Source organism: Myotis daubentonii, chromosome 11 (assembly GCF_963259705.1).
Source record: "Myotis daubentonii chromosome 11, mMyoDau2.1, whole genome shotgun sequence".
Taxonomy (NCBI): domain Eukaryota; kingdom Metazoa; phylum Chordata; class Mammalia; order Chiroptera; family Vespertilionidae; genus Myotis; species Myotis daubentonii.
The window spans coordinates 66,532,505-66,761,287 of NC_081850.1; the positions used below are offsets into that span (position 1 = coordinate 66,532,505).

The 228,783-nt window shown below is 54.7% G+C and overlaps 1 protein-coding gene across 9 annotated transcripts; it reads right to left on the minus strand.

Annotated features, from left to right (window-relative positions):
* Positions 1–535: 535 nt before the first annotated feature.
* Positions 536–180,909, minus strand: DAB2IP (DAB2 interacting protein). 9 transcript variants are annotated; one of them, XM_059657762.1, is made up of 17 exons: positions 118,914–119,160; positions 95,913–96,016; positions 76,482–76,627; positions 25,635–25,788; positions 23,921–24,019; positions 22,448–23,002; positions 20,706–20,850; positions 20,476–20,620; positions 18,479–18,715; positions 16,514–16,715; positions 14,543–14,721; positions 11,832–12,720; positions 11,014–11,166; positions 8,896–9,089; positions 4,276–4,363; positions 3,408–3,478; positions 536–2,408 (listed from the first exon to the last, which is right to left on the minus strand). In XM_059657762.1, exons 1-17 carry the CDS (start codon positions 119,035–119,037, stop codon positions 2,399–2,401), a joined length of 3,495 nt encoding a protein of 1,164 aa, XP_059513745.1. In that variant the 5' UTR covers positions 119,038–119,160; the 3' UTR covers positions 536–2,398. The 9 variants fall into 9 exon arrangements, with proteins under 9 accessions (XP_059513745.1, XP_059513744.1, XP_059513742.1 ...); XM_059657761.1 differs by lacking the exon at positions 118,914–119,160 and adding an exon at positions 180,589–180,909 and having other exon boundaries at positions 536–3,478; XM_059657759.1 differs by lacking the exon at positions 118,914–119,160 and adding an exon at positions 162,387–162,687 and having other exon boundaries at positions 536–3,478.
* Between the last annotated feature and the right edge of the window lie 47,874 nt (positions 180,910–228,783).

Consider the following 228,783-nt stretch of genomic DNA (forward strand, 5'->3'; position numbering starts at 1 on the left):
TTGGGGGCCAGTTTGTTCACAGTGGAGGCCTTGGGTTCGGTCTTGCAGGTGGGGGGCTTGGGAGAGCCTTATGAGTTGGAACCTTCCAGACATCAGAAGGTTGGGTTCCGTCCAACTTTGCCATGACTTGCTTGACATAGGCCACCCTCTTCCCCGTGATGGGCCTGTCCCCTCCTGGAGGCAGACTTCAGCAGGTGGGACAGCAACTGAAGCAGAGCCGGGCAGGAGCTGGTGTCTGCTGCAGGGCAAGTGTGGGCCCTTCTCCCAGGAGGCCCTGGGACCAGCAAAGACCGCACTTCCGAGCTGGCTGAGCCATGGGGGAGCTTACAGCCCACCTGCTCCACTGCCTGGAGGAGGGGACACCGGCTCACTCAGGGGCCGAGACCACCACTGCCATCGGCTTGAGGGGTCTCCCCTGTGTGCAGGGCCACCAGGTGAACCAAGTGCTGGCACAGGGGGCAACATTAGCCCATGACTCAAGGGTCACCCCCACAAAATCTCCCGAGACACAGCTGAATGGAGAGGCGAGCCAGGCTTAAAATAGCTAAATAAATCTTTAATATTTCTAATTGCAAATGTACAGAAATTGCACAGCCACACAGTCTTAGAACACCAACAACTTTCTCTGTACATTATTACATAGTTAAAAGTCACAGCTGGAGAGGCTCCGGCCGAGACTCCACGTTTGTAGTTTTGTCCTTTTCACATACTTACAAAAGGGGGGCAGGGAGGTGGGGAGCCGGGCGGCTTGGGGGGCGAGTGTAGAAAAGAGAGGGGCTGTTTCCCTGGACAGTCTGCCTTCCGCAGACAGACGGGTGGGAGGGAGGGGTGCATCCGGCAGATGCTCTGTGGGGGAGGGGAGAGCTCTGGCCTCGGTTCCCCACCCCCCTTATCGGGCAGTTGGAAAAAGTCTTCACTTATAGGAAGTTTGGCAGTTTCCTTCACCCTAAACATAAAAGTTCACCAAATAGTCAGGCGCCTCTGTGTTGGCAAAGGAGAGGAGAGGGTCTCCCGTAGGGTCTGGGCTGGGACCGTGGTCCTCCCCTCACCCCCGTCCTGCGGGCCCTCTGTCTGCAGGCCGTCCAGCACCACGACGCGGGTTCTGTGTGGCCCAGGCGAGAGCCCCCTTTGCTGGCCCAGCCAGGGCGCATGTGCCCATCACCCCCACCCAGACAGCACACTGCAAAGCAAACAAATTAATGCCACGGGCAGGGGGGAGACCCCAGCACCCAAATCCCAAACGTCTTCCTCCTGCCCAATACTGTTCTCTAAAATATAAAATACAAACCATCGGGGAGCAGCGGTCCCGGGCAGCCCTCGGCAGCACCAGGACTAGAGGACTATGTACAACCGTTAGGTGAAATAGTTACATTACAGTCAAACACCAAGAACATTTACAAAAATGGTCAGACTTGCAATTCAGATAAAAATCTGGAGTCTGTACACGTTTACAGTTTTTGCACTAGGTAAGTAAGGTTTTGGCCTGAGAGCTCACAGCCCAGCCAAGGCCGCCAGCACCGGCCACCGCGCTGGCCTCCTGCGCCCGCTGCGGCCCTGGGACCTCCCCCGTATTGCTAAGAGGCGCTCAGTCCGAGGTCCCTCTACGAGGCATCGGTGGGCGGAGAGTCAGGTGGGGGTTGGGGGGACTCACTGGGCTGTGGGGGGACAAAACGGAACCAGAGGACATCACCGGGGCCAGGCCCCGCCTGTGAAACCCCACAGCCTTCCCTCCTGAGGTCTGTGACCCTGGGGGGCTGCCCTCGCCCACCAGCGTGTCCCTGGCCTGACTGTACTGCAGGTTTCGTCTTAGCGCCCATTCCCTGAGCATGGTCCAGGCCCAGGACGGGGTTCAGTGTGGTCTGGGCCACCCCTCCCCCTCTCGCCCTCCTGGTGGGCTCTGTGGCAATCCCAGCCCTGGCACCGCGTCTCCAGCCCCTGGGGCAGGAAGGGCTCGGCGCTCTTTCCAAGGGTCTCCCCGCTTCCTGAGGCTGAGGGCTGGCCCTGGCTCAGCCGTCTCTGCTGCGGGGCAAAGGCCCAACTTTTGTACCCAGGGCTGGGCTGGGCACAGGGAGGGGCCCAGAGAGACCCACGCTCCTGCCCACCTATGTCCCGCACGTGGGGGCGCAGGCTGACAAGCTACAGAACAGCCTGGAGCCGAGGAAAACCGGCCCAGCGTGGGCGTGCCCGTCCCTGTCTGCGGCGCCTGGTCCTTGGCTGGGGCCCCGGGAAGGGTGAGGAGGCGGCGGCCGCACACGGGCCGGGTGCAGGCCGCTGCTGTCTTGGAGAGGGAGCAAGTCTAACATCCTCCAGGGCCGCTATTTCCCATGCAGTGCGCACGCTCAATTAAAAGGCCCCTGTGTTCCAGCGAGCGAGCGAGCGAGCGAGCGGGCTTTTGTTTCTAATGCATACTGCGAAAGGAAAAGAAACCACAGTTATCCGCCTGCCCAGGGCGTGGGCATTAGAATTCTTCACCCTAGAGCTCAGCCTTTCTCTCAGGGTGGGCACCAGCGGCCACTCCCTGCAGGGCCAGAGGAGGGCAAGCAGTGCTGCTGGGCCAACGCTGCCCAGGTCTTTGGCTTTGGGAGCCCCAGACACTGGCCCGGGCGGAGGCTCTGATGCGGGGCAGAGGCCCACGGGTGCGAGGGTCCAGAGGACAGACGGAGCCTCCCTGGGTCTTTTTGGCAGAATGGGGGAGGGAGGAAGGAGGCGGCTGGAATGTGGGGACAGGTCTGGGTGATCCTCGGTTCCTCACAGCAGGGTCCCCGACAGGCTGCATGCAGTGGCAGGTGCTCAGAGCCGGGCAGGGGACACGGACCTCAGGCAGCTCCATCCTCCCCCCCCCCACTTGTCAGCTCCTGAAACTGCAGGGCAGGGCCCACAGGGAGGGGCCTGGCTGCCAGGGAGCCTGGGCCCCATCTCTTTAACCCCCCCGCCCCTCTGGGCAGCTCCCTCCTTGGGGAGCGCAAGGGGTACATGCACTTGGCCAGGTCAAGAAGGAAAGGTGACACACACCAAATTCAATAACCAACAGAGACAGATTCTGGCCGCCCCCGCTCCCGCCAGGCTGTCCCACTCCCCGCGTGCAGTCTCTTCGCCTGAACCCAACACGCTTCTTGGGCAGAAGAGAGAGGGGCTCCCGCTGCGTCAGTCTCTCTCGGCTCCCTCTGTGGCCGCCTCCGGGACCGTGGACGGAGGGCACGGGAGACGAGCCTCGGCCTCTTACCCCCGCGCTGGGGCTGCAACTGTGGGGCGCTCCTCCCCAGGCCGAGGCCCGCCCTGGGCCACCACAGTCCCCCTCTCCTCGGGCAGGTTAGCAATTGCTGCTGTTTCTGAACTCGCCGTTCTCGGTAATCTGCAATTTGGTGGGGTTGGTGGGGGAGATGCCGTTACGGGCCTGCATGCTGTACCTCTCTTTCAGCTGTGTCAGGGCGCTCATGAGGCGGGCGTTGGCAGCGTCCAGGGAGGCGATGCGCTTCTCCTGTGGACAAAGAGGGCGTGAGATGGGGTCGCGGAGGGGAAGCATCTCCTTGGGGCTGTGCGCGCTGCAGGAATGCTGGGGGGGGGGGGGGGGGGGGGCGGGGAATGTGGCCTGGAGGAGAGGCCCGTGGAGCAGTGGGCGAGTGGGGCAGGGTGGCCTCGCCATCATGGGCCACGACCTCCTGGAGTCTGCCGTTCTAACGCCTACCACATCGCCTGCCTCTCATCCTCAACAGAGCAGCTCTAGTGTCATCCATCAGCCACCCGAGGCCCGGAGGGCAGGTGCCCTGTGCCTATGCGTGACATGCAGAGCTCACAGCTCCTGGTCCTGTGTGCAGTTTACAGTCTGCAAGGACTGGCCCTATTTCTGGGCGCTTGAGAGGAAAAGGGAACAGGCCTGGGGGAAGGAGGCCAAAAGCCTCTAACACGTCTCTCCTCTCAATGCAGTTGGAAAGCCACAGCTCTGAACGGAGCCCCTCCCACTCCCTGTGCCACCTCCAGACTTCCCCAGTCGCCTCCCAATAGATCCACTCTTCGGTTAGCACCCCTGGTGAAAGGCAATACCTACCATGTTGCCCCAGTCAGGGAGGAGTTGCCCTACCCCTTTCACAACCTGTCCTAGTGAGCTGTGGTCCACTGAGACCCTCAAGTCTGACTTCCCAGGGCAAGGACCTGCTCTCCTATTCCTCTGCAGCTTTTGCAGTGGGGTATGACTAAGGGTATGGAGAAGACAAAGTCACCCCCCTTATCCTAGATCCTTTACCACCTGTGGCCGACCAAAGGGCCAGAGCCCCCCACCTGGGCATCGATGATCTTCTGTTTGGAGTCTACAGCTGCCTGCATCTCTGCGTGGTCCTTCTTCAGCTCCTCCTCCACTGACATCAACCTGTGGCCAGAGGTAAGGACAGTCGGCACGTGAGGGAGCAGATGAGGAGGTGGGTGTGGGCCTGTGGCCGAGGAGACATGTGCCAGGGACAGAGGGCCTCCGGCTGGCCCTGGCCACAACGTGGGCTGGACCTACTCCTTCCTAGACTTTCCCCCAATTCCACTTCCAATTCCCCAGAAGCCCCTGGGGCTGCCCCTTTCCTGATGTTCTTCCAGGGGGTGGGCATGGGTGCTCGGTCCTCCCCTCCTCCAGAGCCGGGCAGGTGTTATAAGGTCGTGGGAACGTGGTCTGGGTGGGAGACAGAGACCCTGGAGGACTCCAGAGCTCTCCCCTCCCTCTGCACTCATGGGGCTGTGCCGGGCACACGTGGCAGCGAGATGAATGAACCTTCCCCTCAAGGCGCTCATAAAGCAGCAGGGACACGGACAGACAGTAGCCACGCCCCGCACGGGCAGCTCAGGGCCATGGGACAGAGCGGGAAGGGGGTGCACACACGGAACTGGACATCTGAAGGACAAGGTCTGCGGGTGGGAAACAAGCAGAGAAGACGGGAGGAATGCCATCTGCAGAGGCTCAGAGCTAAGGCAGGTGTGGGTCTGTCACCAGCTGCTCCTTTCCTGAGACCCTTCCCGGCTTCGTCCTGCTGGTCTCTCCCACAACTGTCAATCACTCCCCATCACTCCTACCTCCCAACTCCCTTCCTTTGGCTTCTGAAGCCCACACCCTCTGGGTCTCCCTGCCAGCTCCCAGGCCACTGCTGGCAGATGCCATGTCCTGGCTGCCCCTAGGATGTCAGGGCTCTGCTTCCTCTCCTTTCTTCTCGCTCTACAAACACTCCTCAGATGAGCTCATACACCCCCACGGCTTCCTCCCCAGCCCAGCAGCAGCTCCCGTCCCCTAGGTGAGCACTCAGCTCGCGCACAGTAGGTGCACAGGGAGGTCAACAGAGCTGGGCAGGCACCACACAGGGCTGTCATGAGAAGTCAATGGGTCGGGAGCACTAGTCAGGAGAAAGGAGTGTGGGGCCAGGTGGGGGGTTCCTGTCACAGGAAGGCAGTCATGGAACAAAGCCTACCAGAGGGGGTGGCGGGAGGCGGAAGAAAGGCAGTAGATGGCATCATTAGAAGGGAAATTAGACTGGGGGGAGACTTCTGTTTCCAGCTATGGTGCAATAACAGGGACTAGATTTATTCTCCTGCCATAAAAAATAACTAAAAAACTATAAAACCAGATAAAATACATATAAAACAAAGTTTTCCAGATACTAAAAAACTGGCAGCACAGTCCAGTGATCCCTACAAGAAAGGAACATGCAGCGTGAGCCCCGTCCAGCGCCTGGAGTGTCCAGGCCAAACAAAAGGAGGGAGTGACCTCAGGGTGGAGGAAACCCAGGGAGGGCAGGAGATGCGGCGCTGGGATTCACAGGACAGTGCGGACAGGAGGAAGATGCAGAGAGAGGGCCCCCTGTCTCCTGAGGGGTCCCCTTAGGTCTTTGGCTGAGGACTGGTCTGCATGCCTGTGAGAAAAGCCAGGCGGGGACAAGAACCACTGGAAAGTTCACAAAACCCCTCCAGGAATCGTGCACGTTCCTTCCGAGCACAGTGGAAAGATGTTGTTAACTCAGGAGGCCTCCAGTGGGATCCCCAGAAAGAAACTGCCAGATTGGGCCTCGATTGAAGGCTGTCCAGGACCCGCCCAACAAGTGTAAATGTGAGCCTCAACAGAACCAAAAGTGATTCCAGATAACCTCATTGTGTCCCAGAACAAAGCCCAAAATATTTAAAGGAACACGAAACATCCAGCATGTACGTAAAATTCACAATGTCTGGCATCCAACCAAAAATGCAGAGAAGTAGAAAAACATAACCCATAACCAGGAAGGAAGAAAACTAATCAGTAAAAACAGACTCAGAAATGTCAGATGATAGAATCGGTAGGCAAGGACATTAAAACAACTATTATAAATATATTGCACATGTTCAAGAAAATATAGAAAAGCATGAGCGTAAAGAGAAGTATATGGGATTAAAACCAAAGTCTAGAGGCAAAAGTATAATGGCTGATAAAAAAAAAATACTGAATAGAATTACTTAGCAGATTAGACACCGAAGAAGAAATGATTAGAGAACTTGAAGACAGAGCAATAGAAATGATCTAAGATAAAAGACAGAAGAATGGAAACAACATAGAATCAGTGGGATGTGAGGCAATATAAAGCAGCCCAACATATGTGCAATGGGAGTCCCAGAAAGCAAACTGAGGAGGCATGACTATGTATCCACAGATCCAAGAGCTCAACAAACCCAAGAAACATGAAGAAAACCACACTAATCAGTGATAAGTAAGTAAATCTTAAAAACAGCCAGCGGAAAAAGGTATGCTAAATACAGAGGAACAAAGATATAATGACAGAGTGCCCATTATTACAGCCAGTATTAGCCTGGTATATATATCCTGAAGGTTAAAGCAGGCCTACTGCCTGTGTTTGTAAACAGCCACACCACACAAACAGTTCTGCTGTAACAGCAGAGGTGAATAGTTGCAACTGACACCAAATGGCCTGCAAAGCTGAAGACATTTATCACCTGCCCCTTAACAGAAAATTTCTAACTCCTGTCCTAAAGCAACCACAAAGAGATTAGCTAATAAACCAATAGGAGATAAAATGGAATCATAAAAAATACAAAAGAGGGCCAGAAAAAGGGAATAAAACAGTCCGAATAGAAAACAAGTAGCAAGATAATAGGTTTAAACATAATTATATTGACAATTACATTAAATGTAAATGGTCTAAACACTTCAATTAAAAGGCAGAAACTATCAAATAAAAAGCAAGAACCAACAGTACGATGTCTGTAAGAGTAATTCACTTTATATAGAAACACAAAGATGGGTTAAAAGTATAAGGATTGAAAGGGATATACCAGGCTAATCCTATAATTACAATTAAATTCTGCCAGCCTTATTAATATCAAAGATGATTTCAGAGCAAGGAATATTATGAGAGCTAAGGAGGATGACTTTATAATACAGAGGTCAGTTCATCAAAGTACATAACAATCCTAAATATGTATACATCTAAGAATAGTGTTTCAGTGTACGTAAAGCAAAAACCAACAGAAATAAAAGGAGAAATAGACAAATCCATAATTATGATTAGAAAATTCAACATCCTTTTCCCAGTAATTGACAAAACAAGCGGAAAAGCTAGTAAGGATACAGAAGACTTGAACAACACGATCAACCTAACTGACATTTACATTAGGGAGGAAATATGCCAGGATTGGTTAGTAGAGATAAATGTGTTAAATAAGCCACTGAATTCAGGAAAGCATGCCCCTCTGAGCAAACAGACACAAAGAGGAGGTGGTTAGGTGGAAAGTGCCTCCATTTTTGTGACCACACATGTGAAGAGAGCAAAGAGCAGAGCTGGCAGTCAAGTGGACAGTGGGTTTCTAGTGACCCTGGTTACAGGCCCTCTGCTCACGCTAACCATTTTCCAATGAACAAACCCAGAGGTAAATGAAACAATAATTGGGAGCAGAAAAACAGGTCGTCTAAATAGGAGGAATTTGGGGAGGGTTTTTGTAGTGAATAAATTTAGCATGAAGCCCGGTGTGCTGGGGAACATCCTGGCTACTGCACTCCTGTGAAATCTGTGCAGATGACAGGCTCTTGTACCTGGTATTACTGTCATAAGAAAGTCAACTCCAGGACTGGGACTCTGCGGGTTGGCCTGGATGCTACACTTTGCACTCCCTACTACACAGACACAAAGGTGCTCCCATCCTACTCAAGAGTAGGGAGCGGGGGGGGAGAGAGAGAGAGAGAGAGAAAGAGGGAGGGTATCAACACAGAATCTGATATAAACCATCAATAAAGATGAGTCAGAATTAACACCCATCCCCCCCTCCCCCGAAATCTTCCTGTATGACCCATAGGCACCTTAAAACCCAACACATCCAACACTGGTGTCATCACCATCCCCCTCTCTCCCCACCTGAACTGCTGCTCTTTCAAAGTTCCCCATCTCAGTAACTAGCACAACGACACACCCAGATGCTCCTGGTAGAAAAGTCTGGGGATTATTCTGTCTCCTTCCTCCTTCTCACCTCCCACCTTCAGCCACAGAAAGTAACTGACATTCATTCCTATTTTTCCTGCCCTGAACTGGGTCCTCATTGTCTGTCTTGGCACCTCCAATCTGGCTTCTGCACTCCCGAGTGCTCACCAAGGAAGTGGGACTCCACACAGGGCCCACAGGTCCTCCCAGAGCTGGCCTCGGCTGACCTCACTTCCGCCAGGCCTGGCTTGCATTCTACCGTCAGCACACACTGTACCCTGTGGGGCTCCCACACTCCAGGCTACCTTCTACTTCCAGGCCTGTGCCACAGTCCCCACCGCCTGGGACACTTCCTGCCTTCCTGTCTCCACACTCCACTCACCCTGCAGCTGGTCAGCCCCTGCCCGGAGCCTCCTGGAGGGCTGTGTGGGGCCAGGCCTGGACCCAGAGCAGGAACAGGACTCCTCACCTGCTGATGATGCCCTTCATCTGGATGTCCTTGTCCTCCTGCTGCCGCCGCAGCCGCTCCTCACCCTCCTCCAGCCGCGCCTGGTACTCCAGCACCAGCTTCTGCGTCGTCTCCTCCTGGCACTTGAACAGGGTCTCATACTCCTCCAGCTTTTTGGTGGAGATTCGTAACTTGTCCTGCAGCACTGCCAGGTCCTGCCAGGAGGGCAGCGCGCCACAGCACAGCACCCAGGACAGAGAGCACAGCCGCGTGAGCCCAAGCAGGCGCCCAGGGTGGGAGGGAACCCAGGTCGGACTACCCCGGGGCCTGTCCCCACCCCAGCTCACTTCCCACTGTGAGGAGATGCCCCCACCCGGGGCTCTCTCCACTCCAAACTCCCACCCCCCTCGTCTGACCTTACAGCTGTGAAGGGGATGAAGACTCAGAAGTAAATTTAGTTAAGATTTTTAGCTTTTTATAGTAAACAACGGTTAAGGAGATTTGACAGTTCCCTGTGAGATGGGGGCTCTGTAGGAGGGGAAACTGAGGCTCTGAAGGCAAGTGACCGAGTCACATGAGTAGTGTGACCAGTGGGGTAAGATCCAGCCTCCCAGCCTCTATCTGACCCTAAAGCCAGGTGTGGTGGGAGAAAGTGAGGGGGTGGGGGAAAGGGGAAGGGGATGTTAAGGGTAAGGTGGCCTGGCTTTCTGGATCTGACTCGGTGCAGCACGCTCAGCCTTTGGGGGAGTCAAGGATGGGAAGGCAGCAAGAGAAGCAGCAAGCTAGGAGGCTGTGCAGGCTGGACAGAGGGCAAGACAGGCTGATGCCGGAGTCGGGGGCTGGGGCCAAGGTGCCGTGAGAACACAGGCTGGGGGAGGCAGGAAGAGCCTCTGCTTGAGTCTGGCAAGAGGAGCCCAACTCTCTCAACAGCCAAGGACTGTCCCGAGGTCAGAGGGCAGCAAAGCCAGAGATCCACCTCCAATGTAATCCCTGAAGCAAAGCTTGACCCCAGGGGAGCCTGGCTCCACCCCAGATCTTCTGGCACCCCTGCTCAGCGGGCCAGAGGAGTGAGGGGAGGGTCTGCCAGAGGCAGGACCAGGTCCCCAGGGAGCTCAAGGAACAAAGGCCTGGATTTGCCTGTGAAGGTTAGTAGCAAAGTGGGTGAGAGAAGCAGCAGCTCATTCAGCCAAGGGACAACGAGGAAGGAGGCACTCCAGCCTGGCCTGGGGAGCGTTCCGGCCATCCTTGCAATTCACACATGGAAGTCTGAGCCTCAGAAAGGCACGGAGCCTGGCCCCAGGTCCACGCAGGGAGCCTGGGGAGAGGCTGGCCCTCCTTGCTCCCCAGCCAAGCAGTGGCTCTCGGAGCACGGTGCCCCATGTCCCCCTCACGTAATTATGGAGAAAGCAGGTGGATGCGGTGGGCCAGGGGGAGGGGGCGGCATGCAGCATGGACATGGACCTCGCCCTAGGCCAGAGAGGGAGCTGCCGCCTGACTCCACGGCCCTGCCTGAGGCTGCCACGGGCTTTCCTGGGGCTGAGAGTGAGAGGGGGAGTGACTGCTGCCTGGGGGCCTCGCACGGGTAGACCTGGGCTCTGGCCTCAAACCAGCCATGGATCCAGGGCAGCCATCACACCACTGGGAGAATGGAAGGCGCCCCACTGCCCACCAAGGGCCAGATGTGTGTGGTGGGCAGAACGTGGGTATTTTAGAACCACTTTTTCCCCCGGAGGAGAAGAGGACTGGGAAAGAGCCAGGCCTTGGGCAGGCACGGCCCAGAGTGGAGGGGGCCTGGCTGGGGCACCCTCCCAGCTGTCTCGGGGACGCATGCCTCCCCCGTCACATGCACGAGGCTCCCTCAGGGTCTCCATGCACCTCTCTGGCACCCTCAACCCCCAAGTCCCAGCTGAGTCTCATGCGCAGCCCGTGTGGGAAACCTCAGGTCTAACCTAAACCCTCCTGCTGCTCTTCCAGATCCCACTGGCTGCTGTCCTCACAGGAAACCAGGGATTGAGAGGGGCCTGGCCATTTGCAGGAGCAAGCAGTGCCCCCTCACTCGGGTCTCGAGGGGGGAGAATCCTGCCAGCTGCCAAGGGATGCAGCCCCTCCCTGTCCCGAACTGACAGGGTCCAGCGTTACCTTTTCTGCTTGGCTGAGCTCCTCCTTACTCCTTAGCCTATCCCTGTGGGGGGGATCTGGGCCCAGTCCCTCGTCTTCTAACAACTGTGCGTTCATGGTCAAGAGCCAAGCAGCTGTGCGGTCCAGGGCATTGGGGCTCACAGGTGAAGGGCCCTACAATGAAACACAGCTGTGAGGGCTGGCGGGCGGCAGGGGGAGGGTAGGAGGCGGGAGTAGCACCCGGTGAGCCACGAGAACAGGTGGCTCAGAGGCACGGGAGAAGGGAAGGGACCTTCAGCTGACCGGGCACCTACTGAGGCAACAGTGCCTGACCGAGGAGGCTCCAGCTCCCAGCCGGCAGCCTGGGGCAGGGTCAAGCAACCAGGTGAGAGTGGGGAGCTGGCCCGGGAAGACCAGGTGCTCTACCCAAAGCAGGACAGTTCCATGTACTGCGTGCAGCCCCTGGGTGACAGGAAGCATGCGTGGCAGCTGAGCTCTGGAGGCCAGCTCCCAGCACGTCACAGGTCAAGTCCGAATCTGGGCAGGGCGTCAACAGGCTTAGAACTGAAGATGGTCTGACCCCTCGCTCTCTCCCTGACCCCAGCTGTCTCGGGGGAAAGGGGCAGAGGGACCTGGAGGCTGCAGTGTCCCTGGTTCACAGGACTGAGGCAGAGGCCAGCAGGGCCGGGGGAGAGGAGAGGTGTATGTGGTGGGCTGGGGCTGAATGTGGCATCATCAGCATGGGATGGCAGCTGGGTGAGGGGAGATGAAATGACCGGGAGGAGCAGCATGGCCTGGGGAGGACCACCCTCATGCCTGCCCTCCTCCTGCACACTGACCTGCTTGTGCACCGCTCGAGGCTTCAGCTCGGGGCTGTCGCCCTTGGAGGAGGAGGACTGCTGCCGCAGCCGGGCTCCGGGGCCAGCCCAGTCGGGTGAGGCCGACGCCAGGGTCCCGCTCGAGGGCCGAGGGTACTGCAGGGTGCTCAGCAGGGTGGGCGGTGTCCGGCCACGGGGCGCAGGAGGTGGCGGTGGGGGCGGGGGCGGCGGCTGGTCGATCCGACGCTGGGGGCCGGCACTGCTCTGCCGTGGCACCGTGGGCTGCCCGCCCTTTTCAGTCAGTGACATCTGCCGCCGTGCCAGCTCCCCCGGCCGCCGCCCGAGCTCCTCAGCGGCGCTGCTGAAACTTCCCAGCTTGGCGGCGGCTGCCAGCTCCTCACTGTTGCTGTGGGAACTCAGGGAGCTGTGGCCCTCGGAGCCGGAGTCGCCGAGGCCGCGGGGCGACAGCGGCAGGCCAGCCGCCATCTGGTACACAGGGTTCTGGAAAGAGAGCGGTGCCAACAGCTGGGGCCGGCCTGGTGCTCCCTCGGAGGTGCCCGGTGTGGTCGGCGTCTGGCCTGCCCGCCGCACCGTCGCCAGCCCTGCCAGGCTCACGGGGGCTGCCCGGGCTGGCCACCCAGCCACCAGCTGAGCTGCAGGCATCTGCCCGTCGGTGGTGAGAGCGTCGGGGCCCGCTGGGGAGCCTGCCTCCCCATCCAGCGTGCGGGCGTCTTGGAGGTCCACCATGGACAGGCTCTTGCCACCGTTGGCCATCTGAAGATCAGGCTCGTTGGCTTCCGAGTAACTCGAGCTGCGGGCAGGTGATGGCTGGACCCCGGAGGACCTTGTGACAAAAAACAAGTCCTTGTTTTCGGGGGTTGGAGACGGTAACCGGGTGAAATCTATCAGACTGCAGGGAGACAAGCACACACAGGGAAAGAAGGGGGAAGAGAAGAACTGTGAGTGCGGCCAAGGCGGGTCCGAACCGAGAGCCCCCGCCAAGCTGCCGGGCCTGGTGGCCAGAGCCAAGGCTGAGGGAGGAGGGGGCGGGGGCAGGGTGGGGAGGTGCTGGGGCAGCAAGAATCGGAGAGTCCTGGGGCCCAGATGCAAAACCCACAGCCTGGGCAGCCGACCCCAGCGGAAGCCACCGTGGACTGGCTGGCCGAGGTGGCAGCTCCTGTGTAGAATCTGTGCCAGGGGCCCGCGCTGCTAGTGGCAGGCCAGCTGCATCTGGGGATGATGGGTAGCGAGGCCAGGGCGTTCCGGAAATTTCCCTTAGCTGAACCCCAACCCACAACGCAGTGGCTCTCTGCTCCCCAGGGTCCTGCACAGAGGAAGCCGACGTCAAAGCCCCTAGGGCTCTCTCTGCCTCTTCCTCTTGTTCCTGATCAGCCTGAGAACCGAGGTGGGGGCCTGCTGAAGCCTCCCCTGCCCAGCCTCCTGCTGCCACACCCCTGACTGGCTGACAGGCAGGCGGGGGCTGGCGTTCCTGCTAAAAACACGGAATCAGAGGAGGATCCTCCAGGCATGACTCACGCGCGGAGGGACTGCCCCTGCAGTGCCAGGCTGTGGCCTCCCCGAATGGGGGCCCATGGAAGACGGCACAATGGAGTGGGGCCAGCCAGGCTTGGGAGGGAAGGCCGTGGGGTGAAAAGGGCTCTGAGGGGGCTGGGGGCAGCAAGGACTTTAGGGTTTGACATGAGCTTGGAAGGGGAGTGAGAGTTGGCTTAGCCTGGAACGGAGAGAGGAAGCGCCAGCTGGCGGGCTTCAGCAGGGCAGGCTGTGACCACTTGACAGCCCTGTGGGCTGAGAAGACGTGGCCGAGGCGGCAGTGGAGCTGGGAGAAACCCACACCAGCAGCCGCCTGCTCAGGTCTCCTCAAAGCCATGCATCCGGCCATCTCTCAGCCAAGCTGTGTGCCCACCTGAACGAAGACTTGCCCTCACTAGGCAGGTTGTATGAATGAACCTCAAGACTCAGAGGGACCTGAGAGGTGGCATCTGGCCTCCAGTCCTGTGCCCCACACCCTCCTCCACTTAAAAGCCCGCCACCGCCACCACCTTCAGGGGAGACCTGCTCCCAACTCTGCTGGCCCAGCCACATCCTCACCAGCTGGCCCAAGCGGCCCCTGGTAGGGAGGGGAGTGTATGACGGAGGCATAGAGGGGTCAATAAACGCCTCTGCTTTAAAGGAATAGCCTCATTTTGATGTCAATATTAGAGAACGTGTCCCTCTGCCTCCACCAAGTGTGTATTTTGCCCCAGGGCTGAGGGCTTAGCGTGAGGGTCAGGCCTGAGCTCCCAGTCTCAAAGCCGCGTAGTTACCCAAACTCCTGCTGAACACACAACCCTGCGCACCACTTTTGGAGATTCCGACTGGGCCTAGCAAATACCAGGAGAGCTGGTATGTTTAACACACCTAAACGACCTGGAGGTATTTGGGACCAATAAATTGTTCTTCGACAGAACATTGTTGCCTTTGTGTTAGTCCCTCTACCCAGAATGCTTTTTCCATCAATGAAAATGCTCTAAACTACTAAAATGCTAAAAAGCTCAAAACTACAGCACCACTTCATCCAGGCAGCCTTCCCGGATTTTTCCTAAATGGAGGCTCACTACTGAGGGCCTGCACAACACATTTCCAGGCCTCCTCCTGCCCAGCTGAGACTGCATGCAGGTGGGTTGCACTTTGCACGTGCACCCCACAACGCCCAGCACACCTGGGGCTCTTACCCAGAGAGGTCATTCTCGATCACCATCTTCTGCAGCCCGGCCGAGATGCTGCTGCTGCCAGAGCCAGGCGTGGAGGCCAGGTCATTTGTCCCTGGGAGCTGCCCACTGCCCGGGGTGCTCAGTGCCGTGTGGACGTCCCTCAGGATTCGAGGCAGGGGCCCCAGTTTGGATACGATGCTCTGTGAAGACACACGAAGAGGCAGATGTGACCTGCTGGGGCCACCTGGAGAGGCTAAGTGAGCTAGCTGCAGCCACGGTGGTTTAAAAGAGGCATCAGGCAGAAACGCAGGCCTCTCTCCTACCAGTCAGATCCAGCGGGTCGGAGGTTGGGGGGGTGGGGGGGGATGGAAGTGGGGGGGGAGCCAAGGACTGTGCCAATTACGTATTTACCAGCTTCCCAAATATTTCTGAGATGAAGGTGTGAGGCCCACAAGGAGAAGTGCTGAACCAGTCCTAGCCTTTGACCCAAGTTCATCCTACCTTTGCCTCCGGGGAGGAAAACCCACGAGGAATTCAGAACTTTTCACACCCACACCCCCCCATCTGAGAGGCTTCTGGGACAGCTCCTCCCACATCACCTCCTCCAGAGGGTGGGCAGGGCCTGACCCATCGATACCCGAGGCCCAGGGGACATGGTCCAGGCAGAGGCAGGCAATGGTGGGATTAACAAGTGGAGGGCCAGGCAGAGGCAGCACCTCACTGCCATGGTTAAGGCTGACGGTGCTAAGGATGCCGGCTGTGGGCCGAGCGGAGGGAAGGGGACCTGCCTTCACCTGCTTAGCCGCTGGCTTCCAGGTAGGACTTTGTGCAGAAAGAAAATGTGAAAACTCGTGTCGTCATCAACAGAGCAGAGCCTCGGGAGGCAGAGCGCTCCGTTTCAGTCCTGCTGCAGCACCGCCAGCTGTGACGGCGGCTGACCATGTGCAGATACGGGGCCGGCACAGGGGCTCAGGAAGTGGAGGCACTGGGGTGACTGGCCTTGGTTCCCATTCCCCTCCGTGTCTCTCGCAGCCAAAGGGCAGTGGGCAAGGCTGAGCAGAAACGACTGCATCAGCATCTGTTGGTGGTGAAAAGCTGGACTAACCCGAGTGTCCGGCAACAGGGGGCAGTGAGCCACGGAGCAGACGTCCACACACAGTGTGAGACACACACACTGCAGTGCACACCTACGTTCTCCCTTTAGCACACTCTAACCAGGAAAAGAGCTCTGTGCTTGCGTGTGCACCTAGCACACGTGGATACATCCAGAGGCTGCAGCCCTGAGCGCCCTGCGTGGTCCCCTGCGGGAAACAGGACAGGAGCGGGAGCCTCCCAGCCCTGGTGCAGCAGGGACTGCTTTTGTAAGGGGGTCTCTCGGAGCCCCAGAAAGCAACAAATATCCTGGAGGTCGACGGTGGCAGGTATAGCCCTTGCTGCCAACAACCTGTCCACTGTGGGCAGAGCTGCTGGGGGCGGGGCGGGGCGGGGAGCCCCGGGTGGCAGAGAGCACATGCCGGTGGCTGCAGCCATCTCAGGGGTTTCTGGGCAACAAACATTTCAACTGACTTGACGGCCAAGGGCAATTGTGGGAAGGTTTGTAACTTCCTGCCTGGTGCTTGAAGGTATAGCGGAGCATACTTGGTCTTTTTCTTATGGTGCCCTTAAAACCCAGAGCAAGGACATTTTCACAGAAAGAGCTCAATCTGATCACATTTCTCACGGGTAGGAAACACACCTTCATACGTGGAATCCGCCCACTCAGCGTGGAGTGTGCAGAGACACAGCCAAAGCCCCAGTACCAGGACGGGCGCCCGGCCCGCAGGTGCTGGCGAGCGAGCATGGCACCCCCACCAGGGAAGCGGGCCCCAGTGATCCCAGCGTGTGCCTCAGGGGCTGAGTGGGAGGTGTGAGCCCAGCACCTGGGCAGGCTACTGATCTGCACCCACAGGAGAGCCCTCTGCCCGCACCCTGCCCGTGGGACAGGACAGGCACCTGCTCCAGCTGGCTGACGGCCTCCCAGAGCAGCGCGTGCAGGCTGGACAGCTCGCGGCCCAGGTCGATGTAGCCCTCGAAGCCGGCAGTGTTGGAGATGGTCTCCGGGTTGGAGATCTCCAGCAGGAAGCGCTGCATGTTGGTCCACTCGTGCTCCAGGAACTGGTTCATGAACGACATGTACTCCTCTTTGCTGCCAAACCTGGAGGGAGCGCAGGCGGGGTGAGCGACCCAGGTCCGCGGACGACCTGAAAGCCATGCTCACCCAGAAACCCTCCTTCTCGGAGATACCCACCCTCAGCTCCCATCCCTCCTCACCCACTGTGGCCACTAATCCACCAGCCAGCCGATCTGCTATATGACTCAGGTCCCTCGTTCCTCAGGGACCCTGAGGACCCCTTCTCACAGGACCTGGAATGTTCTGTGGCCCTCGTTCCCCTTTCACTGCCGGTCACAATCTCCTTGCTCTCTCCCTCCAGGTTTCCAAGGCCTGGTGGGCAGATGATTCCCAATCAATGCTCGGCCAGGCCTCTCTGCTGAGCCTGCAGACGTGTGTCCATAGCATCTCCCCTCGCACCCAGCCTGGCCAAGTCTGAAGTCATCACCGTCACCCCAAGCCCATGCCCTCCTCCCAGACTCCATGTCCCAAGTGGAAACCCAGGTCCACCAGAGAGCCGAGCCAGAGCCTGTCCCGTCATCTCCGCCCTCCCACCCGGCAAGGCCGCTGACTTTGTCTTCTCATCGCCCATTGACCTTGCAGCCCCTGCCTCCTGCATCACCTCTCCAAACCCCAATTCCCTTTTGCCAGAAACAGAGCTGTGCTCTGCTGAGGTCTCTCAGGTGCCAGTCCCACTCCCTCCAACCCCCTCCCCACTGCTGTCAAGCTGACCGTTTTAGGACCCAGAACAGACAAGGGCCACCCCTCCGCCCCCCATGCTTAAAGCCCCGCCTGGCCGTCAGGTCCCTGCATCCTCCTGGGTCTCATCTCCCACTTCTCCCTGCCTGTCACTTGGAGATTCAGAAATGCCAGCTGCCTTGTCCCTACAGCACACGGCCCTCCCAGGAGCTGCCCTGCCTCTGCTCCCATCGTTCAGCTGGGGGGCACGTGTCTGGGGAAGTCTCTCCGTCTCCTCTCCCAGCAAGCTGAAGGCCCTCCTGAGAGACCGTATGCACCTCTGTCGCCCTCCCCTGTCGAAGGGCTGGGACCAGGCGTGACTCCGAGCCCAGCACAGAGGGGCCCGGAACTGGCGACTGGATGATCAGCCCTCCCGTTTCTGCCCCCGCGCTCTAAGGCAGTGATGGCGAAACCATGACACGCGTGTCAGAGGTGACACGCGAACTCATTTTTTTGGTTGATTTTTCTTTGTTAAATGGCATTTAAATATATAAAATAAATATCAAAAATATAAATCTTTGTTTTACTATGGTTGCAAATATCAAAAAATGTCTATATGTGACACGGCACCAGAGTTAAGTTAGGGTTTTTCAAAATGCTGACACGCCGAGCTCAAAAGGTTCGCCATCACTGTCCTAAGGTATAGTCCAAACACGGACGTGCTCGACGAGCAAGGACATCCCTGACAGCATCACACAAGGACAGTGTGAAACAGCCCGCGGACCGGCTTAGGGGCCGGGCTAGGAAATATGGGCCCTCCTCCCTGACGGCATATTATGACTGTTAAGCACATGGAAGAATCCTTATGATTAAATGTTCATTTGAAAATGCTGCAGGAAAAAACATCTTGGCTTCTCACCTCTGAAAATTAAGGAAACATACCAAAATGGCATGTACCTTTGGTAGGGAGGGAGGACGGGGTGTGGGGGGGACTTCATTCTGAAAAGGGGGAGAGGGAGGACTGAGCATGACAGGGACAAAAGCAGGGCCCATTGCGCAGCCCAGCTCAGGGAAGACACACCCATGGCCTGCCCCCGTGGGCTCCTGCCCGTCGGGGACACAACACTCACTTGGCGAAGTTGGCCAGGTTCTGGGTAACCTTGGCGATGAGGGTGAGGGTGCGGGCAGTGCGGTCATCGGGGTACTCCTGCAGCAGGTTGAAGAGCGAGGGTGACATGATGGCCGGGCAGAGGAAGCGCAGAAACAGGGAGGCGCTGATGAGCCGCTCGCTGATGTCCGGCCGGCCGCGGCTGCTGCACTCTTGCCGCCATGAGGCAAACACCTCTTTCAGCTCCCGTGGGAAGACACTGAGCAGGAATAGACAAGAGTGGGCCTGGTGGTCAGGCAGGGCGCCAGGACAGGTGGGTGCAGAGCAGGGACCTGGTTCTGGGTCCGATGGAACCCTGAGCTCCAACCCTGATCGCTATGAGCTGGCCCTACTGCCCATCACCATTCTATCACCCATCCATCGTCCATCCCCCTATCCATCACCCACCGGACAGGGCTGCTGGGGGAGCTGAGGCAGCACAGGGCGGGCAGAGCGAGTGCTCAGGAAGGGCAAGGGGTGCAGGGCCAGGCACTGAGTGATGACATCTACCCATGGCACCCAGAACTGAGAGGTGCCTCTGGGTCTCTGACAAACACCAGAAAGAGGAAATGGAAAATCATTGTCCACGATATGTTTCCCTGAGTGCCACACCCACTGCTCTGGGAATAGCAGGGCAGAGTGAAAACAGCCTGGCCCAGGGCAGGAAGTGTGTTCCCTCAGAGTTCAAGGCTCCCAGGTCACCGCCCCCCCCCCCTCAGTGCCATGGGTCACGTGACCTAGCCTGAAGGGCCAGGCTGGTCCCAGGTGAGCCCAGGAGCAAAGGAGGGTGCAGGGGGCACTGGCCCCGCTGGTTCTCACCATCCCCTCGCCTAGCAGGCCTCTCTGCTGAGCAATCACAGGGCCCTTTGGTGTGCCCAGCCCTGAGCTGGGGCTCCACCAGCCTGGTGCTCCCAGCATGTGCAGGAAGCAGATTTACATCAGATTTACTCTGATGGGATCAGGGCTAGGACAGAGGATGCCCAAGAGGGGTGAGCTGACCTAGGCAGGCCACAGAGGGAGCCATTCATAAGCCTTAAAGGAGAAAGGGCAGAAATGTGACTAAAGAGAGGAGTCAAGTATCGCTGGGGATGGGGAGGGGGACGCAGGTCCTGAGCTGGTGCCGTGACGGGAGAAAGTCTGAGCAGCCCGTGCAGTGTGAAAATAACCCGTGCTCGGCACTGGCAGCACGTCCCCGCCCTGGACAGTTACGCCTGCCTCACCATTAGCAAGGCTGTATGTACCCTGCAGTCAGCTGGCACCACACGACCTGGGAGCAAGCAGGTGCCCTGCAGGCCATGGCTCACGCACCAATCCCGGCCCCGACTGTGGTCCTCCCTGAACAGCCCGTCCGCACGCCCTGCTCCTTCTCTCGGGGCTGCAGAACTACGTTCTCCTTAGATCCCCATCCTTTCTTCTCCGTCCCTACAGTCCAGGCACCACACGAGCCCTAGCTAGGCCCAATCACCAGCCTGTGACATGAGCACCAACAGACGAGGGGTCTCAGGTTAAGTCATCCACCCACCCCAGGGGGGTGCCCGAGCCGGGCCTTGCCAGTCTTGCTCCCTGTGCAGCCTCAGCACCTACAACAGCACCAGGCACAGGGGGCGCTCGCTGATGAACACCCTCCACGCGGCACACACCGTGTCCTGCGTGGTCTGGAACACTCCCTCACATCGGAGAACCCAAAAAGGGCCAAGACTTGCGGAGTCAGGCAGAGGGGTTCCCATCCCAGAGCCACCTCTCTGAAGCTGTGTGAGGCCAAAGGCGTGTCCACCTGCCCTCTCCTGGGTGAGCCTCAGCTCTCTTGTTTGTAAGTCAGGCACAGGCAGCAGCCTCTCCCTGAGCCGTACTCATGAGGACGGCACACCATGCCTCGCACCGCACCTGGCACGCTGCAGGCACTGACACAGCACGGGTCACGCGATGGGTGGGGAGGCCTGGGCAGCTGAGCCCAGGGAGGGAGTGCGGGGCAGCACTGACCAGTAGGAGTTGATGATCTTGCAGAAGGCCAGTTCACAGCACATCTTCAGGTTGCCCTGGTGCTCGGGGAGGTCAGAGGCCGAGCACTTGCTCGGGTCCACCTCGCAGTTCTCATCCGACTCATACAGCGCTTTGATGAACTCGCCTGTGACCGGGAGGGCAGAGAGGGGCAGTGAGGACCTGGTGGGCATGTCCCGCCGTCTGCCCATGCCGGCCCGAACCCTCCCTACCTAGCGCGTCCTGCAGATACTTCTGGCCCACCAACTTGAGGTACTCCTCGATGGCCTTGGTGGCCAGCGTGTTCTCCCGGAAGATGAGGTGCTCGTTGTCCCCGCAGCGGTCCACCTCTGACATCATCAGGTCAGTCAGGAAGTCCTGGGGAGGCAGGCAGTGAGGAGGGGGGACCTGGACCAGCCGATAGGGAGGACCCTCGGGCTCCACACTCGCTGCCCAGGCAGCGGCCAGAAGCCCCTGCTTCCCAAGGCTGCTCCACTGTCCACCTCAGGGGCTGCCAGAGGGCAGGGCCGCCTGGTGACATCACAGCTGGGTCTCGGGACCGGGGAAGGCAGGCCTGGGCAAGAGCATGCCACATGGACACGAGCTTCCTGCCCCATGGCCAGGCCAGCTGGACTCAAATCCCTGCTTGGCCCTGAGCAGGCCTGGGTGACCAGGGAACCCCCACCCCCATCACCATCAACGCCAGAGAAGACAGAGGGGCACCCTCTCCACCATCTACCCATGACTCTGACGAGTCTCCCACACCAGACATGGCTCGCTCTGCGTGGTGCGGCAGAGGAGGAGAGAGGCAGAGGCTGCCCGGCTGCCTCGGGGGCAGTGAGCCAGTGCTCAGTCGGGGAGAGAAGGGAATCTAGCTTCGTTGGGAAGGTGGTGGCACCACTGCCCACCTGGCAAACCCAGGGCAGCAGTTCCTCACTGCTGAGGGCAGCTGTTAAGTAGATGAGCCTGCTGGGCCCCCAGGAAGGGTCATGGGCAGAGCCCTCGAGGCAGCCTGGCCCACATCTCCCTGCCTGCAGGGAGGCTTGCCGGGGTCCTGCCCCACAGAGAGGCTGAAGAGTAAACCTGCTGCCATGGCCCAGATGGGAGCTCCCTCCCTCCAGAGACCCTCCTCCCACCCACAGCCAGCCTCGTGACTTGGGGGAGGGAAGAGGACAGGCAGGGAGTCAGAGGCCCAGGGGAGAGTGAAAGGCAGGGCAGGGGCCACCAGCAAAGAGGCTACAAGGTGGCCAGCGTGGGCCAGGGTTTCTGGTGTGAACAACTTTGGCAACCTCTCTGACATCACACATGGCCCCTCAAATACAGAACTGACCTTGTGGCCCAGGAGGCCCTGCTGGCCAAAGGAGGGATGATGGGGGGTGGGGGGAGTTTTAAGTAGCTCCCGCTGCCTCTGGGGACCACATAACCTGAGGAACCCTTCCTGACCCTTAGCTGACCTCTGGGATCTCCTCGGAACATGGAGGCGGGACCCCAACTCCTCCGCCTGGGCCTTCCTGGGCTCATGGAGGGGTACCCAGCCCAGGCTGGGTGAGGAAGAGCTCTGTAGAGCGAGGACCCAAGGAGGGAGCCGGCACAGAACAGGAAAGTGACCTGTCCAAGGCCACAGCTCCCAGGCCAGACCTGGCCCAGGTCTCCTGCTTCCCAGAGCCCGTTCCTCCTGCTGCACTGAGGGGAGAAGGGGTGGCAGGGAGAAGCCCTTGGAGTCCACGACAGACTGAAAAGTCACTGCTCACTTCCTCACTACAAGCGGCCATCCCGTCCCTCAGCTCCACATCTGCCGCAGCGGTGGGGGCAGAAGAACGAAACCCCTCACTCCCCGACACCACGCTTGGGTTCAGGGGGACCACCTGGTCAGTGCCCCCGACAGGGCTGAAATCCATGCCTTGGACATAGGAAACAGCAGGTAACCCCGTGTGTCACCGGGCCTTCCCCAGGGCCCGGACACGGGCACACGCACCTTCACCTTGCCCGTGCTCTGGAGGATGTGCACCAGGGCCGACGCCATCTCCTCCTTGGTCTTGGCGCTCAGGATGGGCTCGAGGGCTGCGCAGAGCCCCAGGTAGTGGTTGGTGATGTGCTCGGCAAACTCCTTGTACATCTCCATGGGCAGGATGCTGATGGTCTGGTAGCGCGCCTTGATGCGGATCATGGGTCCGGGGCCCTTGCCGCCCTTGGGGTTGGGCGTCATCACTGGGTACCACTTTTCCACGAACTGCCGCCCGGCCACCGAGGCGGCGGGCAGGCTCACCAGGCCCAGGTAGCTGTTGCGCTCCTTCTTCTTCTTCTTGTCGGTCTCCCGGTACAGGTGGACGGTGACGGTGCGCAGGGGCGGCAGGTTGTGGAACTCGAAGTGCTCGCCCCAGAAGACGTTGTCCGTCTTGAGCTTGCCCGTGGTGCGGGCGTAGAGCACATCGTCCAGGCACAGCTCGCACAGGTACTTCTTCTTGGCCGGCAGGTCCTTGGCCTCAATCACCCACAGCTTCAGGATGTGCTCCACACGCCGGCTGTTGTCCTGCATGTGCACAAGGTGAGCCGTGGTCACTGAGGGGCCGGCCACCTGCCCACCGCCCGGCCAGAGCTGGGGGAGCTCTCAGATCCAGGAGAGCCCTGGAAGGTGTGGGGACGGGCCAGGCTCCGACAGGATGGGGCGGGACAACTCTGGAGTCTGGTGGCCACGAGGCTGGATCTCTGCTCTGCCTCAAACGAGCTCACTGACCTTGGGCAGGTGACTTAATCGAAGACTCAGTTCCCTTTTCCATAAAATAGGAACAAATGGTGAGAGATCAAGTAAGAGGTTAGCACAGTGCTTGGCACCGCAGGCCACTGTGCTCCGTATCAGGCCTTCTAGTTTGCTGGTCAGTAAGTCACTTGAGAGGGGGCCACTGCTAAGGCCCCTCCGCAGTGATGCCATGGTGACCAGGCTCAGCCCAGGCCCGGTCAGCCGGGGGGCAGACACAGAAGCAGGCGATTAGAGTTGGGGCCCGTGAACCTGACGGGGGAAGCCCAGGGCAGTGGGAACACAGAGCAGGGCGCCAGGCTGGGCCAGCGGTGCTCACTGGAGGATGGGACAGAGGTCTGAGCTGGAATCGGATGGGTGGCCAGGAATCGGCCAGGGGAGGAGAGACAAGAGGTCCAGGCAGAAGGCCACCAGCACCCAACCCCCTAACAGCCCATTCTCAGTTCTCTGGCCCAGCCTCCATGGTGTAGCTTCGAGGACAGAGGCCCACAGCACCTGAGTCGGCCTGGCCACCGCGAACCCCTGTTCCAGGGCCCAACCCTACTGCCCACTCAGGCCCCACCCCCACAGGCTGCCCCCGCCCCCACCCAACCCACCCCAGAGATCCCACTGTGCTCCCTGGTGTCAGAGTCTGCGCGCTGCTCCGGGTCTAACCGCAATCCCCGGGCTTTGGTGAGAGGGGACGCAGCCTACCTTGTTGGGGTGCACTGCTCGCCGCAGGTTCTCCATCCACTTATCCCGCTCGGCTGCTGACCGGCAGGAGAAGCACTTGCTTCCTGACGATGTTGTCACCTGTGGGGCCAAATAGGACAGTGTCACAGGGGGGAACACAGCGAGGGACAGGGCAGGACAGAAGACCTCTGGGGCCTGGGGCTTGAGCCACCAGGTCTGCAGCATTGCCTTGGGAGGGGGCAGACTGAGGCTCAGAATGGCCTATTTCCCATTGGCAGGTGGTGCCGTGAGATCACTGTCCCAAGTGGGTGACAGGGTGGCCCAGCCCTGACCATCTGGCTCCTGGCCCTGGCTCCTCTCCCCGTTCCTCGGCATCCTTTGTCCACCGGAAAGTATCTTTCTGACTCTAACCTCACTCTCTGAGGATGGGAAGAGAGAAGGCACAGGGTACCTCCCTCTCTAAGTGGAGCCACGGGCACCAAGGACACACCCTGGGTAGGCACAAGGATCGCCTCCATCCTCAGCTGACACTTGCTGACGGTTATCTTTTGCCGAGTGACAGTAACAACGATGGTCACAGAAACTTAACATTTTTAGGGGCCAGACTGGAGAGATGAAAACTGGGCTGTCCAGGTGTGCTGGGCCTGGGGTCCTCCTGCCTGGAACCCGTACCCTCCCCCGCCATCGGACTCTCGCTCCTCCTCCAATCCCCACCGGTGAGGAAGCCCAGCCCAAGCAGCTCCTCCTCTTCCACTGCCCCCAGCATCACCCTATGGGTCGACAGAAGGGAACCAGACTCCTTATCCAGCCACTCAAGGGCCGGCACAAGCCGTAGCACCCACTGTGGACCAGTGCCCCGGCACCGTCAGCCTGTCCCAGGCAAAGAAGCCGGAGCCCAGCTGGACCAGGAGTCTTGATGCAGAAACAATGGGCACAAGGGGTGGCGCAGATGCCAGGCACATTCCGCTCTTTCCCTGGGGCTGGGTTGCCAGGAGGTTGCCACGAGTTCCCGAATGGCTGACTTTCATTACCAGGCTCACCCCTCCATCAGAGAGCTCCCTAATTATGTAAGCTCCTTGTGGGTGGGAGTGGAGGGTGAGGTGGGCAGGGAATCTGATTGATGAGAGAAGCAGTCAGGAACTCCCGGGAACACCTACGACATTCATCACCCCGGTTCTGGCGTGGCCTCAGGCTTGTGGTGTGACCTCTAACATCCTGCCTCTCTGGCCTCAGATTCCCCATCTACTGTGAGGGACTGGACAGGTGATCCCCAGGTACAGCCCTGCCAGGTAGGGTTGCTGCCCTCTGCTTGCTCTTAAACCTTGCGTCACTGAATGCTGGGGCACAAAAGATTCTGATGTCTTTATAGAGGGGGAGACTGGCCCAGAAAAGGGGGTGCGCTCTACCATTTAGGGGGTTTCTAAGGAGGGTGAGCAGGCTTCAGGCACAGGCCCTGGAGCTTAAGCAATTCTACATGGACTTTTACTCCCTTTTACTGCCGGGAGCTCCTGCCCCCACCAGCATGGAGAATAGTGCTGGTCTGTCTCCAAGGAGCCCACAGAGAAGGAACAGAGCCCCCATCTCTAAGCTCTACCTGGTCTCTTAGGAGCCAAAAACAATGGACAGTTTCCAGCCACTGTCCCAAAGCTGAGGCCTCCGAGGACTCTAGGAAGGGTCTGGAGACGGGCCTGGCTCGGAGATGTGACCAGAGCCTACCTGCCCCCAGCGGACCCACCTCGAAGCAGTAGTCCTGGCCCAGGATGCTGCTGTGCACAGGCTTGATGACCACCTCCTCCTCCATGCTGAGGTCCAGCGCCTCCACCGCGCTGCTGGGGCTGAGCAGGGACTCGTGGGAGCGAGACTCCTTCACCCTGGGCATCAGATGGGACCTGGGGGGTGGGCAGCAGGTGTGTCAGGCTGGGCCTGTCACTCCCCTCCCCTGCCCTGTCCCCTCTCCTCCAGGAAGCCTGCCCAGACCCCCCAGTGGGAGGCAGTCACTCCTTGATCAACCCCCAAGTCCTTGTCCTCTAAAGGCAGACTTGGGGGAGGGGCACGTCTGTGCAGGAGTCACAGAGACCCAGTATCGGTCCCTTTGCCCACTGCAGGACGCTGCGTGACTGGCTCAGCCTCTAAGGGAGCAAGTGGCTGAGGATGAACCAATCAGGAGCTGAAAGTCAGCACTGAGTGCAGGGCAGGGTCTGCCTGGCTCCCAAGCAGACTCTGAGACCCACATAAAAGAGCTGAGCTCACCCAGGTGGCCTTCCCCACCCCACCCCACCCCACCCCACCCCCTCCGCCCTGGTCCCCATCCAAGACCAGAGCAGTCACCCATTTGTCCAGAATGTTACTGCCAACAGAGCCTTTCTCATACGCCACCCCACTCGAGACAGGAGAGCCACAGGGACCTCTGATGCACCCATTTTATAGATGAGGGCAGTGAGGCTCAAAATGCCAAAATCCAGACAGGTCCACATGCCGGGGCTTGGGGGCCCAGGCCTGGGACAGTGGGCCCATCACAGATACAATGAGCAGAGGTAGTGGATGCCACCTGGTGCCGAAGTAGAGCCTGGACCTGGACTGGCTGACAGATCTGGCCTCACTTCTCGCCTGCTATGTCACTACCCCTCCCTGAGCCCCGGTTTCTCAGCACAGGCCATGGAAAGAGCCTCAGACAGCACCTGCACCAGTGGAGTCTGCCTCAGAGCTGTGCAAGTCCCTCTTCAGAGCCACCGCACACAGCAGTGCCGGTGGGAGCTGCCTCCCATGGCTGGGCACAGGAAAAGCTGGAGAGCCAGCCAAGCCTGATAAGACCACCTCTGGCGTGGAAGCTGAGCAGGCCTTGCCCCTCTTCACGTCCACGGCCCAGACCCCCGGCATTGGCACAAAACCCTCCCTGGGCTTTGCTCACCCAGATCTCCCAATCCCTCTCCCTCTCAGCTCCTGGCCTCCAATCCATCAATCTCTCCCTGCCCTCATGTCAGTGAGGCCTGGCAGGGTCACCACACACTTCCCTGCCGGACACACACCTGTAACCTACTTCCATGACCAGCTGGAGTAAGGGAGGCTGAGGCAACCATGTGTGCGATCAGGAATCCAGAGCATAGCGGACGGGTCCTGCTCACAGGGACTCACAGGCTGGCAGAGGCCACCCTCCACCCCCAAACTCCACGTCACCATGGCAGCAGCCCACCCTGACATGGAGTCCTGTGCTGGGCGAGGCATGGGAATGAGAGCTGGAACTGGGACCCCAGCCCTTGGGGATCCCACCGCCCAACCCAAGAGGCAGTCAGCCTCCCTGCACCTGCTCCCCCAGGCCCGGCATGAAGCTGGCACATGGCAGGGCTCAGGTCACTTGCGCCGTATTGATGTCCTCGGGCAGAGCTTCTGAGAGCTCCAAGGGAATGGACAGACCACAGGGAGGCTGTGAGACAGACTGAAATCAAGTTAGAAACACCCGAACCTCCACAGGGCCCCGTGTGCAACTTTCCGTGAGGCCCAGCCCACCAGCATCCCAGCTGGGGTGCCTCTGCTCTTCCAGCGCCCTCTCTGGGAGGCAGTGGTTCACACACATGCGCTATGGCCGAACACATCACCCAGTGCTAGGTGCCAACAGGCTGCTGCCTTTGACAAGCCCTCCACCTGCTCCCCCGTCACACTCCTGACCAATGCCTTGGGTGGGTCTGTTATGCCTTGGGTGGGTCTGTTATGCCCAGTCAATATTCCACCCAGGGCTGCTCTTCCTCATGGGGCTTCATGGCCAGTGCAAGAGAAGACCTGCCTCAGATGCTGGGGAAGTCACCAGGCCAGGAACGGCAGGGACCCACAGCCCTGGGCCTGACATGCAGGGCTGCAAACCCAGCCTGCAGATCGGGATCGGGCTGCTTTCTGGCCCAGCACAGAAACCCTGCCGGGTAAAGACGCTGGGAACCAGGGCAGGTGGAGTAGGGACCCATGAGGTGCAAACAGAGGGGCTGGTGGGCTGCAGAGAGGGGAGGGAGGCACAGTTCGGTGGACTGCGCCTGCCCAGGAGACCGAAGGGCCCTGGTTTGACAGGCCAGGAGCCCAGCAGGCCCAGACTTGACCTCAAAGTGGCCAGAGCCTGGGGCCTGGAGCTGCAATACCCACTTTTCCTTCCCCAACATCCTGTCCCACAAACATGCCCCAGCTGGCCCCGGCCTCAGGGGGAGGTTCCTGGGTGAACTCTCGTTCAGGCATCCTGGCTGCAGCTGGGCAGCCCTGATCCTCCTCATCTCCCCAGCGTTTCTAGGCCACAGCAGCACCCTCTGGCCAGACCCCTCTACCCAACTGGCATCACTCCCATCTACCTGCAGTCCCCTCAAGGCCTATAGATAATCAAGTCGCCACTCTTCCACCTGGTGTTGAACCCGCCCTGGAATGTCCCCCCTCTGCACTTGCTCTCACAGCCCACCCTGGAAAGATGCTCCTCCTAGCTGGTCCCTAACTTTCTCTGCTCTGGGATCCATGACCATGTTTCTCCCGAACCCGTACTACCTCCCCCAACCTTCTCTGCCTCACAAAAACCTTTCTCCGTTTTCAAAGCCCAGGCCAAAAGACACCACCACCACGCTGTCCCTAGTCCCTCCAGTGGACAAGCGCTCACACTCAGGCCATGTGGCTGAGCCCCACTCCACACCACGTCCCACCTGTCTCCTCACCTAATTAATTCTCCTAACAACCCATCAGGATCGAGGTTCCACACCTCAGGAAGGCCAGGTGGCTCGCCCATGACTGCACGGTGGCAGGTGGCAAAGGCCGCGTGTGATGTGAACCGCATTCAGCAGAGTCCAAGACTAACTCCATCAACACAAGGTTCGTCTTCTCATCTCCGCACAGGTGATGGGCAGAGAAAGGCCCACAGCCAGCTGACCTGCTCACTGGAACCCACTCCTTCCAGGTCTGGGAGAAAGAGCTAGAGAGACTGGCTAGGGCAGGGCACCCCTCCCAGGAGCCCAGGAAACGCGGGCACACCACGGGCAGGGGCAGAGGCAGAGCTGCTGCTGGAGATACAGCCAGGTCCCAACAGCAGCTCATTGTGCGGCCAGGGAGCAGGAACAAGGAGACCTTGTCCCAGCTCCTGGGCCACAGCCTTATCTGATAGCCTTCCAGCCAACCCACGAGCTGTTTTTCAACCCCGTCCTTTTTTCTCTTAAAAGGTTAGTGACACAGAAGTTTAGCAAATTCCCCATTATTTCAAGGAGGGAGGAGACCCCAAAACAAAACCTGCAATTATCAACAAGTTCCTGACATGGTGAGGACTTCGCCAGCTATGGGTGGGGTGAGCTGAAAGTGGGGTTGTATAGCCTGGAAAGTAAGAGCCTCAGAGCAGGCAGAGGGAGCTGTCCTGTATGCCCACAGGGAGTAGGGCTGGGACCAGGAGAGGTCAGTTACAGTTCAGTCACAGCTGGCCCCATACGGGCCAGGCTGGTTCTAGGGGAGTCAGCACCCAGTCTCTGACGGTGTGCAGGTAGGAACTGAGAGACCCTTTCAGACATGCTGTGGAGGAGATGCCTACACTGCTAGGGGGCTGTTAGGGTAACAGGCGGGCAGTCAGAACATGCAGGCAGGCAGTGGAAGGAGCCCCAGGAGTGAGCACGCACGCCCCCTGGCCCCCCCACACACACCTGTCGATGGGAATAGGCAGGAGGGCCTAGTGTCAAGGGTGCCCAGCTGTAATCTAGTCTCCATTCCTTATAAAACATGCAACCTTGAGATTTTTAAATCATTCAACTCTCCAGGCCTCAGTTTCCCCATCCATAAGTGAGGAGAATGGATCTCTTCCTCAGAGGGCTGCTGTAAGGATCAGGTGAGAATGTGGGGGAGATGCTAGGGAGAGCAGGGGTAAATGCCGGTGACTCCATCAGTCACTTGTGACAGTTCCAGTGGCAGGAGCAGGGAACGGCTGTGAACAAGGAAGGATGCACCTGCTGTTATCGAGGGTGACGGCAGATGACGCTCCTGACATTTGGGGTGACAAGATAGGGACTCCCCAGGCCATTCTGTTTCCTTCCTCTGACCACTCAAATCCCTTACCTTCTCCATGTCTCCATTTTCCACATCTACAAAATGGGACAAACTCCCTCTACCCAAATGCAGGGATGTCTCAAAAAAAAAAAAATTTTAAAAAAAGCCCTTAATTTCCTGTGTGGGCCCTTGCCACTGCCACTGCCATAGCCAGGCCTGGAAGGGGCAGAATCCTGGATAAAGCTGGTCTCCAGAGAGGAGGTGCCCACTTAAGGGCTGGCAGGACCTGCGGACTGTGGAGTCAGGTCACAGCGTGCCAACCATGCCTCTGCCTGTCACAGCCAGGCAGGCCCAGGAGGCCGTGCGGAGAATCTGCCCCTGGGTCCTGGCACACAGGCAGAGAAAGGGCACCGACCTCCTGGGAATCCAGTGAATCTAGTGGCAGGACAGTGCCCCACCCAGAGCGCCCAGCAGAGCCAACTCCCCCCAGGCTCAGCCTCGCCCTCCAGGCCTGGGAACCGGCTGCTCAGCGGCCAGCGCTCAACTCCTGGCCCAACTGGAGTCCCAGGGGAAGGGAGAAGAATGCAGCTGCCCTGCGGCTCCCGGGGCCCTGGGGAGACAGAGCCTGACCTTAAAAGGCAGGGAGGGTACCCGTCCTGCCTGGGAAGGCTCCCTGGGATGACAGGGCCTGGCCTGGAGGCGCGGACTCTCTTGGTCCAGGGTTCCCTGAGTCCAAGGCGAGGGGCAGGTCCTAGCAGTCACTAGAACCAGCATGACCCGTCCCCATACCCACACGGGCCCTGGGCTGGGAGGGGCCTGGTCTACTGCCTGGGAGCCTGTGCTTCCCCTGTCACCACAGGGCTGAGCTGGCAAAGGAGGCTCCACATCCTGGCAACCAGACAGGAGTACTGGCAATGCATCACGTGCTGTGGCTACAGCAGCCTGCACTGAGCAGCCACTTACTAAGCACCTACTATGTGTTCACCTGTGTAACACATCAATGCATAGCCTTCTTCAACAAAAGGCAGCGTCACCCCAGCGTAAGGGAGAGCAGGAACTCAAACAGGTTGATGAGCCCTGGTTCATGGGGCAACCCTCCCCACACCCCAGATCACTTAAAGGATTCGATGACGGAAGCTTCAGGATGCCAGGCTTGGAGAGAGGAGTGGCTCGGCTGGGTCACAGGATCCACAAGTGGAAGCTGGGACCCTAACGGCCAGATCACCCTCTGTGGGACTGTCCTGGAACCTACTTCACACGGGGCAGGCCTGGGGCCCGGCATCCAGTCAGCCCAGTGCCCCAGCAGGCTCCTGTCCTCGTACGCCCTGAATCTGCCGGTGACCTCGGGCGCACCCCTTTCTCCCTTGGATCCACAGATGCTGCAATGCCCTGACAGGTTTCCTCCTCTCTCTGGGCTGCTATTTCCTCACCTGAGCTACTTCAGAAAGCACCACAACCCCACCTCCCAATGCCAACTCCCTATAAACATGAGACCCTTTACTAACTGCCATATCTCTTCTTCCCACCGCCACCGCCACCCTAGTACCCACAGAGTGATACCTCATTGCTGCCTGCTGGTGACCTGGGCCACAAGGCTTGAGGAGAGATCAGGGACCGGGGAGAGGCCCCCATCCCGCATCCCCATCCCCATCCCGCATCCCGCATCCCCGTCCCCATCCCCATCCCCATCCTTGCCAGTATAATTCAACAGCCTAATGGAGTTTTCATCCCAGGACACATTTACCTCCCCACCCCTTCTTTCTTTTCTTTTTTTCTTTTTTTTGGGGGCGGGGGGAGGAATGGGAGGGAGGTGGCAAAGGGCACGCAGAGAAAGAAGAAACAAAAAAACTTTCCATCTAATCCCTCACGTTCTCCTGCAACCTGAATAATTTTGGGTTTTTAATCAATAGCTGCCAGACTTGTCAAATTACTTTGGGGACCTCACAGCAGTTTTTAAACATTCATAAACCTCAGTGGAACTGCGAAGTGCCCTGAATTTTAAGAGAAGAGAATCTGAGGAGCACTCACTGGATAGGATGGGATCTGGGCAAATTGAAAGTTAGCTGAGGGCCTCATGCCCCTCCTCTTCTGAGTAGGGACAGCTCTCTATCCCCTTCTTGGTCCCCAGGAGAAATTACCAAGCCTGGCCCCGGCCGGCATGGCTCAGTGGATAGAGCGTCAGCCTGCAGACTGAAGGGTCACAGGTTCGATTCTGGTCAAGGGCATATGCCTGGGCTGCGGGCTCGATCCCCAGAAGGGGGCGTGCAGGAGGCAGCCGATCAATGATTCTCTTTCATCACTGATGTTTCTATCTCTCTTCCTCTCCCTTCCTCTCTGAAATCAATAAAAATATATTAAAAAAAAAAAAAGAAATTACCAAGCCTGACCCAGCCACTCAGAAAGATTAGAGAGGGTGACACCCCCAAACCGTAAGCCACCCCTAGTCATCCAGAGTAAAGAGCCCCTCCCCGTCCCGGACCCAGGAGCACAGCGTCCAAGACCGAGACCCCAGCCTCATCTGTCACAGCCTGGACACTGTCAACCCCAGAGCAGCCCACTGCACGCGCGGCCGGCTGCCCGTCCAGCTCCTCCACATGCACAGCAGGCTCTCGAGAATGGTTCAAGGCCTGGCCAAGGCGTTCCCCCCCTGCCAGCTCAGTCTACTCACACATGTAAACACACCTCTCGGTCCCCACAGATCACACCACCCACTGTGGGACTGGTTCCCCACCCCCACCAGAAACCAGAAACACCTCCAACAGCTGCCTCGGGCTCGGGGGACTCATGACCCAAGTAGGAATGGATGATGAAATAAATAAACGAACGAGCTGAAAACCAAGGACTTCCGCTCCTTAAAGACGCCACGTCCCCTCTGGCTTATCAACTCCCTCCCATTTCTCCACCTCCAGGAAGCCCTCCCAGGTTCAGACTGTACCCCCATGGAATGTGAGGGCGGGGCAGGAGCAGCATCTCCCCCCTCATCTCCTCCACCCAATGCCCGGGCATCATGCCATGTGGTCTCCTGGTGCTGTGTGGGCCATTCATGCTGGTGACAATATGACCTTGGGAAAGTCCTTCCCCCATCCCTGGGCACCAGGCTTTCTGTCAACCAAGGACCAGGCCCTTGTCAACACAGCCCAGCTCCTGGCACCACACTGGCTGATGACTGGTCGAATGTGGTAAGGCCTCCTTCCTCAGAAACAAACACATAAACATAATGCTCTGTGACTCTGTTAACCTGCACGCCTCAGTTATCCCCTCTGTAGAACGGGGAAACAGTACCTTCGGAGCCACTGAGGGAGCCTGTATGCAGCCTGGCCCTGCCTCTCTTGGGCATTCGGCCCTGTGTCGCCTTTCTGGTTGCTCCTGGCTTTTCCCTGGGCCCCCTGACATTTCCAAGACGCCTCTCACTCTGCCCAGCAGGCAGAGCCCTCCTGGCCCTCCCTGCATGTGGGCTGTCCAAAAGCCTCTGCCGACTGACCCCGAGACCCTCAGCCACGGCACCAACCCACCGCCTCCCAGAGCAGCTGGAGAAGACTGACATTTCAAGTAGGCGCCTCAAGTCCCCTTGAAGAAGAGAGACACAGCTCGGAATAAACGCCGGCACCCTCCGCTCCAGCCCCATGCTCACCTGCAGCCCAGCTGTGTCCATCCCAGCCACCATTAGGGACAGAGGGGCTTCGTGGCAGCAGGGAGACAAGAGGCAAAGGCAGGGAGGGGGAGGGGTACTGGCTCGAGGGAGCGTAGACCCCCACAGGGCCTCTCCTGCTCCTCAACTTCTGTATCTAACAAATGGGACCTCCCTTACCTCCTGCCAGGATTTGTTCTGAGGTTCATTATGCTGATGCCCCCTCCTCCCGGGCTAGCGAGTCCAGCACCCCAGTATAGTTACTGAGCACCTTCAGTACACCACCGAGCCGGGGGGCCTTGGGACCCCCAGGGGGGACCTCAGAGCTCTGTTTCCCACTGTCACATTCGACAGGACAGGAGGAGAAGGTGGTGCCAGCAGGCCACAGGCTCCCAGGCCACCAGCAAAGGCAGACACTCAGAGAAATGATGTCAAAGAAAACTGGGGTGTGGCTAAGCCCTCTGTGGCTCTCTAGTACCTGCCTCACCCAACACACACCCCCACTTGCCCACACACCTGGGAAGTGCACAGGCAGGCACCGGCTCCACACTGAACACATCCCACATCGCTGACCCGCAAGTAGCCCGGCCGCCCAACTACAGTTAAGAAAACGGAGGCTCCGAGACCTTGGGGCTGGCCAAGGCCCAGATAGTGCATCAGACTCCGAGAGCCCAGCGCCGCTTCCCACCCCACAGGGGCTGACTCTGGGCTAAGCTGGCTCTGTCATTTGCCACTTGGCCCATGGACTCCAACCCATCACGCCACACACTTTAAATGCAGCTTCCCAGGTACCTCCCAGCCCAGCCACAGCAGCCCTGCTCAGCCCCATCTGGCTCTGGTCACTCGGGGCTGTCTACCTCCAGGCCTGGCCCCAAGACCACCACCTCCAGCTGTCCCAGCAGAAATGACAAGTCCCTCCAGGGTTTGCCCTTAGGCCCCCACCTCCACCTACACAAAGAAGTGGAGGCTCAAATGGGTCCTGCAACTCGCCCTCGGTCAAGTTCCAGACCAGGGCTGGAGGCCTGGCGTCCGGGCTCCAACTCCACACCCTCTGAACTGCCTGACACTGCCTCAGGCTTTCACCAGCCGACAGAAACCGTGGGATCAACCGAACCAACTTTCCGGTAACGTACAGGAACTCTGGTCACCAGAACGCTCACCTCCTGTGCGACCCTGGGCAAGTCGTTTCCCCGGTCGGGAAAAAGGTGAGGAGGACATCAAGCTGGTAGGAATCTGACCCACTGCCAGCCCCAGCAGTGGCAGTGAAAGCGGCTAAGGACCAACGGATACTTGTGACAAACCAGGCAGCTCAGTTATTCCTCATGACCCATCCGCAGGAAAGTTTGTAACAGTTTCTGGCTTCAGAGATGAGGACTGCCCCAGCAAAGAGGCTGCATCACAGGGACCCGGCTCCTTCCTGACAACTGTTTCAAATATTTATGCTGGAGCAAAACACACTCCAGGCCCAGACACAGCCTGCCTGGTCTTCCACCACCCCACCCCGCAGGCCGACGGACCAGGGGACAGACACCGGCAGGGAGGAGGGGAAAGGAGAGACCCACTGGGGGGCTGGGACGGAGATGACATGGCCCCCAAACCCTGCACAGCCCCACCCAGCCTGGCCCAGGGTTGGGCCACTCAGAGCAAAGGCCAAGTTCCTCAGCTCAGAACACTTCTCATCGGCTCCAGGCGCTTCCCGGTTCTCAACGGGCCGCCACACAGGCCACCGGGCCTTGCTCACAGAAAGAAACAACACACCGATTTCCTCTCGTTAAAGACTAAAAACAGCCGCCGCACTTTTTGTTTCTTGTCTTTGGCGGGGCTGTCCTAATTGCTTCCATATTCAGGCTGGCTGTCCATGTCTGCAGAGGGACGGACACACCATCCCTGGGGAATTCCTGAGCGCCCCCCGCCCCCAGGCTGGCACCTGGGCAGTCCCTCTCTAACAGGTAGCGCCCACCCATCTCACAGAGGTGGCCCCAGGGCCGGCAGCTTCCCTCCTTCCTCCTTCCCGGCCTCCCTCATTCCAACCTCTGTTCAGGCCGCTCACCATCTCTCAGCGTGGCCACCGAGCTCGCCAGGCCCAGGACACCAGGGGGCCGGGCCAGCCAGCCAGCCGCCCGCCGTTCCCCACCGGGCCCAGCCAGTCCAACCCAGCTCTGGTCCTGGACATGCCACTCCAGCCCTGTCCTCTGGGACTAATCATGGCTAGTTAAACAAAGGCTAAGTTCCAACTCTCCGTAATGTGCTTTTAAAGGAACAGTGTCCCGCTTGGCCCAAGCAGGGTCTTAAAGGCACAGATCCCTTTTTCTTTACAGAAAACAGGACATCAAACAACAAAAACCAAAGAGTCACGATCAGATTGAAGGTCTTGGGCTTCTAAGGAAGACTTTAGATAGAATGCACAATAGTAAAAAAATCCAAATTTCACCCAAAGGCTCCAAAGAACCCTCAAACAATGGGGCTACATCTTGAAGAATAAGCGTAGAAATGGCAGCTGTTTTTAAGCACTCGTTTCGCGCCTGGTACGGCGCTTAGCACTTCATAGCACGGGCTCACTATTCCTCACAACCACCCCACAAGACAGGCAATAGCTGGCCCCATCTCAGAGGAGGAACGGCCATGGGCAGAGGTTCCCAACCTGCCCAGGACTTCATACAGCGTGCGGAAAGCTGGGACCCGGCCACGAGAGGTCAGCCGAAGCCAGGATGCGCTCCCCCACTTGCTCCCTCCCACTCCCGGAGGCCCAGCTCTCCCCAGCCCAATAGCACCTTTCCTCATGGGCAAAAGGAAGGGGTGAGGATGAGGGCTCACTTGTCACAGGTGCCCTAACACGGGGCTTTTATCTGGGCCTCAAAACCCTGTGAGGTTGGTTCCAGTCTTTCCCCTTCTCACATACAGATGAGAACACTGTATCATGACATCTGGCAGGACATGAAGGAGACAGGCAGACCTGCAGCGGTGGGCACTTCACACCCAGGCCCAGGCCCTCCTGGACAGGCTGCATGGCCAGAGGTGGTGGCAGGTGAGGGGAGCCCGGGGCTCAGCAGGCTCTCCTGGGGCCCCAAAGCTCCAGAGGGTGGGCAGGGCCTGCCCAGCTGCTAGCCAGAAGGGGGCCAGGGGAGGAAAGGAAGAGACTTAACTGCCTGGGCCTCAGTACCTGTTCTAACAAGCCCTCTGAAAAAGACGGGCCATTTCCTGGCACCTGGGGTAGCTAGGCAGGCAGCAGACGCTGTTTCTCGGATGCCATCCTCTGTCTGAAAGGCCAAGGCCAGGTGGAGTCCTCAGGCCTAAAGCTGCAGGGGCCAGCCAGTTAAGGATTTACCACCCTCCTGTTTCCATGGAACCCCCAGTCACATAAGCTTGAGGCTACAGCCTGGCGGTTGAAAACATGGGCTCTGAAGCCAGAATGGCCAGTTCAAATCTGGGCTGTGCCACATACAACTTGTGTGCTCTTGGACAAGGCCAGTCACCTCTCGGGGCCGCTGTTTCCCCCTCTGTCAGATGGACAATAGTAATGGTATTAACCTCACGGGGTGGCTGTGAGGAGTCACTGATTGCAGACAAAGCGTGGCTCAGAGCGAGCACTGAAGAGAGACCAGCCCAGGCTATCCCGGGAGGCACACAGCTGGAAACCAGTCCTGGGTAGTAACCCTGGGCAAGTCACTTTTCTCTGGGCATTAGTTTCTTTCTGTAAAAAGGAGGGAGTCCAATTGGGACCCTCATGACTACCAGGCAAGACCACCCTCCCAGAACCTCTCAAATGCCCACCCTCTCCCAGGAGGCCAGAAAGACAGGAAGGCTGGGCTGTGGCCCAAATACTTTGAAACCTGAAAACAGCCTGCCTCTGCCCCACCCCCAGGCCCACCGGGATTTGCTGGGCGGGGGAGGGAAGAGAGGGAAGCAGCCAAGCAGCGACACTGACTGTCATCATCAGGAGGCAGCGTAAGAGTGTGTCAGCTCTCCAGGTGGAGCCCAGCCAGACCTTGGCCTTCTCTGCCCGTCCCCTCACTCCCCAGGTGTCCCCTGGGTTTGTGGTGCAGCTGAGCTCGCTTTCCTGTGGGAAGCTGTGCAGCAGTCAGACAAGCCACCTCACACCTGCCGCCCAAACAGCCTCCCTCGCCCCAAGCGCCCCAAGGCTGGGCCAGGCTCGAGGCCTGCCTCCTTCTACCTTCCTGGAGCCTAAAGCTACCAGCATGTGTGCGGAGGGCGGGCAGGGCGGGTGTGGAGCACCAGAGGAAACAAGTAGGAAATAAGGTAGGAGGTGGAGCAATGCCCTGCAGCCCTGGCAGACCATGTGGCCACTATCCCTGGGGCAGCAGGGCCCCGGGTGACTTAGGCGCCACCATCACCTCCTCACCCACAGGGTTATTAATCAGTCAGCAAGGGGTGGCCTGACGTGGCGTCCCTCCTCCCGCACAGGCCACTGTGCTCCTTCCCAGGCACCCGCATCACCTTTCCCCCAGGTGTAGTTTCTCAGCATCTGATCTGGGACACTCCTCCAGGAAGATACTTTCCTTTGGTGATTTCACCACTCCTTAGCTTTACGTATGTCCAGTGTGCTCAGGACTCCTATGTTTCTATCTCCAGCCCTCCCCTCCCCTGAGCTCCAGGCTCACAGATCTAAATGCTGGCTGACATCTCCTAGACTCCTGAAAGTCCAAAGTGGGCCTCCATCTTGGTAGTTAAAGCGTAGAGTCTCAAACGCCACAAACCCTACCTCTCCTTGGCCCCATCAGCAAATCCGACTGCTACCTCCTCGGAAATCCCACACTCAACCACTCCATGGAACCTGCTCGGGCAGCCTCACTCCACCCCCCAACTCCCTGCTAGGGTGGAACTGGGACCCCTTAGAAATGCAAATCATTATTTAACTCCAGGGCTAGAAACCCATCACTTAGTCCAATCAGCACTCAGAATACATCCAAAGTCCTCCCCAGGTGGAAGACGTTGGCCAGGTGGATTACCTGCCCTCAGCCCTCATCCAGCAACCCCCACCCTGCACCTGCAGGCAGCCTGGGCTTGTCTGCCTCCGGGACTTTGTACTGCGGCTCCTCTATTTTCCCTCTCTTCCAAAGGCTGGCTTGCTTAGGGAATCTTTTGGAACTCAGCCCTCCCCCTACTGCCCCATTCCAACAGCTCTTGACACATCCCCATTACTCCCCACCGAACCACCTAGCATGCTTCCTTCATTGCACCTTGCTCATTCAGCCAGCAAATATTTAAATGCAAACTATGTCCCAGGCACTCTTTTGAGCACTGGGAATCCAGGTGCTGAACTAAGCAGACAGAAATCCCTGACTTACATTTCAGTTAGGGAACTTCACCCAACCTGGAATTCCTTTCCAGAGCTTGGGATGCCCCAGGGCCACGTCTGTGTGTTTTCCACATCCTGAGGCACAGGGGGGTGGGGTTTGGCATGCTGTAAGAGCTCGGTAAGTATTTAAAATAATGACTGTGCAAAAAAACAGCATGGCAGCAAAGAAACCAAGCCTGGAAAGACACAAGTCAAGAGTCCAGCCTTCAATGCCTCCTAGGGAGATGACTCTCGCTCCCTGGGGAGGGGGGGGGGGGGAGTCCCAGGTGAGCGAGAGGCTTCTGCCGCCCCCCAGCCCCTGTGGGAGACAGACTAGATGCACAGTGGCGGCTTCGGTTCACTGACTGGAGAACAGAGGGATGACCGCAGGCCTGCGCAGCCAGGGAAGGCTCCCTGAAGAGGTGACATCTGAGCAAGGCCACGTCACCCCCCCCCCCCGAGCCCCCAAATCTAGGGAGAAGGAGAGAAATAAAACTGTGGTTTAGGACTCTGATGTCCTTTTCTCTAGTAGGAAAAAAAGAAAAGACCATGCTCCAAAAACCCCTTTACTTTTCATTAGTGTCTGGATCAATACAAGTTTTCGGAGTCAAGCTCCTCTCCTGCAATACTAACCACCAGAGAGACAGGCTAGGATTATTAAATCTGGGTCCAAGAGCCCCAGGGGCTTGCCCCTTCTCCTCACCTGCGCTGGCAGCCTCCCGCTAAAGAACAGGCAGGGGTCCTCACTGGGAACACAGCCTGAGGTCAAAGCCCCCTCCTGACAGCCTGCCTTGCCAACCCTACCAGTTCCCTGGGCCTAGATCACCTTCCAGGTGCCCCACTGCCTCCCCTCCCCGAGACCTGATGCTCCCAGAGGGCAGGGCCTGATTCCCAGAAGGAGAAGCCAGCCCAGCAACCCCGGGCACCCACCTTTGCACTTCCTCTCAAGTCCCTGAAAGGTCCTGGCTGGCTGTTGACCACCTTCACTCCTCAATGAGGCCCTGGCCCCAGGACAAGGCTCCCAGGAGAAACAACCCCACAGCCTCGTTTCCCTCCACCCCCATCATAGGTCCACGGGGAAAGGAAGCTTCCTGTGCCCCTGCCCTGGCAAAGACACCCACAGACCTTGGCGGTGAGAACCCTGGCCTCTCTGCAGACCCAGGTCTGGGTACCAGGTGCCCGGGAGTCAGATCCAGCTTTTGAGAATGGGCAGGCCTCCACAGCGCAGATCCTCTGGCCCGGTCCAGGATCTTGCTGAGGTTGTCACCAAGGAGTCCAATACCACAGAGGCTCATCCCCAAGGATGGTTGGCATCCAGGTGCCACTTCTGGCCGGATCAGGAGACCTCTCAGCCCAGGCCAGCATCTAAGAGGCGTGCCCAGGCAGGCTTCCCCCTTCCTGCAAAGTACACGTTGAATCTGTCTTCCAAGTTGAAATTTCACAAACGTCTTAAAAAAAATACAGCGGTGACAACATCAAGAGATTTCCGGGTCCTCCAGAGAACAGTGGAAAATTACAGCCTTCCGTACAGGTAACCAGTAGGCACCACCTCCAGGTCCAAGAAGTTTAGAAAGACGCCTGGAAACCACCACTTCCGGCCTCAGGAAAGGGTCCTTCCCAGGGCACCTGAGCAGGGAGCTCTGGGCCTGGCTGAGACTCACAGCCAGGAGAGGTCCCTCCCAGGCTCCTCCCCTAAAGCGCTGGCTCCGCCCAGGGTCAGCAACGGCCGGCCGGGAGCCCCGCCTCTGGGTCTTTGCACTGGACATTCCCTCCGCTGGCCCTGGCTCTAGGCAAGGCTGGTTTTGCCTCATTCTTGTCTCAGATCAAGTGTCCTCTCCTAGGACAGGCCGTTCCTGAGCACTCCCGCTAAAGGAGCACCCCCCCACCCCCCACTCCCCCACCGTCAAGTTATCACCTGGCTTCATATTCTTCATAGCACTGACCTGGAATCACCTTGTTTGCCCCCTCTCTCCCACCATGAGAATCTCAGGTCCGCAGGAACAAACCTGCTCACCTGGTAAACCTGGCACACCGTAGGCCGATGCTGGTACAAGGTAGGCACTGACAGATGTGTTGAATGAACCTTTCTGGGATGGGCCAGCTAAAGCTGTATAGGTGGGAGTGGGGGTAACCAAAAGACTGGGAGGGATGCCAGAGCCACCTCCCTGGGCACTGCACACTGAGCCTTCCAGACTTCCGCACCCGCCCCCCTCCCCCCTCCCCCCACACATGCTCTCCAGCCCGCTCCACAACCCGCTGCCACCCAACCAGGCGGCTCGCCCACCTGCAGCCACAGGCCCTTCCCTTCCCGGGCCAGGCAGCTGGGTACATTCCGAAGCCAGCTGCCCCCAGTTGCAAACACTTTCTTCTCTGATCACAGGGAAGTACAGCCCCACCCCCAGCTCAATGCAATGGGGGGGGGGGTAGACTGCTCCCCCTGCCCCCACCCTTCCGCCCCCGCCCTTCCATACAAACATTTAAAAAATTCAAACAAAGACGGAGGTGCAGACAAGGCCAGCGATTTGCCTACCAAGGTCACCAGACTGGAGGGCCCGGGGAAGCTGGGCTCCCGACTCCCGCCTTCCCGACTCCCGCCTTCCCGCCTGACTAAGGGAGTCAACAACAGAGGCACCCAGCTGGGAGGAACTGAGTTCCCAGCAGCAGTCCAGGGTTCAAGTTTCCTCTGGGCCTGGTCCCCTGGGCTGAGCCAGAGCAGAGAGGGGGAGGGTTAATCTCAGGAGGGACGGAGTACACAGGCAGGTGAGCTGGGAGAGCTGCCCAGGTTTGTGAACACCACAAAGGCGGTCCCATCGCTGGCCTGCTCCTTCATCCTGGGGTCACGTGCACCTGATCCTCAGTGAAACACAAGTCCCTAGGGAAGGGCAAGTCCAGGTAACCCAACATTTCTGCCTGGGGTCACCCCCTTTTCTGTCCACTAGAGAAGCCAAAGCAATGCCTTGAACCTCTACCACAGGCAGGAACCACTCTGTGTCCCTGACAGCCACCACCCAGTGGGACCAATTCAACTGAGGCCCCCCACCCAGTGGCCTCCACCGAAGGGGCTGCTGCACAACTCCTTGATGCAGTGGGATAAGGGATTCTAATCCCTCCATGTAAATATGGGTAAAGAGGGGCCCTGGGGAGTCAGAGCCCTGCTGGGGTCCTGCCTACTCCATGGCTTCTGTATCCAGAGGCATCACAAGCCCCAGTATAAGTCCCCTGCTCCAGTCCCTCAGCAAACAACTGAACCCCTACTAAGTGCCAGACCAACACGCACTTACTTGGTGCAGGACTGGCTGGGGCGCATGCAGGGCTGGTGAACAGGTCTGACTGTGGTCCAAAGCAACCCCCAACCTGGGAAGTCAAACTCATTCCACCCCCTGCTGTGCCCTGTTCTGGGCACAGGCGATTCTGACCACAGGTGATCCAACAATGCCCAAGTCCTCCCCACCCCTCCCCCATTCCAGGGGGTTCTAAGCCAAGCAGTGCACTTAGTGGTTCTCTTTCCTCTGAGGTGGCGTTTCCCCCTCACAGTTTTCATCCGGGCCTATCCAATGTCTTAATAAAATTTCAGGAGAAGCCCCTCTGGCCCCCAGAGCACCCAAGGCAATGACGCAGGAGGGAGCAGAGCACCTCTGAGCACCTCCTCCCACTTGAGTTCAATTGTGGCAACGAAGAGGCAAGGCTGATGCTGTGACCACTTTATAGACAAAGAAGTCAATAAAGAGTTCAGTCACTTGCACAAGTTGATGCAGCTTCATCTGAAAGAAGTGCCTCACCGCAGACAACCATTTGTACCTATTACTCGTCCCCTCTTACCGCCCTCCCAAGTCTAAAATCCTTCCTCCTGGAAGCCTTCCCAGATTTCCCCTGCTGGTTGGTCCACACAGTTCTAATATCTATAACAAAATGGGCTCCTGTGACAGGGTCTCTCACTGCACGACAGCTGTCACGGGGGGGGGGGGGGGGGGTCACAAACTAAAAAGAAATAAGCCTGTAACTGGGGGTCAAAAGATGTACATCCCAACTTAGGCTCTCACACTTACCGGCTATTTGGCCATGAATAAGTTGCTTCCTCCATCCCCTTCTTAGCCTCAGCTCAGAGGACTGCATAACCTCCTGCAAGCTCCTCCCACAGTCATCTCGAACAATATGCAGAAGCAGAGTGAGTACACCTGACCATCCTTGACCATGTGTAGCTAGGGAATTTCAGAGGCTGCCCGATCCAGTCCCTCCTGGTTCCAGCACCTCCAGTGAGCCAGCCTCCGTAATTTAGGCCCCACCCACCACACACTCCTCACCTTTACACCCATTCCATCCAGCCACCAGGGCCTCCTTTTCTATTTTCCCCATGAATGCCCTGTCCTTTCTCAGGCTACACCTCCTATTTCTAATTCTCATTCACCTTCCAAGATCCAGCTCAACTGCCCCCACCTAAGGGGGGGCCTCTCTCAAGGTCTCCAGGAATAGGAGTGTGCAAGCTCTCTCCCTCTTCCTGAATCCCTGGCCTGCCTCCCCCTCTCCTAGGTGCTGCTGGTGGTCTATTCATCTGTTTCTTCAGGTCCTGGGAGTCAGTAATTGTGCGATGGACATATACACCCTGCAGGCCAATCTTCTCCCCAAAGCACAGAGCCCAGATGTCGCATCATTTCAGATCTGAGGGTGTCTCACCAACAGGGCGAGGCTCTCGGGACCCCTCCTCCCTCAGAAAGCTTTGCATTTCCTGGGGTGCGAGAGAGCCAGCCCCAAGACTGCCAAGGATCACTTCCAGGCAGGGCCAGGCATCCCCTTGGGGAGAGAGAGAGGCTCATGTCTGGGAGGGACCTTTCCTGTGACCACGGCTCTCCTGTCTAGAGGCTGTGGGAGGACAGGCCCTCTCTGGGGGGCCTGAGAACGGCCTGAGCGGGAGGAGGAGGCATCAGCGGGACAGAAGCAGACACAGGACCAGACAGGGATGCCCTGCAGATGACAGTCAGCCCCAGAGCCTGGCTGTTCGTGGACAAGGGCTTCTGAAGAGACCATGGCTCTCCTCAGCGGAGGATGAGAAGCAAATGTGGTGGTAGATTGGGGGCCAACTCTGGGTAACAGTTTCAAAGCAGCTGAGCCATTAATTTATATGAGCACATCTATGCTTGTGTGGTTTCATCACCACCACCAAACAACAAATGTGTCCTGGCACCGGCCATGTGTAAGGCTCAGTGCTAAGTACTTTACATGCATTATCTTGATTAACCCTCCAAAGAGCCATAAAAACTGTTGGTGTCCACGGCTACATTGTACTAAAATGAGGCAGAAGCACAGGAAGGTTGGACAGCTGCCCAAGGTCACACAGCTAGTTACTGTCGGGAGCTGGCATTCAGGCCCCTCGGTCTGGCCCCAGCCTGTCTTTCTGGTCCGAGCGGCCAGTGCCCCGTTCTCTGTCCTTGCCCGCTCCGCATGTGTTCTCCGCTCGCCTTGTTTTTCGATGTGTGGGGGTTCATGTATATTGTCAGCCTGCAGCCTCCCAACTACCCCTTCCCTCCTCTTCACCTGCTCAGACATCCCCCCAGCTCACATCCCCGCCTCTCATCAGGCCAGCCAGTTTGTACCACCCTATCTGCCTGCCAACCAGTGTCTTGTGGAAATGACTTCAGCCGGCAGAGAATCCTGGAACCTCCCCTCGACAGAGATGTTGACACATGTTCACTCAAAAAACGTAATGATGATTCCATTCAGGGGAGTAAATTCCCACCCATGCAAAGGCTCCTCGGAAAAACGCAGAGTAAATTTACTCAAACAGACGGTGAGACACGGTCAGCATTTCTCTTTTCTGGTTGTCACGGTGCCATGTGCTGGGTGACACTCAGCACAGTGGTCCAGGGACTGAATGCTGTGAATGCTGTCAGGGGGCAAGAGGAGATGGCTCCAGTTGATGGGCCTGTGACTGCCAGCCCCTACGGTACAGTATGCTGGGATCAACGGGTGTGTGTTGTGTGTGTGTGTGAGTCTCCCCCTCATCCCTAAGCACTGTCCCCAGGCTCCAGTTCTACTCACTGTGTTCCCACCAGAGCCCAGCTTCTGTGTCTCTGACTAGTTACCTGTTGCCCAGGACCCAAGTCTTTTTTAAAAATATATATTTTATTGATTTTTTACAGAGAGGAAGGGAGATAGAAACATTGATGAGAGAGAAACATCGATGAGAAACATCAATCAGCTGCCTCCTGCACACCTCCTACTGGGGATGTGCTTACAACCAAGGTACATACCCTCGACCGGAATCGAACCTGGGACCTTTCAGTCTGCAGGCCAACACTCTATTCACTGAGCCAAACCGGTTAGGGCCAGGGCCCAAGTCTTATCCCCACCCCACTCTGCTCTCAGAACTATCACCACTACCCCATGTCAGAACCAGGCCCAATGCCCAAGTTCACACACGCCTCCTAAAAGGTCAAGGAATTCAAACCTCCCTGAACTGTGTCCCCTTACTCACCCCAAACCCTTGGGACCAGTGACAACACTGTGAGGTGGGGGTGGGGAATCTTGCCCCACCTCCAGGTTCCAGCACTGCTAAAAGGCAAGGTCAGTGGCAGGCACTGGACCCTGATGCCTTGCCTAGAGGTCAGCAGGGCATGGGAGGTCCCAGCCCTACCACTGGCAACTGGAGATGACTATGAGGCTGGAGTACCTGGCCCTGGGGCAGGCCCAGCCCTCTGCAGCAGAGAAGGTGGAGCAGAGGCGGGGAGACCGCCGGCCACACCCTGCCCACACTTCTTCCTGTAGTCCGATGGTACTTCTGCAACAAGATGGCACTGCCAACCCACCCAGGACCCCCGAATCCGGCTCTTAGGTTCCCGGTGTGAAGAGAGTGGAGGGAGATGTTAGGGTCGTCGAAGGAGGAACGTACCAGGCCTAAGTGGTGAGGGATTACACATTTACTAGGTCATCTGGAGAACAGATGGGCTGAGCCCCCAAATGGAGCCAGCACCCAGGGACGGGGAGTCGGTGGTTTTAAAGGACTGTAGGCGGGCTTTTTCGGCGGGGAACTCTCTGGGCGGGTCCGAATCCTGGGATAGTCCGGAGAGGAGAGATAATGGTCTCAGCAAGTGGAATGTGGTCTCAGCAAGTGGAATGTGGTCTCAGTGAAAGGGAATGTCAGTTGTGAAGTGGCCTGAAGGTCAGTTCCCAGGGGAGGGGGTAATGATTCAGTTACTTGGTCAGACCTAACAGGAAGCATCTGATTTTATTTCCTCCAAGTGTTTTCTGATCCGCTGCAGGCATCTCCCGCAGCGGGCCATGTCTGATACTCCTCGCCCCTTCCCGTGCCACGTGCCAGAGGGAGGCATCCCTGTCCCATTTTACAGATGAGGAAACAGGCCCACCAAGGTTAAACATCCAGTCCAAGGTCACACAGCCAGAATACAAGCAGGTGAATGAGACACCTGGTCTCTGCCCTCAAGAAGGTGGCACTCCAATGGGGGAGGGTCACACACAGACATTAATGCTAAAGAAAAACACACTCATCAAGCCCTGGGCCCAGAGGAAGCTGCAAAAGGTATCCATTGCAAGGCCTGGACAACAGGGGATCTGTAACAGCGCAGGGGCACATGCAGGTTGGGTGCAGGGAACTGGGGAAGGTTTCACCAGGAGGAGGAAGTCCCAGCACATCCTCTCCTGCTGAGACCTGGGTCCCCACTGAGCTCTGAGCCTGGTACGCTGTGCAGTGTGGACAGGTGGGTGCACCCAGGCAGACCCCTGGCATACTGTGTCACATTTACCTCACCACAGCCCCACCCCAGGTCAAGTTCTCGTGCCTCATTTACAGGCAGGAGACAGAACTGCGAGCGGTCACGTACTCTGCCCAAGTCGCACGGCTGGCACAGTCCCCGTCGGGTCCGACTCCAAGGCCTGCCTCTCCCGCAAGCACCTCCTTCGCCGGGCCTTAGTCTCTCCACTTGCAGAAACTGCGCTGTCAGGAGCACCTCCGCGGCAGACTGGTGTTGGACATTAAACGCCCCCATACCTACAGCCTTTTGGGGGAATGCGCCGAGGACGGGCCTGTTCCCCAGCCAAGCTTGCCAAAGAATGGCCGCTGACAGGGACTTCTAATTGGCGAGCCTGGCGGCACGGAGACCAGCAATACACCCGGTGGGTGATGGTGTTGCAGGGGAAACAGCTGAGCACAGCAAATATAGCATTGACCCAATTCAGTTCTGTTCTGTCTTCGAGAAAATAATTGAGTTTAAATGAATAGGTTTCCCATGTCCCCTCCGGCCTCGAGGAGGGTGGAAATCGAGAGGGGGAGACAGGAACAGTTCCGCGGGCTCCCTGTTGGTTATTTCTGAATCATTAGGCCTGTGAAAGGTTTCCTTCTTTCCTTGGCGGTTGCGGGGGGGGGGGGGGGGGGCGGGTCGAAAAGGGCTGGGAGGTAAGGAGGTGAAAACCACACAAGGTGGGCGGTGAGGTTGGAGGTTTAAGTCCTGGCCTCACCAGCAGTTTGTGGAGTGGCCCAGTCAGTCCCCTTGGGCCCCAGGGTTGGCATCTATAGAATAGGAACCCCCACCCCCACACACACTTCTCCCAGGACGGCTGGGAAGAGCTAATGCAGGTGAGCACCTGAAGGTGGGGTGAAGGAGTCTGGGTGAACTGCCGAGGCCAATGCTTTGTCTACAGGAATAGAGGCCCAATGTTGCCACATCTGTGTTTTGTTTGTTTCAAAGAAAACCCCCCAAAAACCCAGATTTTTCCAGTGCATGTTTTAGGGGTGGTTAAGTATTGGTAAGCAATTAAAAAAAAATACACACCAAAAAACACCACTCCACCCTCTCAAACCAAACGAAACCTGCCTGTGGGCTACCTGTGGCCACGAGCCACTCATGTGCAACCTCCCATTTTATGACAAAGTGTGTCAAGCAATCGATGACGTGATGACATGCCGGTGTCCTCCCACCTGTTTACTGCCCTCTCATTTCCTTTGATCAGAGGCCAAGCCCAGCCCAGCTGGAGTAGGAAAGGCAGACACCCTCCCCTTCAAGGCGGGACTCCTCAGGACCTCGGGGAGGGCGAGGAGGGGCTGCGCCCTTTACTGTGGGAAGGTGGGTGGAGATGCTGGGCCTGGTTTTACCCTAGAAATGCGTGGCCTCCGCCTCCCCTCTTGCACTGCCCTCAACTCTGTTAGAGTCTCAGCTTCCTCTTCAGCAAAAGGAGGTCTCTGAGAGGACCAAACCACCAGCAGAAAGCTTCAAGACACAACGTGAGCACAGCCCTGTGTCCTAGAGAAGTCTGTCACAGAGAGGAAAGAAGGGAAGGGTCGGCAAGGCCTCGGGGCATTTCCCCAACCGCCAGCTCTGGGCTGTGTGAGCCCAGGGCACTGATTTCAGTCTCACCCTCCCGCACGCAGGAGACAGGAATCTTAGGGACACAGCTGTTGTGAAGATTCAATGAGATGAAGACGACCAAGTGCCTGGTAGGATGCCTGGCACATAGTGAGAGATCAAAAATGACAGGCACTATTATTACTGTTGTTGTTATCTTTAGTGAGGAGCAGCCGGGGAATCCTGACTGCGTGATCACAAGAATGTAGCACAACCAGGCAAGCTTGTTCACAGAGGAGGCCACCTATAATTAGCACCATCGTTATGCATGCAAATGGTGTGGCTTAGATGCTGCAGAAGGGTGTTCTTTGAAGTGTGTTTAAATAACCTCTCTCCCCTGGCTGCCCGCCCTCCCCAAATCTTGTTTACACTATTAATTTCATTAGCAAACACTTTCTTCATAAAGCAAGACACAATTCCAAAGAACAACATATTTAAATCAAGGGTGGTTTTTAGCCATGTGAGACCCTGCCCGCCCCACCTGGAATTGTTTGTGGGGGCCCCTCCTAGGGCTCAGGGGGCAGCTGCAGGCCTGGGGCTGCCAGTTTCTGTCTCTCCACCCTCGTTCCCAGGAGGTCAGGCTGGAGGCCTGGCTAACTGGCTAACTCCGCCAAGCACAGCGCAGCTGGGAAGAGGACAGGTGGGGCTGGGTGTGTTCTTGGCAGGGAGCAGGCACTGTCAGAAGAGGCTCTGAGCAGCATGAGTATGACTGGGGGGTTCCCCAGCAGCCCAGGCACAGCCTATCAGGCATACCCCATTACCCATTTACATCGGAGAAAGCCCCGGCTCAGAGACACGTAAGGAAGTAACGTGCCCAAAGTCACAAACAGTAAGCTGGACAACCGGGTTCAAACTTAGGTCCGCCTGCTCCATCCGGAGTCTGCTCTTTGGGCTCTGCCCTGACATTGCACTCAGCACAGGCCTCTCTCTCTACCTGGAGAGGACGGGGTGTGCGCACATCCAACACTGGTCCCAGAGCTTTTGACCAGGAAGGGATCACCACAGACTGACCTAGGTTTGGGGCTGAAGACACCAAGGTCCTGTAATCTGCCCAGCGTCCCACAGGCAGAAGAGAGAAGCGCCCAGAACCCAGGGCCTCTGGCCCCAGGGTAGCTGCTTCTGCATCCAGATCTTTAAACACAAGACAACACAACAATCTTCCTCCGCCTTAATAGCTAGCTGCCTCAGTATATTAACCATCCCTGCCTGTCCTGGGCCCAACACAGGCCCACGCAGATAAAAGATGCTGAGGGAAGGTTTGCTGAACTGTTTTCTTGCCCCAAAAGACAACACTGAACCAGGGGCGCGGTGAAGGCAGGTGGTGGCTGGGGACAAGGGAGAGAGCAGACCAGCCCTCCTCTCTCTGTGGGGGAACCTGGCGTCCTCAGCTGGGCAAGGACCCCTTTCAAAGCATTTCCCTGCTGGACGCCTACTGGAGTCGGGCAGTTAGATTCTCACTTTTGGAAGAAATGAAAACTGAAGTTTTAACAGATATGTGAGCCCCTCACCAGCCCCTGCAGGCTCAGACCTCCATCTCAAGCAAAATGAAATGTTTGCTTTTCTCACTCCTTTCTGGGCCCAGAAATTGAGGCTGGGAGAGATGAATAACTTGCCTGGGGGTTCAGGAAGTAGACTAGGACCCAGACTTCTTTCCTCTCCCATCCCCCCTCCCATCCCTGGTCTACAAGCTTTCCAGGGGTGGGGACAGCAGCCCTTGGCTGTATGAGGTAGGGGCAGGGAGGAGACCCTTCCCCTTGAGGATGACAGGGAAGATGGGGCCAGCCCTCAACTGCCAGCTTCCTGCTCCTCCTCCTCTTCCCAGACACCCTCCAGCACCCACCCTCACACACAGCCAGGGAGGTGCTCCTCACATCACTGATCTGACCAGTTCCCACCTCCTCTAATCCTTCCAGCTCCCAGTGACCTTAAGGATCAAGTTCAAACCCTGCCTGCCTTCCCACTATCTTCCTCCCTATGCCCTGCCACGCCCCAGGCCCAACATACAATCACACGTGGCCAGCAACGCACCCTGTCAGCAAGCCTTTCCCCTCCTCTACGCAGGGATGCCTTCCACCAGCCTTCACCTTCCCACTGTGGCCAGACCACCAACTCCCAGAAGCCCCTCTAACCACAGGTTCTGGTGACCCATCTGCCTCCTCTAGCAGCCACAGGAGCCCTTGAGGGCAGAGCCTGGGTGTGCTGGCTGGAGTTTGCTGCCCTGGGCTCCCCATGGACAATGAGGGCCAGATTTAAGGGTGACCATTGGGAGGGGAGGCCCTTGGAGGAGATCTGACCATAAACCTCTGGCCCAGGTCAAGTTAGGGCCAGCCACCTGGCCTCCCAACCCAGCTCAGAACTCAGATAGTGCCAGGCCCAATCTTTCCACAGAGGCCTGACAATGGCTGTCGAGAACCACAGGAGATGAAGTCATCGCTCCCAGATAGAAACTGATTAGGAAGACGTGACAACAAGGCAAATAGCGAGGCTGGACACAGACACACACACACACACACACACACACACACACACACACACACTCCCTCCCTCCCTCACCATGTTTCTCCGCCCTAGGGCGGAGGCCTGAGCTCATTGGGGACATGGATGATGTCAGATACCAGAGCCGCCAGCACAAGGAGCCTGGACTCTGGTGGCACGTTGGTCTCTGGGAGCAGTGAGGCCCCAGAGGGACTCTGCTCTGGGGTTCCCTTGCAAAGGCTCCCTGTCCAGACCCTTGCTGATGTCCTCAACTTGCCCCTGGCCCTCTGACACGCCCCCCCCATTCTTTTCTCACTCCCTTCCTGCCCCCACCCCTAACCTCTTCCTGGGATACAATCCCCCTCACAGTCTTGTCCTACCCCTGAGCTCTGTCTTGTTCCAGCTGTGTGACCATGAGCAGCCAATCCATCTCTCTGGGCTTACGTTCCTCCTCTGTACAATGCAGGTAGCAACGTGCCTGCTGCGTGGGGCTAAGATTAAATGAAATATGTTGATCTGTTCATTCTCAATCTTGTGTCAGGCCCTATTTTAGAGACACACTAGGGAACAAGACATCAATTTCCTGCTCTCCTGGGGCTTTGTCTAGTTGGGAGATGTTATGGGGGGACACAAAGGCTGGGAAAACAGAGAGTAGGGCCCAGCTAGGGGAGGGGAGGAGGCTGTGTCTGACAGTGTGGTTGGATGGAATGAAGAAGCAGGTCACAGACATGCAGGCCAAGAGCAACCTGGGAAGAGGGAACAATGAGGGCAAAGATCCTGGTCCGGGGCACCCAAGGGATGGGGGACAGGGATGCGCATGGGCAGTGAAATCAGCAAGGCAGGCAAAGCTGGAGGTGGAGACCTAGGGTTCGGCCGCAGGACCCAAGTATGAGGTGGCATGGCTTGGACGTGGCAGTGGTGGCGGTCCACAAAGCACAGGGCTGGTGCCTGGCACAAGGTGAATCTTCAGCATTCTTCTTCTGGTCCCTGTCCTCCTCACCTTCCTCCTCCACACCATCACCATCCTCCTCACCATCAACACCCTATCGCCGCACTGGGAGGACTCCGCTGGTCCCGAAGCTGGGCGTCAGAACAACGTCCTCTGCCCGGGGTACAGACGACCAAGTTCCTCGCTAAGGTCTCCCGAGCAGGGCCAGCACTCTGCCCAGACTGGGCTCTGTGGTCTAAGCAGCTGATCTCCATGAGCCCTCCCTTCCCCCATGAAGGGCCCCATCCTCAACCAGCTCTGTGTCTCAATCCACAGGGCGCCTCCACTGGGAAAAAATCAGACTCCAAATGAAACAACAGCACCAGTGTTTGCGCCTCACAGATTCGAGGGCTTTCTATCCAGTGTTATCACTTGCGAACAGGAAGGTACTTCAAGCCCCATCGATGACGGACTAGGACTGAGAAACTGAGAAAAGCTCCTTCGAATCCTAGTTAATTCTACCTCCTCCAAGAGCTTCCCGGAGCGCAGCCAACACTCTTGCCTAGGCCTGGCGGCCCCCCAGCCGCCCCCTGGGGCCAGGCTCCAGGGCCTCTGCACGGCAGCCCGCTGGCCCCCATGAGAGCCCCCAGGTAGAGTCACTAAGGCTGGATGCACCTCTGCCACCCCAGGCTGGGAGCTCCTCCAGGGCAAGCAGGGGCCGCAGCTGATCCCTGTCCCTGTCCCTGTCCCCAGGGCCGGGCACAGGTGAGCAAACACAGAAATAACTGAATCCCCAGGGTCCCTTGGGGAGTCTTGTCTGCACGAGACAGCCATCCAGCTGCCTCTTTCCTCTCTCACTCACCACCTCCGAGTTTGAGGGAAACTGCTAGGAAAAGACCATTCCCTCCCTGCACACGCTCCCCCCCCCTCCCCGGCCGAGCTGAGGGGCTGGGAGGAGGGGTCTGTATGATATGCCCCCACCCCACCCAAGGGTTCTAGGCCAGACAACCGGTCTCCCCCTTCCTCTCACTGGCCAACGAGGTAAGATTAAGCTAGGCCACATGTTCTCAGCACACGTACATAGATACATTTTTTTAATAAGCCACCGAAAGTCCACAGGAAAAGTCCCCAACCAGCAGTCAATGGTGAGGTGGAAGGAGAAATTTCACTTTTTGCTTTACACTCCTGTATGCCTGGAATTGGTACACTTATGTTTGTATTTTTAATTACCTTTATGCTTCAAAAGGCTTAAATGTAAAGTTAAATGAATGAGAGGGCATCTGGCAGGCGCTGGCACCTGTTCTTCCGTGACCCCATGAGCTCCAGAAGGCCAAGTGCCTGCCTTACATTTTGTTTCTTCCGCCTGGTCCCCACCCAGGCCAGCCAGCCCCCTGCACACTCAGAGGAGAGAGCAAGAGTGGGAGGAGGCAAGGCTGGGAAACCAGCCAGGAGCCCCTGCCTCAGACCCAGGCATTTGGGGATGGCAGCATCACCTCACCTCCTCCCTGACCATCCCCCCTCATTTTCTGCCTCAATCTCCTTTACACAGACCCCACTACTGTCCATGTGTCTGTCTACTCCTTCAGTCACTGGCTGCCCCGGGCTTCAGTCACCTGCGTGTTTCTGACCTAAGGCCCTGCACAAGCAGCTGCTCAATGAAAGCTTGCTAGACAGGGGACATTCTGAAGGACCGACGGTATCAGGCATTCATTTAGAACAGGGGTGAGGAACCTTTTTTCTGCCAAGGGCCATTTGGATATTTATAGCATCATTTGCAGTCCATACAAAATTATTAACTTGAAAATTAGCCTGCTATACTTGGTCAAACATCTATAATAATAAAAGCATATGTTACTTAGACCAGACGTCCTTCCGGACGAAGCCGGGGCTGCAAGGGTCGAGCCCCTTGCACAAATTTCGTGCATCGGGCCTCTAGTTTATATATATTTTTATTGATTTCAGAGAGGAAGGAAGAGGGAGAGAGAGACAGAAACATCAATAATGAGAGAAAATAATTGATCGGATGCCTCCTGCACGCCCCCTACTGGGGATCAAGCCCACAACCTGGGCATGTGCCGTTGGTTGGAATCAAACCTGGGACCCTTCAGTCCACAGGCCAACGCTCTATCCAGGGCTGGTCCAACATTTCATTGCTCGGCGGGGCCCGAACAAATGAGCGGGCCTTATATGGCCAAGACCCAAGGGCCAGATGTCCCCTACCTCCGATTCAAAAGAAACTCAAATCCGGATTATGGAGGGAGTGGCAGATGGGGCAGATAGGGTGGAGAAACAAAGAAAAGCAATACCTGCAGGCCCAACAGGAAGACACCCAAACAGGCTTTGGCCGGAGCAGTTCTAACCCTCAGAAGAATGCAAAACTGGGCAGGGGGGAGGGGAGTGAGCCCTCTTGCGCCCAAGGACTTAGAACTTCTAGTGCCTGAGGAGCTGCACAACCTGCAGGAGAACAAATGCAAAGGGAAGGGGAAGGTGAGCGCGTGCCTGGACACACAGACAGACAGACAGCCCCCAACGCTGTGTAGTTACTTACACCTTAGCTGAAACAACCTCTCTTCCCTTTGCTCTTTCCTGACCAAAGCCTCTGTTCAAGGTGACAATGCTGGACAGGAGCAGGAGACACAGCTGCCGCAGGCGTCTCACACCAACCAGGCTCTTCCCTCGGCGCTTGGCCCCATCGGCCTGCAGCTCCCGTCCCCTTTTGCTCCCGTCCCCTCACTGTCCTAAACACCTTCATGCAGATTCCCATGGCCACACCATTGCCCGGACGGCTCCCTGGCCTTACTGATCCTCTCTGCCCACCTGGGTTTTATCCAACCTATGATGAAGGTCTCGAAGTAAAGGCTGGATTTGGTCAACATGCATGTTTTGTTTAGCCCACATCGTGTCTGACATTTTTGGGTTTTGAATCAATTGCCAACATTTAAAGATGTGAAATTTCAAAATGTCACCCCAAAACAGCTAGATGTCTGCTGACTCTTATGAACCCAAAGGCCCAGTGCCACGGCTTAGTGGCAGCTTTCCCCCTTGGCAGACTCACTCTCTCCAGGTTGCCAGTGTCTACATCTGTGACGGCCCCAGCCAGTGGCTCCTGTGTGGCTGCTGCCAGAACACGGGGCAGGACCCACACGACACATCTCCAGGCACACACTCAGGCCATCAGAGCCTCAATGCCGCACCGTGCCCAGGATCTCCTGATCTCTACTTGCTTCCCCGAAAGACCCCAAGCAGGGACAGGACAATGCTCTTCTGTCCTGGGTCCCCTCCCACGGCGGGGCACACCTGCAGCGCGGGGCACACCTGCAGCGCGACACTGGGATAAGCCTCCAGGGCTCCGTCCAGGTTCTCACGTCAACATCTGACCTCCGCTTCAGTGGTTGTGTCTTCCGTAGGCCAGTCAAAGCTACAGCAGGGATCCTGCCGTCTCCACGCCTTTGATAAAAGTGGCAGGATTCTGGGCCAGCCCGCAGACTCTGATCCCAGGACTTTTGTTAAACTGAAAAAGGAGAAATTTGGCGGCAGGAACTGACCAAGCAAACGCTCCTTCATTGCCTGCCTGCAGGAGGCCTGCCCCCTTTGAAGCCGGGGCCAATTCTTCCCTTTTCCTGGGTTTTCAAGGTCAGACTCGCATTGGCAGGAAGGGCTGGTTCTCTTTGTTCTCCTGCCTCTGACTTACCTCAAACACAGTCACCGTCCCCAACAGCCAGTTCCTCAGCAGGGCAGTGTCAGAGGAGGCCCCCCCTGCCCCTGCTGGGGTGGAGTAACAAGACGAGCCCCAGGGACCCTGCTTCCTGGGATACGGGTCTCCATGGGCCTGGCCTCCTGGGCCTGGGAGTGTCACTCTGGTTCTCAGTGAGGGTGCTTGGTAAAGGCTGGTCGGAGAAGAAGGAATAGCCGACAGCCTAGAGCAGGAACCTGCTAGGAGGATTGGCTGGGAGATGGGCTTGGCCTGGCTCTGCCCCTCCCCGCTGGTGATGTGACCTCAGGCTACTTGCCTCCTCTCTCTGAGCCTCTGTTTCCAAACAGGGAAATAAACACCTGACCTGAGACATTCAACCTCCTAAAGGAACTGCAAGGCAGTTAGTCGTGAAGTGTCACCAAAGTTAATTACTCCCGCCTTTGGCGTCGCACCCGCACCTGCATAGTTGGGGCTCACTGTATCCCTTATGGTGCAAACGTTTTTTGGGTCCTTGTGCTGAACCAGGCTGCATGGAAGGGGCCAGAGGCCCAGAATGAAGGCCTGGGCCCTGTGCACAGGAGGTCTACCGTTCAATGTCATACTGTGAGCGCTGCCAGGAAGTAAGGATACGAATGCTGTGAGGCCCACAGCATACCCTGGGCTCTACAAGGTGGGAAAAGGGACCCACGCCGTACAAGAGTCCCACCCCTTGGCTGCCGGGCTACAGAGGTCAGAGTTGGGGCAGCCCAGCTGAAGGTGCCTGCCACTCCACCCATTTCCCATCAGCCTCATTTAAAGAGAGTTGTCAGCCATGGTGAGCAACCCAGTTCTGTGAAGGCGCCATGTGCATACACACATCTGGGCTGTGTGCATCTGGACATGAGTGCTGGGGAACTGGCAGTGACACCGCACCTGTGTGGCCAGACCCCTTGCCACGTCTTTTATATACACTGTTAGTGACCTGCACACCTACTTGGGGAACAGTGAGCTTTTAAGAGATAAAGCATCACTCTGGCTGGTGTTACTAAGTGGTTAGAGTGCAGGGCAGCGCACTGAGAGGAGTGGGTTCGATTCCCGGTCAAGGACATGTACCTAGGCCCTGTGGATTCACTCCCTGTGCCAGTTGGGGCCCGTGCGGGAGGCAACCAGTTGATGTATCTCTCACATCAATGTGTTTTCTCTCTCTCTCCCTTTCTCTACCCTTCCCTCCCTCCTTTCTGCGCTGTCTGAAAAGCGATGGAAAAAATATCCTCAAAAAAAGACAGCGCCTGGCACGAAGGAAGTGCGCATCTTCATGCCCACTTCCTCACGCTTGGCCTCAGCTTCTCTCCTGTGAATGACTTCTCATTCTAAAGCCCTATGAATGAGCTCGGTCACGTGATCTATTGGGGGGGGGGGCGTGGGGAATTTCCAGGTTCACCGAGATTCTGGAGGACTGGGAAGGTGCCAGACACTGCCTTGTTCTACCCAGGACAGCAAGCCAGCAAGACCAGTACAGCTCAAGAGATCCCACCAAGTGCCCTGAGGCCGCCTCACTTGCTATGGGGAGCAGACCCCATAATAAAGCACAGAAAATGCAGAGCAAAGGGAAGTCTATCCGGGATGAGGTGGGATCGGGACAGGCTTCAAGCAGGAGCTAGGACTTGAAAGACAGGATGAAAGTAGGAAGAGCGGGAGGAAGAGAAGGGGCATTCAGACAGGGAACACAATGAGACAGGGAATCTACGGCACAGTCACGCTCACACAGCTGAGGCGCCACTGCACCTGTCTCAAGGCACTCTGCTAAGCTCAGCTACAAATCTCATCTCTTCCTCTCCTCAGCCCTTCAGATAGGAATTGCTGTCATCCCCCTTTTACAGAGTTAAGCAAGTTCCCCCAAGTCACAGAGCTGGGATTTGAACCGGGCATGCTGGCTGCATCTGTGTGAGTAAACAGGGGATGAGGAGGGCATGGCGGCTCAGGAGAGTGGGGAGGCAGTGAGGTTGAGAGTCTGGGGGCTCCCGAGAGACTCATTAAGACCTTGGAAGCCAGGCTCCGTTTTCCTTGCAGCCTGATCTTGAATGGCACCCAAGCCAGGCCGATGTTATTGATGAAATCCTGTGAGGGTGACCCCACCCACGCACGGAGTGTGCAAGCCAAGAAGAGTCCAAGGACCCCAGCCCTGCACTTCCTTTGCACACTCTGCCTGAAGGATGCAGGAAGCTGCTGGTAATGAGTGAGCGAGCAGGGGAGGGAGCTGGAGGCGCTGTAGCCAGTCAGGAGCCACGGCTGTCAGCGGCCACACCGACAGGCTGGTGCGGAGCTGTTGCCAGGGCAGCCCAGCGATTCTGCCTTCACAGGCAGAGTGATTGAGAACTGGCTGCTCTGTCTGGGCGACCAGCTCGGGGGTGAGCGCCTGGCCCTTCCAAAACCTCAACACAAAATGCCAGGGGCCTGGTAGTGGGGCCACTGGCACAAAAGGCCGTCAAGACAGAAAGCAGGGGCCTGCCTCACATGGTGAAAACAAGTGTCTAACAGGGACCATGGCTGGGGGCTTGAGGCTTCTGGGCCAGGAGTTCCAACAACCCAGGCTCAGGATGCTCACTCCTGAGTGGTACCTGCCCCTCCAAGGAGGGGCCCGGACCTGCAGCACAAGCAGCCATGGGACTAGAAGGGGAGAGGAGAGAAGAGTGATGGAGGGTGGGTGGGGCTAGGACGAGAATGATCCAAGAAAGGCAGGACCCTGATGGGACTCTCACCCAGGCCTCCTCTCAGTGCCCAGCACCTGGCTGCCACAGGGCGGGGTCAGACAGCAGCTAGAACAACTCCAGGCAGAGGGTGATGTTAGTTCAGAGAGCCCTGGGTATTGCTAAGGTGTATGTCGGCCCCTTTGAAACATATTAAGGCAAATGACTGACACTGTAATAAACATGTGTGAAACATTAAGTGAACCTACCCAAGGCCAGATTTGCAGGGGCCCTGATGGGGACTCCAGGCACAGGGGTAGCTTCAGCAGGCCCATTAAGTAGTTTTCTGTACAGCTGCACTAGATAGGATGCAGTGTGTCCTCTCATTTAGAAATGTGTTTCCACTGTGCAGAGTGGCTTCAGACGTGACCAGACAAAAAGACCATAGGGTATCGCCATCCTGTCTGAACCTGCCCTAAGAGTCAGCAAACGCAGCAAGCCAACCCTTTGCAAGTAGCCTCTTGGGGTCCAGAATTCTGTTTGCCCCAAGTACCATCACGCAAGGGAGGACCTTGTCCCCCAAGCCACTAAAGAGACCGGCAGTCCCTGCCGTGAAAAGCTGTGGCATTGCCTGGGAGTGAACCTACGCTGCAGGGTGCTTCTCCAGGGTGGAAGGACAGAGTGGGGGGCTGCCCGGCTTTGGAGAGGCCGTGGACTGTCTGAGAGTTCCTAAACCACGTGTGCACAGGGCAGTCTTCACTGAAACTCTTCCTGGTAGCTGGGGGCAAAGGAGGCAAGAGTCCCACACACTGCTAACAGTCAGAGGCTACATGTTACTACATGTTACCGAAGGAACATGACCAGAGCTAAGCAGCCGCCTTGACCTGGGAGGGGGAGAAAACAGGAAAGACAAATCAGAAACGGATGGCGACCAACCACCAGGCTTTCTGGTGAGCAGCCCAGGTTGCCCAGGTTGGTCAAAGACCAATGGAAGGCACGGAACCAAGCTAAGGGGACAGCCCGCTGTCTACCTGTGAACAACAGAGCACCTGTGAAAACAAGCAGGTCCCAGGGGGGCATGTTGGGGTAGAAACTGAGGGAAGTGAGACTCTGGAATTCATCCACAGCCCAGGGGGAGGAAAGAGTGTGGGATAAGCCTCGGCCCGGCTCCTTCTGCCTCACATAGGCCTGGACTCATATGTCATGTGGCCCGAGCCTGCCGCCACGGGGGGACAAGGACTGCCTATGGGGAGACCCATGATTTGGTACCCAGAGCCAGAGCTGTTGTGGTGGCTGGTGTCAGAGCTGTGAGTGGGTCTGGCATGCCTGGCTTTCTCTCTGAAGGAGGAACTGGCTCCTGGAGGAGCAGGAACTAGACCAGAAAGCTGACCTCGGGGCACCAACTCCAGGGAACCACCATGTCCCCCTCTGGGAGCCTCAGAAGTGCTGGGGCAGGGCTGGACCCTCTATACCTTCAGGGCCAGGGCCAGCCCAGATCTCTCTGGAACCCCACAGGGGATGCCCTGCTGTTTATCTGAAGAACTAAGCAGATTTCTTTTGGAAGTGAAATCTGAGCAGGACAAAGGGCCCTCAGCAAGGGCTCTTCAACCAGACCAAATAAACACTCAGCCTCTCACCAGGGGGCCGGGCAGAGCCAATCAGATTTGAGTTTGGGCTGAAACTGGCTCTCAGCCAACAGCAGTAGCAAAGTACCCCAGGCCCAGTTCCTGCCTTGTCTGGAACTCAGCTGCCCACCTGGCTCTGCCCTACCAGTGTCCCACGAGGCAGGGTCAGGCCTGGAGTCCCAGGCTGGAGCAGGCAATGGTATACCCAGTCCCAAGGTTACTCTGCAGCCTGATAACCCGGCACCCCCACCCCCACCCCCAGGAGGCATGGGATCCTTCCAGAGAGGGGGTATCCAGAACTGCTAGCTGGAGGTCTCAATGCGTGAGTGGGTCTCAGAATCAGCCAGGGGCTTGTCATGAGCACAGGCTCTGGGGCCACCCCTAGACCTGAGAATTGGACTCCTGGGTAGGGCTCTGGATTCCTTCTGCCAGGTTGCCATGGCACCATGACGCTCAGCTAAATCCAAGAACCAAGACAGATCGGATGACCTCTGATGCCCCAATGCCTCCTTCCCAGTGCCCACAGGAATGCTTGGTGGCTCCCATCTGCTGCTGAGCTTCCTAAAACCCTTGGAAGTCCACAGGTCTCTAAGCACCTTCAGCTGACCACCTCGCCCACCTCTGCAGGCAGGCCGTAGGCCCCAGATGACAGGCCTGCTGGGAAGAATGGCAGGGAATAAATCAACCCACTTCATCGGAGACGGATGCTATTAACAGAGCTTTTTCAAAGAGGGGTCATTAGTCAACATGTGTTTTGATCATCAGAAAATTACCCAAGTTTTGTTGCCTTGAAGAGGAAGCAAAATCCCAACAAGGCAGAGAGGCCTGGCTTTGGGTTGGCAGCACCCGCTTCACCCTATGCCTCCCCAGATTAGGAGAGTCTTAGGCAGCCCTCTGCGGAGCCCAGACCTACAGGAGTGAGGTCCCTGACACTGGCTGTAGAGACTCCCGCAGGGCAGCAGGTGCCAAGGCCAGTTCCCTCATGCAGGTGGGCATGCACCTCAGCTTGGAGCTCCACGGACCTGGGTTCAAATCCAGACTCTGCCATATAAGGGCTACATGATCTTGGGCAAGTCTTTTAACCAACTTCAGCTTGGGCTTCCTCACCTGGAAAGTGAGGAAGTAGCTACTTCTCAGGATTGCTGTACGGTTAAGATCACAGGGACCTTCAGCCCCTCACTCCCAGACCCAGTGGGTCTGCACAAGCCCCTCCAACTGCCTAGAAGGCTCTTCCCTGAGAGCTCAGCTCTTTCCTCTTTTCCTCCAGGAAGCTGTCCCCACCACCCCCACACATCAAACCCTCCAGTTCTGGGCTCTCAGTGCCTTCAGGACACGTGCCTCAACTGCAATCTACCTGTGGGATGATTCATTCCAGCCTGTCTCCTCCTCAAAGGAGGGGCAGGCTGGTTCTGCTCAACACTGCACCCTCCACACTGGCATCGTGCCTGGCAGAGAGTGGGCCATCTCCTCAGGAGTAGGTCATTGAGCTCCCTGTCCCATCGCTGGCTCCAAACTTGACCGCTTAGGAACTCCCACTTCCAGCCCCTTCAACATTCAAGTCAGTGCCCAGAAAGGGCCCCCCCAGACCTTCCGCACCTCTGGAGCCTCTCAACGCCAGTAGCTGCTTCCTGGGACTCGGCCGCACGTGGCTCTCCAGATTTCTCATAGTCACACCTTCTTGGAGTTTTAGAAGCAAGTCATTTGCCAACTATTTTCTCCCATTAATCTCACAATGCATTTGCTATTTTCCCTCCATAATGACTCATTTAGCAGCAACAGAGCAATTAGGCAGACCACAGAGTATCGATTTTCTAAGTGGGAGAAATGTCCGCACAAACATCTTTCATGTCTGTCTTGAGCTGTCTCCTGCTACATGATGGGGTGGACCCTGTGAGGGCTCAGCCAGATGTGCTGGCAGGATTCTGGGGTCTCAAACAGAAGCTCAAAAGCATGATATGTGCAAATGTGAGAGTGTGTGCGCGCACATGAGATATGATAAAATCATCATGTGACATATACGATCCCATGTGACCTCAGAGCCCTAAGACGCCAACACCATTGTCATACCCATTTGTTTTTGTTTTTTTAATCTTTATTGTTGAAAGTATTAAGTCCCCGTTTTCCCCCCACTAACCCCCTCCAGCCTGCCCTGTCCTTCCAGCCCTGCGCCCCAGGCCTTCACTACCCTATTGTCTGTGTCCATGGGTTATGCATATATGCATACAAGGTCTTTGTATCACACCCATTTTAAAGATGAGGAGACAAAGGTTCAGAGATTAGGTGACTGGCCCAGATCACAAAGGAAATTAGGGTCAACAGAAGATCCATGGTCAACAGAAGAATTCTGTTCATTAGGGACCAAGGTAAATATGTCACTTGGGGGCAATGCAGTCGGTCCCTTTGATGATGTGACCCAAGGAGACTCCTGGGACATAACACAGTTGGTTGAGGTCCTGAAGTTACCCCTCAGCCTAAGTGCAACCTCTGAGTCTACCTTCTGTAAACAGGCTGTCCTTGGCCATCCACCAGGCCTGGGCATGGCTCTCAGAAAGGCCTGCAGCTGGACACCCCTGCCCTCCTCCTCCCCACAGACAAGAGCCTACCCACCCTATGAAAAGAGAGGGCAGAAGAAATGCGTGAGTCAAGAATGGTTTGATGAACATGACATCTGAGAGTTTTATGCCCATTATCTGGGTATGGCTCTGAAAGCAGGCCTTGCAGCTGAGATATTATTATCTCATGCTATAGATGGGATGGGAGCTATAGGAGCAACAGGTCCCCAAAGTCCTCAGGACCAAGGCCAGCCAACATACTGACCTTTACCCAGAGAGTAAATGGTTTCTTCTTCTTTTAATATATATTTTTAATTGATTTCAGAGAGGGAGAGGAAGATAGAAACATCAATGATGAGAGAGAGTCATCTGTTGGCCACCTCCTGCATGCCCCACATGCCCCTGGCACGTGCCCCAACCGGGAATCAAACCGTGACTTCTTGGTTCGTAAGTTGATGCTCAACCACTGAGCCACACCAGCTGGACAAGGAATAAATGGTTTTTTGGTGGCCAAAGGCAAGAGGTGAAGATCCATCTAGCAGACATTGGTTTAACTGCCAACTCTACCACCATCTATGTGTCTTTGGGTGAGATAATTACCCTCTCTGAGCCTCCGTTTATCTATAAAATGGATGATGCCTGCCCTGCCACCTCCCCAATTGGTAGGAGGGCCAAATGGTAAATGATAAAGTGCCACATAAATGCTGGCTAGAGAAACTCAACAAAGAAGTGGGTTTCCAAGGGTGGGCAGTGTCAAGCAATGGCCTGGGCACCTCGCCATCTCAGGAGATGTGCAAGCAGACGCTGGACAGTCTGTGTGGATGGAAAGCAGAGCATCCTGTATATCCTCCTATACACCCAGATGCACACTAACATTAAAGGCTCCTAGGAGTCAAGCATTGAAGAGACTTAACTTGTTTTGGTTCATTGGTTGCTTCCCTCACCTGTTTGGACTATGGAATCCTCTTATCCCAAGCACCCACCCATTAACGTCTGCAAGAATGTGGAACTCAGTTTGAGGAACAGTCCTATGGGCACTTTGAACAGTGACCAGGGGAGGTAGTGAAGGCTGTCCCCTAGATGCCCGTCAGCGCTATGGGTGGCTATGGGCAGCCGGGGACATTCCTCCACCCCAGCAAGGCCTTTCAAGTACACCCCTGGCTTGAAAAGACTATAGGACCTCTCCCAATGTCAACTACATGTCAGGAGTACAGCCAGCCCTCAACATCCCTTAGCCCAGAGAGAAAATTCCCTTCAACAACATAAGCGACATAAAAAAAAGGACTTAGAAACCTCGAATAGGAGTCATTCCCGGCTACCCCGATCTTACCAAGGCAAAAACTTGAAGGGATTGAAGAAAGGCCTCGAACTGAAATGCCTCCCTTCCCCTGCCTTTGCCTGAAAACGCCCATCACTGCCCTTACCTGCTGGGTCAGCAGTGCCTCCCCAGGCTAACCAAAAAGGACGCCAAGTCTCCACACAATTGATCACACTTCAGGGAAGAGCTTGTGGGACCAACCACACAAAGCGGAAGAATAGAATCCCAAGTCATCTGTGTGCTCCAGACCCATTTGTGGGTCCTGGAGAAAGAAGTCTGTACTGCCAGCCCCTCCCAGTATGAGTGACATGGACACACCCCCTCCAATCCAGTGCCCTCTCTTCTCTCTGGGGTGCTCATGCCAGGAAAGGCCGAGGAGTCCGGGAACCATCAGCTCCCTGGAAGAGCACTGGCAAACGCACCCATCACGGTGCAGACATTGCTCCCAGCAAGGACAGAGCTTTATTAATTATTCAGGGGACAGTGCAATTATGCAAATCAGTGGGCAGCCTCTGCCCGATTGCTGTCTTCCACAGGAGTCCAGTGGGGGATGGAGATGCCCAGAGCCCAAGCAGTTGGGTGCCAGGAGGGAGCACCCGGCCCACAAAAGGGGAAATAAACCCCTCCAGGCTCTGGGCCCACAGAAGCCAGGCCCCACCCCACACACAGGAGAGCTGGTAGCTGCTTTGAGGAAGGGTTCTGAGGACCTGGGGATGCCTTATTCCAGAAAAACACATCCCAGTAGCTGCTTCTGGGCCAGCAATGCCATCCCTCAAGACTTACTCCTGTGGGTCCTGAAGGCATGGAATACTTCCAAAGTTCCCTCCTAAGGAACCCACTTCTAAGGAGAGGTAACACTTCAAATTAGTGTTTATCAAAGAATGTTTGGCAGAACATCACTGCTCAGCAGATGCTGCCAGCCGCTCCTGGGTGAGAGTAAGGGTGCGGGAACAGAAGGCCCAGGACTAACCGAGGTGAGACTGCAGGACCCCTCAGGGCCTTCAATGTCCTGGATCCTAAGAGTGAGTTTCTAGAGTGAGGATGCTCCCACACCTGTGGAGGAAAACGCCTAGTGTCGCCTCCAGGAACCGAGTTTGAGAACCTTTGGGCAGACTGCTCACTAAAGCCCCTGTCAGCTCCATTATCCCTTGATCTGAACTCCCTTGGAGCAGGTTTTCACTACTCTCATAGACGGCCAAACATGTGGACTTCACATGCCTCGGACAACTGGACAAGGCCACCGTGGGCAGGCCCGAATACCCGGCCTCAGCATGACCACTGCCCCACACCTACCTCTAGCGCCCTCCCTGAGGCCGAACAGTTACGCCTATGCCCAGCACCATCTCAGGTCCACAGCCGGTGTGTCAACAGGGAGCCTGGCGGCATGATCAGTGGCCCTCAGCCAGTCTTGCTGGAGGTCTCAGCACCAGACTCTCCCATCCTCCCCAGGTCAGGTCCAGACAAGGGCTGGGCTGGTTGGGGGAATGCCTGCCTGCCCCCATCACTGCTTTCTCTTTACCCTCCTGGGCAATGATGAAAGTGTCCTCTACAAGCTGACCTGGAGAGGAAGGGGAGGTGCTATGCAAAACCAGTGTAACCTACCCATGACCTCTTCCACCTGCCCCACCTCACCAGGCATCATAAATCAATAGATTCAAATGCAGCACAGCTCGTCAACTCTGCCGAGAAGAAAAGAGATGTGGGGCCCAGGACCCTGGGGCAGCCCGCAGAGAAAGACACTTATAATCACTGATGAATTACAAATTGCATCCTGGGGGGTCCCACCCACTGAGGCTGGGAGAAAGGCCTGCCTGTGCTGCCACCTCTACCACCGGGACTTCAGCAACAGGAGCCCTGCAGCGCGATGGGTGGCCGGGGACATTCCTCCACCCCACTGACAGCTGTTATGCTCTCTCAGGTGGGAGACATAAGCACTCTGGAAAGATTTAGGTACAAATCCCATCTCTGCCACTCACCTGCTGTCTGACGCAGGGCAAGTGGCTTTCACTTATTGGACCTCAGTTTCCTCATCTGTACAACAGGGAGAGGGCAGCACCGGGCAGTAGTTAAGAGCACAGGCTTGGGAGCCAGACTACTTGGGTTCGAATCCTAGGTCTACCATTCCAGCTATGCACCTCCTTTCTGGCTGTAACCCAGGGATGACCACAGTGGGTATCACACAGGCTTTTGTGAGGATGATGTGAGTTCCTCCCAGGGATGGGCTGAGAGCAGGCTTGGCCCACAGGGTGTGCTCATCCTGTTAGCTATTCCACTAGAGAAGCCCTGGCCCTGGGCCCATAGAGACTGAGATTCTAAATTCATCCTGAGGGCAATCCCCAATAAGTGATTTCACTTCTCCCAGGCCAGTTTCGTCACCTGTGAGAGCAGCCAGAAGGATCAGAGATGACATGCATACAACACACGATGCTGGGCACATAGGAGACACTGTCGATGTGGCAGGGAGTTCACTGATGTTATTATTGACGGAGCAGGTCGTCTGTAAACGGGGCATCTGAACAGATGTGTGGTTGATGGTGGGCTTTTCTATAATAAGCCAGACCACCTGGGTTTGAGCCCCAGCTTGGCTACCTCCGCGCTGTATGATGGGCCCATTGTGCAGTCTGGGTCTTGCCTCAATCTTCTCTGTCAAACGAGGGCAGTAACAGTCTCTATCCTCCTAGTGCTGTTGTAAGGACGAAATGAGAAAATGACGAAATGAGAGAATGAACAAGGCGCTGCGCATGGAAGCTGGCCCATCATGAGTGGCCACTCCAGAGCACTGGGGGGTCCTCACAGCACCAAGAGCAGCTGGCTGGCCGTGTGATGAGTGCAAAGATGGAAAACACTGTGTCCCACGCTGCTGCCACCCCTCCATTCTACAATAGCCCTGGGGCCTCATGACCTGAAGGTGGTGCAGCAAAGCCTCGGCAAGACTGAATGCACCCTGGGCTAGCTGCTTTCCTTCAAGAAATCCCAGAATGCTGGCTCCCAACGTATTAGTCTTGGGTTTGTGCTTTGTTGAGATGGGGAAACTGAGGCTCAGAGAGAAGCAGTAGGTGGAGTGGGGCCTTGGACTGGCTCTGAGTGACTGACACATCTCCTCAGCAAGCAGCAGTGTTGGGGAGTAGGGCTTTGAGTGAGGCAGTCATGAGTTCAAATTCTAGTTCCACGCCCCACGGCCCAGACTCCTCCTCTCCTCCCGACACCCTCCTCCCCAAACCCTCAGCAGCCCACCCCACCTGACCTAGCCTCTCGCAGCCGGCCACTGTCCAGGTGGGGGTCAAGGGCACCGGGTCCAGCCCTGACATGTTGGCTAGTCCTGTTCCCCGAGCTTTCACTCAGTGGACTTGGGCTTGAACAACCATACTGTCACTCTCTCCTTCCTGGTAAGTGACTCCACCTCTCTGCACCTCAGTTTCCTCACCTGTAACCAGGGAGACAGCAAGAAGAGTGAGCCTTGTTGGCACAGGTGGGCAAGCACTGGACATGACGTTAGCAGTAAAGTTCCAACTCTAGATCTGCTCTTCACCTCTCTGAGCCTCTCCACCTCCCTATAAAATGCAAGCGTACTTGGGAGACCCCGGGCTCCTCCTTCCTGTGCGAGCACAACAGGGGCTCCTGGCCACTCCTCTAGGATGGGGAAGGTTGATTTCAAGAGGCACCACACCCATTCACTGCTGCTGGGAATGCAGACTGGCACAGCCACCACGGAAATCAGTATGGAGGGTCCTCAAAATATTAAGAATAGAGCTATCATTTGACCTAGCAACCCCTCTTCTGGGTATCTACGTGAAAAAATTAGAAAACATTTATTCACAAACATATATGCACACCTATGTTCATTGCAGCATTATTCACAGTGGCCAAGACATGGAAACAACTGAAGTGTCCCTCGATAGATGACTGGGAAAAGAGGATGCGATGCATACATACTATGGAATACTACTCAGCCAGAAGATGAAATACTGCCTTTTGCCACAACATGGATGGACCTTGAGAAGATCATGCTAAGTGAAAAAAGTCAGTCAGAAAAAGTTAAAAACCATATGATTTCACTCATATGTGGGACTGAAAACAACAAATGAAGAAACAAGAAAAACAAGCAAACAAAAAACTCATAGATCTAGACAACAATATGGTGGTCACCAGAGGGAAGGGGGTGGGGGGAGTTAAGGGTAAAGGGGGCCAAATATATGGTGACAGAGATGAACTGACTTTGGGTTGTGGGCACACAATGCAATATACAGATCACGTATCATAATAATGAACAGCTGAAACTTATACAATCTTATTAACCAATGTCACCCCAATAAATTTTAAAAAAGACTTTTGAAAGAAGGCACCACAACCATAAAAAGGAAGGGTCTTCATGCTAACGGGGGTATGCGGGGCACCAACCAGGGAATGGACTGCCTGGACATGGGTCCCCCAATGCGATTCGGGACCAGTTACGTTCCCCCTCTTGGAGTTTTTGTTTCTATGTTTGTGAAGTGGGAAACAAAAACCCCTCTCACCATAAGGAGTCATTAAGAACACAGCGTGGGCAGTTCCTAGGCAAGTCACTGGCCCACAACTAGGGCACAGTTCCTGCCCCTCTGCAAAAGAAATAAACTTAGGGCAACAGTTCTCAAACTGCGGGGAAACTCAATTACTCCACCAGACTCTAATTCAGAAGGTCTGGGTGGGGCCTAAGAATCTGCATTTTATCAGGTGTCCCAGGCAATCTCTTTTCATACTGGTTTGTGAGGATGAAGGGTCAGTCCTACTGGGCTGGGCTGGCTGGTCAGTCCAACTCAGAGGCCAGCTCCTCTGCTTCCAAGACAAGAGTGTAGTCAGTCAAGCCTGGGGCTGGGTGTCCTGATGAGATCTGGGGAAGTTGGAGAGGGGGAAAGAAGGCAGGAAGGGAACAGGAACAGAGTGGGCGGGGCTGTGAACAATCTATTAATCAATCCCCTTCACTGGAAACAGAAATTGTTAAGGCCTGCACATCCTTCACGTGCTAACAGTCTGCAGCTGCAATACACTGCTTTGATTACGAATGTCAAAAAGACAGAGCATGAAATTAACTTCCCCTTAGTCAGTGGGCACAGGGAGCCGCCGCACTAATTCACTGCCCTCATATGAAACCCCCGCCACGACACCGTCGCATTAAATCAGGGCCTGAGCTACCAGCGTGCGTCTATAGCTCTGCCCACTGCTCTCTTTCATAATCATGTCTGGCCTACCAATGAGGGTCCAGAGGATGCAAGAAAAGTCAGGGCAACAGGGCAGGTCCAAGGGTTAACTGGGTGGTAGTCAGAGCCAGCTGGAAGTAGGGGGGGGGGCCTCTCCCATGGGGGCTGCCCATTAGAAGAGGGAGGTGGGGATCATTGCGACAGGAGTAACTCACCCCACAGAGCATCTAGCTGGGCCAATTCCTGCCCCACTGGCCCCACTAGAGAGATGGGAAAACTGACACTCGGTGGCTTTTCCAAAGCCACGGAATAGAGCCTGGCCCAGGAGCCTCGTTCCTGCAACCCCTGAACTCTGTTCGCTCTAGGTTGGCCTGTAGCAGTCAAGGGACAAGTGGCAGCATGGGAAGGGCAGCAGGAGGGTGAGGGTGGCAAAGCCTTGCTCAGGGCACCTTTGGGGGAACGTCTAAGGAGGTCCTGGGCTGCCCTCTAGCTCCTCTCCTCCTGCAGCACAGTAACCAGCCCACCCAGGCCGCAGCCATTGGCGAAGATCTTTGAGGGGACAACCCTAGGAGTCAGGTGCTCGCAGGCTTCCTGAGCGGGTCTAAGTGGGGGTACAGGGTGGTCCTATTTTTGGCATACCCCGAGAATCAGGCTTGACCTCCAGCCTTGGGGTCACTTCCTCCCACCCATCCAATGCCCAGGATATTCCCAGGCAGACTGCCAGGGATCTTTGCTGGTGGGGAATCCTATCTCCCTGTCCTTCCCCTGGGTCCTCACCCCGCCACCCGCCTTGCTCAGAGGGGACCTCTGGTGCACAAGTGGTGGCTTCCACAAGGACCTGGAAGGTTCTTACAAGTGTTTGCCGGGTGGCAGGCGGTGAGGCCTGTAGACAAGACTGGGTGGGGCGCCATGGCTGTGTGCCCAGCCATAGGCTCATACCCACACATGCCCACAGAGGATAGGATGCCCTCTACCTCAGAGGGGAGGGATCACAGGCCACCGCCAGCTAGGAAGGGAAAAACTTGCACATCATTTCTATCACAATAATCTCCTTGAGCTTTCAGCCAGTGCTCTGAGGGGGTGGGCAGGCATGATCACAGATGACTCCACACTGAGCACTGGGGGAGCACCGGGAGGAGGGAGCTGGCCCCTGGTAGAGATTTAGCCTTTCCAAATGCTGCCTCAGGCAGTGGGGGCGGAGGGAGAGCACAGGGGGTCTGTAGGCAGCAGCCCAAAGTACCCCGGAAGGGTAGGAGAGGGGTAGGTTTTACTGAAGAGTGGTCAGTGACTGTCCTTCCCACAGCCCAGGTCTTGGGCGTGTCACCTGGCTGCAGAGGCCTCAGAGGCCCGGGAGGGGGTGCGGATAAGGCGGTACGGCCTCACCTCCGTCCAGGCTTGCAATCCACAGCTACTCACACAGCCCACCCCCTGGTGGGAATGCACCCAGGCCACTCCTCAGAGGACACCAGAGGGTCTGCATGCAAAGGGAGCCTTTCACTCCGCCTTAGCCAATCACAAGGGAGTGGGCGGCAGCTCAGGCAGGGAGAGGCCAAGTGTGCTCTGCCGCCTGGGAAGGAGTCACCGGGCACTCCGGAGGGGAGTTGGATGTTTTCCTTCTTGCCTTTTCAGTCTCCCTAGGATCTCTTCTGTGGCCTTCTAAAATAGCCATTCATTAGAGCCTGGTAATTAACTTTCTGCTTCAAGTAATATTTTGCAAAGGGATTCCATTAAAGAGTCGATTTGCATGTCCTCAGACATGGGGCTTAGAAATAGGCAGAGTTACTTGGGGAGAATGTGATGGGCCCCACAGCACCCCTCAGGCCTGACACCCCAGCCTGGGCTCTGCTGGCACCTGAAGGCTGAAGGGAATGAAGCAAGAGGGCTGCTGTCCTGATGGCCCAGGTATATGCTGAGCCCTGGAAGGTTCTCCCCAGGAAGGTGGGCGGTTTGTCACATAACAGGCCAGCTCAGCAGCCACACACCCAGACAGAAACTGCACACAGATATGCACATGTGAGAGCTCAAACACAGAACATACTATACACACATGTACACAGAATAAACAGACACATAACAATAATGTTAGTCAACACTTATTGAGCACTTATTAGATTGAACCATATGCCCACATTTGACCTACAAAAACAGCCACTTCATATGGTCCAACCCAACATGAAGTGCCAAGCACTATTCCAAACATTTTACATGTCATTACTCATTTCCAATGCACAGGCATGTACAGGGTATTTACATATAGCGTACACAACACACTCATGAGGGCAGGTGTGCACTTGCAAGACATACACAAATGTGCACACACAGACATATATATATCTACAGATGCCAGCACAAAGAAAGGTTCTCTAGTCTTTGAAACGCGAGCCTAGGGCTGATCACATTCTCACTAGCTAATTTCCACCGTTCCTAAAAATATTGCCCGGCTCGGATCTCTGGAAGATACACGAGGGAGCTGCAGATCTAAAAGGAGGGTGATAAAAATGAAAAGGCAAAAAATAAATTGGTTCTTCTGTACGTCCGAGCCGTGTTCTGTGGCTTCCCCCTCCCTCTCTGGAGACGAGGCTCAGAATCACCTGCTCATGTGTGGGGCTCCAGTCAGCCTTGCTGCCAAGGTGCCCATGGGGCCCCAAGCACAATACTGCAGGTGGTCAGGACCCCGAGGCAAGGCCCGGCTTCGGTGCCAGTCCCACCTCCATGCCTTTGACTGTGTACCTCAGTTTCCCTGAATCTAACAGTGCTTTCACTGCCCACTACCCAGTAGGGCGGAAGACCTCTCCAAGTGCTGTGTACTAGTATACACCAGGCCTCCTTATGATAATTATCGGATTAAGAATTAAATCCGATTCCCTTATGAAGAGGCAGGGGGAAGGGGAGGAGAGAGAGGAGAGAGAGCTGAGAGCCTTCCTTGTAGATAATTAATGAATTCCCTGCCATACCTCTCAGAAGGCAGAGGCCCATTTAACAAAGATCCACCTACATGGGGCCTCTCAGAGCAGAGGGAGGCCATACAAGGCAACCAAGAATCCTGCCAGGGGCTTGTCAGAAGGCAAAGGACAGGAATAGACAAGACTCAAAAGGAAAAGCACTTCTGGCCATTAAACTCAGAAAACAATATTCAATCACTAGCAAGGAAAGAAATGGAAATAACAAAGAAATACCATTTTTTTCCTGCCTATTCAAATAACAAAGATTGTTTTAATGATGACACCAAAATGTTTTTAAGGGTGTGAGGACATAGGTGCTCACGAGTACTCTCAAAAATCATTAAGGGAGTGTAAATTATTATAGGCTTTCGGTGGGAGGCATTTCTATCTATTCTTTGACTTAATAATTCCATTTCTAAGACTTTATCCTAAGGAAACAATCAAGAAGTAGACAAAGATAAATATTCAAGGATTTAAATACCAGTATTAATTTTAATAAAAGCTAGATAACCTAAACGCCTAAATGATTAAAAACAAGTATGATCCAACATAAAATGTAACTTTTAAAACCGATTTTTAAAACACACATAGAAGAGGTTTGCTTCCCCAGGTGTAGAGAGGCACAAAGGTCACTCTATTACTTGTGTTCAAGGTAATAATGACCCTCTTTACAGCCCTTTTCACCTTACAAGGGACAGCAACATCTGATATCTCCCTTGAACCCTGAAATAACACCTCAGGATTACTTGTTTTTATTCCCATGTTGTTGATGAGAAAACTGAGGCTTACCAAGATGAGGTGACTTTTCCCAACCAATATTAACTACCATTTATTGAAAGCCTGCAACATGCTAGTCTAGCCTCTTTTGCATGCTATTACTTATTGACTAAAATTTTAGAAATACTTAAATGAAATGTGCAAACCCAGTGTTAGTTGCAAAGGAAATAGCACTGAACAGGACAGACAATTCCTATTAAGTATGTGCTAAATATATTAAGATTAATGTTTCCACCAACATTACCATCAGGCCCATTTTACAGATGTGCAAACTGAGACCCAGAAAAGTTAAGTGACTTGCTCCAGGAAAGCCTGGCTTCAAATCCAAAGGTCACATACTTCCCATTATGCCTAGAAACTGTCTATACTGCACAGTCACCCAAGGGAAGGCAGAGAAGAACAGGCACAGTCTATGGTAGGGGAAGGCGGGCAGGCAAGAAAAACCAGGCCTGGATGCCCAGCCCCTCCTGCACCTACTGTCAACACTAATGCAGGAAAACAGATCCTGTCTTCCATTTTCCCTGCTCCTCATCAAGCTTCCTCTCCCCTCCAGGGACTACCTCACCCCAAGTGGCAGAACCAATTCCTACCGCTCAGGGCCAGTTGAGGGTCCCTGAAAGCCCTCACCTGAAACTTCCAGTATCTCCCTTCCTAGCCTCACACTGCCTAGAATCCCACCATTAATAACTTTCAGGTATGGGAACTCAATTCCTGGGAGGGATAATCCATCTCTAACTCCTCACACAGCAGCTTTGCATCCCTGCACCTGGGCTGCCCACGTTTATTCGATAAGCTCTACACTGGAAGAATGGGAAGGGGAATACAGTCACTGCAGAAAAACTATAGGTGTAGGGGAATAGTTAGAGAGCCAGAGAGGACATAATCCCAGCATGGGGGGGGGGGGGGGGTCACCCAGAAACCGTGTCAGGGAGAAAAGGGATGAAGACAGCATAATATTGCCAGCTGACCCTCCTAGCTTCTCAGGAACATTAATAAATAAACGAGTGACTTGGAAATTATCTTCTGGGAAGGCAGAACCACCACATCCTGGACCGCTTTTACCCACATTAAAATAGCCTTGTAAATGAAGCGGCAACATTTCCAGCCTGCAAAACAAAAATGCTTTGGCCAGCACACCTTTCACCTGGAAAGCCTCTGAGCAGCATTCATTTCAGTTATCCAGGAGAAATGATTACCTGTCCTTGGTGCTTATTTTCAAAATCTCCAAAGAAGAAATGAGAGTCTAGGGGCCCAGGGATTTTGGAGACCAGCTGGGAACCTCCCCCAGGCCACTTCAGGGGATTAAATACAAAGGTTCAAACCTGTCCTGTAGCCCTAGGGACCCCCAGTACCCAAGTGTGCCCACCAAGCCCTGGCTGGCCTAATGCCAGCCTCATAATTAGACATCAGCCCTCTCCCCCAACCAGCCAGCCTCAGTGTCGCCACACCTGGGGCAGGTTCCTTTCCCGTGGAGCCCAGGGAGGTTTCCATCCTCCAAGTAAGAGAATTCCAGTGCAAAAATAACCTTCCCTACACAGCAGTTTGTAGAGCACACAGACAGCATGCAACAAAACCACTTCAACAGCCACAAAGCAGACAGGTTTATCCAAAGTCAGAACCCAAGTGGCCGCCCCCAAGCGCCCTGTGCTGTCTGTCTACATGGGGAGACCACAGGGACCAGAGCTCACACTTGTCACCTAGAAGCTCCACCCTCTTCCCATTCACATCCCGGAGACTGGCATCTATGCACTTACCCTCCCCCCCACCACCCCAGCAGAAGGCGTGGCAACCCAGTGGGGGTCCCATGAAGCCGAATTCCACCCCCTCCTTGTTCCTAAACCAAGCCAAAGGCAGCCTTTCTGCCCTCCCAGCCTTCAACAGCACAACCACACCAAGTCAGAGTACAGGGAGGTACCTCACTCACCCAGGTTTGACCAAGAGCTTTTCGGGAGGAGTTGGGTCGCCATAGTCGGTTTTACTCACTCAACTCCAACTAGGATGACTCCAGGGGGTGCCCCAGAGAAATATCTGCCCATCCATCCCAGCAGCAGCCAATGAGTCTATTTCTAACCAAAGCAGCAAAACAGGAGACCCCAGTCCTAGCCAAGCCTATTTCAGCTCCAAGGCTGGGAAGAGAGACTTCAAACTCAGTCTCTCTGCCCGTCGGTAGGAAATCTCCTGTGCCAGAGAAGCCACCAAGCCAGATTTTGTTTATGGAAAATTAATAAGACAATTCCACACCACTGCCATTGCCATTCTGCTACAACCCCTACCGTTTACCACCATTTCTAGAGATGGGCTTAAACAAATTCACTCCCAACCCCCAACTCCAAGCCCCTCCAGCATTTGGCAATGCTGACCTGAGGCCAAGCTGGGCAGGACCTGCTCGAGGGCATCTCGGCCATGCCCCAACCTCCAGCCAGGGTTGCTGGCCAAGCGTTCACCAGCTTCTCGGTGCAGGCTCTCCACGGAAAGGAGGTAAACATGGCATGCACGCTGTCTGTTCCCGGGAGGGCAGACACACTCAGAGGCCGGACTGCCTGCTGTCTCTCCTGCTCCCCGACAATCAACACATGCACACAAAACGGGGTACGTACACAAGCCCCCGCATGCGGGTGCAGAGGTTCCTGACCCCCGCCAAGGAAAGCGCAGAGAAAGGCATGTTCCTGGGGGAGAGAGCCGGAGGCGGAGCCCGGCGAAGGGAGGAAGGCAGCAAACCCGGTGGCCTGACTCCGAGACAATAACAAAGATGGGAAGCGAGATTTTCAAAGACGCAGTGGCTGCACCCAGCACTGAGCTCTGGCCTGGCTGCATCTGCCTGGCACGGCACGCCTGGTCCCCTGGGGCACCACGGCCATCAGAGAAAGGCTGAGGGTCCTGCCTCGGGTTAGGCTTGGCAGCCGGGGCAGGAAACTAGCTGCAGGCAGCGGCAGGATGCCCTGGGAAGAGGCTGGTAAAAATTACAGGTCTAGTAATTCCACTGGGGCGACTCTCCGGAAAGATGCTAGGGGTCAGTTAAAGTCACTCAACCTTGGGCAGGAGTTGGGCTATAACTTGTACTCCTTTCCTTGCTGGAACTAAGGGGGAGCAGAAACACATTTTCATTCCTCCCGTGCCTCCCCTACCCGCCAACTCGCTGATCACACACAAGGCACAGCCCTATTAAGGCAGATGCCGGCGGCCTGAGATGTGGGGCTGAATGGTGCCTGCCCATTCTTTCACCTCCACTAGCTGAGCAGGGAGGGACACGTTCTAACTGGCACCGGAATCCATCACTGTACCTGTGCCCAAGTGGAAAGCTGTGGGGCTGGCAGGGCTCAAGGAGTGTGACCTGGGCCCCGAGGGACTGTGCCTGCCCAGTGCCCCTACAGGCGGGCACAGGATGGCTTGCCCTTGCGAGCTGAAGCCTGCTCAGCTCCCGGTGACTCCAGGCAGGCTCAACTACCTCCCCTCCCCTCCTCCGCGGGCCCACAAGCCACCTCCCCCTGGAATTTCCACACCCTGCTCCTGGCTTGCCCAGGAAAAGGAAACAGGGAACAGGAGACACTCCTGGGAGTGGAGAGGTAAGGAAGGGAAGCAGCTGCCCAGGCTGGAGAGGCTAAGACCCTTCTTCCACAGCCTCCGGCGATGCCCTGAGCTCAGGACCCCGGCACTGCCGCTCTGCTCACCCCCGCCCCCAGAAGAGCGTGCGCCCTACTTAGAGCAGATGTGCCCCCTAAGCGGCCCAGCCCCCTGCTCCTCCCCGCCAGATGTTCACCCTTTTCCTCACCACTGGGTTTCAGCAAAACCCAGCAGAAAATGCCTTTTGTATCGGACACCCGGGGGCTCCAGAGGCGGGGTGGGTGAGTCCTGTGGATGGAGGCGCCACTTCTGTCCCCAGCGCGGGGCACTGCAGCGCCCGGGAAACAATGCCCACCTCGGCCAGGCGAGGCAGGACTTCTCGCCGAGGGCACGTCCTGCCCGGCCTCACCCCGGGGGAGGTGGGTAAGAGAAGGGTCCGCCCGTCGTACCCCCCAGTCCGTGGTGGCCCCACAAGTTGCCGGAGGGCGGCGTGGCGCACCCTCCCGCGTTCAGCGCGCTCCAGCGCCGGCTCCCGCTTTGTCCCCGCGCCCTCCGGGGCGCATCCCGGGGCGGCGGCGCGAGGAGGCCGGGTCGGGCGGCGGCGGCGGGCTCACCTCTCATTGTCCGCGGCGGAGGAGGCGGCGGCGGCGGCGGCGCTCCGGAACCCCGGCAGGATGTGGCGGAAGCTGTGGTTGCGGTCCAGCTTGGGCTGGCTCTTGGTGCGCTTGATGGAGCCCTTGAGGCGGCGGCTGAGGAAGCCCTGCGCGCGGGGCGACAAGAAGGGGAAGGGGAGGCGGGGTTAGCGCGGCGACGGCGCTGGGCCCGGGACCCGCGCGGGACCCGCGCCCCGGCTCGGGCGGCCGCGCGGCCGAGGGCGGGCGCGGGCTCGGGCTCGGCCCCAGCAGCTCGCAGCCCGCGCCGCCCGCCCGCCGACCGAGCGCCGACGGCCCGGCCCGCGCTGCGAGGCCCAGCCCACCCCGCGCCGCCCGCCCGGCCCAACCTAGCCCAGCCCAGCCCGCCACATCGCCCCCGCCCCTAAGCCACTGTTGCCATGGCGACGCGGAGCCGAGTCGCGCCGGCCGCGGCCGAGGCTGCCCGAGCCCCCCGGGCGCCGGGGACAGGGGACGAGGGGGCGGGGCTGCGGAGGGGCGGGGACCCCCGGGGGCTTGGACGGCCGCGGTCCCGTCACCTCTACCGGAAACGAGGTCACACCCCCCACCCACCTTGAAAAATCCACGCCTCCCACACCTTTCCTGATTGACAAAGTGCCTTCCTCCCCACAACCCTGGTTACACAGATCGGGGAAACGAAGGCTCTGCGAGCCGGTGTGAGGTCCTCCAGGGGCCGGCAGGCTACCCTGGCCACCTGGACCCTTAACCAGGGTGCCCTTCCTTCCGTGGATGACCATCACTGGCCCTCAGGGGGTAGCCCTTGGCTGGAGTCACAGTATCCCAGCCGGGCAACCACCTTGAGTTCAGGGTCCCTAGTGCCTAGCTCAGGGAGAGCCAAGGGGCTGAGGATTTGCTGAGTATCTCCATTGCATGCTTCAAGATGTGGAGCCAGGTCCCAGGGATGGGGGGGGGGGGGGGGGGGCTTCGTTAGAGGAACAGCTGCCTGGGCGCATTCTTGACTCATGGTGGAGAGGGGCTGCTCCTGGAAGGAGCGTGGCAGATCTCAGCTGGGGGGAGGGCTTTCAAGTCATTCCTCCATCTACCAGACTTCCCTGGACTCAGGGCAGAGCCTAATCCCACCTCCAACCCCAAGAACTCCTAGCCCAATAGTGAGACAGGCGTTCATTCAATACTGAAATGCAGGCTGAACCAGCGCTCCCTTTATAAGAGAATGGGTAGATTTGGAGCCTCAAGGGGCCACAGCCTGGGGTGTTCTGAACTTGGAACACACAGGATGCTGGAAGGGGAGGAAAACTGGGGTTTGGGGGGAGATACCCTGAGGGAGAATTTATCTGAGAGGGCTCCGGGGCTTCACCACCCCCGCCCCAATTCCAGGCGAATGGGATATTAACTTATTTGGACAGGATCTGAACATCACAGTTCATCCATCTCACAACAGAGGGTAGTTTTAGGGGCCCTCTCTGGGCCAGGGGGAAAGTGGACATCCGCTATAGGTCATGCCATGTACGGGATCTGCCCCTCTCTATGGCCCCAGCACCCTGGACATGACAAGGTCAAGCATTGGTTGTATACATCATCTCATCACCCACACAGAAAAAGAAAAAAAAAATGAAGATGGTAAACCTTGCTCAGAGAAGTAAAATGACTTCCCAAGGACACACAGCTTCTAGGCCAACCTAAAGCCAGAGCTTTTCCCACGGGATCCCCACTTCTGCCCACCCTCTCCAAGCTTTCCTTTTCCTTTCTCCCCTTACTTTTCCCTCCCACTCGATCTCTCACATCCACGGAAGACCTATCCCTGTGGCTACCTGTCAGAATTCTGCACATCCTACAAGGCCCAGCTGAAAGGCCACCTCATCCAGAAGGCTTCTCAGGCCTTGGACTCCAAGAGCCTCTCACCTCTGCAGCTCAGAGTACCGCCCATGAAGATGCTCTCACCAGCTACACTTCACCAGGCATCTCTCAGGTGTTAGCTGCAGGAGGGACCCTAATCCTGAGGGGTCACCCATAGGGCAATGCCCAATGCAGAGGGACCACAAAAGGTGGCGAATCAGGGGACATTAGACCCTCTGGGGAACACAGCATGGAGACAGGAACCCACACCTTCACACAAGCTCTTGACTCTCCAAATCTTGGCCTCTTGCCAGGTACGGGGGGAGGGGAGATGCACCTGGTTAACTTGGATGGGTTCTTCTGGAACAGGCGTTGCTGTCAAGCAAGTTCCCCCAATGGGTTTGTACTTTTTCTTGTTTTTTATTTTCTACACTGATGGAAATTTCACAATTTTTACACTCATGTGGCACAAAGAACCACAAGACATGTTTCAAAAGATATGTTGCTTATTATGTAGCAATATTGACAGCTTTACCCATATTTTTAGTGAAAAAAAAATTTTTTTTCCCCCTCCTAGGAGATTGAGTGAGACATGTGTCACTTCCTCCCCCCACCTTTCCTAAGGTGACACCTAATACTCCTCTGACAAGCAGCCTCCCAACTGACCATGACCTTAGGGACTCAAACTCTCTGTAACGGTCACTCATCCACCATCTATGAAAGCCCGCTATGTGTCAGACACAGTGACCACGATGGTCATGAACGCCAGGAGGTGAGCAATGTACAGATTAAGAGGCCAGAGAGCTCAGATCATGGGAGAGTGATTCTTTGCGGTTCTCAACCTGTGGGTCGCAACCATGGAAAAACACATACAGCATATCAGATATTTACATTACGATTCATAACAGTAGCAAAATTACAGTTATGAGGTAGCAACGAAAATAATTTTATGGTTGGGGGTCACCACAACATGAGGAACTGTATTAAAGGGTCGCGGCATTAGGAAGGTTGAGAACCAAAGTTTAGGAGAACGGGGAGGAACCCCATTCACTCCCATCACACTGCACATGTCTACCCTTGTGTCCCCCAGAGGACTCAGCTCCTGTCCCTGCCTCTGCCAGGCTTAACAAATGCTCATCACCCCAGAAAGCTACAGCTAAAAGGGGACCCCGATCCAAAAAAACGCATTACGAGGGTGAATGAGGCACCAAGGTCACACAGCAAGGTTAGTCAAAGGTTAGTCCAGTGCCCTGCTCTGGCCAGCCTCACAGCTTGCTTACTGACCTCTTCGTGGGGTGGAGGGCTCAAGGGTGGCTCCTCACTCAGTGCTGGATGAAGGAAGCTGAGCCTTTTCTCCTGTCCCTTCACGGGCAGGTCCCCAGACATTATTTCTGGAGGCAGCTGCAGCCCTGAACTCAGAAAGAGAGAGTGGCGGTCTTCCAGACAGAAAATCTTGTTCTAGACCCAAGTCAACCTTTAGTGAGGGGCAGTGGGAAAATCATGTTCCTTCTTTAAGTGAAACAGGTTCTAGGACTGCAGCCGAGCCCGCTGGGAGCTGGAGGAAGGCAAACGGGGCTCAACTCAGGCTCCACAGACCCCCTGCCCGGGGGGATGGCTGGCCAGGCCCTCACCTCACTTCTCTGTGAAATGGGTGGGGACTGCAGTGAGGCTTAAGTAGGACAGATCAAGCTCTGGACCCCTCTTTCCACACCCGAGGGGCCTGACTTTATCCCACCTTCTCCAGGAGGCAGATCCAATGTAAGATGGCCCTGCTGATCACACCCTGCACAAGTCCTCTCCCACCACTTGTGTTCAAATCTTAATTCTGATAAGCGAGGACTGAAGGGAGGGGGGTGTGGGGGCGTGCAAATTACTAGAGCTCTCTGAGCCTGTGTCCCTATCTATAAAATGGGCTAATGACATCTATAGGGTGGGAAGGAGTACATGAGGTAAGAGATCACCAGTAAAATGGTAACTATTAAGCAACTAAACATAGTAGTTGCCACCTTTATTATTATTATCACTGATGTTGCCTCTAGTACAGCGATTTTCAACCTTCTTCCTCTTGTGGCACACATAAACTCCTAAAATCCTGCGGCTCTAGTGCAACCGCCGATTTTTGCTCTGAGAAGGTATGTGGCCACCACAGGTGGAAGTCTGTCTGGCAATCTGAGGAGCTTGACGGTGGCCTGGCAGCCTGACGCCATGCCTAGGAAAGGAACGAGCATGCTTGCAAAGTGAGGCTGGAGTTACAGGCTATCATCCAGTTGGGTAGTTTTGAACTTTTTTCAACAAGCGCTGTTCTTTTTTAAAGGCACCTCACAGAGACTCTGGAGATACAAAGAGCTGGGGCAGGCTGCTCAGGTGGTGGCCCCAGCTCCCATTCACTCGAGCAGGCACTGATGTCTCAAGCTCAGCGAGGAGCCCGCGCAGTCCCGCGCAGTCCCGCACAGTCCCGCACAGTCCGTGGGAAGCGAGCCTCCACCCTCCCCAGATGGGGCGCTCTGCCTCCCCTCACACAGCCGTGTTCCCCGTGCCTCTCAGACAGCTGTCACTGACTGAGGTCAACTCAGGCCCCGGAGGCTTCTGCACAAGGCTGCTGCCTGGTGCCATGCCTCCCCCACCCCCAGTCCAACCCTGTGTTTGGGAGCTGACAGCTGTGAATGCCCGCTGCCCATCTGGAAGTCCTCTGGCTAGCCTGATCCAGGGGACCCCTGGGCTTTCATCCGGGTCACTGACCAAAGTGCAAGTCAGTCTGACTGGAGGACAGGAGTCTGTGGGGTCCCCGGCTGGAAGGACCGCAGTTCTCAGCAGCTCCCTCACCCCTGCTCCAGCCACTACGCCACCATCCTGGCGTCGGGCCCACAGCCTTGCTCCTTCTCCAGGATGTTCTGAGACTTTCTCAAGGGCCTTTCAGAATTCCAGACACACGAGTTCTTCACTCACCCATTTCAATCAATTCCAAGCGATGATGATGATGATAAATTACCCGTTATCGTGCTCCGGCTCTGCCAAGTCGCTCTGCCCCCGACACCCGCTGCACGTCCCAAGGAGGGCCCAATGCCTCCTCCTGGGCCTCCTTGGGAAACTGTGCGCCTCAGAATTCAGAGTGTGTCAGGTTTTCAAGTGGGTAAACGGAGGCTCAGAGAAGTTAAGCCACTTGCCCAGGGGCAGAGCTGATAGGCAGTAGAGCTGGGCGTGTAACCAGGAGAGTTCTAGCCCACGGCATGGGCAGGGTGGGTACCTCTTACACATGCACATGTACACACACACACACACACACACACACTTGCATGCGTGCACACATATAAGTCAAAGGCTAGAAGGAGAACTGACAGTTCAGCCCATCCTCCCTCCACGGAGCCCCAGGCACTGTGCAGGGCCTCTGGGTGGGAGGACAAAGGGAAGGTGTGCTCTCTCACTGAGAGCCTGGAACTCGCAAGTGAGGACCTGGAGGCTCAGGAAAGGGAAGCCTGGCCCATCCTCACATGTGCTTCGCTCCCTGACCAGGAGGCACCTAGGGGTTTGCATTCCAGCACTTGGGCACCTGGGAGCTGCATGTCACCACTGGTCTCTGGGCCACTTTCTCACCCTAGTGAAAAGCATCAAGCGCCACGCCCGGCTCATAGTAGGTGCTCTCTGAAGGGCGAGTTCCTTCCCCCAGCTCCACCATCTACTTGGTCCTGCCTTTTTCAGCTGCTCCCCTTTTAGCAAACGGACCCTAGGTCACTGCAAATGGATGGATGGGCCTGCCCTGCCAGTGAGCCCCGGGCTGCCCACCCTGGGCCACTGAGGCAGTGCTCAGGATGGAGGCAGCACCTCACCTCATGAGCCCTCCCTCTGCCAGGCCCAGCTCCTCCTCCCATGGCCAGTTCCAAGGCTGGCACCCAAGCAGAAGTCGTGTCTCAGTATCTTTCTGGGGCTTTGTGCAAATGCCAACAGCACGCCCAAGTAAACAGGAAAGGGAGGGGCAGATCCCATCCAGACAGCACCCCAGGAGAGGAGATCTGTGGGGCACACAGGCTGGCAGGCAGACTGGACACCTCACCCCACCTGGACACAGGCTCTGGGAAGGGGCTGGGGGCAGTGAGGAGTCCTGATACCAGAGTCACAGGGTGAGAGCCAGGAGGGCTCATGCGGGCAATCGGGCCAATGTCCACATGGTACAGACAAGGCACCTGAGGCCCAGAGGCAGTGATCTGCCCAGAGTCACCCTCTCCTCGCCCACACCCCACCCTCAAGGCCTCCCAGGCTCCCCGTGTTTCTTCTTTCCAGGCCTCAGTCTTCCCATCTGTACCATAAGGGCTGGGTTGGGTGATGGCCAAGCTCCTTTCCAGTGCTGATAACTGATTCTGGAAAGCTAGAGCAGCTGCCTTCCACAGTGGGCTCTCCCTCCCACACCAGTGAATTCTCCGGCTTCACGGAGTCCTTCAGATGCTGGATTCCTCCTCCCTCCTTCTCTGTTCCTGGGGCTCCACCCTCAGCAAGCCCTCAGGCCTCCTGGCCTCCTCCTTTGGGAGGTATGCATCATCAAAGAGATGGGAATGACTCACTAATGGTGGAATGTCAGACACTGTGACAGGTGAAACAGGAACTGCATGTTAAGCCAGGATTAAGTTGGTGCCTTCCTGGTGGCTATCCATTCACAGGCCATCCTATACCCATAAAACCCTCCTTCACCCCTTGCCAATGTGCCCTTGAAATGTAAGACCTCCATACTCTTCCCTACCCAGAGAAGGCAGACAGACTGCCTGGGTCACTCAGAGAACCAACTCATGGGCCATGAGAGCCAGGAGGGAGTGGGGCCTGACACTCAAGGATCATTCCCGAATTAAAATAGTACCTGGATAACGACACCTAAACATGTTCACATGGACAACTATGCAGGGCCAGAAAAACACACAAGTTCAAGGACACAAAGGCAAGGGGGCGGAGGAGGGTAGCCACCAAGAAATGCATGTGTAAACATACAAGTCTCCCCATCACCCTCACCGTGTAAACACATGTGCACATTGACCAACACACACATACACAATCATAAAACGCACAGATAAGCTCACAAGCACACACACACACTCAGCTGTCATTAGGCTCTCACAGAATTACGCTGACACCAGGCCAAACACACAGGCCCACCAGGCTCACGTTCACAACCACAATGGGAAGGAAGGGAGAGTGTTGGGGTGACCTCAGAGCTGGAGGCCCATGCTGGTGACCTCCCGGTCCCCCTGCTTTGCGGGCAGGGCCTCACCCTGTGCCCCTCTCTGAAGATGACCTGTTTGCTGCTCTCACCCCCTGAAAGCTGTCCTGGCAACTCTCTGAACATGAGGTTTCTCAGAGTCTTGCGGCCCAGCAGGTTGTTCAGAGCCAGGGACCCCTGCTCCAAATATTTCTCCTCTGCCATCATCACACCTCAAACGCCACCAGGTGCTCGGGTTACCTCAGTCTCTAGGAATCCCAGGTAAAAGGCAAAGGCTTCCTCCCCCACCCCGAGAAGCAGGGGAGCAGCGGGTTCCACTGCCTGTGGCTCTGGGCCTTAGGCCAGTGACTAGGCTGACTGACCCGTTTCCTCTTCTGTAGAATGAGGAGAAGGGCAGCCACCACAGGTTGCTGTAATGGTGTCTGACATCACGCATGTAAAGAATTTAGCCCATTTCCCAGCACGCAGTAAATGCTAGCTATTATCATCCTCACTAGCATTGTCATCATTTATTTTTTTATGGCTTGGACTTTAACCACCAGGAGCCAGCCAGCCATGAGCCAGAAAGAAACAGAAAGCAAGAGTTAACGGAAACCATCTTTAAGACCCACATCTCCTCTGACGAGGCAGGGTGCTGGTCCACAGCTCACCAGGGCGTGTCCCCTGAGCCTCGCCATGTGCTGGGCCCCGAGAAAGCCGGCTTTCTGCCCTCAGCTGGAAAGGCAGGCCTAGACCTTCACAGACACCTGCAGGGGCCTCCTCACTACTTTTTTTTACCTCCAACCCTGCCACCCTCCCCCCGTTCATTCTCCAAGGGCATCTAGAAGGAGCCTTTAAAAAGCAGATCAGATCTTACCACTGACCAGCTCCACCTCTTGCACAGCTCCCCAGGGCTCCTGGGATAAAGGCCTCACTCCTTTATGAAGCCTATGGCCCCTCATGACCTGCCCCTGACCCTGTGCAACAGCTCCTGTCTTCAATGGGACTTTTGAAATTGCCAGCTTCTCCTGTCACAGGGCCTTTGCACAGGCTGTTCCCACTGCCTGGAACAGAGGACCCCTTTGCCCAGAGGGCCTGGCACACCCTTCAGTTTCTCCTCACATCTTCTCCTCAGGGGCCTCCCATGCCCTCAGATTAGGCCACGTCTCCTTACAGACTCATCACAGTTGTAATTGTGTATTTATTTAATGTCTGTCTCCCCCACAGGATGGTGGGGGCCCCGGCAGCCAGAGTCCCCAGTGCTGAACACCTGGCAGGTATGCCATAAATGCTTCCTGAATGGATTAACAAATATTGATGGTGTAAAAGAGAAAGGAGGAAGGCAGAGAACGGGATCTGGGAGGCTTTTTAAGGGCTCCCACTTGGGGTCAATCTGGGTGGGCTGGCCAAGGTTACCTAGAGCAGGGCAGCCACACACAGGCATTCCAGGCAGAAGCACGACCGAGCACTGGTGAGGACAGCAACGAGCCTGGCAGCCTCGGAGGCTGCTGCAGTGATCACAGGTCCCTCTGACCTCCGAGTGACACACCAAGGCCAGGCTTATGACATAGGCATAACCCCTGCAGAGGATGCCCAGGCAAAGGGGGCCCTTAAGGAACCCTGAGAGTCTAGAGGAGGTGGGAAGGGTGCCTGGTTGGGAAAAGAGTGGAGGGTGAAGATGGGATGGGGAGATAAGGACATGGGGAGAGGCCCTCCTGGTACCTGCCAGTGCCCAGGACTGGGTAGCATCAGTGACCAGAAATCAGACACACATTCCTGTGGTCCAGGCAGGGACGTGATAGCCCAGAGCAGCCAGGGAGTGACTCACTGCTCTGTAAATCTTTCACCAGCCTCAGCATAATCAGCCCATCCCAGAGGTCTGGATGCCACAGACACTCCATCAGCTCTTAAGCCCTCGGCCAGCTCTGACCTCTCGGTGGGGAGTCTGGCACCAGAGCCACACGGCTGCAGGGAAAGCGACTCCATCAGGGAGCCTCACCCCTTTCTCCCTCTGCCTCCCTCCAGGCCCTGTCACTCAGGTCCCCTCACCAGGCCAGTCTTCCCAGGGTGACTCACTGATTTCGGCACTTATTCCCCATCAAAACCTGTGCTCTGCGCACTCTGTGTGCGTGAACGCTCTCAGCAGAGGCCACCCCACAGAGTGACAAAAAAAAAGCCATGCTCAGAGCCAGGAAATCTGGTCCCAGCTCTGCTAATTAATAATGGTGAAGCCTATTCCAACGTGCTCAGAGTGAGCCAGATATAGTTATGAAGCTCTAGGCCTCGGGCTCGGTATTAAAGCTTTATGCGGCTTCCATCATTAATTCTCACAACCCAATGTGCAGATCAGAGAATGGAGGCTCAGAGAGGTCAAGCTGCTTCCACAGGGCCACACAGCCAGGAAGAGGCAGGGCTGTGTCTAACCCAGAATGCCTGCACCCAGAGCCCACGCTCTTCTAGGATCCCATCGCTGCCCTAGGAGGCTCTGAGCGAGCTTGTTAGCCTGACTCCGTTTCCCCATGTATACAATGAGGGAGTTGGTTAGCTGATCTCTAACTCTTTTCCAGCTTGAACTGGTATCTTTCGCCTCCACGGTGACCCATCTGATGACAATAAATGGGAAGGACCTTCTGGAGACAACAACTTGCCGGAGGAAAGGTACTGACCGTGGGACTTCAGCTCTGTGCTGGGCCATAAGGAGCTTCTGTTGGGTCCGGTGGTCCCACCCTGTCCCCCCAGGCACCCAGTCAGTCCAGACCAGCAAGGCAGGGAAGAGGTGTGATCCTGTTTCTCCCTGCACCAAGCCAGCAGGAGCACCCGGACCCCAGGGTGCCTCAGTCCCGGGGACCTGCAAACACTCGCGGGAGGGAGAGGCGAGAGGCAGGCAGCAGCCCCATAAATCCACCTGAGTGAGCAGTGCTTTTAAAAGCCCTTTCACTACAGGATACAAAACGCACTGTTTTGGGAGAGGATTTTATAGGCTATTTCTGCTCCTGGGTGATTTACCATCTGCAGGTCAGGCTCACCTGGGAGTCCTGCCCTGAGGGATCATGGGAGCCCATGGGTGGAGTAAAGGTCAATTTCAAGGCCAGGGCTGGTGCCCTTCCTGGGCTTTGCCTCTGGGTGGTGGTCTGGGTGACTTGTCCTGACCTCTCCTCCCAAGGTGTGGGGCTCTCAGAAGCAAGGAGATGGATGCCCGCCTCGCGTCTCCTCACCCTGCACTCGCTTATTCATCCACTGCCTCTCACACACCTTCACCCCACAAGCTCCTCCGTGTGCCCAGCCCCAGTGCCTGGAGTTCAGATACACCAGAAACAGTAGTTGCCCTTGAGAAAGTCCCCGGGTCTGGCGATGGTTAAGTCTCAGCATCCGTGTTCTGGAGCCTAGGGGAGGGAGGGGGTGCCTGCTGGGGTCCAGGGCGAGCACAGAGCAGGGAAGGAGCTCTCGAGGCAGAGGAATGGGGAGGAACTGTGGCAGCAGAGCCAGCTGTGCAAGGGCACGGAGGTTAGGACAGGCGTGTGGGGGGGGGTGCGGGGGGGGAACGGGGCACCTCAAATGCTGGGGAACTGGATCCCACCCCTGGGAGCCATCTAAGGTGCCAGAGCAGGGCAGTAAAAGTCACGGCTCATCTCAGACATTCCACAGGAAAAGTTACTCATCCCAGTGTGGGACCTTGTGTCGGAAACAGATGTCATCGCTGCCACCGCAAGAGGGCTTCCTGGCTTGGGAAGCAGTTCTCCCCAGAAGACTCAGATGTCATTACGTCTGCAATCCAACCCAAATGTCACTTGATATGACAGAGACAATCACTTTATGTTCATACCATGGGGGTGGGGCATGAAGGCATCTGAGCTAGCGCCCTATACCCACTCTTTTGAGCCCCCTGGAAGAGGGGCAGGCCTGCCGGGGACACAGGGTGGGATGAAGAAGGGTAGTGTCCACCCTGCACAGGCACCTTCTGACCAGTGGGGGCCAGGCCAGGGGCAGGGGCAGGACAAGATGGGGAGATGCAGGTTCAAATGCCATTTCTGTCCCTGGTTGGCTGAGTGACCTCGACAATGCACCTCCCCTCTCTGGGCCTGAGTGTTCTCAATTATAAAACAGAGAATAACAACTCTGGCTGGCAGAGACTGGGCTGCATGCTGTGGACCGGGCTCTGCAAGACCTTCAAACCACACTCATGAGCTGATTGATCTTCAGCAAGTTCTTCACTTCCGTCTGCCTTGGTTTTGTCACCTTAAAAAAGTGGGATATGTGTTCTTTGCCCCTTGGGCTGTGAGGACTAAATGAGGTGACACCTGGGGAGTGCTCGGCACAGGGCCCGACCCAGCAGACTGTGCAAAATGAGCCTTACAATCCCCCGTTGCACAGAGCAAAGAGCTGGTACAGCTGGCTCCAACCCAGCTACGCAGTTCAAGTCCAAGCTCTGCCCACCATCCCGACTGCCCCAGAACGCCTGCCTTCCTTCCTCTCAAAGCAGAGGTGAGGATGGAGCAAGGCACCTGCAAGCCTTCGAAGGACCACCATGAAGAGTGTCTAATTGGCCCAGCCAGGTGACCACAGTAGGGCGACACTGCCTGGCAGTGGCACACCGGCCTGCCTCAGCCTGGCCCCTCCTCCTGCTGGGAGGCTGCCTGGGCTCCTTGTCCCCTCCAGTGTCCCTGACACAGGTCCCCTTTAGGAAGTCCCAGGTCTCTGGTCAACCCAGGCTCAGTCAGTTCAGCCACCAACACAAGGTACTCCCTGACTTGAGCTGTTCCCTCCAACCAGCGGTGGGCTCTGGTTTTTTCAGCTCAGCCGGCTCCCTGCAGCCCTGGGGTGAGGGACACAGGATGGAGGGGGGGGCCACAAACCCCTGGGACTTCAACTCTCCTCGGGAAGTAGCCACCCAGGCGTCCACTTGCTGCACTCTGCTGCCCCCAATTGGTGGGAAATGGCCCTGCGCACACCCGGGCTTCTGTATTCACCACTGGGAGCGGGGTCTCCGGCCCCTTGGGCACTCTCTGCAATACGTCTTTGAGGCAGGAGGTGAGGGGTGCAGAAGGGAGGACCTGAGGCTCTGGGGAAGGTGTGGAGTAGAGGTGAGCCCCATTCACCGGAAAGGGGAGCCACCTTTGCCCATTTACAAAGGCTCAGAGTTGGGAACTTGCCTGAGCGATCCCACAGAGGGAAGCCATGGACCAAGATTCAAATCCTGCCTGTCCTGGGTGGACTGCTAGGAGAAACCAGCAGAATGGAATGGGGGACGGGGAAGGGCAGAGAGAGAGAAAGGCCCCCAAACAGCATCCCACCTGGCCGTCACAGAGCCCGACATTCCCATGAATGACTGAAGCTTCCCATTGATAAGGCTCCTTTTGTGCTAGGAACCTGTAACACAGGGATTCAGCCACTGACACCTTAGGGGGGACCGGTTTATCAGACTCCTGCTGCCCACCAGGGCAAGGAGGGGGAAATGGAGCTTACAGGAATGGCCCAGAGGTGGCCCTGGAAGCCCCAGGGCAGAAAGAGGAGGGGTGTCCCAGGCTGTCCATGTTTCCTTCCCTCTCTATCTTTCCTACACAAGCTGCCAAGCTGACACCTCCCAGGATGAGGAAAGAGATTCCAAGGTTCCTTGAGTGGATCCTTCTCTCTACCCCTGCCCTCAGGGACCCCTACAAAGAGCATTCTACGCTCAGGGGTTGGGGGGCACAGATGGGCTCCTGACAACCTGAAACGGGCTCTGGCCCATTTCACCTCCCTCTCTGGGGACTCCATACTCCTATGAATACAGCCCCTGATCCCTTTTGCTCTGTACACTGCCGTGAATTGGCCACCCCTCGCACTCCAGCCACTTCCTAAAATTTCAGCCCCCTAAGCTGCTGCCGCTTCCTGCTATCACTTGCTCAGGCTGCTTCCCACCCCCTGGCCTTTGCAGGGGCTGCCCTGGCTGCCTGTGTCCTTTCCCCTCACCTGCCTGGAAATTACCTCCTCAAGCCCCAGGCGACCCTCTGTATTTTTGCAGGTAGCAACTATGTTTTAGTTCTCTTTGTGTCAAGTGCCCTACAAAGGTCCCAACACATGGTTGATGCTCATTAAAAATTTATCAAAAGAAAGAAAAAGGGAAAGCAGAGAGAGGGAGGAAAATTAGCTCACACCCACCGTGGGACTCGAAGACCAGAGCCTGACCCCCATCCCTGCCACTCACCGGCTGTGCGACCCTGGGACAGTCCCCGAGCCTGGTTCTCCTGATCTCTAAAACGGAGCAAATGAAACCACATTCCTGCTTCTTAATGGGGCAGCCTCCCACCCTCCATTCCGGGCCTCGGACCCTGGCCTGGCCTCGGGTTCAGGAGTCGAGTCTCCAAATGGCCCCTGGGCCCGCATTCTGCCTGAAGACCATCTATCTGGGCAGCGCCCAGGCCTGGGAGGCGCCTTTCCCACTGCAGGAAAGGGGGCCTCTCTTTGTGTACGGCGGACACAGACCAAGATGATAGTAACTTTCCTTTTGGGTTGGAACAGTTTAATAGCAGTTAGGGTCTGTGACAGGCAGAGGTGGAAGGGACTGAGGGTGTGGGGCCTGCTGTCTCTGCCTGGGAACACCAGCCACACGCTGGGTTAGGAGACTCCGGCTCACAAGGCTCAACTGAACAATAAAAATAAAAAAACAAAAATGGCAGACAAAGAGGGAGGAAAATTAGTTCACACACCCGGGACATTGGCCTCAGGGGCAAATTCCTGGTGCTATGAGGAAGAATTCGGGGCACCCATTCATAGCACCTCAACCCAGCACTATTGCCAGGTCGGGCACAGCCTTCCACTGGTGTGTGAGCCACAGGTGTAGTTGCGTCCCATGTACATGTGCATTTGAGATGGGCCAGAGCAGCCTGGAGTGGTGGAGGGAGCCCCGGGAGGTATTCCAGGCAAACCTCCCCTCTCTGAGCCTCAGTTTCCCCATATGTGCAGTGACAGAGCTGGTTCATCTAATCTGAGCCTGACCAGCTTTTCTGTCCCCCACCCCAATGCCCAACGGAGTCGCCCTCGCTGAGAAGGGGCACTAACAGGAACAGAGAGGCAGAACCCGTAGGGAGCAGAGAACGCCACTCTCCTGCCCCTCATCACTCTTCCTCCAGGCAGCCTCCAGTCCAAACTGTAAGTCCAGCCGTCATTGGTGCTGGGACCCAGTGGCCAGGAGGTGGCAGTGTGCTGAGGAGTGGGAGGGAGCGAGCAGGGGCTTCCAAGGACAGTCAGACCCACAAATGTCCCTTCCCTTAGGCCTCCTCCCCCAGGAAACATAAGGAGGCTGGGAGAAGGGCTCAGTGGTAGGGAAGAGAGGGCAGGAAGGAGCAGGACTCTGGACCATTGGATGGGGAATGGAGAGGGCTAGGCTCAATTCCAGGCCCTGCCCCAGGTGTGTGGTGTGACCTTGGCAGAAGACCCTCCCTTCTCTGAGCCTCAGGTCCCTCCTCTGTACAGAGAAGGGGAGGACCAGATAATTTTCAATAGCCTTCCCACAATGGATCACCCACAGGTCTGCAGTTTGTGCTCATGTACCTGTTTCTGTGTGTGTGAGAAAGATGGGCAGCTGAATCATGGGGAGGCTGCAGGGAGGCTGCAGGAGTGGGGAGAGGGGTGAGCAGCCGGGGAAACCCAAAGTCCACATCCCAGAGATCTCCTGCTGGCTCCACTCCTGCCCATCATCCCCTGTGGCTCGTGTCCTATGGGGGAAGTCCAAAAGCTTTAGTCCAAAGGCTTTACCCACTCCTTTTCCCTCCAGGCTCCTCTCCTTCATGCCTCCAACTCACCCAATGCTCTAATCACACAGGGCCATTGGCTTCTTCCTATTCAGTTAGATCCCCCTCTGACTGAAGTACTCCTCTCCCTTTGTTCCTGAGAAACTCCTGCACATCCCTCAAAGCCCAGCCCCAAAGATCCCTCTTCTAGGGATTCTTTCTAACTGCCCTTTATTCTGGGTTCTCACGGCACCACAGGCACACCTCCATCACAGCTTCAGTACCACGTAGGGTATGACATTTGCGCATCCAGTAAGAGTGGGTGGTTGAAAGGAAATAAGCCTCACTTCTAGAGGCATTGCAATCAACCGGGTACTGAGTTTATCTGCAGCTCCCGCCAGTCCCCTGTGCCTTCCCCTCTCTGACACTTCTTCTCCATCTCGCAAAAAATAGCCGTGAGACCTAATTTCAGCTAAACCTTCAAACACGACTCTCCGCTTTCAACTTCCCGAGGAGGAATCAATTGGCTGTCAAGTTTCCCAGAGCCTCTGCCACCTCCCACACCCCGGCCCTGTCAGCTCTCCTCAAGGTCGCTGGGAGGGGTGGGGGCAGAGGAAGGACCCAGCCTGCACCTGGGGAGTGTAGGTCTGGGGAAGGCAGCGGGCTGAGGGGAATCAGGGGGAGACCTGTAACAGTCACCATCTCCTTACCCCCAAATCAAACCATGAATTCTTCTAACATGGGGTGGCAGGTGAGAGGGGCAGCACCCTGGGCCCAGCCTGCCAGCTTGCCACCTGCCTTCCTTCCCTCCCTCCATCCCCCTCTCCCTTCCAGGACTCCCTATTAGTGCAGTGAAGACAGACCTCAGTTTGAATCTTGACCTCACTATCTCTTTGGGGCCTGAGAGCTGAAGGCCAGCGAAGGACAGGAGGTCCCTTTGCTCACCTGCTCCCTCCCAGCTCATTTCTCCATCCTACCCTCACCCAGGGTCCCCCATAGCACCACACCAGCCTGCTGGCACCATGCGGCCCTGGGGAACCACTCCCCCACCCCAACTCCACCTGTAGGTAGAAGGAAGTTGCACCAGGTGGACAAAAGGTTCCATATCTTGCCCAAGTCGCAAAGCAGATATGGGGCTCAGCCCCAGGCCTGCTGACTTTACAGCTCTTTCTCTTAGTGACTGCATCAGAACATTTAAGTGCCTACCGCATGCCAAACCACACGCTGCCTTCCAAAGTCCACTCCACTCACGTTACAGAAGGGTAAACTGAGGCTCTGCCAGGGTCCCATGGTCCCCAAGAGGTGGAGGTGGAACCAGCACCGAGCCTCTGATGTCCTGTGGGGTGGCTGCGGTCCTAGCCTAACTCACCAAAGGGGCAAGGGCCACCTTTAGGGGTGCAAACAGCCTAGACTCAGAAGCGCCCCCAGCTGGGTGATGACCCTGGACAGGCCTCAGTTTTCATGGAAGAGGTGAATAGAATGAGTCCTACAGAACCCAAAACATTGATTCTGTTAAACTACATGGTTGCAAAGGGGCATGCATTCCTGTTTGAGGTGGGGACATCCCATCATTCAGTTTGAAATGGCAGTGAAGACAGCAGTTGCTCAGGTATGTCCTGTGCTGTCTCCCCTGCCTCCCCTGGCAACACCATGTCCCCCGGGTCCCCCGTGGGGCTGCACCCAGCAACAGTCAGCCGAGCATGTGAGAGCTGGTGGGAGCCCTGGCTGAGGGGGAAAGGGTGTGCTTCTGGTCCTGCAAAGGGTCTGGGTCTGTTTCCAAGGCCCAGGCCAGACATTCCCCTCAAACACCTGCCCTCTGCTGTCCACCCTCCCCTCCCCCAGTCTTTGCTGTGCTGGAGCCACAAAGGGACGCACCATCAGCCCTCGTGATGGGTTTCATCTACTACGCACCTATCAAGGGTCAGACCTGGGCTGATGCGAAGGTGCACATCGTCCTTCGAGGCAGGCATCCACACTTCACCGACAAGGGCAGGAGGCTCAAAGAGGCTCCGTGACTAATGAGGTCACACAGGTCACTGAAGATCCCCACCTCCGATCTTTCCAGTCCCCTCCCCCAGCTCCCAGCACCAGCTCAGGACAGAAACTCAACTCACAACCGTTTCCTAACTGCTGCACACAGCAAGGGGCCGAGGTGCCCAGAAAAGGACACAAAATATTAATGTCCTACAGTCCTGGCATCCAGGCCTGGTTATGTCACTCAGCAGCTGCATGACATCGGGCAAACAACTTCCCCTCTCTGAGCCTTCGTTCCCTCATCTGGGACACAGGTATACTAATAGCGCCACCCCTCAGGGGTGTGGTGAGAAGTGGGTAAACGAGGCCTGAGCACAGTTGCCATCCTGCAGACCCTAATTGGGCAGGCGGGACCAGGAGTCCCGGGGGCCTGGCAATTCAGAGGGCTGGTGCTGGCTCTGATCCACAGGTGGTTTCCACGCCAGGAAACAGAGCAAAGGCGCCACTACAGGAAAAATGCCAAGTCTAGCTGGCAATTAAAGAGCTGCAAATTATAGCAACTTCAAGGTGTGATGACACACCTATTAGAGCAGCAAAAGAAAAGGAACAGGGTAAAAAGTGATGCTGATGGGGTGCTGGGAGGGTGTGGGGACAACAGCTTCTCTTCCCAGCAAGAGGAAGTGCGTGCTCACGCTCTAGGGCCAGAGAGTCTGGGTTCAAGTCTTGGCTCCACCATTAGCAGTTGGCGCTTGGGTGACTTCATCTCTCTAAACCTCATTTTTCCCATCTGTAAAGTGGGGTGATCAAAAAAAATCAGCTGCAGGGTTGTCTCAAGGAGTCAAAGAGTTCATATGTGTAAGACCCTGAGCACAGAGCACCTGGCTATGTTATTAGTGGTCATTGTTCCCTAAGGCCCCAGCTGTCGTGGCTCCAGGGATCCAGGGAAGGCAGGACTGGCCTCTACTCCAGTTGACTCGAGACAGGGTCACCCCTGTGCCAGCCTCCTGGCCCTGCATGCAGGCTGGAGACCATCTCCCAGGGGCCTGGCCACACCCAGGGAAGGGACCCTGAGTCCTCTCTCAGGACTGGCAACTGTCTCCTCCTTCCCTTCCCTCCTGGAGGCTGATCCAGAGGTTGGGGCTCAGAACCACTCCCTCATGGAGCTTGTTAAAATGCAGATACCCAGGCCCTGCCCCTGCCCCACTGCACTGGAATCTTGAGGAGGCTCAAGAATCTGTTTTGACAGCATTTAATGACATATCGCCAGGAAGGAGAACCAGTGGCCCTGAGGAAAGCCCCTCCCCTGAGCCTGGCTCAAAGGCTCCACCCGACCCAGAGTCAGCCCAGCTTTCCCGCCTCACCGCCCACCCTGTCCTCCAAACCTCTCACCTCCGGTCCCACCAAGTATGTCACCATTCTACACACAGGTCAATGTCCTGTGTGCCTCCATGCCTTTGCAACTGATGTTCCCCCTACCTGGATTCCCTCTCACTGTCCCTGTCTACCCAATATCTAGGGCCCCTTTAAGACCCAGCTCAAAAGTCAGCTCCCTGGGGGAAAACCCTTCCCAAGCCACAGGAACAGTCACTCCTAGCTCACCTGACCCCCACATCACAGTGTAGAGTGACAGCCAGGCCTGTGCCCTCTCTGTTTCCTCTACCAAAAGCCTCTTTCCTCTGCTCCCCAGAGGGCTGGCTCCTCATCCCTTGGGCCTCAGCCCCGATCACACCACTTCAAGGAAGCCCTCCTGGTTTTCTCCTGGATATCATGTAGCTCCAACGTGAGAGCGTGAACGCATAGGCCAGGGGCCTCATCTACCTCACCTGTCTTGGCCAGCTCCTCCTACTCAGCCCCAGTCCCAAGAATGGTGCCTGGCACACAGCAAGCACTCCATAAAAATTGTTGAATGAATGAATGGATAAACAAATGATCAAAAATCCATCTCCCTACACACTGTAAGCTCCCAGGGGAAGAGAAAGTGTCTACCCCTCCGTGTCTCTTGTGGCTAGCAGAATACTGGACAGGGGACACGTAGTAACATACTAAATGCGGAAGCAAAGGGACACAAAACTGCCTGTGTGTGTGCAGCAAGACTGGTGGGGACACAGAGCGGCATGGAGAGTCAGATATGAAGGCTCCTCGGTTCTGTTTCTGTAAAGTTGTTTAGGTTTGTGCTAGTGGGACCACTAAAATAAATAGCTACAATATATATACTGCATTTTGTTGATTCTAATAGGCCATCAATTTTAAGACCCAGCATTATTTTATGTGCCACCAAGAAAAAACACAGCAATTAAATTATGACACATCACGGACTATAACATGAGAGATCTTAAAATGTAGAAACAAAATCTGTGCACCTCAAGAGTCGGGGAAGCATGGTGCATGTGTGTGTGTGTGTGTGTGTGTGTGTGTGTGTGTATGTGAAGGTGTCTTTATCTGACCTAACACTAGCCTCTCTCTTCCCAGCTCAGGTCTGGGCCCCTCAGCTGCAGGGCTGTTTGTCCTCCACCAGCCCCCTCCCTCACAGGATGGGACCCCCATATGGCCCCCAGGGGCGGGGGCTGAGCCACAGAGGGGGGAGCAGCTGAGTGATCGGATACCTAGAACAAGGGAGGCTGGATGGTCTCCCGGTCCATGAGGCTCCAGGAAGGGGGGCCGTGGGGTCACAGAGCAGCACCCCAGGTCAGGTGGTGATGGTGACGCAGAGATAGTTACCGTGACCCGGAACGACGCAGCGGCTGAGGGCTCCATGCTGGGGCTCTTCTCTGAGAGGCTGCCAGGCAGGCTGCGCCGGGAGCCTGGCCTTTCTTGGGGCGACTCTGTCAACAGAGGGAGAGAGAGAGGGTAAGCACGGACAACTGAGGCCACCCCATCAGGTCCTCCTGTCATCCCATCCTGGCCAGAACAGCAGGTTGCCATGAAGTAGAACAGTCACTGTAAAAAAACAGTTTAGCAGTTCCCCAAAATATTAAAGACAGAATTATCGCATGACCCAGCAATTCCACTCCTAAGTGTATACCCCAAAGAATTGAAAACAGACACAAATACTTGTATGCAAATGTGCAGTGTGATTCGCAATAGCCGAAAGGTAGAAGCAATGCAAGTGTCCATTAATAGATGAATGGATGGAGACAGCTGTGCATCCACACAATGGAATGGTTATTCCGTCATCAAAAAGAATGAAAGTTCTGCCCAGCGGTGTGGCTCAGTGGTTGAGTGTTGACCCAGGAACCAGGAGTTCTCTGGTTCAATTCCTGGTCAGGGCACATGTCCAGTTTGCGGACCCAATCCCCAGTGCGGGGCGTGCAGGAGACAGCAGATCAATGGTTCTCTCTCATCACTGATGTTTCTATCTCTCTCTCCCTCTCCCTTCCTCTCTGAAGTCAATAAAAAGTATTTTTAAGAATAAATAAATAAATAAATAAATAAAAGGTCTCTTAAAACCCACACTTGGAGCCATCCATCTTGAGATGCAATGAGCTCCCTGCGACTGGAGGAATGCAAGAAGTCTCTTCCAGCATGAGAACCTGTGATCTCTGGCTTCCAATTCAGACCTTCTTTTCCAGGCTTTAAACTCGAGAGAAGTTCAAGGGCCCGGCAGGTAACGGAATCACGGGTAGCAGCCAGACGCTTAGCTCCAGCTGGTTATGTCAGTGTGGTAAGAAGGGCCCAGCGTAGCTACAGCTTCCCCCAGTTCAAGAGAAGCTGGAAATCTGGGTTTCTTAAAATATGAAATATTCCGATTTTATCTGGTGACAGCGCATTCAAAACGTTGAGCCCTGGCCTGAGCTTGCTTGTTGAAAACCTCCCAGGTCAGGCCGACCTGGCTGCTCCCTCACTGGCTCCCCCACACCACGCCTGGCACCGGCTGCCTCTTTCCCACTGCTCCAGCGATGGGCCCTGCAGAGGACTCCCTTCCTGCGCCTTCCAGCCTGAACCAGCCCAGAGGCCTTGGAGGGGACCTTGGTAACCCCTTCTGCCCCCAGCTCTTGGCCCACTTCCGCTCCTATAGCAACAGCCAAGAGCGAATCTCTCCTATCAACGTTTGCACAGAGAGGGGGGTGGGGTGGGGGGGATCGCCGCTTGCCTGCAGAACTCCTAACATCCACGCCTAAGCATTTCCACGTCCCCAGTCCCCTGCCTGGAGGCTGCTGCCTGGCAGGTGCTTGGGAAAGACCTGTTGACTCAAAAGGAAGAAAGGAACAGGGTGGAGGTTCCTCTGATGCCTGTGAACACACAGTTACAGTCAGAGGTGCACGCCCAGCAAACACACACGTTCACATCCACGCAGAAATGCCAGCGTGGACCGGCTCAGACCCACACCCCCAGGTCACATCCACGCGTGGGCGGCGCACAAACACCGGGCAGATGCCGGGGAGCAGGCTTTCCCAGGGGCAAGATGGGCCATGGGGGGCAATGTTTACACGTTCCGGGCCATTCCCTCCATGCAGCTGATTGGACAGGGGCCCCAGAAGTGTGGGAGGAGAGAACTGGCCCCTCCCCCCACTAGGACAGGCGCCAGGGAGGGGCTCTAGCAATGGTCAAGCAGACAAGCCACCTGGGGCCTAGGGGAGGTGGGCCGTCGGCCAGTGGGAACAGGTTCAGGCCCAGCTGACCACCGGGCAGCCCTGGGGCAGGGGTTGATACCAGGTCGGGAGGTGGACTGGCCACCCCTGGGCCACCACGACCCCTTCTCAGCCGGTGACCCCTTCTCTTATTGTGCTCCCTAATTAGATCCTTCCTAACTTTTCCTCTGGGATCCCTGCTCCTCTCACTTTAGGGAACACCCCCTTTTCCTGGGATTTTCCTAGGAAATCTCTTCCCATGCTCACAAGTCTGCCTTCACCTCTCCCCCACCACAACACCCCACCTCAGTCACCTCCATAGCCACGGTGTCCTACCCATGAGTGAGGCACTATGCTCAGCCTCCAGCAGCCTCTTCCTATCACCAACACACACACACACACACACACACACACAGTCACACTACCCCATCCTGGGCAGGCAGGTCCTCATGGCTCTAGCCAAGAGACACAAGGAGTCACCCAGTAGAACATGAGGAGCCCAGCAAAGCTGCCTCTCCTCTGAGACCAAGTCCGATGTGCCCACAACCTGGGTTCTCTGAGATGGCTTGGTCCAACCATCCATCTTACCAGTGAGGAAGCTGAGACCAGAGGAGAGGAACTTGCCCATGAGCCCCTAACCCATTAGGTCTATAGCAAGGATCATCTCAGGGACTTGCCAAATGGCCTTAAACTTCAATGCAAGCCCATCTACATCAAGAGGTAGAAAGGCAGCGAGGAGGCCTCAGGGCAGGGCCTGCACTCCAGAGGAAAGGAAGGAGATCCTTAGTCCCTTTCCAGGCAGCTTCTGCTTGGCCCCAGCTCCATTCTCCATCCTTCTCTATCCTGCCTTCTGCTCCAGGGGCTGCTGACCTGTGCAGACCACACCAGCCAAGCTTCATGGGGTCTGTCTGGCCAATGGGAAACGCTGGTGGGGGGTCAGGGGGGGAAGGAGAGGCACCTGGGCGGCCGGCTCCCTCCAGTGAAGTCCCAGCTACCACAATGACTGCGTTTCCCAGGCTTTCCCCTCCCTCAGGGCCTGGGTGGATCAGCCCCGGCTGTCACTAGCTCTGGGGTCCTGCACTCCTCTTCACGGTTCCCCACACCCGCCCACACCTCAAATCATCCTAGTGTAAGTGCCATCTGCTTCCTGCTGGACCCCCACCGAGCCACCAGGCGCCATCTCAGTGGCTGAGAACCAACCAGTCCCCATTCGTGCAGCTGATGGAACCTCCTTTCCGTCTGGACAGGAAACCAGACCTGAGAGAAGCTGCGATGTGGTCACACTGAATATCAGGGGCTCTGCTATTCACCAACACACCAAACACACCGGACAATTCCCGCAAGCCTGCCATGAGCTCTAACCACAAAGTTCATAGTCATAACCTCATGGGTCCCTGGGTTCTGGGCCAGCGTTTCCTTACCTCTTATTCATTATCTTTCCCCCTAATGAGTCTTTTTAAAGACATTTTCCCTAGTTTCCCCCCATAAAAATGTCATATCACATATATAGAAAGTAACTTTTATGCACTGCACATATATTGAGCTTTATACAGAAAAAGAGTTAAATTTTTGTCACCGCCCCCCTCCAAGAACCAATTTTTTGCCCACTCAATATTGTCCCTTTGAGAATGCAAGTTCTGGACCCATTCAAATATAACCCCCCCATGACAAATGAACAGCCTTGATGAGCTCCATTTTCCAGATGAGGAAACTGAGGTGCTGAGAGGCAAGTGACTTCCACTAAAGTTCCCCCGGCCAGGAAGTAAGAGTACATGCTGATATCCCCTTAAACTGTCCCCACCCCAAACCCACATTTAGGCCTCAGAGAAGGCTGAGCGAGCCTGGAGCAGGGGTGCGGGGAGGAGCCGAAGATTGGATGAGAAGACAGGATTCAACCCCAGCTCTGCTGTGTGCCTCCAGGCCATGCCCTTTCTGTCTCTGAGCTCACAATTTCTCAGCAGTGCAGTGATCAGGGGAGTCAGAGCAGCGACCATCTCCATTCCCCGCCACCACAACCAAAACAAAACCTTCTTTATTTGACACGCCGAGAAGTTGATCCCTGAGTCCTAACTCTGCCTCCAGGGATTTAGCTTTGAAAAAACACAGCTGCCTTTGGCCCTTGTTTCAGCAACTTGTCTTTTCTAACTTGGGGAGGCAGACACTGAGAGGCTTGGGCCTCATGCCCCCAGAGGTCTATACACAGATGGTACAGCATGAAGGTGGCACCCCCAAGGGCAGATTCTAGGAAGGGAGAACTGGCTGGCCGACCTCGTAGTCTCCCCAAGACATTGCAGCACTGGTCGAGAAGTCTCCCCTCAGCTCAGACTCACTATGTGACCTCCACATGACCTCCCAGGCTGCAGTCTGCAAAATCAGGTCACAGAACCAGCTGATCCTGGATCCCCTTTTCACTAAGAGGTCAAAAGAGTCTCCACTGTACCCGGAAGGCCAAGCTGCCTTCCTATTCTTGGAAACCACAGCCAGAGAAACACATTTTAACCTTCACGTGTTTGCAAAAAAATAAATAAAATAAAATCAGTTTCATTCAAATGCTGCTGGCTTGGTTGCCATGGACACCACCTAATCACGAAGGATGACTGTTACTTGTTCCCATGGAAACATGGAGGCCTGAGGAACATCCTGTAATTTCAGACAAGACACCAAATTTTAGTTGTCGGGTTGCAATGCCCAGGTCTTAATGCTTCAAAACAGGTAGAGGCAGTAACCTCTAATAGCAGCGTCAGGAGAAAAGTCACCATAAGGGAAAAAGAAGGCGTGCATGTGTGTGCTGGACCTCAACCGTGATCAGGAAAATGAAAATTAAAACTACCAGGTACCATTTCACACCTTTTTCACACCGAATAGGCAAAGATGAAAAAACACTGACCCCAAATGTTGACAGGAATGTAGAAAAATCTTTCATCACTGCAGGAGAAGTGAAAAGGGTTTGGAGAACAATTAGCCGATAACTAGTTGAAACTGACTGACACACTGACTCTGGGACCAGACATTTCCTTCCTACATGTCCAGTCTAGAAAAATGCTTCATCATTGCACATGGAGATCTGCACAAAAGATGACTACTGCGCTACTGTTCGTAGTGGCAATGCGGGGAGAGATGACTGCACCTTGAGGCAATTCCTCAGTGGAATACTATACAGCAAGGAAGAGGGTACAACACCAAGGGACGCTGTTCTGACCTTCAGAACTGCAATGGAACACAATAGTGCTACAGAAGACCCAGTTCTATAGGATCAACAGAAATAATACTCAGAAATATGAGGTTGAGTGAAAAATGTACATTTCAAAAGGAAACGAGAGCAACCCACTTTGTAGTGTTTTTTGTTTTTTTACAAGACTGTTCATGGCAGCTTCATTTGTGATAGCCCCAAACAGGAAACAACTAAAACGTCCTAGGTGAATGGTTAAACAAACTGGTACATCCATCAAGTGTGAAGCAGAATAATGCCAGCCCCAAAGAAGTCCAAACCCTAATTCCAGAACCTGTGGCTGTTACTTACATGGCCAAAAGGACTTCATAGATATATTTAAGATGAAGAAGTTGGAGGTGAGAGTTTATCCTGGAGTATCCAGGTGGGGATCATCTTAAATGTGGAAGAGGAAGGGAGAAAGATGAGTCAGAGAGATGTAATGATGAAGAAGAGGCAGGAGGGAGTCTAAGCATGATAGGAAGGATGGAAGAAGCCAAGAAATGTGGGTGACCTTCGTCTAGAAACTGGGAACAGCCTCAGCTGACAGCCAGCAAGAAAATAGGGACCTCAGTCCTACAACCACATGAAACTGAATTCTGCCAGGAACTGGCAATGAAGTTGATTTTTCCCCCTACAGCCTTCAGAAAGGAAGGCAGCCTGCTAACCCCTTGGTTTTATTCCTGCAAGACTGTTGACCTCCAGTACCGCAAGAAGACAAATCTGTATTGTTTAAGCTTCTAAGTTTTAGTTTGTTATGGCAGCAAGAGAAAGCTAACACACAAACTATGAAGTACTGAGCAATGAAAAAGAAATGCACTATTGCTACGTAGAGTAACTTGGGAGGATCTCAAGGTCATTGTGCTAAGGGGGGAAAGCCAATGTCAAAAGGCCACATTGTGTATGATTCCACTTATGGCATTCCCAATGCGGTTGAGTTTCAGAGATGAACAATCGATTAGTGATCACAGGGGTTAGGGAGGGTGGGCAGCAGGCAGGTGGGTGTAACTACAAAGGAGCAGCACCACAGAGATCTTTGTGGTGATAAAGTCTTGGGTCTTTTTTTAATTCAAAATTGCCGAGTTTGACTTTATTTTGTTGTTATTGTTATTCCTCACCTAAGGATATTTTTCCATTGATTTTTAAAGAGAGTTTGGGGGTGGCGGGGGGTGGAGGGGAGGAAGAGGGGAGAGACATCAATATGAGAGACACGCATCAATTGGATGCCTCCCACACACGCCCTGACCGGGGCCAGGGAAGGAACCCACAGCCAAGGTATCTGCCCTTGACTGGGAATTGAAACCCAAGATCCTTAGGTGCATGGGCTGACAGACACACCGGCCAGAGCAAGTCTCGTATCTTGACTGCAATGGTGGTTACACGAATCTACATGTGATAAAATGACACGGAAGTATATGCACACATCTCACCAACGTGCAGAAAAGAGGGACAGCAGCAGCCCCTGACATCTGGAAGTTTGCCTGGCACTCGCAGCTCTGCCATGTTATGCTCCTGTTGGACACAAACAATCCCACAGGCTACCAACCCGAGACAAGGTCACCATGATCAAGTGAGGCCAAACAAGGCCACTGCATAATTTTGTTTAAGCATCTGACAAAAGCCAGGTCACAGCCCGCCGGCATGGCTCAGTGGTTGAGCATTGACCTCTGAACCAGGAGGTCATGCTTCAATTCCCGGTCGGGGCACATGCCCAGGTTGTGGGCTTGATCCCCAGTGTGGGGCATGCAGGAGGCAGCCAATCAATGATTCTCTCTCATTATTGATGTTTCTATCTGTCTCTGTCTCTCCCTTCCTCTCTGATATCAGTAAAAATACATATATTTTTAAAAAGCCATGCCACCCACAAAGTCCCAAACACCACCCGTGGCTAAAACAAGTGACTGCTGCTGCTTCACAAGCCCAGCTCTCCTCATGCTGCCTCGTCTCCCTGGAGATAAGATTTGCGATCACCCATCACACACTTGGCCACCCTTCCTGACAGCAGCCAATCTAGCAGGAGCTCCGCTTCCTTAGACTTCCCCAAAATCACCTGACCAACGCTCAAATCCTCCTGGCATAGGAGGTTCTTTCTACCGCCCCGCGGTTCCCCAGTGTGTGGTCCCCTTCGCTGCAATGATGAATAAATCCGACTTGTTCAACTAGAGGTGTGTTCCTGGCGGGCCTCTGTCTGGAGGGCACTGACGCGGGAGGATACTGTACTACAATTACAGGAAAACTGCGTGAAGGGTCCATGAAAACCTCTGTTTTCGCAAGTGCCTATACACCTGTAATCATTTCAAAATAAAAGGTTCATGACTAGCCTATTGAACTATATGGAATAATCGTATCTGTGTGTAAACAATTGAGATTTCCATCCCGAGAAACTAGCTGCATAAGGATTGGTATCCAGTGTTACCTGAGGGGAGAGTGGCCAGCCATCACGGTGAGAGGCACAGGAATAGAAAGATCCCTGCCAAGTGGGGCTCTCCAGGCGCACATATGTTTGCTGTTTATGTGGTTCAACTACTGCGATGTTTCCCTTTCTGTTTGTAGATGTGTGCGCTTCATAGAAAAATATCACAAACAGTTCTCACACACTTGTTACCAGAGGTTTTCTTTGGAGAATGGGACAGGCTACGGGTGGGAACAGATGATGGTGCTATTTCCTGAATGAAGAATAACAGACTTCCCAAAACTAAAGTATAAATAGGTGGTATGATGATTCAGTACAAACTGTGCCTTCTGAGTATGGCTGAGGAGGAAAGAGGAAAAGAAACAAGAAAAAAAAAGTGACATCAACAGCAGCCCAAGTGACCAGAGAGAGAAAGTGGATCAGGAAAGGCCACAAAGTAACCTGCGGGTAAAGGAACATAAGAGCTCCCAAGACTAGAGTGCCTACGGGTTACTGTCCCCGGGTCCCCAACCTCGGGAGGGCCCAGGTGAACTTGAGGAAGAGCCAAAGGTGAAATCACCATGGCAACAGGGCACGGAGTCTTCAGATTGATAGGACATTCCAGACATAGTAGTCCAGCTGATGCGCGCGTGTGTGTGTGTGTGTGTGTGTGTGTGTGTGTGTGTGTGAAAGAAGCACATCTGTACTGTTATTATCCGCTCTTAACAGTTAGCCAAATAGTGGGTTTGCCAAAATATTGCATTGATAAGCTGGTAGGTCTCCTTGCACACTTTCCAGATCAGCCTTTGGTCATCCATCTTTGGGAGAGTGAGGAGAGGTGCTCCTTAGAAGTCATTAAACCTTACCCACCTGAGCTAGGCACAACAATGGCCCCTAAAGGACCCACATCCTGACCCCTAGAACCTGAGAGTGTTACTTTCTATGGCAGATGTGATTGAATTAAGAAGGTGGAGATGGAGAGATCGTCCTAGATTATCTAGGTGGGTCCACTGCAATCACAAGGGACGTCCCAAGAGAGAGATAAGAGGACTAAGGAAGGCAGAGAAGGAGATGTGATGATGGAAGCAGAGGTGGGAATGATGTGGGGCCATGAGTCAAGGAACACAGCAGAAAGTTGATGAAATCAGGAGAAACCAAGATGGCGGCGTAGGTTAACGCTGGAGATCGCTGCCTCAAACAACCACTTCAGAGATATAACTAAAGGACAGAACGGACATCATCCAAAACCACAGGAAGGCTGGCTGAGTGGAAATTCTACAACTAGGAGGAAAGAGAATATCATACCCAGACTCAGAGGAGGCGCAGTGCTGAAGTGAAAGCCTCAGGTGCGGAGTGCGTGCACGGAGCGGGCTGGTGGCGGAGGGCGCGGTTGTTGTTTTCAATCTGGAGGGAGTTTCAGACTCTGAGCTCCAGATCCAGGCAAGTCTCTGGGGACCAAGACTCAAACAGGTTTGCAGCAGTTGCTGGGACTCTGTGAGGCAGAGCCCCTAGGGACAGAACTGAGAGCAGCCATAACTGCTCGCTCCGCCCACCCTGTAGAGCCCCTGGGACCCGCCCCGCCCAAGCCCTGCGCAGAGCCATTTGCCGGATAGCCTCAGGCAAAGGCTAGATTAGCACCGCCTTAGAGATCCAGCACAGAAGCCCTCCCACTGCAGACCCAGCGGACTCTCATAGCCAGTTAGCCTGGAGGTCAAATCACCCCCGGTATTGCCGACATCAATCAAGGCTTAAAGGCAACAAGACTGCGCACAAAGACCACTAGAGGGTGTACCAAGAAAGCATAAAAAATGCGGAGACAAAGAAACAGGACAAAACTGTCAATGGAGGATATTGAGTTCAGAACCACACTTTTAAGGTCTCTTAAGAACTGTCTAGAAGCTGCCGATAAACTTAGTAAGGCCCTCGAAAAGACTGGTGAGACCGCCGATAAATGTAGTGAGATCCTCAAGAAATCTAATGAGACCCTCGATGTTATATTGGGGAACCAACTAGAAATTAAGCATACACGGACTGAAATAAAGAATATTATACAGACTCCCGACAGCAGACCAGAGGAGCGCAAGAATCAAGTCAATGATTTGAAATGCGAGGAAGCAAAAAACACCCAATGGGAAAAGCAAAATGAAAAAAGAATCCAAAAATGCGAGGATAGTGTAAGGAGCCTCTGGGACAGCTTCAAGCGTACCAACATTAGAATTATAGGGGTGCCAGAAGATGAGAGAGACCAAGATATTGAAAACCTATTTGAAGAAATAATGACAGAAAACTTCCCCCACCTGGTGAAAGAAATGGACTTACAGGTCCAAGAAGCGCAGAGAACCCCAAACAAAAGGAATCCAAAGAGGACCACACCAAGACACATCATAATTAAAATGCCAAGAGCAAAAGACAAAGAGAGAATCTTAAAAGCAGCAAGAGAAAGAAACCCAGTTACCTACAAGGGAATACCCATACGACTGTCAGCTGATTTCTCAACAGAAACTTTGCAGGCCAGAAGGGAATGGCAAGAAATATTCAAAGTGATGAATACCAAGAACCTACAACCACGATTACTTTATCCAGCAAAGCTATCATTCAGAATTGAAGGTCAGATAAAGAGCTTCACAGATAAGAAAAAGCTAAAGGAGTTCATCACCACCAAACCAGGATTATATGAAATGCTGAAAGGTATCCTTTAAGAAGAGGAAGAGGAAGAAAAAGGTAAAGATACAAACTATGAACAACAAATACGCATCTATCAACAAGTGAATCTAAGAATCAAGTGAATAAATAATCTGATGAACAGAATGAACTGGTGATTATAATAGAATCAGGAACATAGAAAGGGAATGGACTGACTATTCTTGGGGGGGAAAGGGGTGTGGTAGATTCGGGAAGAGACTGGACAAAAATCGTGCACCTATGGATGAGGACAGTGGGTGGGGAGTGAGGGCGGAGGGTGGGGCGGGAACTGAGAGGAGGGGAGTTATGGGGGTGGGGGAAAGAGGAACAAATGTAATAATCTGAACAATAAAGATTAAAAAAAAAAAACACAAAAAAAAACCCACAAAGCATTATACACAAGTTCTGAGCTCTATAAACAGGAATTCTTAAAGTTCCGGAGTTGTTAATATTATCAGAATTGTCGTCATTTCAAAGTTTCTACCTGTTATCTCGGGAATTGAACTCGGCATTAAATGTAGTTAGATTCTAAAAAAATAAATAAATAAATAAATAAAGTTGATGAAATCAAAAAAAAAAAAAAAAAAAGGAACACAGCAGAATCTAGAACAGGGGTGGGCAAACTTTTTGACTCGAGGGCCACAATGGGTTCTTAAACTGGACCGGAGGGCCGGAACAAAAGCATGGATGGAGTGTTTGTGTGAACTAATATAAATTCAAAGTAAACATCATTACATAAAAGGGTACGGTCTTTTTTTTTTTTTTTTTTTTTAGTTTTATTCATTTCAAACGGGCTGGATCTGGCCCGCGGGCCGTAGTTTGCCCGCGGCTGTTCTAGAAGCTGGAAAAGGCAAGGAAATTGATCCTCCCCAGACCTGCCAGGAGGAATGTAGTCCTGCCGACATCTTTTTTTTTTTTTTTTTAAATATATATTTTATTGATTTTTTACAGAGAGGCAGGGAGAGAGATAGAGAGTCAGAAACATCGATGAGAGAGAAACATCGCTCAGCTGCCTCCCGCACATCCCCCAGTGGGGATGTGCCCGCAACCCAGGTACATGCCCTTGACCGGAATCGAACCTGGGACCTATCAGTCCGCAGGCCGACGCTCTATCCACTGAGCCAATCCAGTTTCGGCCTGCCGACATCTTGATTGTAGCCCCAGGAAACTGATTTCAGACTTCTGACCTCCACAACTGTCAGATAATAAATCCATGTTGTTCTAAGACACTAAATTTGACAGTGGCAATAGGAAACCAATCCACCCACTGATGAAAGCACAACTTATTCCAATTACATTGAAGTAACGATAGAGGGAGAGCGGTAGCAGAATACTGGCCGATTTAGGATTGTGTACTCGCAAGGTCTCTCACCTCTCCTTTTCCAAATCTACAGCTGCCTTAGAAAAGGAGACCAGCCCTGGCCCGTGTGGCTCTGTTGGTTGGAGCAGGTTTGATTCCAGTCAGGGCACATACCCAGGTTGTAGGTTTGATCCCTGGTCAGGGTATGTACAGGAGTAGGGGTGCTTATAGGAGGCAACCAATCAATGGTTCACTCTTGTATTGATGTTTCTCTCTTCCCCTCTCCTTTCCTCCCTCTCTACAGTCAATAAAAACATATCCTCATGTGTGAGGATTAGAAAAATTTTTTTAAAGAAAAGGAGACGAGCTTCCTCTTGGAAATATAACATTCATCACCATATATAATGTAAATGTCTTTCTTCGCATACATTCATTATCAAATGACATCAGTGATAACCACATACTATATCTGAAAACCACAAAAGTATATGGCACCTTGTTGGCTATGTCATAATAGATGTTTTCATGTCTGCACATAAAGAACATTTCATCTTTTAATACTCACTCAGCACCCTGTGTATTTATCCTTTGAATAGATGCTGATTACATCAATAACACTTCTTTAGGGTTTATAAGTCATAATGATAGCACCCCAGAGGGAACCATGATGATCCAAACATAATATCCATATGTATTATTAAATTCATCCTATTTTCCATTCATGCAGAAAATACAAACCATTTCTTTTTGCCCCCAACTTCCACCTTAGTGCTTAATATTCTGCACTTTTGTTCAAAAACTGTATTATTAAATCAGAACAACACAACTATATAACAGGCTTATTTTTTTTCCAACAAATTTAAATGGGCATAAGTTTTAAATGTGTATAGATTGATTTTTACATATAACTTTAAACTCTCTTTACCTTTCTGTGTTTTAAATTATCTCCAAGTTTCTAAGTTAATGATTTAATAGTAAAGCAAACTGAATTTCGGTTCCTTGTGTAATTTTTAGCCTGAGGAAGAGCTGGCCCATAGATTACATATCGGATCCAGGAAGGGACATGAAGTTGTAATTTGGAAAAAATAACAGAGCGGACCATTTTATGTCTTAGGATAGACCACCTGTGACTGCCTGGGAACTTGGGGGAAAGGGGAGTTGATGCCTACATGCAGCTCATGCCACCTGCTGTGCCATGAGCCCAGAGTCCTTTGTCTCTGACCCAGGAGTCTCATGTCTCCTGACAGCACCCATGAACCTCTACCAGGTTAGGTTGTTGGCTTGCAAGTAAGGTAAACTCTCCACCCCACACAGTAATTAACAGAGGGCATCAAAAATACTGAGGAATAAATTTAACAAAATGAGTACAAGACTAATAGCTTTAAAAATATTGCGGAAAGACACTGAAGAAAATCTCAGTAAATGGAGATATACACATTTGGGAAGCCTCACTACTGTTAAGATGCCATTTCTCCCTCCCACAAACTGATTGGTAGATTCAAATATGCAATTGCAGTCAAAATCCGAGCAGGCTTTTTGAAGACACTGACAAGCTCAATTTTAAATTCAGATGGCAAAGCGAAGGACCTAGAATAGCCAAACAATCTGGAGAAAGAAGAAACAGGTTGAGAGACGTATATTACTTGGTTTAAAAACATACGTTATAATGTTGAAATATAGCTGAAGTAATGAAGGCAGTATGGTTTTAGCATAAGGATGGACATACAGACCAATGAAACAGAAGAAAGTGCAGAAATAGTCCCACACAGATATGGTCGACTGATTTTGGGGGAAAGTTCAAAGTCAATTGATGGTGGGAAAGATAGTTTTTTCTACAAATAGTCTAAAACAAGTAGATTTCTGCATGCAATAAAAATGGCCTACCAGCCCTGGCCGGTGTGGCTCAGTTGGTTGCAGTGTTGTCTAGCACACCAGAGGGGGCAGTTCAATTCCTAGCTAGGCACACACCCAGGCTTCAGGTTCCATCCCCAGTTGGGGCGAGTTCAGGAGGCAATGCATTGATGTTTCTCTCACATCAATGTCTCTTTCTCTTTGTCTCTCTCTCCCCCTCTCTCCCCCCTCCCTACCTCTCTCTCAGATCATTTTTCTTTCTTAAAGGACTATTAGAAAGCATGGAGAAATAAATCTAAGAAGGACATTGATTTTGCCATATAGTCGTATTTTTAGCCTAAAACTGACTCCTGAAGTAAGAAACATCAGCTCCAACTTTAATGAGAAGAAAGTGAGGTTCCGACACATCAAGCCTGAAAAATAAAACATGACCAAACAGCTAGAAAACGCAGAGGTGGGATTCGAGCCCGGCAACCTCTAAATCTAGGGGCTGCCCCGTGAGAAAGGAGCCTCTGTGCACAGACCAGTGAGAGGGCGGGTCCCAAGTCGCCCAAAATCTGCGTTTCCTCCCTGCCTTTGGCTTCTCCCTACATTTCCAGGGCCATCCCAGCCTGGCTAACAGGCAGAAAAGGATGCCTCGCCTGGTACCTCATGTTTTGTGTCCATGATGTTGGGCGTGGGGAAGGGTAGGTGTCATGAGACAATGGAACTTCGATGCTTGTCGTCTCTCGAGTGGAAATGGATCAGAGTTCACATTGTCTTTAAGTCCAGGATGTGGGTCAGAGTCAGTGGAGGGTACCCACTGTTGCCGGGGTGGGGTCTGCTGGGAGAGAGGCACGGAGATGACCCAACAGGGTTGGGGTCCAGGGACTCGCTACCTGGCCTGAGAACCCTTAAGGTAGAGCATCCAGCAGTCAAGCTGCTGGTGCTCAGGGAGTCGGGGGAAGAGGGAGCCTAGGAGACGCGTTCCCTCCAGTTCTGCCCCAGGACCCGGGTAGGCCTCTGACAGGGCCGTGCAGGGTCCGCGCCCTGGCCCCTGGCTGGCTCCGTGTAAGTCCTGCAGACTTTTCAGCCTCTGCAGACAGTGACCAGCTCTTCTTTACGCCCTTTGTCTGGGGCCCCTTAACCACTGCCTCTGACACTACCCGCTTCCCATCCCTCCCCCTGACATGCACCTCACTTTCAAAGACTCCCCAGCCTTCCAGAAAACTCCAGGTTTCCTGGGCACTCCAGGGATCGGTGAAGGGGCCTGAAGTCTTCTCTCATCTCTGAGTCTCTTTCTCCCCCTTTGCTTTCTGAGGATCCCGGCACACTTCAGTGTCACCTTCCCCATTTTCATTCCTGAGTGTTTGCCTGCGACTCTTCGCTCTGCAGCCACAGGGCCTATGCCGGCCGGAGGGCTGGCCTTTGTTCTGTGCTGCCGAAATTGAGGAAAGTAAGGCGGTCCCAGGGTTCGCTCCTCAGGGCTGTGTGCAGTTTCTCTCTGTTTGTCTTTGGGACACAACACAGCACCACACGTTTTGTAGTGTTTGCATATGTAGTAAAGTATAAAAAAGCAAGTGTGGGCAGGACACACAGCACCCTCAGGAGGCTGGTCACCCCTGGAGAGGGTTGGGAGGCTTTAGCTCTCCCTCAGGGGTCGGCAAATGTTTCCCCTGAAGGACCAGAAAGTCAGTATTTTAAGCTTCCACTGCTCAATTCTGGTGACAGACAGTGAAAGCGGCCACAGACAATACAGTAGGTAAATGAATGAGTGTGGCTGTGTTCAATAAAACTTAACATATGGACACTAAAATGAGAATGACATATCATTTTCACGTGTTATAAAATATTATTCCTCTTTCGAATTTTGTTTCAACCCCTGAAAAATGGAAAAGCTATTCTTAGCTCGCAGGTCACCCGAGACAGGTGGCAGCCGGATCTGGCCCGCAGGCTGCACTCTGCCGACCCCTGCTGTCTCTGAATCACTCTACTTCTAAGAAAGAGGAAAAGAGAAGAGAAGAAAGTGCGGCCGTGTTAACATTTGTTAAACCTGAAAGGTGAGTGCACGGGTGTCTGCAATATTATTTTCTATACTTTTTATACTTTCCAATATTTTAGAATTTCCAAAAATCTAAGAAAGAAAGGGAAAAGCCTAGAAACAACCCCCAAATACACCCAAGGCTTATCACTGGGCGCCGGAATTAAAGGTGATTTTTATTTTCTTCTCTTCTGCTGTGGATTTTATTGCTTTTTTTTCATCCTGGGAGTTGGAGGAGGAGGAGCAGAGAAACATCAACATAAACAGGTACAAGTGACACTTGTAGCAGCCTCTGGGGGAAAGAGATGCCAAGGAACCATCTGGAAGGTTTGACCCCCACAGGCATCACATTTTATTTCTGGAGCAGCCCTAATAGAGCTGCAATTAACCCCTCAGGCTTTAGATGAACAGATAATGACAATTCGCCCAACCTATAATGACAGCTTATGCTGCCTCGCATCTAATTGTTAGAAGTGCTTCTGACCCTAGGATGTTTAGGGACTTGTCTGAGGTCACACAGTATTTATGGTGCACTTGGGACTCACCTGGCCACCCTCCTGAGCCAGCTCAGTCCCCAAAAGAGAGGTACAAATAATCAGAAACCCACTTTTTCCACAGATTGCCAGTTTATTGGTTTCCGATCTCCAAATCCAAGTTTTATAAATCTCCGTGCCAAGAGGGACACGAAGAAGCAGCCCCATGTCTGGCTACCCTGCTCCCTCTGGCCCCACTCTCTCTTCTCCTCCCCTCTGCTCCTGTATCCTCCAGGGACTTGGGGGGGGAGGGGTAGAGCCTCAGAGCCCCCACATCTTCCTCCCTGCACTCTGCCTTTTTCATTTCACAGCGGTGTCAACGCATCACCTCCAACGGCCAAGAAAAAAGAACTAACACAGCCCAGATGCCGACGGTGCTCTCCTGTCCGTCAGGAGGAAGAGAGGAGGGAAATAAAAGCCAACAAGACTTCCAAAACCAAAATCCCCAAACCTCCTCTCGGGTACCCGGCAGCTGTCAAAGTCAGCACAGGAACCTGGCGAGGGCGGGGAACCATCCGGAATGAAAGCCAGGCAGCCGTGGAGTCGGAGACTCACAGACCAAGCCCGGCTGCATTTCCAAGGGCGCGATGGGCGTCCTCGCAGGCTCGGCTATTCTGCTAACGTACAGGTGGTCCGTCTAGACTGCAGAACGGGCCTGTCTTTTCCGAGAACCGAGTCCACTCCTCCACCGCCGCCCCCCCCCCCCCCGCCCCATTATTATTATTGGAGGGCCATTGAGATTCCCCTTGCTTCCTCATTTATGCAATCAGAGGAAATTGCAACAAAAAGAGCTGCTCCCAACTGAAGGCCACGTGGGCCAATTTCAGATGGATAATTAAATATTGAACAAACGCTGAAATGCCTCTACGGGCTCGGGGTGGCTAAAAATAACCACCCTGCCACTCCAGGCGAGGGCATCTCGCCTGCTCGTTCTCAAATCCTTCCTCCCAGCAACTGTCGACACCAACCTTCTCAGGGAACAGCAGAGAGGGGATAAGGGGGGTGACTCCCCAAACACCTACTTCACAGAAAACAAAACTTCAGCTCCCAGCAAGCTCTGAATGTTCCCGACCAGGAAATACTCTCCCTTTCCTGACATTTAACCAAGTGGCCTCGACAGGAAGGTGCAGGGGAAATATCGTAGCTGTTCGTTCCTGTTAAAAATAGGCAGAGACTTCGGGTCATTTCTAAGAGAAACACATATGTGGTCCAGGATATGAGCACGTTTGTGTCAAATTACACAGGAGTGTCCCCCGCCGAGAAGACCCAACAAGGAGTCCAGCTGCCTCAGTTTCCCTAGCCGGGCTAATCTTAGGAAAAGCAACAAACAAAATCAAGGCATCTGGACTCCAGACTGGGTCTCGCACTACCACCTTTACATGACCTTGGGCAAATGGCTTGGCTCTGTGGGCCTCGGTTTCCCCAGTTGTCAAGGGGAACAGGTGGCTCCCAGTGCTGAGCTGAGCTGCAAGAGGGCACAGGACAATCTCTCCAACCTCCCCTGACAGCAGGCAAGCAAAGCAGGCTCCGACCCCTCCCTGTACCACCCAGTTTCAGGAAGTATAGACGCCATGGGGCAGAGACAGAGCACCCAGAATCAGGACTCTAAAGGTTATCCCCTGAGGTCGAAGGCACACACTGGGCCCGTCCAGTCCTCCCTGGACTACACCCACCGAGGAAAAGAAGCACTGGCTTCTGCAGGTGTCGGCTTCGGCGCCCACTGGCCTCGGTCCGAAGCTTGCCTCCACGGCGAGCGAGCGACTTGACCACCCTGAGCTCCGTTTCCTCACCTGGCAAAGGGAAGCGATGACAATGACCCCTACCTCCCGAGAGGGCTGGAAAGGTAAAAATGAGATCATCAGGGGGAGCTCTGGGCACAGGGCCTGGCACACGTTCAGCTGGGTAAAAGGAGGCTACGGCCTTCCTTACTCTTAAAGGTGATGAGGAAGGGCTGGAAACACACACAGAGGCCAAAAGGCTGACATTCAGCCGATGAGCTGGGGTCTCTGGACTCTGTCCAGCACCTGGATAGCTCTGGGAAGTGGGTCTCGGGCTGGCTGCCTGTCTCCAGGGATTTCACACCAGGGAGCACTAAGCTATCAGCACAAAGGGACTTGGTGGAGAAACAGGGCTGAGCCCATAAGGCCTGAGACCTGTCCAGGGAATGCATATGGTGGGCAGGCATGACTGCCAGCAGGATACAGGGGTGGGGGTCCTGGGAGAGATGGGGCCTGGGGGATCACCTGAGTCAGCCAGGCAGGCAGAGGAGCCACCAGGAGGGTTGACCCCACACTGATGCCAACAAGGTCATTCCTGCCCCCCTCTTGCGTTATGGCCAAGATTGTGGGAAATGATGGTCGAGAACACTTGGTAGAGTCGCTGACTGTGCAGATCAGACCGGAGAAAGAGGTGGCCTTATCCAAGCTCAGGTCTAACCCCAGAAACATCTGGACAGTGAGGTGGTGCATTTACACACTCAGGATCTGGAGTCCGGCAGAGATGGGCTCCACTGTCCCTGAGCTACGTGATGATGGCGAGTCTCGCATGTAGTTTCCTCACCTACAAAATAAGGGTAATACCAGTGTCCCTCTCACAGGGTTGGTGTGAGCATCAAATCAGATAAGGCAAGTACAGAGTTAAGCTCACTGGCAGGCACTGAGTAGGCCCTCAGCAAAGAGAAGCCATTTTTACCTTTATTACCTGCCATGAGAGGGAGTAGTGAGCCTCCCAGTCTCTGAGGTGTGTAAGGGTGAGGAGGGCCTGGAGAAGCTGGGGTCAAGCTCCAAAGGAGGGACTGTGTCTCAGCGGGAACAGAGGAAGAGACAAGTCAGAAAAAGGTATATATACAGTTTCAGGGGCACATCCAAGTTAGGGGCAGAAAGCCAGGCCTTGGGCCCTTGGGTATACATTTGAAGACTATGGGGCTACAACACACAACCAGCCCTCACCCCAAGGGCTTGCCCAGCCCACAGGGTCCGAGCTGTTACCCAGGGATCACTCAGTAGGTCTCACTGAAGCTAGGGTCCCATGGAGAGGTCCCAGCCCAGCCCTTCCCTCCGGTGGCCCAGAGGTCCTTCCCTAAGCATTGCTACCAGTTAGAAAGCAGCTGTGTCAAACCAGCACCCTTCCCAACCGTATCACCATCTTCCTGGGGGCCAGCAGTCCTTGGTGAGGGCTGCATTCCTCAGCATGTGCCGGGGCACTCCTGGGAACCCCCTCCTAAGACCCCACAGACAGACTCCAGCAGATCCTGAAAGGAAATAGGCCTTGGTGGAAAGAGGGAGGGGACCACACAGCAGCCAAGACACAGGGCCATGCCATGGAGGTCTGGATGGGTGCAGAGGGGGACTGACCGTCTCAGGAGAAAACATTCACCAAGATCCCAGCACCCAGGCAGGCCTCGCATGTGGCTGGACCCCTGCAAACACTCAGGTGAAGACATGAAAAGAAGAATCCAAACCCTCCATGAGTGCGGGTGTGGGTGTTCCAAGAGTTCTCCCTATTAGCCCTGCTTGACAGATGGGGAAACTGAGGCCCTGGGAGGGGCCCAGAGTCACACAAGCTTGTGGCTGAGCTGGGAGTTCAGAGCCCCTATCTCCCACTGACCACTGAGCTCTCAGTACCCTAAAAAATGCTCTGTGCCCCAGTACACCGCATCAAGACAGCCTCCCCAACAGACTGGGGCTTGGCAAGGGCTGGGAGCACGAGCCATTTATCCCCTTGTCCCCCGTGCCCAGCCTGGAGTCCAGCACACAGTAGGTGCTCCCAGTATGTATGCTTGCTGAATGAATGGGCCAGGCTTCATCCAAAGTGAGAGGAAAACTTGCATTTCCCCCCAACAGTCCTGGGGGGACAGATAGATTAGACAGACAAAGCTTTTCTTGACCTTGGTGGGAAGGCAAATGGCTGGTGACACCCTACTGGGGAGAGGACCCCCTGAAACCCATCGGCCATGTCCAGCCTTCAAGAGGACTTAGGGGCACAAAGCACAAAGGGAAAGAGCCAGATGACCCGCCATCCAAGGGTCACTGTTTCCACCCTGCCTCTGGCAGTCGCCAACAGGTCTATACTGCCCACTCTGCAGATGGGGAAATTGGGGCCCAGAGAAGGGAAGAACGCTGCTTAATCAAACCGGGGGGCTGCCAACACTGTCCCTCACTTGGAGCCCCACCAGGGAGAAAGTCCTGCTCTCAAGTCCGCAGTGAGCCCGCTCCCACCACTCCAGAGGGGCAGGAGGGGGTGGTGGGCAGGGAGCTTCCTCAGAGGTGGCACCCTGGCCACATCCATTTCCCCAGCCAGGCCAGCTGTGGGCCCCACCAAGAGCCAACTCTTCCCTGCACTTTCCTGTTTCTGAACAAACACACACACACCCCCTCCAAGTTCTCGGTCATTGTCCTTCCTTGCTAGTGGCAGAGGCCAGAATGGGTGTGGAGCAGAGGCCTGACCAGGGCTGCGGTGCTGGGTACTACCCCTTCCTCTGGGGACCAAGCTCCTAAGCAGATAGGGAGACTGAGGCCTGAGACCAGAAGGGATGGCCTCCCCCAACATGAGCTACAACCTGGGTGGGGGCACTGCCCTCAGGAAGGGTGGCCCTAGGGGCCGGTTCAGGGATCTGGGGCTATGGTGGAGGGAGGTCAGTGGCTGCTCTAGCCACCCCCTACCCAGGTGGACAGGAGTCCTTCAACCTCCCCCTCTCACACTTCCAGGAAGCTCTCACCCCCCCACCCATGACTCCCCATCACTCAAGGCCCAAACTACTGTTCCAGCTATTCCCTCCTCCACCCCAGGATAAAATGTTTACAACACCTAAGACATTTTCCTTCTTCCTGTTTCTGCACGGGCTTTCCTTCTGTCCAAGGTAAGGACAACAATAGTTCAGACTCAACTGTGGCCTAAGTCCCAGGCAGCATGGACTTGCAACTTTCCTTGATTTGCCCTCATTTCTTAAACCACCCTGCCATCACTACCCGCATTTACCAGACAAGGCCACTGAGGCTTGGAGAGGTAACTGGCCAAAGGATAGCTTTGTGCAGAGCTGAGGCTTGAATCTGGCTCTAATTTAACCACTCCCTCCGCAAAGGGAAATCCTATCCAACTTATGAGACCCAACCCAAATGTCACCTCCTCTGTGAAGGCCTCCCTGATTTCCCCAGTTGTAACTTCTGTTCAGCAACAATCTCCTCCCTACTCCCTGCAGGCTTTGAGCTCCTTCAAGGCTGAGACACAATGAGGGGCTCCTGCACAGTCGGGGCTTGGGAGCTGAGGCTCCGGCGATACCCAGACATGTTGACTGTCTCCAGCCCAGTCAGCTGAGCAGAAGGGGGACTTCCAGTCCTCTCTGCCTCTGTGGTCAAGGGTGGAACCAGACTGAGGTGAAGAATGGAGGGAGCCCAGCCCACATGGCTCAGTGGTTGAGCATCGGCCTATGAACCAGGAGGTCATGGTTTGATTCCAGTCAGGGCACATGTCTGGGTGCGGGCTCAATCCCCAGGAAGGGGCATGCAGGACGCAGCCAATCAATGATTCTCTCTCATCACTCATGTTTCTCCCTCTCTCTCTCTCTTCCTCCCTCCCTCCCTCTCTGAAATCAATGAAAAAAAAGAGTGGAGGGAAACGACATTCGGGGCACTGAGCAGGGGGGCGGGGGGTACAGGATGAATGGAGTGGCTCAAGCATAACTGGGCATTTGTACACCTACCATGTCTCACAGCATGAACTCCTTTTCTCATGAAATCCTCCACATACTGCTAGCCCCCTTTCACAGTTCAAGGAACTAAGGCTCAGAAAAGGGAAAGGACTTGCCCAAAATCACAGAGCTTGAACCCAGATTTCCAGACTCCCAGACCAAACCTGGAGGAAGAGACTAGCCGAGGCCCCTTTAAGAAAGGCAAGAGTAGGGGAGGGATCGCAGGCCCTGAGAGACCCTTGTGGACTGAACGCCCAGCACTCACCTGGGCACACCTCCCAGCCTCAACGTGAACCCCTCCAGGCACCGGGAGTCACTACTTCAGGAACTACCTGCTTCCTGAGGAAGCCCGTATATTGTTGCCCAGCTCTGACCAAGGGAAAAGTCTTCACCGTTCTGGGGGGAAGCAAATGAACTTTACTGCCTGTCTGCTTCATTTACGCTCCAAGCGACCAGCAAACAGAGGTCCACGGGAAACACCGTGGGCCCAGGCCACACAACCAGCACCTGGAGGGGTGGGGATCTGATCCCAGGTCTGGGGGTTCCAAGCACAGCTTTGCTCACACACCTCTCCGAGCAGGCACCGAGCCAGCCTTCCCGCTTCCCAAGACAACCTGATGGTGCAACCTCGGCCCAGGTCTCTGCTAGGTGCGACCAACCCACCTCCTCCCTCCCACCGTGGGCACCGTGGGCCCCTCCGTGGGCCTGAGCCTTGGCCCAGGACTCAGGCCTCCCAGGCAGCTTCTAAAAGCTCCTCCTTCTCTCCCAGCGGTGGAAGGAAGTACACCTCCCCCTCCCCCGCCCCCCGCCCCCCCCCCCCCCGCCCCCCAGCCGGCAGCCCCCTGAATCACACCGTTTCCAGCTGAGGATCCAGTTACTGGAAAAAGAAAACGCTGCTTGAACCGCCCCCTCCTCCCCTCCCGTCCAGCCTCCAGGGCTGGAAACAGAGAAACTCCGTTTCACAGGAGGTGGCGCCCACCCACTGGGAGGGTCCCAGATAAGTCCTACAAGCCTAGGCTCCTTGGAAACCTAGGACCCCTGGGGACAGGGTCCCCTGAAGTCCAAGCACCTGTCCCTCCACCTAGGAGGTGGAGCGCGAAGTCCCTGCGGAGAGGACGTGGGGGTCGGGGCGAAGCTGAGAGGCCAGGGCAGTGGAGGCAAAGCCCAGGGCCCCTCAGCGTTACTGCCCAGCTGCTGAGTAAACTGAGGCACAGGGGAGCAGGAGGTGCGATCTCCGAGGTGGAAGGAAGAGAAGCCCGGAGCCATCTCCCGTTCCCTACCCACGGCCTGGAGCCTCAGTTTCCCCACTGCGGAGGGAGAATGAGGAAGGGAGCTGCTGGGGGAACGAGCATCAAGCAAACACAGAAATGAGCCACGCCAAGGGGCGGGGAGGGAATCCCAGGGTCCGTGGCATCCCCGGGCATCAGGTGGGCAAGTGGCGGTAGGGGCCCTGGGAGTCAGGGGTCGGGGCGCGCCTACCCCTGGCGGGCCGGGTCCGGCTGCGGGAGCGGCTCCTCTGTCGCTGCAGCCGCGGCCGCCGCAGGAGCCGGTAGTAGTAGGAGGGCCTCCCGGTGCTCTTCCTGGCGCTGCCGCCCGCGGACATGCTGCCGCCCGCCGGGCACCGGGCCGGGCCTGGGCGCGCTCACACGGGCCCCATCACCCGCTCCGGCCGGCCCGGCGGGCGTCCCAGCGTTTCCCCGCGCGCCGGTGCGGCCGCCGCGAGGCCAAGGCTGCCCCACAAAGTCGCTCAAACTCCTCCTCCTGCCCCCGCCCTCCCCGGAGCAGCCGGCCCCGCCACGGGGGCCGGGGACCGGGGCCCGGCTGGCACCGGCCCGAAAAGTCAGTGCGGGAGAAATCCCGGCCTGGAGTCGGCGGGGCGAGGCGGCCTGGAGTGCCCCGGACCCCAGGCAGGTCCCAGGAGGGTCACCCGCGCCTGAGCACCAATACCCAACTCCGGACGTCCTGGGTGCCCCTTTCCGCGGGAGGGTGCACACCCGCATGTGCGCGCTCCCCGGGACTGGCCAGGGCGCACGGGGGCGGCCAGAGGGGCACTGTATTCCGGTGCCGGTTACCTTCAGTGAGGGTCCAAATGAGGCTGAAGCCATGGGGCCCGATTCTGCCACCAGCCCACAAGGCTGCCTATCGACCCGCAGACACCATTCCACTGGCCGCTGCCCCAGGTTAAAAAGACTTCCCTTCACGCAGTCTTTACATTTTAAAAACTATCCCGTTTGATATACTCTCAATGTAATTAAAATCATGGTACCTATTTCCAACACACCAAGAGTAGAGAAAACATAATGTGTATCCAGCAGGCTTTGCCCTCATTTGATCTAGATGGGCCCCAAATAAAACCCCACAGATGCTGTGAAGTCTCGTCCCACGGGCATTTACTGCAGCCCTGGCAGGCCTGCGGGCAGGGCAGAACAACCCTTACCACTGCAGCGCCAGGAAACTGAGGCTGGGGGAAGGGACGATGCCAACTAGCTCTAGTCTTTTGCTGAAAAGCTTTCTCCATGCCACTCACTCCCCAGCTGAAGAACCTTCCCTGGCTCCCCAGCGTCCAAAAGCAACTTCCCTTGGTATTTGAGGTTCCAACTACCTGGCCCCAACCAAACCACCTCTAGACCCCACTCCCACTCCCCTACTTCTCACCCGTCTTTGCCCTACTCCCAGCACTGGCTTTACTCTGTCTGGCCAAAGTCCATCCTCGGGCCCACCTCCTCTAGCCTTCCCGACTCTCCTGGCCCTGGGTGGCATCTCTCTCTCTCTCTCTCTCTCTCTCTCTCTCTCTCTCTCTCTCTCTCTCTCTCCAGCGCTCCCTAACCTGCACAGCTGCATTTATCTTTTAAATTATTCAGACAATCACCTGCCTGAGCTCTATCCCCCTCAAGTACTGAAAGGGAGATCGAGGCCCTGATTGAAAGGTTTGACCGGCCTCAGTCGCTGGGAAAAGTAACAAAGGCAAGTGGTCTTAGCCCAGGGCTTCCCAGTGTGTTTGTGGGAGAGCCACATGTGGGTGCCTTAAGCGGTCTTGATGTCCTCCTCCAGAACAGCTAGCTGAAAAGGTGAGGCACTGGAGGGGGCCGGGCAGTCTGGGCAGGAATCCAGGCCGGGTTTTGCACCTCACAAAGGTAGCCCCCTTCCTTGCTACCTCAGTCAGGGGGAGGGCCCCCAGGTCAGAAGAAGCCGGGATCACAGCTGGAAGCCAGGCGCCTTCCCCGGACCCAGGGGGGAGGGGCAGGAGGTATATAGCTCCTCCAAACCCACACAGGGTGATCCAAAGCTATCAGCTCCCCCGGCTTCTCTCCCCAGAGTACTGGTCCACCCCTGGGGAAGATGGAAAACCACAGGGCTTGCAACCCATCAGTCCCCTTTGAGTTAAGCATTGCTTCTGGCTTATTCTCAACAGTAGACATTGCAAGGAGCATCTTTCATAAGTGCAGAGGCTCCCGGGAAGAGTTGGACCCTGGCCCTCAGTCCAGAGGCAAGTGTGAGTCTTCATCTTCCTCCCCAGCCCTGAGCTTCCGCACTCAGGTGGGGCTCCCGCAGCCCCCTGCCCACCCTTGTATTTCCGGGAATGAACAACCTCCACGGCTGGGCCCACCAGTGTCCAGTGGGTGGAGGACCCCCAGGAAGTCTAGCTCAGTCTTCCTGGGGGCAACAGTCTTCTCTGCTCAGGGCCTGGAGTTCAGCTGGACCACTTCCCGTCCCAGATCAGGAATCCCCCATCAGCCAGGGTCTAGCCTTCCTGCCAGCTGGCTCAACAGTGGTGGGGACAACTGCTCCTGGCCTGGGCCCCCCAACAAGCAGATTTCCGTATGTGTGTGTGGAGGGAGGGGGGAAGTAGCTAGGAACTCAAGAACGCATCTGTAAATACAGTTGGGCTCCGAAAGTCTGTTATGGTCTCTCTCCTTCAGCTTGGGTTTCTCAAGTCCTCTGTGGCTCAGTTTCCCTGCCCACAAGGAGAAGCTATGGGCCCGCCAGCCTATCTGCCTTATGGAGGGAAGAGGGTCAGCTAATGAAAAGGAAGCGTCAGGTGGGGTGTGCATTGCCAACCACCGAAGTAGGTCCCCGCTGGGGTGCTGAGCAGGAAGGGGGCAGGGCAGGAGCTAGGAGAGAGGGGCCTGGGCTCCCTGCCCCTCCTCCTGGCTCAGGACCCCCGGGCAGGCAGGCAGACAAAGGCTGCTCCCTGCAAGCCCAACAGAGCATCTGGAATCAATCCTGCTGTGGAACAAGCCACCCACCCCCTCCTGCTGCCCCTGTGGCCTCCTCCCTTTAAACAGAAGCAGCCCCTTCCGGAGACGGCCTAGACTGGAGGAGGGGCAGCGGAGAATGCCCCCCCACACACACTGCTTCTGCTACAGACCCCTGCCAAGCCGTGCTGATCCATGAGAGGTGAAAGGCGGGGGGCATGCCTCGGGCCAGGACTGATATAGTCTGTCAGTGGTCTTGCCTTCAGGAAGGCTCTAGAATAGGCCCAGCTCCCATCTCCCCCGAGTACTGCTTTGTGTGGGGGTCAAGGTTGCAACCTTCACAAGTCTGAGCCTCCAAATCACCCCAGCTCATTACAAATATGTATTTCTGGGCTTCCCCCAAGACTCTTGATTCAGAGGGTCTGGATGGGCCTGGAATTATGCAGGCTAAATCAGATCTGACCCGACCCCAACAACCACCTTCACTGACCCTCCAAAGCCTCCAAAAGTGAACTCCCACAAACCAAAAAGGACCTAGCACCCCTGTATCCACCCCCATCCACCCAACCTGATCTCTCTGCTCTCAGCTTCCAAAGGTCCCACGCTCATCCCGCCTCCAGCCTTTGCCCTGTTGGTCAGATGGCTGCCACTAAACCGTCCCTTCTGCACCCACCTGGTGAGCTCCTCTGTATCCCTCCGGACTCCCGCTCAAACATCCCCTTATTAAACAAGTCTGAGCCCCAACAAGAGACACTCCCCAAGCCCTCCACACCCCACCAGTTGGTTTGAATAATGAGGACACAGGAGATGATCAGGGAGAAATGGACACACACAATTTCCCTCTGGGCAGAGAACCAGCAGCATGCGGGTGTCTGGACAAGAATGACACCCTGCTGGGAAGGAGGCGGTGGGTGGCCTGAGAGTGGGGCTGGAAGTCCAGGTAAACCATACGCCAGGCCAGGGCTGGGGCAGGAGGGCTGCCCGGCGCAGGGGTGGGGGCCAGCCCAGTGCAGTCTCACATCGCACTGGGGGTGTTAGGTTGACAGCCAGTGAGGAAGGAGCAAAAGGCCTGCTGCCAGAATTACCTTTGAAAAGACTTAAATTGCCCATAAAGAAAAGTTTTTCCTCCAGTATTAGGGCAGATCACCCATTTCTTCCACTGAACACAGAGCAGAAGGGCCTGGTCTTTCCTGAGGGGACCCTTTTGTGCAGGAGGGAAAAAAGAGCAACAAGCACCAGTTATCCAACACCAGACTTCCCCCAGGAGGAGAGACGATCATGCCTGGAGGGGACCACAGAAGTGCAAGACTGCTCACATAGGAAGGTTACAAGTTTGGCCTCCGAAGGTTTGTCTGGGGGTGAAGTTTGAGTTTAATGCCAATAACTTTTATTCACCATGTACTGTGTGCTAGACCCTGCCTGCAGCATTTTATGAGGCAGATGGTTACCATGTTGATTTTACAGAAAATATTGGAGGCACAGAGAGGGCAAGTAAGTTCCCTAAGGTCACAAGGCTTGCACTAAGAGTCGGGATTTGAACCCAGGCAGGGCGGAAAGAGAAAAGTCTTAAGGTTGAAACAGGATTGAATGTAGAGATGGAGGAGGGGCAACAGCCTGGAACTTTCTGTAAGACACAGCTTTGACAAGGACCAGCAGGAGGTGGAGAGGGACTGATGTCCTAACAGGGGAAACACTAGAGCCCACACCAGGCCCCACACAATGGGTGTCTGGAGGACTCAGACCTGTCAGGTTTCCTGTCAGGACAAGGTGGGCAGTGGTGACCAGGAAGTCCCCAGCCAGACAGTCCTGTATACATCCGCCTCCTAGGCAGATCTCAACCTTGGAGTAGCTGGAACTCTGGGCAGGGGTGTGAGTGGGGATGCTGCAGGATCATTCATGGTTAAGGTCATGGGCCTCTGCCCTGGGAGGTGGCCCATCTGGCAGGCAATGACAGCTTCCTGAGTCCACCATTCATCCGGGAATGAGGCCGGACCAGGAGTAGGACCTTTATTCAGTAGATGGGGGAGGCTGGAATGGGGGCCCCCTCCACACAGCAGAAAGCGCAGACAAGCCCTGTGAGGTCACACTCAAGCACTCAAGGCCCAGCCCGGAGTCCACTGCCTCCCCTGCCCCAGCCCCACCCCCTAGGGCAGTGATGGTGAACCTTTTGAGCTCGGTGTGCCAGCATTTTGAAAAGCCCTAACTTAACTCTGGTGCTGTGTCACATATAGACATTTTTTGATATTTGCAACCATAGTAAAACAAAGATGTATATTTTTGATATTTATTTTATATATTTAAATGCCATTTAACAAAGAAAAATCAACCAAAAAAATGAGTTCGCGTGTCACCTCTGACACACGTGTCATAGGTTCGCCATCACTGCCCTAGGGGCTTCCTCTCTAAAGCCACCAGCGAGTGTAATGACACCCAGCTGGGGCTTGGGTGGCTCTGTGCCCCTGAACAGAGGTGGAACTGGGGAACCAGTCAAGCATGAACATTTCAACACACACAGACAGAGCCTCTGGGCACGTGAGCGTTTTTTAAATCAAGTCACCCTGCCCGGCCGCTCAGTGGTTGAGCACCAATCTATGAACCAGGAGGTCACAGTTCGATTCCCAGTCAGGGCACATGCCACGGTTGCAGACTCGATCCCCAGTGTGGGGTGTGCAGGAGGCAGCCAATCAATGATTCGCTCTCTTCGTTGATGTTTCTATCTCTCTCTCCCTTCCTCTCTGAAATCAATTTAAAAAAAAATTTTTTTTTAAAATCAAGTCACCCAAACCTGAGCTGAGGGTGTGAGGCCTTGGGGGAGGCCAGGGCTCTAACAGGGGCAGAAGGCCACTCGGCAGGGTCGCTGTGTTTCTCGGGGCGCTTTGGCATCTCTGGGCCTCAGAGACGTGATATCTCTGCCCTGCCCGCCTCCATGGATTCCATCAGGATCTAGACATTTCCCGCTGTCCAGAAAAGGGGACATACATCTCCCTTGTAGATGTCAACAGCCTGTCATAAAATCCAGACTGTCAGAGTAGATGGTGGACCGGGAAAGCTGAGGCCCTTCAGATGGCCATGAGCCTGGAGGACCCTGCCGAAAGCCTGGCAAGCTGGGGATGGGGCATCAACTCTCCCGTCCTCCCCTCCCATCCAGCGTGAAGAGCATGGCTCCCTGCACAGGGGCACTGAGCCTAGGACAGGCAGTGGCTTGGCTGAGGTCACACATGGGAGCTGGGGGTCAGTCCCAAACAGAGCTGCCAAGACCCACTTTCCTCCCTCAATTACCTGGACCGCCCCTCTTAGAACGCCTAATATAGTCTGCCCACAGGTACCCTGAGCCTCCACTCCAGGCCGGCTACCCCCAAAGCTGAGGACTCCAATCCTGTGGCTGGAGGAGGCTGAGATCCAGTCTCCAGGCCCCAGCCTGGCCCTTCCCTCTGCACCCCCACACTAGCAGCCGGCATTTCAGCCCAGATGGCCAGGCCTGGAGCCACTCTCTTCATGTACTTCCTCTCCCTGCCCTGACCCAGAAACGCTGCCAAGCTCCAGGTGGACCCACCGCCCTCCTCCTCCCACCCGGGCCCGGGACAGGGACTCCAAGTCTCCAGGCTTCTTCCTCCCCTTCCAGCTGAAGGGCGAAGACAGCTCCACGCCTACTCAGCCACCAGAGGGGGTGACATATGGTCCCAGTGTGAGGTCAGAGAGCCCCTTCCTTCCCAGGCAGGCCTGCCTGGTCATCTGTGAACCATTTCATGGCTGGCACTGGCCTGGGTCCCAGGGGGACGGGCCTTACTCAATCCCAGCAGATCCCAGTGAGGAGGACAGATGAACAGATCCAGTAGCCAGCTCCTAGGAAGGAAGCTGAGAGAGGGTAAGATTCACAGTCAGGAGCCAGCACCGTGGCTCTGTGACCCCAGATTAGTGACTTCACCTCTCTGTGCCTCTGTTTCCTCGCCTATACAACAGGCATGATGATACTAGTATTTTGTAAGGTTGCGGAAGATCAAATAGCATAGTGAATCAAAGCCCTGTGGACAGTATACACTGGTCAACATCTGCCCCTTCCAGGCCATTTCTTTTCCCACTAGCCCGTGGGCTCCTGGAGAGCAGGACAGCCAGAACTGGTCAGCACAGATGCCAGCCCAGAGCAGGCTCCAGTAAGACTGACAGAGAGAGATGGTAGCAGCATTTGGGAAGAGTGGCTGAGCCCCTCTGATGTGAAGTCCACAAAGGAAATGCAGGAGAGGGGGAAGTCCCGGAAGGCTTTCTGGAGGAAGAGGCAATGGCATTGAGCTAGAAGGCTGAGTTGGAGTTGCCTTGGGTAGAGGGCAGAGAAGTGTATTCTTGGAGGGGGAGACAGCAGGACAGCCAGCTGAGAGAGGAGGTAGAACTCTGTGGCCGGAGCAGAGGATGGAGTGGTCCCTGGGAGCAGACTGTGCAGGGTGTGTGAGGAGTGAGATTGGGGAGAAGAGATGAGGAGATAGATCCAAGTGGGGGTGAGACCGAGGCAGCCCCTCCAGAGAGGAGAAGTAAAGTGGTAAGGAAGGAACCCTGGCTTGGGAGGCAGAGGATCTGAGCTCCAGGCCTGGCTGCAGGGCTTTGAATAAGTCACAACCCTCTCTGATCCTCACTCTGCAGCTAGGAGGGGAGGGGCTGGCTCTATGACCCAGGCCTGCAGGAGTGGGACAAGGCTGGATACCCAAGAACTACACGGGAGTGTTCAGAAATAGGCTCCCCAGCATCACCAAATCCAAATCTTGGTGGGTAGGCCCAAGGAATCCAAATTTTTTAAAAAAATATATATTTTATTGCTTTTTTTACAGAAAGGGAGAGGAATAGAGAGTTAGAAACATCGATGAAAGAGAAACATCAATCAGCTACCTCCTGCACACCCCCTACTGGGGATGTGCCCACAACCAAGGTACATGCCCTTGGTTGGAATCGAACCTGGGACCCTTCAGTCCGCAGGCCGACGCTCTATGCACTGAGCCAAACCAGTTAGGGCGGAATCCACATTCTTAAAAGAGCTTGCCAGCGAGTCACTGGCTAAGATGGTTCTAATCTAGACTCAGCCGGTCCTGCCAATCCTTAAAATTGCCAAACGTAGTCTCACCTCAGGGCCTCTGCATTTGCTGTCCCTTGTGCCTCACACACTAACCCCAGGTCTTCAGATGGTCAGCACCTCCCTGTCACTCGGGCCTCAGCGCAAATGTCACACCCTCCGAGGCCTTCCCTGGCCACCTTATCTCAAGTGCCTCTGCCCCAATCCCCTCTCCCATTGCCCTGTTTTATTTCCTTCAACTTATCACTTCCTGAAACTATCTTATCTGTCTATTCAGTTGTTCACTAATTGTCTTCCCCCAAACTTTAATGAAACCAGGGGCCTTGTTAGGCCTGTCATAGCCATATCCCATGTGCATAGAACAGTACTCAATAAACATGTGATGAATGAGGTGAATGGAGGAAGCTGGGCTCAAAGCCCCCATTATTTTTCAAGAAGGGCAGCTGTGGGACTAGCAGCAAGAGACTTCACATCTCCGGCCCTGCGCTTTCCTCTGCGAGACATGTTTGCAGACAGCAGGCTGCAGAGTTGACTTTCAAGCAGCAGCCTGAGGTTGGTCAGGAGGCAGGCTGTAAATGTAGACTCTCTGCAGGGCACTGGCACGGAATTAATGAATGGATGAAGAAATGCCTTTGAACAAGTCCCCTCCCATCACAGCTCCAGCTCCCCCTCTTATAAAATGGGGTGGGCCTGGGTGGGTTTTCGGACCCTCGGGCACTGATACTCAGAGCCTCTGTGCCCAGTCCAGGACAGAAATGGGAGCCACAGCAGGTGTTAAAGGAGGGGCAGCCTGTGCCAGAGCCATGATTTTGAACTTACTGACTTTTCCTGGAGATCCCACCCAGCCCATAGCTGGCATTCTAAGGTGTAGGTGAGCATTAAGTGTAGCTTCTGCAATATGTCACCCCTCAACTCCTTTTGAGCACCAGAACAATGCTGGCCCTGCCCCCACTCTGGGAACAGCACTTTGTCTGGAAATTCCAACAGGGGGAGGAGGAAGGGCTGGGGCCCTAGAATTTCTGCGCTTGCTTGTACAGGAAGTAGCTGAAAGTTTGGGGCCAAGGAAAACAAGTTCAAGGTCATCCTGGAAATGAGCAGCCAGGCTCCCCCCGTAGCTGGGGACTTGTCCCTTTACCCAGGTGTGGCTCTCCTCGTGTTAAAAATTAACATAGAAAGACAGTCAGCATATGGAGGGATGGTCCAGGACCACAGGCAAAGGCTTAAGTAAAATTCACTCAGCCTTGTCTGGCATACCTCTGATGACAGGGGGCTCGTTACCAAACTGGCCCCTGTTCTCAGAAAGTCTGAAAGTGAAGCTTCTTTCCCACAGCTAAGCATCGCAGAGGCCTTGAGAGATCTAGCAGTCATCCCACCCTCAACCAGGGCTCGGAGGGCTTGGGACTTGGTCGAGGTCACTCAGACACACCCTGGGTCCTCCCTCTGTTTCCAGCAGCAGATGAAGCTATTACAGGCACAACAAGGGGAGCCAGTAGGGCAGTCAGGGCTGGAGTCTGGGCTTCAGCCCCACCCCCTCATCTCTCCCAGCCCCCTTTGGTAGAAAGCCTAGGGGACATGGGTGGGACTCTGAGTTGATCCTAGTCCTATCAAGACCCCTGGGGAAGCAGCCTGGATTACAGAGGCCTCTACACAGCCTCTCTGTCACGATGGCCTTCTCCTCTCCCTCTCTGGCATCTGCCCCAAGAAGCTGCAAGGTGGCTTCAGAATTTTCTGGACCTTTCTCTGACCTCATGTTTCCTGTGTCCTCCCGGTGCCCCCTCCCTCATATACACCCCCATACAGGCTCCGCGCACGCACAGACCTGCCTTCCCGCTCTCTGCCAGGCCCAGGCACAGGCCCTCGGAGCAGCCTGGAGCCCTCAGGAGGTGCTGGCAGGTGCTGCCCCCTGCCGGGCTGTGGGGGCCCAGGACAAAGTCTATCTTGGCCCAGGTGTTATGATGGGGAGCACTAGCCTGGCTGGGGAGGCCCAAGCCTCCAGGGCTCCCGGGGCTGTGCCTGCCCCCTGTGGGCCCCAGGGAGGCATGGCACTGGGTCCCAGCCTGCTGAGTGACTTGGATGTCTTCCACACCCCCTCTGGGTCCCTGTTCCCACTGGTGTAAAGGGGATGGCCCAGAACCCCAGTTCTCAGGCATTAAAGACACTTGTGTCCCCCAGGGAGCGTGTTAAAATGCAGGATTTCAAACCTCACAGTGCAGACGGGCAAACCGGGCTCAGAATGGACGGAGAACACCCAATTCGCCCAGGTCCCATTCCAGAGTGACACCCCGCTTCCCCTCCCTCCCCAGGCTCCCCAACGCAATCTAGATCCTGAGGTCCAGCGGGTCAGCTCAGGCCGGGCAGCAGCCCTGACTGGTCCCCTTTGTCTTGGTCCCTGTGCCCTGTGACCTCACCACATCCTGGGCTGATGAAAGTATCCCCTTACAGCCCCGATAGGCCTGGTGTCTCCTTACAGGGCTGGGAGGGACCCAGTCCCATCTGAAGGGACACGGCCAGCTTGGGGACGCACTCGCAACACTGCTGGCACAAGGGAGACTAGAGAACCTCCACCCAAAGTGTCTGCACAGACCAGCCAGGAGGGACCGAGGCCCAGGAAGGGGAGAGCCCTGCCCGAGGGCACACGGGACGGTGACGAACCCCCGTACAGTGCCCACTCTCTGCGAGGCAGAATGAATTCCGCGCGTCCTTATAGAACCTGAAGAGGCAGACACTGTGACTGCCCCGGTTCACAGCACAGAACGGCGATTGTGGCAGCGACAGGACTCGGTCTCATGTAGCCTGGCTCCTAACGGTGGCCCCGGGGGCCCTGTGCTGCCACAAACGGGCTCCCCTATCCTGTCCTGGTAAGTAACCTGCCAGCCCCTTTCTAGGGGCCAAGAAGACAGAGCCATTTGTAAAAAAGTGTCCTGTAGCAATAAGGCCCAAGCCTTGGCTTCCAGTCCCAGCCCGAGGTAGCGGTCAGTGGATGCTGCCCAGCGCCCTCCCGACCTCCCCTCTCATCACCCCCGACACCTACCCTTGCCTCAGCCACACTGGTCCCAGCCCTCTCCCTGCCCCCACTTCTCTCCCTCATGTCTTTGCTCCCACAGTGCCCACTCCTAGGACACACGACTTGGGGTGTGCTTCCTCGACACGGAGCCCCCTCTGTGAACAGACTATTGCTAATTCCAAACTCCAGCTGGAGTCTGTCTGTCCATCTCTATCTCCACTATTGTTACCTGGATGCAGGTCACTACCATCTCTAGCCTTGGGGACTCCCACAGCCCCTAACTGGTTCCCCCAAATCCTCTCTTGTCCCCTGAGTCTATTTTCCACAAAGCAGCCAAAGTAAACATTTTACAAACAGCCCTCTGTTCCAGCCCTCCTGGCTTCGCTCGTCTTTGGGCACTTTTCTGGCTCATCTCTGTCCCTGGGGTTCTCCCAAGTCACCTGGCTGACTCCCACTCACTCTTCTTTTCCAGAGAAACCACCCCTTTCTCCCCAAACTCACTGCATCCCCCCTCTGCCCCCCCAACCCATGGCTTCCCCGCATCATTCTCTCTAGGCTTCCTGCACCTTTCCTCCAGGGAACCCATCACATTGTGCAATATCTTTTTTTTTTTTTTAATGGACACTTGTTACCAGTTTCTGGCTGTTATATGAGAACTATTTTTTGATGATTCATCTCACATCTTTCTCTCCTGGCACACTGCTCCCCCCTGTCCTCAAGGGTCGGGTCCTTTCTGCCTGGCTCACCATCATAACCCTTGTGCCCAACCTGGGGCTGTCACCGGGCTGGTGCTAATCAAGAGGAGGGTGGGAGCATCACAGTCATGTTTGGGGCAGAGCACAGCGTACGTGCATGTACACTGCAGTCCTCAGACCGCTGGGCCTCCCTGCATCTTGAAGCTCCTGGGCTCACAGCAAAATGGGGCAAAATGCCCTCTCCCCCCACCCCAAACAAGGCACAGCTCAGGACTTATTAATGTTCCTCCTCGCAGGTTTCAGTGCTTTTCATTCTATGATTTATAGTCCATCCAATAAATTTCCCCCATTATCTTTCACACGCAGCGTGCTGCCTTTCTGCCATTTAATAATACATTTGGCTCCCTGGGCCTCTCCCAGGAGAAATCTAAGGCTTGGCTCCAACTCAGGAGCAGGCCCACGAGGCCACGTGGGATTCTGAGGGCCCCTTTCAGACCAAACCTGTGAGCAGGTCCGAGCCTCACATTCAGGGCTGACTGGGCAGGCGCCCAACTCCTCTCCCCTCCCCACTCCCTCTGACAAGGAAGCCTGGCAGAAAGAATGGAGGCTGAGATGCCCGGTGCCCACTGGGGTCCTGGTGGTCGGCTTTAGGGCTGGAGACTCTGGCGCTTCCCATCCAGCCTCTGCTTTCCAGAGGCTCCACAGCTATGATCTTCCCTCTCCAACTCCCCGGGTCCAGGCAGGAACTCATCAGACCTGTTTCACTTCTCTGCACTACAGGGAGGCTGCACCCCAGCCCTGCTTACCCCACTGGGTGCTTGTGAGGGTCAAATGTGGTGAAGGAGGTTTCTGAGGCTGTGCTCTGTGCCGGGCACTGTGCCTCGTACTGGATTTGAACTGTCTCACTGCATCCTCACAGCTACTTTCCAAGGCAGGAGGTACTGTTATGCCCATTTTACAGATGGAGAAATCAAGCCTCAGAGAGAAGCAACTTCCCTAGGGTTGTACGGGAAGCAATGGCAGCGCCCGAAGGAAGTCCTATGGAGTGAGGGATGAGAAGGCTCCAGAGGCTACAGGGAGGGCACAGCTCCAGGCAGAGCTACCCACTCACAAACCAACAGTAGCAGGGAAGCAGGGGGAGCTCAGGGCTGCACGGTCTGACAGCCCAGGGCTTGCACTCCCATCCTGATGGTCCTCAGCTGTGTGACCTGGGGCAAGTCCCTTAACCTCTCTGGGCCTCATCTCCCCACTCTGCCCTCCCAGGACGATCACGGGACTTGCAGGAGGCAACTTGTGGGAAGCTGCCTTGTAAACTGTCCAGTCCTGGGCTACATCATTGCTGCGTGTTAGAACAGTGGGTGAGACATCGTGCAAAGACCTGCAGGGAACGAATCCCTGCGCTGCTCCTGGCGAAGTGTGACCGTGGCTCCACACCGTGCAGGGATCTGGGCAGAACTCACCAGCTCCTCCTCAGGCCACAAGCTGCTGACCTCACTCTGCTGCCAGGCACCTCACACCCAGGCTGGGGAGCAACCAGGCGGCCCACCTGCTCCCTCTGGCGGGGGTGCCGGGCGGAGGGGTATTCCAGGCCAGCCTGGGCCAGGCCACCCCTCCCCTAGGCCCTCAGCCTGCTTCCTCCCCTCCTGCTCCTGAAAGTTTCTGCTTCTACTTTCTAGTTTCCATGGCAACCACCTCTCTTCCTTTGACTGTTGTCCTCTCCTCAGTCACTTTGCCATCTTAAGAAACAAGTTTCTCTCTTCTTAATGCTAAAGAGAGAATAAAAAAGTGGGTTGGAGCAGGAGGTCTGGCCAGGAGAAGGACAGAGCAGGCCAGGCTAGGAGGGGAGAGGGGACCTCTGGGGTATAGCCAGGGGCTGGTGCAGCCACAGTTTGCCCCCAAATGACTTCTGGGCCCGGGACAGCACACAGGGTCCTCCACAGCAGCTTCCTCAAATGTGACTGCCCAGCCCGCAGGAGATGCTCAGGCTGAGCAGGCTTTGCAAGCTGGTTGGGCCTAAGTCCGCTTCCCACAGTCTTGTCTTCACTCACAAGTGCCCTGTGTTTGGATGGCCTCCACCCCCGTGTCCCACTCTCTCTGCTTTGCTCCAAAGTACCCCACCGGAAGGCCCTGCTGATGCCCTGCCCCCACCCCACCCCCACCCCCACCCCCACCCCCGCCCCCATCAGAGCTCCTCTCTCCCCCACTGTGTCTGTTCACCCACATCCTAACCTTCCCCCAAGACGGTCTTCCCTGAGGGCAGGGCCCCCAGACAGCAAAGCCAATCCTCCCTCACTCCATGTCCAAGCAGGTCCCCAGGGGATCACGCTGAACCTGCAGCCGACACCAGTGCTCCGGCTGGTCACCCAGCAGGAGCCAAAGGCCCTTCACAGTGTCTCTAGAACGCGATGTTCCCCTGGGCCCAGTAAAGATGGAATGCGCTTCCTCCCAGGTCACCGGGACTGAGTGAGTTTGTGGATCTGAAAGAGCTTGGAAAATGCTCAAGTGCTGGATCCGTTTTAGGCACTGAATTAGTGGCATCCAATGAGTAGCCCCAAAGCCTCCCTGACCCCACAGGTCTCATGGCTCTCTTTCTCCACCTGCTGACCTCGGGCGGCATTTACTGCCCGTGTCTGGCCAGCTTCACACCATAGCCAGCGCTCCACGATGCAGTCACCTCACCAGCACCAGCTTCCCCAACACACACACACACACACACACACACACACACACACACAGCCACTGACACACCTGGGGGCCCACAGGCTGGCCAGGGGGCTGAGGGCACCTCTGAGGCCCAAGTGAGCAGGGAGCAGCCCAGCCCCTGTGGTGGGGGTGGGGGTAGGAGTGGGGATGGAGAAACAGCTTTTTCCCAGCCTAGCCAGGGCTGGGGGCTAGGGCCAGAGGTAGCCCCCAGAAAGGGCTCCCCAGCTGACTGACCAGGCTGGCCACTGCCTTCTCCTGTCCCACCACCTGCTTCCTTTCCAGGTCTGCCCCGAGGCTGGCTCACTAGGCCCCACCCCCTTCCCTTAGGTGAACCTCACCCCCACTGTCCGCCCAGTCTCAGACCCACACGTCACCCCGTGCAGACTGCTCAGAGGCTGCACCTGCCCAGGCTTGTGCTAGGCTGGGCTGGTCTTCATGCGCACGGGGACTCCTCAAAACATGGCATCTCAGGGGTGGGGCCTCCGGTGTACACCTGGGGACCATTTCACCTCCTCAAAGACCTGCAGAATCAGCGGGCTTTGAGCAGGCTCAGGAAAAAGAAAAAAAGGATAAAGAGTAAAGACTTGTGAAGTGTCAGAACTGAGGGAGTAAAGGCAGGGCCAGCCGTGGCAGCTTCCTGTGCCTCCTCCCCTGTGCCCACCTCTGTGCCTGCTCTACTCACAGTTCAAGAGCCCGGGATTCCCATAGCTGGCAAGGAGAAGCCAGGCCCTTCAGCTTCCACACTGGGGTGCACGGGGGTGGCACTCCCCAGGAGCTGGCATTGGAAAACCCATGCAAGTCCTGGCACAGTCCTGGGAGGGACACTGTGTGCCCCAAGGGGACTCCAGCACAGTCCCTGTCCTCTGGGACCTGGTAGTCTGGTGGGATACATGAACTCCCCCAGGAACCCACCAAACAACGACCCAAGCAGAGAAAGCATAAGGAAGGGGTAACTGATTCTGACAGGCAGGGCGGGGGGACATCAAGGCGGGCTTCACAGAGGAGGTGGCATCCAGGCCAGGCTTTTGAGTAGGATTCCAACAGGCAGAGAGCAGCAGGGAAGGGAGGGAACCTGCTGAGGATTAGCAGGAACCTAGGAACCACAGAGTCTTAACTGACTTCCCTTTTCCAAATGCTATGTGGTTAGACCATGATGAGGGCTTGGGCTTAGAGGGTACTGGCCCCAGGTCCAATTGGCTTAAGCCAGGCAGGTAATACATTTCCTAAGATGGCCAAGAAAGAGGCACTTTCCAAGCTGGTTCCTGAGACCAGACCTCGGGGCAACGTCTGTTCTGGTCACTGCTGTCACGGGGCAGTGGCCCGCGAGTGCCAAGGAGGGATAGAGCCTGCCAGGTCTTAAAAGCCCCAAAGAAAGGAGTCTCCTCGAGTTCCCTGAGCAGCCCGTTCCGGGATTTCACACCACCCCACCCTCCGCCAGGAAGTTCTTCCCCCTATCTAACCTACATCTCTCTTGCTGAAATGGACACCCACCTTGCTCTGGAGACACAGGAATTACAAAGCACGGAAGCTGAAATGCCTCACCGGCCGCACTGTTTGCAGCCGAGGTGGGAGTGGGGGTGGGTCAGTGGGCACAGACACCACCCCCGGCTCTGACAAGAGAGGACAAGGCCCCTTTGTCTGCATGATTAATTTATAGGCCTGGGGAGGGCCGAGCGAGCGGGAATGTCCTCTCTCTAGGCCTCGGAGGCGTCCCTGACCCAATTTAGAAGCCGCGTTTATTGTGTTGTTCGTGTCAAACCTTCCCGACGAGGTCTCTATTCCCAGCGTGCTCATGAATTTTCCGGGGGCTTAATGGTGTACAATGGAGAACGATTTATTAAGAAGATTAAGGCCCCCCCTCCAATATGCTTCCGCATGCTCTACAAAACATGGCAAATTTATTCTCCGGCGTCAGTGGGCTCCCACTGCCCAGAGCACTGCCATCGCTCAGCAGTTAAAGCTGGAGCCCCTGGACCCAGGAGGGAGGGAAGCCACGTGGGGGTGGGAGCCGCAGTCAGGGACCGGCTGAGTGTGGGAGGTTAAGATGGAATCCCAAGGCGCCGAGGCTCAGTCCCAGTGGGAGCAGGGCCCGGGTTTGAAGATCCAGCCTTTCTCCCTCGCCCCCCACCCCCAACCCACCGGGAATATCCCTGCTGAGCAAGTGCTCTGGGCTCACAGCAGGATGCTGGTCTCAACCCTCCCTGCTCTGGGACTTGGAAACCAAGGGAGCTCCTAATGTCGCTCTCTCTGAGCACCCCTCTCAGATCCGAAAGCTCAGACTTGGCCTCTTTTCCCCACGGCCCCTCCCTCCCGATGCACCCCCAGGACCCTGTTTTATTCCTGGTGATACAAGCAGTCATCGCTGTGGCGTGGCCACCACTGACTCTGTGCCAGGCCCTGTGCTGAGCTCTAAATGCATCGTCGCATCTCCGGCTCCCAACCACCCTGCCGGACGGGTGTTGTTATCAGCCAGCGTTTCAGGTGAGCAAGTAAACCTTGCGAGTATAATGGACACGCAGCTAATGACCCCCAGAGTGGGATTCACACCCTGCCGTTCAGACACTAGTGTCTCGTGGACCTTCCGACCCATCATTCAACTCTGGGTGACTCCCCTTTCTGGTCCCATGAGGACCCCCAACTTGGGCTCAGTCCAGGTCTCCACATCCCTCCTCGGATGGCTCCGTTTCCTCACTGGCCAGGCAGCCTCCAGTCCCATCCCCTCCAGATGTCCCTCCCACCAGTAGCCAGGCCTGTCCTGGAACCCAAACCTGAGCACCAGCACTCCGGCCCGAGAACCCGGCTGCTCCGGGCTGACAGAAGGTACCGGCTTCTTTGCCATGTGCTCGGGGCTCCCACCCACCCTCCCCTCTGCTTTCTCTGCGGTCCCCTCCTCCACATTCATAGCGTGTGCCCCAGCCTTCTGGTCTCCGTGCCTTTGCTCATGTGGTTGCCTGGGCCTGCCGTGCTTTCCCCCATGTCTCCAAGTTCTCAAGTCCCAAATCCAATGTCACTTTCCTCCACGAAGCCGTTCCCAGGATCAGGTCCCTGCAATGGAAGTGACTTCTCCCTCCTCAGAGCCCCAACAGCACTGGCCCCTCCCAGGACTGTGCCAGTTCTTGCATGGGTTTTCCAATGCCAGCTCCTGGGAAGTGTCCCCCCATGCACCCCAGGATGGCAGCTGTATGTGTACGGGTCCTGCCCCCCCCCACACACACACATTTCCAACCAGCCCAGGAACCCCAGGAGGGCGGGCGCCCCTTTCCCCGGGCCCAGCCCACAGCTGGGGACACGGGAGCTGATTCAGCGCAGACGTCAGTCACTGCGGACAGGACAGGACACCTTGGCCCTGTGAGTGAGGGAGCAGGGGCGCCTGAATGCCCAGCCTGCGAGTCCTTTACTTTTCTTGGGCCCCCCTAGCCTCTGGTGAGGCCTCAGACCTCTTCTTAGAAAAATATTTTCAAATGTAGAAAATAAAATACCAAGGATTACAAAGGAAGCCAATTACATTGAAACACGGTTATCAAAATACTTTAAAAAACATTCACAGCAATATAAATGGTGTCCCCAAAAGTGTAGACACACTTTGAATGACTATAAAGGCAGTGTTTGTACTTCATCTGCGTTTTCAAACTTCCAGCGGCCTGTTAGGGTGAATTTCCTTCGTTCAAACCTTAGTCTTGCTGAAAAGAACGGAACATCAATTGAGCTACCAGCTGTTAAAGTGCACATACATGTTTTGGGTACACCCTGTATGTGTGCTTCTGTATTTATGCCTTAAATAAGAAGACCTAGTTTGAATACTTCAAGATTCCCACAAAACTACACTATGACATGATAGTGTCTGTGATTTCCACAAAATCATAAAACAGCTAATGCCACTGTGGTTAGTCACCTACATTTGCAATTGAAAGAATTACAATTTGCAATTGTGATGAGAGGTTTGCGAAGAGAAAGATGCAATTTTTTTTTCTGACCAAGTTCTTGGAGGCTGGATTCCACAGAGACTCGGGGTTCCTGGTTAAGAAGCCCTGGCTTTGAGGTGGGGGCTGAAGGGAAAGAGCAGGGCTGGCCCTGGAGCCCAGGTTCTGTCTGTGTGCTGCCTGGCGTGTCCCTAACCTTTTGGGGGTCTCGGACTCCACCCACCTGCCGCAGTCAGATCACCGAGGAACCAAACCCCTGCCAGGCTTGGCACAGCCCCCTGGAGGACAACCCCTTGGAGACACTGTGCCCCAGACAGCCCAGCTCAGGGCCTCGGGCCCTTGGCAGCCACCCAGAGAACTTGTTTTATGTCCCCAAAGAGCAGGCCTGACAGGTGATAAATGGCCAAGGAAGGCTGGAGTGGACTCAGACGGTCTGCCCGGCGCCCGCCCAGCCACCCTGCTGTACCCACCACGGCCCTCTCAGGAGGGTCAAACACACCATTAATTACCCAGAAAGAAAGGGCGCCATGAGGCCGCGCCCAAAGGCTGCTCAGGGAGCATCTCTGGCCACATTTTCTGAGTGCAGCACCCCGTCTGGCGGCCGCTGTCAACCCGCGCCTCCCTCTGGCACCAGCAGTCTGGGCTTTTCCCTCCCATACCCCCAGGGCCACCCTTCAACCTGGGTTCTGCCCCCCAAGGCTCCTGACCTCTCTGCTCTCCCTGAAGGGATTGCTTTTTTTAATCCAGGCCCCCAAGTAGTGCTCCCCAGGCAGGTGGGACCTGGGGGGAAAGGGACTCAACATTGTCATCTTTGTCACCTTCACAGCATGAGTCCATTACCTATGAACTCCACACAGGTGTCTCTGGCCTCACCCGGACCCCACTGTCAACTCTAGTCATCATCCCATGCCCAGGTGATTAAGTCACCCGCAGGGTACCCATACCAGTTACTTTGTGCAGGTCTGTGCCGACCAGTGTCCAGGCAAGAGCTCAGGCAACACTCCTGCCAGCCCTGGAATCAAGGCACTATTATGATCCCATTTTACAGACAAAGTAACTGAGGCTCAGAGAGGTTAAGTGACTGGCCCACGGAGGCACACCTGGAAACAGACAGAGCCAGGGTTTGAGCCTAGTTTATCTGGCTCCAGATCTCCCCATTAGCATCTTTTTACCCCTACCCCCACCCCCACAGTGGTCCTCCCTGCAACCACAGGTGGCCAGAGAGTCTCTCTAAAGGAGGTTTAGCCAGGCTCCTCCACACACCCCTCCCTCCCTTTCCTTCCCCTTTCTTGGCCCTGCCCCTCCTCCTGCCCAGGGGCTCCCTCAGAGTCCAAAGACCATCTCCAAACCCCACTGTCTCTAGTACCACCTCTTCCAGGAAGCCTTTTCTGACTGACCACCCTCTGCAGAGTCAGACGTCTTCCAGAGCCTCCTAGCTCTTAGCACCAAGGATGGCCACTAGCAATGCCTGTGGGTAGGGGCTGAATGAGTCTTTTCCTCATCACCCCCCACTACCATACCTCCAGCCAGACCCCGAGACCCCACAGGGGCTCTTTCAGAAGGAAAGATGAAGAAAATCATTCTGGCAGGTAAAAGAGTGAGCCAGGCCCAATGCCAACCTTCCACCAGAGGCAGGGGACACACACAGGCAGGGGACAGCTCCCTCAGGATCATCGGATGGGGGCCCACTGACGAGTCAACCAGGAGAGCTAAGGGGGCTAGGAATTGGCATTACATGGGCTGGACCCGCATGTTACTCAAGAAGAACCCAGAGCGGAGCTAGACCTGAATTCAAAGCCAAGGCAAAACCATCACTTCTGCTCTGAGCTCACGGCAGGAATCACCACTTCCCGAATTGCCGGGAGCCAGTCCATCCTTGCTGTTTCAAGGGACCTGGCATATATGGCATAGTGTTCTTAATATGTTTGCTCACCTTCTTGGCACTAGGAGGCTGGCACCTGAGCCTGATGAGGCCCACAGGGGTGCTCCCTGGAACACCATGCAGGCCTCAGAACCCACAGAGGGTGGTAAAATCAAGCGCTGCACCCACAACTGCAGAAGCTCTAAGCAGCAGACGGAAATAGCAAGGTAGAGGTCCATGTGTGACTAGGAAAACCTTTCCACAATATCTTATTGAGCAAAAGCAGGCAAGTTACAGAATAAATGATTTTTTAAAAACTTTAAACAGACTCGTGGATTTTCTGAGGATTCATAGGTATATGAGGGCACAGAAGTGCCCTGAGAAAAACACACTCCAAATGCCTCCTGAGTCCCCCACCTTGGCTGCCTCACGGAATCCACCCCAAACCTACCCCAGCCCTAGCTCAGCCCAGTTATTTTTCAAAATATTTTTATTGATTTCAGAGAGGAAGGGAGAGGGAGAGAGAGAGAGAAACATCAATGACGAGAGAGAATCATTGATTGGCTACTTCCTGCACACCCCACACCAGGGCTTGAGCCCACAACCCGGGCATGAATCGGGAATCAAACCATGACCTCCTGGGTCATACACAGATAGACGCTCAACCACTGAGCCACGCCGGCCGGGCTCAGTCCAGCTCTTGATATTGGAGAAGCGCATGACCACATCAACTCTCACCCACCGTAGACAGAGCAGAAACCGCCACAACTTTCGTGAAGGACATCTCAGCAACGTATATAAAAAATTAAAATCCGTAAAATATCCATTTTAAATTCATATATTCTCCTTCAACATCCTGACCCTCAAACTCTCACAAGCATGCAGAACAGGTGTACAGGGATGTTTACACACACCGTTTGCAGGAGGAAAATCTGTAAACAGTCCTCATGTCCATCACGGGAGCCTGGCGAGCACATTACAGTGCCCTCTGAATATGGAATCCTGGTGGCCACGCTGCAGCAGGAGGCGAAGACACGGGTCCTGACGTGGTACACCGCCAGGTGACACTGCAGGGCATGTGGGACGACCCGATGGATAGGTCCCTGGGAGCACGAAAACAGGTTCTCACATATTCTTCTAAAAAATAAACAGCGATGCCCTGGCCAGTGTGGCTCAGCTGGTTGGAGTGTGGTCCCATATACTGAAAGGTTGGGGGTTCGATTCCTGGTCGGGGCACAAACCTAGGTTGCGGGTTTGATGCCTGGTTGAGGAACCTTTGGAAGGCAACAAATCAATGTCCTCTCTCACATTGATGTCTCTCTCTCTCTCTCTTTCTCTCCTTTCCCCTTTCTAAAATCAATAAGCATATCCTCAGGTGATGGATATTTTTGTATATTTTTGTGTATTCTGTGTGTATATTTTTGTGTATTCTGTGTGTATATATGCATTGTGTATATTTTTATGTATGCATGTGTGTATTCATGTTTGGACATCTGTGTATGTGTGTGCTTCTGTTTGTGCGTATGTTTTGTGTGTATGTGTGTGCATAGTGTGTATGTTTGTGCATGTTGTATGTATGTGTGTGCATATGTGTGCATGTGTGTGTGCATGTTGAGTCGGGGGGTAAGAAAGGAGAGAGGTTTCATTTTCACTGCATACCCTTTGGAAATGTTTAATCTTACCTAAGTCATGGAATATGCTGTGTTTACATGCTAGGAAGCAGATCGCAGTACGGGTTGTTGACGGTGGAGGGCGTGCGTGTGGGGAAGCAGGAAGTATATGGGAACTCTTTGTATTCCCTGCTCAGTTTTGCTGTGAACCTAAAACTACTCTAAAAAGTAAAATCTATTTTAAAAAAAGAACAGATTAAAAGCCTTTAGGAATCAAAGACACACAGAACTTTGTCCTCCAAAATCAGCGCTGCTCCAGGTTGCCTCTCCCTGTACCTTCCTCATCCTCAGGCACATCCTAAGTCCCAGCCTGGCTCCCCGTGGGGAGGGGCACGAAGGTAGGGCCCCCAACTAAAGCTCCAACTGGGAACCCACTGAGGCCCCAGCTTGGAACCTCTGCTCACGTGATGTCCTCTGCCTGGAATGCCTCTGCACGACCCTGTTCAAGCATCATCCTCCCTGAAAGTGATGCCACGCACCCCCACCCCCTGAAATGCAGGCTCTCTGAGGACAGTCTGTGTCCCAAACACTCTCTGTCGCCTCCAGGGTTAGCCAGTGCCTGGCACAGAGCAGGAGCTCATGAACCATGTGCCCCGTCCATGGATGCCCTTCTGAACATATTACTATGTTTTTTATTAAATTTATTGGGGCGATATTGGTCCACATTACTATTTCTAAAAGCCCCAAGCACTGTCTGAATATCTCTGGGGCCACTCTTTTTGCCTTGAATTATGATTCTGCCTGCCCTTAGCAGCCATGAGCTCCTCAGGGGTGCTCCTGGGCGCACACCAGCCCTGTTGCTCACCCCGCTCAGGATTCAAGAACACAAATGCCAGCATGAGCCAGGAAGGGAAGGGGGGAGCGAAACAAGCTGGCCAGGCTAGATGGAGCATGCATGCCACAGTCCACCGAGGTGCCACTGGAAAGCAGGCCAGGATGGCCAGGTGATCCCATTTCCAGAGCAGCTACCAGATGTTAATGTAAAAGCCTCCTGACTGTTAAACGTAGGTAACTAATTCGCAGTGTAAAACAAACAAGCACCAGACAGGTCATATCTCATAGGCTGCGGATCAGATTCGGCCCAGACTCCCTGCCTCTGGTGGCCTCAGGGAGTGGCAGCTCAGAATTCAGAGCAGCCATAACAAACAAAAACGAGGAGGAGGAGGAGGGGGGGGGGGGAGGAAGAGGAGGAAGAGGAGGAAGAGAAGGAGGAGGAGGGGAAAAAGGCAAAAGGTTCATTTTTATTCTGCCCTCCCTAGCCCACACCCAAACTTTAGCACCCCGGGGGAGACTCAGAGACCAGGCGTTCTGGAGGCAGCAGAGTGGCTCTGCAGCTACCTGCTGTGTGACCCAGGGCAAATAACTTTACCTCTCTGAGCCTCCGTTTCCTCCTCTGCAAAATGGGGGGAAAGAAAAATAGGGGTGTTGAAAAGATGCTGAGTGGTCATGAGGGAGAGGACCCAGGAAAGGGCCATACCTGTAAGGGCTCATTCTTATCATGACAAACAGGAACAGCTGAGCCTAGAGGAGATGGGGGATGCAGACACATCACAGAGGGGCCCCTTCTCCCTCAGCCCCGCAACCATGCGTCTGATGGGGCAGGAAACAATGAGCCTCAGAGCTTCCCAGGCAGGTCTGTTACGGAAGCCGATGAACCCCAGGTAACAGAATCAACCCCATGGAGCATGCAGTACATGCCTGATACCATGCTGAGGGTTTCAAATAAGTTCCTCTCATCTCACGTTCTCAACAATCCCAGGACACAGTCACTATTACCTCCCCATTTTACAGATAATAAACTTAGGCTCAGAGAAGCTCCCTGATAAGCCCAGATTCACTTAGTAAGTGGTGCAGGCTGCTGTGGCTGTACACAGTCTCCTCCAGCGCCCTCCCCAGCCTGCTCCACGGACACCTTCCTTTCTGCTTCCATAAACCTTTGTGAATATCACCATGGGCCACAGGAATGAGACCAGCTCCTGCTCAGGGCAGCCCGGCTGGAATCTGGACTCCTGTCTGGAAGGGCTGCTTCAGTGCGGACAGACACCTGGGCCAGGGCCATGAATGAGGTGAGGAGGAGCAGGGTCAGAGGGCAGAGGTGAGCAGTGGGCTCGTGGCACCAGGAGGGAGCCCGAGGCACCCCCAAACTTTGAGGCTGGGGTGGGAACTGCAGTCCAGACAGAACCAGCTGAGCTGGATGAGAGAGCAGACCAATGTGGAAGAAAAGGAAATATACAAACAATACAGAGGCAAAGAAAACTTAAATTTTTATTTATTTTAAAATATCTTTTTATTGATTTCAGAGAGGAAGGGAGAGGAAGAGAGAGAGAGAAACATCAATGGTGAGAGAGAATCGTGGATTGACTGCCTCCTGCATGCCCCACACTAGGGATCGAGCCTGCAAGCCAGGCATGTGCCCTGAACAGTTATCGAACCTCAACCTCCGGGTTCATAGGCCGACACTCCACCACTGAGCCATGCGGCTGAGCAAAACTTTAAAGTTTAAACATTACCCTTGGGGTCCCCCAGCCCCCAAGAAGTGGAGACCTCTTCCCCAGGCAAAGCTTCACCTGCCGGGTACCAGCACCTTAGATGTCATATTGGGGGGAAGGGGCGGGGTGTCACTCAGGCCTAGGTGGTACTATGGGCTGAAATGTATTCCCCCGAAACTCATATGTTAAGTTCTAATCCCCAGTCCCTCATAAAGTGCCGGGAGCCGGTCCATCCTTGCTGTTTCAAGGGACCTGGTATATATAGCATACGGTTCTTAATATGTTTGCTCACCTTCTTGGCACTATGTGTTTTAACCAAGAAAGGTTGAATCCCCAGGTAGGGATTTTCCCCTGAAGTTAGGGAGGGGATGAAACTCCTTAACTAAGTGCCAGGCGGGTAGTTAATCAATTTAACTACAAACAATTATGCTTAAGCTACATAATCTTTACTCCCTGGAATGGAGATAAGAAACGCCCTAACCTTTGTAATAGAAATTGACAGGATTAGAATCAACTGGTATAAATACAGATGCAACAAGACAACAACAGACAGAATTTAGAAGACAGAACTCAGAACACAGAACTCAGAACACAGGGCTTGGAAGACAGGACCAAGAGAGACAGAGCCTAGGCACAGAACCTACACAGAACGTTCTCTAGAGACAGAAGAACTTCGCTGGCGAGAGCATGCCGGAGGATCCTGGACAGGGACTGGCCTCGGAGCCTGGAGGCGGAGCCTGGCGAGAGAGCATGGCAGGGGATCCTGGACTGAACCTGACTGCAGAGGTTGGCAAGAGAGCCTGACTAGAACCTGGTGACCGAACCTGGCTGGAGACCCTGACAAGAGAACCTGACTATGATGATCACCTGAACACTGCCTCCATGTCCTTCCTTCTTCGCCGACTCCGTCTACACCTTTGGGGACCCCTGGACCTGCTGGGGTTGGACCCCGGCAATAAAGCAACTGTATTTGGAAATAATGTCTTTAAAGAGGAGATTACGTTAAAATGAGACCATTAGGCTGGGTCTAGTCTAATCTGACCTTATGGGAAGAGGAAATTGGACACGCCATGGACACAGGGGGCCACATGCACAGAGGAGGACCATGTGAAGAGGCAGCGAGAGGGTGGCCATCCATGGGCCAAGGAGACAAGCCTCAGAGGAAACCAACCCTGCCAACACCCTGATCTTGGACGCGAGCCTCCAGAACTGTGAGAAGACACGTTTCCACTGTTGAAGCCCCCAGGTGGCATTCTGTTACGGCAGCCAGACTCATCCATGTGGGGACCAGCTGGGCAGTCAGAGCAAGGACCCTGGCATGACCTTCTGGAGCTGACTTTGGGGGTGTCAAGGCCACCTCCTCTGCAAAGTGGGGGTGAAGAGCTGGCCGCTCCCTTAGCAGGGACGTGCAGGACCCCAGGCACCCACACACTGGCCTTGTTAAGGCTGTGAGCACTAAACAGCACGAGCACCTTGCAACACCCAGTCCCTAGGGAGGGGCATGTGCCTGGTTTCCCTGCAGTTGTCTTGGTTTAAACGGAAGGCCCCACATCCCGGGAGTCCTGGGCAAAGCGAGAGGGCTGTCACCCAGCGGAGGGCTGGGCCTCTCCTGAGGCCTCCACTGGCTCACCCGTGCATTCCTCTGACAAATATTTATCTGGGGCCTGCAACGTACCAGAAACGATGCCAGGAACTAAGTGAAAAGCCAGACCGGAAGCCTGCTCGCGTGGGCTTCGGTCCGGGGGAAACACAGAAAAGCAAGCATTAAAATCTCACTCCTGTATGCAAGTATTTACATATAAGTTAAAGCTGATGCATGCTATGAAGGAAAAATCAAGTATCCAGGCAGACATGAGCTGGGGAGGTCACCCTCTATTAGACACGGGGTCCCAGAGGGGGGACGTTGAAGGTGAGAGCTGAAGCGGGAAGTGCCAAGGAGGTGAGGGGTCCAGGCCAAGGAACCATCCAGGCCAGGTCCAGGGGTGGACAAAACCTGCATGAAAGGAGCTGAAGGAGAGGCCAGAGGGGCCGAAGGGCAGTGAGGACAGGGAAGGGGTACACACTGGGCAGGCCCAGCCAGAGAGCAGTGGGAGCCGGGAGCAATCCCACCCAATCCATGTTGAATTAAAAACCACAGGCACATTGGCTGCCGGTTAGAGAACAGGCTGCGGAGGGGGGGGGGGGGGGACGGGGGGGCGGTCAGGCACACACAGCCGTGAGTCCAGTTGGAAGCGTCCTACAGTCCCTGGGGCAGAGACGGCAGCTTGGATCGGGGTGCACTGGGGGCCAGGGCATGGACAGATTTGTGGTACTTCCCAAGCTCCCCTCTAACTTCCCCTTTCACTCAGCAGCCACTGTGCTCACCCCAAGAAAAACCCTGGTAGGCAAAGTGATCCCAAGCCCAATGGCCTTGGCAATGGCACTTACCCCGCCCCTTACCCACACACCCCACCGTACCTGTCATTCTCTCTGCCCAACCTGTCCCAAGCTGGCCGTGAATCAATCTCTTCTAAGGAGCCAAGTGACCATGTTGTCTCCTCTTCCCTGGGGGTGGAGGGTGGAGTGCTGGCGCTATTTTTAAGCTATTAACAATTGACATCTGTTAATTATTAGTTTGTCCACTTCTGTTTTGCTCTCACCCACACCATTGCTCAATCCGCTGGCAGCCCAAGTCCTGAGAAGTGGAATGTTACCTCCCAACAAAGGGGTGGGGAAGCAGAGCCCCCCACAGCCAGTGGGGGGCTCTCAGTCATTAGACTCCATGCATCTGACAAAACCCACTTGGCCTTCAAGTACTGAACTATAAGGAATAGAGCAAGCTCTGTGCCAGGTTCTGGAGGTCCCTATCTGGCCGCCCCTCAAGACCCACTTTGTCCCTGCAGAGGCGGCCCTCCTAGTCAGGCCACACCCTTCTCCTATAAACTCCGGAGATTTCTGGGCTGAGCCCCAGCAAGCAAGCTGCAAATATTATAGATTCTATGGAAGGAACATCCCACGGAAGGCAAGGGAAGGGTAAGAAGCACCCACAGCCACGCTATTCTGGTTGGAGGCAGGGGGCTGGGCCTCATGGACGCCAGCACGTCCTCTGGCTTTGTGCCTCTGATCACACAAGGGTAGGATCTTGACAGGCAGGCACAGGCTGAGGGGATGGCATTCCAGGCAGGGGAACCTCAAGAACAACGGCATGGCAACAGGACGGGCGGGAGGCCATGGAGCATTCAGCTGGGTGAGCTCCTGGGTGCAGAGAAAGGAACAGTGGGCAAGGAGGCTTCTACCAGAGTTCGGAAGACCCTGAAAATCAACGTGAGACTCCCAGACTATATGAGAAAATAGGGAGCTCCTCAAGACCCTTGAGCAGAGGAGCGACCCCATCAGACCAAGGTTTGGAGCCCTCCCCTGGGGCAGAGGGGAGAGGGGTGGGGAAATAGGCAATGTGACAGGAGGCTGTGACTGGGCTGTCCCACGTGGAGTCGGGACAGGGATGGAGCCAGGAGCCAGTGTCAAAGGGGAACTACCAGTCCTGCACGAAGGAGGAAGGAAGGAGAAGAGGGCGACCCCCAGACTGGGGTTCCCTGGCCCCTGGACTGGCCAGTGCAGCCTTCACCTGAAAGAGAGAAGTTGAACGGGGAGGGATGAACAGGATTGGGGGAAGTGGTTTTAGTGGAAAGAAAAGGACTTCCATGTTGATGTGCCTTCAGAGCATCCGGTAAGAATCACTTGCTTCTCCATCTGGAACTGGGAGAAGGATTAGGGTGAGAGATTTATAATCAGGGTTGGGAGTAGTTCAGGCCCAAGGGTCATTGGCACCCTGGGCATGAATGGGGCTCGCAGGTGAGAGCTGGTAGGTGAGCCGGTAGGAGGCACCCAGGGAAGAGTCATCGAAGGGTCAGGAGGCATCCACAGAGATGCATGCAAGAAGCCAGGAGGGTGCAGAGTCTGGGAAGGCAAAGGTCATGCGGCTGGAGGGCCCGTACCCACGCTGGGGAGGCTGGCGGATGCCCTGAGCAATAATCTCTATATATAAAAGCCTAAGCGACTGTTATGACCAGAATGACTGGTCGACCAGTCGCTATGACGCACACTGACCACCAAGGGGCAGATGCTCAACATAGGAGCTGCCCCCTGATGGTAAGTGCGCTCCCACAGCCAACCTCCCCCACTCCCCCCGCCAGCCAACCTCCTGCGGTCCTCCCCTCAGTCGGCAGGCCCTGATCGGGACTGGGAGAGACTGCCCTGATCGCAGGCCAGGCCTAGGAACCTCACCCATGCACGAATTCGTGCACCAGGACTCTAGTGATACTATAATCATGAAAGATCCCAAGTATTGAGTTCCTTTCACATGCCAGGCCCAGGGGGCTGACCTGCATTGTCTACTTCACCGACACCTCCAAAATCCTCTGGGGTTAGTACTGTGATCCCGTTTTACAGATGGGAAAGTAGCAAAGAGCAGCTCAGTCACTCAGCTGGTCAAGCCTGGTCCTGAACCCAGTGGGATTGCAGAGGCCACACATACTTTTAACCACTCTATGGGGTGAGGGGAGGGTCAGTGTTTGTTACACAGCAAGTGACCCATATTTTCATTAGGGGAGGGGTCCCTAGGAGCCGGAAGGCGAACAGGTAGAAGCAGACAACCATTCTTCCAGCTGGGAAGACTAGGAGGGTGGCTCTGGTAACTTCCTCCAGCCGCTGACCCCAGGTGGCCAGAGTGGGAGCCACCCATCTGAGGGGAAGGATCTGGAAGGCTGTAGAAGGAGACCAGGGCCGGGAAGGACCTTTAGTTCTTGTTTTGCCTTTAGGATCCAAACTTGGAAAACAATGACCACTAAAAGAGATCCGATGCTTAAAATTTTTGACAGTTGCTAAGTTTAGCACTCAGGGTGGGGTAGACACAATGGCATACAATGTACAAACCTCGACTTCCACTACCAGCCCAATGTTGCATCCTGGTCCCCTGTTTAACTCCCCTAATTCCACATTTCCAAAAATAACTTCCACCCCAAGGAGGGCTTAGAGATGAATGAGACCCCCTTCAGTACTGCATTAGTACCCAACACCTAAACTAGAAAGGGCAATGTTGAAGCCAAAGGAATCCATCCCTAATGGTGGAATTTCAGGCAACAGAGCTGGTTTACAGGGGCTCCTAAAATCATACCACTTCTCAATCGCACTAACATAGTGCCTGGCACATGGTAGGCACTCAAGCATATGTGGTCTCCAGGTAGGAGTCAACCTGTGCCTTCCAGTCAGGGACTGTGCAGTCCCTGTGGTCACAGTCAGGACAGGAAGGCCTCCCTGGAGCCTCGGAGAGCAAGGAGCCACACCCTCCAACAATCACCCCTTCATCACATCCCATCACATTACAATCTATCTGTTGATTCTACAGGATAGTATTACGTTGGCCAGAAAGGGCTTCCAAGCACATACATTTGACCCTTTAAAGTTTGCGGGAATCTTTCACAGCGACATGTAGGTTCAAACAAGTTGTTTTCGATCCTTGAAAGTGCTTCTATCAGCCCAACATGTAGAGCAGAGTTGGCAAACAGGCTAGCACAGCCCCCTCCACCCCCGCCACCCCCACGACGCCTGGAACCGAGGCTCGGGCACACATCGTTAAGCACATATTTCTACCGAGCCCAGAAGTGGCTTTGGATCCTTCTCAGCGCCCAGCGTCTGCTTTGTTTTGCTCATGGGAGATAATGTGCATGCCACCTGGAGATTGTGCCTCCACTGTCAACTCCTCCTTTGGAGAAAGAAAAAAAAAAGTTTCTAAAAAATCCATTGAATTTTGCAATATAGCACCAACTCTAGCTAAGAGATGTGATGGAACCAGAGAAAGCATCCCCTCCCCCTGAGTGCCACCCCCTCTTCTGCTGGGCAGCTCGTGAGTTCCCACCCCCTCGTCAGAACCCCCAAGGTCCTGAACCAGGAGTCAGGAGACTAGGTGTGAGGTGGGAACTTGAACCCTGGGCCTCAATTTCCTCACCTGTACAATGGGGATGAAAATGCCCCATGACACCCAGACGGAAGGCTGTGGAAGGGTGGGTGATCATTAGGCAAAGGACAGGCCACCTCTGTGGCTGGACCCAAACCTTTGCCCCACGGGTCTGACGAGGGAGGGCTGGAGGCAGAGGGGAGGAGACTCCACGGAAGCCACTGCGCCATGCTGCTTCCTCCAGACAAGCCCCAGAAGCAAAAGACCTGAGGAACCTTCTAGTCCAAGCTTTTCCTCTCCTGTCCAGAGCGTTCGCTCATTTGAAATTGGGCCTTCTCTGGGCACTAGCCAGGGGGTGCCATTTTGGGGAGAAAATACTCCCACTGCCTTTTTTTTAAATATATATATTTTATTGATTTTTTACAGAGAGGAAGGGAGAGGGATAGAGAGTTAGAAACGTCGATGAGAGAGAAACATCAATCAGCTGCCTCCTGCACTCCTCCTACTGGGGATGTGCCCACAACCAAGGTACATACCCTTGACCGGAATCGAACCTGGGACCCTTGCGTCCGCAGGCCAACGCTCCATCCACTGAGCCAAACTGGTTAGGGCCCCCCACTGCTTTTTTATCCACTGAGCAGATCAAACTCCCAGTGTCATCGGGCCTCCTCACACTGAGGTTCTCTGTGTCCCCATTAAGCCAGGCTCCCTAACCTGCCCTTCTTGCAGGGGACAGCAGTGCTCTGGGGGTGAGGGGGGGGGGCGCGGGGGGGAACAGGACCTGGAGCCAGCTCTTCGGTCTGCCCAGAAGAAAGGTCAGCCAATTCACAGCAGCTACTGTCCCTACAGGCTCTCCAAGGAGTCGTCACTGCCTCCCTGGTTCTCTGGGAGGCCACAGGGTGAGAGGGCCAGGGTCAGGGTCAGGCCAGGGCCAATGCCCAAGACTGACCTGCCTGGGGTGAGGGGAAACCAAATCCATCAGGCCTGAGGCCTACTTCTCAGCTCCTCATTTCCTACAGCAAACCTGCCCCCAGTTCCACAGTCAGACTAGCTCCCGTGCAACCCACGCACCTTCAATACAAGAAGGAGAAAATTCAAAGGTAAGAAATACATTAATGCAGTCACCGCCCCACCCCCACCATCACCATCACCAGCAGCGCCGCCGCTGGCTGCCAACGCCTTGCCTTTCGGAAGATGCCTTTGTGGGCATCCCCCTGCCTCTGCACCAGCCTAAAACAACATCCAGTTCTGAATTACCAAAATCAATTACCCTAAGAAGGAACTCAGGCAGACAGGCGCTGGAATAAAGACAGCGGATAATTCCCACCGTCAGGTAATTGCTCCCTTGAGAATTTCAGATAATAAAGGGGAATCTTAAAAGAAAGCATTTTTCCCCAGAAAGGAAGGGAAGCCTGTGCATTGATAAACAGAAGGCTCTTCTCTTCCTTGCTGTCGTCCCTCCCCTTCCTCAGCTATGCGCCTGCAGGACTAACCCACAGTGGGGTCATGGGAGTCCCCGAGGGTTGGGATGGGAGGCAGGAGGGCCCCCGGCCCCGGGGACAGTGCTGAGCTCTCGAAGGACATCTGACTCTCTGTCCTTCTTTGGTGGCTACACAGACAGGGCCGGGGCTCCTGTTACACAGGGCTCGGGGATACAGGACTGGCAGCTAATCTCTCCCTATTCCATGTGTCCTTCTTATCCCCTCAAAGGCCAAAAGCTCTTTGAAAGCAGGTTCTTGGTTGTCAGTCTCAGCCCTTCCTTACCACCTGGCCCTGGGCATTCACATAAAGGACCTGTCAATCCATCCAGGAGGTGATGGTGGGACACACAGGTTTACCAGGAGCCAATTATTGAGCCCTCTGGGCCTTGGTATCAAATGGGAGATAACTTCAAAATATTACATAGATGTCACAATGCCACATCCCTAAGAATGTCACAGCGCCTTGTCAATGGGTATTCCAAGAAGAAAGTCCTCCGGGGAGGGATTTGAAGAGTTCCAGAGTAAACTAGTCCAGCAGCTTTCTTTACTGCAGGACTTCTCAGAGCCTTTAAAACTGCTAAGGTGACTTGGTGCTGTACGAATGGGCATAAATAAAGCACGAAGCCTTTCCCGAAACTCCTTTGTTAACAAAGCATCTCCCCAACTGCCATTCCATGGAACCCACTTGGGCCAACAACGGGGGCAGGCATGAGGCGTAACAGGGATTAAGGAGGCATTTCAAGGGGACCAGTTGGGGCACTATAGGAAAATTTCATGGAGGCTACAGTGCTTGAGATAATTCTGAAGGAAAAAGGAGGAGCAAAGACAGAGCAGGGGGCATTCCATGTCGAGGGGACTGCCCAAGCGGGAGCCGGAAGCAGGAGAGCCCTCAGCCTGCTGGGCCTGGTTGTTACTGGAGAGAAGGAGGTGAGGTTGGAGAGTCAGACTGGGGAGGGTCTCGAAATAAAGAAGGTGAAGTCTTTGAGTGAAAATAAAGGCTTACTTGTATGAGTACTTACCACGTGCCAGCACCGTGCAAAGCACAATTCGTACAACATTCCCAGGAAGCAGGTGCCATTGTATCCCTCGCTGGGCCAAGGACAAGCTAAGTGGCTGCCCTAATTCATGCAGCGGTTGATGGCAGGGCAGGGAGTACAAGCCCCCAGCATGTCAATTTCAGAACCCAGGCCCTTAACCACTGCACTTCCCAGAACCCAATGCCAGCAACACCATCAAGGCATGGAGAAGAGTTGATTACTCCTCCCCATGGGAAGCCTTCTACGTTATTGATTTACACTCCATCAGCCAGTACTCCCCCAATATATACAGGCCATTCACCCTAAATATTTAAAATGACTCTTCAACCACCCCTCTGTGAATGGACAGGAAGGTGTCAAAACAGTGAGTTGGCACCAACAGAAACCCATCAACATCCTCAACAAGATTTATGTTTCCCAAGCACGTGGCCGCTGCTTGATTTACGGAGCCTGTGGAGGTGCTCTGAGACGGAGCAGGAGTGGGGGAGAAGGCATCATCCTCACCAAATATTTCAATAATCTTCTCAATCACAGTAAAGAAAGCACCAGGCCTCTTCCTGCTCCTGCCGGGGAAAGGAAGTGAAATTGTTTGCCTTAATTCAATCAAGAAATTAACCAGACAATACAAAGAGAAATTCCAGCAAGGATATAAATACTTAAAAATCCCTGCGCTGGTTGTTGAGGAGGATGTCAACAACAGGAAGTCGGTGGCGGGCGAGGGGAGAGGTGAAGGTGGAGAGGTGTGTCCCGAGCTAAAAACAACAGCGCAGGCAGCAGTTTATAATGACAGGCACTGACCCTGTGCCAGCTCTGTGATAAGCACTTTGCATGCATTACCTCACGCCTCAAAACAACTCGATGAGGTAGGTGTCACTATTATCCTCATTTCACAGGGGAGGAAACTGAGGTGCAGGCGGAGAAACGGCTCGCCCGAGGGCACGCCATGGAAGTGACAAACTCATCCCTGAATTCAAGCTCGCGTCTTCATCCACACCCCTCTGCTCCCTCTCCGAAGGTATGCCAGGGGACCTAGGGGTGCGCTGGCCGAAATGGGGAAACTGAGGCAGGATTGGATACTCCTCCCCCACGTGACCTCCATGCCAGGCTTCCCAGCTGACCAGGCTGCAAGGCTGCCATAGAGAACCAGACAAGTGATTTTGCAAACCTGTTTGTAGGAACTTGGGCAACTGTCCTTCTGGGGCCAGCTCCAAGCCACACCGCCTCCAGGAAGCCCCCCCCCCCCAGACTTCTTGCCCTCCCCACACACCAACCTGTGAGCTCACCAAAGATGGAGCACCCTTTCCCCCTAAGGGTGGACCCATAGTTTCTCTGGAAGGAGGGAGGAGTGGAACTTCAAATTGGTTCGAGTCCCCCACCCCACCTTCACCCACTCACCCCACAGGCTTGCTTCAACAAACACTCACCCGGGTGACGAAACCACAGAAACAAGCTCTAGTGGAATCTGAATGCCATGCGAGAAGTAAACTTCAAGTGTGTTCAAGAAAGCTATCTCTTCCTCTATTGTCCTCTTTCTCTAGGCATCATTTAAAACCCATGCTCAAAAGCCTTTTTGTTTGGCTGATTTGAGTCACTGTGTATCTTTACAAGAAAAATAAATAAGTAGTTCATATTGTCTTTTTAGCTCAGACTTTTCCACACCCAGAACTTCCTTCACCAGACTCCTGCTTCATCACACCTCATGTCCCCACAGCCACACATTCACAATCCCAGAGGAGTCGCCTGGCAGCTGAGGGCAGAGAGCACAGTGACCGACCCCGTGAGCTGTGGAGTGGGGAACACTTCCACGCAAACTCTACCCGCACTCCTTTCCAGCTGGGTGACTTCAGGCAAGTCACTCCTCCTCCTGGGCCTCAGTTTCCTCGTCTGCAAAACTGAGATGATAAGAGGATCTCACGGATTAGGTGCGAGAATCCGATGGGCTAATTCTTGGAGAGTCTTGAGCCCAGTGTCTGCCCATGGAGAATTCTCGGAATGTCTGAGCTGCTAGCAATCCTTATGACAGCCCAGAGAGGTCCTGCACCTTGCTCAGGGTCAGGCAGCCAACGTGAGGCAGAGCAAACACTAGCAGCAGTGCGGTTCCAGCTCCCGGTCCAAGCTCTTTCTCAACCCAGAGCCACTCTCCTGGGAACCTGTGAGACGGCACCGCCCAGGGGCTTATCATGGCCCAGCAGCTTCCCCAGGCCTGCCGGCCGTCCGCAGGCCAAGTGCAAAGCTCCAACCAACAGGTTTGTTTTTCTTACACACAGGCACAAAACCGTCAAGTGGCTCGGAGTGAAAGTTCCCAAAGCTTGGCATCCTCCCCCATCCAGAGGTGAGCAGTGATCTCATCCCTGTGACTAAGCCAACGCCCGCCGACGCCAGGAGCCCTCTCTGGGAACCCACAGGCTTGGCGCTGCTGGCTCCCAGCCCCGGGAGGAGACAAGACTGCAAACCCAGGGTTCTCACAGAGCTTCCCAGCTCCGGGAGCACAGAAAGGAGAGAGTGGTTCTGAAAAGCAGGCTGGTGCTACGGCGGGAGGCCAGCATGGAGCTGGAGATCGGGGTTTGAGTCCCAGCTTTGCCATGAGCTTCTCATGAGCTATAGGCAAACCCAAGCCTCTGTCTGCCCAACTCTAAAATGGGTGGATTGTAGATTTCCAATGGTCTGTCCAGCCCGGATCTGGTTCAGCCCTCAGGGGCCTCTGGCCTAGCGGGGAAGGAGTGGCGCGGGGATACCGGTATGGGGTAGAGGACAATGGGCACTAGAATGTGCAGAAGGAGAGGCCAGTGTTGCTGGAGTGGTTGCCCAGCCTGCCCCCGAGGAGCTGGGGTCTGATCAGGGATCCTAGCGGGGGTGGGGTGACGCTGGGAGGAAGAGAATGGATTCTGGGGTCTGGGAGCTTGTCAGCAGCAAGGAGCCCAGAGCCAGAGGCACCAGAGCAGCCTGAAAAGGATTCAGTGAATCAAGCCAGGGGAGGAGAAGAGCCTTTGCCCAGAACTTCAGCCGCCGCCTCCTCCCTCTCGATTAATTCCTGCCACCATGGTGAAGACAGACAGACAGACAACCAGAAGAACCTGGATCAAAAACTAGAAAAATCCAAGAAACCCAGATAAAGACTTTGCCTAGAACTGGTTCTTCCGAGAACCCAAAGGCAGCAGAACATGGGATCCTCCCTCTCCCGTGGTGCTGGGGTACAGAAGGAAAGGCAGGAAGGACAAGGTGTCTTCTGAGGATTTTTAAAAAATCTGCTCTACCACACACCATAGAATGACACCTGAAGCAACGCTGGGGTGGGGGGGCACACCACTGCACTGCAGTGCACTGTTGATAAAGTGGGAACTGTTGTGCTCTGGAACCCTCAATGGCTCCCTATTGCCTAAAGCATAATGTTGACATGCTCCTTACTATGGTATTTGGGACCTCGATTTGGGGTCCTGATGGCACTTTTCTGCTCCACTCCCATCACCCTGCCTTCCCCCACTTCCCTGCCCCAGCCAGGTACAGCCTCTGATCCCCAGCCCCATCATGAGCCTTTGTCCCCTGGGGCCTTGATCCATCCTTAGGTCTGTAGTCTTCTCACTGTCCTGCTGCTTTGCTTAACAATCTACCCCTATTGTCTCAACCACCGCATTTCTCCTCTGTAGCCTCTTGATTAGGCTCCTCCCAAGAGTAAAGAGTACAGACGTAGGGGGCAGGGCACAGACCTAGGTTCTGCCACCAAATTCTGGATACGTGAGGAATGGGCACACGCCTCCGCGCTGATTTTTAAAGTGGGCAGTGCGACCGCTACCTACGTCAGCGTCTGCTGCTGAGCCGCTCAAGTGAGATAATGGAGCCAAGAGCTCTGCACAGCCTCAAGCGTGACACAAACTCAAGGGATCGGGATGGCTATTTTTAACTCCCCACATCCTGGCCGAAAACAAATCCCTCACACACCCTGCAGATCCTATCGGGGGCTGGCAGAGACTTTTGGGAATTCTCTCCTCCGGGAAGCAGTGCCAGGCCAGTGCCGATGGCTCACCCTCTGCTGGGAAAAACTCCAGCTCCCATTATGTCTGGCCTGGCCGGGTCCTCACAGCCCCTGTCAAACAGCCATTTCCTGGTAGATTCGGTTGTCACATATTCTCCAGCTGGTGACAGCCCGACAGAGTCACCAAAGATGCTAAGAGAGGTCATTCATTCATTTCCTTATTCATTAACCCCCACGTGTTGTCTGGTGGGGATTCAGGAGAGGTGGGTTAGAACACACACACACACACACACACACACACACACACACACACCTTGAAGGTGTCCATGAAGGTGGTGGGTGGCACCATCAACCGCAAAGGCATCATGGAGGCTATGGGACTCCAAGGGCCCCTGCCAGCCTCCAACTGGGCAAGGGACTTGGACAGCATCTGAACGGAAAACCGGACCATCATCCATCTCCCTCCAGCACTCCCAGCATCCCTCGGACCATACTCCCACACGGCAGCAGCCACTGTGACCGACAGGGAGATGGGCGCTTCCTAGTTTAGGACAGACAGCTCCTACCTGGTCACCGGGCCCACCGGTGTGGGTGTTGACTAAACCCATAAGGACACGGCCCACTCTCCCTGGTCCCACCCCGCCCCCCTGCCTCTGCCTGAGTTCACTCTCATCACAGGATGTCAGCGGGGAAAGTGACTCCAACACAAAAGCGTCACAGAGAAAAGCCTCGCTCCGAATGAGGAGCCGTCACTGTGGAGCGCCTCCTCTTGGCCCCCCACTCCGAGCCCTGCCTCTGTGGAGGGAGGCCAGGGGAGTGCAGTGAGCACTGGATGTGGAGTGAGAGGCAGTTCAAATCCGGGGTGGCCTCTTTCTTGGCTGCGTGAGCTCAGCCTCGCGTCTCTGAGAGCCTCAGTTTCCTCGGCAGAAAGTCACATTAAAGGACCACATTAAACAAGACGGGCCGTGTGAAAGTGCTTTACAAGCCCAGTGTTTTATAGAAATGTGTGCTTCAGCATAAGTTCTTTGTCCTCATTTTTCATCTTTCCCCTTTGGCCTCGGGGCTCAGGAACCTCCTCTGACCTCGGGGACAGACAGTTTCCCTGGATGTTCTGGCCACAAATACCTGCAACCCCAGGAAAGTCATGTGACCCCACGGAGCCGCTGGAGCCATCACAGTGACCCCCAAGACCCTTCATGACTGCTTTGCAAACGCCCTTACGAATTCTAAGGAATCAGGTGGATCTGGGCTGGAGGAGACCTGAAGTGCAGCCAGCAGGCGGGGGAGCGGACGGGCGCCCTTCTCAGACCTGCTTCCAGGCTGCTCTGTCTTTGATGCCGCAGAGCCTGAATAGACTTTTTTAAAAAGCTGATCAAGAGCGATCCAAAGGAGGCCGGAAAGTCTTTCTGCACACCAAAGGCACCTCTCTGTCTGTCCCTCGGCTGGAGCCAGCCTGGCCCAGGGCACACACTGAGAGGACCCCTACCTGTTTGCCTTGCAAAGCGGGGTGCAGGCAAAATGCTCTGAGTCAGGAGCAGAAAAACCAAGCCAGGTTACAAACCAGCCCAACCCTACCAGGCTTTCTGAGCATTTCCTAGACCCAGGAAGGCCCACGCCGGACCCCACCAACTTCGTGGGCACTGCGACGAGAGGTAAGGCCAGGGCCTTGCCCTCCAGAAGTTCAGAGTGCCTCTCGGAGACAAAAGACGTGTAAGGCAAGGTGGCTAATAAAGCCCCCGGACACTGAGCCCACAAAAGCCGTTCTAGCTGATTTCATAGCAAGCCCCAGTGAAGCCATCTGCCCTCCAATCCAACCCAATAACTCACCTGAGCCCTGAGCCCATCATGGATACCCCTCCCTAGAAATGCAGAAAAAGAACAAGAGATCTAACTAAACACCTTCCCTTCGCCCTTTGCAGAAAACTAGGGTTTGAAAAGATGGCCAGCCCTGCCTAGCATCACACAGCCCGAAGATGGCCCAGTCGGAACCCAGGTCTTCAAGCTTCCAGGTAAGAGCTCTGGCACCAAAGCCAGACCAGGTGGGGCAGAGGAACAATGAGGTTGGGATCCAGTGTAAACAGCCCTGCGCTCATTGTCAAGGGACCTGGGATCAAGTTTGAACTTTACCACCTCCCCCCCCCCCCCGGCGCGCCCCCCCCCCCCCCCCCCCCCGCACACACAGACATCAGAGCTTTGGACGCGTCACTCAGCTTCCTGGCCTCAATGGCCTCCTCTATAAAAATGGGTGTTTAATACATCCGCGCCTTCCCCAGGATCAAACAGGATTGAGATGGAAAATGCTCTGTGCACGCCACAGCTCTGAGGTCGGGACTCCGATAGTCCCAGGCCTAGGTGGGCCATTCCTTTCCCGCTCATCCTCCTGGCAGCCAGCCCTGCCCAGCCAGCCTCCGGTCACACATTTCTCTGGAGCTTCCCATGGGCCAGCAGAGCAGCCACCCAGGGGAAAAGGTAGGTTTTACAATATAGACGCACACATGGCAGGTCCACCCCTCCCCCTCCCCCAGAAGTTCGAGCACAGCACCTCCTATCTGAGAGGTCAGAGGCCATCATGGGGCCATGGAGGAGGAAGATGTGTGTGTGTGTGTGTGTGTGTGTGTTCCAACCCACCTCTCCTGAATCCCCACCATACTTGCAGTGAAATCTGAGCACAAGGGCCTCATCCAGGATGCTCCAGTATTTCTAGAAAGAAGAGGCCAGAGGCCTTGGAGGGTGGAGAGGTGAGCAGGGCCTCCTGAGAGCCACAGGCTTGCTACCACACACATCCATGTGTGGCAGGAGAAGCCTCTGTCCTGGGCACCTCTGCTCTCCGAAGGCCTACCCTATAATGCCTGCCAACCGCCCAGGAGACTTCCACAACCATCAGCAGACACTGCGTGTAACATCGTGCCCATTCTACCACTGGGAGAAAGGCCCCGAAAGGAAAAGTAACCAGCTCAAGAGACTGAAGACAAGACTGAAATTCAGATCTCTTGGAACCCATATCCCATATTCTCTCCCTAGGGCGGTGTTTCTCAAACGGTGCTGTACATGGGAATGGCCAGGGGAGTTTAAAAAGTACAGATTCTTAGGTCTAGAGCAGGGGTGGGCAAACTTTTTGACTCGAGGGCCACAGTGGGTTCTTAAACTGGACGGGAGGGCCGGAACAAAAGCATGGATGGAATGTTTGTGTGAACTAATATAAATTCAAAGTAAACATCATTACATAAAAGGGTACGGTCCTTTTTTTTTTTTTTTTTTAGTTTTATTCATTTCCAACGGGCCGGATCCGGCCCGCGGGCCGTAGTTTGCCCACAGCTGGTCTAGAGTAGAGGTGAGGAATCTGCATTTCAACAAGTGCCCAAGGGATTGCGATAAAAAGCATCGCCAGCATATCCCACAGACCCAGGCAACCGCCCACCCCACCCCCGTGGGCACACATGATGGCACAGGACAAAAGTAACCGTTAGAAGCCTGGGCTCTAAAAGCAGATGCTGGGTTTGGGATGTACTCCAGTTCCTTCCGGGTTATTTGACTTTGAGTAAATCTCTTAACCTCTCTAAACCTGTTTCTTCATATGCAAAATGAGGATAAGAAAAGACTCAACCTCATGGGGTTGTCTTTAAGATGTGTGTAAAGCCCTTAGCACAGGACCTAGCATATAATAAACACTCAATAAATGGTGCTGTGATCATTGCCAAATTCAGTTCAGTGTGTTACATGCCTAAAGGAAGGAAGAGAATGCCAGGCACGGGGACTGCAGTGAATAATTGAGCCAGTAAGAGGTGCCTGCAGGGCTGTACTAAAACCAGTGGGTAGAACTAACAGGGACACAGATTTCCACTCCAAACAGGAAGGGGGTTTTTTTGTGTGTTTTTTTTTTAACAGACTGGAGTTGCCCAATCATGAAGACAGCTGCCTAGTGGGCTGATTGTCGCTAGAGGATTCCAGCAAAAAGGACTAGATGTTCACCAGGTGGAGACACAACACCAGAGAAGGAAGAACAGGGAGGGGATGATCTCGAAGGTGACTTTGGACCAGGTTCTGCAGGTCAGCCCCGCTCTGTCATGCTGGTTAATTGGTGCATTCACATTTCCCTGATATTTACAACCTTTACTTCCACGTGTCCAACAGGGATGAGGAGTGCGATCAGTGACAGAAAGCCTATACCTTCTGAATAGTTCATGACAAGGAGGAGGATGGAGGGGGCTGTCTTAAATCTGAGACCTACAAACCCACTGGAATCATATGCCTCAGTAGGCATGTGCATCTGTGCACTTTTCTCAAAAGAGTTTATTAAGAGGGGCTGGTCCACACCAACTTTTGAGAGGAGGGGAAAGAGGGCCCAAGCTCCAGGTTACAGACTGGCAGCCTTTCGTGCCTTACCTCTCAAAGGCCTTACTAGATCCCCCTGGTGTGGGACCCTTGAGCTCAGAGAGGTTAGGAAACCTGCCTAAGGACACACAGTAGTGAGGGTGGGGCTGAAGTTTGAACCCAGGTTTTCTGGGCTCCAAAGCTGGTGTTTGATTTGGTTTTTAACTCTCAGGTATATGGTCTTAGATCAAGAAAAAATAGAAGTTTGGCTTTGATACTGAAGGGAAATCATGCCAAAGTGATAATCCTCATAAGTGACAACCCACCTACTCATCCAGCCTCAATCAAAACTAAATTCAAGTCAAAATTAGTTTCCCCCTAAGCAGCAGAAGGGGACCTGGGGAGAGGGTGCAGTTTCCCTTTGACTCGAGCCAGACAGCTGAAAAGAATGGACCATCGGAAACCGGTCAGCCAGCAATTGCCCCCAGGCTGGGAATCGGGACTTGGCTGGTTTTGATCCCTGTTCCCACTCTGCTTAGCTTAAGGTGTTTTAATGGAGGGCAGGGTACAAGCACCCAGGAAACCGAAAGAAACCCCATTTCAATGACCCCACCCCCTGAAAATGTAGGAGTGGCTAGGGTTGAACAAAACAACACCCCAAACTTGGGTGCCCTGGGGTGCCGGGCTCTGCACAGCCACGGGTGGCTATCCAAAGATCGACCCTCAGGCAGCGGTTCTCAACCTGTGGGTCCCGAACAATGAAAATACATCCTGCCTATCAGATATTTACATTACGATTCATAACAGTCGCAAAATCACACTTATGAAGTAGCAACGAAAATAATTTTATGGTTGGGGGTCACCACAACATGAGGAACTGTATTAAAGGGTCGCGGCATGAGGAAGGTTGAGAACCACTGCCTCAGAGTGAGGTTAAGGAGGGTCTGAAGTTTTGGGAGACCACTGGAAACGATGAGGTTGGGAAGTATAGAACCCCCCAACCTCCTGGCCAGCTATGGGCCCCAGCTGATGCGGGGGGCGGGGGGGTTTCCTTATAACAACAAGAGCCGTTCTCTCCCAAGGACTCAGAGATAGTGGCAGGGCGCACAGGAAAGTTTAGAGTCAACCCACTGGCTAGAGATCCTTACAGCACAGCGGGCTGTAAGGTGGAAGAGGGGTGAGTAAAGCAAAGTCTCAGCCCGCTCCTCTGTCCGACATCCCCGTATCTCCTATCAGGGCCTCCAGACCCTCTCGAGCCCCAGATCCCTCTTGGGTACTCCTGCAAGCCCTTGGGGCCCCCTCATCTTGATTCAGAGACTCTAGCTCTTACCTCTAGACGCCTGTGGGGCCGCTGGGCGCTGCCATCCCAAAGGCGCCAGAGCCGTCCCGGGTCAGGGTCACGAGGCGGCGGGGTCGCGGGATCGCCAGGCAGCAGGGAAGTTTCCGTAGCGCCAGCCAGGCCGAGCGCTGCGAGCTGGCCAGGCAGGCGGCGGCCCGCAGGAGCGCGCCCAGCCGGCTCCGCGCCTCCGCCTGCGCCGCGGTGCTCCGGCTCCCGGGCTCCCGGCTCCCGGGCTCCCACCGGCTCCCCGGCTCCCCCGGCCACCCGGCCCGCCCCGCCCGGCCAATCGCGGGCCCAGCCACCGCAGCTCCTCCCGCCAGACCGGCACCGAGCGGAGGCCGGGAGGGGAGGGGCGGGGGCGCACCTGTTAGATCAATCGACCCCCCCACTGCCACCCCGCCAGGCAGGACTAGGCAGGGCGGACCCCTCATTCCTGGCTCACGCCCCCTGTCCCCGCTTTGGCTCAGGGTCTGGGCCGGGCCACACGCCCCCTCCCTCCCACCCCCGATCGAGGCCAGGCCACACTGCCCTCCGCACCCGTGCCCGCGGGGTCCACCAAGGCCCTCCGTGCGGACCCCAGGATTTCAGAGATAAAACCCCGGCTTTAGGCTGTGGGCTACTGGGGTGTACGCGACTGAGGAGTAGGACTCTGCTTTGCTCACCCCTCTACCACCCTACACCCTCCCCCACACACACCCCAAGGGTCTTCGCGTGTCAGCTGACCCCTGAAACTATGAAACTTTGCTGTGCGCCCTGCCTTGATCTTCGACCGACCACAGGGTCCACGTACTGATGCCAAGTCCAGAGCTTTGGGAGGGAATGGGCGGCGCGGGGGTCGGGGGTGGGGGGTGGGGGAGGGGAGGGGGGTCACCGGAAAGGCAATTCTAACCCTCCTACTCTTTCGAGGACCCCATCTTGTCCAGAATGCTTGCGGTCCGCTTCAGCGGGGACCCCAACTTTTTTGGGGGGGTCACAACAAATATTAAAGTTTGATGATTTCATTGTCCCATTTTCCAGATAGGAAGGCTGAGGCCAACGGGAGGTAAACACTTCTCCGACGCTGGTGGCAACACCGCAACTTTTTCAAACAAAAGGCGAGTTTGCAGAGAGCGCTAGGCTCTTCTCTCCAGCCCTCTGCGGCTGACTGGGATCCCCCCCACCCCGAGCCGCTCCGACCTGTCCCCCCACCCACACCCCCCCTGCTGCGGACCTGGCGTGGCGAAGGAGCAAAAGGCCCCAGCAAGTGCCTGGGAAGAGCAAGGGGCACGCCCGCGCCCGGCGGCCTTACCTCGGCAGCAGAGCGTGTCCTCGCAGAGCGCGCCGGCGGGAGGCCCCAGCAGGGGCAGGGAGGCCCAGGCGAGCGCGCGGGAGGCCGTGCCGCCGGCTCCCATCCCGCACCGCCCCGGCCGCGCCTGGGCCCGCGGACCTTCCACCCTGCGCGGCACCTGTGGGGGAAGCGCTGTGCCCGCGGACTCGGCTTCAGGGACGGGACCTGGGCCAGGCCCGGAGTGGGGGCGTGCGGGGCTCCCCGGGCTGCGCGGACCGTCGGCGGCTCGGACTCCGCAGATCGCTGCCCCAGCTCCCGGCGGGCACCAGGCGCGCTGGGCAGGGCACTATTTTTAGCGAGAGCTGCTCTCCCAGTTGGACAGACAGAACCAGTTAATTCGGCCGCTGGGGAAGGGCCTGCACCTGGAGCTCCCCGAACGGCAGCCGCAGCTCCGCTGAAAGCTGATCCTTCGCATTCCTGCCTCTCGAGGCGGGAGGGCGGGAGGACGCCTAATTCCTGGGGGAAGCCAGCGTCCTCTCCGAAGGCAGCGCCTGGGCCCCAAGTGCACACCCAGGATGGGGCTCTTTCAATGGACTCTGAACCTCTGCCGGACTTCCTCCTGCTGACCCCAGGCCTCAGACGACTTCCCACGCTCCGTACTGGTCTCTGGCAATGGAGAGAGCCCCTCCCCCCAACCACCACCTCCACACACACACACACACACACACACACACACACACACACACACACACACAGGGTTTGAGTTCCAGTACCGACAGAAGCTGGCACACATACATCACTCAGGAGCTACTTGTTGAAGGGAGGAAGGAGTGAACATCTGGGACCAGAAGAGCAGGAGGGTCAAGTAGAGCCTGGGCATATGGGGTGAGTGTATAGGGTGGCTTTAAGATCCCACAGAACCCCGAATCCAACACTTTCCTGCTGTGTGACCCTGGCAAGCCATCTCACCTCTGTGCCTTAATTTCCTCTTCTGCATAAGGGAGTCTTAGGAGCCCAGGAGACAGAGTGTGAGGGGACTTTGCAAACAAAAGCAGGAGGTGAATGTTCATGTCATGGTGCTGAGAGGGATGCAAAGATGAATAAGACATGTATGTGCTCTCCGGAAGCCACGAGCCCTGCTAATCCAAGGGAGGAGGTTCTCGGGGACTAGAAAGGTACACGGAGACCATATGAAATGAGCACAGGGAGAGATGGCTAAGGCCAATGATAGAGGCTGCAGAAATAGACCCACACCTGTATGGAAACCTGATGCAGAGGTGGTGCTGCAGAGTGGGGAGAGATAGAAACATCTATGAAAGGTACTTTTATGGAACAATTGGTTGTCGATATTGGGGGGGGAAATGAGATGGAATCCCTACCTCATGCCACCCATAAAAAAATCAGTTCTAGCCCTGGCTGGTGTGGGTCAGTGGTCAGAGCACCGACCTTCACTCTGGAGGTTCTTGGGTTTGATTCTCAGTTATCAATCAGTCAAGGGCATGTACCTGGGTTGCAGGCTCCATCCCCAGCCCCAGTTGGACATCTGCAGAAAGCAACCAATTGATGTCTTTCTCATATCTCTCTCTCTCTCTCTCTCTCTCTCTCTCTCTCTCCCCTCCCTCCTGCCCTCCCTCCCTCCCTTCCTTTTGCCCTCCCTTCCACCCTCTCTAAAACTCAATATTTTTTCAATGGAAAAAATATTCTCAAGTGAAGATTAACAAACAAAATCACTTCCAAGTGGATTAAAGACTTGAATGCAGAAACCTTGTAATATTGAAAGATTTCTTTTTTAAAATATATTTTTATTGGTTTCAGAGAGGAAGGGAGAGGGGGGAGAGATAGAAACATCAATGATGAGAGAGAACCATCGATTGGTTGCCTCCTGCATGCCCCCCACTGGGGATCAAGCCCGCAAACCAGGCACACACCCTTGACTGGAACTGGGGACCGAACTGGGGACCCTTCGGTCTGCTGGCTGACGCTCTGTCCACTGACCCAAACTGGCTAGGGCTTGAAAGATTTCTTAAAGTCTCTTATGTCTTTAACACAAACCATTAAGAAATCTTTCAAGCCCTAGCCGGTTTGGCTCAATGGATAGAGCATCCGCCTGTGGACTCATCCTGGATTCAATTCTGGTCAAGGGCACAAGGCAGCCGATCAATAATTCTCTCTCTTCATTGATGTTTCTATCTCTTTCTCCCTCTCCCTTTCTCTCTGAAATCAATAAAAATATATTTTTTAAAAAAGAAAAAGATTGATATTTTTAATTAAAGTGTAAAACCCCTTTTTATCAACAGAAGATATTTGGAACACAATATCCAAAATATGCAAAGATCTTCTACAAATCAATTTCAAAAGAAGGGAGAGGAAACTGGGCAAAATATATGAACAGGCAGTTTGAAGAAGAGAAACATGAATGGCCGATAAACATATGAAAAGATAGTTGGTCTCAGTCTGAATAAGGAAAACGCAAAACACAGCCCAGGAAAGTGCCATTTCCCACGTGTGACCAGCAAAAGGGTGGAAACAGCAAAAAGCACTCCGTGCACTGCTGGTGGGAGGGGACAAGGGTAACCGGAGAACAATTCGGCCGCATTTAGACATGTTGGCGATGCACGCACCCCATGGCCCAGAGACTTGGGAACCTCCCGCTGGTGGCAGCAGTGTCTGTTCTACTGAAGCATCGGAACGGCCTCGAGGCTCATCGGAGGGAGCATACACTGTGGGGCTGTCAGTGAAGTCCTACACGGCAGTGAAAAGGAATGACTGGCGCTCCTTCTGAAGTATAGTAAGTAGGGGGATGGGGAGCAAGTTGCAGAAGATCAAGTTGTATGATATCATTTATATGGATTTTTTTTAAACGTGCAGAACAAAATGATACCATATATTGCTAGGAATGTACATACGTGGGAAAAGTATAAAGAAATTCAGAGGAATGATAAATACACCATTCCGGGAAGAGTTTCTCTCTCGGGGGAGGGGGAGACCTGATGGATGGTGGGAGGGGCTTCAGTCACATTGGTAAGGTTTGATGAGAGAGCTGTAGCCCGGTGGGAGTAAAGAGGTAACTTCAAGCCTCCCTGAATCAAATCTTCCCTCCAGAACGTGAAACAGTCCAGAATACTTGCAGTCCGCTTCAGCGGGGACCCCAACTGTAGTCCTGGACTGTAGTTACACAGGTGTGTGTGTGTGTGTGTGTGTGTGGTGTTGTTTTTTAACTCTTCATAACTTCTTTTTAAAGATCAGAGCAAGCATGGTAAGAGTCTACATAAAATCCAGTCATGCTCTGAACTTCAGATTTCTTATTTTAATAACGCGGTCATTGCGTCTGTGAAGTACTCAATAAATTATAAGAACATGACTAGCCTGCTCCCCAGTCTCCACCGGGGCCCTTCCCACCCTAGTCCCAGCCAGCTGAGACTCCCGAACCCAAGCACCGCCATGCAGCCAGGTCTCCCAAGCCCCCTCCCCACCCCCACCTCTGTCACGCCTTTGCACAAAGCCTTTACTCCTGGACTTCCTGTCCTCCCTGTCTGCCGGGCCAGGGCCTGTTTCTCCTATTACAATCCAGCTGAGCCATTGCAACCCAGGGGAAGCCGCTGCGAGCTCTTCGTGGGCCTTCCCAGGCAGCAGGTCCCACAGCACCTGCCCACCCCTCTGTCCGTGCCTATGACATTGTGGATTGTTGCAGCCAGTGGTGCAGCGGTCTCCTCCTCGAGCAGACTGAGCCCCTCCCGGTCACAAACCTTGTCTGAGCCACCACGGGCGCCCCACCACCTGCATATAGTCTGGCCTCAGGGAGGTTTGTTGAACAAATAAAGGGGTGAATGGGCGCAAATACTCAGAAACAAAAAAGGGGGTCATGCCAAACTCCCCAAGGAAAGCAGTTCCACTCTATGGATCTTCACAGAGTGCTCTCGGGAGGTCACGTGACCGTTGGTGTCCGAGAGACCTGGGCTCACACCTGGGCTGAGCCACCTGCCAGCTGTGTGACCTGGGACAGGCTCCAGCATCCTTTTGCACCTCGGTTTCTGTGTCTGCACAGAAACCGGGGTGTGGCTGCGGCTTATTGCAAGGGGCTCTCGATGAGGTAATGGAGGCAAAACGCACGGCCCCATTCTTGGAGCAGGTAGTAATTATAGTAGTTATATGAATATTGGCCAAGAGGAAGATGTTTACAGGCGAGGGTGGAAGGAACCCAATGGAGTGACTGAGAAAGTGGGCGGCTGAAAACTATGTCAGGGAGTGTTCTCCGGTTATGAACAAAAACATGCACCTGGAGGCCAGCCCAGCCGGTGGGAGGGTCAGAAGTGCGCTCCAAGTTAGCGCTTCCTCCTGGCCTTGGTCCTTCCCCGGGGTGAGGGGCTGTGCGGCATTGCAGAACCACAGACCCGCCTCTCGGCCTCCCCACGTCCACTCTGGCCCCCTCCAATCTGTTCTTGCTTATAGCCCAGGGATCGCAATCTGGACCCGTCTCTTCCTTGCCAGCTTCCATCTGTAGGGGCCACAGAGCCTGCGGCACCTTCCCCAGGGACACGTCTGAAGCGATTTACCAAATGCATCGTCCGCACTATATATGCAAAATCCACATATGTCTGCTCGTCAGATGCCTCCAGCAAGGCAACACAGAGGATGGCGCATTGCTTATGGCCCAGGCACTGGAAGATGAATTGGCCAGTGGTACATGTTGTACGAGCAAACAAATACGTAAACTCGCCAGGGCTACATGGGCCCTGGAAAAGAACAAGACTGTGCATTTCGTGGGCTTGGGGGAGATTTTCTGAACTAATGAGCAGATCCTCTTCAATCCAGATCACACTGGACAATGTAATATTATTCTCGTGACATGGACATTAGCCCAGTTGGCTCTTTGTTCCATGCAAATGGCCATGCCAGGCAGGAACCCACCCAGCTGAAGGTCTCCCATCTCAACGCTCCTCAGAAAGGTCGCCGATGACCTTTCTGTTAGTCACGCCAAGGACACCTTTCCATCTTCCTCTCACCTGACTCGGCTTCCCTTCACCCCCTGGACATTCTCTGATCTTTTCTGTCTCTCCGCCCTCCCCCAGGTGTTCTCCTAGTTCTCTGGTCCTCTCCTTGGCTCCCTCCTTTTACTCCCACAGAGTAAAAGGGCTACAGAAGCTGGAGTTTGAGATGGTCTGAGTCCCTCTTATCCTTCCAGACTCTCCACTTCAACTGCATCCAGGCCCGTGGCCTCCACGGCCGTCCTTACGCTGGCGAGCCCCAAATGTTTACTTCCAGGCCCGGAGAGCCTCTGGCTGGGTTCTCTTGCCTGGCTTTCAGGAGGAACTAGCCGGCTCCCTGCGTCCACCTGGCCCTCCCTGCTGGTCTCTGAATGTGGCTTCTCCTGGGGAGATTTGCACAGCACAGATTCAGTCGTATCACCCCAAGCCGGCTTGAAAGCTTTCAGTGGCTTCTTGTCTCCATGTGGCCTAGCAGGCGCTGGGCGCTCTGGCCCTAGCCCACCTCTCCGTCCTGGCCTCTTGCCATCTCCCCTCCCTTTCTGCCTTCAGCCACCCAGCCAGCTCCCAGGTCCCAGTTACGCCATGCTTTCTCCCATCACATAGACTTTGCGCACCAGGCTCCCCCCTCCGGACACTCTCTGCCCCCTCCGCTCCGTGGCCCAGTTCACTTCTCCCCAGGGCAGCTTGGGTGTCACATCCTCAGGGAAGCCTTCCCTGGCCTTGCACACTGCACACTCACGGCCCGGGTCGCGTTTCTTCATGACATTTACCGCAGTTGGTGACTATGCCTTCGTGGTGCGGTCCCCCTCCTGGGGCTGGATGTCCCTGAGCACAGCCATCATGCCCAGTTTTGTTCATTGTTACACCTACACACACACACACACACACACACACACACACACACACACACACACGAAAGGCTGTCTCCTCTGCCCACCATGCCCTCCCCTCTGCCCACTCTTCCAGGACGCCTCCCAGGCCCCTCTGGGTGGGTGGAAGCACCTTGGTTGTCTCTGAGGCAATATTTCCTTGTCTCTAAATGGGGATGGGGCCGCTGCTCTCAGGTTAGCGAGGGGACAAGAAACCGCGTTCAGAAAGCAACAGAAGCACTGCCCAATACTGGCACTCACCCCTCGCCTGCGCCTAGGCCAGTGCCTGGCACCCAGTGGGCACGACATGAATTGAACTGACTCAGCTCCAAGGTCCTGAGCTTTTAGACTTTAACTTGCTTCTTGGAATTACCATGCCCGATAGTGGAACTTAGACAAATTCAATTTCCTACAGTGAGATGGTCTGAAAAGCCACTGCAGTTCTGATTGCCTAATGGGTTTCTCTCCAGTTGACAAAGGACCAAACCAGTTCCTCAGAAAGGGCCGCTTTGGACCCAAACATAGCGCCCAGCCTCTCCCGCTGGAAGCCGGTGACACCCTCCACACGCGTTTCCGTCTCCAGCCCTCCCAATCCCAGACCACGAACGGTGATTTCTTCTAACCATTAGCATAATTACCGGGCTGCAACGCTACAGAGAAGCGATCAGATGAGCCTGGGATTTTTGCACAGTTATTCGTCTCAGGTAAGTCGCCTGAAGTTCATCTGCCATCAGGATTCATGGCTGCATTCTGTAATCGCAGGGAATGGTTTTGCTAATAACAGAGGTACCTTGATCTACCGGTAATTTAGTTTTAATGCCAGGAGGTGCCCTCCCAGAACAGTCAGCTCCAGGGCCATTCCAATTTGCAGGTTTGTTTCACGTTCTGGAGAGAAGATTTGATTCAGGGAGGCTGAAGTTACTTCTTTATCACCCCAAGCCATCTGGGGGCAAATGGAATCCTTCCTCTGCATTTACAGAAAAATGCGGGAGAGGCCCCAGGATAGGGAGCTGGTGGCGGGGCTGGGGTCTCCCACAATGGAGGACAGCTCTGATGGGTGAGCCCTGGGGTGGTTGGGACCACAAGGCATTCCCTGGGAGAACCCGAAGGTTCCTTCCATTCATTCATGGTCTCATCTTCTTTTATTCCGCTTTCGGAGGCCTCTCCTCGGTAAGACCTAGTCTCCGCTGTCGTGTGAGTACAAATATTGGTAACAAACACTTAGGGAGCCCTGTTCTAGGCACCTGACAGGTTAGCTCGTTACATCCGATGGGGCAGGTGGTGCTACTACTATCCCCAGTTTATAGACGGGAAAGCAGAGGCAGAGAGGTTAAGAAATTGCTTCAAGTCACAGAGCTAGTAAGGGGCACAGCTGAAATATGAGCCTGAGACCACGAACTTCCTCGTGTTCACATACAAGGAAGGATCCTGAACCCCCCAGGAATTGCTCAACCCCTGCTCCATGCTCCCCTTTAACCTTCACAACTACTCTGGGATGGGGGTGTTGCTGGCCCCACGTCACTGAGAAAGATTCTGAGTCTCAAGAGGAGGTTGACGTGGCCAAGGGCAACAGTGAGGCAAAGGAGGAGTTGGGACTTGAACCTGAGATTCTGGCTCTACACCTCGGGCTGCCTTGGCTAAAGCCGGGAAGCCTGTGTGGGGTCTGTGCACAGGCTGGGCGTAGTGGAGGTACACTAAGTGCCTGGCGACCCAGGGCCTCCGGCCTCCAGCTCTGGGGCAGTTCTTCTTGCCCGTCCCCCACCCCTCGCCCCAGAAACCCAGTGTCCTTTGTTGTCATTGCATGTTCCCAAACAAAACCTACTTTCAGATTCCTGTTCATTCATTCACTCACATGTTTATGCCTTCAGCAGAGGCTGCGGTGGTGGAGGAGGGCCAGGGGGTCAGCCTGGCTCTGCCCCTCTGCTCCTCTCCTGGCTTGGTCTTCCCATGTGTTCGAGAAGGAGGTGGGTTAGACCAGCTCGTTTTAAACTGAGCCTCAGAACCCTGGTTTCAAAGGTTCTGTGGACAATTTCAGGCAGGCCCAACGTTCACATCAGATGAAAGCGAGCTGCTCTGGGCAGAGCGGTGTTAGGGGAAAGGGCCGTCTCCCCTATTTGGCAACCTGTGGGCATCTCCTTGCCAGCTCAGGGCTCCTCTGACAGGTGGAAACCAGCAGCCTGGACAATCGATTGGCTCTTGGGGTTCTTAGAACCCAGGAATCTGGGCTCCACAGATGGGCAGGGAGGCCCAAAGTGTAGTGTGGGCAACTAAAGGCCCCCTTGGGAACTCTGTTTCCCCCCCTCCCCAGCACCTGTCCTGCCTGGTGGTGGCATCAGGGCCACGTCGGAGAGGGGCTGTCGCCGAGGCCAGGCTGTGCTGACACTGCCTGTGGGTGAATGAGCTGCCCGGGAGTGTGGTCGCAGAGACACGACACCTGCTTCTCCAAGCCGCTGTGGGGTCGGTCTAACCTGTGCATTCCCCAGTGCCCCGAAGGCCAGCCTGCTCCCCCTTTTTAAACACATGCTTTTCCTTCACGAAATGCTTGCTAGTCCCCAGCTTGCCGTTTGAGGCCTCGGGCTGTAGAGAAACCAGATGACATGGGCGATACCCTCAGGACAGAGACATCACACAGAGACTGTTTGATCCTGGGCTGCCGCCAACGCACCAGGCACCCACTCACGGGGGCTGGGAGGGCTTCTTGGAGGCAGCGGTGACCAAGGGGAGTCAGCCCAGCAGAGGAGGCAGGGGTCCAGGCTCAGCAGAGAGGGGTGGGAAACACGGAAGCTGGTGAGGCCGAGTGTTTGAGGTGCTGTCCTTTACTCGGTCCGGCTGGAGTGTGGGTTCGGGGTCCAGGGCAGGTGAGGTGAGGTAAGTATCCTTGAGGGGCTGTCCAAGGGCTGTGGACTTGACCCTGAGGCTCATGGGAGCTAGAAGGTGTTAAGCAGAAGAGACCGGAGGCTCAACAAGCATTTTGGAAGCTCATTTGGCTGCACATGTGGTTGGGGTTGGGGAGATGGTGAAACGGGGCCTCTGGCGCCCTTGCCACCCCTCAACACTCTCCTCCAATCCCTGGATCCCCCTGAGACCCAGCCCGCGGACAGGGGAGCAGAAAGGCTTTGGGCTGCTGGCTGTTCCCACTTGGGCCTGCCTCCCCCTCCCTGCCTGGAAGAAAGCCCTTGACCCCTTCACCCCCAGGATGACTGGTCAAAACTCCATCCAACTGGCTGAGATGCTTTGGTTTCATGGCCCCTGAACAGCGTCTGTTTGTGAACAGGAACAGGCAGACGGTAGCTTCCCCATCCCCTCCCAGTACCTTTTAGCCGAACCCCCCTGCTCTGACAAGCGCCTGCCCCAGCCTTGCAGCCCCTCTTGGCCTGGATCACTGCCCAATGCACCCCCACCCCACCCCATGTTGAGCGGGGAGGGAAGGTTCTATCCCCAAACACAAGCTCTTTTGTCCCCTTACTCCCCGCAGCTCAGCCCTCAGCCCTCAGCCCTGCGTCTGTGTTAGTGGAGGTTTTCCTGGCACCCAGTGAGCCCCAGGTCAGCTGAGGGATGAGGCTTGATGTGGGCATCGAGGGGCTGAGGACAAGGGCTGGAGCACGGCCATTCAGGCTGCAGGCTGGGCCCTGTGGGATCTCGAGCTCACTCGCCCCTTGCTGTGCCTAAGTCTGTGCCACTGAATGAGGAGAAGGAGCCCTGCACAAAGCAAGGGGGTAGGGCTGGGAGCTGAGCAGGCCCAGCAAGAGGGAGGTGGAGAGGGGGGGAGAGAGAGAGAGAGGGAGAGAGAGAGAAAGAACACGCGCAATAGAGAGGCTCCAAATGGGCACCGTCTATCCCTCCAAGCTGCCAGAGGCCCAGTCTTGGGGCAAGCCTAGAAGAGGGGTACAGCCACCCTTCCTTCCCCCACAGAGCTGGCAAAAGGAGGGAATAAAGGGCCTAGAGCAGGCACCCTCGTAGGTGCCCTGACTTCCAGGCCATAGAGTTGGCACAGCCACTTGGTCAAGGACAGTCTCACCAGGAGAGAAGGATCTCCACCCCACTCCCACCCTCCCATTCCCAGGGAGACACCAGGAGGGAAACCAGGGACAGACCTGGGACATCCCCCAGAGGGCTCCTGAGTGGGGCCTGCCCGCGGCAACCCCAGGGCTCAGGAGGCAGAGCCCACCTGCCTGGCCCTCCCTCCTGACCCCTCTGGCCACCTTGCGGGTCAGCCTCATGCTGTGGTTTCAGGTCTCCTCCCTCCATGGCCACCTCCGCTAACATCCCACCATTCGCAAAGGCAGGATGAGGCCATTTATCCGAGATTTGGGTCCAGGGAGAGAGAGAGAGAGAGAGAGAGAGAGAGAGAGAGAGAGAGAGAGAGAGTCCTGAGCAGAGGTAGGGTGGGGGCTGCGGGACAGGCGCCCCCGGCCATTGCAGGAACTGTGATCCCTGGAGCACGGACCCACTGGCTCTGGCGCAGTCTGTGCAACCACAGGGTGGGAACGTGGTCGCATGCATGCACACACACAAGCACACACATGCACACACGCACACACATGCACACACACACAAGCGGGCTGGGATGTAGGTCACCGGCTAGAGCGCCTCAGGCCGGGGATTGTGAGGATTCAGCCAGCCAGACTCACGCTTCCAGATTGGACAGGAATGCTCCTCCCTCTGCCTGCCTCTTCTGCCTGCTTGCCCATGTCAATCTGACCCAGAGCCTCCCTGGGCTTCTGTTTGGTTTCCCAGGATCCCACTGGCTGAGGCTGCTCTGTGCAGGGTTTTTCTCTGTGTGTGTCAATCCCTGTGTGGGGCAAGAGATGGAGGAGTGTGGCCCCACCTCAAAGGCTCCAAGGCATAGCCTGTGAGATGTCCTAGGACCAGAGGTGGTGTGACCAAGAGGGCACAGTCAAGGAGGAGCCAGAGAAGCTGGTCAGGGCTGGCTTCCTGGGGGAGGTGGCAGGACCGTGGCTGGGCAGTTGAGTGAAGACTTCAGGAGCCTAGGAAAGGGAGTGCTGTCGGTGCAGCTGGGAAGGCCCTGGACGCTCCGGTCCTCCACACTGGAACTGGGGCCTCTCGGAGGCCACACCTGAGATGACCATCACAGGCTCCTGCACAGAAAACCCTTCAGACACAACCAGCCCAGGACATCACTCCCCACTCCCCCCCAGAATCTGCTCTTCCACCTGTGTCCCCCTCTCAATGTGGACGCCAACTTCCCCTGACAGGTCACCCTGACCTCCTTCCTCACCCCACCCCACCCCACCCAGCCTCCCAGTTTTCAGCCTGGCTCTTGGAGCAACTCACAGCCCAGAGGTGGAGACAGGCACCTAAAGAGGCTCAAACAAGGTAGTCAGGGAAAACTTCCTGGAGGAGGTGACATCGGAACTGAGACTTCAGAGTGAACAGAAGTGTCCAGGTTGGGGGAGGAGTAGTGGGGGGAGCTGATATGGGGGGAGTGCTCCAGGCGGGGGAACAGCAAGTGCAAAGGTGAGGGAGGAGAGAGAGAGGTGGCACATTCAAGGCAGAAAGTAATTCATGATGAGGAAGTGGAGAGAAAGAAGGGGTGTGGCTAGAGACAAGGACAGCGGCACCATCCAGGGGTCCGATGATGGGCCACCGGAGGCCGTGCCAGTGAGTTTGGGATGTTCCCTGCTGCAGTGGGGTGCCCGTGGGGCTTTAAGATGTCTGTGAGTGGCCCCCTGGCTGTGCATGGAGGATGAGTTTGGGGGAGGGGAGGAAAGGGGGAGCCCTGGGAAGGGGCAAGAAGTCCATGGTGGAGCCTGGCCTAAGGTGGGGCTGGGAACTGGAGAATCAGGGCAGATTTCAGGACCACTCTGGAGGTAAAATGGACCTTGAGTGGTTCTGGTTCCTCAACTCTCAGGCCTCCGTCTTCCCATCTCTTAATGGGGGGTGGACAGGAGGGCCCCGAAGACCTCTCCCTTGGGCCTGCGAGTGGGAGCACGGTGAGGTGGCTAGTACTGTCCCACCCCTGATGAGGAGACCGAGGCTGACAGCCACGTGGCCCAGGCACAGGAGGTGCAGAGGACGGGAAGCCCCGGGCTGTGCTGTGTGTGACCCTCGCAGTTCAGGAGGGAGCCCACCAGAGCCCGTGAGAGGACGAGGGTGAAATATCTTTGTTTTCTAAACATCAGGAGCTCCTGGGTGAGCCTCTCCCTCCTCCCACCAGGAGCCCCTCTCTGGCGGACACCAGGTCCTCTCTCCCAAGCTTGATCCCGGCTCTGCCTGGCCCAGCTCCCAGTCCAGGGGTGGCCCTCCCGCCCTCCTGGGCCTCACTCTGCGGCCTTGTGCAGCCAGCTGCTCAGACTTGGGTGCATAGATGATTTAAGCCCCTCCCTGGCTGGCCTCGTTGTTCTTCTTTATTGACTAGTCTTCCTGATTTAGCCTCTTCCCAGAGTCCTGTGGGGCAAGAGGGGGGCTCTACCTCTCATCCACGTGCCCGGCTGGGGAAGGTCAGAGGCTCAGGCGTAGCCGGCCAGCAGGACTGAGGCTCGCCTGGGCTGAGGACTGGGGGCTAGGAGAGCAATGGGCAGCCTGGAGTGGTGGGCAGAAGCACAAGGGTCTGGGAGGCCTGGGTTTCAATCAGGAGTGCCCCCACGAGCTTACAGCCTTGCTTTTTTTTATTATTATTATTATTAGTTAAGGTATTACAAATGTGTCCTCATCCCCCCCATTAACCCTCAACCTCCCTCCCACCCCCCGCCCTGCACACTCATGCTCCCATCCCCCTGTTGTACATGTCCATTGGTTTTACAGCCTTGCTTTCTAAGCCTCAGTTGTTTCATCTGAGCAATGGGGTTGTTACTTCCTTAGTAAGGCTCAATGATTTCATGTGGAACACCTAGCACAGAGCCAGGCCCATAGGAAGAGCTCAGTAAATGGGGTCCCTGTTCCTCCTCTCTGGCCTCATTTCTTCACCTGAGAAAGGACCTCATGTAGGAGTGTGGCTTCTGTTCCATCAGGCCCCAGGGCCCAGCCAGCTGGTCCAGGACAGAGCCCTAGAGTGAGATGGAAGGAACCTGAGTTTGGCATTCCTTCCCCATTCCAGGTCGTCCAGGCTGGCATCATTACCTCGATTTCACAGACAGGGAAACTGAGGCTAGCTGAGAGCCCAGGACTTGGCTCAGGGCCTGTTGAGTTAGTTGAGTGGCAGAGCCAGGAGGAGGCCCCAGGTGCTCGTCCCCCAGCGCCCGCCTCCCAGCACTCTGTCCCAACACTCCCAGCCTCAGAGAAGGGCACGGTTTCAGAGCATGGGCTCTGGGGTGGCACTCAGGTACATGACTCTCAGCTTAGCCATTCACTAGCTGTGTGACTTCGGGTGAGTCACTCAGCCTCTCTGAACGTTTCTCCTCACCCCTGACCTGAGAACGGTAACACGAGCCTCACAGGGTTGGAGGAAAGGAGCGGTGGTGATGAATGGGAGGCATGTGGCCTGGCACACGCTCTTACTTTATGATCTTGTCTGTTTGTTACCAGCTGAGGCAGACCCGCCTGATGACATCTTCAGCTCCCCGCTCCCGCAGGAAGGGCCTGGGAGTGGTGACATCAGGCCTCCTGACAGCTTCCAGCCCAAAATAGCCCTCTCTTTAGTCTGACCCTATCCCGTTACGGCGGCTTCTGTGCTCGCTGTTTTCAACTGAGCTGACATCGCCTCCGGTTGCGGTTCCTGCCACGTGGTGCTCGTCCCTTAAACTCCTCCAACAACCCTCCCGGGGAGGCCGGATTTGTCATGGGCAGACAGAGGGCCTCCAGGCAGCTCCGGCCCAGTCACACCCTCAGCTCCGCAAAGTAAGTATCGGGGCCCTGGAGCAACCTGGGTTCGAATCACTGATCTCCCTGTCTGGTCTTGGCCATCACTGAATTCCCCAAGCCTCAGTGTCCTCATCTGGGAAATGGATCTAACAGCAATCTACCTGGGCTGCTGTGAGGACCTTAGCAGACAGGCACAGACATAAAAGCCCTTGCACAGCATTTTGCCTGCGGTGGGCACTCAGTACATAGCACCGGGTGTGATACCGGGAGCACCGGGGAATTTACAAAATCACCTCCACTTGCCCGGCCTCAGGCCCCAACTGGGGCAGGTGTCCTTGCTGGTTGGTTATCGCTCTGAAGAAACAAGCGTCTGAGCTGCCCCCTCCACCCCCAGGATTTCCAAAACAATCAACCTCTTCCAGAGCATTTAACGCAGCATCTCTCTGAGCCCAACTCTCTCCTTGATGAGCCACAGACTCCCCCCAACAGGTGTGCGGCCGAAATGGCTTAACCTCTGTCACTGCTCTGAAGCCCCAGGACAACCAAGGAAGCAGGCAGGTCAGGCCTGAGTCTGCCCATTTCTCAGACAAAAATACTGAGGCTGAGAGGTGAAGGGACATGGCCCAGGCTACCCGATGGCAAAGGGAGCTGGGATGGGGCTCAGGCCACAGGGAGGGAAGCGGATGGGAGTGCTGGGTCAGACTTAGAATCTCAGGTGGTCAGAGCTGGAACGTTCCGGTGTTATGCAGTACAGCACCCTCAACGGGCAGCTAAGGAGACAGGACCCAGAGAGGGGAGGGTGCCTGGGGGCATGCAGCCAGTCAACGCCAGAATGAATACCATTCACTCATTCACTCACTCATTCATTCCTTCACTCGTCCATTGGTCCAGCAAATGTGTACTGAGCACCTTCTCAGGGCCGGCGCTTTGCAGGACCCTGGAGATACAATGGCAAATAAGACACAGCCCCTCCTTCCAGGATCACAGGGTGGAGTCACGCCAGCCACCAGGCGATAAACACTGCCGGTGCCCTGCTGGGGAGGCTCCAAGGGCTGCTGGCAGTGCACAGGTGGGAGGTGGCCTCTGCGGAGGGGGCATGGCAGGACCCTGTGAGGACCCGAGGAGAGAGCGTTCTGCTGGGCGAAGTTTGCTCCCTGGGCTGGCCCACTGTCAGGCCTCCCTCTCGGCCCTCCCTCGGCAACCGACTCCTCACAGAGTCTGAGGGCTCCACACCAAACTCCTTTCGGCCCCTGAGCACCTGCTGAGTGGAATTCGAGCGCAGGATGTCCACCAGATTAAAGAAAGTCTTGCTCAGTTTGAATCAGGGAAGGGTGCCCAGAGCCCCACGCCCAGCTCTGCCTCTGCCAACCCTGTCCCCACCGAGGGTCCCCCAAAGAGCTCAGCTCACCAACCCCTGACCAAAAGCATCACCCTCACGGGACATTTCGGAGAACTCTCCCAAGTTCTCCAGCCTCCGTGCCTTTGCACCTGCTGTTCTCTCTGCCTGGAATGCCTTTCCTCACCTCTGCTTGGGCGAACTGCATTCATCCACTCACTCCTTCAGCAAGTATTTGTTGGATGCTTGCTACATGCCAGACAGCTATGCTCTGGGGATAACAGCTGTCAGAGATCTTAGGGACGAGGGATACAGCAGTGAAACGTGCACATATACAATGATATGCAGTGCAAAGAGGAACACGTCTTACAAAGGAAAAGAGACAAAGTGGGTGGGATATAATGGATGGATTGGAGGAACATGGTCTAGGGAAGGCTTCTCTGAGAAGATGACTTTTCAGTTGAGTTTGGGAGGAGGCGGAGGCAAAGTTAGACTAGTGAAGAATGAGAAGAGTGCTCCAGGCAAAGGAAACAGAATGTGCAAAGGCCCTGGGGTAGTAACTAGTTTGATAAGCATGCAGAAAGTCAGATCAGTGTGACGGAAGCCCAGAGAGCGAACCAGTGAGGGAGGAAGGGTCAGATCATGTGGGCGGCAGAAGCAGCAGACCTTGGTGAAGGGACCATGGGGATAAAAATGGGGGTGGGGGGGAGGGGGGAGGCATCTGAGAAAAGAAACCAGAAAAAGAGACTGAGAAATTGGTGGGAGAAAATCAGGAGAACGGCCTATCCCAGCAGCCAGGTGAAGAAAGTATTTCACGAAGGAGCATCGCCTACTTCTTTAGTGGAGGAGACACCTCCTCCAGGAAGCCTTCCAGACTCCACATGTGAGGTTAAGGGTTCCACAGTGCCTTGGCCTTCCTCATCAGAGTGCTTACTTGTCTCCCATAGTAGCCCAGGAATGTCACAAAGGCAGAGACAAGGTTTGACTTGTCTCTCTAACACCAGAACTTAGTCCAGGACCTGAGAATAGCAGCTATTAAATGAATGAACGTAGAACCAGGACCTGGAAAACAAGTGACTCTGAGGCCACATTTTTCCTTTGCTGGCCTGGCCCCAGACAGCCCTAAAGCCAGACCCCACATGGCTAGACCCAAGACCACTCCCCAGGAGAACCTGGGCTCCTCCATTCCTGCCTGACAATTCCCGATGTCCTCTGTCTCTGTGCCTCTTCTTCCCGGCCCCCAGGCACCTCACTGCCTGACCAGCTTCTAGAACAGTGGTTCTCAACCTGTGGGTCGCGACCCCTTTGGGGGGGTCAAACGACCCTTTCACAGGGGTCACCTAAGACCATCAGAAAACACATATATAATGACATATTGTTTTTGTGATTAATCACTATGCTTTAATTATGTTCAATTTGCAACAATGAAAATACATCCTGCATATCAGATATTTACATTATGATTCATAACAGTAGCAAAATTACAGTTATGAAGTAGCAACGAAAATAATTTCATGGTTGGGGGGGGTCACCACAACATGAGGAACTGTATTAAAGGGTCACGGCCTGAGGAAGGTTGAGAACCACTGTTCTAGAAGGTCAGCAGGTAAAGACAGGGGTGCTCTGTGCCGGGGCCCTACAATTAGGACGAGGCAGCCGCGTCTCCAGGGCAGCAGCCTTGCCCTGCGCAGAGGCTGCCAGAGGCAACCTGGGACAGCAGGTGGGGCTGTGGGTTCCTGAGACATCGCTGGGTTCCAGGTGGGGAGATGGAGATTTGGAACACTGCTCAGTCATGGGTTGGTTCCCCAGACACGGTGCTGTGCCCTCCAAGGGGCAGCATCCAAGCACTCCTGTGCCAAGGCCCGGGGAACAGCCCTGGAGACAGGCAGGCCTGTCACACACCCAGACAATCTCCCCAGGCGCCCCCGGGGAGCTCATCACTCTCAATCCAGTCTCGGATCATTTGTCTGTCTCCCCTTCGAGGCTGGGACCTCTTCCAGGGCCCTTCTCTCTCCCTTCTTTCCTCCTCCCGCCCTCTCTCTCTTTCCTCCCTCCATTCACTAAGCACCAACTATTTCTTAGCCTCGAGTCCTTCATCTCTGCACCCCTGACCCCAGCACACAGCTTGGCATGTGGGGAGAGGAGATGGGGCTGAATGGTCACTCGGCTGTGTCCAATGGCCACCCAGCTGCCCAACGATGCCAGGGCCACAGGCTGGGCCTCGCCAAGCTCCCCTGAGGGCTGCAGCTCCCAACGTGGCAAAGGGCCCCTCTCCCTGGAAAGAGCTGCGCTCCTGCAGGAGGAAGGAAATCTGGCCTTGAATCTGTGCCCAGACTGGCCGGGGGCGAAGAGGGGAGGGAAGAGAACTCAGTTTTCTTAGCAGGCACTGTGGTCCCAGGAGGACCTGGGCTCCCAACGCCCAGCCCAAGCTGGGGTGAGGCCAGCTCTCCATTGGGCCTCTCCTCCGAGGCCGACAGGGCCTTCTCCCTACTGAGCCCCCAAACCGGCTGCCCCCACACCCTGCCTCAGTCCCTCGGCCACACTCCTGCCCTCCTGTTTCCCTCCTCTGCGCTGCCCAGAGATATCCAGAGTGTGCCCGGCTCCTAGCCCCCGGGCAGCAGCCTGGCCGGCTGAGCAATCAGGGTCTTAGTTACTGCACCCCTGGAGCCCCAAGCCTGCAGCCACTGCCCCCGCCAAGCTGTTCCGAGTCTTACAGTCCCTGCCCCGGGCGCTCAGCAAGGGCTCCGTCCCAAACAACTTTCCCCCAACATCAGCCCAGGTTTTCCAGTGCAGCCCCTGGGGCCCTACAAAGGGGGGAGCGCCTTCAGCCTGGCTTTAATTACAGGGAGCATTCCTGTTGCTGGACCATCTATATTTATCTGCAGGATCTCACTAATTACATTCCCCACAGCACCCAGCAGGCCTGCGGACAGAGAGGGAGGCCGGCGGTGGAGGGGCAGGGGGCTGTGCAAACTTCCTTCCTTTTTTTCTTGGCCAAGAGCAAAACAGAAGCAGCAGAAATCCCCCCCGGCCCCCCCCTCACACCAATGTCCAGAATCGGGGGGGTGGGGGATGGGGGGAAGGGAGGCTGCCCAAGGCTCCACTCGGGACCCTGCAGCCCTGTGCCCCCTACCCCGGGCTCCCAAGACCAGACAGTGCCCAGCTGCCTGCCCATCTCCCCGCTTAACTCAGATTCCTGCCGTAAGCAGAGAAAAGTCCGCCTGAGCAGCGGCTGAAGCCCCACTCAGCCACTTTGCCGGCGCCACTCTTACCGTAGGAGTCGTCTTGGTCCAGGAGGGAGTCGGGCTCCATGGCGTTTGGGCCCCCAGCCCCCGGCCCCACCTGATTTATGAACCGAGGCTGTCTCCATGAGCGTCTGGGTTTCTCCTTTTGTATTCCATCTGGCGGCTTTTCCAACTAGATGACTGGGTACTCCTGCAAGCAGGCCCCTTTCCAGCCCTCTCCTTCATACAGTACATTTAAAGTAGCAGTAACCTCTTTTTCCTCCCCCCGCAGCCTGACTGGAAACATTAGAAGGGACCGAGGCAGCGAGATGTCTAAAATAGGAAGACGCCGGGGACGATGGGCCTGGCTGCCCGCGACGCTGGCTGCGGGGATCTGGCCCAGCTGTGCAGATGGAAAAGCTAAGAGGTGAGTCTGAGCTGGGGCTTAGCATCTGGACGCTGGCTCTGGGGCCCCGGGGGCCTGTGGGAAGGGGGAGGGCTGACCCGCTGCGGGAGGGGATGGGGGTCAGCTCTGTTCACCACCCAGCACCCAAATCCCAGGGGCTTCTCCCAGGCCCTGCTGGAACCGCCCACTCAAATCTGTTCCGCAGACATTTCCTGCAGTGTGGGGGATGCAGAAATTGACTCATCCATCCATTCAGTTAGTCACTAAATTTTTTTGAGCATCTACTCCGTGCCAGACACCATGCTAGATACTGGGTTCACAGCTGGGAGCCAGTCTCGCCTCACAGAGCTCCCAGGTAAACAGGTCATCTCCATGCAGTGTGTGGGGTAAGTGCTGCCGGAGCACTGGCTGGGGGAGGTGGTCATGGAAGGCTTCCTGGAGGAATGGGCACCTAAGCGGGGGTCTAAAGGATGAGTAGCAGTTAGCCAGGTGAAGAAGGAGGGAGCAAGGGGGAAAGGTGTACCAGATGGAGGGAATGGCCTGGTCAAAAGCCTCGAGTTGAGAGGGTGCATGGGGTGGTTAGAGCCCCAGATAAGCCCCGGGTGGCCGGAGCAGTGGGTGAGGAGGAGATGGCACAGAGAGAAGAGACCAAGGAGGGCAGCGGAGGAGGGTCAGGCAGGGCCTCACGGGGATGTTCTCAGGCCTGACCCTACGGGTGGTCCATGGGAGTGACGTGTTCCGAGTTCTTTAAAAGGCCTCTCTGGCTACTGTGACTCTGGGGGCCACTCATTACGCAGCCACCAGAGCTGGGTGCTGTTCTGAGTGTGTACCCACCTGCCTCACGCAGTCCTCGATGACTCCTCTGGCAGACACTCGGGCTCACCTATTTAAGGAGGAGGACAGTGCAGCTCAGAGAGGCGACATGACTTGTCCAAGGCGTGAGTGGCCTCTGGGGCAGGCCTGGACTCCAGAGAGGCCTTGGTGCTTGGGGACGGGATGGGGCTGGGGGGGAGACAAAGATACATTAGATGCAGAACACAGAAGAGGGCCCCAGGCTTGGGGGAGAAAGAGTACGTCATTTGTGCTCAATCAGGGAAGGCTGCCTGGGTGAGGAGGCATGTGAACTGAGCAGAGAGAGATGAGCAGAATTTGGATGGCTGAGCAGAAGGAAAGCATGGAGACAGGAGGGTAGCTGCCATGGGGGATGACAAGTGACTGGGAGAATGTCAGGGGCGATGAGCCGGTTGGGGCTGGTGCAGGAAGGACCTGAATGACAGCCTGGGCGTGTGGGCTGGGTCCAGGGGGCGACATGCAGCATCAGGAGGCAGCTGTTGCAGGGAACGGCTCCTTTCCAATGATGCCTGAGTATTCCCGCAAGAGCCTCCCCCCTCCCCCCACCCCCTTCTTACCGCTCTGCACTTAAAGCAGGAGAAACCTTGCTGCGTTGCTGGACCGTTAGAAGCCGAGCCTCAGCGACTACCTTTTTGTTGACAAGGGTCTGATGCTGAGGCAGAGGGGCCACCAGAGGAGAGAGATGGGAGACAAGGAGACAAGCCAGGAGGCCACAGGCGGACCCAGGCCGGGGGTGGCAGGGAGGGAAACACCTACCTGGGCTGCCCCCAGCCACCCCCTGCTGCCCAGCTGTTCCCAGCGCAGCCAGTGGCTGCTGATGTGGTTGGCCCAGCCACAGGGAAGCTCCTCCATCATGCCTCACCCCTCCGCACCCTGTGGATGACAAAGATCCCAGCTCCCAACTTCCCGCTGCTTAATTACAGGGAGGCCAGGCCCTGCCCCGGCAGCTGCAGGCACCAGGCTCCCTGTTCTATTACTCAGAGGGTGTGGGGGGCAGGCTGTGGTAGGGAGAGGGGGTCTAGGAGTTGGGGTTTGGTCCAGCTCTCCAGGGCCCCTGGGGTTTGGGGGTCCCATCTGAACATTATGCAGCAGTGGTCTCTTTCTATACATGGTGCAGTGGGGCTGAAATTGACCACTGGGTTCCTAGCCAGGCTCTCCGCTTACCACCTACGTGACACTGAGGTAGCTACCTCACCCCTGGGAGTCTCATTGGTAGGATGGGGCAACTCAACCTTTCCTCACGGGATGGCTGAGTGGATGTGATAAAGTGCATCAAAGCCATAAGTCAAGGCAGGACTGGGCAGGTGTACCTTAAGCACTCAGGAAGGGTAATACTGATCCGAACCTAAACTTTAACCGTCCTGACACCTACAAAAGAGGTAGGGAAGGGGGTGGGGGTGGGATATGGACCCATTTTACAGATGAGGAAGCTGAGGATCTGAAAGACAGAGCTTGCCTTGAGGGCCTCACGGTGAGGCTCAGGATGCACCCCTCACCAGGCTGTGCCCCAGAACTGGCTGAAAGCAGGGGGTGGAGCCTGGTGGAAGGGGGACCTGGGCCCCAGTTCTGGCTGTGCCTCCAGGCACTGGTGTGATCCAGAGATAGGCACTTCCCTGCCGGGGCCTCGCTTTTCTCACGTGTCAAGGTCAGAGTAGGAATAGCATGGCAGCTCCCAGCTTCCCAATCCATTTCCCTCTTTTCTATGAATTAGACAAAATTTGAGTGCAACCAGAGCTCCCGGCTCCAGGAACTCACAACAAATCCGTCTTGAGCACTGGGCTCTGACTTCTTCCTTTGGGGACATGACAATGCGGACAGACCCACCTCCCCCCGCTCAGTGGCCACACAGCGTTCCACCCTTGGCTGGGCCATGCCCGATCTGAGCCATTGCCCCGCCGATGGACAACAAACCACAGTGTGGTGACCATCTCAGGCATACTCTCTGCACATCTGTCTCGTGACCTCCTAGGGTGAAATTTCTGGGTCCAAAAGTGCCGGCATGTGGAGATGCCTGCATTGCAGCAAAGGGCGCCTGCCCCACCGGGTTCTCTGACTCATCCCACCAGCAGTTACGGATGCTGACTCTGTGCCCGCCCTGCGCTAGGGGCCAGGACGAGAGCGTCCTTACCCTCGTGTGACTTACGTTCTAGCCGCGGGCAGCACGCACCCCTTCCGAGGAAGAGAAGTGCCAATCGTGGGATTAAAGCAGGGCCACGTGCCAGAGCGGGACAGGGCACTGCTTGCAGCCAGGGGGCCGGGGAAGGCCCGTCTGAGGGGGTGACATTTGAGCAGTGACCTGGCCAGGAGGTTTGGGGAGAACAACCAGGAGTGAGCAGAGTAGGAGGCTCCCAACGACGGCCCAGGTGGCCAGGGCTGGGCAGGAGAACGGTCTGAGGGAAGAGGAAAGCCGCCGTGGCCGCTTCCCAGAAGGCTCTGTGGGCCAGAGGAGTGACATGAAGGCTGCTGGGTGCAAAGTGTCCGAGGAGGGGCCACAGCGGATGCGGGGAGGCCAGGTAGGACACTGCTGCAGTCTTTGAGGTGACAGACGCTGGTACTCGCCCAGGGTGGAGGTGACAGGGTGGAGGAAGGCAGATTCAGGGTACGTGTGGGGCCCTCAGGTGTGGCGGAGCCATCGGATGTGGGGGAAGTGAAAGAGCACCCTGACTGGCCTGAGCACCCAGATGGGCACACAGAGCTGGAGGAGACCCAGCAGGAGAGGGTTTGGGGATGGGGACCTCAAGCTCTGTTGTGGGAAATGTAGGCAGACACGCGGATGTCGGGGAGGCGGTTCCTGGCTGCAGAATCGGAGCTCAATAGAGCGGTGGGCCTGGTGGGTCCAGACGCTCCGGGCACAGCCCAGTGCACAGCTCGCTGCACCAGCCTGTTCCAGCAGCAGCAGGACCCTCCTGCTTCCAGACTTGACCTGTCACTGCATGTGACGAGAAGGAGCTAAGTAGTCACAATGGCGGCTGGCCCCAAGTCTGACCGCATGGAGGAGCGCCAGCAGGAGGGAGTAGGGGCAGGAGAGCCCGGCAGTGGGCATGGTGAGAGACAGCGGGCATTCATGGTCGGCTTGTTTATTGCCTTCCCTGCTGGGGAGGCCCAGGCCAGAAGGCTGGCATGGAGAGATGCTGTGTCTGCCCCACTCACTCCCTCTGCCCCTGCCACGCCCGGGCTGGGCCAAGCCCAGGAGCCAGACACATAAAGGGAAGAATGCATACCCAGGGGTCTGAATGCTGGAGGAGGGAACCTGCAGGGCAAAGCCAGGCCAGAGGAGAGCCACCTGCTCAGCAGAATCAGAAAAGCCTTAGTTTAGGAGGAGGCGCCAGCCGAGCTGGACTGTGAGGGATGAAGCAGAGTTTGCCAGGCAGACATGAGGGGGAAAGGTAGGCAGCACTATCGTACGTACCAACTCCTGGTAGAGAGGCCCGACGTCCAGGGCTGTGTGAGCTTTCAGTTAATTTCCTGCCCTGGGTCCTGATTTTCTAGCTAAACCCTGCTATCCAGGGCCAAACAGAGCCCATGGGGGCCCACAGGGTCTCGCTCCTCCTGGGGCCCTGAGTGAGGGTGGAGCCTGACCCACGCCTGCCTCTCCAGCACACAGGCCAGTCTGGGCCTGAGTCTGCCCCGGAGCATCCTGGGTTTCTCAGGTGAGGGCAGGTAAGCCTGCCTGAGTCCAGTTCCCAGCCCCACTCACCAGCTGGGTGACCCGCGGCAAGTGATTTCACTTCTCCCTGCCTCCGTCTCCTCATCTGTGATCAGAGGATAAGGATAGTCCCTGAAAGGCTGGTAGGAGAATTAGTGGGTTAATACAGGTAGAGCTTAGAACGGGGCGTAGGAAATCTAAAATCCAGAACCCTGGGCCCTGCATGGTCTGGCCCCTCATCTCCTCCTCTTTCTGCCTCCCCTTCCTCCTCCTCTCATCTCTCCCTCCCTTGACCCTCCCACCCCTCCTCCCATCCCCACCCCCAACTCTATCACCTGGGGCCTGGCCGCTTCCTCTGCTTGGAGAGAGATGCCCCAGAGCCTCGTCCTTCTCTATGTGCAGTCTCTGCTCAAATCCACTTCCCTGCCACCCTCTCTGACACCGCGCCCACCCCCCGCCCCTCCCATGACTCTCTAGCCACCCCTGCCCCTGCTTCACTTTTCTTCCTGGCACAGGCTCCTACCTGACATCGCATTACATATTTATTTGCGTGTGGTCTGCCAGCCCCTCTTTGCTTTCGTGCAAGCTCCATGCTGTACCCCAGCACTTAGAACAGTGCCCACCAGCGGGGAGCCCCAATAAATATGTGCGGGATGAAATATCGGTGGGAGGCGTCAGCGGGAGCTGTAATTATTTCCCCTCCCCTCCTCCCCCCCCCCCCCCCCACTGCCTCTGGCCTTGATTTCTCAGCAAAAACCCAGGGGCACTCACTTGAGCACCAGGGCACCACCCTTCCAGATACCCCCGCCTGCGTCTCTCCATCTCTCCCCGTGTCTTAATGCTTGTCTGAGTGGCCTGGGTCCTTCCTTCTCATGAAGTGCGGGGCCCCAGGAGGGAGATCAGAGGGTCTTCTACTTGGGGCAGGGGGCGTCCTGTGAGCCTGGCACTCGCCATGCGCCTCACTGGCCAACTTTCCAAAAGAGGTGCTCTGAGCCCCATTTCACAGAAGGGAAAACTGAGAGGCAGCACCAAGTCCCCGGGGTGTGGCAGAGCTGGGGCTGGAGACCGTGTCGGCCTGACCGAAAGCCCTGCTGGCCCCACTGAGCACCCAGCAGCGCCTCCCAGCCAAGGAGAAAAGAGGCGTGTCTGGGCGGGGTGGCCGGGAGGCTAGAGGTGCGACAGGGTCACTGAGAAGGAATGTCCAGCCAGCCTTTGATCTCACTCACACACACACACACACACACACACACACACACGCACGCACGCACGCGCACACACACCACTACCACCCCCGCCCGCTTTATATCCTGGGCCCTGCATTGAAGGGTCGGCTCTGCTTGCGTGGCTTGTCCGAAGGCCTTGAAACTGAGGGTTGGCTTCTTTTAACAAGTTCTGAGCCAGCTGGCAGGGGACGAGGGCAGTTACAGGCTGGTCCTGTCATCTGCTCCCCGGGGCGTGCATGAGAGGCTGGTCTCCTGATGACAGCAGCTCTTGCTTGCATGGGGCCTGCAGGGTCCCCCAGAGCTCTCTCTCGGGGAGGAAACCAGGACTCCAGAAGGGCAGTGCTCACCTGCCTCATCCCCCCAGCACCCCCCCACACCCCCTCACCCCCCCCCACCCCCATCCTCCCACCACTGCTGGGTGGGAGGGGATGGAAATGTGAGTCTTTCCTGGGGAAGGGGAAGGAACTTGACCCTGTGGTTGGTGGTCGCGCAGTGGATTGCAAGGCACGCTGCTCAGCTACAGAGCGCGGTGGCTCCTCATGCCACACAAATGTGAGGTTGGATTATCATTAAAGAACCTCAAGCCTTTCCGGGCAGAAGACAAGCCCTAAGTGAAGGCCGGAGTGTGGGGATTTCCAGCCTGTGGGGAGGGGGATGGTGGCCCAGGGTCCTCCACTTTCTGGAAACCACGTCCTGGCTGCCAGACCCCAGGGCCCTTCCTCCTTAGGGAAGCCCTGGAGACACTGCACGCCCTGCATTTCAGCAGCAGGATGAGACCAAATAAGGGGGATCTCCTCTCCTCCCCAAGGCTCCAGAGTGTGACCTTGGTGATGCCCAAGTGCGTGGTTCCCAAGAACCTCAGGCTTCCCAGAGCTCCAGACTGGAGGCTCAGCCAGTGCTCCCCCACCCCCACCTCCCCACTGAAAGAGCAAGAATCTCCTCCATTACATCCTCGGTTCAAACAGTGTTTGCTTACCTCCAAGAACGGGGAACTCACTTCCTGACAGCTCCCTCTGACTCCAAGTAGGGCCCTCCTCAATGCAGTCCTGCCGCGTCCTGCTGCTGTTCCACACTGGTCCCAGCTTGTGCTCCACGGTCACACGGAGTGATTCTGCCCTGGCAGATGCCCTGCGATCACCAGAACCCCCATATGTGCTCAGCTCTCTGCACTCCACCTGACCCCCCTCCCCACCTCTACTTCCTGGCTAGTTTTCAGGTTTTGTGGTGATTCAGAAACACACACACACACACACACACACACACACACACAACAGTACTAAGAAGTCTGGAAGCGTTTTACCAACCCAACCATGATGGCAGTCCATGCAATTCAACAAACTTTAGCCAAACACTGTGCCAAGTGCTGGAGGCACAGAAAGGAATCAGAGCCCATGAGGACCGCCACTAGGATAGGGGGTGGGCGGGTGGGGAGGCACCCGGGCATCAGCCAGGAGGGGCAGGGATCGGCAGAGTGAGGGGCCATCCTGGCCGTGGGGAGGGTTGTACAAGATCTCTGAGGATGGCGCGTTTTCCAGCAGGTAGACGGGGAGATGGCAGACAGACAGTGCATAGAGGTCTGTGGTAGGCGGTTAGACAGGCATGAGCAGAGCGAGAACAATAGGCCAGGGGGGGAGGGCCACCAGGGCGGGAAGCCCCCGGTGCCTAGCAGTGGGTAAAGCTGGGAAAGCAAGGGCCCCCACCTGGGGATTTCCCTCCCCTGGCATATCGCTCGGTTCAGACCCCCTGGCCTTTCATATTGCTGCTCACAGGATCTGGGCCCTTAGAGGAGGGACAGCAGGCCGGAGAGGAGCCTCATATGACTCCCAAGCAAGCCCTTGCACAGCAACCACTCTCCTAAGCACTGAGGCCTCAGGACAATGAGGTTCCGATCCGCATCAAATAATCTTGGGGATAAAGCCTCCGGTCTATTAACCGCAGAGACAGAGTTTTGGTTAAATTAGAAATGACATTTAGACCTCAGTTGTGTTTCAGCTCCAGGCCCAGAAAAGCAGCAAAACTAGACAGAGCAACGCCATGGCTGACATCAGGACCAGAGGCAATGACTCAGGACCCCCTCTCCCAGTGCCAACCAGTCCGTGGAGACCGAGACCCTGAAAGGACACACCTGGAGAGCTGATATTCTCTCTCTCTCTCTCTCTCTCTCTCTCTCTCAAGCCGACTGTGCCTTCTTCCTTTAGGCATGTCTTTTCTTGCCTCTATTTCTCTTAACCTCTAAGGGTCCTGGTGAGACTTGCAATCAGGAGAGCAGTGGGCAGCAGCAGCTCGTCCAGGGCTAACTCCTGAACCTGTTTCCAAGGCCCCCTTTTCTCTTCCTTCTCAGGGAGTAACAGCAGCCCTGCCTTGGCTCACGTCTGTCACCGTGACTTTCACTCCTCAGGGAGTCCATGCAGCCCAGCGTGGCTCACTTCTTTCCTAGAATGTTTCTAGAGGGCCAAAGCGGAGCAACGCCTGGGATACCTCCTGTTGCTGCGTGTATCCCAAGCCCTTCCCTTGTTTCACTGTCCCAGCTTGAGCGAATGTGCTCTCAAAACCACCTGCACTTGCGTTGTAAAATCTCTCCTGCGCAAAGTCAAGAACCCACACGCTACAGGTGGGTCTGAGGCAGACCCACTCGGGGCCCTGTCCCTTCCCCTGACAGGAGAGCAAAGGCCAAGCAGCGAGGCCACACAGCTGGCTGATTTGCTTGGACAGAAGAAACTATATATCGGGGATCAGCAAACTTTTTCTGTGAAGGGCCAGAGAGTAAATATTTGAGGCTCTGCAGGGCACTCAGCCTCTGTTGTAACTATTCAGCTCTGCCATCAGCTCAAGGCAGCCAGGGATGACACACTAATGAGTGAACGAGGCTGTCTGCCAACACAACTTTATGTGTTGACATTGACATTTGAATTTCACATGATTTTCTCGTGTCATGAGATAATACTCTTCTCTTGATTATTTTTCGGCCATTAAAAAATGTAAAAAGCATTCTTAGCTTACAGGCTGTACAAAACAGGCAAGGGCCGGATATGCTGACTCCTGCTCATGCCTGTCTAACTGCCTACCACAGACCTGTATGTTGGGGGATCCTGGGAGAGTGTACTTGAAAGTTGGGTAGAAGGGGTCCTTGAATGCCTGGGTGATGCTTTCAGGATTGGTTGGGTCAGAACCTGGTTACACCCACCACCCTAAGGGGTGAACTTGTCATTAACTCATCAACCCACCCTCCATGCAACCCAACTGTCATCAAACCATTGCCTGCCATCAAGAAGCTAGAAATATGTATGTTTAGATTAAGTACTAAAACATACATAGGGACAATTTCTTTGAAAACATGTATCCAATTACATAGAAAGGAGAGCTTGTTGTGAACAGAAAAGTCAATAAGGAAGTATATACACTAACAAGGAAATTTCCCTTCTAATCCCACTCTGTGTCCAGCGATGGCCGTGGCTGGGTGGTGGGTGAGTGTGAGTCCAATTCCTTTCCAATGCACACGGACATGGACACATGGACACACACACACACACACACACACAAAATGTATTTATTCACGCCACACATGCTCATTCCATATGATTATTCTCTGATATGCTTTTGTCACTTAGCAGCTCAACCCCGAATCTTCTCATCCCAGCACATGGATCCATCTCTCTGATTTGTGTATCAACCACCAAGCTCCGTGCAGTGAGCTGCACCACCATTCACCTGTGGTCCTCTACTGAGGGACATCAGCCTGGTCCCCTTTTTGCATGGCCGCAAGAAGTGCAGCCATGACCCCCTCCACACACATCTATCTCTGTGCACCAATGCAAGTATTTTGTTGGAAAGATTCTCAGAAGCAGAACTGTTGTATCAAAAGGCATGAGAACTTAGAATCTAGATCAGTTTCTTCTCGCTGCTGGTAATGAGCATAGCAAATCTGCTGGGGCCAGTCAGGATCTGAGACCTCAGCATCTCAGGTGCTCTGGGGCTCAGGTGACTCCAGGTAGACAGGCCTGCCTCTTCCTGCAGAGCTGGGCCTGGGACAACATTTGCTCATTCGACAACTTGGTCCATCCCTTCATCCACCCATCCACCTGTCCGTCCACCCATCATCTATTCACACACACACCCTCCCTCCATCTACCCACCCATCCACTCTTCTATGCCTTCAGCATTTGTTGAGCGCTGATGATGGCTTGCGTACTCTGGTGTTGGTGGTGAATACAACCATATTCCTGTCTTTTTACTCTTCACTGCCTGGTGAAGGAGGGTCTAAATGTATCAGATACTGAGAATACAGCAGGGAACTCAAGTGAAAAAAAGCCCTGTCCTCCCAGATCTACATGCTAGTGGAAGAGATAGATAATGAACTCATAAACAAATATGATATGTGGGTTGGCGGGAAGAGCTCATAAGGAAGATAAGGCAGAGGGAAGGGGTAGGAAATACTGGGAGGAGAGTTGTATATGGTCAGGCAAGGCCTCTCTGAGCTGAGATGTGAGGGTAGTGATGTGGAGGGCTGTGCAGACATGGGTGGTGGAAGTGTGAAAGGCAGAGGGAACAGCCTGGCTGGCGTGGCTCAGTGGTTGAGAGTTGACCTACGAACCAGGAGGTCACCGTTCAATAGATTCCTTGTCAGGGCACATGCCCCCATTGTGGGTTCCATCCCCAGTGCAGGAGGCAGCCGATCAATGATTCTCTCTCCTTATTGATGTTTCTATCTCTCTCCCCCTCTTCTTTCCTCTCTGAAAGCAATAAAAACACACAAAAAAAGGCAGAGGGAACAGCCAGTGCAAAGGGTCTGAGGCAGGATGTTCAAGGACCAGCCACGGAGAGCAGGTCAGCTCCCAAAGGTCTCGCAGGCAGAGAAGGGCTTGGCTGCTACTCCAAGTGAAGAGGCAGGATATGACCTGACTGACAGGCTGGCTGATGGGTGGAGATTAGAGCAATGTGGGCCAGGGTTACAGCAGGGAGACAGGTCAGCAGGCCACTGAGGTAACCTAGTGAGGAATCTTGGACCAGCTGGTTGGATGGAAGCGGTGAGAAGAGGCGGGGCACTGGCATAGTTTGAAGGCAGCCATGGGCTGTCCTGATACACTGGATGTAGGGTGATAAGAAGGAGTGAAGGATGATGCCACGGTTTTAGGCTTAGGAACCAGAAGAACGGGGACTCCAGGAGAGGAGTTGGTTGGGGGAAGGGTGTTTGAACAAGACCTTGACCTGAACTTGTTAAGCTGGAGGTGCACATACACCAACAAGGGGAGAGGCGAGGAGCAGGTGAGAGGGTGGGGCCTGGAGTCAGGAATCAGGTCCAGGCTGGAGACAGGAACATGGAGTCTGTTGGCATGTAGAGGGGACTTAACGTGCCTACATGCCGGCACCGAGGGAGAGAGTAGATGGAGGCGAGAGGAGTGTGGGGGCCCAGTCTGGGGCATGCCATCATTCGAGGTAAGGCAGGGAGATGAGGAAGAGGCTGCCAGAGAACTGAGAAGGAGCAGCCGCTGAGCAGAAGGAAGAGGAGCAGGAGGGGAGTGGGACCTCGGAGCCAAGGGGAGAAGGGGTTTTGGCACGGAGGGCATGGCCAGCTGAGCCAGGTGATGCTGAGCAGACGAGTGAGCTGGGGACACAACACTGACCACTGGGCTTGACAACACAGTGCGACCCAGGCAGAGACGGGGGGAGCCAAGGTGACCGTGGCAGCCGAAAGGAAGGGAACTGGCCCAGGGAGGGCTCCCTGGAGGAAGGGGAGCCTGAGGAAAACATACACATTTGCCAGGTAGAGAGGGGGTGTCCAGGCCTAGGGCTCCGCACAAAGGCCAGGAGGGGAGAGCAGTCACAGCTCATTTGGGGAGCTGAGCATGAAGAAGTCTGGTTGTAAGATGAGGCGGAGGGGCAGGTGGGGAGGGGGTGTTGTCCTCACAGGACCCCAGGACGGTCAGCAAAGCAGCTGTGGGGTCTTTGATTAAAGACCGGGTTTTGGTGATAGGTGAGTGCGTGGCAGAGGGAGGAAAGGGCAGTGTCTTGGGGGATGGGGACCCAGGACAAAAGCAGTTTGGGGAAAGGTGATGAATTCAAATGAGTTTAGGTGCTGAGAATGTTCGGGCAGGTCAGCAGAGCCCGTGGACTGGACATGGGGGTCTGGGAGGCAACCGCATGCTTAGGGACGACACTGGGCAGAGCTGGCTGGAGCCGCGCCAGGCACTCACCTCTCCCGGTGCTGCTGGAAGTCAGCCTGGCCAGCCACCTGCTGTGTGCTGGGGAGAGGCCTGGCAACCGCCAGCCATTGTGGTTCATGTCCTCTGGCAGCCAGAGCCCAGGGGAGCCCAGTGGTTTCTCTGGACGGGCTGTTGTAACTGTACCCAGTCCCTTATATCTCCTTCCCATCCACAATCCGAATCACCCGTGCCAGGCCCCAAGGCACCTCAGAGAAAGGGCCCCACCCCACAACGCATGTTCATGAACACTCATTCATGAAACAGTGATGTCCGGAGCACCTACTAGGTGCCCTGCCCTGGAGCAGTGACAGCCCAGGCAGACTGGCCTCTGCCCTCCTGGGGCCCCCTGTCCAAGGGTAGGGAGGCAAGTAATGAATACAGAATTTGAGTCAAGTGTGGTATTAGGAGAGGGAAGCCTGATGGGGCTTCTAGGAGGAGGCAACATTTAAAACTATAGGGTCTAAAGAACACGTCAGAGTTAGCAAAAAAGAGAGAGATGGACAAGTGTTTGAATGAATGGGAACAGCATGTGGAAGGTTCAGAGGTGAGAGCGCATGGCAGGTGGAGGGAATGAAAGGATTCAGATGATGGAGCAGGGGTGCAGTGAGGTGGCTGTGTGCTGGGGAGCGTAGTGGTGGTGAGGAACCTCAGCAGTCAGGCTTAGGAACTTGGACCTTTTTTGTGGGCAACGGGGAACCTTGGAGTGTCTTAAGCAGAGAGGGACTTGCTCAGATTTGCATGTAGGAGAATTCAGAGCCAGATCAGAAACACTCAGTCTCAGCCCAGAGGGACCCAGCATTATCTGGTCCAAGGCAGGATTCCCACCCTCACCTCTACCCCTACCCCCACCCTCTTGTTGCTCCCTTGACAGGTGAGGTGGGTCAACATGGCTTGCACTCCTCCAGGGACCTGGTGCTCACTACCTCTGGAGACAGGCCCCAAGGACGATGTAACAAGACCTGTGAGGGCCCTGCAGGCATGTTCTGGGAATCCAGTCTTGCCACTGGGAGATAGGAGATCCTTTAACTCAGTGCCCCGAGGTGGGATGGGAGGCACCAGGCGTGGAGAATGGCCTGGAAGCTGGCGCTGAGATGCTCTGGATGCTCCGGAGCCACCTCGAGAGGGCGATTGACCTGTTGCGTGCGGGCGATCCGGATGCCGCCTGGTAAGGCCGTGGGCGGCGGGCTGAAGAAATAAATCTGTTCATGAAGAGGCGCCGCCTCCGCCCCACCACACACTCCAGTCCCCGCTTCCCACTCCCACCACCAGCCCTCCAGCGCCACCGTGTGGACGAGACAGGTCACGACAGCAGGAGTCGGTCACTCCACTAGAGGTGGGTGCTGGGGAGAGAGAAGGAACCCACATTACAAAGGCCTTTCCCGGCTGCTAGGCACACCAGGGCCTATTCTCATTATATTTTTAAATTTTTATTTTTTTCAAAATGGTAATATACTTTCAGCCTGTGTGTAATTTGTAATTATGTGAGCAATACATGCTTACTGAAAAAATATGCAAGCTTCATAGATGTTTTTAAGGCAGAAATGAACTCCCCCCAGCCCCTCACCCCCATTCCCGCATTCACCACCCCCTCACAGGCACACCTCCACAGACAGCCACAATTGCATTTTGGTAAATAGGCTTCTAGATTTTTTCCTACCAAAAAAAGTATATGTGTACATTTCTGTTTGTCCCACCTATTTTCTGTTTCTTTTTCTTCTTTATATATACATATATATGCAAATGAGATCATATTGCTGTATATGTGCCTAGTCAGTCTCCTGACATTTGCTTTGTGTTTTCAATTTGTCCTTATTAGCTATTGGGTTGAGACAAAAGAAAGAATATTTAGCTAATATGTGTAAAGTATATATATATCAGGTCAAAATGAACACTCTACACCTACCACTCAGTTTAAGAATATTCGTATTACCTTTGAATTTTCTTTTGTGCTTTACTCTTTTTTTGGTTAGAAAATGTATTTCTTTTTCTCTTCTTTCTCCCCTTACTCTCCATGGATTTGGTATTTTTTATTAATCCATGTCATCTCTTTATTAGCTTGTTAGTTTCCATTTTTTTAGTGTTCACCCTAGAGCAGTGGTTCTCAACCTTCCTAATGCCGCGACCCTTTAATACAGTTCCTCATGTTGTGGTGACCCCCAACCATAAAATTATTTTTGTTGCTACTTCATAACTGTAATTTTGCTACTGTTTTGAATCATAATGTAAATGTCTGATATGCTATATGTGTTTTCCGATGGTCGCGACCCACAGGTTGAGAACCGCTGCCCTAGAGATTGCAATATGGATGGGATGGATGAATGCATGCCCTAGCCTTGGGGTGGGGGCAATGCAAGGGCGTCTAGGACCTTGACCTTTTGTAGACCACACCCCTCCCGTTCCACATGGAAAGGATTCAAACTTGGGTAATTCTGCCTCTCCCGGAGCTTCAGTCACCTCCAAAAGGGATAACCAGACACCTCCCAAAGCTGTTGGGGGGCGTAGCATAGGACCAAGGATGGAGAAGAGTAGGCAGGGTCTGGGCAGACAAGGGTGGGGTAGGTGTGAAGTTTGTGTGTGACAGGACACTCCCTGATGTTGGGTTCTCCCAGGCGTGGGGGCCCACAGTGGGGGTAGGAGCAACCTCTGGAATTTGGCAGGTGGGGGTTAAAAAAGCCTTGGAAGCTGTACCTGCAGAGTCTTTGGTGAGGAAAGTAGAGAGTTGCCATGGAAACCATCCCATACATAACAACCCATTCCAATGGGAGCTCGCGGAGTTTCCTTCAATAAGAATTCTCATCTCACCTCTTTTAAGATACTGCTTCTTTCCCACATCTGCACCTCCAAAGGGGTGTGTGTGTGGGTGTGTGTGTGTGCAAGTGTGTGCATTTGCCATGCGCGTCTGTGCGTGGCCCCTCTCACTGCACAATTAGCCTGGCTCTGTCTTTTCTGGGCCTTTGAGCATGCCATTTCCTCTGCCTGAAACACCCTCCCCTCCCCCACCCTCACCTTTGCCTGTGCTCATTAAAAGTGTATGAGGAATCGTCCTTCCTGGGAAGCCTGACCCCCATGTCTGGCCGGGGGCCTCTCTGGTGTTCCACGACCCCACCTCGGGCTTCCTTTCTCCTCAGCACTGGTCACATGGGGCTCTGGTTTTGTGTCCATGGGTTCCTCAAGGGCAGCGCTGGGTCTTGTCCATCTCTATGTCCGCAAGCTCCAGGCAGGTCCTGGCGCAGAGAGCAACCCAGATAATGCTTGTTGAATGCCTGAACAGATGAACGAATACATGGACAGCCACTTCTGTGGGTGGGTGTGGGACCCGGGCCAGCCTTCCCTGCTTGCTTCTCAAATCCCACCCTAGACCCACTGAATCAGAATCTGCCTGTTACAAATATTCCGGATGGTTTGAATGCACATGAAAAGGCGAGAAGCGCTGCTCTCAGTGGACCTCACCGCCCATTTTATAGGAAAGAAAACAGAGGCCCGCAGGGGGAAGGGGCCTTGCAAAGCAGCAGCTGGGCTGGGACTTCAAGCCGGGTGGCCTCCTCCCAGATGCCAGGCTCCTGCACACACCCCCGCCTTCAGCCTCCACCCCCATCCCACCCCTCTTGGGCAGGCTGCACCTTTCTGGCTGGCTAGGCCTCCGTGTCCAGACCTCTTCCCTTTCTGCTTCCTGAGGTCTTGGCAAGGAGCTCTCACTCCCCCTAGTGGGAGTAGAAGGGATAGTCTGGCCAGAGTGGCCCTCATCTTCTCCACTCCGGTTTCTTCTCCTGACACCCCCTCACCCGGCCCTGCCAGCTACTTATTCCTGTCTTAGTGCCGACGTCATGCCTGTCCTGAGCGATTGGTTTGTCTTCATTCATAGACTTTGGGGATTGTTGACGTGGCTGGGGTTCCCCCTTTGTGCCGCCTGCCGGGAGGCTTAGAGCCGAGGCGTGGCCCTCACAGCAAGAGCACAGTGAGGCGGGAACCCAGCACCTCGCATAGAAAGGGCTGTGTGCCACGTGCCCCAAAAGTTAAAGCCTCAGCAATGGAGATGTCCTAATGCTTTACTCCTTCAAATTATACTCCTTTTGGGTTTTTATTATTTTTTTTTAAAGAATATTGTCTTTTCAAATGTACATCTGAATCCTTTTTCGCCTGAATACCTCATTTAGTTTAATGACTCTCCTTATTTTCAGAATGTATACCTTGAATCACTTTTCAAATATACATTCTAAGGCTCTCCCTCCCCTGTGCATCCCAACAGGATTTCTGGAAAGACGTGTGCACATGTGTGTGTGGTCTGTGCATGGAACCATGAGCTATGCCCACGTAGAAAGAACCTGTAAAACTGGCGGGTGAGAGCGGAGACGAGTTATCACTCAGATGTGGTTGGCACATGCGCCTCTCGTGTCTTTGTGCCTTGAATGGATGGTTTTTAAAAAGCCATCTTAGACGTTTGTTTTTTGTGTGTGTGTTTTTTTGTTCGGTTTTTTTTTGAGTCTGTGGTCTTCTTTCCACCATAGCAGAACCTTACGGTCGGTATTTTGTGCTCCCCATCCTTGTGTTTTTCTTTTTCCCCCCGACACTCTTATCTTCTGCTTGGGTTGAATATTATGCATCGTAGGAAGCTGCCCGAGGCCTTTCTGCAGCAAGTCCAGGAGCAAGTCAATCAGCCAGCTTACCTGCAACCCAGCTGCCGGAGGCTCAGGCCTGGCCCCTTGTTCTTCCCGTGTCAGCCAGAAGGTGGCACTAGAGCGTTCCCAAATGTCAGGCCAGGGGATGGTTAGGGTGCCCTCTGGCATTGTGTGGACAGTGGCTGCAGACGGAGGCCTTGGGGACAGTGGCGGGAAGGGGCTGGGGCAGACGTGAGCTGAGAAACAGCAGGGGCAGCATCTAGCAGGCAGGGGTGATCCTCGGGCCTCCTGAGCTGGTCAATGTCAGGAGTAAATGAGACAATAGATAGAAGGTGCTCAGTGCCTGGCACACAGTAGGTGCTCAGGATCTGCTGGGATCCTCTTTCCCTGTGCTGTCCCGGAGGAATGGGTGGCTTTGCTCCTTAAAGGACCAGTGTCTGGGGCCCAACCCAGAACCATGCAGCCACCACTGCATTGTGGGCCTCTCTCCCTGCAGGACAGACCTTGCTCTGTTGTAGCTGCTCCCCTTCCATGGAGAACGGGGTGGAAATGACGGTAGAAATAGCGGCAGCTTGTCCCATTTCCCTCTGTTCTTCTTCTCCCAGAAGAGGAAGCCGGTGGGAGTGGAGGGTGGTGAATGGGGGTGGAGGGTTGAGGGGGAGTTCATTTCTGCCCAGTCTTAGGGCCTGTGCTGTCGCCAGCAGCGAGCCTCCGTGGAAAGCACCTGAAAACTTGAGTTTGCAGCTGCTGCTCTGGTTAGAAGCCTGGACTTCGGTATCAGCCGGACCTCAGACCAGTGTTGGCATCTGGGCACTGATGCTTACTGATTTCCTGACCTTGCACAGATTATTTAATCTCTCTCAGCCTCAGTTTCCTCAGCTATAAAATGGAGAGAGGCATCGTTGAATAGAGAAGTCAATGAATGAATGAGAGCCGGGCGCCTGGCCTGGCACTGGGGCTTCAGTTCCAAGCAGTGCTGCTTATCGCTATTGCTGCCTTTTGCGGGGTGACCCAGGGCGGGCAACCTGGTCCCATGGAGCCCTGGTTTCCTTCTTTGCAAGACAGGGCTGTGTATAGCGCCCTCCCGGGGCTGCTGGGAGGATTAATGGAGCCAGCAAGTGTACCGTAACCTTGGAGAGTGACCAGAACATGCCCTATCACTGGGGATTGGATTAGAATCTGCAATCATGTCAACAGTAAAAATTTTAAATTAAAAAAATAAAATAAAAGGATTCAGAGATGGAGGGAAGCATTCATTCTAATCCCTTGTACAACACCCCCTCTAAGTGGGTCCCCTATGTTGGTTTGAATGCTTCCAGTGATGGGAGGCTCACTGCCTCTGAGGAAGCCCTGCCCCTTCTATTTCTGTTCTAGCCACAACAATGCCCGTCTTTCGGCAGGGCCCGTATTCATCTCCTAGTAGTTTTCCAGCCAGGAATTGAACATATTCCAAACCCTGATCTCCCGGGGGGCCATCACTAATTCCTCACTTCCCTTCCCCACGTCTTCTGCTAAATGGATTAGTCCTCCAGCCTTTGCACAGTTAGATTCTGGATCTGGCAAGCTGGAGAGGGGGTAGGGTGAGGCAACATTTTCCTGCAGTTTAGCAGGGTAGTTAACTGCTTCTACGCCAGGGCGAGGGTTGTCCTGGAAAGTCAGGATTCGGTGCAAGGGGCTGCTTCTGTTGGGACTCATAGAGTCCCTGTGCATACTCTCATGGCTGCCTGATGCCTGAGCAGCACTCGCTGGCTGCAGGTGGGGAAACTGAGGCTCGCAGGATAAGTGGCCAGACTGGGAGCTCCCCCTGTAGATGAGTTTATTCATTCATCCAAATGTCCTCCGAGCCCTCACCCTGGGCCAGGCCCTGTGCTGGTCTTAGAGAAACTACAGTGAGCAAGACAAAGACATGATTTTGTGCTGGGCTAGTGGTAAGGGTAATGAAGAGGGAGACAAAGGGGGCGGGGGGATCATTTATTCTCCCCGGGAACGGGGGAGATGCCTGGTTCATTCATCCATCTGTCTGTGTCCATCTGTCCACCCATCCCCTGTCTACCCATACAATAAAATGTATGAACACTTAAAATCAGGGGTCCCCAGAATTCAGGGGTTCGCACCTCATCTCTCACAAAGGTTGTCTTCTAAATATCTCCTGAATCCACCCCGCCTCTTCCCACTAAGGCTGCCCGGGTTCAGACCCCATCCCCTGTCACCTGGACTCTGGCCTTCACCGCTTCCTGCTGGCATCATCCTCCATGGAGGTCAGCCTTTGGGCCTTAAGAACTCAAGAGAACATTCTTCCAACCTCTTGTGTAGGTCGGGCATGGTGGGGTTACTCCTGACGGCCGGCCTTCTGGGAGCGGGGCAGGGAAAGGGCTTGAAGACCCGGCTCTTTCAGTGCCGTTATCGGCTGGGCCTGGTATTGGTAAGTCTTTGTTGCTCAAGTCCTCCAAGAAGAAACGGATGCCCTTAGGCCTATGGGTACAGCCGCCTGTACTTGTAAGACCTACTTCTCTTCCCATCTTTCAAAGATCTCTTTTCTGCTGGTGCCTCCTGACCCAGCTGCTCTGTCCCCGTGGATAGGCTACGCCTGCTTTATTCCTTCACTGCCCGTTTGGTGGGGTGTGAGGAGGGACCGGGATAAAGGCCTGTGGCCAGCCCACCGTGTCTGCGTGGCTCACAGCCAGAGTTCAGGAGAGAGTTGCCTCTTCCTTTCACTCACTCTCTACCCATCCCCTTCCCCCTGGCTCCGGGCTCGCCACTTCACTGAAATGCACTTCATCAGGTCCCTAGGAGCCAAATCTGCCAGATTATTTTGTTGTTGTTAATTCTCAAAGGAGGGAGGGGGGGGGAGAGAGAGAAACATTGATGTGAGACACATCGATTGGTTGCCTCTCGCATGCTCCCCAACCAGGCCTGGGAATCAAACCGACGACCTTTCGGTACGCAGGTTGATGCTCTAACCACCGAGAAACGCTGGCCAGGCCTACCAGACTGTCTTTTGTCCTCACATGACTTACTGTCTTGGTTGCGCTTGACACAATCAAGCTCACTTTCCTTCCCTCTCCCACTTTAGCTTCCAGGAGGGACACACGTCACGAAGATCCTTCCTGCGTTTCCCCAGACCTCAGGCCTCAGCCTCCGGGTCTAAGCTGGCTGTTCCTCCTTGCACTTCCTCTAGATTGTTACTGCTTCTCAGGGGTCCGTTCTTAGTTGCCCATCCTCCTCCCCTCACATGGTTTCCCTGAGCGTGCTCATCCATTCCCACGGTTTCACTCCAAAAGCTGATCTCTGCCAAAGGCTGACCTCCAGCCCTGGCCCCTCGCCTGGATTCCAGACCCCACCTCCAGCCGTCTTCCACTCATCTTTCCTTGGATGGCCCAGCGTCCCAGCTGGACTCGCTCCCCTCCCAAACCTGCCCCTCTTCCTGTGCTTCTAGCCCAGGAAAGGTCTCCCTGTCTGCCCAGTTGCCTAGAAACTTGGTTGTCATCCTTGACTTCCCCGTTTTCTCAATGTCCACACTCAACTGATCACCAAGGCCCATTCACTCTACCCCTTTAATGAATCCCTATCTGTCCACCTACTCGTTATCCTCATAGCTTCTCTCTCAGCTGGTCTCCCTTCCTTCAGTCCGTACTGCTGTCCCTCTCCTGCGAAAATGCAAATCTGGCCACGTCATCCCCCCACTTCCCCAAAAAGCCTCTGATGACTCCCCACTATCTAGGAATTAAGTCCACATTGTCCCCGGGGCTGGAGTCGCCAGATTTAGCAAATAAACACACAGATGTCCAGTTAAATTTGGATTTCAGATCAACAATAAAGTGTGTGTGCACGTGTGTGTGTGTGTGTGTGTGTGTGTGTGTGTGTCCCATGCCATATTTAGCATCAGGCTTCTTTGGTTTGGACCCTTTCCAACCCCCATCCTCATTTCTTGCTGAACTGCGTTTCACAGCTGACGTTGGACAGACTGAACCACTCGGAACTCCCGCAGTGGGGCAGGCATTTCCCACCGCCGGGCCCTTCTTACCTGCTGCTCCCCCGCCCAGAGGCCAGCTGCCCTCTCAGCCTGGACACCTTCTGCTCCGCTCTTGGGCCTCGGCACACGGGGTCTGTCCCTCCGAGGAGCCTCCCTGCTGCCTCACAATGGATTCGGCTCTCCCCTGGGTCACAGAGGCCCCTGGGTTTCCCCGGGTGGCGGTGCTTCGCCCTGATGGGCATGTCAGTTTGTTCCCTGTCTCTGCCCCCTGCAGACAAGGAGTTGCCAGCAACTCTGTGACTTTCTCAGCCCACATCTGGCCCAGCCCGCATGGCCCCATCCAGCTGGAGGGCCCGGGCCTTGGCCAGGGCCCCAGCTTTCTTCTCGCTGCCTTGGCCTCAGTCCCAGGCTGATGGTTCACACCCCCTTTGTGCCTGAGTTCCCACAAAAAGTGGCCTCCACCCCCAGTCCCCTGCCCAGGGCCAGATTACAAAATGCTGAGACAATGGAGGCTTCGAGCCAAATTTCCAACAGGCCTGCTGTTCGGTCTCCCACAGCATCTGCCTGTACGCTGGCAGCTGTGGCCCAGAGACCATGTTCGCTCGCCCGCTCTGGGTAAGCCTGGGCCTTGGTGGGAGTCAAGGGGAGGGAGCTCAGACCTAAAGTTAGGACACACACACATAGTTCCAGTTCTCATCACTTCCACCCTCACAATAAGAAAAAGCTGAACAAACTGCAAATCTTAGCTCCATCAGAGAACTTCATCCTAACCACAAAACGGCTGGAGCTGGAAATGGCAGGAACACTTCTGATGGTAACTTGTCAGATGCTGGAGGCTCCGGGGGGATTGGGTTGAGAGTTAAAAGCCCTCAGGAGCCCAGCCCTGGCTGGTGGCTCTGTTGGTTGGAGTGCTGTCCCTTACACCAAAAGATTGCGGGTTCCATTCCTGGTTGGGGCTTGTTCCAGAGGCAGTCGATTGATGTTTCTCTTTCACATCAATGGTTCTCTCTCTCTCTCTCTCTCTCTCTCTCTCTCTCTCTCTCTCTCTCTTTCTCCCTCTCTCTCTCTGTTTTTCTCTCTCTCTAAAATCAATAAACTTGGGTAAGGATTTAAAAAAACTCTTAGGGGCCCAGTCTTAGGGCCCCCGACATGTTTGTGGGTTTCTTTCCGGGAACCTACCATGTTCTCACAGTGAAGACTGGAGAGAGTCCTGGCTGGGGTGGCTCAGTTGGTTGAGCATCATTCCCATGCATTGAAAGGTTGCCGGTTTGATTCCTAGTCAGGGTACTTGCCCCGTCAAGGTTTCAATTCCTGGTCAGGGTGCTTACAGGAGGCAACTGATCAATGTTTTTTTGTTCTCTCTCTCTCTCTCTCTCTCTCTCTCTCTCTCTCTCTCTCTCTCCCTCCCTCCCTCCCTCCCTCTGAGATTACAGCCCTGGTGGTTGGCTCAGTTGGTTGGAGCGTCGTCCTACACACCAAAAGCTTACGGGTTTCATCCCCAGTCAGGGTGAAAAAACAAAACAAAAACTGGAGCGATCCCTCATGCTTCTGGCACGGGAGGAGTGACCTTGTTGAAATATGCCCAGATGCTGTGCCTGACCCCAAGGAAAGCTGCTTTGCCAGAGTCTTATCTGATCTGGGTGAAGGACAATTAGACAACTCCAGCCTCCTCCAGCCTTCCTGTCTCACATGAGGGGGTGGGGTGGGAAGTAAAAAACACTTCTGAAGATCACTGCCCAGGGACTCAGGCTCACTACAGAAACAAAACAAAACAAAACAAAAGAATGGGGATTTAATCATAAGACTAGACTACTTCCCCTCCCCAACATCAACATATATAATAATAGTAGGTTACAATTCAGAAAGCTGCAATACAAAGATGCCAATGAAGAAAGAATTCACAGCATAGTCAATAATTTTGTAATAACTATATATGGTGTCAGGTGGGCACTAGACATATTGGGGGATCACTTCGTAAGTTATATAAATGTCTAACCATTATGCTACAGACCTGAAACTATTATGATATTGAATATCACTGTAATTGAAAAAGAAAAAATAATTTAGGGAAAACCAAAGACAACAGGAGAGAAACAGCAAGGAACTAGAAGAAACTGAAGCCTCTGGCACCTACAGCCACAAAATGTTACACACAGTCCAGCTCCCAGCCAGGTTAACATAAAACCTCACACAAAAAGCCTGATATATGAGTCCCAGTGCCAGATACATCATGGTTGGCTTTCAACAAGAAATTATAAAATGAGAGAGAGAGGGAGAAAGAGGGTGAAGGGATAAAGCAAGCATTAGAACAAGACTTGGTACAATACAGATTTTAGAAGTATCACAAAGAATCTAAAATAACATTAATATGATAAGGGTTTTAATAGAAAAGTGGGTACCATGTGAGAAGAGATGGGTACTGTAAGCAGAGATGGAAACTCGAAGAAAGACTCATAAGGAAAAAAAAAATCAAAAACACTGGAACAGAAATGAAGAATGTTTGTTAGAGTCATTGGTAGACTAGACAAAGCCAAAGACAGAAACAGTGAGCTTGAAGACATGTCAACAGAAACATCCCAAACTGAAATGCAGAGAAAAAAGAATGGGGGGAAAAAAGAAACAGAATAACTAGAAACTAGCAGGATTATTACAAAAGGTATAACATGCAAAGGGAATACCAGAAGGAGAAGAAGGAAAGGGAGCAGAAGACATTTTGGAAGTAATCGTGACTGAGAATTTTTCAAAATTAATGACAGACCCCCTAACCACAGATCTAAGAAACTCAGAGAACAACAAGCAGATAAATTCTGAAAAAAATGACACCTTCGGCACATCTTATTCAAATTGCAGAGCACCAGAGACAAAGGGAAAATCTTGAAAGAAGCCAGTAATGAAAAAAACCTGGCCTACAGAGGAACAAGGATGAAAATGACATTGGACTTTCTGTCAGAAAGCATGCCAGCAAGAAGAGAATGGAGTGAAATGGTCAAAATGTTGAAAGAAAAAAGACCACCAACCTAGAATTCTGCATGCAGCAAAATTATGCTTCAAAAGTGAAAGAAAAATACGCTCTCAGACAAACAAAAACAGAGAGAATGTGTGGCCAGTAGGCCTGCCTTGCAAGAAATGCTAAAAAAATGTTCTTCAGAAAGACGGAACGTCATATAAGCCTGAACCTCAGATCTTCATAAAGAAACAATACAAGGGAAGGTGTTTTGTGTTTGTTCTTTATGTGGTCAATCAAGTGTGGCCACAAGACAAGACACAAGAGCAGGCAGGAAAAGAAAGTGTGTTATACTCACAGTTCCTACAGGCAGGGCACAGCAGGCACAGCAGGCACAGCAGGCAGGGCCACATGGGAAGGACATTAGGATGGTTGGGAGGCTGAAGATAGGAGTGAGGGAAGGAAGCACTTAGGTCATGGCCTTTACTGGGGTTTCCACAGGAAGGAAAGTCAGGACAGAATAAACCGTTTAAGATGGGCTCATTTGAATAATTCTGGGAGCTTTAGGCTACAGTTGCTTGGCACCCGGCCCTGTAATCATTAAGGTCGAGGGATACTGTCTCCTGGAGTGGGCGGGCCAGGTGAGGAACTGTGGCTCCGGGTTTGTGGGTTTGTTCGTTTGCAGATGAAGGGCGCGCTCCTGGGGGGGCCCTGTGCTCTATGTAAGAACTGACTATCCCAGGGAGAGGCGGTCCCCCCTCAGACAGACAGGTGTGTGGGTTTTTTTGCTTTGTTTTGTTTTTAAGATGTCAGAACAACGTAAGCAACAGAAACAATTTTTAAATAAATAAATAAAGATAGAAAAATGGAATTGAAAATTAAAAAATAGATACAAACAATGCAGAAGGAATAAATGAAGGTAAAATAAAATATTTTGTTTTTCTTAGTCTTAGTTGATCTGATAGATAACTATTCAAAGTCATAATAAAAGCCGCAATGTGGTAGGTGATGGTAGCATATGGATCAATTAAAAGAATGACAGCAATGCTCTTTATATTTATATATTTATATTTACTTATTTATATATTAATATTTACATTTACATTATGTGTATATTTGTATTTATGTTATACTAGGGGCCCGGTGCATGAAATTCGTGCACTGGGTGTGTGTGTGGGGGGGTGTCCCTCAGCCTAGCCTGCCCCCTCTCACATACTGGGAAGCCCTCAGGCGTTGACCCCCATCACCCTCCAATCGCAGGATCGGCCCCTTGCCCAGGCCTGACGCCTCTGGCCTGGGCGTCCGGCCGGGGCAGCGGGGACCCACAGCTGCAGCGGCCCTGCGATCGTGGGCTTCGCTTTAGGCCCAGGCAAGGGGCCCCTAGCTCCTGGGACTTCCAGCTTCGACCGTGCCCAGCTCCCATCGCTGGCTCCACCCCTACTTCCTGCTATCACTGGCCAGGGCGGAAAAGGCACCTGATTCTCCAATCATGGCTGGGGGGCAGGGCAAAGGCGGCCCCAGCGCCGCCTTTGCCCTGCCCCCCAGCTCTTAGCTCCCCCCTGGGTTTCCGATCACTGTCAGTGGCAGGGGGCTTCTTCCTGCTTTCCCTTTCGCCTCCCTGCATTGTGCCTACATATGCAAATTAATCACCATCTTGTTGGCAGTTAACTGCCAATCTTAGTTGGCAGTTAACTGCCAATCTTAGTTGGCAGTTAATTTGCATATAGCCCTGATTAGCCAATGAAAAGGGTATCATCGTACGCCAATTACCATTTTTCTCTTTTATTAGTATAGATAAGGGGACAGAAGGGATATGGTGCCCTTCATTGCCTCTTATCAGAAGGCATATTACTGGTGATGCTAACTTTGGTCACTTGAGTCAGGCTGTGTCTGCCGTGTTTCTCTTCCATAAAATTACTATTAATTCTTTGTAATTACTAGTTGTCTTGTGGGAAGATACTGTAAGATGGTGCAAATATCCTGTTTCTCTTCATGCTGTGGCCCACCAATTTTAGCATCTATCCAAATCCTCAGTTAATACTTGGTGTTTGCCTAATGGTTATTTTCTATTTTCACTATTCCTCCTACATTGGATCATTGGAATCCTACTGTAAGGAAAAGATGTCCCTTCTCCTTTATTTCTTTATTCAATCCCTTAGTATTTATGAATATTTAGTTTATTCTGTGAGTTGTAATGCATTTCCATCATTATTTATTTTGTTGCTCAAATTGTCTTAAACTTTGAGTCCTCCTTTGCTTTCTGTCACCAGAAGATGTTCCAGACTCATCTTGTACTTTCCTGGCACCTGTCCCAGAAGCAACCCTTTCTTCAAGGAAACTGGATTCCTTTTATTGGGGAATAGTCTTTATGTGTCTGCAACAAGCAGAATCCGAAGTAACCGCTTGAGCTAAAGCTGACCCGGGGAATAGTCTTTAGAAACTAAAATCTGGGCACCAAGTGTCCTCACTGCTATTGGGGTGTGCTATGGTTTGAATGTCTGTGTCCCCCTGCCAAATTCCCATGTTGATATCTTAAACTCCCAGTGCCATGGTATTAGGAGGTAAGGTCTTTGGGAGGTGATTAGGTCATGAGGATGGAGCCCTCCTGAATGGGATTAGTGCCCTTAGAAAAGAGACCCAAGAGAGTCCCTCCCCCCTTGCACCACGTGAGGACACAGTGAGAATGCTGTGTCCAGGAAATGGGCTTTCACCAGACAGCAAAGCTGCCAGCACCTTGATCTTGGACTCCCCAGCACTGACAGTTGTAAGAAATAAATTTCTGTGGTTTATAAGCCACCCAGTCTATGGTATTTTGTTATAGCAGCCTGAACAAACTAAGACGGAGTGTCATTGATTCTTGTTCCTCTCAGCAGACAGAGCTAGGAGAGACGTTTATGTATACTTTTGCACGTGCGTGCACCTCCCTCCCCCGCCTCCACACACACACACACACACACACACAGCCAAGAGTCAGATTCCAATCCAGCACCACAGAATTCATTCTCACCTTCCTCCTTTACTTATTTCAACCTGTTTCTCCACTAGCACAAAACCTGGCTCCACAGTACGTTTACTTAATTGCTCAACCCTAGTATATGCATAGAGCAGTTTCAGAATTGTTAACCCATACTCCTTGAAAAACAGATTGACTAACTGGAATACAATATTGTGTACAGTTCCTTTTGTCTTTAGCCTTGTAGCCTTTTTTTGTGTATGTCTAGTCAAAGTAACTGTTTTCCAAAGTTGCTTAAATTCGTTCTTTTCTTCCCCATTGCACTCAGTGTGGGGACATTATTCAGTTGCGGTACCATTAGGTTCATCTGTTACTGTTTGCATAATCTTTGGGGCTCCCCCTACATCCTGGTTGCTTCTGTGTAGCTTCTTAGTTCTGGGTATGCGAAATGTCTGGGTATGTGACTCTTCGTTCTAAGAGTCAGAGCTACACAAAAGGCAGACTCGAGAAATGTCACTCACCCTTCCCTCTTCCCATCCCCCGCTTCCTTTCCTCGCCTACCCCCGCACATCACCGATCCTGCCAAGTTCTGGTTGATCTTTACTGTATTTCTTTTGCTCCAATGAGTAGATACGTGTTTATTTTCTTTATGTCCCTTTAAAAAACACACTTATCTTGGAAACATTTTGCAAAAGTTCTATAAGGTAAATTCCAAGCATGAGATTTCTGATGGGTGCTGTGTTTGTGTCTGAGGCTGTGCAAATTGCTTCCACATAGTAGGGCAAATGCTCCATAAAGGGTTGAAGAATGAATGAATTTGTGGCTTGAGTGATCTGGGGACAGTCTCTCTATCAGCTGTTCCACCTTTCTGGGCAAGGAAGGGTCTTCCAGTTCTGAGGTTAGAGCATCCATGACTAAGACCGAGAAGTGTAGGCTTGGCCTACCCCTCCTCGCCTTTCATGATTCCTCCCGCTACTTGCTGCCTACCTCTCCATTCCATCTCCATCAGCAATAACAAAAAAGAACCACAACAATAACAACGTCTACAACTATTCCTTCAGCACTGGCTGTGTGCCCTATCTCATTTTGTCCTTACAAAACACACTCATGGTAGGAACTTTCATTATTCCTGTTATAGTGACAAGGAATTCCAAGTCTGGGAGGCTCGGTAACTTGCCCAGGGCTGTGGAGTTCTTTTTTTTTTTTTTTTTTTTTTTGACAAATTATTAAATTTATTTATATTTTGCCTTTTAAAAGCCAGAATGTAACAAATTCCACTTTCTGGGAAAAAATCTGATGAGAAATACGTGCAGTGCACTTAACACAAGGAAAGCAGTTTCTTGGTACCGCCAGTGAGACGGACATGTTCTCTTCTGTGCCCTCAAATGAAGGTTTTACTCCATTTCCTTTAAACGTAGACCAAGATGATCTCCATTGAGGGAGGTCTGAGTGAACTCTTTCCAAAACCTACGGTGAAGAAGCTGAGCTTAACATCTGGGCTTCCCAGAATCGGTGCAATAGTGACAACTGCTTTGCCCTGGGGGCCCCATCTCTGCTGGTTACTAGGCACCCGGTTCTTACTGGCAGGGAGGGAGAGGCCCACGGCAGCAGGGCACAGGCCCCAAGCCCTGTCACTGGCAACCTCAGCCACTGACCAGAAGGAAGTTCCACGTCAGACTGGAGAGGTCTGGTGTGAAAAAGCAAACCGAAAGCCAGATGCCCTTTGGCCAATCAGAGGCTCTGCTCCTTGTGGACTTGACTGCCAGCCCTTAGCCTCGTGTTTATTAATATCGTGAAGCATGTTGAACTTCAAGCTTTTTTTTTTTTTTTAAGTATTTTTATTGATTTCAGAGAGGAAGGGAGAGGGAGAGAGAGAAACATCAATGATGAGAGAGAATCATTGATTGGTTGCCTCCTGCACGCCCCCTACTGGGGATCGAGCCCACAACCCAGGCATGTGCCCTCGCAGGCCGATGCTCTATCCACTGAGCCAAACCAGCGAGGGCGAACTTCAGGCTTCTTGAGCTGCTACCAAAGCAAGTTTCCAGGAGACCGTTTCCATGAACAACTGCTCACCAGAGAGGTGCCTTTGAACAGTGTCTTGTTAGATGAGAAGGCAGGCTGGGGGGGACACGATTTCCTACCACCTCCCGCTGATAGAAAAGCAATGCTCGGTTTCATCTAAGTTAACCAAAGATAAAGGAACTAGTATCCACTCGGGCCCCAAACCTCTTCCTTCTCATTCATTTGAGGACTCCTTTTTGTGTCTAAAGGACAAGAATGCAAGCAAGCTCCCAAATAGAGAAGTAAACATGATCCAGTCATCTGAAAATACCTTATTAATTTGGTCCTCCTGTCTCTCTTAGCTGACCCTCCTCCCCACTTAAGGAGAAATGGAGTGTAACCTAAGTTTCTAACCTAGAAACACTTCTTTCCACTAAAAACATGTGGTTCCACCTTATCCTAAAAAGGCACCATGTAGGCATTGAAGACTGAACCAGTTCATTCTAAGGGTGTGCAGGGGTGGCAGCAAAATATCACGAATCAAAACTTCCAGCATCAGACCATGCTAAACCCAGAACATTCACCCCAGCAGGACTTTTAAAAGGTTTCCTGAGAGGCAGTGCCCTCGGTGGTCCTGGATCTGTCTCTTGCTTCAACAGTGTTTGAACGGAACAGACCCAGGGACACCCCTTCTTTCAGCCACTGGCCTCTCTCCTCCGTCTTATCCAGTCACCACCTTCAGAACCACCTCCTCCGGGACCAGCCAACACACCAGGCTTTTTTTTCTACCTTCACTCCTTATTGCCCGACAGCCACGAGCTCCCAAATTCATCAGAATTACTCCACCGAGGTAGAGGCTGCGGTCAGCCGCCTGGCCAGCCGCCTCTGCAGGCCTCGCGCACCTACCTCTCTCGGGGCTGCTATTTCCTCTGTGAGGATGTGGTCTTGGCGGCGTGGGCCGCTTCTTCCACAAGTTGGCGGAGAAGAAGCTGAGGGCGCTGAGCGGCTCTTAAAGATGCAAAACCAGCGCGGTGGCCGCATCCTCTTCCAGGGCGTGCTAAGCCTCCCCAGATGAGCGGGCAAAACTCAGGGCCATGGGGGCCGCCCTGGCCTTGGAGAGGAGCCTGAGCCAGGCCCTTTCGGAGCTGCCGGCCCTGGTTCTACCCCATCCCTGTGACTTCCTGGAGAACCACCTCCGGGTGAGGAGGTGAAAGTCATCAAGACTGGCACCTCCGCAGGCTGCGGGCCCCCAGGCTGGGCTGGGCGAGTGTCTCTTCCAAGGCTCACCCTCCAGCATTTGAGGGGCCCCTCTGCACCCCCTGATGCCTGGCTGTGACCTGAGCCTCTCCCCAAACTACTAGCCGTTCTTTAACCACTGTGAAGCCCTCTCCCATGCTCGGGACCAAATGAAACAATAAAGCTTTTTGCAGCAAAAAATCAATCAATCAATCAATCAATCAATGAAAGTTTTCCTGAGAGGTAACTCCAGCTCTGGCCGCTGATACCAAGGACCAGCTAACAGGCGCTTGCTCAGCACAGGAGGAGCTCCATCACTGATCAGATGCGCACACACACACACACACACACACACACACACACACACACCCGGGGATGAGGAGAGGCGACACCTGTCTCATTTGTGCTATTCACGTCCCACAAAAGGTCCTGGCGGGCGTGGCGGGCATGGAGGACCCGAGAGAGGAATGCTGGGTGAGAGGAAGCAGAAACCCCAGGAAGTAGCTGAGGAGCAAAGACAAGATGCGACAAACAGGGTTAAGCCTGGGGGGCGGGGTGGAGCCCAAAGGAAAGGAGAGGAGGGCTCTGGCCTGGGAATCCGTGTCCCTGTTAGAAGTGACCGTGTCCTAACACCAAGCCCCCTTCCAGATCTACTGCATATTCAGGGCTTCACACAGAACACGTAACGGAAGCTCTGAACTCCAGACGGACAGCAGAAGCCCTACTCACCGACGGAAGCCGGAGCGTTGCAAGGCCCGATGCAGCGCGTCCTCTTCATCCACATCGCAACCCACCAAAGTGCCCTAAGAAAGCTGGTGCCGCTGCTCTGCTCGATGTGCTCGATGAAGCCAGTGCCGAGGTAGTGGGGCCGCCCCCGGGCATGAGGCACAGGCCGGACAAACACAGGTTTGGTGTCCGTGCTCTGGGACAACTCGCCGTGTCCCCAAGTCCTTCTTGATCGAAGTTCTTCTCGGGACAGGAAGGCCAAGGAAAGGTGTGGGACATTCCTTGGCTGAAGGGACACATCCTTGGTGGTGGCCTTCACACCTTCCACGATGCAATTCTGGTATTTGGAACAGGTAGCCACGTGGGCCGGGATCTTCGAAGAACTTGTTAGGGCGCCCAGTGCCCGAGGGCGGCGGCACACCCTCTGGCCTCAGCTGCATTTGCTCTGGCTCAAGAGGCAAGTGCTAAAGGCAGACAGGCTTCCTCGGGTCAGGCAGCCCTGCGGGCGTGCAGAGCAGGGACGCGGCCGCAGAGCACCTGCACCGGCTTCTCTGCGCCTCTAAGCCGACAGGACAAGGCCTCCGGGCCCTGCCAGCTGCGCACCACCCTCCCGTCCCGCCACTGCATTCTTGATGGTGGAACAAGACTTAAGCGTGCGCCCGTCTGGTGTAGCCCAGTGGCTGAGCATCAACCTATGAACTACTAGGAGGTCACTGTTTGATTCCTGGTCAGGGCACGTGCCCGGCTGAGGGCTCAGTCCCCAGTAGGGGGCGTGCAGGAGGCAGCTGCTTGCTCAATCCCCAGTAGGGCATGTAAGAGGCAGCTGGGGCTCAATCCCCAGTAGGGGGCGTGCAGGAGGCAGCTGCTTGCTCAATCCCCAGTAGGGCATGCAAGAGGCAGCTGGGGCTCAATCCCCAGTAGGGGGCGTGCAGGAGGCAGCTGGGGCCCAATCCCCAGTAGGGGGCGTGCAGGAGGCAGCTGGGGCCCAGTCCCCAGTAGGGGGCGTGCAGGAGGCAGCTGGGGCTCAGTCCCCAGTAGGGGGCATGCAAGAGGCAGCTGGGGCTCAATCCTCAGTAGAGGCGTGCAGGAGGCAGCCAATTACTGATTCTCATCATTGATGTTTCTCTCTCTCCTTTCTCTCTGAAATCAATAATAAAAATACATTTTTTAAAAAAATAAAAGACCTGAACACATGTCTGTCTGACCGTTGAGTACACTTGGCAAAACTTCATGAATGCTGCTCCCCTGGAGTCCGTGCAGGTACAGTCCCTGCAAGGACACAGTGCAGGGGCCCGTTGCTGCTTCTGCCCACTCCCTGAGCCCCGGATGAATGCTATGTTCTGCTCAAAATAAGGGAAAGGGAGAATTTCAAGTAATGGTGTGCCTCCAAATTCTTGCGAATCCAGCAGTTTTTCAAAAGGTTAATAAAAATTATTGCCATAAAAATTTATTTAAAAAATAAGAGAGAGCTGTCCCAATCGATATTTTCAGGAAATTGCAGGTTAAGTAAAATGACACAGATTCCTTTGCTACAGGACTTGTCAGAGCCCTTAATGTATTAAAGACTGTAAATCCAAGAAGAAATGGGCTGTGGTATTTTCCAAACTTTTTCACTATGGCATTCCCCCCCCCCTTTTTTTTTTCATTAATTTTATTTTTTAAGTTGATTTTAGACAAAGGAAGAGAGAGAGAGAGAGAGAGAGAGAGAGAAATGATGTTGAGAAACATTGATTGGCTGCCTCCTGTACGTGCCCCAACGATGAATTGAACCCTCAACCTGGGTGTGTGCTCTGACCAGGAATTGACCAGCATTTGGTGTACAGGACGATGCTCCAACGTACCAAGTCACACCAGCCAGGGCTTCTTTCCCCTTTTTTGAAATGAATGTTTCAGGAAACACAATGCGGAACTCTGGCCCAAGACTGCGTTTTCAAAAAAAAGTCAGCTTTCCCCAAGGACATATAGAAAACATGATTTTCCCCTTCTGCCCTCCCAGCTTGAATCATTTTTCCATCCCTGAGACTGTTGGGACCCTGGGGTAACTATGTTTAACCCACCAGTCCACCGCCAGGGGATGAACTGTGGTATTTATGGAAGTCCTAGGATGTGTGGGTTCTGAGCTGGTCCAGTCTGTGTGGCTGAGATGCCTCAGTTTCCCCTGTAGCTCCCAGCCTGAATGGGACTATCATTTTGAACGTCAATATATTTGGCCAATCTAGTCACTGTTAGTGATGGCCCCTGGGACCTGGACCCTGCCTGTGTCCCCATCTGCTGGCTGGGGAACCACTATAAAGTGTGTGACTCCCATCGCTCACATACAGTGATGGCGAACCTATGACACGTGTGTCAGAAGTGACACGCGAACTCATTTTTTTGGTTGATTTTTCTTTGTTAAATGGCATTTAAATATATAAAATAAATATCAAAAATATAAGTCTTTGTTTTACTATGGTTTCAAATATCAAAAAATTTCTATATCTGACACGGCACCAGACATAAGTTAGGGTTTTTCAAAATGCTGACACGCTGAGCTCAAAAGGTTCGCCATCACTGACCTACAACCTCCTACCATTTTTAGTCAGACTTTTTGGTATGAAACCAAAGTGGATTCTCATTTTGACTGCCACTCCGCAGCTATGTGAATCTGGGTGTGTTATCAGACCCCCTTTGTGGCTAATTATGCCCATATTACACGGAAGTTACAGGACATACACCAGAAAAAGGATGTACATAATGAGCTTAGCCCAGTGCTCGGTACATGGCAGGTCTTTGTTAGTCCTCTTTGGTTGAGTTGATTGCCACTTACTGGTTGTGTGTCCTTGTGCAATGTGCTTCTTGACCTTGAACTTCACTTTTCTCATTCCTAAATTAAGAATAATCATGCGTGTTTCGAAGAGTCATTGGGAAATTGAAAAAGGCAATGCATGAACATGCTCTTGGGAAGCTGTGAAGCCCTATGTCGTTATAGTAACCATGGTAACAGCGACGAGTTCGTGAAATGTAAAGTTGCTGCACCAACCACCGGGAACCCATTCTAAATCCCTGAGGAATTCTGTGTACTTGGCAGCAATTCCCACAGATTGACAACCGTTCATCCCACAGATATTTTGGGCTGCCAAATCTATGCCAGATTCCAAGCTAAGGCTGGGGAGGGTATGAGATTTTGCCCTACTTGTGAGCTAACTTGGATGCTGGCAGGAGCACAAGACTCTTGGGTCAGAGACAAAGGACTTGATTACTCATGGCAAGTGGCACAGGCATCAGCATCTTTGCACCAGTTCCTTTTGTCCCTAAGTCCCACTGGAGTGGGGTTACCCAATTTCAGAAAATAAACACATAGGGTACACGGTTAAATTTTAATTTCAGATGAACAATGAATGCTGTTCCAGTATGTCTCGAATATTGCATGGGTCATACTTACATTTTAAAAAGTATGCATTGTTTAACAGGGTGTCCTGTATTTTAACAGGCAACTCTGCACAGGGGTGACCCGGAAGGGCCCAGCTGGGTGATTCACATGCCGTGGCTGCAATACAGGAAATGAGCCCTGAGCTGAGAGAACCCCACACTTTTATAATGGGCGGTAAGCATGCCTGCCCTTTGATTCAGAAAGAGAGCTTTCTCCATCTTGCAAGGATGTTTGCTGTAAAAACTGGCCTCTCAGAAGCTCTCCCCCTCCACTCCGACTGCTCTGCCCTCCTCTCGCCTGCTGACCACTGGGCACTGGCAGGCGGCTCCTGGTGAGACCTCAGGCCCTGGAAACCTTACACGGCTTCGTGTTTCTCGGGCAGAGTCTCCATTCGCAACGTCAAGGCCTGGGATGCCTCCAGTGCTTGTGGAGGCCATTCTTCACCCTCTATCATAACCGTTGTGTGTTGCACCATAGCCCGTTCTGCTTTCCCCCTTCAGTGCATCTTGATGAGCCAGTCCGGCCCTCTTACCCAATCTCAGGACTTCCCCCCAGCGACCTGGGGGCGAGCGGGACAGAGAGGCTGTTGCTTTGGAGAGAGGAAGAGGACGGGGACACTGGGTTCTGCTTCACCTTGCTGGGCCCATGGTGTAGCGGTCTGACGGGTCAGCTGGACACCTCCCCAGTCCCCTCAGCTGTCAGGAACGCCTATCCCCTCCTCAGTGGCCCTCCTGACACCCACCCACCCTGCCTGCGTCCCGGCTCCATTGAGGGCCGAGCTCCAAGCTTCCTTAGGCACCCACCTGCTTTACCAGACTGAGGGCTTCCTGGAGGCATGACCCCAGCTTGGCCTCGTTCTGCCAATAGAACTTCTCAAATGGACCATGAAAACAAAGCCCTTGAAAAGATCCTCTAGAATAAAAAGCAGTCAGTGGCTCTGTTTGCCAGGTTTGAAAGACCCGTGGAGAAATGTCTTCCCACAATAGCCCAGGGAACAGGTGTGAGGAAGAGGGTTCCACTCGTATTTCTTCTCTAACCTCCCTCCGCACCCCCAGGTCCAACCCGCCTCCTTTCCAGGGGGAGTGGCTTCCATGCTCCTTCAGGTGCAGAACTGTCAAAGGAAGAAGTGAATGAGAGCACACACCCTCTCCATGCCAGTTTATTCAGCAAATGTTGGTCCAGTACCCCCCATGGTCCAGGCACCAGGTGGGCACTGGGCTGAGCAGAGGAGCAGACGCAGCTGGCCCTTGCCTCCTGGAGCTCACAGCCTGCTGGGTCCGGAAGGGCACTGAGAGAGATATGACTGCTCCTTTTCTGGAAGGACGCAGCTCCGATTGGGAAACCCCCTCTCACTTCTCTCCCTGAGGCCTTGGCTGCAGCCACATGGTCCCCGGGGAGCTCTCCACTGCTGTGTCCCCACTTCCCCTCCTTTGCTCCGAATCCAACTGCTGCCTGGCAAAGCCTCCGCTCCACCCCTTTCTGCTGCTGACATCTTGCTTTTCCTGGGAAAACTTCAGGTCCAGCCTGCCGCCTCCAAGAATCCTTCTCAGAATGATGCTTCCTTTCTTCACACCCCCACTGGAGATTTCAGGCTCCCTTTGAGCACCAGTGAAAACTGCGTTGTATCAGAAGGATAAGGAGGCACCCGGAACCTGGACTCTGGGGTCAGACTGCCTGGGTTATAGGCCAGGCTGGGCCCCCTTGAAGCTGAGCAACCCTGGGAAAATCACTCTGCCTCTCTGGGCTCTGCTCTCTCCTCTGCCCGGAGGGATCATAGAGAGAATTCCATCGGATAAGGCACAGAGCAAACGCTCAGTCATTAAGTCCCAGTGGGGACAATTATGACAAATTGCTTTCCGATTCTGTTTCTGTTGATTCCCCACAACAGGCCTATCTGGCAAGTATTAAAATCCCCAATTTACAGATGGAGACACTGAGGCTCAGAGATGTGAAGTGCTTTGTCCAAGCAGCACTGGTAAGTGATAGAGCTGGGATTCAAACCCTGGTGAGCCTGCCTGCGGAGTATGTGTTCCTCCAATGACAGACAACCTTGGGAGCCAAGGTCACCGGGAATGCCAGTTGTGGCTTCCGGAAGGTGAGGCTCCATGAACCCAAGATGTGCCGATTTTCCACACTAAGCTTCTCTCTACAGAACTCTGGTTGGCTCTCCTGGCATCTTTTCTTGCTGTTCCTCATCTCCAACCTGGGGAGAAATGGTCTGTCTGCAAGATGAATGGTCTCGGTGGACGGCGGCACCTCTGGTTGCCTTGGCAATGCTGTTCGCCCCTCACCAAGACCTGCCCTTAATAAGTGATCCTGAGCCTTCTCAGACTCCGGCAGCTCATTTCCTTTCCTCTTGTTCTGTCTCCCCCTCCCTGCCCGAGGATGGGCGCCAGCACCCCCTGAGCCGAGCCCTGAGGCCTCCTGCTTGCCTGGGGCCGGTTCGCTCAGGAAGAGCCGGGCCGCGGAGTTTCCTGAGATGCCCAGGGACGCTATGAGCCACAGCTTGGAGAAGAAGTGGACAGAGCAGAGGGTGCTGGGCTCAAGTCAGTGGACACAACTGGCCCCTGATCCAGGGGTCACCAAGGCCCAGCAGCCTTCTCTTCTTCTAAGTTCTGGTGACAAGTTTGGACTCTCCCTCCTCAGGCAGAAAATCGTGTTCCACTTCTGTTCCCCGAGTTCAGTTCAAACCAGCTGATCCCCCCCTGCACACCCCCCTCCCACACACACACAGAAGGTTCTGTCTCACACTCTTGGACTGTTGGGGGACTCGGGGAGGCTGACAGACGTCTTGTCGCTGCACGATGCTGGGAAGCTCGCTGCTGCATGCTGGGGTGCCTTTCATAGTTTATAGTTTCGTGGAGGCTCCACTTCTTTAACAATTAGACCCAGAATATAGTGACCCAACACAAAAGAAGTTTATTTTTCTCTCACGATAAGATCTAGGAGGCTCGGGCTGGTGGGGGTGATGGCAGACCTGGGCTGATGTGGGCTCTGCCATTGGCCACACATGGCTCCCAAGGCCGTCCCCCAAGCAGGGAGGGGCTGGAGGGGGAGCCAGGCCGGGAAGTGGCACTCGTCACTTCCACACACATCCCACTGGCTCCAGCTCCATCGTCTGGCCACACCCATCTGCAGGGGAGGCTGGGGAATGTGGCTGTGAGTCCAGGAAGGGGGAGAATGGATGGATCTCCATGGATAGCCGGTGGTCTCTGCCAAACCGAACTTTCGTGAATCCTTAGATTTTTCTTTTCAATGTGTGGTCTCTGTTTCATTTTGCCTTGACGCAAACAGGAAACTTAGCTCTCTTTGAGTTGTGCAGGTACACACATACACACACACACACACACACACACACACAAGTTGTATCAAGCACTGTGGATGGGCAGATGTTACTGATGAATTGGGGGTGGAGAGGAGATGGGTGGTGGTACAAACAGCGTCTGGGAAACAGTGATAATGTTTCATTCCAAAACTCTCCTTTGGTCACTCCGTGGCTTGCCTGAAGGTCTGGCTGGTCCCCCCTCCCTGGTGCTGGCTCTCTCCATCTTGCTGGCTCTTCTGCCTGGCCCTGTACTCTCCCCCATCCCTTCTCTCCCAACCCCAAGAGAGCCTTCCCTGTTACTGTGTTACACTGAAGAGATGCCCGGCTTATCACATCCAGCCTGGTGAGTCTCTTGCCAGTGTTTTCCCCAAACAAAGACAGTTTCCCAGCTGTTAAGACAACTTCCTTTGTTCTTGTTCTCAGTAGCCCCAGGGGTAGGCATTGTTACCTCACTTCACCTAGGAGAAAGCTGACACCAGGAGCAGGCAAGGACGTGCTTAATATAACAGCTGGTAAGTCACAGTCTTGGCATCAGAGACAGAGAAGCAGCCTGCCCGCCGTTAGCATTAAGCCAGGCCACCCTGCGCTGCCGGGCAGGAGCCTGGAAACCTGGGTCTGGCGGCAGCTCTGCTCCTGATCGCCCTTGACCTTCAATAAATCCCTTCCCAGAGCCGAGCTGACATACAGGACTGAGCATTTCCTGGCAATGCTGATGATTCGGAGGCTGGGATTCTACCCCACCAGCTCGGCCAGCGCTTCCATAGCCACCTCTGCAGGGCCAGGCCCAGAGAAGCCAATCTGGCTCTGTGAATCTGTTTTTTGTTTTTATATATTTTTTTCTTTATTGATGAAGGTAATACGTATGTGTCCTTATCCCGTCATCCCTCCACCCCCACCCCCATTTATGCCCTCACCCCCCTGGTGTCTGTGTCCATTGGTTAGGCTTATATGCATGCACACAAGTCCTTTAGTTGATCTCTCCCTCTTTGACGCCCAGTCTGCAGTCCATGATGAACTTGGTAGGAAAGGAGATGTTTTCCTGCTACCCCTTACTGCACATCTCCTCCCACCATGGTTCACGGGCAGCCAGCCACCGTGGAACTCAGATGGCCTGGGACTGCTTTCCAAATAACCAAGAAGGAGGAGTTCCTGAGGAAGGAAGAAACTGAATCCCCAAGCCAGTCTGAAAGCTCCCATCTTGCTCAGGTCCATGAGGTGGCACAAGTTCAATGTGTCAGGATGGCACCTCCCTGGCTTCCCAGGGCCTCTCCCACCTGGAAACAGCCGCAGCACTTTGTCCTCGGGAGACCAGCAGGCCCCAGTTTGCCTGGGACTATCTCCATTTTAAAACTGAAAATCCAGCATTTCAAGAACCTCCTCAGCCCTCGGCAAAATGGGATGTTTGGTTACTCCACTCTCATCGTAGTTTAGAGAGAGAGGAAGGAAAAGAGAGGGAGAGGGAGAGGGGGGGGAGGGAGAGAGAGAGAGAGAGAGAGAGAGAGAGAGAGAGAGAGAGAGAGAGAGAAACATCCGTCGGTTGCCTTCCATACGTGCCCCAACTGGGGATCAAACTTGTAACCTGACAGGGAATTGAACCGTCAATCTTTCGGTGCCTGGAACGATGCTCAACCAACTGAGCCACACCGGCTGGCACTCTCATTGTACTTCCACATTGTCTACCTTCCGTTTTGCTTGGTGATTATGAATTAGGGCTCTGGGGTGGGCTGGACCAAATCCCGCCTCTGCAGGTGGCGTCTCCTCCCCAGCCTCAGTGTCCTCCACTGTAAAATGGGGACAGTGAGCCCTGACCGGTTTGGCTCAGTGGATGGAGCGTCGGCCTGCAGACTGAGGGGTCCCGGGTTCGATTCCGGTCAAGGGCATGCGCCTTGGTTGCGGGCACATCCCCGGTGGGGGGTGTGCAGGAGGCAGCTGATCGATGTTCCTCTCTCATCGATGTTTCTAACTCTCTATCCTTCTCCCTTCCTCTCTGTAAAAAATCAATAAAATATATTTTTTTAAAAAATGGGGACAGTGAAAGCACTTTGCTTCAGAGGGTTGGCTTGAAGATTGACTGAGATAATGTTTAGTGGTCGAGTTCCTTGGGTCATAGAGATGACCTACTCTGGCCTCTATGGAAATAGATGTTGGCTCTCTGAAAGGTAATAAGGTTCCAGTGGAGGTCAGTTCTGAGTGTCCTGGGGCACAGGGAAGGGCTGATCTAGTCTCCAGGGATGACAGGAGACTCTGGAGCAGCGGTTCTCAACCTGTGGGTCACAACCCCTTTGGCGGTCGAATGACCCTTTCACAGGGGTCGCCTAAGACCATCCTGCATATCAGATATTTACATTACAATCCATAACAGTAGCAACATTACAGTTATGAAGTAGCAACGAAAATAATTTTATGGTTGGGTCACAACATGAGGAACTGTATTTAAAGGGCCAGGAGGTTGAGAACCGCTGCGAGGGCTGAAGAGCCATTAGGTGGGGCCTTGAGAGTTAAGTTGGAGTTATTCAGGCTGCGAATGGGGAAGAACACTGTCAGCAAAGGAAGCAGGCTGGGGAAGGGTGTGTCTGGTCAAGTTTAGCTGAGCTGGAACTACGTTTTCTGGAATTTCCTCTGGGTTAGACTTGGCCATGAGAGCAAGCTGCGTGAGGTTTGGAAAGTAGAAGTGTACAGCTTAGCGATCGTCCTAACCACCAAGCTGTACACCTGAAACGAATACAAAATAAAAATTTAAAAATAACCCATTTAACCTAAATAATAAAGACCTTAATTGGGGTAATATATATTTCTGTATCACAAAGAAGTAATAACCATTTGAAAATAGAAAATAAAAGTAGAAGTGGACACAGCCCTTTGGGTGTGCTCAGACATTCAGTCGAGATAGAGCTGCAGCTCCCCTGTACCCACGTATCTTGGGCTCTGTCCTTCTCGGTGGGGGTGTGATATGGCAGCCAGGCCAGCACCTGCTGCAGCTCCTGCCGCATCTTCTCCTTCAGTTTCTTTGTCTCATGGCTCAATTTCTTTATCAAAGACTCTGGCTTCTCCTGCAGGTCAACCTTATGAAGGAAGCTGGAGGCTCGGACACAATGAGAGACCAGTGTGTGTTCCAGTTCGTCCTCCTGGGGTCCGGTGTGCCTTGCTGTCCCCAACTCTTGACCTTTGTATTTCCCTGTTGCCTGCCTGCTGGCCTCAGACCTGGCCTGGCAGAGGCCACAGCTGTGGGTCAATCTTGTAGGCAGCCATGATGTCCTATAACTGCTTCAAGTCAGCTCCCTAACTATATCCGATTCTCTATAATGCCTGGTGAGGGGTTCTGCTCTTCCAAACGAACCCAGACTGATACACTGAGCCTTGCATGACTCGGGGAGGGGTCCAGGATCCTGACGGTGAGTGATGGGAAATGAGGAAAGAGAGGTGGACAGGGGCCCCACGACCTGAAAGTCGTAAGTGTCTGGCCAAGGGACTTGGAATTTATCCTGCCTTTAACGAGGAGCCATTGAAGGTTTCCGAGCAGGGAAGTGACATGGCGTAGCCCACATGTCCTTGTCCTCTAACGTTCTTGTCCTTTGATTCTATGTTTAGTCTGAGCCACGCTCTGGGCTGGGTCCTGGGAAAGAGAGAGGGGTCAGGCATGGATCCTGCCCCCCAGGGACTCACAGACATGGGTGCGTTAAGTCTCTTCCATGAAAAGGAACTCCCAGGCAGAGCGTAGTCGGAACCATAAGAGGAAGGCCGGCAAAAGAGTGCATTTCCTCAGCTACAGTCTGACTTTCTTAACCCACATTTCTCCTACCTGCCCCCCCCCCACCCCCCGGGGCTGAGTAGACAGCAGTTGTTTGGGGATTGACTTAGGGGCTTATACTAAACTGAGGCTTCAGAAATGGTCTCTTCTCTTCTCTTCTCTTGTCTTCATTTACCTAAAAGTGTGGGTGGATCTGGTCATTAGAAGGGATGGGAAAGGAGACCTTTATCCCTAATCCTGGGGGTCCTGGCTGGTCAGAGTTAGCTTTCAGGCACCTTTGTACACAGGCCCAGGTAGGCAGCATGCTCCACCCTGCCTCGCGCTGTTCGTACCCAGTGATTTACAAGAGGCCCGAGGAGCTGCCTGGGAGAGAGACACGTGTCCACATCAGGTTCAGACATACACAGGGACGTATGGCAGAGTGAGTGGAGGAAGAGGGAGGGGCCGGCCGGCCGGGGAGGCACTCAAGGGTTTGTCCGGAGGGCAAGGCATCTGGTGCGGCATAGCAGACGCAGCCACAAGACCTCGTTCCCAAGGTCCTTGTGGGAGCTGGAGGAGCGGCCTCTCTCCACTGAAGCACTGCATGTGCCCTGCGGTTTGCTGTGGGGCTGAGACAGTGTGTGACCACAGAGGGGGAGCCCTCTCTTCTGTAGCCACGTGACCAGCGGTGGCAACGCTGTGAGGTCGTCCAGGGGAGGTGGCAGTGCTGCAGGCTGAATCTTGGTGGTGGGGCCTCTGAGAGGCATGGGCTGGGTCAGCCGGAAACAGCGCCGCCGTGGGCACCCGTCACCTTCTGCCCCCAGTCCAGTGCCCTTTCCCTTCCCACTCCAATCCGGTGGTCCTGGGCTCCTCTGGTTCTGCTTTCCTTGCAGCCATCAGACCTGCTCTCCAGCCATCTGCCCTCTGTTTGCTGGGCTCTTCTGGGCCAGTAGGAGAGCCTGTCTAGCCCACAGGGTCTTTTTTATTTATTTTTTTAATCCTCACCTGAGGGTATTTTTCCATTGATTTTGAGAGAGAGTGGAAGAGAGAGGGAAAGACAGAAATATCGATGTGAGAGAAGCACATCGATTGGTGCCTCCTGTATGAGCCCCAACAAAGGCCTGGGCCAGGGAGGAGCCTGCAACCGAGGTGCCTTCCCTTGACGGGAATCTAACCTGGGGCCCTTCAGTCCACAGGCCGACGCTCTAGCCACTGAGCCGAAACGGCTGGGGCGCCACAGGGTCTTCTAGATCCTTTCTCTGCGCCATCTTTGACCCTGGGGCATCCCCCTTGGATGGAGGGTGACGGCCCAGCCCGGAGTTGGGCTGTGGAGGGTACTAATTCTGAAAAGCTTTGTAACTCGGATTGGCCATCTGACCTCCCTCCTGTTCCCGCCCTCTGAGCGGCAGGACTGCCAGGGATGCTGTCAGCTCTCTAGGGACCTGTTGCTACAAACAGAGAGCAAAAGAGTGTGTACAACTTCTCCCTGGAAAGGGGCTTCTGGTTTACTGGTGTCCTGGGCCAGCTGCTCCCACGGTTTCCATGGAAAATAAGGATTGCCAAGGGAATCTTAGAGAAGCAGCCAAGTTGTGGGGTGGGAGCCGTATGGCCAGACCCAGCCTCCCCCTTTTGGTCTGCACATGACCTCAGCGCTATGTGCCGGTTCCTCATTTCTCGGAAAATGCTCGTTTCTCCACCACCCTCTCCACTGTTCCTAGTGCAGGGTCTCCCCAAAGCAGATCCTCCTTTAAAAAAAAATGGAAGGAAGATATCAGGAGGCCAGGACCCTCGATTTAGAGTCAGACCTGGGTTCAAATCCCAACTCGGCAATTCTCTTGCCACATGATGTTGGGAAAGTCCACACTCTCCTTGAGCTTCAGCTTCCTCATCTGTAAAATGGGTGAATCATCTTCACTCCAGAGCCGTGGTCGGCAAACAGCGGCTCGAGAGCCACATGCGGCTCTTTGGCCCCTTGAGTGTGGCTCTTCCACAAAATACCACGTGCGGGTGCGCATGTACAGTGCGATTGAAACTTCGTGGCCCATGCGCAGAAGTCGGTATTTTGTGGAAGAGCCGGTATTTTGTGGAAGAGCCACACTGAAGGGGCCAAAGAGCCGCATGTGGCTCGCGAGCCGCAGTTTGCCAACCGTTGCTCTAGGGTATTTAAAACATCTTTATTGCCCGGCCGGTGTGACTCAGTGGTTGAGCGTCGACTAGGAGGTCATGGTTCGATTCCGGTCAGGGCACATGCCTGGGTTGCAGGCTCAATCTCCATTAGGGGCCATGAATCTCTCTCACCATTGTTTCTATCTCTCCCTCTCTCTCTGAAAATTTTTTTTAAAAAAATCTTTATTGTAGTAAAATATTATGTAACACAAAATGTACCATTTTAACCATTTTAAGTGTACAATTTGTTGATATTTACACTGTTGTACAACCATTCTCAGCATCCATCTCCAGAACTTTTTCATCTTCCCAAACTGAAACTCTGCCCCCATTAAATAATAACTCCCATTTCCCCTCCCTTCACCCCCTGGTGACCACCATTCTACTTCCTGTCTCTATGAACTTGACTCCTCTGAGATCCTCATATAAGTGGCGTCATACAGGATTTGTCTTCTGTGTCTAGCTTATTTCACTATCTGCTGTAGGGTGTTTTGAAAACCTGCGTGTGACGACTCCCACTGCAGGTCGATGGCACACAGAGATGATTGTGGATGAATAACTGTCAGGACAGCCCATTTCTCTCCTGTCTCCAGAGGGAAGAGGATGGGAAGAGGGAGGAGCCCACTTCCCCGGGCGAATCAAGCCCGGGAAGGGAAGCAGCTTGCACAGGTCACAGAGCTGCACAGTGATGAGGGCGGGCCTCCAGATCGCCCTGCCCTAAGGCAGGTCATGTGGTTAAGGAGGAATCCACAAAGGTCTCTTGCACACTCAGTGCCACTGCCTGACAGTCTGCTGTTAGGACTTCATTACTCTGCGTATTCATGGTTTTGATTCCCAACTTGTTCACCATCTATCTCTCCTCCGGAGTAAAAGATCCTCAAAAGCTGGGGCCCTTGCTTGTTCGTCGCTGTACCCCTTGAATCTTCAGGGCAGGGCTGTGATCAATACCTGCCAGCATTACCTGCTGGGGAAGCGCCCCACCAGAGCACAAGTACTCCTGGGAGTGCCTATGTCCATCCGGGGCCCCTGGCGCAGCGTCTCCTCAAACCAGAGGCCTCTTTCCCCCATCTTGCCTCTGCCTGGGCTCCAGAGACCTGGCAGGGGGGCCCTACGTTTCCCTGACCACTGCTCCCCAATCATCAGGGCCCTTGGGGGTCAGATTCCTACTGCTGCTGAAAGTTACCAAACACTTAGCGGCTTAAAACACACACACATTTATTAGCTTATAGTTTTGGGGTCTGAAGTCTGACACAGGTCTCCCTGGGCTAAAAGCAAGGTGCCGGCAGGACTGTGTTGCTTTCTGCAGGTTCTAGGGGAGCAATCGGTTTCCTCGCCTTTTCCAATTCCAGAGGCCGCCCGCGGCATCCCTTGACGTATGGTCTCTTCCCACCCTCAAAGCTGGGGAGAAGGGGCTGAATCCTCACGTTGCATCACCCCAACCTCTGCTTCCTTCTCGGAGTCCTCTTCTGCCTCAATCTTCCAAATTTTAAGACTCTTGTCTTGGGCTCACTCAGATAATCCAGAATTTTCTACATTTTATTTTTAAGGCCAGCTGTTTAGCAACCTTAAATCCTTATCCTCTACCCCAGCGATTTTCAACCTTTTTCATCTCATGGCACACATAAACTACTAAAATTCTGTGGCACACCAAAAAATTCTATTTTTTGCCAATCTGAGAAAAATAGAGGTATCATTTTTATTGAGTAATAATAATAGTACTTACCTTCCCTTTTTGCTCCAAAAGTGACTTTTTAAAAAATCAGGTGCCTATACTTATATATAAAGATTTCTGTTACCAAGAATTAACCAATCAGATGCAACTTTATTACGCAGTATGACCAATAAGATGCAACTCTATTATGTGACCTATTATTTATGGTTCAAGACAGGGCATTCACACCTGGAGGCTGTTGTTGTGTCAGCTGTTGTCATTTTTTTTAATTTGACAATCTAAGGCAGTGGTTCTCAACCTTCTGGCCCTTTAAATACAGTTCCTCATGTTGTGACCCAACCATGAAATTATTTTCGTTGCTACTTCATAACTGTAATGTTGCTACTGTTATGAATCGTAATGTAAATATCTGATATGCAGGATGGTCTTAGGCGACCCCTGTGAAAGGGTCGTTCGACCGCAAAAGGGGTCACGACCCACAGGTTGAGAACCGCTGATCTAAGGGCAAAAGGGTCAGTGCCCTGACTAAATGCATGGGTTTTTTTGTTGTTTTTTTAAAAAATTGTTTTATTGCTTAAAGTATTATAAAGAGTATTATACATGTCTCCTTTTTTTTTCTCCCCTTGACCTTAAATGCATGTTTTAAAAACACTTGCAGCACACGGTTTGAAAGTTGCTGCACCGTCCCAATATTCTGTTTGCCACGTACTGTATCACACTCACAGGTTCTGGGATTAGGATGTGGGTGTAGAGGGGGGCAGAATTCTGCCTCCACACCTGTCGCAATGCAGATTCCTGCAGACAGGGGTGGAGTCACCGGCTGTGGCTCGGGAGCCGGCACTAGTCACGTGGCGTTGGGAAGGCATGTGCTCCACAAACCCCTGTTCTGCCAAGGGTCTTCCTCCCCGGCAGCTGTGTCCTGCTCCTCCTGTTCAGAGAAACCAGAGGCCCTGGGGCAGGGCTGGGCCAGGCCACATGGTGGGTGGATTAAACCTCAGGTCTGAAGCGTGTGTGTATGTCTGTACGTGGGAGGTGAGAAGTGGGGAGGCAGGCAGGGTGCCCAAGTGGAGAGCCCCAGCTCCTCCAGTAGGCTCTCCTGACTCCCAGAGACCTGCCTTTCCATTCGGAGGATCCTGTGCCACCCTGGCCACCTTTGGGGTCAGATTCCTGTTGATAAGACCCCCGTGGGTTGTAGGTGCACTTATGGTGGCAACAGTCATTTCTAGGTGTGTCTCTCTGTGATCCTAAAATTCCTGCATGCTGAGTCACAGGGTGCTGAGGAGAGCGTGTGGGGGCTGCCGAGTATGCAGAGGCATCCTGGGGAGAGGAGATGTCTCAACAGGTGGAGAGGAGTCACTCTGTCATGACATGACTCGGACGATCTGGAATGAAGAGGACCCTGTTTGCAACCCTCAGGCCTCTGCTGCTCGCAGGGTAACGCACGTGGTCATGGTCTCCGTTCAGGCTTCCTGCCATCACCGGGAGGTTCCACCTTGTATCAGGCACCCCATGTTGCCAGTGAGGAAATGGAGGCTCTGAGAGTTTCAGCCACCTGCCCACCAGGGGTGGGAGCAGCATTTGAACCTAGGGGTCTGCCTCCAGAGCTCTTGCCAGACCACTGCAGGTGCTGAGGCTCAGCTGGCTGGGAAGGGGTCCTGCCTTGCCGCCCGAAGGGAACCAGGAGTGCGGAGGGAGGGAGGCGGAGCAGGGGCTCCCACTGCGGCCACAGCCCTGGTGTCTCCTTCCTCAGGGCAGGGCCCTGTTCAGTTGAGCTCTTGCAAACTCACCCTCTGGCTCCCACAAAGGAAGCAGAATTAACTGGGTGTGTGGGAGCTGCTAAGGGGCTGCTAGCGGCCCTCATGGCCCCATGGAAGTGAAAGGGGAACTGACCACTCATACAAACCCACAGGCATTTCCTGACTTGGGGAAGGGAAATACACCCAGGGCTACCAGGCTCCCTGCACACCCAGGTGCACGGAAACACTCACCCTCACAGCACACACGCATGCACACATATACCCTCATAGCACGCACACGTACATACCTTCATGCAGCACACATGCATGCACACACCCACACAGAATACATACATGCACATAAAATGCACACACTCACCCTCACAGTACACACCAGAGACATGCTCAAGTAACACCCTTGCAGACAAGGTCATGAATGCATACATACACGCACCCACTTCCTCACGCTCAGCCATGCAGCCTCACTGAAACATGCACGCGCACTTCAAATGTATTCTCACACCTGTGTGTGGGGACATGTACTTACAACACACACCCAGGCACCTATATCCATCCACACTCCACCCCCACCGCAAGACACATTCAGATAAATATACAGGAACTCACACTCAGCCACACACACGCATCACTACACAGGTTCGCTCAAGCACACACACATACGAATCGATTGAGCACCTAATATGCGCCAGGCACTGTCTATCCAGGGACACACAGACACACATTCAAACATATCCACACACACAGAGATGCACACTCGAGCATACACACAGTCACAAAGACAGGCACCTATATAGGTGTGCACACACCAGTTTTGGGTTTTCTCCAGCTTTATTGAGAGATAATTGATCACAACGGTTGGGTTTCTCAGTAAGTGAAGATGACGGAGGGTGTTGTTTCTCGAGTCTTGCTTTGGTGGCCTCTTCCTGCATCCCCTCCCACATCCTTTCTCCCCTCCTGCTCGCTCCTTCCCTTTCATCCCTCCTTTACTCTCCTTCCCTGTCCGCCTCCTGTCGCTCTCAGGATGGGTGGCTACAACACTGTGTTACATTTATAAGAAATTCACCTTGAAAACCTTGTGGAGATGGACTTCTTTCTTCCCTTGCATTGCTCCAGCTCTTTTTCTTTTGTTCAGATTAACCCGACTGCCTTTAGCTGAGGGCAGGGCTGGACACTGCTGACCTCCTAGAACCGTGGTTCTCAACCTTCCTAATGCCGCGACCCTTTAATACAGCTCCTCATGTTGTGGTGACCCCCAATTTCATTGTTACAAATTGAACATAATTAAAGCATAGTGATTAATCACAAAAACGATATGTAATTTTATATATGTGTTTTCCGATGGTCTTAAGTGACCCTGTGAAAGGAGCGTACGACCCCCAAAGGGGTTGCGACCCACGGGTTGAGAACC

Excerpts from the sequence above, each read along its gene's own strand:
- DAB2IP (XM_059657758.1), bottom strand. The coding sequence starts at position 119,037 with ATGTCCGCGGGCGGCAGCGCCAGGAAGAGCACCGGGAGGCCCTCCTAC. Across the intron at positions 25,789-76,481 it reads TCCGCCGCGGACAATGAGAG|GTCCCATCTGATGCCCAGGG; the intron begins GTGAGCCCGCCG and ends CCCACCCCCCAG. Across the intron at positions 14,722-16,513 it reads CCGTCAGCCAGCTGGAGCAG|AGCATCGTATCCAAACTGGG; the intron begins GTGCCTGTCCTG and ends GTGTCTTCACAG.